This window comes from Lissotriton vulgaris, chromosome 1_1 (genome assembly GCF_964263255.1).
Source record: "Lissotriton vulgaris chromosome 1_1, aLisVul1.2, whole genome shotgun sequence".
NCBI classification, from domain to species: Eukaryota; Metazoa; Chordata; class Amphibia; order Caudata; family Salamandridae; genus Lissotriton; species Lissotriton vulgaris.
Window position 1 is genome coordinate 899504362 of NC_141685.1, and position 288358 is coordinate 899792719.

Here is a 288358-nt window from a genome sequence, read left to right on the forward strand (position 1 = left end):
ATTACAAGGTGACCAGAATGTAAGCTGAACCAAGCTTTGATTCTATGGAGGGCAATCCATTCCGGGGTGAACTAAGTGAACTAGGTCTATTGCTGGTTTAGCACCAAAGGTCACAGCTGGTTAGCAGGTATAGTGCATCTGTGATCGGACGGCAGCCAAGCAAGCCTTGTGGGCTGCGTAAGTTGTCACTCTCTGAGAGGGTCCGGTGACTGCAATAGGGGGCACAATACATGCAATCCCTGAAACCAGATTTGACACCATTAATGTGATCGCCAGGGTTTAGCAATCAAGAAGGTCTGTGCAAATGTCTTGTCACACTCAGCAAAGTATATGCACGCTGGAACCGAGGGCATGTTACAGGTTGTTTCAGTTAAGCAATAAATTCCCCGCCCTGATAGCCATAGTAGCTAGGCTGGTTGTGGACGCTGTCTTCTAACAAGTGTGCTGCTGTCTCAAAAGTTGGGGAAACAAGGATTAAAGCGCAATAAGGCTACAATGTATTACAAGCATTGGAAATGCAATAGGTCTCGGATTTATTTGAGTTAGAGCTAATGGCATTGTAAATGGCAATGTCTTTTACCCATGTATTATGGAGTGTATGCATGTGGTGTGTAATGGAATTATGTGGTTTGGATTGGAATTGTTCACTCTGCACTCACCACTCACTACTCTGCACTCACCACTCACTACTCTGCACTCATTACTCACTACTCTGCACTCACTACTCACTACTCTGCACTCACTACTCTGCACTCACTACTCTGCACTCACTACTCACTACTCTGCACTCACTCACTACTCACTACTCTGCACTCACTCCCTACTCACTACTCTGCACTCACTCACTACTCACTACTCTGCACTCACTCACTACTCACTACTCTGCACTCACTACTCTACTCACTACTCTGCACTCACTACTCTGCACTCACTACTCTGCACTCACTACTCTGCACTAACTACTCTGCACTCACTCAATACTCTGCATGCACTACTCACTACTCACTACTCTGCACTCACTACTCACTACTCTGCACTCACTACTCACTACTCTGCACTCACTACTCACTACTCTGCACTCACTACTCTGCACTCACTCACTACTCTGCACTCACTCACTACTCACTACTCACTACTCTGCACTGACTACTCACTACACTGCACTCACTACTCACTACTCTGCACTCACTACTCACTACTCTGCACTCACTCACTACTCACTACTCTGCACTCACTCACTACTCACTACTCTGCACTCACTACTCTGCACTCACTCACTACTCACTACTCTGCACTCACTACTCACTACTCACTAGTCTGCACTCACTACTCACTAGTCTGCACTCACTACTCTGCACTCACTACTCACTACTCTGCACTCACTCACTACTCACTACTCTGCACTCACTCACTACTCACTACTCTGCACTCACTCACTACTCACTACTCTGCACTCACTCACTACTCTGCACTCACTCACTACTCACTACTCTGCACTCACTACTCTGCACTCACTACTCACTACTCACTAGTCTGCACTCACTACTCACTAGTCTGCACTCACTACTCACTACTCTGCACTCACTACTCACTACTCTGCACTCACTCACTACTCACTACTCTGCACTCACTCACTACTCTGCACTCACTCACTACTCACTACTCTGCACTCACTCACTACTCACTACTCTGCACTCACTCACTACTCACTACTCTGCACTCACTACTCACTACTCTGCACTCACTACTCACTACACTGCACTCACTACTCACTACTCTGCACTCACTACTCACTACTCTGCACTCACTCACTACTCACTACTCTGCACTCACTCACTACTCACTACTCTGCACTCACTACTCTGCACTCACTCACTACTCACTACTCTGCACTCACTACTCACTACTCACTAGTCTGCACTCACTACTCACTAGTCTGCACTCACTACTCTGCACTCACTACTCACTACTCTGCACTCACTCACTACTCACTACTCTGCACTCACTCACTACTCACTACTCTGCACTCACTCACTACTCACTACTCTGCACTCACTCACTACTCTGCACTCACTCACTACTCACTACTCTGCACTCACTACTCTGCACTCACTACTCACTACTCACTAGTCTGCACTCACTACTCACTAGTCTGCACTCACTACTCACTACTCTGCACTCACTACTCACTACTCTGCACTCACTCACTACTCTGCATGCACTACTCACTACTCTGCACTCACTACTCTGCACTCACTACTCACTACTCTGCAGTCACTACTCTGCACTCACTACTCTGCACTCACTACTCTGCACTCACTACTCACTACTCACTACTCTGCACTCACTACTCTGCACTCACTACTCACTACTCTGCACTCACTACTCAGCACTCACTCACTACTCACTACTCTGCACTCACTACTCTGCACTCACTCACTACTCTGCATGCACTACTCACTACTCACTACTCTGCACTCACTACTCACTACTCTGCACTCACTACTCACTACTCTGCACTCTGTACTCACTACTGTGCACTCACTACTCTGCACTCACTACTCTGCACTCACTACTCACTACTCTGCACTCACTACTCTGCACTCACTACTCTGCACTCACTACTCACTACTCTGCACTCACTACTCACTACTCTGCACTCACTCACTACTCTGCATGCACTACTCACTACTCTGCACTCACTACTCTGCACTCACTACTCTGCACTCACTACTCAATACTCTGCACTCACTCACTACTCACTACTCTGCACTCACTACTCTGCACTCACTCACTACTCACTACTCTGCACTCACTACTCTGCACTCACTACTCACTACTCACTAGTCTGCACTCACTACTCACTACTCTGCACTCACTACTCTGCACTCACTCACTACTCACTACTCTGCACTCACTCACTACTCACTACTCTGCACTCACTCACTACTCACTACTCTGCACTCACTACTCTGCACTCACTCACTACTCTGCACTCACTACTCTGCACTCACTACTCTGCACTCACTACTCTGCACTCACTCACTACTCACTACTCTGTACTCACTACTCTGCACTCACTACTCACTACTCACTACTCTGCACTCACTACTCACTACTCTGCACTCACTACTCTGCACTCACTACTCTGCACTCACTACTCACTACTCTGCACTCACTACTCACTACTCTGTACTCACTCACTACTCACTACTCTGCACTCACTCACTACTCACTACTCTGCACTCACTACTCACTACTCTGCACTCACTACTCTGCACTCACTACTCTGCACTCACTACTCACTACTCTGCACTCACTACTCACTACTCTGCACTCACTCACTACTCACTACTCTGCACTCACTACTCACCACTCTGCACTCACTACGTACTACTCTGCACTCACTACTCACTACTCTGAACTCACTACTCACTACTCACTACTCTGCACTCACTACTCTGCACTCACTACTCTGCACTCACTACTCACTACTCTGCACTCACTACTCACTACTCTGCACTCTGTACTCACTACTGTGCACTCACTACTCTGCACTCACTACTCTGCACTCACTACTCACTACTCACTACTCTGCACTCACTACTCTGCACTCACTCCTCTGCACTCACTCACTACTCTGCACTCACTACTCTGCACTCACTCACTACTCACTACTCTGCACTCACTACTCTGCACTCACTCACTACTCTGCACGCACTACTCACTACTCTGCACTCACTACTCACTACTCTGCACTCACTACTCTGCACTCACTACTCACTACTCTGCACTCACTACTCACCACTCACTACTCACGACTCTGCACTCACTACTCACTACTCTGCACTCACTACTCACCACTCACTACTCACTACTCTGCACTCACTCACCACTCACTACTCTGCACTCACTACTCTGCACTCACTACTCTGCACTCACTACTCACTACTCTGCACTCACTACTCTGCACTCACTCACTACTCACTACTCTGCACTCACTACTCTGCACTCACTCACTACTCTGCACTCTTTACTCTGCACTCACTCACTACTCTGCACACACTACTCACTACTCACTACTCTGCACTCACTACTCACTACTCTGCACTCACTACTCTGCACTCACTACTCACTACTCTGCACTCACTACTCACTAGTCTGCACTCACTACTCAGCGCTCACTCACTACTCACTACTCTGCACTCACTACTCTGCACTCACTCACTACTCTGCATGCACTACTCACTACTCACTACTCTGCACTCACTACTCACTACTCACTACTCTGCACTCACTACTCTGCACTCACTACTCACTACTCTGCACTCACTACTCACTACTCTGCACTCACTACTCAATACTCTGCACTCACTACTCTGCACTCACTACTCACTACTCTGCACTCACTACTCTGCACTCACTACTCACTACTCTGCAGTCACTACTCTGCACTCACTACTCTGCACTCACTACTCTGCACTCACTACTCACTACTCACTACTCTGCACTCACTACTCTGCACTCACTACTCACTACTCTGCACTCACTACTCAGCACTCACTCACTACTCACTACTCTGCACTCACTACTCTGCACTCACTCACTACTCTGCATGCACTACTCACTACTCACTACTCTGCACTCACTACTCACTACTCACTACTCTGCACTCACTACTCTGCACTCACTACTCACTACTCTGCACTCACTACTCACTACTCTGCACTCACTACTCACTACTCTGCACTCACTACTCTGCACTCACTACTCACTACTCTGCACTCACTACTCTGCACTCACTACTCACTACTCTGCACTCATTACTCTGCACTCACTACTCACTACTCTGCACTCACTACTCTACACTCACTACTCTGCACTCACTACTCTGCACTCACTACTCTGCACTCACTACTCACTACTCTGTACTCACTACTCTGCACTCACTACTCTGCACTCACTACTCACTACTCTGCACTCACTACTCACTACTCCGTACTCACTACTCTGCACTCACCACTCTGTACTCACCACTCTGCACTCACCACTCTGCACTCACTACTCTGCACTCACTACTCTGCACTCACCACTCTGCACTCACCACTCTGCACTCACCACTCACCACTCTGCACTCACTACTCACTACTCTGAAAGCAGGCAAGGCTACTGATTAATTTTACACTGGTCACGGTTAACACTCTTTTCTAGAAGAGAATAGACACGTTTATCTTGGTGGGTTGAATTTAAAAAAACACATGGTGTCCAATAAAGAATAGGTGATCAGTAACGTGCACGCTCCGAGAGCAGACTGTACTGAATGCTCTGTGTACATTAGCAGAATCCTTCAAAGCACATCTGACATCATTCTTTGCTCCCGCCATTCCGGTACTTTACACTGCAAACACTTCCGCAAGTCCATGCAATTAGAGGACATAACATTCTGAACAAGCACCTACCTCTCGGTCCCCTCACTGCCTTGCCAAACTTCGCGATGCCGGCCAGGAAGAGAGCAGTGATCGGCGCGCGGCGGGCACGCTGGCGCCGTGAGCGCGCGCCCGCGACTGAATCCGCGCGTGGCCAGCACTTGTCGCACCTCTCCCATTGAGAATGCTGGGCGCGTGCTCAGCTCTTGTCTCCTTTTGTCGGCTTTGGAGACTGAAACAATTGCAATAATTCTCTGCCGAGAACGCGCTTTCAGCGCCTCTCTAGGCCGAGACCTAAAAAGGATTTAACATGTCCATTATTCTAGAAAATTAAAGTTGGAAGGAGCTGGTAAATTTCCACTGCTGGTGCAGTACAAAGTTATCAGTGTGAACCCCCCAATTTTGGGAATAATCAAATACGGGGGTAAATAAGGGTGTAGTTTTGCACTCACATTTGGGTAAGAATTTCAGCCGGATGGATACCTATACAGGAGGAGGCCATCTGGCATAGAGAATGGGACAGTCTCAGCCGCAAATAAATAACTTGTTAACAAATACACTGTGGGCCTGGGAGGCCAACTCCAATTGTTTTCCAGCATATTCTCAAAGCAGTGACTGGGCGGTGTTGGGTAATGCACAACTAGGCAATTCCTCAGAAGTAAGCCCGTATTGGCTCAGTGCACCATAGGGTTTTCACTCGGAACTGAGGTCAATGTACAGAGCAGTTTTTTCAACTCCGGGCAGGTCATCGGACAAGCCTTCGGATGGGTAAATAAATCCATGGTTAAAACAGAACATTGAGTGTGCTTTGGAGCATCACGTGCTAATATGTGTGCAGTTTGATTTCTGAGCAAATAATGTTCAATCTTGTGGATCAATGTCTAAACTTATATATGGTCCTGAACAAGTATACTGTGGCTCATACCGGCTCTGTCCATCTAGCATTTATGGACTTGTCCTCTGCCTTTGACCGGGTAAAAAGATCCAAGTTAAGGCAGATGATGCTTTCAAAGGGCATAGACCGGGACGTTGTCTTGTTTTTAAGGGACCGTCACAGAGAATCAAATGCAGTTGTCCGCTACTCAAAAGATCTTGAAGTGACCTGCAAGTTCTCCATTAGGAGAGTGAGCCAGGGGTGCATCTTGGCACTGTTCTTTTTTAATTTGTACATTAATTATTTGGAGAAGGTCCTTTTAAAAATAAAAGCTGATTGACCCCAGGTGGGCAAGCACAATTTGCTGGTTCTCCTGTATGCAGATGATGCTGTTCTCATGGCAAGGACAGCTAGGGGCTACAGCTTTTGTTGAACTCTTTTGTAGATTTTATTGAGGACCTGGATCTATTGGTTAATCAGAGCAAATTGCATGTAATGCAGGTGGGACCTCATACAGCTAAGCAATACACATTTAAGGTAGGAACCACACCAATTCCCAAGACCAATGTCTTTTCATATCTAGGAGTTGTATTTGACGAAGTGTTGGGTTGGGGCCCTTTGATTAGCTGTAAGCCAGGGGACCTAGCCAGAGCGACCACTGCTGTTTTTAACTTTGCCTCGAGATTGGGCGGCAAACCAATGGGATCTTTACTGCAGATGTATAGAGCCAAATGTTTCTCGAAGGTCATCTGTGGGAGTGAGCTATGGGGTTACACAGTGCTGGGTGCACTGCAAATTACTGAAAATATCTTTTTGAGACGGTTATTATCTGTCCCGCAGTGCATCCCATCGTACATAGGGCATGAAGAACTGGTATTGGCATTCCTCTCCGATGAGTTGGCTTATCGCCCCCTAGCTTTGTGGTTGAAGGCATGGATCAAGAAAGAAAACTCCCTTAGTAAGGATATTCTAAGGGATTGTCTCCCTTTAGACCACCTGAACCGCATTGGATGAATAAAACACATCAGTACATGTCTTAGCACTTTAGGCAGGGAAGACCTATTTGACAACCCGCAAACAATCTGTAGTAGGGACTTGACCTGCCCGAAAGAGTGTTTTTTTAAAATGTGTAGCGAGGAAAGAGAGGAAGTAGAGTTGAGAAAGCCAAGTGTGCGTAGGAACATCATGTTGAAAACTGTGTAAACCACTGAACCATATCTACTATGGGTCAAAAGCAACCACAATTGTTTTTTATTGACTAGATTTCGGCTTGCCCTCTTCCACTATCTTTTGGCCCAACCTCATGGCGCACATAGAGGCCAGTGTCTCATACCCTGTGGTTGCGATGGTCAATCTCCACAGGATATGATGCGCTTTTTAATGTTTTGTAGCTTTTATGAGGTTCCTAGAAGGTCTTTTTTTGTTCCTATTCTTAAGAAAGTTTGTTTTAAGCCGGTTAAACCAGCTTTTATGTCTTTTGCAATTGCTTTCCTGTGACTCAGTATTGGATAGGCTTAGTTTTTTAAGAGCTGCATTCAGGCTCAGGTCCAGCTGTGATTAATCTTGTTGAGGTGGCTTTTCCTTTTAGCTTTGTAATCATGTGATTTTATTGATTATACTGCTCCATTCCTTGTATCAAACTGGAATTTTTTTTACCACAAATAAAGTTTGATTGATTGGCATAGAGTAGTGAATTGGAGAGAGTTGATGATTTTATTTTCTACAGTAGGAGTAAAGTAATACATATATAGATACATAACTACATAAAAAGGAATATATGTATAAGGAAAATAATACAAAATTGTAAAAGTACCATATGTGCATGCATAGATACATATTTTGAAACTCAGACTTTCAAGTGTTGCTGTACATAAGGTAAGTTATTTCTTTCTTTTTTATTTTGTTTGGTAATTTTATGTTTTTAAAAAAAGAAATATTTGTTTGTTTAATTATATTTAATTTTATCTTATATTTTCCCAAATATTTCAGTAGTGAAGCACATATATATACAATTATGATCATATTTACACATTGTGATAGATAAAATAAAATAAAACAGAGATCCGTAAGCATCTAATTAAATAACTTATAAGTAAACTATGCAATGGCATATATACCTGCTAAGCTTAAAATGTATATATCTATACATCTGGATCGTTTTCAAATATACCCAGTGGTTGATTAATTTGCTATGAAATAGAATGTTTAGAAATGCTATAGTTAGCAAATTCACATTCCTTATTATGTTTAAAAAAAAGAAAAAGTATTAATACACGAAAAGCACGTTACAAAATGGCCGCCATTATTGATATTGTCATTGTACATAGAATTAATGGGTTTTAGTCCTCTTTCTATTTTTGTAAAAGAAGTGGATAAAATCACGAGTGATTCTCAGTGTAAACTAGTAGCGTGAGTGAGGCGCAAGCCGAAATTTGTTGTTTTTCTGCCATTAAATTATATTCAAGCATACTAGAGTGTCTGAGTATCTTCTGTTTACAAGCTGAGAAATTTGGAGCGAATAATAAAAAAAAAATATATATATATATATCATAAATAATAAATACATTTGTTAATCAGACCTATAAGAATATACATATATCATATTGGATCGTTTATTGATATAATGAAACATTTGTTTCATAATCAAAAATCCATCTGTTTAAAAACTGTTTAAAACATGATAAGAGCACATAAAAACAAAAAGTGTAATAGTTAAAAGCTTTTTAACACTTTATTACTGATTATCCATGCTGAATACAGAAATTTGGAAACAGCTACTGTCACAATCAAGGTTGTGTCAATTTTACATATACTATGTGTCTCTCCCTCGTCAATAGGCAGAAAGACCTGCACATAAGGAACGTCCATTTGGACCTTGGTTTTGCATAGAGGGGGCATAAAAACAACACATGCTCATCACTTTCACAAGCAGTTTGGCGGCATGGACAGCAGTCAGATTCCTGTATTGCCTTCCTGCACTTTGTGGCGAAGGCTGCTATTGGTAAACGCACACATCCAAAATTGTAGGTATATGGTTTGCGCCTGGGCCAGGCGTATAAAATCCAAGACATCCTCACTATTACACACAGGCTGGTGAAGCATGAATGTGTTTGTCAAACTCCCTGCCGCTATGAATGGTCTCTAAGGTGTCTAACTTTCTCTTCCACCCTCTTTTTCACTACAGCGGCATCACTTCCCAGAATAGCTTGGGGCTCAGTCCAGAATTTTCCTAAACACACATCAAGCCAGGTTTTTTAAAGCGCCTTTAACTAACCAACTCTCCCTGCCTCATTGGCCGAGATGACATCCTCAGACCCTCCTTGAGATGGCACAAGTCTTCAGTGCTCCACACTTGAATACAGTGCAAGAGTTTTAGCAAAAGCACTGTTTTTAACGTGTGGATTCCTAAATCTAGACGGATGGCGCCCAGTGGTGTGCCCTCTCCTAGACCCAACAGTTGTTTTCTGCTATAGTTAGGAGACTAGTGTCCAACCTGTAAAGTTCTGCCTCCTTTCACCCCAAATCTTACTTTTGCAAAATTCCCCTCATGGAGCAATCTAATCAGATGAAGAAGGTCAGGCTGGATACCTAGCACCTGGAGGACTTCCCAAAGCTTTCCTCTAGGGACCAGGTCAAAAGCAGTGTGCAGATTGATAAACGCCACAAAAAGGTCACGCTTGCCCAGATCCCCCACCTTCCATTTGACAAGGAGGAATCACAAAACCTGATCTGCAGCACTAACCTTAGGCCTAAGGCCCGCCTGAAGGTTGGTAAGAAATTGATTTTCCTTGCACCAATCTAAAGAATTCTCCAACACCTGGTTGCAGAATATTTTTGGTGGTTATCTAGTAGACTAATGAGGCAGTAGTTAGAAGGCATACTGAGGTCTCCCTTTTTTTAAATTGACACAATCTCCGCCCCTTCTAAGAAGCCTCCGCAGCAATAGCATTAGATCCCACATTAATATAGGGGACCTATACCCTTGAATTGAACTTAAAAACATCTGCATGGATTTTATCAAGGCCCCGGGCTTTCCCTGGCTTAAATGAGGCCACTGCATGCTCCTCAAGGGAGAAGATTACAGGGTATTGCATCTGATTCGATCTGCTCAGCATATCCCCACTCTCAAGTTGACTCTCATCAACCACAGCAGGGGCCAAACAGTCATGCGCACTTAGAAAGTGAGCCAACCACTCCTTCCCCTGCTCTATGAGCAGCCCAGCCCCACACTGACAAACTGCTTCAGTATGGAAAAAGAAAATAATAATAACAGTGTGTTATTATCATTTTGTCTATCCTTATTGCAGGGCTGAAAACCAGTGGGGCAAAGCTCCTCCGCCTTAGCGGACGAACCGCCCATTGGCATAGGTGTTGTGCGGTACTCAATTAAACTAGCAGACCTCCAAGAAGAAGACAAGATCTACTTGAAGACAAATGTACATGCCGACCGATCATTCAGAAAATAGCCTATGTCATAGTGACCTTATTTCATTTAGGGTGACGAGTTTCAACTTAACATGCTCTCAGCTGACCCAGATGGAATGGTTCAGAGTAAGTTACTTAAAGCAGAGACTCGCCCAGAAGCCTAGAAAAGTTGCAAGGTGTCTACCAGAGCTGGATCTTTCGTGGAGGAATCATTCCTTTTCTGAAAACTCAGGTGCCTCACATCAGAGAACTTCTGGTGCTCCATGGCCACTGGGGATCATGAGGAGACCAAAGCAAGGCTCAAAGGTCATGTACCAGGAGCCAGGGTGGACGTGGTGGTGGTAGAATAGGCCCAGAGTGACCCATGGGGTTCACCAGTCTCCACCTTTGAAGTCTGGAGCAGGCAGGCTCAAGCCCATTCCAAATGAGGCCCCTACAGGAAGGATGAGAGCAGGCTGGAGACTGACAGTCTGGCTCCTGACACCCTGGGCCACAAAAAAGGCAATGCCCTAAAGTTCACCTCAACCTCTGAAGTGTTCTCAGGTAAATACATGAAGGACAATGGAGATCGCTGGAGTGGTGGGTGGAAGGAGATCTCTGCCTGGCAAAATAAAACCTCATTGTACAATTATATACTTGGCTCAAAAACATCAATGTACAAAGAGATGTTTGCTTAAAAGGCAAGAGTAGTCAAAGGTGTCTCACGTGGCATAACATAAGCCCACTTTGCAGTTAGTAACATTGCCTGAGAAAAAAAAACATCTTACAAAACATTATTGTGCATACAATAGTTCAACTTGTTCCTGATTTGCAGTAAAATAATAGCAGAAGGATATCCATAGCTGTGGTGCAAATATTACCCTTAACTGCGGGCCACCTGAATCCACCGAACTTTCCCTTCATCACCTCCATAGCCTCCGGGTATCTGACAGCTTCAAAAAACATCTCTTGATTGTCGTGGCTTGAGCAACTCCTCCCTCTCACCTCCTCTGTATTCCAGTAAAGGTTAAAATGCCAGTGTGATTCACAAATTTGCAAAAAATAAAAAAAGCTCTTTTGCAGGAAATGGGAGTGACTGGACTTATATCTCTAGCAGCCTGCACTTGTTTGCCAAGGATTGCAAGTTATTCTTCTTTGTACCATGATCGAGCTTCAACATTATTTGCAACCCACAGCTCAACTCCATACAGCATGGAATGTTCACTTCATATACGTATAACATTTGTGTGTAATATGCCCTGACATTTTTTAGATTTAAATCTGTTATTGGTTTCAATGAATTCAAAACATTAACTCACACCTACTTCTACTGGCCGGTGGAGTGAAATATAGGTAGGAGGAGGGAGGGAGGAATAGAGAGATTTCAGGTCCAAATATCCTAGGGTGAGGTGAGGGTGGGGAGAAAGGGAATTGACAGTTCGGAGTTGAGGGTACTGCTCGACAGTTACTGCTGCATTGAGCATGCTAAGGTCTTGAGGTGGTCCCCGAGTTGGTGCAGCCTTCCAGGCTTCGTTCTCACTAGCTTAGTCGGTGTTGCTCTGTGTGTGTGTGAGCCAAAGCACGCACAGGTAGGACGGGCAGTACAACTCCCAGAAGTCTTGGGCAAGGAACTGTATGCACGGACCTCATGTCTTATCTAACTGGGTGAACTTATATTCTATGGATGCTGTTAATTGTTCCATGCCTAGTAGATCCCAGAGCTTATGTAGCCGATCAGCATGGGTAGGCATCTTGTCTTTGACACACTTTGACAAAAATACTTGCTTAGCCGCGCAAAGCACTAAGGTAATTGCCTTCCCTGTCGCAGAATGCAGTGGATAAATCAGAGCATTGGGTAGCCTTAACAGTATGTAACTAGGACATTTGGGTATGTCTGACCCATCCATTTTGTTAATGTCTTCTCCAGTACCATTGTAGTCAGTCAGTCAGTCAAATATCTTTATTTCGGTTAATAAAAACCATAAAAGCAATGCACAATTCATTATTATACATACATACATTATACAAGTTAAAATTTACAAATATACAGATATACACATGATTATAGTTCGTTTATGGATAAAACAGTTAAAATCTTTGATACAAAGAGTAGATACTAAGCAGTCAAAATTCAGAGAGACCACCCCTGTTTCCCACTGTTCTTGATACATTTTGTCCTAAAACAAGCCATTGTAATTTGGGGCAGTGTTAAAGAGGGATGGTCAGTGTTCCTGGGTGGCCGCATTTGTGCCAACAACCATCGTCCCCGTCGGGTTTCCATTTAGCCAGTTGGCTGGGGTGTAGTACCAGTAATGTGTCAGTTTATGCATGGTCTCCTTCCCGGAAGCACTATAGGCAGAGGTGCGGGATCTGTGTAAGATGTCTGACCATTCCTTTGGGGTTAAGGAGCCCTGAAACTCAGATTCCCACCTTTTCTGGACTGGGGATTTATTATAGGCTGCAGGTGTGTTCAGGAATGAATACATTTCAGAGAGGAGGCCCTTGTCAGAATGATGGGCGAGGAGCCATGTCTCGAAGTGCTTGAGGGGTCTGCTAGCATGTGGGCAGCCCTGAGAGTGTTTCACCCAGTGTGTAATGGCCACGAAGCACCAATATTCGCTGGACGGCATGTCGTAACTAGATTGGATTTGTTGAACGCCTATGAGGCTGTGGTGGTCATAGAAGTCCCTTATTCTTTTACAATTGGCTTCTTGCCATGCGAGGAATACTGTATCCTGCATGGCAGGAGGGAAGTCAGGGTTTCCTACAATGGGTGTTTGCTGAGAGATGTGTATGGATAGCTTCATAGCTAATTTAACTCTATCTCATGTCCCGATTGTTGCCCGGAAATCTAGCAGAATATGCACCCCTGACTTGCGATGTCTCCTGATCAATGAACCATCAATGCTTTTCCTAGTATGTTCCGTTCCATTTCACTATATATCGCAATAGGGCTGCTTGGTGGTAACACGTTAAGTGGGGGGATGCCTAGGCATCTCCCTCTAGGGACAAGTAAGCTTGTTTTTGGCCATAATCGCCTTCTTGCTTTCCGATATATAGGTTTGGATCAAATGCTGCAATTTCCCCTGCAGGTGCCAAGGGAGATCCAAGGAGAGGGTTTGCATTAGGTAGAGAATCTTTTGAAGGACAATCATCTTGATCACATCTGTCCTACCCAGTCAAGAGATGGGGCCACTCCTCCAGGATTGTAGGTCAGAACGAATGGATGATAGCAAGCCAGTGTACAGTGCGCTGTTTTCACTACTGTGAAGTGTATTTTAAGGCCCAAGTATGGTACCCCTTAAGTAGCCCATGGAAACGAGGCATATAATATAGTGGAGGGGCATAGAGTGAAGTAGAGTGTCATAGGCTCAAGTGGCACTGAGTGCAGTAGAGTGCCATGGAATGGAGTTGAGTGCCATAGAGTGGAGCAGAGACACCTATAGTTAAGTGGCACAGAGTTGTATAAGGTGAAGTGGCATAGAGTGATGTAGAGTGTTGTAGCCTGGAGTGGTGTAGAGTGTTGTGGAGTGCAATGGCACAGAGCAGAGAGGTGTATAGTGGACACACAGTGTCGTAGATTGCAGGGTGGTGGTCTGCCCCAGGCGGCACGAGATTTGAGTGGGGGAGGTGGCCTCCCCCACTCTTACTGGCCATCTCTGGCGTCAATAGAGAACACCCCTCAAAGCCCCCTGCTCCTCAATGCGTTTGCCGCTGGGCGCCAAACAGAGAAAAATCTCGACCCCCCCGCTCTTCACTGCGGCCACCAAAGGGCAATAAACTCAGGGACCACCACAGGCGGCCAGAAGGCTAGATACGCCACTGGGTACACGGAGCAGGAGAGTGTCCTAGAGTAAATTAGCGAAGTGTTGTAGAGTGGAGTGGCATGGAGTGAAGTGGTGTAACGTTCAGCTATGCTAAATAACAGTCATGCTGGTGTACAACATGGCTAAAACAAATTGACAAAGCCAAAATCTCTTACATAGGCAAGACCCATTAGCTGTGCCAATGCTTGTTAACATTATTGCTAGCAGCACTGTTGGTAATCTTGCATATGGTTGCCACTAATGTATCTTTGCCTGATGTGGTCACTCTAACAATACTAAGAATATTAGCAGCTCGGGACAGGGACATCTTAAAGATTTCAGTAGCCTTGGGCCAGACATATTTTGAAGACCCGTTTGTAACAGTTTTGAATTCATAATCTAATTTTAGCTTCTTCATTTCCTCTTTGCCCAGGTCACTGACAGTGCACAGGCATACTGGTCTTAATTCTAAATGTATTTGCCTCGAATATTTAGGGATGGCGACATGTGTTTTCAATATTATAATTCAGCAGCAGCTTCATAATATTATTGCTCACAGTCTTTGAGCCCCCCTGCCATTTTTCATACATGAAGTCCTGTTTTGCCCTAAAAGAAACAGTTTTTATAGACGCTGCATAATGTTAGAAAAACAAGCATTTCTCTGACACAGGTCTGTAACAGACCCAAATACATCACTCTCATTAAAAATAAGTGATAGGAAAACTGTATTTAAAACAATCTATTTAGGAATTATTCAAGGTCATCAGGGCAAGAACAGAGCTGGCTCTATCAGGGTAGCACTTTGCCCGTGTCTTATAACGTCCCTGGGTCGGGATGATTTTCATGGCACATATGTAGCTCTTATTACAGAAATGAGGCTGCCCGCGGCACATGCAGTGTGACCACTAAAAATGGCGGCCACCTTAGGCACATCCCCACGTCTAGTTGTGGGGACCACCCAGGGAAGTCCAAGTTCAGCGAGGATTCCGCGTTACCTCCGGCGCATCTTTGGGTTGGGGCAAGGTACGTATGCCTGCCCCTGCCCATCTGGCCGTCATTTTAATTCCTCCTGCTCACGCCATCTCCCTCCCTACCGCATACCCGGTGTGCTGGCTGGGATGGGTAGCCAGGAAACTAACATGTTGACTTGCTAATTTGTATTGCAGGTGAAGTTACAGGGCGATTCAGAGGCGGAATGGTACATATTGGTTGGAATCGTCAACAAAATCTTTCTTGATCACCACAACTCTGTTCAAGTTCCAAATGCGATGATCAGTTGTTTTGATAGCATTACCTAAAACCTTGATGACCTGAATGGGCTTCAAAAATGAAGCAGATAACATCTTGTTCTTCTTACATGGATTTCTTATAAGAACCCAATCACCCACATGCACCACCGTGTGTTTTACAGGATGTTTCAAATCATGAATCCTTTTCCTAGCTTGTAACTTTTTCTCCTGACCTACTTTCCAATCCTCACTTTCATTAGAAACCTTGAGATGCAAACCATTTACCCAAGGCGGGGAGACTAAAGTATTTGGACATCTACCTCTGAAGAGCTCAAAGGGTGTTTTGCCAGTAGTGGCATGTGGTGATAACCTGTAAAGTTTAACCTTTTCAAAAACATCAGATTTCCAATCTGAACCTGCAGATTTAGACATTCTAATTGTCTGCTTGAGCACACGGTTAAATCTCTCCACGGTGCCATTCGTCTCTGGGTGATAGAGAGAAGATTTTTTATGTTTAACACCATGTTTAGACAAGAATAATTCCATCTCCCTAGAGACAAGTTGACTTCCATTGTCCGTCAAAATGATGGTGGGAATGCCCTCCCTAGCGAAAAGTTTTTCCAAAAAGAGTATAACATGTTTGGACTCTATACCACGAGTGATAGCAATCTCTGGCCACCTTGAAAAGAAGTCTATTAAAACTAAGACATACCATTCAGACCCTGCTGAGTATATAGGCCCAAGGATATCCAGGCCAACTTCTTCCCAAGGGCTATTTGGAAGCGTTCTGATAATCATGGGCTGAATCTTGGGCTTCGCCACCTTCTCACTCAAAGCACACTCCATACAGTCCCTAACTTTCCTCTCAATTTCCAAATCCATGTTGGGCCACCAGTACGACATCCTCAAATTCCCTTTTGTCTTTGAAATGCCCATATGTCCACTATGAGCTAATGAGATGAGTTCACTCCTAATAGATATCGGGGGAACCAGCCTAGTACCTCTAACAAGTAATCCATCATGTTCAGATAACTGATCTTTAACATGCCAAAATTTCTCCAATAAGTCTCCATCTTTTGGCTTGACCTTCCATCCAACCTTGATCAAATTCAAAATCTCCATAAGAGTCAAGTCTTCCTGCGAGGCCTGCAACCATTTACACTTATCAATGACACCCTCATCAACTGAACAAACCATTTCATCCTCACCTTCCAAATCCTCCTCCAGATCCAAATCTTCCTGAGAGACAAGACGAGATAAGGCATCTGCTACCTTATTTTCAACACCTGGCAGATACTTAACCTGAAAATTATAATCTTGTAATCCTACAACCCATCTTGTAATCCTACTGGAAACAGCATCAATCCCTTTTGTTTTTAAGATTTCACATACCGGTTTGTGATCAGTTCTCACTTCAAAAGTACTTCCCCACAAGAAGTTTTTCAATTTCTTTACGGCCCAATATACTGCTAACGCTTCACGTTCTACCACAGAATATCTTAGTTCTGGACCTCTTAAGCTCCTTGACAAAAACAAAATAACAACCTTACTCCCTTCACTCTTCTGTGTCAGAACTGCCCCTAATCCTTTTAAACTTGCATCTGTTATTAGAATAGATTTCTTCTCTGGGTCAAAACTATTCAATTTGGGAGCATTGCTCAATTTTCCCTTCAGGACAATGAATTCTTTTTCACATTCATCACTCCATACAAACTCAGTTCCTTTTTTAAGCAATGATCTCATGCAAACACACAAAGAAGCAAAACCACAAACAAACTTGTTATAGTACTCCGCCATACCAAGAAAGCTAATCAATTCTTCTTTGTTTTTGGGAGAGGACATCTTCATCATGGTGTTAATCAGACCAGCTTTCGGTGAAATACCATCCCCCGAGATTGTGTGCCCAAGATAATCTATGGAGTTTTTCCTAAATTTACATTTTTCCAGTTTAACTGTTAGACCAGACTCACACAAACGTTGTAACACACCAACCAATCTTAAATCATGCTCCTCATCACAGCTCCCAAAAATCAGAATATCATCTTGGTACACTCTCACACCTTCCAAACCTTTTAAGACACCTTCCAAAGCTCTTTGAAAAACTGAGGCAGCTGAGACTAGCCCAAATGGAAGCCTCACAAAGCGAAAAGTGCCAAAAGGTGTTACAAAAGCGGTCAGATCTTTTGAGTCTTCATCAAGTCTTATCTGATGGTAAGCGGATCTTAAATCCACCGTGCTAAAAACTTTTGCCCCTTTTAACAACATCAACATGTCTGTAATTTTAGGTAAAGGGTAGTGATCTACCACCACGCTCTTATTTAACTCCCTAAGGTCTATGCACAGACGGAGAGAGCCATCCGATTTCTTTGCGGCTACAATCGGAGCGACCCATTGGGTTGCTTCAACTTCCTCCAATTCTGCTTTAACTTGATCTCTAACAGTAATGGGTACACTACGTACCTTACAACAAACCGGCACAGCATCTTTCTTTAGTTTAATGTGATGATCATAATTCCTCAAACAACCCAACTTCTCAGTAAAGACAGTTGGGAAACTCTTTCTTAGGTTATCTGAGAAGGGCTCATCACTATTCTGGTTTATATTGACAGAATTAGTGTTAACAAAGGGCAAGTCCTTTAAGATGATGGAGGGAGAGGAATTTGGATCCAACATCACACCCAAATCCTTTTGAACAAACCAACTCAAAATATTGTCCCCCTTTTGTGAGATATAGATTTTTGAGTCAGCGAGTCTCTCTTTGTAATTAATGTTTCCTCGGAAGTATCCTAAAATTTCTATGGGTTTCCTACCATATGCAAGTGGTCTTATATCTGGACAAAACATCTTAATTTTACCTTGTAAATATTTAAGATAAAATTCTTTCGCCACAATGGTGATTTTTGCCCCTGAATCGAACAATACTTTAACAGGATGGCCATTGACTAAAATTTCATCAACAGGACAATTTTTTGGCTGAGGACCGAAAACTACTTGAACCAAAACTTGACCACACTCAACATTCTCATCAAGATCACTTGCGTCTCAAAATCATAATAAATCTCATTAACCTTGCCTTTGTATTCCTTCCCCTTGCAAACACTAGTAAAATGTCCTTTCCTTTTGCATTTGCCACAGGTAGCTTTCCACCCCGGGCATTGTCTATCATTCGCAAAGTGTCCCATTTTTCCACATCTAAAACATTTCACTTGTGTAAAATCAAATTTCTTATCTGATTTGGCATTGAGAGGTCTGTTATTAGTTGTATCTCTCATACTACCTCTCTGGTTAGCATTGTCTTTAGTAGCATTTGGGGTCTTTACAAGATTAATAGTGCTATTAGTTTTACTTTCACCATTCTTCTTTATGACATCTACACACTTAATGGAATGTTCAATTCTTTTTGCTATGGTAATCACATCATCTAAATCAGGTTAATCTTTTTGCCATAATTCCTCTCTAACACGCTCAATACTACAACCTAGCATGAACTGATCCCTTATTCTTTCATCAGAAGAGGCAGCAAACTTACAAGAAGATGCTAATTTTCTTAGGGCAGTTATATAATTTTCTATGCTTTCTTCATCATGTTGTACTCTGCGGCCAAAATGATACCTCTCTAAGATAGTAGAAACTTTCGGAAGATAGTGTTTATCTAACATAGCAATACAAATTTCATATTCATTAAGATTCCTATCTTGTATCTCTGGTAGATGATCAAATACCTCCTGGCCCTCTGTCCCCAAACAGTGTAATAACAGAGCTGTTTTCCTTTCCGCACTTAGGTTGGCCCCACACACTTTTGCATACCTTTCAAATACTTTACACCACTTTTTCCATTTAATGGGAGGATCACCAGGAGTTTGTAAGAAAAATGGAGGAGCAGTGACGTTCTGCATTATATATATCTGACCAATGCCACCCCAAACAAGATTTTTAGGATAAATAACAATAAATTGTTACAGAACTCTTCAACACCTGGAAATAAAATTTCTGTTATTAATACAGTTAGAACATTTAAAATAATATTAGTGTCTCTTTTAAAAAAAAAAAATAATAATAATGTCTGTCTTCCTCTTTTAAACAAAAATCAAATACAGTCTCAGTGTCTCATTTCCTTTCTTTCTTTTAAATAATGAAATATCCAGTGTAATACCTGTTGTTGCCCGACTTCTCCGTAAAGAAAACCACTTGAAATGTAGAAGAATGAAAATAATGACAAGTTCGTGGAGAATCTGTTGTTCTAGAATCTAAATTCGTGTTGCTTGTGGTGAATCTGTAGTTTCCAACAATAAAATGGCTGCCGCGTCGTGGTAAACGTGATGACGCTCCTTTCCACAGCTGAAATGTGCGACGTTGCCTTGGAGAACAAACGCTGAGCACGAGCGGTAATCTTAAGAAGTGCCGTGAATGGAGTTGCGTTGGAGCGCGAAAACAAGTGTTGCGCTCGAGTTGCGTTGTTGCGTTGGAGCGCGAGAAGAAGTGCTGCGCTCGAGCGGAAAGCCTTTAAAAAATGCCGGCACTGTAAGGAGATGTTGCCTGGAGCTGTATTCGAGCGCGAGAACGAGCGTTGCGCTCGAGGGGTAAGCCTTCAAAAAATGCTGCCAATGTTGCTTAACATCAAATAAACGGGTTGCCGATGTACCTCAATGTACAAAAATACATGGCTTGGCACAGCGATGAATTGAAACTGCCAGAAATAAAACAGACAGAGGCAGATGAGGAGCGCTGAGGGCTGAGCGCTGAGGGCTGTCCAATTAGTTAGTTCAAAGCAGAAAGACCATAGAAGGCACAAAGTAAACAAATTGTAATTGCGCTGGCAATCGGCAGATTCAGGGTATTAATGAGCGCTGCGTGTGGTAAATAAAAAAAAATCAGGCAGCGCTATGTACAATGTAGAGTGCAAATGAGGAAGCAGATTGTAAGTAAAAGTCAATAAATAACGCTGTGCACACTGCAGAATGACAATGTAGAATTGTTAAAAATTGTCAAGTTCCTCAATGTATGAAAGGTCATAGCAAATTGACAGTACCTTGATAAACTTCAAAAATGAAGTAAAGGAAGAAATCTTTGTATCCTTGTTGAGATCCTTTCTTGGTTTCTTCATAAATCCCGTCCCGTCGCCAATGTAAAGAAGTTCAAACGTGGATTAAAGGTGAAATAAGTATTTATTGTAGAATAGGATCCCATCCACAGGATAAAGAGTCGCCAGTAGTCAGGTCCTAGCTCAACTGCCTAGCTAGTCTAAACATCACAACTCCAGAATCTGTACAGAGCATTCTAATGCATGTGGCAACCTGGCAACAGGCTGCATAACCAAGAAGCTCAAGATGTCACAGTACCCTGTTCAGGAGCACAATAGGGGTGCAGAAGCCAAACAACCCCAGGAGTCTTTACAGCAGGACCCTGGAGGAAAGCGACGGTGCCCCTCTAGTCCTTCAGGTGGTTGTAAGCCTGAGCAACCAGGTGTTTGTCTGGACACGCTCCGCCCCTAAAAAGGCATGAATAAAGGGATGGACTGGTGGTCCATGGTATTAAGGGGGGGATAATCCCCCCAAAATGGTAGCACTGATTGGATTGGTCATGGTACAGTTGGCTCATCAGGTGGGCAGGGCAGCTTAGATTAGTCTCCACTGCCTGCCCCTTGGATCGTCCGTAAATTAACCCACCCCGTTGGCATATATTTCTTGTATGAAATAAACCTGCAGCAAAATGTTCCTCAGAAAACATGTCTTGTGTGTTTATTGTATTGTTGTGCATGCTATGTTCTTCGTGTGGGGAGGGTGAGGGGGTGCTTGCCTATATAGACGCTAGGGATGGAGGCCCCTGTCGTTGATTTTACGGAGATTATTTGCTTAGTTGAATTTACACTGAGATGGGTCAACGGTCCCCTAGGGGAGGGAGGATACTGCCAAAATCTAACAGCATTCAGTTCTCTCAACGGCACAATGGACTAGAAGAAACGTTCAAACCCACAGCAGAAACGTGTCAGTGCCGAAATATTGACTTCCTGGATCTTTAAACTTCATAGACCAGTGCTTTAAATGGGATGGTACTCTCAGGTACGGAATACCTGCACTTCTTTATTTTGAGAGGAAGGCCTGGTACCTGTACTTCAAAGCAGAGGTGCAATTCTTAAGAGTTGCAGGTTTTCCCGGGAAGGGCGCGGCGGGACTACGGATTCCACGGATGGTTTCTATAAGAGCTCATAGACGCCGGGTCAAGACCGGAACAAAGACGCATTACCACTTCTGCAAAGCGCTGGAACAGAAGCTCCGGACGATCATTAACCCATCTATCCAGGATCACACAATGCGATACAAAGGAGGGGTTCGATTTTCGGGATCCACCGTCAGCAACTCGACCACTAAATCACACGCCTTCTCAATTGAATATTACATACGGGGCACCTCAAAAGCCAGAAAAGCGAAAGTGCTTGTGAAAACGCATGAGACATGCGGCGGTGTTCCGGGAAATCAGACGGCTCACGGCTGTGAACTTCTGCTTCGAGGGGCGGTGGGGGCGAGGGAGGGGCCGGGGGGATCTGTAGGCGGAACATCTCTGTAACCTCAGACCTTCTAAGGAACGGTAGAGAGGTTGCCCGGGTCCAGTCCTAGAGCGGTCACGGGGGTGGAATCGCGCCAGTCACGGGGCCCCCTTATTGACTGGACCGCAGACTCGTCTGTCCGGCAAAGGACTTGCGCTGCTGGAGAGAGCCAAGGATCATGAGGCTCTCCCTCGGGCTGGTGTGCGTACTGGCGTGTGCCAGTATCAGCCCTCGAGGGGCCGCTGCGGGTGAGTACTCTGACTGCGATGAGAGGGGGGAGGGCTAGGAGGGCTAATGGGAACGGGGGCGGAGTGTGGCGGATGGTGATCACTGAAAGTGGTGGGTTCATGTCATTTTCTCAAATTCAAACTATGCCTTCGGTGAACTGTATGCCACTAGAATTATCGGGCCGGGGAGGGGGGCTCAAGTATGCGACATGGTTGACTCAATTATGTGGCAAGTAAAGGCCAATTATAAGGCATACTATGATCAATTTTGCGACAGTATTACTTTATTATTTTGACATTTTTACTCATGGTAACGCTGTCTAGGATACTGTATTTTATGTGGGCCCGTGTAACAACCAAAAAGCAGTAAACTTCTGAGAGACGACTAGTGAACTTTTGAGAGTGGCTTTCCGCCGCGCAGGAACACACGTTGCCACATTTGTAGTAAGTTTTGATCTGCTTGAGTTAATTTTATTTTGTTAGAATCTGCACGTTATACTGCAGATTATAGATTATATGGCAAATGCTGCAAATCCAGAATTATATGAAAAAGACTGCAGAATCACATAAATCCAGTGGCCCTCACTATGTGCTTAAAGAAATTCCAATGTGCCAATGCCAGAGATTTGTCATGGGAACCCCCTTATGCCAAGAATCATATACAACATGTCAGAACTAGAATTTTTCCATTGATACCGTCCATAAATAATGAGTGCCACATTTGTTAAAAAATATCTACAGTATGTCAGAGCTAGCATTTTCTTAAAGGCTTCTTTCCCAAAGGCATCCCACCCTCAATATGCCTTGGTTGCCAAGTATTACCTCCAGTATGCCAGCACCAGCATTTTACCATTGGTGTCCTCTTTATGCCAAGAATTACAACCTGTATGCCAGGGCCTGTGTTTTTAAATCGTTTCCCTTTCTTTATGCCAACAATTCCCTCCGATATGCCAGTGGCAGCAAGTAGCCTTGGTTGTTTCCTAAGTAAAGAATTATCTTGCGTTTGCCATGGTCAGCAGCAGATTCACAAGTGTAAAACAATTACACTCTTACTCGTTTACACTAACTCTCACTCTTCCTCATTCTCATTCTTTCTCTCTCTCCCACTCACTCAAACTCACACTGTCACACTTACTCATTTCGACTCATACTCAATCCCACTCACTGTCACTCACATACAAATGTATCCACTCATTCACACTCTCAGATTATTTTACTCACAAACCCACTTACACGCACTCACTATTTCACAGTTACTAACCTCACTCACAACTACTGATGTACATGGCAATCTTATTTAAACTCCTGAGGTATAGGTATATTTGCTCTAATAATTATGTTTCAGTCCTCTGTGACCTGGTGCAGCTGCACCTTCTGAACTATTTCTAGCTACACCCTTGACTCACTCCCACTCCCTCACTCGATCTAACTCACACATACTCCTTTACTCACTCTCTCGCCCTCTCTTTCAATTATTCATGCTCTCACTTAATCTCAATGATTCTCACTCACTATCACTGTCAAATAGACTAGACTAACAGCTGTGCGAGATGCAGTCACAAACACACATTCACTCGCAAATGCACAGAGAAACAACACTGGATTTTCAATTTTTTTAGTTACATGGCAGTACCAGAGCAGAATCATGCACTTGACATTGGAAGCAGCAAGACTTCATTCTCAATGAGGAGCAGCTGGGTTAGGTTTGAAAATGGGAAGACCCCCTCAATCCCTCTCCCAGCTTCCTGATAGGACTGGAAACACTTCATTTTTAGGTCTCGCCTGGGCGCGGCAGGGCACAGCCTTACTCCGCCTCTGCGAGAGATCTTATAAAAACAAGATTTGTAAAAGGGACTCTAAGCCCGCCCCTCTTTTCCATTGGGTAGCGTCAGCGTTTATGGTAAACGCTGGCTTCCCATTGGAAAAGAGGGTTTTTGGGTGCCCCCCTGTCTGCTTTTCGTACTGCCCCTCCAGACAAGTTAGCCTGCTTTGCGGCTGCCATGAAGACTTCTCTTATCTGCTTGATTAATTAACAAGCAGATAAGAAAATTCCTCAGTACAGCCTGGAAGCAGGTGAGCTGTTCCAAGCACTTCCCCCACCTCTCCCACTTGTTATTGCTCTATTGCAGCAACCACCTCTGGAATTCCAACACAGATGAGCCTCGGCTGTGACCTCTCACGCCGCCCCCTCCCGAGCCCGCTCAGCTGGCATGGAGTCCCGGGGCTGGGCTGTGAATGAAGCTCCTGTCCATGAGCTGCGGCCCGCCTCGTCCCCCTCACCTTGTACGACCAGAGACAGGTTCAGCGTCTCTACAATCACTGCCTCTAACGAGCACTTATCCCTGGCCCAGCGGGCGCTTTGTTCGCATCGGTGTGATAACGCCTCAAGGCGTCCTCATTTGTCTAAAACAAACACACCACTTAGATTGGCCAAGTGCACACACACACATACACTGAAGTCGTCAACTTATATTTCAAATTGCGAACTATTGTTCTTAAAAAGAACTCAGCATTACTTTTAAGCGTGGCGTTGAAATGTGGGTGCCTTTGTGTCTGTTTTTGCACTACACACGTCTACATTTCAGACTGCTTTGAAAAAGTGTGGCTAGGGGCTGTAGGCGGGGCTGCGGTTAAGTGTGGGAGTCCGAGGCAGCAATTACATCACATTATGCACAAGGGCAAAGAAGAAAGTGGACCTTTTACCACCACATTCAATCTCTGCTTCCAACTCTGCTGTTGATTTAGACCCGACTGGACTGGGACGTGTATCCTTTTAGGTATTTTAAATTCGACATTTCCAGTTAGTCTAGTCTAGCATCTAAGAATCATTAGCCAACAATAAAATATGACATGTTGTTCTTTTACAGCGCTTACTAGAGCCCTTATTGTAGTTTCTAAAGGCCGTGAAAAACATGTGCTGGCATAATGCAGTGTGAAGACACTCGTGTGATACCCCTCAGCAGGATGAAAAAGCCTTGTTCCTGCCGGGATCCAATTAGCTGAACCATCCTGCCGGCTGCGTTCCCTTACACCATTCACACTGCCAGGACAACGACTTCATGGATTTTCATTTTTTAAAAGAATGTCGCAGTTCCTGATAAAATCGATTATTTTACTGCCCGCCTCACAGTCTGAACGGAAACTAACCCAGAGAAGTGGTGTTGATTTGAAGTGTATGTCTTTTCTGCCCTCATGTGCTGAGTCAGTGTCTAACACCATGCAGCATACACCCAAGGCGGCCAGCACAGCATGAGTCCCGGAGCTCCCAGAGACCTCTGTGTCACACACTTGTCTTCCCAGCACCATGCAGTTCTGGAGTATGTGACAAAGCGATCTATGAAACACTGGCCTCACAAACATGTGGACACCTGCATGCACTGCTCTGTGCTCAGGGGGATTGAAACATCTACCCTCTCCTATATATATATATATATATATATATATATATATATATATATATATATATATATATATATATATATATATATATATATATATATATATATATATATATATATATATATATATATATATATATATATATATATATATATATATATTTATTTATTACCTACTAAGTCGCCAGTAGGTAGTTATAGTTAGGATTATTTTGTATAGGGATTTTGCAACATTCTATTGGGAATAACTTTGGCGCCGGTTGTGGAATCTGCCTGGAATTTACCTCAAATTTGCCTCGCTGCACTCCGCTCCTTCCCTGAAAGTTTGGGGGGATTCGTCAAGCGGGGGCCGAGATAAAAGGGGGTCCCAAAACGTGTTTTCCCCATGTTAATTTCCATAGGGCGGTTGGACTCACTTTTAGCCCGAACGGCTGAATGGATTTCCATTAAACTTGGCAAAATTGTAGGGACTGGTAGCCCGATGTGCCTTTTCTATGTCTCAAGATATGTGCTCCAGTGGATTTTGAGTAATTTAGGTTAAAAAAAATATATATATATCTATAAGCGCACCCCTGTACACGCACCGGGGCTCGAACCAGCGCGCTACACGAGTTCGCGAGCGGAAAGCTGATTGGCTCTCGGGTATCTGTCAACATTCCAAACAGTCCGGAGCTGCCGCCATCTTGTGTCTCGGTAGGATCGAGACACAAGAGATAGCAGAAACAAAGGGGGAAATGACCAAAAGAGGGCAGGGTAGACCCCCCCTGCCCTTTAGGTTTGATGTGGGGGCCAGAAAAGGGCCCGCGGGGAAAAAAAATACCTTTTTTTTCTCGATTTGCGCGGGGGAGCGCCTTGTACGCGCACCGGGGAGCGTACGATGGGGAAAAAGAATGACAGATTTTTAAAAAAATTAAGCATTTTTTTTATAAATTGGAGGTAGTTCTAGAAAGAACAGTTTTTTAAAATTCTTTTTGTTGTTTTATATTTTTTTATTGTTTTTTGGAACATTTTGTACTTTTTTTGGCTTTTATAAACAATTTTATATTTTTTTGTTATTTTTATGGGACAAACAAAAAACAGGGAATTGTAAACGGCTCAACTGGAGCAACAAAAAATCAGGAAAAAATGTAGTTTTTTTGGGGCACACGTGGTTGTCACCAGCACGGTTGATGAGCTTAATGCTTTGCTCACTATAAGTAATTGTTTTGCCACAAAAAATACAAACAAATTTGAATTGTGCAAACCGGGTTTGTATGTTTGGGACCATCTCCCTTGCCTCTGGACCCGATGGAGAGGGTTGCTTTCTTTTGGAGGTGCTGGGTGAAGATTGGGGAGGGTTGCTGGCCAGTTCTCCCACCTCTGCCCTAGCATAGTTGTTAGGATGCCGGCGTTGCATGTAGCGAATCATGGTGTTATTGCCAAAAGAGTATTTCTTGTTAGGGTTCCCCCTTGAAATTTCAGTGCCACAGATTAGGCAAGTAACCCTTGGCGCATTCACTTTTTTGAGGCCCTCTGGGATGGAAAAAAAAGTCCCATATAATGTGCTGCTTTGGCCTATATGGGGTATTATCTTCTGGCAGGAACGTCCTCCTCCCCTCCTCCTCCTCCTCCTCCTCCTCCTCTTCTTCATGTCCACCACTGTGGTGTTGTGGTGGTCCTCTTGGTGGTGGTGGTGGCTGAGATGCTCCTGCTGCTGCTACTGAAGCCATTTTTCAGTCCAAAAAGGAACAGAGAGGTCTATCAACAGGTCTTCTTCACTGAAAGTACAAAGTGAGAATGAGGAAAAAAGGTGATAGCTTTCATCATTAGGAAAAAAAACTGTCCTGAACCAATGAAAAGTGTTATTTTCAGGTCACATGACCAGGGCTTTCATCATTTGGAAACCAAAACTGTCCTGAACCAATAAAAAGTGTTATTTTTAGGTCACATGACCCGACGCGCTTACGCTACGCTCCCCGGGGCGCGTTGCGTAAGCGCGTTGGATGCTTAAGTTGCGCGATCGTATGCACTCGAGTGCTTCCGGGTGCGTTTACGCCGTGCGTATCACGCGGACGCAGCTACCCGATACGTCACGATGATGTTTTCGTTCGCGGCAATAGCGCTAACGGGACGCTCCCCGGTAGGCGCACCGGGGCGCGCCGCAAGATTGCGCTGACCGGAAGCGCTCCAGGGTAAAAAACAAAAAAAAGAAATAAAAATGAAGAAATACATATAAAAAATAGTATTACATAAATATACAATATAGGATTCATTTAAAAAATATTATATTTGATAGCAATATAAATTTGCTATTAAAAAAACCTATGAAATTCACTGAAAACAAGCATTAGAAATGCAATAGGTCTCGCAGCATTAGAGTTAGTGCTTTTAGAATTGTTTATGGGTTTTTTTGTAAATCTTTAGCATGAGGTTGAGGGTGAGTGAGGGTGAGTGAGGGTGAGGGGTTGAGGGTGAGTGAGGGTGAGGCTGAGGGGTTGAGGGTGAGGGTGAGTGAGGGTGAGTGAGGGGTTGAGGGTGAGGGGTTGAGGGTGAGTGAGGGTGAGGGGTTGAGGGTGGGTGAGGGGTTGAGGGTGAGTGAGGGTGAGGGGTTGAGGGTGAGTGAGGGTGAGTGAGGGTGAGGGTGAGTGAGGGTGGGTGAGTGTGAGTGTGAGTGAGGGTGAGTGGGGGTGAGTGTGGGTGAGTGTGGGTGAGTGTGGGTGAGGGATTGAGGGTGAGGGGTTGAGGGTGAGTGAGGGTGAGGGGTTGAGGGTGAGTGAGGGTGAGGGGTTGAGGGTGAGTGAGGGTGAGGAAGGGTGAGGGGTTGAGGGTGAGGGGTTGAGGGTGAGTGGGGGTGAGTGAGGGTGAGGGGTTGAGGGTGAGTGAGGGTGAAGGTGAGTGAGGGTGAGGGTGAGTGAGGGTGGGTGAGTGTGAGTGAGGGTGAGTGTGGGTGAGTGAGGGTGAGGGATTGAGGGTGAGGGGTTGAGGGTGGGTGAGGGGTTGAGGGTGAGTGAGGGTGAGGGTGAGTGAGGGTGAGGGGTTGAGGGTGAGGGGTTGAGGGTGAGTGGGGGTGAGTGAGGGTGAGGGGTTGAGGGTGAGTGAGGGTGAGGGGTTGAGGGTGAGTGAGGATGAGGGGTTGAGGGTGGGTGAGGGTGAGTGAGGGTGAGTGTGAGTGAGGGTGAGTGAGGGTGAGGGTGAGTGAGGGTGAGTGAAGGTGGGTGAGGGTGAGGGGTTGAGGGTGATTGAGGGTGAGGCGTTGAGGGTGAGTGAGGGTGAGGGGTTGAGGGTGAGTGAAGAATTACAATACAATACAATACAATATACCAAGCCAGCTTCTCACACTAACTTTGAGGAATGTTTACAGTCTATAAAATACACAGAGTGAAGATAATCTATTCCAAATACTCTAAATCTGCTGTTCTCTAAACTATTAATGTATGATTTTGCCCTTTGACATCCATATTGGATTATTTGTTACTTCTTTTCTTCTTTGCTTCTAGAGAAAAATCGGTAAAGAAGGAATTTTATAATGTTTTCCTTTGTATCTTTAACTAAATATAAACCTCTTGCCACGTTAAAACAAAAAGATTTTTATTGGAGCAATAATGTAAGGTAGTGGCCTACGTAAAATAGAACAGCACAGCTTAGCTATACATCATGCTCAGCACATTAACTCAGAAAGGGTTACTCGGGTGCAGCACACAAATATGGCATAAAGCACGAGTTTTGCAAATGGATAAAACAATGCCCCTCAACTCCCACTAACCAACCCCCATCCAGCAGCCAAATAGCATCATATTAGTACCCAAGCTACCTCCTGCCACGTTAATGAGGGTCCTTCGTATTGTTAATTATGCGGTGGCAATGCTGTCATGGAGTAGCACGAATGCCCATGTAAACATGTGTATTAAATAAAAAACCGTGGCTTTATGATCATGACAACACCTGGCACTGGAAATAGATAGCCATTAGGCCTATATTCCTAAGAACGAATATTTTAATGACTCATGCACTCTGACGAACGGCTATTACAAAACAGGTCATGCAATGGAAATCGTTGCATAAGAATGCACTTCACCTCTCTGTACCCATCGACACCAGGTTCACTTTCAGAGCAACTTATCTAGCAGGGCTTGTGCTTGGAAGTAAAGGTGGGCAAGAAAAGCAGGTCTCGCGGCTGGCTCGGGCCCGATGTCTAGCTCTGGCTCAGCCATTTTCTCATGGGAACTGACAAGCCAAAATAGCGCCAATCCAAGCATTCCAGGCGCCGAACGTTCCATCCCTATTGCCTTTAAGGAAACAAAATACTTTAGACGCAGGACAGATAAGCACAAGACAAAAACGTTCTTGTTTTGCTGTGTATGGTTTCATTGGTATTGCGTTTACTACCCCCGACGACTCAGCAAGTGGGCTGATAGTCGCATGAGTCTCAATGAAGACTTGTAACTCCAGAGCAACGTCTCGAGGGTGGGGGCAAGGGGAGTGTCCGATGCTGTAATAATCAATGGCATTACGTTGCTTTGTTTGAGATGCTGGCCCTCCTTACTTTTAGTTGCATGGGAATGGCAATGATATTAACATAAAAATAGTATCTCCTGTTTTCCCATATGCATACACTTGTACTTTAAACAAGCCTTTCACCGTAACACGGCGGGCAGGGGAGGGGGCGGAGAGGGGAGAGGTGCGACACGGCAGGCAAGCAGGGGAGGAGAGTAGGAGGAGGAGGGGGGAGGAGAGTAGGGGAGGCACGGCCTAGCGGCAGGCAGGCAGGGGAGGAGAGGAGGAGGGGGGAGGAGAGTAGGGGAGGCACGGCCTAGCGGCCGTGCAATCAAGTAGTGAGGGGGCGGAGCTGGGGGAGGCTGTGAGAGAGAGTAGGCAAGGCAGGCGGCTGGGGGCGTTAATAAAGCATAGCCACACGGCGCTTGTGAAAGGGTGCCGCGCTGATAGAGCTCACACATCCAGTGTTCCCGGAGACCAGTCATCAACGTCCGGGGCAGCTGCGAGGAGCAGGGCAGGCACAGACAGCAGTGAAACAAGGGAGAGCACAAACTAGAAGCCATGTTGACGTAAAAGTAACGCAGCGCGGCCGAATGAAATTTCAAGTGGGGTGAGGGGCGGGAGAGAAGGGAAGTGAGCGAGTGGGAGGGAAGCGCTAGTGAAGCGTCGCCCTACAAGAGCCTAGTTGGGGCGGGAAGGGGAGGAGTAACGCAGCGCGGCCGAATGAAATTTCAAGTCGGGTGGGGGGCGGGAGAGAAGGGAAGTGAGCGAGTGGGAGGGAAGCGCTGGTGAAGCGTCGCCCTACAAGAGCCTGGTTGGGGCGGGAAGGGGAGGAGTAACGCAGCGCGGCCGAATGAAATTTCAAGTCGGTGGGGGGCGGGAGAGAAGGGAAGTGAGCGAGTGGGAGGGAAGCGCTGGTGAAGCGTCGCCCTACAAGAGCCTGGTTGGGGCGGGAAGGGGAGGGGGCGGAGCGGGTAAACAAAGACGGACGTGCACGCGCTTTTAAGCTCAATGCGCATGCGCATTGAGCTTAAAAGTCACGGGCACTGCAAGGAATCGCCACGATTCCTTGCAGTGTGGATAAAGAGCGGATAAGTGCCAATACTCTCGCCTTGCTCGATGCGCATGCGCATCGACAGGCGAGACCTAAAAACAGGTTTCACATCAGTTATAGTTAGGAATTAGCATTAAAAAAAACTATGAAATTCACTGAAAAAACCATAGGTTTCACACCAGTTATAGTTAGGAATTAGCATTTTAAAAACCTATGAAATTCACGGAAAAAAACCATAGGTTTCACACCAGTAATAGTTAGGAATTAGCATTTAAAAAACCTATTAAATTCACTGAAAAAACCATAGGTTTGACACCAGTTATAGTTAGCTGGAAATATATTATACTGACATAAAACCAATGAAATTCCCACGTTATAGTTAGTTGGACTCACTATAACATGCGCGCCTGCAATGCACTGCTGATGACGTAACATATTACATCACTCATGACATGGTCAGTGACATCACTCATGATGATGGTATTTTGATATAGTTAATCAAAAAGAGACTAGCTTATGTATTACGAGGTTTAACAAAAGTCAAGGACTCAAGTATGTTTCGTCAGGGGGTAGGAGCACCTGGTGAGTGTGCTCATGAAGCCCTCACCCACCAACCTAGTTGGTGGCATGCTTCATCATCGGGCCCACCCAGTGACACCTAGCGTTTCCCGGGTGTGCTTCGACGCCTGATTACAGCGGAGCAGGTATGTCGCTGAGTGTGCGGTCAAGAGTGTTATGAGTGTGATATAAAACGGCTTGGCGGGGGTCCCAGTACCCGAAGGTGAATTAAACTTTAATACCTGGGCCACCGTCAGCGGTTAAAAATAAGGCTGTTGGATGTTAGAGGCGAGTTACGACCTCCCACATCCATTGGTGGGTCAACATGTTTCAGCCAGTGCCTTATGAATATACTGTCTTTCTTCAGGACGAGATTAAAATAAGTGTATGTGAATAAACTAGTGGGTGTGTAATTCAGACTATGTGTATACACGCCCTAAAGTGTTTTTCTATGTGTGAGAGGGGGATTCCCTTCTCAAAAAACGCTAGTTTAAGCAATATTCTGCTCCAAGGTTGTGAAGTGGCAAGGGGTTGACCAACTTTTCTGGGCAGGGCCTGCTCTGGACCTGTAGTGCCTCCTTCGCATACCGGTAAGAAATATTTTGACCGTCTAGACCTGCTTAGGGGTCCCTCAAGGACCCCTAGGGCCCCAAAAAAAATAATTTTGGGGGGAAAAAACAGAGAAATGTGCGCTGGGTGCATGGATCAGCCGTAATAAAAATAACAAGCATTTACAATGCAATGGTCTCGGCATCATTAAAGGTAGAGCTATTGGCATTGCTCATGACATTTCTTTTTTTTCTTTAAATCATAAATAAATGGCATTGTCATTTACATTGTCAATACACAGCACTCTGCACTCAACAGCACACAGCACTCTGCACTCAACAGCACAGCACACACCACTCTGCACCTGCACTCACTACTCTGCACTCCCTACTCTGCCCTCACTACTTTGCACTCTGCCCTCACTACTCTGCCCTCACTACTCTGCACTCTGCCCTCACTACTCTGCACTCTGCCCTCACTACTCTGCCCTCACTACTCTGCCCTCTGCCCTCACTACTCTGCCCTCTGCCCTCACTACTCTGCCCTCTGCCCTCACTACTCTGCCCTCTGCCCTCACTACTCTGCACTCTGCCCTCACTACTCTGCACTCTGCCCTCACTACTCTGCACTCTGCCCTCACTACTCTGCCCTCACTACTCTGCCCTCACTACTCTGCACTCTGCCCTCACTACTCTGCACTCTGCCCTCACTACTCTGCCCTCACTACTCTGCCCTCACTACTCTGCACTCTGCCCTCACTACTCTGCCCTCACTACTCTGCCCTCACTACTCTGCACTCACTACTCTGCACTCACTACTCTGCACTCACTACTCTGCACTCTGCCCTCACTACTCTGCCCTCACTACTCTGCCCTCACTACTATGCACTCTGCCCTCACTAATCTGCACTCTGCCCTCACTACTCTGCCCTCACTACTCTGCCCTCACTACTCTGCACTCACTACTCTGCACTCACTACTCTGCACTCACTACTCTGCACTCAGCCCTCACTACTCTGTCCTCACTACTCTGCCCTCACTACTCTGCACTCTGCCCTCACTACTCTGCCCTCACTACTGTGCCCTCACTACTCTGCACTCACTACTCTGCACTCTGCCCTCACTACTCTGCCCTTACTACTCTCCCTCAATACTCTGCCCTCACTACTCTGCCCTCACTACTCTGCACTCTGCCCTCACTACTATGCCCTCACTACTCTGCCCTCACTACTCTGCCCTCATTACTCTGCCTTCACTACTCTGCACTCACTACTCTGCACTCACTACTCTGCACTCTGCCCTCACTACTCTGCCCTCACTACTCACTACTCTGCCCTCACTACTCACTACTCTGCCCTCACTACTCTGCCCTCACTACTCTGCCCTCACCACTCTGCCCTCACCACTCTGCACTCACCACTCTGCACTCACCACTCTGCACTCACCACTCTGCACTCACTACTCTGCACTCTGCACTCACTACTCTGCACTCTGCACTCACTACACACACGATAACGGCAAGTTACCCGGGCTGTGCCCAGAGGCATTAAAGTCTTTGACAGGTGCTGGGCACACTCACTTGCCTGAGCTCGTGGTTACCTTCCACTGCAGGCTGCACACTGCACCACTGTGCCAAGAATGCCCACTGCTACCTTTTACCAGCACCCGCTGCTTATTGGGGGCATTACACTGGCCCTGTACTTATAACTAGTTCGGGGCTAGTAGGCAAAACGCACTTTTCCAAAGCTGCTTCATGTTCATAGTCAAAGGCGACCAAAGCGCTGCGAGGCACAGTGGACTACCCTTACAAACTAATACATTTTAAGAATGTAAAGCTCTTGCACCAAAAGGCGTATGCCTACCAGGTGGCATTCACTACATAAACGCTCATAAATTCACTACAAAATAAATAAAAAAGTATTTAGGTGGACTGTTTAATCCCCTCTGGACAATCCAGTGCCTTGACATGTTTGAATGGCTATACTTTCATGCAAAAACATTCTCAAGTAAATTGCTTCTACACGCTGAACTGAATGGTCTGATTTTGTTACATATAGCAATTAACAGTCTACCCAACTGTGTTTCTAAAAAACACCTCTTTATTGAAGCGGATCGTAATGCTCGGCACATGAAAGCAATTTGCCCAGGAACGCACTTTCAAATGCATTTTGTTTGAATAAATGCAGTTGTGAAATAAGTAGACTGTTATAATCGATGTCGTGATGCTCAAGCAGTAGTTTATTTTTGATTCTGGCTGCTTCCGAGTTGTCAGTGTAGGCAGTGGCCATAACAATGGTAACATTGGGTTGCGTAGTAATTTAACCAGGTGAATAACTGTAAAAAGTTGCGGGCGCCGCATAAGAAAGATTTTGAGCACCGGGACTTATTTTTCTACAAATTAAGCAATGCTTACACTGTGGCATGGAGTCATCCTGCTGAGCTCTCGGCCTCGCGCGCGCGCCACTCCAGGCATATGTTTTCAATTATCTCCGCCATGATGGCGAGATAATTCAAGATATATGGCCTTCTGCTCTTAAGACCATGCCTTTCACGTCTGCCCTACACGGAAAGAAAACACAAGAAAAGCACGAGCGCGCGCCATTCACTGCAGACTGGTGAACGCGCCCACAACATCTGCATTACATTATCGCGGCACCCTGACAGCTCCTAATTGAAATTAATGCACTGCTGTGCGCGTAACCACACAGAAAATGCCAACATGGCGACCGACAAATTACATTAAGCCTATCGCGTCAAGGATAATAAAAACACAGCACAGCGAAGACGAATCACTATGCAGATGCCAAAAAAACGCGCGTGCACTAAGGAATGTGGCAGCCCGGACCCCTAAAGAAACTTTTTTTTTTTTATAACACAAGAGCTCGGAGCTCCGCCTCCCCTGCTGACGCAGGGTTGACGTAGGCCGAGCCCTAAAAATGAAGCACGGGCTCCTGTGCTTGGTTAAAAATTAGCTACCTGGGAAGGACTAATCCCGGGGTCTAAAATATTGCATTTGAAGTGGGGGCCAAGAAAACAGGGGGGTCCCAAAATGTGTTTTCCCCATGCAATTTTCTATAGGAACCGTTCATTGCAGCTACAGCCCGAATGGCTGAACGGAATTATACCAAATTTGGCAAAGAGGTAGTCCTCTGTTCAGACTCGTGTCTTTTGCTTAAATGGTGTAATTCCGTTAAGTAGTTTCAGAGAAAATTACAATTAAAAGTACACATATATCTATGGCCTCGTTGGATCCGCGCATCCCGTGCGCGCTCTAAGCGCACGTTCCTATCATGCGCTAATTGACTGTCACGTGGTTGTCAACATTCGAAACCAGGAAATGTTGGCAGCCATTTTGTGCCTCGGTAGAAGCGAGGATCTAGAAATTAGTGGGACAAGTATTCGAAACGTATAAAGGGGGCAGGTAAGAAATATTTTGACCCTCTAGACCTGCTTAGGGGGTCCCTGAAGGACCCCTAGGGCCCCAAAAAAAGATTCTTTTTTGGGGGGAAAAATTGAGAAATGTGCGCTGGGTGCCTGATCAGCCGTAATAAAAATAAAAATGAAGCGCAGGCTCCTGTGCTTGTTTAAAAATTAGCTACCTGGGAGGGCCAAATCCCAGGGTCTAAAATATTACATTTGATGGGGGTTCCGAGGGGCACTGTAGCCCGGGGACCGCCATTCCTTAGTGCTACAAAATAAATGGGTGAGGGAGCTCAAAGATCCGTCTAAGGCCCGGGGATTACCACCCTCCGGGGCTTTTTATATTTTGGGATGGGGGCCTCGTGGTCTGCATATTGGAGCAGTCAAAAGCTTTGGGGAACACCACCCCTCAGGAGCGGCTCCTGCTGTGTCTCGGGATGTCTACCCCGGGACACTGCTGTTTGCTATGGCAGGGCGGGAGCCGAGGTTCCCGCTGTGTCATAGCAAACTTGAGGGCATATTAACAAGTCCCATTTTGCCGTAATTAAAAAAAAGCAAAAAATGCGGTGAAAATTATATCGCCCTATTTAATAGGCGACGCTAAGATGCATTAATGCATGTTAGCAGCTGGTTTGCTAAGGGCTCGCCTCGTATCTCCAATGAGTTGCAATGTAGGTGTTCTCAGTGGCAAGGTAGGTGTTCCCATAACAATATAAAAAGGAAGAGGGAGGTATGACAACAGCGTTGTATTTACAAGGTGGCCCTGGATATGAGGACCGATAGCAAAATTCTCTCTAATTGCGGTTTATGTCGGATCTTAACATCTGTTCTGAAGTAGACTTAAGCATGTTTAATATGCGAGGTGGATTGATATGTTGAGTCCACAGTCTTATATTAACAAACCTTTCACTTGCAAACATGAATTTTACTGTAAAAAAAAAATATCACCTACTATTAATTTTTATTCTTCATCGGGATCCCATTCCATGAGATACAACATTGGGGACTGTGGGTGCAGGCCCAATGTCTCTACGGTCTCCGTTAGCTCCCTGCGTGCTTCGGAAGCCACCATTACTTTTGTACACGGGGACCTGCTAATATGCAGCTCCCTGTGGGGAAAAGCATTCTGCTTTGCATTTTAAAAGAGAGAGTAGGTTTTTGTGTTCTCTCTTTCAAAATGCAAACCAAGTTTGCTATGGCAGGGCGAGAACCTCGGCTCTCACCCTGCCATAGCAAACAGCAGTGTTGAAAAAATCTTCCGGTAAGATAATAAAGGATTTTGAAGTCCATTATCGCCGTTTTAGTTGTAGTTCGCTGCTGTTAAAGCAGCGATAATTTTAACGCTGTCTTTGTAAATATGCCCCTAAGTTTTGTAATGTCGACAATCCTGTCTCCCATTTAAATAGGCACGAAGTATTTAGTGAAGTGCATTGTGAATCGTGAAGCAACACTGTCTAATTGTGATCGATAAAGAATTCGAAGAGTTGTATACTTCTTTTGCTCGTAATGTACATAGTGGTAGATTTACAAGTCCCTTGCGCCACTATCGCATTACTTTTAACATGGGAAAAGTGACACGAAAGTGGCGCAATGGGCTTGTAAATCTTCTCCACAGTGTTCTGTCGTCTCAGTTTGCTTTCCCCTCTGGCATGTAGAGAATCCTGGGTAAATATAACGGCTTCTGTAAAGCCAGTACCTTTCAACCCTACCCTCAAAATGCTTACTCCCTGTTACCATAGTAACAGTTCATGGAAGACAAGTGAGCACACAGGTCACAAGTTCACCACACAATGTTGCTAATCCAAACAGTAACTGTGCTGGAGTTTTAAAACATTTTCATAGAAACCGTTAATCGCAGCTACAGACTCTGGTAAAGAGCTGGTAAAGAGTTATCCTCAGTATTATACTTCTAGTTATAAACATCATTTCTACTTTAATTGTTAAATCTTCTCTAAGCATATGATTATCACACTAATATAGCTTTATTCGATTTGTGTGGTGAAAAACCATGAAAAAGCACTATAAAAAACATAATTATACATTTCTATAGCAAACACAACTACATCTATTTCATCCTTATCCACATAATGACATTAAAAACAAACATTAATATTAATAAATATTCATAAAAAACATTATAAGTCGCAACATTATGTTATCACTTGATCAGAGCTTATAATATATATCCCATTTAATTTATATAATCTCAATAATATTATCAGTGTCCACAGTTTTCTATTATGTCACCTTAGTTGATTCGAGTAACAATTTCCCTGCATTGTATTTCTAGATCTTATTACGTTTTTTAGATAGAACACCACCACGCTAATACATATCTCGCTATCCATGCATTGCACGTACATAAGGGCATTATTGCACTGTCTTAATCCAATATGTTTTAAAAAGGGAATTAAAAATCTTCACGGATTAGTATAAAATTTACAAAAAAAGTGACATGAATAGTGGATTGTTTAGAGGTATCATCACAGGGACAGGGGGTTAGATCACGCGACCAGTCATTAATCTCAGGGAAGCTAACTAGTCTAAATATTATACCCAGTCGAAACCGGGTAACCAGTATACGGTCAAAGCTTCCCCTCAGTTGGAATAAGTAGAGCTGGATGCCCAGACCTGTTTGCAGCAGATAGTTGGCCATAACAGACTGCTTCCCTCTCTCTACATACCATCTTTTATTATCCAGGTATATCATATATTTCTTTTTTAGTTGTTTCCTGGAGATTGATTTCAGGGTTTCTGGGTCATCAAAATTTTCGGAGTGTCCAATCTCACTAGCCACAGCCCTGCTATGACTTAGCCAGGGGATACGTACAGCCCGTCCAATTTCATACAATCCATAATGACTGTACGATTGAATACCGCCTCATCTGTCACCCAGAGCTTATGCCACAATAAAAGAGGATAAGTCCTTCTAATATCCTCTATATGAGACAGACCCAGCTCAAGGTGCCAAATATAGTTGGCTGTAGAGCTGGGTATCGCCAATAGATATTTTAAGAAGGCATTCTCACACTGATGTATGCTCCTAGCACCCGCCCCTCCCCAGATGCCGGCACCATATACTGCTGTGGAGATGCATTTGGCCTTATAAATGGCTATCAGCTCAGGGATTGGCTTATTACCCACTTTACTGGCAAAACTAGTTACCCCCCCAATTGCTCTCAGCATCATTTGCTTTCTCGACCGTATTGCACTCCCCCATTTACCTGTGCTCGCAATCACACTAAATAATACTGAAATGTTGTCAGAAAAAGAAGACGTATACACTTTTAAAAAAAATTACTTTTATTACAACAAAAATAAATAACTAGAAACGTAACTTTAACATAACAATATAATAAATAACTAGAAACGTAACTTTAACATAACAATATAATAAACAACTAGAAATGTAACTTTAACATAACAATATAATAAACAAAATAGGTAACCTGCAATACAAAAATGAAAATAAGTGTTTAAAATCAATGTGACTGTAAGAGGTCAAAGATCACAAATTAACATAACACTTGGCAAAATTTGGTTATTTGCATGTCTGCAGTGTACCTGATACATCCCACCCCTCACATAGAACCGCGTTGAAGAGGTGCCTGTAGGGAAATGCCTAGTGCGTCAGATCTACAGTATGGTCCAGCAGGTCTTTAAAATGATTCAGAGATGAGACAGAATTAGGTGAGAGATCACATCATTATGCAGGACAATATTGATTATTTGCAACACATTTAATTGGAGGCATTGTGTATCTAGGCCGCTCTGCTTACTTTTTGGAAACACTGTGTTGAACAGAGTTCACAACTTGAAGTCTGCTTTATTTGTACACTGCAGACTGTATTAAATTCAGCCGTGATTTATTTATCTGCAGAGTGGACAGCAGCGTCCATAACTTGAAAAGAGAAAGAGAAATAATGTGAGAGAGACGTAGAGAGAGAAAGAGAGAAAAAATGAGATTGAAAGTGTGAGAGAGAGAAAGTAATAGATGGAGCAGGAGAGGTAGTGTTAATAGTGGAGAAAATCTTCGTAGCTCATCTTTTTACCTCCGTTGTGTGTCCATCAACGTGCCGGTTCATAGTTCACCCTCAAGTTTAGTGATCTGAAAGTACAGAGTTAGTAATAGCAGACTACATACAACTGCACAAGTATATTTCTGATTTATGCTGTGGACACTCAGGATACTGTATTACATGAACGTCCACTGCAAGGTGTTATCTGCGCTCTTTTTCTCCCAGAGTACTATACCCATGCACTCCCACTGCATAGCGGTGAGTTCTCATTACCGCGTACCCAGACTGTTGCACCCTATTGACTCCCAGAGTCCAGAGCTGAGGGCCTTTTCTTGCACACTCAGACTGTTCCAACCTATCCATACTCACTACCCGGAGGTAATTGTACATTCCTACGCAGCAAGCTGCTGCACACTACCCACTCTCTCCGCCCACAGGTGACTTCTCGTTCCTGCGGAAACAAGCTTCTTTGCTCACCTTGTGCCATTGGCGTGATTCAAAGAGGGTACACCACGTGTCGAAAAAGCCTTCTCAGGTGTTGTTACGATGGCCACGCATCATTGCAGAATCCTCAAACGTTGAGCTTTTGAGGTGTGGGGGGGTATGCCAATTTGTGAAACACAACCTGTTCAATAAAAAAGAAAGATAAGATTGTGCACCATTTCTTTATCAAAGGAGAGAAGAAGTGAGAGAGTGACTGAAAAGAATATTCGCAGCTCACCTTTCTGTCACCGGTGTGTCTTCCACCACGTGCCGGGACATAGTGCACCCTGAAGCTCTATATCTAAAAGATATTAAAAGAAGGATGTTATGATTGGTATTTGTCACTATCTTAATGTGGAGTAGAATAACATCGCCCTTTCACACACCTTCCCTCCTGCATTTAAAATACAACTATTTGTACAGTTCCAACTTGTTTAATGGGCTTCGATTTATGAAGAATTAGTAGAGTAGTAATGTTTTCCATCCGGAAGTGAAAGCAAGTGGTGCGCAGTGATACACGTTGATTCATCATCACGAGCGACGAACATTTGACTGACTATAAAAAGTTTATTGCTATTGGAAAAAAATACAGATGCAATAACACTCGGTGTATAGGACTGCATACGCCTAAATTGCTGCGTCGCTTTTTTGTATCCAGTCTGCTACACCCTATCTACTCCCTCCGCTGCGCACCCAGGCCTCACTGCTCACCTTTTAGCCAACAGGGTACTTTCTACATCTTGCAGTCCCCCTCTGCCACCATGAAGTGTCAGATTTGGTGCTGAGTCTTGATATCACTATGGCAAAAGACATACTCATGCACCTATCTTCATCGCAGGTTCCTCACCGCTCAGTCCTTGCCGTACCTCTAACTCAGTGACGAAAGAGGCCCCGCACGTGGTAGTGGGCCCCCTGTTCGGTATTTGAGGCCTACATGAGGCTTTTGAACCACTAGGACGGGCCATCACAGCGCTTGCGATGGAAGCAACTCTAAAATAGCGTAGAACACGTGCGCCACGTCTATTTATTGGTAGGGTCACGTGTGTGGTGACGCATGTGCTGGATGGGTGTGGTGTGTGTGTATTCCACCCATGAGGGAGTGTGTGTGTGTGCCGTTCTGACAACTGGACCTGGAAGTAAGAAGTCACTACAATGGAAATCTGGGCCCTGTATCGCTGTTGTGTTTTCCTGGTAGCTTAAACAGAGTGGGCTGGCCTGACGTATGCCAGTGCTGCGTGAGGCTGTGAATGATGACTCTGGAGCTATGGGCGTGGTTCCGTCTTGAGCTATATGAGAAATCAACTGATTCGGGTGTCCATGTTGTAGTGCTGCTGTCAACGGGGTCTTAAATGCAAATGTGTCATTATGTCTGTAAAGTCCCACAACATGGCCAACATGGAAGGTACGGGGTATCACTGACCCTATATTCATCTAAAGTTGCACACCTAAAAGATGGTGGACATGACGCATTTCTGCAAATATGAATGTTTGTTGTACGTTCAGTGGAGTGTTGTAGCTGTAGTAATACAGGACTGTGAAAGCTTTAGTTTGCAGTTTTTGGCACATAAAGGGCAGTTAATATATATACGTATGTACTCATTCAGGTATACTATCGAACTTGGTCCTGGAAATCAGTGTTCGAGGCGCATCCACATCCTGTTATTATAGAGAAATGACATAATCTACGCATGCCTGAAAATGTACTGTAAATACGGTGCTCAAGTAAATTGCTGATATAGTTTGGGTCGACTTCACGCTATATAAATATGCTTAAAAAAACAAGAAATAGCGAAAACATATACATTTACTATACCCTTTCTTTGCAGTATTGTAATGATCCAGTTTGTATGTTCGTATTTGTATAATGAGTGAGAGAAAGTTCTATAATCGAAGTTTTTGTTACTGGCAGAGGTAAGATGGTTGCATACACTGTTTACAGTGCAATATAATGTGGCAGGGCACAGGAGCAGCATTTTACAAACATAATGAATACTCAGACACAGACAGATAGTTGAAGTGGGTACGAGCATGTGTGCTCGACACCATTTTATTAAGTTGCTGTTGGTAACAAGTAGAATAGTAATCATGATATCATACACTGATATTCAATCCTAAACGGTTTATGACTTATTCTGTACAAAGGTAGGAGCACTATATGTGAAATAATACACAGAAGATTTTATTGTAAAGGTTTCATGAGTTGTGGTGCAGTAAGGTAGGGTCGGTTTGTGTGGAACCTGCGATGATGTGTGGTTCAGGCAGACCGCACTGGTATGAATGTCTTTTGGCTAGTGAATTTTGCCTTAATAAGGCCACGTGGCGATTATTTATGGTGCACTAAGTTAGTGGTACGTATGGTGTTCAGCGTGTTGCCTACTGGACTGTATCATCTGTAATTATGATTGAAATAAAAGATAAAACATGTATGGAATACATTGTCGAAATATGTATTTTCAGCAACATTATAGTTCAAGTTGTGACCTGTGCTGTCCGCAGTGTAGACTACCATTGAGTGTGCCTTTGCACTTGCAGCGTGAATTTTGTTTTTCAACTAAACCTTAGAACTGAAATAAAAGAAGTTTTTGAAGGAAGGCTACTAAAGGGATATTGTGTAGGTTTGAGGGACGTTATACTTTGTTTGGTACTGCACTCTATAAATAATGAATGAAGAGTCAGTTGAATTCTGCCTGAATATGGCCACGTGGCGATGAATTATGGTGCACTGAGTTAGTAGTATCTTTGGGATTGAGCGTGTATGTAACCTGTGATGATACGTGGTCCGGGCAGGCCGTATTGGGGTAATCTTTTTTGACTACTGAAATTTGCCTTAATAAAGCTTCATGGAGATTATTTATGGTGTACTGAGTTAGTGGTATGTCTGGTGTTTAGCCTGTGCTCACCTGGAGATGATGCGTGGTCGGAACGGGCTGCACTCAAAGCATTGACTGTTGCATACTGGACTGCATGTACTTTGAGGGGGGAAAAAAGTACTATCGATGGTTATCAATTCTTCAGTAACAAAATGATCAGAATCAGATGATTCTTCCAATGGTGTAGCCATTTTTGTCTCAAAAAAAGAAATTCAGGTTTCCTATGAAGAAAAAGTGAGGTTCAAATTGTGACCTATGCTGTCCACAGTGCCTAAAAGAAAGCAAGGCTGACTTTCATGCTGTCCATAGTGTAGATCCAAAGCTGAATTCAAGTTGCGAACCATGCTGTCCACATTGTAGATCGAAGGCAGTAGTCAGGACAGACATCGAGGAATGCTTTTTGTCACACCCTTTAACAAAATCTGAAGACATATAGTACAATTGTCTCTGCATTAAATAAAGAAAGGCTTAATTCAATGCTGTCCGTAGTGTAGATGCAAAGCTGAATTCAAGTTGTGAACCCTGCTGTCCGCAGTGTAGATCGAAAGCAGTAGTCAGCACTGTTATAGACAAATGCTTTTTGTCACATTCTTTTACAAAATAGGAAGACATAGAGTACAATTATCTCTACCTTAAATAAAGCAAAGCTTGATTCAATTCTGACCGTAGTGTAGATCCAAAGCTGAATTCAAGTTGCGAACCCTGCTGTCCGCAATGTAGATCGAAGGCAGTAGTCAGCACAGTTATAGACAAATGCTTTTTGTCACATCTTTTTACAAAATCTGAAGACATAGGGTACAATTGTCTCTACCTTAAATAAAGCAGGGCTTGATTCAATGCTGCCCATAGTTTAGATTCAAAGCTGAATTCAAGTTGTGAACCCTGCTGTCCGCAGTGCAGATTGAAGGCAGTAGCCAGCACAGTTATAGACAAATGCTTTTTGTCACATCCTTTTACAAAATCGGAAGACATAAAGTACAATTGTCTCTACCTTAAATAAAGCAAGGCTTGATTCATTGCTGTCCGTAGTATAGATCCAAAGCTGAATTCAAGTTGTGGACCCTGCTGTCCGTAGTGTAGATCAAAGGCAGTAGTCAGCACAGACATCAAGAAATTCTTTTTATCGTATCCTTTTACAAAATCTGAGGACATAGGGTACAATTATCTCTGCCTTAAATAAAACAACGGTACAAAAGGGGGTGGTGATGGACGGAGCATCTGAATCAATCAAACACCCATACCCAGTCAAAAGATCTGGGTTGAATTCATCACCATTCTTTAGCCCACTTTGCCACCCCAGTTCAGACATGGCTATATGCAAATCAGTCTGACCCTGTGCCTCATGGGAACAGTCCAGCCCGAACTGTCAAGCCATGTCCTCCCTGGACCGGAAACAAGCTTCCGAGGACCGGTTTCTGGCATTCCAGCCATCTTCAGCCCAGCTTGCTTGAATCCAGTGGCAAAGTGAGCAAGGGACTCACGTTTGAGCATACCCTGCCACACTTATGGCGGCCAAAAGCGATACAAAAGGGGGTTGTGATGGACGGAGCATCTGAATCAATCAAACACTCACACCCAGTCAAATGATCTGGGTTTAATCCATCACAGTTCTTTAGCCCACTATGCCACCCCAATTCAGACATGGCTATATGAAAATCAGTCTGACCCTGTGCCTCATGGGAACAGTCCAGCCCGAACTGCCAAGACATGTCTTCCCTGGACCGGAAACAAGCTTCCGAGGACCGGTGTCTGGCATTCCAGCCGTCTTCAGCCCGGCTTGCTTGAATCCAGTGGCAAAGTGAGCAAGGGACTCACGTCTGAGCATACCCTGCCACACTTATGGCGGCCAAAAGCGGTACAAAAGGGGGTGGTGATGGACGGAGCATCTAAATCAATCAAACATTCTGTCCATCAACTGTGTTTTTTGTATTTGTCACCCCGAGTGGGATGGGTATGCTCAGATGTGAGTCCCATGCTCTCCACACCACTGGATTCAATCAAGCTGAGCTAAAGACGGCTGAAATGCCAGAAACCGGTGCTCGGAAGCTTGTTTCCGGTCCAGGGAAGGCATGGCTTGGTAGTTCGGGCTGGACTGTTCCCATGAGGCACAGGGTCAGACTGATTTGCATATGGCCATGTCTGAACTGGGGTGGTGTGAAGTGCAAAAAAACAATGGATTCAGGCCCAGATCTCTGTACTGGGGTGAATGTATGACATTGTTCTGCATTCTGTCCATCAACTGTGGTTTTTGCATTTGTCACCCCGAGTGGGATGGGTATGCTCAGACGTGAGTCCCATGCTCTTCACACCACTGGATTCAAGCAAGCCGGGCTGAAGACTGCTGGCATGCCAGAAACCGGTCCTCGGAAGCTTGTTTCTGGTCCAGGGAAGGCATGGCTTGGCAGTTCGGGCTGGATTGTTCCCATGAGGCACAGGGTCAGACTGATTTGCATATGGCCATGTCTGAACTGGGGTGGTGTGGAGTGCAAAAAAACGATGGATTCAGGCCCAGATCTCTGTACTGGGGTGAATGTATGACATTGTTCTATGTTCTGTCCATCAACTGTGGTTTTTGCATTTGTCACCCCGAGTGGGATGGGTATGCTCAGACGTGAGTCCCATGCTCTCCACACCACTGGATTCAAGCAAGCCGGGCTGAAGACGGCTGGAATGCCAGAAACCGGTCCTCGGAAGCTTGTTTCCGGTCCGGGGAAGGCATGGCTTGGCAGTTCGGGCTGGACTGTTCCCATGAGGCACAGGGTCAGACTGATTTGCATTTGGCCATATCTGAACTGGGGTGGTGTGGAGTGCAAAAAAAGATGGATTCAGGCCCAGATCTCTGTACTGGGGTGAATGTATGACATTGTTCTGCATTCTGTCCATCAACTTTGGTTTTTGCATTTAATAAAACAAGGCTGAATTTCATGCTGTCCGTAGTGTACATCGAAAGCTGAATTCAAGTTGTGAACCCTGCTGTCCGCACTGTAGATGGAAAGCAGTAGTCAGCAGAGATCTCGACAAAGAATTATTGTCACTTATTTTAACAAAGTCTGAGGAAATAGAGTACAATTGTCTCTGCCTTACATAATTCAAGGCTAACTTCAATTCTGTGCGTAGTGTAGATCCAAAGCTGAATTCAAGATGTGAACCCTGCTGTCCGCAGTGTAGATCAAAGGCAGTAGTCGATACAGACATGAGTCCGCGGTGCTGTGGCGCTGAGTTTGCAATGGACCTGTATCGAGTAGGCACCTGGTCATGGCGGCAGCCACTTGGCAGGGTGAGGACCTTCGCTGTGGCAGACTCTTTTCTCTTAGCAGAAGTAAACCACGCCCACGGCGTAGCCTAATTATTCATAGTCTTACCCAGGAGTTGCGTACGTTGGACCAGCCCACTACACTTCTGCTACGAGGGGGGGAGACAACACATCTACATGACCGAGATATTCCCCAGTGTCTGAGATAATATGGTTGCGTTAACGTTGCAGTAGACTCCACGTATCAATAGTATGTCTACACAAGGAAAAGGTTTTGGTGTGTATAGTGAGTTATGTATATCATATCACCGGTAGTGCTAGGATTGTGTACATTATTGTTGATGTGCGAGTTCCTTCCCTTATACATAGTTGATTGCCACATCTCTGAACATTGAGCTAGTGTGCTGTTAAAGGGATATATTACTTTGGGAAGGTTTGTTGTCCTGTTTTGCGCTGCCTCTGAGGTAGTAGAGGGGTCAGGAGGGGTGGTTATGGTGGTGGTGGCGCTAGGTGTTGTGATTTTCTTGGGTGTTAGAAGTGCATAATTAGTACCTCTATCACATATTGGTCTTTAAATATGGGTGTGAGTTGGGAGTAATTCACACTGTAGATAGTCGACCTCCTTACACCAGTTAAATGTTTATGTTAATTTGTTACTGGTAAATGGAGCTATCGCCTGTTTTTTAGTGGTTTGTGGCGATTTTGTTGGCAGAAGGAATCAATTGAAGAGTGGTGATATTTGCAGTTTTTACTAGGTTGAGATTGGGATGATAATTAAAAAAGAAAGAAAAAAACAGATATGCTTAATGAACATTATAATTAGGAATTATCATTTATAAAACCATAGGTTTCACGCAGCTTATAGTTAGGAATTAGCATTTAAAAAACATTTGAAATTCACTGAAAAAACCATAGGTTTCAGGGGTGTTATAGTTAGCTGGACATTTCACTCATACAAAACTATTGAAATTCCTCCGTTATAGTTATTTGTACAAACTGGAACTCTCGCGCCCACAATCCACTGGTGACGATGTTACATATTACATCATTCATGACATGGTCAGTGACATCACTGATATCTCAAATGACATCACTGATGACATCATCCATGTGAAAATCAGATACACCTCATCATACACTAGTATAACCTTTCATCATTTACTGTAAAATACAGAGTGCCATATTAGAATCTATTGACAGCAATACAAGTATCTAAAAACCCACTCAGTGATTCCTGGGATTTACACACACATATCTTATCAATTACCTATAGATTCACTCATAGATGTTGTCAATGATCAATAGAATACTATCAGATATACTTATACACCTATATCGACATTACACACCACTACACATCCTACTCAGTTATGCAGTCATCCTACTCACTTTTGCAAACAATGTATCCCATTTACATTTACTCATCTACACACTTTTAAAAATAGCACTTTATTTATTCATATAGATAGTAACTCATACTTAGTGTGTTATGAAATCAGTATTACAAGTATACAGTTATCTATACAGTCACTCGTGCAATCAATGAGTGAGTTTTGTGTATACTAATTTATATACAACAACTGTCACATACACTGCCTTTTATTTTTTCTACTTTGTTGGACATGTACCATTGAGAAATATATTTGCTCATCACCACAGCCATAAAGATATTCACTCACCCAAATAACTATTATAACACCTAGTCTTAACCTCAGATACGTACTGAATTAACTATTCACATATCTTTGGGTAGTCACAGATCCCCCACCGAACCACATATAGACAAACTCTCCCATACATATAATCAGTTAAATAATCAATAACTAATATAGACTTTCACGTAGCTAGTAACCAACTGGTGTAGCAGTTTACACAACAACTGACAAAGTAATACAGATATTCACACAGTTTAGTCACTATCCAATATATTTTGTGACACACTATAAATTACTCAAGTAAACAATCAATCACACTGCTACTAAATCCTCTATCCAGATATTTATATATCCACTGATTCTTCAATGCAGATTAGTGTATATGTAATACATATTCAAATAACAAACCGAACTACATTCACTGGATGATGTCATCAGTGATGTCATTTGAAATGTCATCAGTGATGTCATCAGTGATGTCACTGACCATGTTATGAATGATGTAATATGCGACAACATCACCAGTGGATTGCGGGCGCGAGAGTTACAGTTAGTACAACTTTTTTCAGTGAATATATATATATATAATATGTGTGTGTGTGTGTGTGTGTGTGTGTGCGTGTGTGTGTGCGTGTGTGTGTGTGTGTGTATATATATATATATATATATATATATATATATATATATATATATTTTTTTTTATTTTTTTTATTACTATTAGTACCACCAGCATTAACTACTTAGATCTGGAAGTATTTGTGCACAATAACATCTTGCAAACCCACTTGTACAGAAAACCCACGGCAGGTAATGCAGTTCTGCATGCCAGCTCATACCATCCCAAGAGTCTGGTAAAGAATGTACCGTATGGCGAGTTTCTCCGCTTGAAGAGAAATTGCTCTTTGGAACGAGACTACAGGCAGGCGACGATTGAGGCACAAGAAAGGTTTGAGAGAAGGGGGTATAATAAAAACATCCTTAAACAGGCCAGTGTGAAAGCCTCCGGTATCAATAGGAGGGATCTCCTAATACCTAAATAAAGAACAGAGGCACCTGATGAGGTACGAATGATAACTGAATTCAACACCAAGTCAGGAGAAATCGTAAACATTTTCCAAAAACACTGGCATATACTTACCGCTGACAAGATCCTCAAAAAGAATCCGCCGCAGAGACCACTAATCACACATAAAAGATGTCCTTCTCTGGCAGACCATCTGGTCCACAGTCATTTTAAAACAATGATCCAACCCATCAAATTATCCAAATCAGCGGGCTTTTTTCCTTGTCTTAAATGTAAGGCATGCAGATTTAGTGGCAAAGTGTCAGAGTACCCTAATCGCACAGGTGACAAGAAACCCAACATAAAAATAAAACAGTTGCTTAATTGCAACTCGGAATATACTATCTACTGTCTCACTTGCCCTTGCAAGCTGCGATACATTGGCAGCACTATAAAACCTGCAAAACTAAGAATCCTAGAACACATGCGGGCAATTACAAATAGGGATAAAACATACCCTGTTGCCCGCCATTTTGCCGAATACCATCAGAGCAACTGGGAGAAACTTAGTTTTTACTGCATTGATCAGGCACCTAAATTGGAGCGGGGTGGTGACAGAGACAAGTCCCTACGCATTCTTGAGTCAAAGCATATCATCAGTCTAAAAACCATGACTCCGTGGGGACTTAACAATAATGAAGAACTTTGGGTCCACCTATAAACTAGGCACAGAAACTGACACGTGGTACAATAGGACAAATATGATTCATAAACCATCTTAAAGCAATAAGTCCTATTCCCCACTGATCTGCATGTCATTACAAGAAGAAGTTGTACTGCAAGAGAAATTGCCAATTCAGGGCTTAATAACCAACATCATGCAGAATAGGAAATTATCTTTCCTAACAATTCCACATTCTATAGGTTAAAGGTCCACAAGAGACACTGCAAATATAACCTTCTTATGAAAAGAAAATCTTTTGAAGAAAATGGAATTGTTTGCTTAAATTTTCTTCACTGTGTTTAAAAATTGTGTATCAATTGAATTACGTTACATGTTTTTAATGAGCACTATGCACTTTACTTCAAGTTGCCTTTTGTTAGCCTTGGATTCTCATGCAATTTGCACATTATAAGATGGCCACCATTCTTTTGTATGCCAGTAGCCCCTTTTTTATGTCTATGAAATGTTCAACTGGCTAATGGCTTAAAATGGCGAAATGTACTTTGCACTAACGTAACACTGACGAAGCCTGCAAAGGCGAAACGCGTCTGTTGGGGTGAGGGGGGTTTGGTGATAATAAATCTTTAAACTGGATACCAGCGTGCCAGCCACTCTTTTCTGAACCGGTACATGAACACAGGAACGTGTAGCAATATATATATATCCGATTCAAGTTCCTGCTACGTCTCACTCGAGGAAAAGCATTCCATGAACAGAGAAAGCCACAGGTACAGACCACTCCACAGCGCTATGGTTGCAAATTAACGGTTGTTTATTCTCTAGTTGTCGCCAGCATTATATATATATATTTTCACCCACTGAAACTTTATATTTGCTTAGTCCCCGATAGTTTAGTTTTCAATTCTATAGAAAACACAGGTATGCGTCTTGACCGCCCTCATGTATATTCACATTCTCCTTCTCTTTGGGCTTTATAATATGGTTCCAACCGCATATTCTCTGTTGTAAAAGATACCCTGTCTTTTACACAATTTCCCTGTTCGCTATACGTGCAAACTGCCCGATGTCATGCACTGTAATATCCCACCAGCTCCCTGACATTATAAAAGCTTCATAGCTAAGAAGCCCTCCCCCTCTTTTAATGGTGTGCAACCTTATTAGCGAGTGCACGTGCAACCGCGCACTGAGTGTAGACTTCAGTGCACGGTCACAGTGGGCAGAATAACTTTTACAAGACGTGCCTGTTACAATCATGCATCGCCCATGGAAAAACACTATTACTGGTGCACAAAGTGAATGATGCAACATTTCAACCGCGTTATTTCCGGCCAAGTGGGTCATCTGCTCACTTTATGTGATCAGATGTGCTCTGGTCTCAACCGTCGAGGTACATAATTGTGCCCAACAAGAGGCTTGCACAAAAATTACACTGCAATAAAATGAACAAGAAGTGGGATTTGAGGGTTAATTCGTGCAAAGTTTCTGCCGCGGCGGGATTCCAGGCGCTTTGAGCGGATTGGCAAAGTTAGTTCCTACTAGTGTGGTTTTACAGAGTCCTCAAACAGGTGAGGCATCATAAGCACCACTGGGTGGCCCCTGGGCTATAGACAACTCCCTCAGCGGAAGTAGCTCGGTGAGGGCCAGTGCTCTGGAGAGCTGTGCGCAAACGACAGACCACAGATTCGAACACCCAGTAAAATGTCATCTTTTTAGTGCGGCGCTGTGCCAGTAGGTGCTATATCCGGTGCTGTGCTTGGATTTGTTATTTTGGTAACAGCACCCCTATGCGTGAACAGACCTGCCGTGGAGGTCTGTGCGATCTTCAGGTCATGGTTTCCCACTCACCGGATTTGACTTAACCTTTCATCATTTTAGCGCAGCTGCAGCACCATTGTGAACCCGAAGCTATTAGTGCACTAATATGAGATTCTTTGTGTGCTCCTAGTGTCTATGCTCCTTTGAGAAGTCTAGGGGACAATTGGCTTAATGGGTGGAGGCTCCTTCACCACCGCAAAGCCTCTGCTGGTTCAGTGATGTGATGAACGCATCCCCTGCAGGAGGGTCAACTTAGCCTTTCATCCTTCGAACCTTGATAAACTGGAGACCGGTTTAGGTGGCTAACAATGCCCTCCCTGAAGCTTGCGTGTATGCGGCAAGCTCACACCTCAGAGTGGTACATGCCCATTGGTATGGGTTCACCGGGCACTGGAGCACCAAGTGCATCTATACATTGAAAAGGCTGCTAAAGCGAGCACCAGGTAGGAACACAGTGCAAGGGCATCCACAACATGGTGAGTGGGGCAAGAGAGGGAGGCAGTGAACATGGGGATAGGCTAAAGTCGTGAAAAGCGCAGAACATATACATATGGAATGGATAAGGGAGCAGGGCAGGTTAAGAGGAAGAAGGGAAGGGGCAAAGAGCGGAAGAGGAGAGGGAAAAAGATAGAAACAAAGAAAGAAAGAAAGAAAAAAGAAAGAAAGGAAGAAAAAGAAAGAAAGAAAAAGAAAGCAAGAAAGAAATGGGTAAAAGACTACTAGAATGCCTCTTTTCTGATTTGATTTAAGCACACCCACACAGTTGCAAAACTTCATCCTCAATGAGGAGCCATACAGAGCAGCTGGGCTGGGATTGAAAATGGGAAGACCCCCCTCAATCCCTTTCCCAGCTTCCTGATAGGAATGGAAACACTTCATTTGTACCAGTAATATTATATAAGAGAAGCGTTAAAATACTTTTCTTTAGTTATTGTTCTGTTCATACTCCATTTACCAGCAGATACACTTTCATGTTATTTGAAGAATAGGCTATTAGTATAATAGACAACTGTTTTGCTGATGTGGAAGGTCACCCCATGTCCAAGCTCTCGAACACATAGAATGTTGAATTTGTATTCGGTGGAACTTCATGGTCCAACCCTCAGTAAATATTATTTCTTTTGAAATGCTTGGGTGGTGATATAGTCTGAAAAACAACCAGTGTTTGGAAAGATTTGTTCTAATAATATGCTGTAAAAGAAGCTGGGACAGTGCTGGGTATCCTGCCCCAATGCTCTGTGTGGCATCTCCTTGACCTCATGGATGTTCCGATGTGCGTCCTGACAGCCACATATTAGCACATATGCTGCTCCCCATATGGAAAAGCAATTGTCTTTGGTATTTGGAAGAGAGCAGGTTTCCCTGCTCTCTCTTCCAAATACCAAAGCAGTTTGCTATGGCAGGGTGGGAGCCGCGAGGCTCCCGCTCTGCCATAGCAAACTACAGTGTCCCTGGGGTGGGCATCCCGGGACACTGTAGGCACCGGCCCTGGGGGGTGGTGGTCCCCAGGGCCATCAAGGGCTCCAGGAGGGGGTCCGCGTGGCCCCCCTCCCACCATTTCTAAAGCCCCGGGGTGGTGGTCCCCGGGGCTGGGGGTCCATCACAGACCCCCCTATTTTAAATATTAGAGCCCTGGGGAGGTGGCGGTCCCCGGAGCCTGTGGGGGGGCTTGAGCACCCCCACACAGGTTTAAATTTTTTTTTTAGTTTGAAGCAGTCCCTGGTGCAGTGGGGGTGGGGGGGGGCGTGAGCCCCCCGCCAATATTGTGATGAAGCCCCGGGACGTGGCAGTCCCCAGGGCTTGGGGGGGCCTTTGAGCCCTCCACCCATTGCTTATTTTAAAAGCCCTGGGGGGTGGAGGTCCCTGGGGCTGGGGGGGCTATGAGCCCCTCCACCATTTTCTCTTTACCGTCAGCCCCTGGGACCATCAGCCCTCCCACCATTTCTAAAACCCCGGGGTGGTGGTCCCCGGGGCTGGGGGTCCATCACAGACCCCCCTATTTTAAATATTAGAGCCCTGGGGAGGTGGCGGTCCCCGGAGCATGTGGGAGGGCTTGAGCACCCCCCACACAGGTTTTTAATTTTTGTTTAGTTTGAAGCGGTCCCCGGTGCTGCGGGGGTGGGGGGGCGTGAGCCCCCCCTGCCAATATTGTGATGAAGCCCCAGGAGGTGGCGGTCCCCCGGGCTTGGGGGCCTTTGAGCCCCCCACCCATTGCTTATTTTAAAAGCCCTGGGGGGTGGAGGTCTCTGTGGCTGGGGGGGCTATGAGCCCCCCCCACCATTTTCTCTTGACCGTCAGCCCCTGGGGTTGATGGTCCCCGGGGCTAGGGGGCCCCTTTGGGGCCCCCACTCAATTCTTTCATTTCCCCCAGGATTTGGCCCCCCCGGGGCTAATTACCACTGAAGCGTGTGAGACCGCGCTTCTTTTTAAAAAAAATGTCATCCAAAATTTGCGCTGTGTGCGCGAATCTCGACTATTTTTTTTAATGCTTTTTTTAACCCTGGGGGTCCTTTTGGGACCCCCTGAGCAGGCCGAGGGGGTCAGGGTGTTTTTACTCTGCTTCCTTTTCGTGTTTTGCAACGTTTTTTCTGTGGTTTCTGATGGCTGCCAACTCTTCCTGGTTTGGAGTGTTGACAGCCAATTAAAATACAGCTCGTGCAATGCAGGGTGCGCGTAGGCTTCGCTTAGGGTACGTGGACCCTCCGAGCCCATAGATATATGTGTACTTTTAATTGTCATTTTCTCAGGAACTACTGGACGGAGTTACACCAAATAAGCAAAAGACATGAGTCTGAACCAAGGACTACCTTTTGCCAAATTTGGTGCAATTCCGTTCAGCAGTTCGGGCTGTAGCTGTGGCTAAAGGTCCTATGGGAAATTGCATGGGGAAAACGCGTTTTGGGACCCCGCTTGATGAAACATGGTGAAACTTTCAGGATAGGAGCGGATCGGAGCCAGCCAAAAGTTTGGAGAATTTCGCGAAGATTCGTCAATCGGCGCCAAAGTTATTCCAAATAGAATGTTGCGGATTTCATATGGATAATAGGTCCTAACTATAACTACCTACTGGTGACCACCAGTAGGTAATATATATATATAGGTAATATATATATATGTGATCAAGGGATGGATCTCCCGAAACGCGTCATGGCGGCACTGGCTGAATAAAGGAATGTACTTAAGATACCGGGTACACGCTCATTTGTTCGTGTGAAAATTGGTAAAACGAGTTTGAAAGATATATATTTATATAAACGCCAAGGCTCTGAAGAAGCGATTACTCGAAACGTGTCAGGTTCAACAGAAGGCTGTTTTAATTTTTGCTGGCATGCGGAACTGTGTCCATACCTTTTCAATAAAGGCTGGTAACTTTTATATATATTTATCCCCCGGGATCAAACATTGCTGGAATATATATCTGGGATCAAGGCACGACCACAAGTCCCAAAATACATTTCAAACCGGAAGTGATTCCATAAATGAATGCCATTGGAGGCAAACCAAATGAATTAAATCATCGGACTGCGGAGTGCTGCAAGAGCGGGGCTTACCTTTGAAGAAGTTCCAGGAGGAACGAAACATGTCGGGACTGAGCCACAAGCCGCTTGTTTTACCTCAATAAAGGCAACTAAAACTGAGTTTTCTGGTGTGACCAAGGTTTTTTCCCCTGGGATCAAACATTGCTGGAATATATATTGGCGTGGTTCAGCCGAAGGTCTAACACCGCCACAAGAGCGCCGGCAATCTCCCGCCTTGAACCATTTTGTTGAACTCGGCAAAACCGAAAATAGGGAGATTGGTGCCACCGAGGACTGGATCTCGGTATTGGTTTTGGTGTCTGTCTCTCATGCAGGCTGACCCGCGGAAACTCGCTGCCCAATTGATGCACCTTTTAAAACAAGCACCGAAAGAACAACAGCACAACGCTCTACCCACTGGAGGGTTTTAAATTTGAACAGACTTTTGAATCACAGGTCCGACCTGGGTGTCAGAAAATAACAACCAAATTGGGAGGACAACACCGAGTGAGACACAAAAAACAATGAGAGGTGACCTTAAAATAAATCGGACTGTGTATAAAAAGGTCTGGGATCGAGGCACGACCACAAGTCCCAAAATACATTTCAAACCAGAAGTGATTCCATAAATGAATGCCATTGGAGGCAAACGAAATTAGTTAAAACATCGGACTGCGGAGTGCTGCAAGAGCGGGGCTTACCTTCGAAGAAGTACCAGGAGGTACGAAACATGTCGGGACTGAGCCACAAGCCGCTTGTTTTACCTCAATAAAAGCAACTAAAACTGAGTTTTCTGGTGTGACCAAGGTTTTTTCCCCTGGGATCAAACATTGCTGGAATATATATCGGCGTGGTTCAGCCGAAGGTCTAACACCGCCACAAGAGCGCCGGCAATCTCCCGCCTTGAACCATTTTGTTGAACTCGGCAAAACCGAAAATAGGGAGATTGGTACCACCGAGGACTGGATCTCGGTATTGGTTTTGGTGTCAGTCTCTCATGCAGGCTGACCCGCGAAAACTCGCTGCCCAATTGATGCACCTTTTAAAACAAGCACCGAAAGAACAACAGCACAATGCTCTACCCACTGGAGGGTTTTAAATTTGAACAGACTTTTGAATCACAGGTCCGACCTGGGTGTCAGAAAATAACAACCGAATTGGGAGGACAACACCGAGTGAGACACAAAAAACAATGAGAGGTGACCTTAAAATAAGTGGGACTGTGTATAAAAAGGTCTGGGATCAAGGCACGACCACAAGTCCCAAAATACATTTCAAACCGAAAGTGATTCCATAAATGAATGCCATTGGAGGCAAACGAAATGAATTAAAACATCGGACTGCGGAGTGCTGCAAGAGCGGGGCTTACCTTTGAAGAAGTTCCAGGAGGAACGAAACATGTCGGGACTGAGCCACAAGCCGCTTGTTTTACCTCAATAAAGGCAAATAAAACTGAGTTTTCTGGTGTGACCAAGGTTTTTTCCCCTGGGATCAAACATTGCTGGAATATATATATATATATATATATATATATATATATATATATATATATATATATATATATATATATATATATATATATATATATATATATATATATATATATATATATATATATATATATATATATATATATATATATATATATATATATAACTGGGGATAGCCAGTAGGTATATATAGTTAGGATTGTTTTCCATAGGAAATCCCCAACATTCTATTGGGAATAACTTTGGCCCTGGTTGATGAATCTTCGCAAATTTCTCAAAGAAGATGGCTCGCTCCGCTCCGCTCCTTCCCTGAAAATTTGGGGGGGATTCGTCAAGTGGAGGCTGAGAAAAAAGGGGGGTCCCAAAACGTGTTTTCCCCATGTTAATTTCCATAGGACCTTTAGACTCAGCTACAGCTTGAACCGCTGAAGGGAATGACACCAAACTTGTCAAGATGGTAGTGTTTGGTATGCAGATCACGCTTTTGGTAAAATAGTGTAAATCCCTCCAGTGGTTCCTGAGAAAATTAGAAGAGAAATCAATTATATATCTATAAGCGCGCACCCCGCGATTTTTCGCGATTTTTTTGGGGGGCGGGGCTTGGGGGGCTTCTCTCTTTTATTTTTATCTGTTTTATTTAGATTTCGAGGGTGCCCACGCCTCGTTTTGCCCCCCGAGATCACCGCCGCCGCCCGAGCTGCCTTAAGATGGCCGCCGCCTGGTTGTGGGCGGGGCCGGGAGGACGTGGTTTCCGCAGGCACAACAACGCCGGCGCATGCAAGTGACGAGCGGTAAATATTAACTACGAGGACACCGCTAACAGACCAATAAATAAGTTGGCAGGGGCATAAACTAAGGACGCAAAGACAATAAAGGGATCCCGGGAATCGAACCCGTGATTATGTAGTCCCTATAGGACTACATAATCTACCAAAATGGCGCGAACACACGGGTGCCTTAATTAACTGTATCACTCCAATTATGGGGGCAATTTTCCGCAGGCACAACATAAGTACCAATAATTGCGATGGAAGCTTACATTTGATCAAATAGTAGTCCCATGAATAAAGCGACTACAAAATACGCATTTATAGGAGAACGAGGACCAATCCCGTATTTTTGTAGTTCTTTAGATTCTGAAAAACAGTAGAGAAGAACTACAAATATGGCGCTTAAAATAGCGAACCGTGTAACTAAGTGGTATTGCTCGAAAATACCAACGGAACGCCGGCGCATGCAAGTGACAAGCGGTAAATAATAACTACGAGCACACCGCTAACAAACCAATTAATAAGTTGGCAGGGGCATAAACTAAGGACCCAAAGACAATAAAGGGATCCCGGGAATCGAACCCGTGATTATGTAGTCCCTATAGGACTCACATCGAAAAACTACCAAAATGGCGCGAACACACGGGTGCCTTAATTAACTGTATCACGCCAATTATGGGGGCAATTAGTACCCAATTAATAAATGGAAATGGTATATAAGGCCTTTGTGTTTCAGTGCTTCCATCAGTAGCGGTGAAAGCAGGAGTCCGTCACAAGCAGGTTCGCCGAGAGGCCGGTTTTAAGGTAAGGACCCAGGAGTTGGGCGTGAGTTAATAGGGGCGGTGAGAATGTCTTAGGAAAGAATATCAGTAGTAGAAACAGCGCTATGCTGTATGGCAAATGACTTCAACCCTAGAGCATTTTTTCATTATAAATCAATCAGCCAGGGGATCTGCTCTAAGTTTCTGTTATCAGCACAGGTAGAACTTAGAGAGACACAAACCCTATCGGTAGAGTTAGGGTTACTGAGTAAGCACTTTATAGAATCGAATCAGATAGTCAAGCGCACTCTGTGACAACGTCTACAAACCACGAGCAACAAGGAGGTGGTAAAACGTGCTAGTAATAAACATGCAGAGGTATTAATGAGAGGGACCACATGCCAGTAAGACAGTTATAGACCACCCAGCTTGTATAAGCATCAGGCAAGACCGCATTTGTCAGCAGTAAACATGGTAAATAGTGGTGCCAAGTATATATCTTGAATATGGTCCATAATGCGCATTTTCACAACCTTGCAAATTCACTGAAAAAACCGTAGGTTTCTGGCCTTATATATATATATATATATATATTAGCTTTTAAAAAACCAATGAAATTCACTGAAAAAACCATAGGTTATACACTATATATAGTTAGGAATTCGCCTTTAAAAAACCAATGAAATTCACTAAAAAAAACCATAGGTTTTAGGCCTTATATAGTTAGGAATTAACATATAAAAAACCATTGAAATTCCTCCTATATAGTTAGCTGGACATTTTATTGACATAAAACCCAATGAAATTCCATATATAGTTAGTTGCAATAACTATATATCGCGCACCCGCAATCCACTGCTGATGATGTCACATATTACATCATTCATGACATGGTCAGTGACATCACTGATGACATCACTGATGACATCTCAAATGACATCACTGATGACATCATGACACACCAATACCAGTTACTACATACGCACTCACTGATTCCTACGTCTACGCACACATTCACTCATTCACCCATACAATCACTCGTACATACAGTCACTCATTTTTTCAACACTGTCATATGCACTCATACACCTATGCAGACACTCACACACTGCCACTCATCCATGGAGTTACTCACACACCTAGTCAGTCCTGTAAAGAATCAATCACACTTCGATTTCCTCATCTATACAGTTAAACACAGAACACCTTACTTTTCCAAACATATACTAACACATACTTACTCTCTTATACAATTACTTATACAAGTACACATTGATCTGCACATAGTCACTCGCCTCCGAGCCAGTTACACACACACTCAGTCTTCCATACAAATACTTGGGCAACCAATCAATAAGCTATATAGCCACTCATATAGCTACTGATCAACACATGCAGCAGCTTGCACAACAACAGACATATTGATGCACACTTTCAGACAGTTTAGTCATTAACCCATGCATTCAGTAAGACACATTCATTCACTCGCTTAGTCAGTCACGCACCTACTAAATCCTTCATCCAGACACTTATACATTCACTCATTCTTCAATATGTAAAACATATTTAAACTTTACAGAAACACACAGTCACTGGATGATGTCATCAGTGATGTCATCAGTGATGTCACTGACCATGTCATGAATGATGTAATATGTGACATAATCAGCAGTGGATTGCGGGTGCGCGATATATAGTTATTGCAACTAACTATATATGGAATTTCATTAGGTTTTATGTCAATAAAATGTCCAGCTAACTATATAGGAGGAATTTCAATGGTTTTTTATATGTTAATTCCTAACTATATAAGGCCTAAAACCTATGTTTTTTTTTAGTGAATTTCATTGGTTTTTTAAAGGCTAATTCCTAACTATATATAGTGTATAACCTATGGTTTTTCCAGTGAATACATATATATATATATATATATATATATATATATATATATATATATATATATATATATATATATATATATTACCTACTGGCGGTCGCCAGTAGGTATATATAGTTAGGATTTTTTCCCTATGGCATTTCTGAAAATTCTATGTCAAATAACTTTAGCGTTTGTGGACGGAATCGGCTGAAATTTTCAGGAAAATGGCACATTTTGTTTCTGAGCAGCCCCTGAAAATTGGGGGGGGGGTCGTCAAGGGGGGGCCGAGAAAAAAGGGGGGTCCCAAAACGCGTTTTTCCCATGTTAATTTCCATAGGGCGGTTGGACTCACTTTTAGCCCGAACGGCTGAATGGATTTTCACGAAACTTTGCAAAATTGTAGGGACTGTTAGCCCGATGTGCCTTTGCTAGGTCTCAATATATGTGCTTCAGTGGATTTTGAGAAATTACCGTTTAAATCAAGATATATATCTGTAACAGCGCTCTGGGCAGCGATCCGGTTAGCGAACTTTTCGCGTATCAGAACTTTGCGAAGCGAAGCTGATTGGCCCTCCGGTGTCTGTCAACATTCTAAACAGTCCGGAGCGGCCGCCATCTTGTCTCTCGGTAGGATCGAGAGACAAGAGGAGGCAAAAACAAAGGGGGAAATTACCATAAGGGGGCATAGTAGATCCTCGTTGACCCCCTAGGTTTTATGTGGAGGTTTTAAAAGGGCCTAGGAGGGTCCAAAAACAAAAATATATATATATTTTTTTTTGCGTGGTAAGCGCCAAGTTCGCGAACCGGAAAGCGTTCTGGGCAGCGTACTTTAAGGATAAAAGAATGATAGACTTTTCTAATACTGTATGTTAATTATTTGTTGTTTTTGTTCGTTTTTTTATTTATTTATTTGTTTTGATTTTTAAAAAAATTATTTATTATTTTCATAGTTCATTAAAACTTCCAGCATTATATCATCTGGTATCTCGTCGAACATGGATGTTTCTGTCTCTTGTAAGGTTTGAATAAATTGTTCGTCAAAAGATTGATCCATAAAATCTTCATCCACATTTTCTTCAGTTACAATGTCTTCGGATGTAATCTCGAAGGAAACATTAGTTTCTTCTTGCTCCCCTTCCATTTTTTTGCTGTAAATTGCATAAAAAAAAAAATTATATTAGAAGACTTAGGGCACTGTTGGGTTTAAGTTCAGACATGTTGTTCTGTTTTTTTAACAGTGAAGTTAAAGTAAGTAAATTCATAATTATAGCAGAGAAGTGTAAGTCAATCAATAAATGTAACAGAGGAGGTTATCTGTATCTATAACTATAGCAGGGGGTCAGTAAATAATTATCAATAAACATTTTTACAAATTAATTTAAAGTGCCACTTACAAATTATCAAATAACTTTACAGGGAGGTGAAAAGGCTCTTGAAATGTAGTTCAGGAAGTAGCAGTGAAAATGGCTGTGTTTCCTTCTCTTCCTTTATATATATTCAGGTATATAACCAATCAAATGTCAGGTAATAAAAATTGTAAATGAAAGTAAAGTTTTCATTGGTTGTCAATTCCAATATTTTAGATGTGTTTTGTGAAGTAATTTACCTCAGGGTATTTAGATAGGTCTACAGGCTAAATGGCTAAATGAAATTTCAATCAAATTTGTGAGAATGAAAGGGATTGTTATGTAGTATGAGGTAATCTATATTTGGTGAGAGTGTCTCTAGTCGTTTTTCTGCTAATTACTTTCCCACCTTTTTTTAGGATCGCTTTCTGGAAAGCGGCCCGGTTAGCGAACCTTAAGCGTCACAGGAGTCCACCATTTTGTGTTTCGGTCGCATTAAGATATAAGATGGAGGGCAAATAATGTTCAGAATGTGTAGAAGTGGGCACAGTAGACTTATCTTGACCCCCTAGGTTTTCTGAGGGTGGCTGAGGAGGTTTAAATGTGCGGAAAAAAAACATTTTTTCAAAAAATTCCGCGAGGTTAGCTTTCGGTTAGCGAACCGGGGAGCGTATTTTGTGAAAAATTAGCGAAAAAAGTTAGAAAAAAATAATAATTGTGAGTGATTAGATGAAGGGTAGCTCTGAGAAGAGCTTTTGGGTTTATGGTTCATTTAGGTACTTATAAGTAGGTACCAATGCACATTCTTAAATTCAGAATGAAAATTCTGTTGCCCTCATCTGAGAAGTGAACTCCATCTCCTCTGTAGATATCTTGCATGTAGTAACGCAAGTTATTGTTGTACAGGGAGCCCATTCCATGGTCTCTCATGAAAGCTGAAACAGATTTGTTTACATGCTTCCTCGACTTCTCAATTTGTGGACAAAATTGGTTGGACCACCTCCATTTCTGTCTTTGGCATATATTGGAATATACCAAGGCAGTTTGAGGAAAAAGTGCCATTAATTGCTCAAAGGTGTCCTTTAATAGCATTTCCAGACCTACTCCTGTCAAAGTGCCCAAATCATTACCTCCACAGTGCACAATTAACAGGTCAGGTTTTGGCAAATGCATAAAGGTTTTCACCAATGGTATCAATTGGTGACATTTTAATCCTCTTTGGCCCAACCACTTAATTTCCACATCTTGTAAATTGAGGTTGTGTAAATTTCTGTTCTCGGCATACCTTTGAGCCCAGTGGATGTAACTATGTCCAACAATCCAGACGTTAAACATGGTGGGAGAAGGTTGTGCTGCAGTCAGATGAAGTGTGGTAATGAAAGGGCAGTTGAAACAGTAGGAGTTTGTAAAGAAAAAAAACTGTGGATTTCCAATGCTAATGATTCATTAGCAGTGATTGGTGTATTTCCATTTCTGAAAACAGAAAGTTAGGGTGCATGGATGTGTTCTTTGAAAGATGTAATTTGAATGGTCAAGGAAGAAACTTTTAATGAAAGATTGCACTGGATACGCAGGTGCACTGAGAGTTCAGAGTTCAATTGAAACATTGTTGTGTGAATTTGCAAACATGAGAGGTCTTTCAGGAGGTCGTTGCTATGGAAAAAAGGTAGAGAGGGCAGAGGGGGGAAGGGTTTTGATTTGAAAAAAGTGAGGGAAGAGTTATGATTGGCTAATATGAGAGATATGTGAAATGAATATCTGTATTTCTGTGCTTTTAATAGCTGCAGCCTCTGGAGTGCATACTTTTTCTTCTGCTGAAGACAATTTGGTGTATTTCTGAGACTGTTTTCAAAACTCAAAAAGTATTTGCTAAGGTGAGAAAAGATTTATTTATTTTAGATAGAGAATAGTATGAATTAAGGAGAAAATGATGAAGAAAGCAGTGTTTTTAAACTGTGGCTTTGTCTGTAGTGATATAGAAATAGATTTTGTTACTTAGAGAAATTGTAATTGCATATTCGGTGTAGCATTCTGGAATGCAGTTATACAAGTTATTGTTGTATATGAAGCCCAGTCCATGGTCTCTTATGTAAGCTGAAACAGATATGTTGTTTATAAAAATAGTTTTTGAAATCAATTACATTTCTGCATATGTACTGCTAGAGCTTCATAGGTTGTTTTGGGTCATATTTATAAGGCATTTGAGTGTCTTTGATGTTATTTTTCCTTTTTAAATGGAAAGCGTTCCTCATGGGGCCCTGAGCAGTTCTTCGCCATGTTATCCAATGGGAGGTGGATAACATGGCTAAGAGCATCTGTTGGATAATGCATGAATATCGTTCACTTTTTAGCGATATTTATGCATTTCGGCCGTTTTTTTCGCATTTGCGATAAACCTTGCTAAGGAGAAAATGATGAAGAAAGATGTGTTTTTAAACTATGGCTTTGTCTGTAGTGATATAGAAATAGATTTTGTTACTTTGATAAATTGTAATTGCATATTCGGTGTAGCATTCTGGCATGCAGTAACACAAGTTATTGTTGTATAGGAAGCCCATTCCATGGTCTCTTATGTAAGCTGAAACAGATATGTTGTTTTTAAAAACCATTTTTGAAATCAATTACATTTCTGGATATGTACTGCTAGAGCTTTGGGTCATATTTATAAGGCATTTGAGTGTAATTGATGTTATTTTTTTCCTTTTTAAATGGCAAGCATTCCTCATGGGGCAAGTGTCTTGTAAATACGCTCTTACCTGCGCTTGGCAAATTTAGATTTTGATTATGGGAGTTACATAGCCGTGTTAATAATGTCCAAAAAATGGTGCTAGGGCATTCCAGAAAACGCTTTCATGTGTCTCAAGGATATTTTCAGTCATTTCCTCTTGAATGCAGGTATACAATTGATTTATATGTTGTGTTTAAAAACGATTCTTTTCTATAATGTTATTTTTTCCTTTTTAAATGGAAAGCGTTCTTCATGGGACCATGAGCAGTTCTTAGCCATGTTATCCAATGGGAGGTGGATAACATGGCTAAAAGCATATGCTGGATAATGCATGAATATCGCTGACTTTTCAGCAATATTGATGCATTGCGGCCGCTTCTTATCGCATTTGCGAGCAGTTCTTAGCCATGTTATCTAATGAGAGGTGGATAACATGGCTAAGAGCATTTGCTGGATAATGCATGAATATTGCTGACTTTTCAGCGATATTCATGCATTGCGGCCGTTTTTTATCGCATTTGCGATAAACCTTGCTAATAGCAAGGTTTATCTGCGATAAAAATCGCCGATGTGCGGCGATAATTTTTGTCTCTAAAGAAGTTATCGCTAGTGGTTGGTAATATACCCCCGCGTTTTTGGTTGCAGGAATCGGGAGGCGGGAGAGTAGCACTGAAATCAGTAGTCTGACGCCTGAATCGGGAGGGTTGGTATGTGTGGATTCTCTACAGCTGGGGCTAGGTGATAGCCTGGGACCGGCCTGGCATCTAAAATGGCTACCGTGTACGACAAAATTGTGGCATTGTAAAAAAGACAAGATGGCGCAGACAATGTTTATCAATAAGGATTCATTTATAACGAAATATTTTATCGCACTGACAAATTGGTTGTCAACACTTCCCGATTTCCTTCGAATCGAACGTTAACAGACGTGACGCAGCAAAGAAAAAAAAAAGCTCACGCAGAGCCGCTGGAACACATGTATCAACATATATGAGCCTTCTCAGCCACCCTCAGAAAATATAAGGGATTAGGATACGTCTCCCGCACCCCCTTATACTTAGTAATTTAATTAAAACGAAGCACAAAATGGTCTCCCGCACCCCCTTATACCTATTCCCGTTTTGCCAGCAGTTTGCGGCCCAGTTCGGTGTTCGGAAAGCGCTTCTACCGTGAAAAATATATTTTTTTTATTTTCCCCACGGGACCCTTTAAAAACTCCAACAACATTCCTAGGGGGTCAAGAGGGGTATACCTTGCCCCCTTTCATTAAAATCCCCCTTCGTTTTTCACCTCTTCTTCTCTCTCGATCCTACCGAGAGATAAGATGGCGGCCGCTCCGGTCTGTTTAGAATGTTGACAGACACCGGTGAGCCAATCAGCTTTCTGCGCGCAAAGTTCCGTTTCGCAGGTGGGAGCGTATTTATAAGAAACTTGCACCATGAACAACGCTTTACATTTAAAAAGGAAAAATAACATTATAGACACTCATATGCCTTATAAATATGACCCAAAGCAACCTATAAAGCTCTAGCAGTACATATCCAGAGATGTAATTGATTTCAAAAAATCGTTTATAAACACGGCACATAAATCAATTGTATATCTGCATTCAAGAGGAAATGACTGAAAATGTCCTTGTGATGCAGTGCTGGTGCAAAAGATTTTCTATGTTAAATAATAAGTAGGACGTTAAGTTTTTGATGACTGTTATTCATTTACTGTTTGGTAATAGTGCTTAATAACATTTTTTATTATATTTTTCCACAGATTCAACTGCAGATCTTTTTTAAATTTGAAAAATACCTACGAAAAATAGAATTAGAAAGGCTAGAAAACGTCAAAGACAGCAGGATGATGTTTTATTGCAGCAGTCCTCTTCCCCAAATACTTATCAAAACACCAAGAAAGCTCCGGGTAAGAGCACAAAATCATTCTTAAAAAGTATTTTTAGTAAAAAAAGTATTTTTCGCCAAAATGTTTCAGTTCAGAAAAAGAAGAGTAATTTAAATGGAAAGGAAAGACCCATCAAAAATGTTATTGGTAGAGGAAGAGATAACTCTGTGCATGATAGTAGAAGGAAACAACAGTTTAGGGACATTCGACATCGAATGTTCCGTAACAGGATAATAGTTAATTTATTAAGAAATATTAAAAAAGGCCAACAGAAAGCGGCATTTTATAAGAAGAAGAAAAATGTAGAGAAAATTATTGATCATGCTTTTGAAATTAAGCGGAAGTAGTTTATTTTGGTAATCAATAGAATTAGGAAACTAAGCAAGGTAATTTCTGATTTCAAAACAAACAGTAGATGGAAGAGAGTAGTAAATCGTAGTAACTTTTGTGAAGTTTTTTCCGGAGAATGGATGCATAGTTCAAGTTCTGAGGCATTTTTTAATGAGGAGAGTTATTTTCAGGATAATGATTTGATGTTTGCAGTTGACACCAGTGGTCGAGCTTATGAAGTGAAGGATGGTTGTCCAGTTGAAAAGGAAAAACTTGTGACAACAGAGACAGAAGAGGTGCTAAGTGATGAGGTTTTAGGAAGACGTCCTAAGGGTCCTGTGTACATTTGGAAGTGTAGTTCTATTTGCAGTGTGCGACAGGTTTCCATCAATTTGCTTTGTGATTTTATACGGACATTTAATAAGAAAAGTTTGAAGCAGAAAATGAAGTTGTTGCAAAATTTAGATCCTTGCAGAGTGAGACAAATGACAGGTTTGCGTGGTCATTCACTGGCTTGTCTTTCCAGGAGAGTATGCCAGAGTGTTTTTCATCATTTCAGGATGGTAGCAGTGCATCATAATAAAGTGAGAAAATTAGTGAGAATGTTGTATTATGCTAAGAGTCCTGCAATTATGCTTAAACAATTATGTGCTGCTCTTTTGCATGGTTCAGAAATAGATGTGAAGAATATTTGTGAAGAAATTGAGTTTTGTTACTTTAGTAGTAAAGATGAGAATGTTCAAATTGACCCTGAAGTAGAGGGTAATGTTGAAGATAATGTACAGGTTTCCAGTACAGATAATTTTCAGAAGGAAATTGCCACTTTTCAGATGAAATCAAGTGAGAGGCCTAATTTCACTTGTGTATGTTGTCGACGCACTTATTATAAGAATCAGACTAAAGTAGTGGATTTATATGCAAAAAGTGAAAGGGAAAATAATAGTGAATGGAAGGATTTTGCCACATACTTGATGGTAGAAAATTATTTTGATTTAGGATCGGATCAACGTGTGTGTACTTATTGTTGTAATAAATTAAACCAAAACCAGATGCCTGCTAGGGCAGTACATAATAATCTGGAATTGGTTGAGATTCCTTCTGAATTGAAGGATTTAAATACTTATGAATGTATTTTGATTCAAAGTATCCATCCCTTTCAGGCTATTGTAAGAATGGAGCCAAAGACAGGGAAGTTGCCTCCAGCAGATTTACAGCGAGGATTAAAGGGAAGAGTTGTTTATTTGCCTCTAGATTTGAACAAAAACATTAACACAATTGGAATAGAAAAAGTGGAAGAGGAACCTCTGGTTATCTTAGTTAATGGGGTTCCGACAAAGAATAAGAAAATATGGCAAGATTTAGTGGATGTTAGGAAAGTCAAAAAAGCAACAGTGTATTTGAAGACAAATAATAAGTACTATAAGAATGTATATGTTCCAGAAGAGGAAGTAAGTGATGAAGAGGATAGCGATTTGTGTGCTGGCCAAATTGAGAAAGTAGAAGCCTCTAAAAGTGAAGAAATATATGAACATTATAGTGTTCATCCTTTGCATTCCAAGGAAGTCATGGGGAATGCTATTGAGTTGTTTCAAATGAAACAAGCTAAAGGGAGTCCCATTAGTGTTTGGGAGGAAAGTTTGGAAGCTCGGTGTTTCCCACAGCTATTTCCAACAGGTCGAGGAGGAAGATATGATGAGCGACCTCATCAAATTCCTGCGTCTGAATACCGGACTTTACGATTGTATGCAGACGATCCTAGGTTTCGTCAATGCATTCCATATTTGTTTCATCTCCTATTTGAAAGCGATCTGTCTGGACTGTCATATGCAGTTAACCACATCTTAAAAAGTGGTATACAGATGCGAAATATCTCGGCAAGGGACTTTATGCATAAAGTCAATGTCCAAGACAGTATTTTGGATTCTCACTTAATTAATCTCATGGCGTGTCAGCGTGGTACTAATGAGTACTGGTACCGTCGTCATGGTGATTTAAAATGTATGCTGAGGAACTTAGGAACTCCGACATGGTTCCTCACTCTGAGCTGTGCCGAGTATGGCTGGGAAGACTTACTTGAATTTCTACGGGAGGCAAATGGAAATATTGAAAACATTGAATTCAAGACACCTGGAGAACTGTGTTCTTTGGATCCTGTGAATGTATGCAGGTACTTCAATCATAGATTTGAAGCTATGATGTCTTTCATCACAAATAAGAAGAATCCACCTCTTGGAGAGGTGTTGGATTTCTTCTGGAGAAAGGAGTACCAAGCAAGAGGTGCTCCTCATATACATATGTTGTTGTGGATCAAGGATGCACCTAAATTTGGAACAGATCCGGATGACTTAGTGATGAATGTCATAGAACAGTATTCTACGTGTGCTGTTCCAAACGCAACGGAGAAGAAAAGCCTAAGAGAACAAGTTTTACGTTTCCAAAGCCATCGTTGTGGAAAGTACTGTCGTCGTAAATTCAGAAACAAGGACAAGTTCTACACCAAATGTCGTTTCAACTTTCCACGACCGGTGATTTCTAAAGGAAAAGTGAACAGTTTGATGTCTTCACTGCGACATAATGTGACGAGGAAATCACCCAAAAATACATACAATTTGAAAAGGAACGAAGAGTCCAAGTACATCAACGACTACAACCCAGTGATTTTGTCCATGTGGAATGCTAACATGGATATACAGTTTGTGGGTGACAACTGTATGGCTGTGGCTCGGTATGTGACATCTTACATCACCAAAAAAGAAAAGACAGAACTGAAGGATATGTGGGAGGACATTTCCCATGAAAAGAGCCTCAGCAAGAAGTTGTACAGTTTCAGTCTGAAGATGTTGTAGCATCGAGAAATCGGAGCTTACGAATGTTCAGATCGATTGTCTTCAGCAAGTCTCTATGCCAAATCCAGGAGTATTGTTTGGGCGAGTCTTGGTCTTGCTGCAACGCGAAATCGGGTTCTAAAACCTGTCCGGGAAATTGAATATTTGGCAGAAAAGGAACCAAACAGTACCGACATTTTGAAGACCAACATGTTGGATACATATTATCCAAATCGAAGCAGTCACCTTGAGAATGTTTGTCTATATGAGGTTCTACAAAATTATATATTCAAGAGGAACATCAAAGAAGATATTGAGAAAGGAGTGTATGCTGTAATTGGAAGTGAGGGATGCCTGGTCAAGCAAAGAAAATGCCAATTAGTAAACCATCGAAAATTGAGTGGCGAATCTTCAGAAACAAATGAGTTTTTCTATTTAGCACTTTTGCAACTTTTCAAGCCTTGGCGTGCAGAAGAGGAACTCCTTGGAGATTTCCTCTGTTACGAAGACTCTTTCACTGCTGCTAAGGATAGCATAGAATGTCCTGCTTTTCCCAAATATCAAGAAATGCTAACTTTGGAAATTGAGCAGGAAGCAACGATTGCAGCCGAGATTGCCAGAGACAGTTCTCAGGACAGTCAGAGTTCTGTTTCATTGAGTCAAGATCCACTTGGAGGACCTATTATCGAAAATGAAGCTGCCACTGCTATGAATGAAGTGGAAAGAGCCATGGCACATGCTCAGGAGGATTCAGTTAACTTAGAAGACTTGGAAAAACAACTCAATGTTGAGCAGAGGAAAATATATGAAGAAGTTACCAAGCAAATTGAGCATGGATTAAGTCATGAGAAGAAAGAGTGCTCATGTACATCGTTGAAGCCTGTCCGACTGTATGTGAGTGGAGAAGCGGGAACTGGAAATAGTTTCCTTATTAAAGCAATTTCATGCTATTTGCAGGAAAGGACTGAGTCATCGCTGTCTTGTGTTGTCACCGCTCCTACTGGACTTGCTGCACATAACATTAAAGGTATTACTTTGCATCGTCTACTGATGCTGCCGGTGGAGCATGACAACAAATTACAATATCACAAGTTATCTGGGAATGCTTGCTTTGAAGTTTCAAGAGTCTTGAGGAAAATGAAACTACTTATCATTGACGAAGTAAGCATGGTTTCCAATATCATGCTTGCCTTTGTGCATTTGAGAATGCAAGAAGTACTTAAAACTGAATATGATGTGTTATTTGGTGGCAAACACATCATTGTTTTCGGAGATCTTCTGCAGCTGACACCAGTAAAAGGAGAACCTGTGTTCAAAATACTCACGCATGAAGATACCAGGAAGTGCCTAGGGAGCATTGGCAACGTCAATATATGGTTAAACTTCAATTATGCTGAACTGCATGAAAATATGCGTCAGGCAAAAGATGAAGATTACAAGAATATTCTACAAGATATTAGAATTGGAAAAGTGACCGAGCATGGAAAAGAAGCTTTGAATGCACGATTACTTTCAAATTTATATCCCGAACAAGAGATTGTGGCTGAGAATATTTTTCAGAAAATTACTGAGAAGAAATCCGGAATATGTTTGATGCCAACTCTTGCAGAATGTGCCATCTTCAACAACAAAATGTTGAATTTAGAAAAGCAAGAGATTGTGAAACTTGAAGCTATTGACAAAATAGAGCACATGGGATCAACAATTATTTTGTCAGAAAATTTGAAATCAAAATTGGATTCATTAGAGAAGACTATATCTAAAACAGCGGGTTTTGAAAAGACTTTGAATGTGTGTTTAAATTGCCGAATCATTTTGAGAAGAAATTTACATGTTGAAAGAGGTCTGGTAAATGGATCAATGGGTAATGTTGTTGATTTTCAGAAGTACAGAAATAGAGATGGAATAGAATTTTTAAAAATTAAATTTGATGGCATTGAGGAAGTACAGCTAATTGGTCGTTGTTCTGCTAGGTTTTTGCTTGTTAAAGACTTATATGTTCGCCGTAAACAGTTTCCTGTTTGCTTGGCATATGCGGTAACAATTCATAAATCGCAAGGTTTAAGTGTAGACAGTGCATTGGTGAATATTGGCAGTTCTGTGTTCAAGGAGGGTATGGCATATGTGGCATTGTCACGAGTAAGAACTTTATCAGGATTGTACTTGATTGACTGTGATGTCACAAACATTTGTGCGGATCTAGATTGTGTTAAGGAATACAATAGGTTAAGAAGAGAGTATGCGCCACATTTGCCTCAATATCCTTTGTTTGAGAAACGTGTGGTAGGCCGCAAACGTAGAAATATCAGTAATAGTAGGGAGGTTGATGCAAAAAGACCAAAAGTCGATGAACCAAAAATTGTAAGCAGAAAGAAAGTGGATTCTGTTGAAGATGTTGTCGGTTTTCAATTTGAAAACAGTTCTGGTGTCAACTGCTATGCAAATGTAGTGGTTAATGTTCTCTTTTCACTAGAGAGTTTAAAAGAACAGATTCTGTTGAATTCAGAACAAATTTTATGCTGTTTATTGAATTCTGTTTTCGAGAAATGTAGCACTGATCGAACAAAAGTAGAAAGTGTGTCTGAAGTTCGTTATCTGTTAGATGAATGTTCAGGGCAAACAGACTTCTCTGAAAATAATCAGCAAGATTGTCAGGAGTTTTTAATGTATATGCTTGATGTATTGCAAGATGAGGGTGTAGATGTAGATCACCTGTTTGGGCTTTCTTATCAATGGCAGCATGACTGCGAGAATTGTAGGGTATCAAGTACTACTAGTGTAGACTCAGAAAGATTTATATATTTAACTTTGCCAGACAGTAAATCAGTCTCCTTTAATAAGCTAGTAAATGCAGCGGATCACAACATGGAGTGTAGCCAATGTAAATCTGAAATGATGTCAACATTATTTATACGTAGATATGGACAGTATGTCATTTTAATGATTCAACGATGTAGGCCTGATGGATCAAAATTGTCAACTTTAATAAAAAAATTTGTGGCTTCTCAGCTTTCAATATCAGGAAGGACTTTTGTAACTGTAGCAATTATCTATCACGATGGTCCTTCAACAACATCAGGACATTATACAGCTTATTTAAAGTCTCGAAACGGCTGGTCATTCTGCAATGATTCCGTTGTAACTTTCAAAAAAAAATTGCCGTTTGACCTTAAAAATTCTTACCTGGTGTTTTTAAAACCAAAATTTTAATGAAAGAATCTCGGGATTTTCTGTGAAGAATTGCAAAAGGTTCATGAAGTAGAGGGAATGTAAGTCTGCAATGCTGTCTAGATTATTGGTCCAAAACTTTTAATTATAATGTCAATTTAAAAATCCAACTATATAAACCTGATGCAAGTAAGTCTGCTTCATAGTAAGCAGTATCAGTGTCATAGGAAAAGGAGAACATGAGTGACAAAGAAGGGTAAGATATTAGTAGTCCAGGATTGTGAATATAATCTCAAATGTTTTTTTTTAGAAAGTTGCGAAAATAGAAAATGTCAGGATTTGATTGGAAGAAGTACAAGAGTAGCGAATCGCGGCAACATGATTTGGCCTAGTGGAAACATGTGATAGAATGAGAGAACTGTTTTCTTCTATGTAACATATTTTTCGTATCAATGGAGGTTTTCTTTCAGAAAGTGGCGGGCTGAAAATATTTATAGCACAACAGAGTGAATGCTGTTCATAGGAGATCCTTCGACGTCATTGAAAGTAAGTTAATTTTAAGGAGTTTTGAAATCAGATTTCTTAGGTTGTATGGGTTTTTTAAACACAGTCATTTTGATTGTGTTTTTTTTCCCCGCTGTTACATGATGAATACGTTCAAGTCACTGATTTAAGTGAAATTTGATACATTCTGAGAACAGCAAAAATAAACCATAAAACATGTATAATTAATGTTCTTCTGTTTGTACTTATGATATACACTTAGAAATGTGAGGTAGATATGGAAAAACTGAGTCTTCTGTAAGTGTCAATTTAAATGCTTATAGTGCTGAATTTCCGGGTACTGTTTTTTTAAAAAAAAGGAATAGGCCTCACCTCAAAGAAAGCTCTTCAAAGCACACATCTTATTTGCATCCTGAAACTATCATTTAAAATATTAGAGACAATTTTATGATGGCTTTACATCTTTTTTGCGCTGCTATTGCATCACTATTGTGAGACATCAGCAGTGAAAAAAAAGAAGTACCATGTTCAAAAATAGGTCTCAGTTCATCAGCATGAAGATACTGTTTATTTAAAATATATATCTTTAGGATTGTGTAGGGGACGTAGAGAAGCAGAGGCTTCTGTAAATGTCAAAATTGTTGAAAAAGTGTTTCTTCTTGAACCTTTTCCATTTTCTTTTGTAATTTTTAAATACATGTAGTAATATTTTTGGAAATGTATGTTTTCTCTTTTACAGATTGAAAGTATGAAAAAATATTTAGAAAAGGTAACAAGAATTATAAGGTAAATGTTTTCTACTCTTTTTACCCGCAATGCACTGCTGATGATGTCACTGACACTATCTCTGATTTACTCTGTATAGCTGTCTTTCTTTTTACATTACTCTCTGTTTACTTCCCTTATACTAACTCTTCTTTTTTTAAAAAAAATATTTTTTTGGTTCGCTTCAAGTTCGCGAACCGGTCAGCGAACTTGAAGCGAACCAAAACAAATAGAGCTTGCTAGAGTGTTAAACATTCTAGCAATTTTATTTGAAAGGGGAGGTAGTTCTGAAAAGAACTTTTTTTTAATGTTTTTGTTGTTTTTTTTATTTTTTTTATTTTCTGAACATTTTTTGTTTTTTTGGTATTTTTAGAACAGTTTTATGTTTTTTTTTGTGTTTTTCATGGAGGGGAAACAACAAAAAAACAGGCATCGAAAAGGGCTCAACAGGAGCAAAGAAAAAATTACTGCTTGGGTGGGTTAGGGCAGTTATGGTTATCATACACCAAGTTTATTAAGTTTACGCTCATGTTGCCACATCAGAGCATAGCACCACAATGTATGCACGTTAACTTCATGTGCTTGAAGTTTGGCTGTATGTTTGGCACAGTTTCCTGTGCCTCTCTTACAGTCAAATTTATATTAGAAGTTGATTTGGCCACAGGAGTTGTCGGGGGATTATCTTGCAGATCCCTTAACTCTGCCCGGCTGTAATTTAATGGATGCCACCTGACCATATGGCGATGCATAGTATAGTTGCCCATACTATACTTTTTCTCTGTGCCTCGAGATAATCTTTTTTTGCAAATTAGGCAGGTGGCATATTTGGCATTAACCTTCTTCTCCCCTCGAGGAATTGAGAAAAATTGCCAAATGAAACTTGTTTTCCTTCCGGAAACACGGGGCAACTCCGGAATAAATTCAGGTTCATCAGTGTCCTCTTCTTCTAAGTCGTCTTCTTCTTCCTCTCTGTTTGAGATGAATTGAGATGGTGGTCCTCTCTTGTCATGAGGAGGTTGAGGTGGTGGTGGGGGTCCACCAGCTGAAGCAAAGATAGAAGCCATTGTAATCAAAATGGAAAATTGTCTTTCTCTCACCAAGATGAAAGTCAGAGTGAGGAAAGAAGAAGGGGTTTACGTGATTTTGGAAAACCAAAAGTTCGGAACCAATGAAAAGTGTTATTTTTAGGTCACATGACCTAGTCATACATCATTTGGAAACCAAAAGTGAAATGAACCAATGAAAACTTCGATAAACAAGTCACATGACTTGTTCCGCTCACGTTACGCGGTGCGCGCCGCATCCCGCATCGTTTCCGGTTCGCGGTCCCGAGCACTTTCGGGAGCGCTAAAGCGGCGCGTCATAAGACGCATTCGCGACAATGATACGTCGCGCTTCCGCGACGCGTCACAGTTCCGCTAACGTAACGTTTACCGGTTCGCGTACTAGATCGCGGCATCAAGATGAGCTAACGGAAAGCTTCCCGGTTCGCTTACCGGAAGCGAAGAAAAAAAATATTTCAATTAAAATTATCAATAAACATCTAAAATATATTTTGGGTTTTAAAGTAGAATGCATTTTACAGCTACAGATGTTAGCTTTTAAAAAACCAATGAAATTCACAGAAAAAACCATAGGTTATAGTCCATATATAGTTAGGAATTTGCATTTACAAAACTTTGAAAATTCAATGAAAAAACCATTGGTTATAGAACATATATAGTTAGGAATTTGCATTTACAAAACCTTGAAAATTCAATGAAAAAACCATTGGTTATAGAACATATATAGTTAGGGATTTGCATTTACAAAACCTTATTTTACTCGCATAAAACCATTGAAATTCCATATATAGTTAGATGCGCTAACTATATATCGCGCACCCGCAATCCACTGCTGATGATGTCACATATTACATCATTCATGACATGGTCAGTGACATCACTGATGACATCACTGATGACAACTCAAATGACATCACTGATGACATCTCATTTGACATCACTGATCACATCACTGATGACATTACTCATGTGATAATACAATGAATCTCTTCAGACTCTAATATAACCTTACATACACTCAGTATAAACAGACACTCACAGACTGTCACTCATCCATGGAGTTACTCACACACCTAGTCAGTCATGCAAAGAATCAATCACACCTCCATTTCCTCAACAATACAGTTATACACACCTTACTTATTGAAACATATTCTAACACATATTTACTCTCTTATACAATCCCTGATACAAGCTCACAGTGATCCATACAGCCACTCACACATTCACTGGCTCTTATCCACAGTTATTTATATATGTCAACTCTCAGATGTATTGTGTTTTACATACGTATTTACTTGCACATGTAGCACTGAGATATACATTCACTCACCAAGACACCCATGCACAGTCAACCGCCCATATAGCTGTTTCCACATGCACTCTTGAACTCATACACCTAGTGAATCAACTGCTTACACATCTATGCACAGAGTCACACACCTCCCAGCCACCCACACACACACTCAGCCTCCCATTCAAATACTTGGGCAACCAATTAATAACCCATATAGCCACTCTTATAGCTACTGATCAACACATGCAGCAGCTTACACAACAACAGACATACTGATGCACAAATTAAGACAGTTTAGTCACTAACCCATGCACTCAGTGAGACACATTTAATCACTCTTTCATACAGTCAGTCATGCACCTACTAAATTCTTCATCCAGACACTTATACATCCACTCATTCTTCAATATGTAAAACACATTTAAACTTTACAGAAACATAGTCACTGGATATTGTCATCAGTGATGTCACTGACCATGTCATGAATGATGTAATATGTGACATCATCAGCAGTGGATTGCGGGTGCGCGATATATAGTTAGCGCATCTAACTATATATGGAATTTCAATGGTTTTATGCGAGTAAAATAAGGTTTTGTAAATGCAAATCCCTAACTATATATGTTCTATAACCAATGGTTTTTTCATTGAATTTTCAAGGTTTTGTAAATGCAAATTCCTAACTATATATGTTCTATAACCAATGGTTTTTTCATTGAATTTTCAAAGTTTTGTAAATGCAAATTCCTAACTATATATGGACTATAACCTATGGTTTTTTCTGTGAATATATATATATATATACACACACACACGAAAACTCCAAACACCACCTCCAATCCCAGCTCGGATCGGCGAAGCAAGCAGGAGACAGACCACCCGGATAAATTACAGGTTTCTTTATTGCATTTTCAGCTGGGTAGAAGGGCAAGACGCGTTTCGGGACAGTAACCTTATAGCTAGGTAAAATGCTCATCCCAAATCCCCTCCTACTGCTATGAACCCCTCCCCCCAAAAAAAGTCCTAGTCTCTTTCTCTTCCATTCCCCCACTATTCCTTTTCAATCCAAAAAGACAGACTAACATGTCCATTGCTCAAATTAATTTTATATTTCCCTATACTGATTCCCCACTTATCCTGTTTGGCTTCCGGAGTAGCGAGCTACCCACCAAAAAATGCTTCAACACCTCATCAGGGGGTAGCAAGCACAATATAAATTCAAACCCTTCCCTCTTCTTTCCCTCCACTATCCTTTTACAATCCAAATAACTAACTAACTTGTCCACTGCTTAAATTAATTTAATATTTTCCTATACTAATTCCCCACTAATCCTGTTGGGTTCGGAAGTGCGTGCTACTTGCCGAAAAGTGCTTCAACACCTCATCGGGGGTAGCAACTGCTATATAAATCCAAACCCTTCCCTCTTCCATCACTCCACTATCCGTTCAATCTCCCAGACAGGAATTAGTATATTGGGCATGGTGGGTGCACTTGCCAGTGCCACTCAGTCTGCATGAGGGGCACATTTGGTGTCCCCATGAATAGTCCATTTCAAACCAGTCCTGGGAGCCATTGGCTCCCGCTCTGGCACAAAACTGGGCAAAGGACATGGCAGTAACCTCCCCACTATCCAGACCCTCCCCTGGGAGGGTCCCCTGAATCGTCCCAATCCTTTCCTAAGGGTACTTAAGAGCTTACCTGTGGGTGGATCCCTAGATTCATCATGGGATAAGATTCAGATCAGACACCACTTCTTCTTCTACCATCTGGGCACTCCGGCCTTCGCTGGACTTCGTTTGGGCTCGACTTCATCTCCCTTCCAGTCTGCTGTATCGTGTGTGCCTGTGCACCATACAGGAACCTTCCAAGACCTATGGGTATCAAAGACACCTGAAGGAATCACCCTTGGAGTGAAGGAGTCACTTCCCTGCATTCGCAGGCACTGCAACTAAGTCGACTGGTCTGCTGATCCTGAGCTCCTCCAGACTCCAAAAGGTTCTGCATCACAGGTGGTGGTTTTCCACTGTTTGCGAGGCCTGCCCTGCCCTCTCACTAAGTTTGAGTCAGTATCCCTCCTAGGGGTTGCAATACCCGAACCCCTGTGCACTGCGTCAACTTGCAGTTGCAAAGGCTTTTTGGCTTCCTTCCAAGAAGATCTTCGGGCTCCTACTAGCCCCAACCTCGCAGATCTCCTGTAATCAGAATCTTCGGCCACACCACATCGTGTGCATCACGGCCTGCATCTTTTGGTGAGTGACTTGAGATCATCTCACAACTCCAGTGCCTCCAGTCTTTGGGTCCATTTGAGGGTCACCTTTTCTTCTATTGGGCTTCCCTGATTGCTTGGTGTCTGCCATGACTCCCCTGCTTGTGGAGTGTCCCCTGGACCTTGCTGGTCCCGACATTACTCCTTCAGCTCCTTCATTGTTTGCATTTGCCAAGGCTTGTTGGTGCTCCCACCGGACATCTACCCCTAAGCACTCGACATCCTTCGTGGGACAGCTTGGCATGGCTCCTGGTGTTTCTCAGCGTCTTCTGACCCTCACAGCTGCAGAGTCAAGGTCCTTGTCAACTCTCCTTCAACTCCTGACATCGGTGGGCATTCTTCTTCAAGATCATCTGGTCACTCCTCCGTGACATACACTCTGTCCCCTCTGCTTGCAGGTACCTCTCAACAAGAATCCACCTTCAAATTTGAACTGACACCTTCTCCTCCTTCAGCAGTGGCACTTTCCTGAAGCCCTCCATTGGGTTTGGCGTCAGTTTCCAACACCACTTCACTCAAATGCTCCCAGCTTCTCTGGTGTAGGTAACATGGGTACTAGGGTATCACGGGTGGGGTGGCTATCCAACCTTCTGGCTTCCACTGGGTTCCGTCTTTCTTCAGGGTCCACTGGGAAGGGTCCTCAATCTTTAACAAAAATCCAACCACGACTTACACGTATACTTGTACGGAGCATGTGTTGTGTTCCCACACTGCACACGCTCTCCGTGGGGTTCCTAGTCATTCACCTTGGGTGGTTCCTTGGCTCCCCAGCACGTCTAAATCTTCTCGACATTGTCTTGACCCGAGTCATGGTTCTTATATCACTTTCGTAGTATATGGTTTGGTCCCCCCCTGGGGTCCACTGTGTATTACGTGCTATTTACTGTGTTTCTTTGCAAAGTATTGTGTGCATTGTGCATATATCCAGATAGGAGATATTTGTATGTGTTAGAGAGTATTATATGATAAATACATGTTTTTATAAATACCTTGTGTGGTTCTTTTTCACTTAATCTATACTATAAGATTGCATTCTGGTAAAAACAAGCTGCTTTACACTCCTACTGGACTAAGCCTGAAGGATGCTCTACACAGCTACCACTTAGAGAGCTTCCTAAGGTTGTCTAAGACCTCTTAAATCACCATAAGGGTTGTCTGGGCTGTTGCAAGGTGTCCACTTACATAAGTGTACATCATATACCAGATCAGCTTCTCACACACATCACAAAAGCAGCATGTTCTTGGTGCCCACGTCTTACAACAATGATCTCTTTTTATTGCACACAAATATCCTCTCCTAAATAAACATGGAAAATTACACATATTCACTCTAGGTGACTATGTACTGTGCATTGTATAACTGCATAGTCACTGATTTCATTTAATGCAACATTTTAACAACTAGTAGTTCCAGGTGCATTTGTGTTACATTTAAAATATATATACCAAATATTTTGAAGTGCATCGGTTAAGGCACTTTTTGAATAAAACATAATAGTGCTATACCAAACCCTTCACTAGTTTAGAATGAGCATCCTTAACCCATAACAGAGAAAACAACTCTTCCTAAATACTGAATACCATTTAAAAATCAACTTAGCTGATGCATTTCATTACTTTTTACACTTTTTAGGTCTCGCCTACCAGACAGTTTTCAGTTATCTGGTTGGAAAAACATTTTGTGGGCTACACTAAGAGCTTATGGTGGGCTTATAGCCCACCAACCACTTCCATTGGTTGGCTTCATTGTCACTCTCATTTTCTGGCTTCTTATTCAATGCCTTTACTTCCTCTTCCTGCATTTGTGCCTCCTCTAGAGCATTTGCTCTTTACCATCCTTTAGATTGACTGACTTGTATGCTTCCACTGCTCACTTTTAGAGCACTACCTTTTTCTCTTTGGCTAAGAACTCTGTGAGAGTGCATGTGTTTTCTAGCTCCCACCCTCTTGTGCTTCTCCCCACCAAATACCAGCACTCCATATTGCTTTGTTCCTCGTGTGCTGCCCTCTCTTGTTTGCCTTCCCCACGTGCTCTATGTTACTCTCTCCCTCATCTGCAGCGTGTGCCCTCATTTATCCCTTCTCCCCCAACCTTTATTTTTACTCTATCCCTTCCAAACCACTCCTCATTGCCCTCTCAAACTGTCCTTCATTGCTACCCTATCCCTTGTGGGATTTGACATGTTTTTTTAACTTGCATCTTTTTTGGAGGCTCCTGCAGCTTGTGGTTGCTGGCAGACACTCTGCTACATGGAAAGCAACTTTGCACACTTAAAATTTCGCCACCTTTGATCGGTCTATGAAAATAAAATAGCACCTGGGTCATTCTGTAAGCATGCACGTGTGGTGGCGCATGTGCTTGCATAAGATTTCATACATTTTTGTGCCTACCGAATAACACCACCAGCAACAGTGGCTACAACAACATACATTTTTGCTAATGCTATACTGCATTCTCAAAAAGTATTGCCATAGCGAATAGGTATATCGGGCGAGACCTATTGCCTCAGCCAATGCTTGTTTTTTGTGGGTGTTGTCATATGTTGCATGTTGTTACCTTAACTTTTCTTGAAACATATTTTTTCATATGACATATATATTTTTTGATCTACGTAGTGCTTGCTACAGGAGATTGTACAGTTTTGCAGCACTGAAAATGTTCTGTAGTGATCCCCTTAGTATAAATCTTAAAAGGTTGAAAGGCTGTGATGCACTCATTTGGAATACAAACTATGTACTGTGCGTTTTGGATTCATGAAACAGGCATCGTTTCCAGCCTAACACAAATGCATATTTTAGCGTGAAATTACATTTCCATAGAGCTTCATCTCCTAGGGAAAATAAAACAAATTAATTTAATTGTATATGATATAATTTCATACAAAATTCCTTTTTTTTTTTTGGCAGACAAAATACTTATGTCTCCTCGCACTGTTCATGTGTTCCACGCTCCTTACCCCCGCACCCCACCTCACAATGTCCGACTGTTCTCTCCACAACACTCACAAAGACCCCCCATGGGATCCAGAACCCTCACACTGTCTACCAGTGTGTCTTAAGTTGCTCACACTATCTGCCCTCCAGTCTCAGAAACACCGCTGTCGGCAGATGAGCTCCACGATCCTCACACAGTTTGCCCATAAACGTAAGCACTCTCACACATTCTGTCATTCATATCCCAAACTCCTCCCACTCCCAGCCCATCAGCCCAAGAATCTTCTACTGTCTCTCTATTGTCTCCAAGCTCCTTACACAATCGGCCCTCACACCCAAGGACCCTCACAATGTCGGTCCATGTATCCCAGCGTCCTTACTCTGCCTGCTCATTGGCCCACTTGACCTCACGCTGTCTGTCCATATACCCCAAGCTCCTTGCAATGGTTGCCATCGGCCCCAGGACCCTCACAGTATCTGCCCATCAGCTCTGCACCCCCCACTTGGCCTGTGTATGACTCCCAAACCCCTCACAGGCTGCCCATACACCCATGGACCCACACGCCGTCTGTCTATGTATCCTATGTTCCTCACACTGCCTTCTTGTCATCCACATGACCCTCACACTGCCTGGGATTCAGACTCAGTACCACTCACCATCTGCCTCTGGACTGAAAGCTCCTTACAGGGTCTGCTCACAGGTCCCAGAACCCTCACACTGGCTATCGACTCCAGAAGCATCACACTGTCTTCGGTGTGTCCCATGCCCGCTCACTGTCTGTCCACTGACCTCAGGACCCTCACACGGTCCATGCCGCCCAGGGACCTCACACTGTGTCACCCACGGCCTCCATGGCAGTTACACTGCCCCTATGTCTCAAGCTCCTCGGCTGTCGGCTCATGTGATGCCCTACGGTCCTTACTGTCAGTCCATTTATTCAAAGGTCCTCGCCCCTCACTGTGTGGGCCTGTCCGTGGCAGTGTCCACATGTGAAGGACACATCTGGAGGGCTGTGACCGGTTCTGCAAGCTTCCATCGTTTTGTGTCCCCAGCTCTGTGGGTCTTAGTTGCAATAGTATTTCCAGCTCTGGTAGCCACACCTGGAGTATTCTGCCCAGTTCTACATTGCTGTGGCCACTTCTGGAGGCCTCCTCTGCAGTCTGGCTTCCAGTTCTATCGGCCTCACCTCGAGTAGTGTATACATTTTTGCAATTGTGTGTTCAGTGCCAGAGGCCGCTTTTGCAGAATTGAGTCAAGTTCAGTAAGCTTCACCTGCTGCAGAGTGCCAGTTTATACACGTTTAACCTGCTATAGTGTGTCCAGTTCTGAAGGCCTCACCTGCTGTAGTGTGTCCTCTTTTGTAGGCCTCGCATGCAGTAGTGTGCCAGTTACTAGGGCGCATAACCAACAGGATGGAGACAGCCCTGGGGAGGCTGCCAGAAGAACACAAGCTTTACCCTGCAGGGCCAAGGAGGTGAGATTCATGAATGCCAAGCATGTGAACACGTGGGTGAAAAATCTGCTTTTCAATGAAAGGGCGCTCCTGGAGGTCGCGCTATGAAAATGGGGAGCGGTAAAATATATATATTTTTTCTAGGAAAGTGTAAAAGATACATGGGTCGGTGACCGTCAAGTCAAAAACAGAAGAGGCAAAGATTACAAAAATTAAAAATAATTGAAGAGTAAACTAAAGGGGAGTGATATAGTATCACTAACCATGATCTGCCGCTCCCCCACATGATGATCGGTGTTTTGGAGCTTAAATGGTAGGTGTCCTTACTATCCAACTCGATGGTCGTCCTTTCTTCAAACTCAGAAGGATGAAAGGCTGAGTTGGCACTGCCATGATTAAACATGTAAACTGCAGGTTACATGCAGACGTGCGCGGGGCAGCATGCATCCAACATGCTAACCTGCCACGTTCTTGCAAAGGCTGTAAAGAGACAGAGCACTGATGTGGTGTGGCTCCCACCTTATGCCCTGTCTACACCATGTATACATTTTCACTGGGGGGAGAGGTGAGGTGTTACTGGGAACTGTGGTAGGAAATGATAAATTAATCCTAAGGGCCAGGTATTTTTAAAATAATTTCTTGTAATCCAGTGCTCTCTTGTGGCCATATCAAGTAGCGTTATAAGCTATTTAGTATTTGAGGCCTTTAAACAACTGTAGTATTGTGCATTTCACTTCGCTCTTACATTATTGTATATACCTATTCCTTTAAGAGCTCTGGTTATTGTTTAAGCAGCTTCATAGCAATAGAATCTGCATTTTGGTGGTGAAGGAGTCAGTTGCACCTGACTTGATTCAGCTGATGGATGGGACATTTCCTTTCTCTGAATAAACTTATCCTTTATTCATCACATTGGAGATTTTTCTTGATTTTACACTGGCGACGATGGTCTGAAACCTACCCTGTGTATCCAGCATATTCTTTCTTCGAGGATTTGTCTCAACACAGTCCTGCCAAGTATCACGCAACAGCTGTGACGCTCACGCATTTCAGTGCGGTGATCCGCATCACCGCACTGAAATGCTCACCGCACTGAAATGCATTGTCACGCATTTTTGAAAACTCTGCTGACAGCGCAGAGACGCGAAAAAAACATAATGCCCAGGGTGTAGGTAGCGCGTGCTGTCTGGTGGTGCCTCTGACCACTGTGGCATTGCGGCAGCTTCTCAGCTCCGCTTCTCAGCTCCGTAATTGACAATATTGATGCTCTCAGCCATCATCTCGGACTGTGCTGCTACAAGCCTACAATGTTGCAAAATTAATGGGTCGCGGGCGCCGGGCAGGCAGCAGGCTGCTGGCTGAATGATTTCCCAGCGCCCACGACGCACTGCGACGTGATCCCACACGACTGACTCACCACCTGCCCAATAAGACCCGGCGGCGGGGCGGCGGGCCTGCCCTCAAGTGGTCGTGCCTTTTCCTTAGCTGGGTGGTTTGTGCAGCAGCGCGGCCTAGCGCCCATGTCAAGTCCTGTTACACACAGGAAGTGAGGCTCGAGTCCGAATGCGGCGGGCGGGACATGGAGGCGACTTCACGTGTGCTGCCTGCAGTGTGTCTCACAGCGATCATCAAGTCGTCCCCGACCGGCCCGTCCGCCGCGCCGCCCATGGCCGTCTACCAGCCTGAACCGAGCCTTGGGCCTAACTCAACATCATGCCGAGGAGGTGAGGGGACTAGGTACGCCTCACCGAACCTGAACCTCGGAGGGAGCTTGATCACGGAAAGCCGCTGGTGGGCTGTAGCTGCACAGAGCGTGCACTGCGGCTGTGAGGGCCCCCCACGTGGGCCCCCCACGTTGCAGACTCTGAGCTTTAATTTGTCTGCTGCCACCATCTGACTGCCTCATCCTTTTGTTAGTAATCGCCCACATGGCCCAGGCTGTCTGCAAGCGGCTCTGGCAGCTTAATGTCCGTTGTCATCACTTTCCTGCTGCCACTGCTTCTGTTCCTTTTCGCCGTTACCCCCCAGAGCAAGGTGAGACTTTTGATTAAAAATTGGTCAAAAGACCGGGGGATCTCTGTCACCTTAGTGCTCTTTTTATTGCTGGTGGAAGGGATGGGCTGGAAGACACAACAGGCTGTGTGCGGTGTACCCTTACTCTCTCCAAGATGCCTCTTTTAGCAATGCTGCACACATTAACAAACGTATTAGCTTCATAGTCAAGACATGTTGCATTTGTTCAGTTTGGTTTGCTTTCCTCTACTGCTAACGGAGCGCATGATGTGTTATTGTAGCCTGCTATAGTTTGGTTTCCTTTCTCTAGCAGTGATGGCATGTTTGAGTTCTCTTGGCCGTCTGTAGCTTGCATATTCTTCTGCTAACGGAGTGCTTGCCGCCTTACTGTGGCCTTTTTTGGTTTGTATTGCCTTCACCACTGTTAACGGAATACCTGCCATGTTATCGTGGCCTACTTCAGTTCGTGTTGCCTTCCTCTCTTACGGGGGGGTGTGCTTATTGTGTCATCTAGCTTGCGTTGTCTTCTTGATCGGCTAAAGGTTTATGTACTTTATGTGGTATTGTGGCCTTCTTCAGTTTGTGTTGCCGTCCTTTGCTGCTAACGAAGTGTCTGCTGAATTTGTGTTGTCTTCCTTTCCAGCTAATGGCACCCTCGTTGTATTACCAAAGCCTCCTTTCATTTGCATTGTCTTCCTCTCCCACTAGTGACGTGCTTTCAGTGTTTTTATGGATTGCTGTAGCTTCCACTGTCTCCCTCTCTTGCTATTGGGAATTACAGGCACAGTTCTGAGCTGGTTCGAGTCTTATGTAACTGCTTCCAAGAAATATGATTGTCCAACTCTCTCAGTAGTCTAACCTTAAAATAAACGTTACGTGCACAACTGAATTCCATGTAGTGAATTTATGTATCTCATGCAGTGTAGCAAATTCTCAGTGCTAAGCGTTTCAGCTGTGAATGTCATTATTTTTAGCTTCCTGTAATTTTGCCATTTAATATGAGGTTACAGGAGAGAGCACTAGGGTTAGCATCCTTCCATTTTTGGTGCTCTGCAGCAGTTTCAAGAACTTCTTGGAGTTTCTTGTTGCTCAAATGGCAGTAATTTCTGATATTTTGAAGTTTCCCTCGTCTTCATTGCATGATTTTTGCTTGCGAGAAAGTGTCACTCATAGTCGACATGGCAATCTGAAACCTTGGCAGCTATGTCAACATCATATTTTTACAAGATCTACAAGTTTCAGCTCTGCTCTACAAAAAACTAGCTTCTTTCATGTAAGTAATTACTTTTAAACAACTCTCTGAGCATCGCCACATGCCTCACCCTAACAGACTTTCCTCTATAGTTTAAGGGTTGGGAGGCTTCGGTGTGGGCTCTTTTTGAGTGCGTGGAACTCTATTAACTTGCATGGATTTTCCTTTGCTAGTTTCTTGAAATTGTAGCTACAGTGGCGTGATAAAGAAATTTGTCTGTGGAATTTTGTTTTATGAGAGATTTAATCAAGATTAAGATTGAGCAAGTGTTTATTTACTTAAAAAAAAAATTCAAGTCAAACTTTCATGACCTTTGAAATTAATCTCTCTGACTCGTAAAGCTATGTCAACTTGACTGGCTTATATCCAGCGTGTGCTTAATTGACTCATTCAAACAGTGACTCAGTGTTGAATTTGGAGCACCTCCTTTTGAACCCTCTTATCCCTCTGAGGAGTGTGGATTGCGGAAGAGGATCCTGGCCAAGCTGTGTGTGTCAAAGGAAAATGTAATAGTGTGATCAGTTAATTTCCATTTGTAAACACCAGCCGTGTAATCATACGTTGGTCGAACAGTAAAAAAAAAAAAGAGCCACTGGAACCATCATCACTGGGTGTGTTGTACATTATTGGAGAGTATTAAAACTAACTGTGAAAGAAACCGGAAAATAACTTCAGCATTTTGTTTTCCTCTTCAAATGTAAACACACTCAACACAATTCCACAAACTGTCATTTCAACCTTGCTCGCTCGCACTTTGAAATTCGACACTTTCTCTTTATTTCCTTTTGCTTTTAACTCAGAAGCATGCAAAATGTTGCCACACCACCTTTTTTCCTCTTAACACCAGGAGATCCACCCATAAAATGGCAGAAGTGGAAAAAAGGTGTTTGAGAGATATGCTAAGGTGTGTGGTACCAACTTAAGTGCTGAACGTAGAACTGCACTTTTACTCCACTGTCTGGGATCTGAAGGGCAGGAAGTTTTTGATCATCTCCCAGAGGTCAATGATCAGACTTTGAACGAATAGGAAGTGTGCATTTCAAAGTCAGATAAACATTACCTACCTTTTTCAAGTCAAGTCAAAGATATGTTTATTACCTACCTAAAATAAGCACCATCCTTGAGAGGTACCTGTTATGTTTGCTGTATCTTTAAGAGTCTCCTAGTTGATTACATCATTGTTAAAATGATGACATTTCAATTGCTGTGGATTCAGTTGCTGTTGCTGTGTTTGTTGATGGTTGCATATTAAAGCTACTCTTCAACTACTCCAGGATTTGAGTGCTTTTATCACTGGAGACGAGGGTCAAGGCCAGATTGGGGACAGGCACCTACAACCATCAACTCCCCTACATCTGGACTATTTTATTATTTTATTCTTTTGGGACTTGTTTCTCTCGAATTTGGATTGGTCTAGACAGTTTAGAATTACTTATTCTGAACATATTTCTACATTTATACTCCTTGCAATTATTCCATTGCATTGCTTTATCCTGGATTATTGGATCTGTGCGTTTTTTTGAGCTTTCATTTCTATTTTTGATTAATTATTGGATTCTTCCTGATATTGGTATCTTGAAAGGAGCGAAGATATTCAGTGTTCTTGACCTTTCCTCTGCCTATCACCAAATCGTTTTACATGAGGATTCTAGGCATTTGACATCTTTTGTCACACCGTTGGGGGCTTACCAATTCCTAAGAATGCCTTTTGGTCTAGCTTCGGCTGCTGCGTGTTTTCAAAGAGTTATGAAAATGGTTCTTGGCAGCCTTTCCAACGTAATGTTTTTTCAAGACGATATCTTGGTTCATGGAATGGATGAGAGTCAGCATGACAAGGTGTTGAGATCAGTTTTGGGTAAGTTAAATGCTAGTGGACTTACTGTCAAGAAAGAAAAGTGTCGCATTGGTCTGGAGTCGGTCACGTATTTGGGACATGTCATCTCTGGGAGCGGAATTCAACCCAAATTAGAATTGGCGGAGAGCATTGTTAATGCACCAACACCCGTTGACAAAGATCAAGTTAAATCTTTCCTAGGAATGGCGGAATTTTATTCCAAGGTTGTGAAGGGTTTTGCCAGTCTTGTTGAGCCCATAAGGTCTCTCTTGAAGAAAGGTGTACATTTTTTGTGGTCTGTTGACTGTGAGAAAGCTTTCGAGTTGGTGAAGAAGGAAATTGGTAAAATGCCTACTCTAGGTCATTTTGACGCAAAACTTAAGACTATTTTGACAACTGATGCCAGTCTTAAAGGTTTGGGTGCTGTACTTTCCCAGGTTGTGAATGGAGAAGAAGTTGTTGTAGCTTTCGCCTCAAGAGCCTTAAGGGAAGCTGAGTTCAATTATTCATGTATTGAAAGAGAAGCGTTGGCAGTATTTTGGTCTGTACTTCACCTCAAATTTTATTTGTGGGTGATACCGTTCATTGTGAAATCTGATCATCGTCCCTTGGTTCAAATTTTCTCTTGTCATCAGAGTGATCATATGACTCCCAGGTTAAAAAGATGGAGTGAAGGCTTGCAGGAGTATAATTTCAGGGTGCAGTATATTCCAGGAGAGAATAATAAGCCTGCTGATTGTTTATCACGTCTTCCAATTCAAAGAGATTGTGTGGCTGATGGTGTCACCACATGTATAAATTGCATATTGGAGTCTAGCGTATCCAAGGAAGCATGGTTACAGTGTGTCGAGGATGACGTCATTTTTCGTTTATTAAAGAACGTCATCAAGAACGGGTGGCCAAACTATGATACTCTTGAGTGTGATTTGAAGCCTTATTGGACAGTAAAGGATGACTTGTCTATTTTCAAAGATAATTTAATGAGAGGTGACAGAATCGTGCCCCCAAATAGTCTAAGGGAAAAAGTTGTTAATCTTGCTCACGAAGGGCATTTAGGAAGGAATCTCACGAAGGCTCGGATTAGAGAAAGGTACTGGTGGCCTGGTATGGATCGAATGGTGGAATCTGTAGTCAAAGATTGTCATTTATGTGCTGTCAATGACAAATCACGCACCTCCAGTCAAGCTCCGCTTTCTCCTGTTGAGGTTCCTGCTACTGTATGGACCAAGTTGGGGTTAGATATTGCAGGTCCGTTTGAACTTATGCCTTCTCATGAGAGATTTGTTGTGTTGTTGGTGGATTACACTTCCAAACGGGTGGTTTCCAAATGCATGGGTGTTGTAAATTCCAGGACTGTGATTGAATTTTTGAAAGAAGTGTTTGTGTCTGAAGGTGTGCCTAAATTCTTACTCACTGACAATGACGTACAATTCACATCCAATGAGATGAGTTGTTTTTTTAGTAACTTGGGAATCATTCATCAGAAAACAGCTCTTTATTCTCCTCAGGCGAATGGTCTCACAGAAAGGATGAATAGAGTGGTGAAGAGTTGTGCGCAGAGGGCTTTGGAGTCCAAAGTCTCTTTTGCCAGTGTTTTGAGGGAGACGTGGTGGGCACATCGAACGACTCCTAATGCTGTCATACAGAGATCTCCTTTTGAGGCTTTGAGGGGGAGATTAGCTTGCTCTAAGCTGAATCCTTCTTGGCTTCCAGAGAGAGTTTGTACTGACAGTGTTGAAAAGGTAGTGAAAAGGAGAGAGGCTTTGACAAACTATCAGCAGAAATATAAACAACGTTATGATGCTAGGATGGTTGTCAAATCTAGGAAATGGAATGTGGGGGATTGTGTGCTTGTGAAAAAAACGACATTTGGTCACAAGGGTGTTTCGAACTTCATTGGTCCTTTCACCATTGTTTCCATTAGGAAAAATGTTGTCACTTTGGATAATGGTTGCACTTGGAATATGTCTAAGCTTGCCAAGTGCAATGATGTCAAGCATCACTTCAATAGTGATTCCAGCTGCTTCAATAGTCCTAGTGCTGCTCCTCCTAGTGTTCCCAGTAATCCTAGTGCTGCTCCTCCTACTGGTTTCCAAAGAGTTACCCCTAGGAGGACCTTACAGCTCCCCAGGAAGTTCAATGACTTTGTGATGCATTAATATTTTATTGCTTGTGTTTCTTTCTTTATTATTACTCTACACTGTTTTCCAAGCTTTGTTTTATTTCCTTTTTTATGTAAAGGGGATGTGTTATGTTTGCTGTATCTTTAAGAGTCTCCTAGCTGATTACATCATTGTTAGAATGATGACATTTCAATTGCTGTGGATTCAGTTGCTGTTGCTGTGTTTGTTGATGGTTGCATATTAAAGCTACTCTTCAACTACTCTTGGATTTGAGTGCTTTTATCAGTACCATTTTGGACGGAGAACGCAAAAGGAAGGTAAAACTGTGGAGAATTACATCACAGCCTTGCGTAAGTTGGGATCTTCTTGTAAGTTTGATGCGTTGATTGAGGAGAGAATTAGAGACCAATTTATGCTTAGTTGCAACATTCAGAAAGTAAGAGATGATATTTGGCAGAAGGATGATCCCACTCTAGATGAAGTAGTTAGTATAGCCAAACAGATTGAACACTCATTGAAGTGCGTACAGGCCCGGACTGGCCGTTGAGGGCACCGGGCAATTCCCCGGTGGGCCGCATGGTTGGGGGCGGTTTTGGGCCCCTGGGGCCGTTTTTGTTACAGGGCCGTTATGCTGCAAAAACGGCCCTGTAACAAAAACGGCCGAAAACTGGCCCTGTCACAGAGTGCGGTCGCACCTCTCCCCCCCTCCCCTCTCCTCCCGGAGGGGGGAAGGGGGGGCCGGCCGAGCACTTTGCCAGGGCCGGTTCTTGTTCCCAGTCCGGCCCTGAGTGCGTAGAGATAATAACAAAACAAGAAAATAAAGATAGTAGTATACAAGAAGTTAAGACATCTGGGGCCAGATGTAGGAGCCCAAATACCGGTAGGTCACGGCCGATTTTGGCCGTTACCGACCGGTATTTGGGTATTGTAATGTAGGGGGCTAGAAAATTACAGAATCGGTATATTTACCGATTCGGTAAAATACCGAATTGGTAAATATACCGATTCTGTAATTCTATATGTAGGTGGCACAGTTTACAGTGCCACAGGCCCTTAGAAATTCGTTATTTATCGCCCAATACTATTGGGTGGTAAATGACGAATTTCTGTGTACATGCACATCAGTGCATGTAAGCTGTGCCATGTGGCACACATACATGCCCTAAGGGCATGTATGTGTGCTATACAAGCCAGAAACAGGGGTGCAACAGGGTGTCAAAGTGACACCCTGTCCTCCTTGGAAATTCAGTATTTTTACCAAATCGGTAATTACCGAATCTTACCGATTCGGTATTTTTACCGATTTTTTTTCCTACATAGCAATTACCGATTAGTAAATACCGAATCGGTAAAATTCGGTATTTACCATTCGGTAATTTGCTATTACCTACATCTAGCCCCTAATGGAAAGAGTTACAGGAAAAATGCCAAACCTAATGGTAGTGTTCCAACACTGAGTAAAACATCTAGTTTTCAAGGGAAATGCTTGCCTTGTGGGAATAGTGGTCACTTGGACAACGACAAAAAATGCCCTGCATTAAAAGCCACGTGTAGTAACTGCAAGAAGATTGGGCATTTCACGTCTGCTTGTCATGCAAAAAAGAATAAGATAAAAGTGAGTTTGGTGTCTCCAGAAGAAATGTCAGACTGTGATTCCTGTTCAGACGTAGATTGTGGTCAGATAGTTTCACAGGTATCTGATAGCGATAAGAAGGGACCTTTTGATTTCATACTTGTGGATGGCATGTCTACCAGTGTTTTGTTTGATTCTGACGCAAAAAAAAGATTGTTTCTAAACACTTTTACACTCATCATCTAGAAGGTAAAGTAAACATTTTGAAACCTGACATTAAACCCTCTACATATATCGTGGAGAACCTATCAAACTAATTGGGTACTTTCAGGGTTTGATTGATAAGGGAAGGTTAGCTTCTGGGAAAGTTTACGTCTCTCATAGAGGAGACAGCCTCTTGAGCTGGTTCCTCCAGCGAGATTTAGGGGTTATGTTGAATACCAACAGTAATCCACCTATTATTTAAAAAAAGAGAATGCAGGTGAGTGAGATTAATGGGAGCGATGATGAAACGGTATATGTTGAGCATCTAAAGAACATGTTTCCCAGTGTTTTTAAAACAACTTAGGGTGCTTATGTGATTACACTCATAAAATTAAGTTGCTATCTGATGCTGTACCGGTCATTTGCAAAGTTCGTGGTGTACCTTTTTCAGTACAAGAGGAGATGAAATGTCAATTAGATAAATTAAGGGATGAAGGCATCATGGAGGAACTTGAAGATACGCAATGGTTGGCACCAGTGGTCGCAGCCAAGAAATCTGACGGCAGTCTCCGTCTATGCATAGTCTTACGCTCCTTAAACAAACAAGTTGTTGTGGATAGGTATCCCCTCCCGAAAATCTTGGACATGCTCATGTTACTTAAGATTGCCAAGATTTTCTCTACGGTCGACCTTAGGTCAGCCTACCATCAGATAGAACTAGATGAGAGCTCCAGAGACCTGACTGCCTTCATCACCCCATTGGGAACTTTCAGGTTCTTTAGATTGCCTTTTGGTCTTGTCTCAGCAGCGGCAGTCTTTCAGAGGGCTTTAGAGAAGGTGTTGAAAGATTTGAAAGGTGTAAAGCTATATCAGGATGATGTCTTGGTTTTTGCCCGTGACATGGAAGAACATGATAAGATTTTGAAAGAAGTTTTAGGAAGGTTCTGTAAAAGTAAACTTACAGTTAAAGTAGTGAAATGCAAATTCAGGAAGTCGTCCATTGATTATTTGGGTCACACCATTTCTGGAAAGTTTGTGGAACCAAAACGTGAATTAATTGAGACTATACAGAATCTAGCATCACTAAGCAATAAGGAGGAAGTTATGAAAGCATTGGGCATGACAGAGTACTACAGCAAATTTGTAGAAGGTTTTGCTGAGAAAACATAAGAAAGTTGTTGTGCAAAGGTGTTGAATTTCATTGGTCTGAGTTGTGCGAGAAGGAATTTTCCATTTTGAAAGATAGTCTAAAGAAAACGCCTAAACTTCTGAGTTTTGATCCTGGTTTTAAATCTGTACTTATTACAGACGCAAGTATAAAGGGGCAGGGATCCGTTTTACAACAAGAGCAAGGTGACGATGTTAAAGTTATTTTGTTTCTCTCTCTCTCAGCTTGAAAGGTGCAGAGCTAAGATACTCTGTGATAGAAACTGAAGTTTTGGCAGTTGATTGGGCTATCAAGAAGCTTAAAAATTTACTATGGGGTACCAAATTTTCTGTGAGAAGCGACCAAAAACCTTTGTGTGAGGTGTTTAATAAGAAAGGTTTTGATGCTATTTCCAGCAGGATTTCAAAATGGATTGTAGTTCTGCAAGCATATGATTTTAATGTGGAATATTTGCCAGTGGTGCGTAACTGCATTGCTGACACGCTTTCCAGATTGGTTAATTTGAATGAAGGTGAACTAGACTCAAAAGAGGAGGATATGAATGAATGAGTATTTAATATCCAGCATGATGGGATGAAAGAAGACAAATGGTGTGGAGCAAGTGAATCGGATATAGACTTTGCTGAGTTACGCCCTTTAGTCAGAAAAGGTTGGACATTTAAAACTGGTAGGAGCGTGGATGATTAATGGAAACTGAGAGATGAATTGTCCTTAAGTGGAAGTTTAGTATTTAGAGGCCCAAGGCTGGTTCCACCTAAGGTATTGCGTGAAGAATTCATACATTTAGCTCATGAAGGCCATCAGGGTATTTCAAAGACCAAGGAAAGGCTTAGGCTAAACTACTGATGGCCGGGGTTGGACTAACAGGTGGAGAGGGTTGTCAGGGACTGTTTGCAATGTGTTATGAGCGAGAAATCTTTAAAACCTAGGGTACAACCAATGATAATAAGAGAACGGCCTAAAGGTCCATGGCAGGCACTTGCTCTTGATATTTTAGGGCCTGTTATGTTCAATGGATGTGAAATGTTTATATTTGTTCTCATTGATATGTTCTCGAGATGGCCAGAGATAAAATTTACAAAGAATATTGACTCAAAAAAAGTTATAATATTTCTTAAGGAAGTGTTTACACTGGAAGGTTTACCTGGATCACTTTTGACAGACAATGGTGTCCAGTTTGTATCTCGTGAAATGAAGGAGTTTTTGGAATGCTGCTCTATACATCACAAGTTATGTGCACTTTACCACCCACAGTGCAATATTATGGTGGAACGTTTTGTACGTGTACTCAAAGAAACCATAAATATGTCTAAACAAAATGGACTAGATTTAAAGAGTGAGTTGGTAAAAAAGGTTGAAGCTTATAGGTTCAGTCCCCATTCCACCACGGGATACAGCCCGTTCATGCTTTTGAAAAACAGGCAACCCAACACCTTAGTAGCTCCATTTTGGATGAATGTACAGAGTCTAAAATGAAAAATAGTGTTCCCTCTCAACAGAAGCGAGACGAAAATGAGGAGAGGAAGGCTATTATTAGAAAAGAGAGTTTTGATTTCAGAAAATCTGTTAAAAGTACGGTGTTCAATGTAGGAGACATGGTCATGACCAGGGCACCGGTGGAAAAAAAATTCAGGTCTATTTGCTAAACCCCACAGAGTGGTCAAGATTTTCAGGAATGCGATAAAGACTGAAGATACTCGCATATGGAATTTAAATAGGGTTATAGTTTTGAAAAATAAAACACTATTTGATGATAAGAATGACAAAAACAATGTTGACGTGAGTAAACCTGGTACCACATCTGATGTTCCTACTCATACTAAAAGGGAAACTAGAAAAAGAAAGGTGCCTTCTAAATTTAAAGATTTTGAAATGAATGTTTAAAAAGAAAAGTTGTAACTTTTATGTCTCATTCTGGGCTTGGTTTTTCTTATTGTAGTTTGTATTTTTTTGGGTGTTTTCAAGTTTTTTTTATATAGAGGGAAGATGTGTTGTATTGTGCATTTCACTTCGCTCTTACATTATTGTATATACCTTTAAGAGCTCTGGTTATTGTTTAAGCAGCTCCATAGCAATAGAATGTGCATTAGTGGTGAAGGAGTCAGTTGCACCTGACTTGATGCAGCTGATGGATGGGACATTTCCTTTCTCTGAATAAACTTATCCTTTAATCATCACCTTGGAGATTTATCTTGATTTTACAACAACCCTCGCTCTGTTTGTGTCCATTGTGATATGTTGGCTGTTTGTTTGTGGTCAGGATTTACTGGGTGTTGAGTAGTGTGGGCACTGGTCCAAACGTCGCCACCGAGGTTAGGGGAAGTGTCTGACACATGTAAGCGTTTATTAACTAAGCTCAACCTTACCTGAAAGAGAAGCTTTCCGTATTTAAAATGTTTTTTTTGTGAATGAATATTCTTGCGTTAACCTTTTTCGAGGATAATTCTAATGCTAAAAGAAGGTGCTTTGCACTGTTTCTCCCGCAAACCAACTTTTAGCAGCTTTTTTTTCTTGATATTTTTTTAAGCAATTTGCAACGTTTGCAGATTTCACCGGAGTTATGAGGCTTAAAATAAAATTGGAAAGTTGCAGATGAAAAACTTTTGTGACTTCCCCTATTGACTCCTTCGGAGGCGCCTAGGGATGTCATCGGGTTGCTCTATGCGGCCATATATGAACTCATTACTGAAGCTTATAGGATTGTCCTCGGGCACCTTTAATGCTTCAGTGGCCATAAAGACCCTTACTGGAACACCTAACGATGTCCTCGGTTTGCCCCTGTAGTGCCCCCTGGCCAGATCGACCCTTTACATCTAGGTCACATGCACCATCACAACGCTATTGCACACTAACCATGCTACTGATATAAAATAATTTTACAGGTTTATATTTTTAATAATGGGTCAAATTAAATTTTATGCTTAGATGTAAAAAAGTACAGACTCATATAATGCAATAATTTTGCGATGATGTGTAGAAAAGTGAGGTTTTCTAATTAATGGTAAATAGGCCACATGTCTGGGCAAACTCCATTTTGACCAAGAAGGAAGTCTTATCTGTCACTCACACTGTTTCCTCTACTGCACTCATCCTCTGCCCACAGGATCCACAGCACATAGTGAATTTGAAGTCATAATGATTATTTCCACTGCTTTTATTTTTCTGTTCGTGGTGGATCTTCCCCAGTTTAGATGTAGTTTGATACATGTCACATCTCCAGTTTCTTCGCTGAAGTCACTCAGAGTCTCATTGTTAATGTTTAACATTTGTTCGAACATCTCTGGATGATATTAGCATAGATGGTGTTGGATACGTATTCAAAAAAATGGGTTAGTGCTTAGCGGATAACATGTATGTGACTTTTATTTTTCTGCGCTCTGATTCACTCAATGATGATACATTTGCTCACAGCACAATGAATGTTCAAAGACTCAGATTGTAACAGAACTGTATATAAATACCCTCAATTTTGGGGGGTGAGCCAGAAGACTTTCCTATTCTACTAGGAATGCCGCACAATTCCTTTCTGATTTTACTGCTCATTTGCACAAAAAATAATTTCAGATTTTTACCTACTCTGTGTAACTCTGCATCTCAGAGCCTTTATGGCATTGACTCTGAACCGCTTATTTTTTAATTTTGTAATATAACCCTTTAACTTTTCATTGATCTAGAACTCAATTATGTTTGTGGGCCAACTCAATCCATTAAATCCAATTGATTAATGAACTGTATTATTCTGCTGATTTGATGTTTGGGGAGGTGCTTAACAAAGGGGATACTTTGCCCCATGAAATTGAGGTTTAACACCATCTCCATCTCCATCCGATTGCGCTGGGGGCTACAGGGACAACACGAGCTGCATGGAGCTACTGAATGGGTTCCCGGGTTGAGACAAAGCCCCGCCCCGTGCCCGCACTTAAAGCAGCAATAAGCTCTAAGGCTATAAACTGTGCGCCTACTTTAAGAGCTTACTCATTGAAAATAACAGTGCCTTGCATAGAAAAACAGACGATTCAAAGAGACGATTCACTCAGCCAACTGATGAGAAGCCCCCCCCTCATATGAAAGGCACTTAGTGAGTGAGCAGTGCACACTGGCAGGGTCATAAACATATTGTATCTCTCTGTGACTCCATGAAGTGTTCAATATATGGCACAACAACAGTTTTATTGCCCCTGCCATTTTGCTCACAATCTGCCCGCAGGCTGCCTAGACAATCCACCTCGGAAAATGGCAGCACCTTGAAATGTCAATGGAAAGAGGATTGAACAGCAGAAACAAACAAGGGTCCACTGCTGTACCCCAACCAGGCTGGTTCAGCAGTGGTAGCAGAAAGAGGACTGCACCCTCTCAACAATCAATGGCCCATTACTGCACCCTGAGCCATGCTCGCTCAGGTGGCGGCCATCTTAAAGTGGCACTGACCTACCATATTAATCAATAAAAAAAAATTAAGGCTGTTGGTACGTGGGAAGCTCCAGAAATCTCGTCTCACTTCGACCCGGCCAAACTTTTACCTCTCGAAGTTACTATCCTTATTCTACGGACATAAGGATTTCTTCTGATTACCGACCAATGTCGCTCCTTAGTGCCCAACCCTTGTCAACATGGTTGGCCCTGGCCTAACTGCTGCTAGGGTAAACATATACACCCTGGTTTACCTCCTACCCTCTCCAAAACCGCTGCAAAAAACTTCAAGCACCTCACCATGAAAAATTACCCTGAGACTCTGATCTCTGACCTACGCTTCAGTGCAGAAAACGGCACAGTCATCAACAATTTTGTTTTCTACTCCAGAAGAACCTCCGCTTGGTGCAATACCCTTGAGCACCTCCTTAATGTACACTCAACCAGGAACATTCCCTATGGCACTAAACTATCAATAGTGCCCTCAGCAACCCTGCAAGCCGACCTTACCATCACCCTCTACAAAAGCGGCATTGTATTGGTCCAAGCCTCAACCAAAACCTCAATAAATTTGCAGACCTCTTTACCCTCCTCAGAAACCATGTGCATGGCACTAGCAGGTCGACCAACACCCACCTTGACAACCTTCCGACCTGCCCGCCCCGTATATTTAACCTCCCACAAACCACCTCTCTAAGGTTCCCCAACACTACTCCTCCCAACCCCTTCAGTCCGTCTACCGGCCCTGCCTACACTTCTGTCCCGAGACCCCAGGTCCCCTCCCCTCCCTCTCCCCTTATAGTATCGGGGGTCTCTTACACAGAGCACCCCAACCCCCTCAGCTCATCTACCGGCCCTGCTAACGCAATCGGCCCGAAACCACTTGTCTCCTCCCGTCTAGCTCCCAACTCTGACTCTGAGACCGGTAATCCTCCAATGACCTAGGATGCAGGTCAAGCTAACCCTGCTAGCCCACAAACGACCTCCCCTACTACTCCCAATACAGCCTATTCGAACCCTGCTAGCACCCCTATTGTGCCTGCTCCCATCAAAGACCATCCTAACCCTCCCAGCACCCCTATCACGCCTGCTCCCATCACAGCCCATTCTAACCCTCATAGCACCCCTACCGCACCCCCGCATGTGGATATCGATACTCTGCACTCCAGAGCCACCAAAATAATCCAGAGCATCCATTTCTCCATCCTTATTCTAACAAACCTCCTCCACCTCTCTGAACTCTCCTTCGCCAGCCTCAAGCCCCGGTTGAACTCCACTTCCCCACCTACTACAGAGCTCCCCAAACACCCTCTACCTCTATCCCTGAGGCACATTGGCCCTCGCAAGCACCCCTGCCACCTATCGGAGGAAGAAACCCTAGCTCTTGCCCTCTCCTATAACCCTCCCCTCGCCTCACCAAATCCACCAGACCTCACTGAAAAAGAAATCCTCGCCATCCTACAGGACCATAATGCAGCCCCTGTCACCCCTTATCCCTCTGGTGTGAATGAAGAACATCCCATCTGCACGGTCGCTATCAACCCTTGCAGATCTGCTACCCTCTGCAACAGAAGTGTGACTAGAAGCAATCTAACGCCTGTACCCCTGTCTACCCCGACACCCGACATCCCCCTGACGGCTCCATTACTGGTCTCTTAATCAATTGCCGATCGGCAGTAAAGCACGCCGCTGATGTTGCTGCTCTCATCATGAACAGTAAGTTCGACTTAGCAATCCTAACTGAATCATGGCTAAATGATTCCTCATCTTCATGCCTGGACCTCTTAGTCCCTCCCAACTACAACATTGCGAGGCTGGACAGGCAACATAGCAAGAAAGGAGGGGGCATTGCCTGCATCTATCGCTCTAACCTTCATGTCACGGAAATTCTGGCGTATACCACTGACTCCTGCGAATACCTTGCCCCCTCAGTTTGCAATAACTCCACCCAAATATACAACCTCCACATATTTTATCGCCCCCCAGGCATGAAAGACTCCTTCCCTGACCTCTTCTAGGAAATCCTCATAGCAAAGAGTTTCTCCAGTGCTTAGAAATATCTTTCTTGGCAACTTCAACTTACACTGGAACGACCTCAAGGATCCTCATGCCAATGCCATTAAAGACCTCCTGACCAATCAAGCCCTGACACAATCTTGTTTACTCCCAACCCACTTGAAAGGAGCCACTCTTGACTGGATCATTGCTAAGGAAACAACAGTCAAGCTTATCTCAATTGACCCCTGTGACTGGTCCGACCACCACGCCATTGCCTTCCTACTTCCTGGCTCCCTCAAGACAAGGGCCCCACAGCCGGTGCTTCCTAAACGATGGGTCAGAGACGCTAAGAACCTTGACCACAAGGAACTCGAGATTAGGTGCAAATCTGACCTCCCTCCTCCCCTCATATCACAATGGTCAGTGACCTCAACGGTCACTATTCTGCTACTATGTCCAACATTCTGGATGAACTGGCCCCATTCAAACTAAAAATAACTCAAATTAAAGATAGAAACCCCTGGTTCACTGGATCCCTCAGACAAGCCGAAAGATTCTGGAGACAGCATCCCTCTGCCGCTCACTTAAAACTTCTCCGCCAGGCCAGAAATACATAAAACAAGAACACCCTTAACTCAAAAAAAGAATTCTTCAGAGCGGAACGGGGTAACGCTCAGAACAGGCACAGCAAACTCTTCGAACTGGTCAAACACCAATCCAACAAATTGGCCAAAACATCAAAAGAAAACCCCAAGTCTCTAATTTTATCCGAGGAATTCTCCTCATTTTTTGCGGATAAAATTAAAACCTTAGGTAACGAACTTAGTTCCACCCCATTCTCTCTACCCTCGCTGACCTGCCTCCTCCACTCACGCCGCCCCAACAGACTTCACCCAAGAACCAAGCACACTGGACCAACTTCACACTCTACGACGAAGACTCATTCTCCAAAATCCTATCTACCTTAATGCCGAACAACCACTTCAACGATCCGCTCCCCTCTAAGGGCCCGATGTAGGTACCAAATACCGGTCGGAAACGGCCGATTTCGGCCGTTTCCGAACGGTATTTGGCCTACTGAGATGTAGGGGACCTTTTTTTGTCCGATTCTGTATTTTACCGATTCGGTAAAATTACCGAATCGCAAAAATACCGAATCGGTAATTTTACCGATTTTTTAAATTTGGGATGTAGGTGGGACTACTTTCAGTCCCACGGGCCCTTCAGATTCGGTATTTTAACACCCAATCCAATTGGGTGTTAAAATACCGAATCCAGGTGTGCATGCACATGTGTGCATGCACACCTATGCCATGTGACAGACAGACATGCCCTTAGGGCATGTCTGTGTGCCACATGGCTCACATGCCTTTTTTTGGGGTGCTGGAGGGTGTCAAAGTGACACCCCCTGCACCCTTGCACAAATCGGTAATTACCAAATCGGTAATTACCGATTCGGTAATGCCCATTGATTCCTATGGGCTTCAATCTTACGATTCGGTATTTACCGAATCTGAAATACCTACATCTCCCCCCTCTAATTTACCACTTCATAAATACCGATTCGGTATGATTCGGTATTTATGAAGTGGTAAATGTAGATTTACCTACATCGGGCCCTAAATGCCTAGCTACCGTCGCCCAATCCATTATCGATAATTAATGCCTCCCTCCGGCCGGGATCAATTCTTGACTCCCTGAAAGTGGGCCAAGTCCTCCCCATTCTGAAAAAGCCATCTCTGGATTCAGCCTCACCTGACAATTTCAGACCTATTTCCAACATCCCTCTCTTAGCCAAAGTGCTGGAGAAATGTGTGCAACTGCAGCTTAGTCGTCACATCAACAACTTCCACCTACTGGATGACTTCCAATCTGGATTCAAGCCAGGACACCGCACTTAAACCACCATGCTCCACATCGTCGATGATGCCCTCCAAGCCCTTGACCAAGGCAAAACCTGTCTCCTAATCCTCCTAGACCTATCCTCTGCCTTCCACACGGTCAACCATGGGAAATGTCTCGAACGTCTAAAACTTAGGATGGGACTAGATGGTACCATCCTCGAATGGTTTAGTTCCTTCCTCCAAAGCCGATCTCAAAGATTCCTAATCAACGGCATCCTGTCTGCTCCCTCTTTGGTCACAGTAGGAGTCCCTCAAGGCTCCACGCTGTCCCCCACTCTCTTCAACCTTTATCTAGAACCACTTGCCGAAGTCCTCCTCTCCGCAAATATCTCCTACCATATGTACGCTGATGACACTCAAATCTACATCAAAATCTCATCTCTCGAGGAGGTTCTCTCCCTGAATGAGGCCCTGAAGCAGACCGTCCAATGGCTCGCCTCCAATCAACTCAAACTCAACACAAAGAAAACAGAATTTCTTCTCATTTCCCCTCCTAAAACCGACCCCGAAACTCAGACTAGGATTAAGGCCATCACAGCCTTAAACTGTCCACCCACCATTGTGAACTCGGCCAAATTGCTGGGAATAACCTTTGACTGCAACTTGAACATGCGATACCACATCAGCTCGATGGCCAAATCTGCCAGATTCCACCTGAGCTATCTATGGAAACTGAAACCCTTCCTGGACGCTCCCGACCTAAAAATGACAGTCCAAGCACTAGTCATTTCTAGACTGGAATATGGCTGCTCCACCCTCTCTGGCTTACCCAAGATCTCTCTAGCACCATTAAAAGCCTGCCTCAATGCGGCCGCCAGACTACTCACCGGCACAAGGAAATTTGATCACATTTCTCCACACCTGAAAATGCTGAACTGGCTTCCTCTTGAGGCCAGAATACAGCTTAACCTGGCATGCATCACGCACAAGGCCTTATACTCCCCTGCATACCTGTCCCAGAAACTTGTGTTATTGGGAGGAATCAGAAATTCACGGTCCGTCAAAGACTTCCTACTCCAGCCTGCACGCTTTCGGAAAAAAAAAACTTATAATCGGGCGCTCACTGGGGCTCCGCCAAGAATATGGAACTCCCTCCCACCCGCCATCAGAAGAATCCCCTCTGTTGCACGTTTCAAAAAGGAGGCCAAATCCTTCCTCATGAGTAAATTCCTCATCTAAACCCTGTCCCATAACCCTAACAGGGACTATGGCCTCCTTCCGTCGACCTTTTGCCCCACCGGGAAACCCGGTGCCTACCTTCAGCAACTATAATGTTAACCATACTTTGTATCCTTCCTCCCTCCCATTGTCCTCCGCTATTGTAATGCTAACTGTACCTTGTGTTCCTCGTATCCCCTTGTACTCCCGTGATTCCCTACCTATTGTACAACTCCTTGACTATGTAAAGCGCTCTGATACCCTAACATGGCAAGTTCGCGCTCTATAAAACACAAACATAAATAAATAAATAAATAAATAAAGTAAACTGTTAGAGGTAACTTTTGGGGTGTCTCAAAATTTTGGGGTACCCTTTTCATCCAACACTGCCCTGATATCAAGTACATAGAATACATACTGCATGATGCACTTCCTGTTTCCCCTCACATTCTTCTGCTGATCACTGCACATATATGAAGAGTGGCAAGTTTGCAACAACACAACCAGATGACGTGTTAGGACCTTACGCACCTCATCCACATTTTCACACATAAGTCATGCAACTAACAAACACTTCTCCGAACAAACATGCAGATCCACCATTAATCCCTCTGGATAGAGAATGACGGTGCTACACTAGTGGCTGTTGTGTGCTATCTATGCACCAGATAAGGTAGCATAAAGTGTCATTACTCCGTGTTACACACATTTGCTACTCAGCCAAGTTTGGCGAAGTCTATCTGATGTCGCCTCACTAAAGTAGCATCTTGTCACTGGAATTTCAACAGCTCTAACTGGTGCTAGAAGAACTCCCATACTGACACAACAGGTACAAGAAAATGTCAGTAAATAGCTACTTTTCCTGAGCTGGCAAATACTTATGTTTATGTCGTTATAATAAATAATAATACCAGTGACTGCTAAGAATTGAGACTCATTACTACAGAATTACACCATGCATCGTTTGGCATGTCATGCACACTTGATGTCCTTCTAGAACATTAGAAGAATCATGAGGTGAACAAAATATGCTGCATGAATAGGTTAGCCAGTAAACAAAAATACATCTATGCACTAGCTCAAACAACCACACTAATAGAAATGAATGGCTATTTTCTGTTGTGTTTATGTAGTATAGCCTGTGACCACGAATAATAATTTGAATTACTGTTGCACAACAACTAGGTTACAAACTGCATGCATCCATAGGCATGACAAGTATGAAAACTAAATGATAAGCAACTAAGGCATAATGAGCCCATGCTTGACAAGCTGTACTTAAAACCAATAGTCTGAGTATCCCATTAACAAATTCACCTGCAAGGACATTACAAAGTGCATGACACTAAGTGAAATAGCATGACTAACTGCTAACCCTAATGCTAATCTAATCACTTGCACTGCATTCCCACGGAATATCATGCTACTCATCTGCATACCATGCCATACTGTGATACTCCCTGCCAAAAGATGACATACCACATCACCTATCCGCATACCACACTATACAACTCCACACGTAGCTTGACGATTTGGGACCACCTCCTAAATTATCTAAGGAAGTAAGAAACCTTGGAATTACCATGGGCTTCAAATTATCAATGAATGCGCAAGTGGACAAGGTAGCAAGAAAAAGCTTCATTACTATGACAACTCTGCGACACATCTTCCCCCAGTTAGGATTTCCACACAAGGTTTAAGCTACTAACTCACTTGTGCTGTCAAAACTTGATTACGCCAATGGCCTTTACCTCAGATCATCTTTATGACAATGAGAAAACTACAATGAATTCAGCATTCTTCTACCAGACTACTTCTTTAAGTAAAGTCCCAAGTCTGCATCGCCCCTGCCATAAAGCCCTACATTGGTTACCAGTTGCCAGAAGATCCACCTTCAAGCTACTTTGCATCACCCACAAAGCAATGCATGCAACCGGACCACTTCTCACCAAGAATAAAATCACCAAATACATACAACAAAGGAACCACAGCTCAAGATTTACACCTCGTCTAAAAACTAAGGGTGGGGGAACTCGTGGAGTATGACTCTGCGGAATTCCTCCGAGTTACACAAAAACTCTGTTAGATTCCGTGGAATTCCACCAAAAGGCAGAAATAGGCAGCTGCATTGCTCAAACTGTGATTTAACGCTAGGAGCGTGGTGTGCCAGATGGCGCAGCTACTCAAGTCAATTTTGCTGGCGCTCGAGCTGCAGCCTTCTGACCGCGAATGGTTGCGACAGCTCAGGTAAGAAAAATTTCCCCCGATGTCCTCCTAGCAACCGAAAATTGCAGTAGGAGACACCAAATTTTGCTAACCAACTTTCCGTCCTGGAGCCACGCATGAGAAAAAAGTCCACCACTTGGCGGAATTCGTCTGGCATTCCAGAGTCAACAAATTCCGCCAACGGAGCAGAATATTCTGAGCACCTTTGCTCATAACCCCAGCATACAAGAAAAAAACCATGAGTGGTACGTTCTGTTCAAGCAGCCAAGCTATGGAATTCATTACCCCCAAATATAAAAGCCACCGATAACTATCTTATCTTCCGAAGACTACTCAAGAATTGCCTCTTTCCTACATGACCACCACACTCAAAAACAAATGTACAACATATGCCTGTGCCTGTAAACATATATAATTTGACTATATGAATGTATTTTTGTAATTCTTTTTTAATGACCAAAAAAAACACATGCTTCAGAAGACTTTACAGTGTATTTAGATATGTGCATTTTTTGTACACACACATATATATATATATATATATCTGGGAACACTCGAACCACTTCCTGAATTCTCCCAGCGGCAGACAGGCGAGGAAAGAGACGCAGACCTCCGGAGCTTTTTCAAGTGGGCAATATTTTATTCAGTGACCCAACACAACGCGTTTCAAGCCCGTAAGCCCTTGATCACGTGTCACACAGTTGCATACACCATGATTTCAATTTAAAGTGCAAAAAGCGCCCCTCCTACTGTTTGCATCACAGACCACATGTGTAAGAACATGGAAAAAATACTGTGCATTATAGCTTTCTTTTTTTGTTTTTTTGTGTAACAATGTAACTGCTTGTAAAATGAAACGGAGTATCACATTTGGCATATTAAACACATTTATACAAGTAATCTAAAACTTGAATTTCATTAGTTAATATATGCCACAGAACTTATAAAAAATAAATATAGTTATAGTTCTTTATATTTTAAAATTTCTTTTTACAAAAAGGTAAAACAACCTTTATCTATTACCGTATTTACAAGCAGTAATTCAGGGAAAAATAAATAACCGGTTAAATCCGTTTTATCAAAATACCCTGTACAAAGCTAAACTGTTATCCGTTGTAATCAACCCCTAAAACAGTTTTTTAAGTTTATACACATACATAGTCTATAACTATGGAGAGGGTTCAAAAAAGTGCTTATAAGTGCATCCCTTACAAAATAGTAAAGTGCAAGTGCAAAAAAAATTGGTGCAAATTTCTCTAAATAATCAAATTTGGATCGAAGGGTCTGATTTGCCATTGACCACAAGAATACATGTAAATGAATTCAAGGAAAATATAGGTATTCGTAAAAACATCCCAAAACCATTTGATTATAAAAACAGTGATTTACACTTCATTGTTTTTTTAAAATTTTTTTAAAAGAGAGAAATTCTACATGAGGGAGGAATATGTGCATGCTATATACATGTGTTGTATTTACAAGGACAAATTCATATATACACACACACACACACAAGACTGGGGTACATGAACCAACGGGTTTAAGACCATGCTGTAACTAGTTTGTTATTACAGAAAACTCCGCATGTCTTCCGTCGTGTTCAACCCATTGGGCCATTTGCAATCTAAGTCCAAGATATACTTGGTCTCTAATTGCCGGAGTTGGCGTTCTCTATTGCCCCCTCTTCTCTTTTTGTTTACAGCGTCAATTACATAGTAAGAAAGACAGTTTATGTTGTTCGCATGCACTTTCTTAAAATGTCTTGCAACAGGATATGTTGCATCGCTGTGTAAAATGGCCCTAATATGCTGCAAAATCCTGACGTGCACCTGTAGCTTCGTGCTACCCACATAGCGTAGCCCACAGGTGCACGTCAGGACATATACGGCACATTCGGTCTTGCACGTGTAATTGCCTGTTATTGGGTTGGAAGTAGTCTTGAAGGGCGTGTGATATGAGGTCATGTTGCATCCAAATTTGCACGCTCTACATGTGGAACATTTAGTGAACCCTTTCTTTGTAGGCATCCAAGTAGTGACTTTTTTAATCTCAGGGGATACTTTATCCAGTCTACTGCCCATAGTGCTGCTCCTTCTAAAGGTGATTGTAGGTTTGGCAGCTATCCTAGTTTGTAGGATGTTGTCTGTCAGAACTACAGGCCAATGCCTATTTATGATGGACCTGATCTGACGTTCCTCTCTGTTAAAAGTAGTAATTAACCTAGGAGTATCTGGTGTCTGATCCGGGCTGGTAACACCGGCTGAGTTGGGGCATTGTTCCTCTGTGAAAAGACTACTTCTAGGTCTAGTTTTGGCCTTTTCCTCTGCCTCCCTGATTATTTTGGAAGAGTATCCTCTGTCTTTTAATCTGATTATTAAATCAGATTTACACTTTTCAAATTGTTCCTCATTGCTACAGATCCTTTTTATCCTTAGGATTTCTCCATAGGGAATACTAGCAATGAGGTGCTTTGGATGCGAACTGGTCGCGTGCAAAGTGATGTTACCGGAAGTCACCTTCCTGTGCAATGTACTTTCAAGGGTATTATTATGTACAAAAATCTTTACATCAAGAAAATCGATTTCTTTTCTCTCTATGTGGGAAGTAAATCTTAAATTTAAGTCATTTTTGTTTATCTCATTCACAAACAAAGTAGCTTCCTCTTCTGTACCCTCCCACAGAATGAACACATCATCTATATACCGCAGGTAAGATCTAATATGGGTGTTGTATTCCCTTAGAAAGGCGGTTTTAAGGACCTGCTCCTCCCACCAGCCAACATGCAAGCATGCATAGCTGGGGGAGAAGCAGGCCCCCATCGCCACTCCTCTCATTTGTTTATATAGATCCTTGTCGAACAAGAAAAAATTATTGTTCAGACACCAACTGATTAACTGCAGTAAGATTTTGTTGTGCTCATAAAGTGTGCTGGACCGTGTCTCCAAGAAGTATTTGACTGAAGCGAGCCCTTGTGTATGGTCTATAGATGTATATAGAGCTTCTATATCTAAAGTGATAAGAAGTAAATTATTAGACCATGGGAGCTTCTTGATTTTCTGTAGAAAATCGCCAGTATCCTTAACATAGCTAGGTAATGACATCACCAAGCCCTGTAGGAAAAAGTCAAGGTATTGGCCCACATGTTCACCTATGCTATTAATGGCCGATATAATAGGCCTTCCAGGAATAGGGACCACTTTTTTATGAATCTTGGGAATTAGGTACAACACAGGTATCACTGGGAACTCTATTAGCATATATTTGTATTCTTCTGTGGAAATTAACCCTTGTCTTTTCCAAGATGCTAACATTTTGTGTAGAACAGATTTGGCTTTCTCATATTCCTTCATATTAGACTTCGCGTAACAATTCTCATCATTTAATTGGCGAGATGCCTCGGCTACATATTCCTTCCTAGGCCACAAAACTAGGTTCCCGCCTTTATCAGACTTTTTAACCACCACCTCCTGATTGTTTTCCAATTTTTTGACCAAATCAAAATATGCCTTTCTTTTAAAAAACAAATTTCTTTCACATCTGTTTTTGAGGACAGTATGATTTAATTTTTTAAGATCATTAATGATTAAATCATGAAACACATCAATGCTGTCCTTTGGCATAATTGGAACAAAACTAGACTTCGGTTTGAAGGGGCTGAGCCCAGCCCCCTCTTGGACGTGGTCTATTCTGCGTAGTCGTGCCTGGGTAGCTTGATCTTGTTCATTCTCTTCAGAACTGTCCGAACCATCTGCCAAATCATGTACCAAGAGTAATTGGTGAACATCCGATGCTGCTAAATTAATAGCGGGTGCACTTTCATTTCCATCAGCTACGTTGTCTTCTTCAATGTCTTTTGATGTTTTAAGGGCAAAGAATTTCTTTAGCTTTAACTTCCTGATGAAACAATAAACATCAATGCGTGTTCTAGCGTAATTAAAACTATCACCTGGGCAGAAATTGAGACCCAAAGCCAGCAGTTGTTCTTCAGCTTTGGATAGGGTAACATTGGATAGATTGATCACAGTATTATCTGTTATTCCTTTTTGTTTTTTCTCCATTTCGCTTTTGTTTTTTTGGTGTTGGTGTTTTTCTTTGCACCTTTTGCGTTGTTCACGTCGTCTTTTGGTTCGCCGACATTTGCTGCTACTTGGTTCCGTCGAGGCCTTAGTGTTTGCAGTCTCGCCTCGACTAAAAAATCAATCTCCTGTCCCACATTCAACACTGTTTGTTTTCTTCTTGTGGGAATAGATTCCGTGCTGGATGCACTGGTGAGTGAAATGGTTTCAAGACTGTCTGAGTTTTCTACGATTTGTCTTGCACTGGCCACTTCTTCCTGAGTATTGACTTTTTCTGTATATTGTTGGCGCTTTATGGGATCAAACTTCCTAGAGAAAGTAAAAATCTGACCATTTTCATAGTCTTGTAGGTCACGGTTGAATTTAGTTGCCTTTCTCAATTTGATTTTTTCCTCATGTTTTTTTAGGTGGTCTAACATGGTTTCCTCTAGTTTAGCATTTTGTTCAGTAGCTCCCAATTCCTTAATTTTTTCCAAAAGGACATCAATTTCTTTTAATAGTTCCTCACGATCGATTTGAGCATATTTTATGAGGATTTTAACTAAATTCATTGAGGCAGTGAGGTTGCTCTCCCCCCACTCACGTAGCATATTGGGATTAGGTTTGTCAAAGCTGGGCGCTAATAGAATCCGAAGTCCTCGTGGCACCCTTCCAACTTCTGCATACTTTGACAAAGAGCGATGTTCCCACCACTTGGTTATTTCAAGTTTCCGCTTTTTTTCCAACTCCTTGTACAGGCATATAATGTCGTTGTCCTTTTCAGTTGTAGCGCTGGCTGGCACGGCAGTTTCTTTAGCCGGTTTAGATTGCGCGCAAAACATTGCCTCAGCCGCCAGCTCACGTTCCCTCATTTCGGCTGCTGACATTGTCGGGTCACGTTATTTTACACCAAGCCCCAACAGGCATGCGAGGATAAGACGCTGGTTCCTCTCACCCCGCCGCACTGTTGTGTAAAGCTCCAACTCCCCTTCTACGTGTTCCCACTGGATACAGTATCGAGCAGACTCACCGGATTGTTGCCGCTTTTCCGCCGAACCTCCGTCCATGCGTACACGGCAGGCAATATCCTGGTGACTCCGTTTTCCACTCGTACTCTCCCGGGGTAGGCGGCAGCTGATAGTTATCCACCATGGATCCTTGTGCTTTGTCGGTTAGATTCAGCCGCCGACTCGTGGGGAGGAGGTCCGGTAACGAAGGTAACCGCCCTTCGTAATAGACACCTGGGAACACTCGAACCACTTCCTGAATTCTCCCAGCGGCAGACAGGCGAGGAAAGAGACGCAGACCTCCGGAGCTTTTTCAAGTGGGCAATATTTTATTCAGTGACCCAACACAACGCGTTTCAAGCCCGTAAGCCCTTGATCACGTGTCACACAGTTGCATACACCATGATTTCAATTTAAAGTGCAAAAAGCGCCCCTCCTACTGTTTGCATCACAGACCACATGTGTAAGAACATGGAAAAAATACTGTGCATTGTAGCTTTCTTTTTTTGTTTTTTTGTGTAACAATGTAACTGCTTGTAAAATGAAACGGAGTATCACATTTGGCATATTAAACACATTTATACAAGTAATCTAAAACTTGAATTTCATTAGTTAATATATGCCACAGAACTTATAAAAAATAAATATAGTTATAGTTCTTTATATTTTAAAATTTCTTTTTACAAAAAGGTAAAACAACCTTTATCTATTACCGTATTTACAAGCAGTAATTCAGGGAAAAATAAATATATATATATATTCCAACTCAATTTTAGCAAGATTCCCCAGCCTCTCACAGAGGCGGGCCAGGATGGGCTAGCAACGCCATATAATCCAACATTCCTCGTTTTTAGGGTGAAAGTAACGAAATCCAGGCCACAATCCATCGTTTAAGCGTGCATGTATTTTGCAGCAAACTCAACGTGTTTCAGAGATCTAGTCTGGATGAATACAAGTTGTTATGATGATCGAAGGCGGTACCACACTAGCTAATAATATGATTGAAGGCTGCAGCATAGCACAGGCATTTGACTGACATGGTACGGTGCTTTGCACTTTTTGATTTGCCCACTGGGGCGTAACTGTAATGGTTGTGGAATGACTCCAATTTCACTATAGCCACAAAGACTTCATTGCCCGATCGCATTAAGGTCTCACTCATTTTTTGCATTTTGTTGCTTCAATTAATTTGTAAATGCTTTGAATGTCGTTACTGTCATTTATGTACTTATTTGCGATGTACTTTCATTTTGCGTGCAAACCAGCCATGAATCTGTCTTCTAGCTCCTATGCAATGAACCAGCGGGAGTCTGTTGTTTATTTTCATCACAAGTATGATTCACATGTTTTGTATATATAACTTTATGCAACCCTACACTCGCCCTCGTGACAAAGGAAACTAGAGCTCTGAAACGCGTCGAGTTTGCTGCAAAATAAATGCATGCTTAAACGAAGGATTGTGGCCTGGATTTCATTTCTTTCACCCTAAAAACGAGGACTGTTGGATATATATATATATATATATATATATATATATATATATATATATATATATATATATATATATATCCAATCTTGCCAAACTCATCCGATACGAAGAAGGCGCTGACACCATGAATCTCAATCCAAACTCGATTTATTTACTCACTGTCTGCTTATATATATATATAACCTACTGGCGGATTCATCATGCGGGAGCCGAGAAAAAAAGGGGGTCCCAAAACGCATTTTTCCCATGCAATTTCCTAAAGGTACTATAGCCTCAGCTACAGCCCGAACTGCTGAACGTAACTACACCAAACTTGGCAAAGAGGTAGTCCTTGGTTTAGACTTGTGCCGTTTGCTTATTTGGTGAAAATCCGTACAGTAGTTCCTGAGAAAATGACAGTTAAAAGTAGATATATATCTTTGGGCTCAGAGGGTCCGCAACCCTACGCGAAGCGTACGAGCTCCCTGCCGTGCACGAGCTGTATTTTAATTGGCTGTCAACACTCCAGACCAGGAAGTGTTGGCAGCCATCTTGTGCCTCGGTAGAACCAAAATGTTTTAATTTGCCCCCGGGGGCCAAATCCCGGGGGCATTATTAAAAGAAAAAGTGAGGGGGGTCCCAATCATCCCCACACTACCCCGGGGACCGCCACCCCCGGGGTTCTAAGTTAATATATGCAGGGGGCTCAAAGGGCCCCCCCACAGACCCGGGGTCCGCCACCCCCTGGGGCTTCTTCAAAATGGGTGGGGGGCTCTCAGGCCACCCCAGCCCCGGGGCTCGATTTTAATGTATGAGGGGGGCTCATGGGCCTCCCTGCAGCCCCGGGGACCGCCTCCCAAGGGGCTACTTTGAAATGGGTGGGGAGGCTCTCAGGCCCCCCAGCCCCGGGGACCGCCACCCTGGTGCTCAAATTTAATGTATGGGGGGAGCTCACAGGGCCTCCCCGCAGCCCCGGGGACCGCCAACCCCCAGGGCTTCAAACAAATGGGTGGGGGGCTCTCAGGTCCCCCCAGCCCCGGGGACTGCCACCCCCGGGGCTTAGGAATATTGGGTGGGGGCTGTGAGGCCCCCCAGCCCCAGGGACACCCACCCCCAGGGCCGGCTCCTGCAGTGTGCCCAGTGGGATACTGCTGTTTGCAATGGCAGGACGGGAGCCTAGCGGCTCCCACCCTGCCATTGCAAACTGCTTTCCAATTTGGAAGAGAGAGCAGGGAACTTGCTCTCTCTTCCAAATAAGAAAGCAGATTGCTTTTCCATATGGGGAGCAGCATGTTAGCTGCTCCCCATATGGAAATGCAATGCCAGCTCCTGCAGGATGCGGGGAGCCGGCTGGGAAGGTGGGGGGATTGGGGACCCCCCCACGTTCCCCAGCGGAGTTGGCCAGCCCCGGGAGATGGGGTCCCGGGGCTACTAGTGGCCCGGGAGGGGGCCACGTGGCCCCCTCCCCCAAAAAAAAGATTAAAAAAAAAAAAAGGGCCGGCCCCAGGGGATGGGGTCCCCGGGGCCAAAAGTGGCCACAGGAGAACATTCCTATAAAATCAGCAGAACTGCAAATTCCGATTTACTCACCTGTTATCAGGCGTGACCTCAGTGCTGCTTCTTTGAGCCCAGCACTGATCCTGAAAAGTAATTCTAACCATACTTACAAGTAACTTGCTTTTCCTTCCATAGGAATCCATTGTGTGGTTTTCACCAGAAAAGTTTCTAAGTGTCTAGTTTCACAAACTAAAAATATTCCTTAAAAAATGCCTGTAACCTTAAATGCATTCTTCCGACTGTTTTCAGGAGATGCACCCGTGCTGGAACCAGGATCCACCACTGAGTAAGAAAAAGTAATGCTAAAACTACTTACCTGATAAGTGAATTTCCTCTCATAGGTTAACATTGGTGATTCTATGTTAAAAAGTTTCTGTCATCTTTTAAAATACGATAAAATTCCTTAAAAATCACTACTGTAACCAAAACGCTTTTACTCAACTGTTTACAGGTGATGTCTCAGGACTGAATTTAGGATCCAGTCCTGTGGTTAGAAAAGTAATTCAAAAAATTAATTGATTGAATTTTACTAGAAATTCTCATTGACCTCAATGTTGCATTGTGTTTGAAATTGAGTTGCCTATTGCAACAACTGTAACTACTGTACTTCAAAGTCTATTGCCTATTTGCAAAGTATTCAAACTAAAGTAATTCACTCTGAGAAAGTATATTTTGTAATGTAATGTATAATATAATTTTAATGTAATAAAAAAATAAAATATCTAAAAATAAACTGTTTAAAAAATGTAGGAAATCTGTATAAAAAAATTAAAAATAACAAAAAATACATTTAAAAATTGTCATTTACAAAACCTTTGAAATTCACTGAAAAAACATAGGTTTGAGGCCTGTTAAAGTTAGGAATTAGCATTTAAAAAACCTTAGAAATTCACTGAAAAAACCATAGGTTTCAGACATGTTATAGTTAGGAATTAGCATTTAAAAAACCTTAGAAAATCACTGAAAAAACCATAGGTTTTAGGGGTGTTATAGTTAACTGGACATTTCACTCGTACAAAACCATTGAAATTCCTCCGTTATAGTTAGTTGTACTAAGTATAACTTGCGCGCCCGCAATCCACTGCTGATGATGTCACATATTACATCATTTATGACATGGTCAGTGACATCACTGATTACATCTCAAGTGATGTCACTGACCATGTCATGAATGATGCAATATGTGACGTCATCAGCAGTGCAATGCACATGCAAGTTATAGTGAGTCCAACTAACTATAACGTGGGAATTTCAATGGTTTTATGCGAGTAAAACTTCATGCTAACTATAACTGGTGTGAAACCTATGATTTTTTCAGTGAATTTAATAGGTTTTTCAAATGCTAATTCCTAACTATAACTGGTGTGAAACCTATGGTTTTTTCAGTGAATTTCATAGGTTTTTTAAATGCTAACTCCTAACTATATATAGGGCCTCAAACCTCTGAAATTTAATATTTTTTATAATGAACCCTATATTGTATACTTATATAATAATATATATATTTTTTTATTTATTTTTGCCTTGGTGCGCTCCCGGTGCGCGCCCCGGTGTGCGCACCGGAAAGTGCAGTTTTTTGGCGCGCACCGGTTAGCGTCCCGTTAGCGCTATTGCCGCGAACGAAAACATGATCGTGACGTATCGCGTATTCGCGTCCGCGTGATATGTACAGCGTAAGCGCACCCGGAAGCACTCGAGCGAATACGATCGCGCAACGTAAACATCCGACGCGCTTAGCCGACGCGACCCGGGGCGCGTCGCGTAAGGGCGTCGGGTCATGTGACCTGAAAATAACACTTTTTATTGGTGCAGAACAGTTTTGGTTTCCAAATGATGAAAGCCCGGGTCATGTGACCTGAAAATAACACTTTTCATTGGTTCAGGACAGTTTTATTTCCAAATGATGAAAGACCCCACCTTTTTTCCTTATTCTGACTTTGTCCTTTGACTGAGGAAGACCTGGTTGAACATCTTTGAGAAATATTTTGTACTTTAAAATGGCTACAGTTGCAGCAGCAGCTGGAGCATCTGCACCACCACCACCACCACCACCAAGAGGACCACCACAACATTACATTGGTGGTCAAGAAGAGGAGGAGGAGGAAGAGGAGGAGGAGGAGGGGAGAAGGTGGGTGCAAGAAGACAATACCCCATACAAACCAAGGCAGCACATTGTATGGGAGTTATTTTTCTATACCAGAGGGCAAGAAGAAAGTCAATGCGCCCAAGGTGACTTGCCTAATCTGTGGCATGGAACTTTCATGGGGGAACCCTAACAAAAAATATTCTTTTGGTAATAATACCATGATTAGACGCATGCAGCGCAAGCATCCAAACAACTATTCTGCTGCAGAGATGAGAGAACTGGCCAGTAACCCTCCCCAATCTTCAACCACCACCTCCAAAAGAAAGCAACCCACTCCCTCGGGACCACAGACAAGGGAGACAATCCCTTGCATACAACCACAGTTTGGGGAATTCAGAATTACATGTATTTTTTGTGGTAAGACCATCTCCTATCGTGAACAGAGCATAAAGCTCATCCTCCTTGCTGGTGACAACCACAATTGCCCCAAAAAACCCTAATTTTTTCCTGATTTTCTTTTTGCTCCAGTTGAGCCATTTTGAATTCCCTGTTTTTTGTTTCTCCCCATAAAAATAACAAAAAAATATAAAATAGTTCATAAAAGCCAAAAAAAGTACAAAATGTTCAAAAAACATAAAAAAAATATAAAACAACAAAAAGAAGAAAAAAACAGTTCTTTTGAGAACTACCTCCAATTTATAAAAAAGGCTCCATTTTTTAAAAACTCTGTCATTCTTTTTTCCCACTGGTACGGTCCACGGTCCGCTCCCCGGTGCGCGTACCGAGCGCTCCAACCCGCGCAAATCGAAAAAAAAAATAGTTTTGCCCTGCGGGGCCCTTTTATGGCCCCCACATCAAACCTAGGGGATCAGGGGGGGTCTACTCTGCCCCCTTATGGTCATTTCCCCCTTTGTTTTTGCCTCCTCTTTTGTCTCGATCTTACCGACACACAAGATGGCGGAAAACACGTTTTGGGACCCCCTTTGATCTTGGCCCCCGCTTGACGAATCCCCCCAAACTTTCAGGGAAGGACCGAAGCGCCGCAAGCAAATTTGAGGACATTTTCAGGCAGATACCTCAACCAGCGCCAAATGTATTCCCAATAGAATGTTGAGATTTTGCATTGAAAAAATTCCTAACTATAACTATCTACTGGCGACCGCCAGTAGGTAATATATATATATATTCAAACAGGCACCAAGCACTCATTGGACATACTTATATTCTTATATATATATATATATATATATATATATATATATATATATATATATATATATATATATATATATATATATATATATATATATATATATATATATATATATATATATATATATATATAAAGAAGAATTCCCAACCCGTCAATGGATGACAGGCTACGGCAGGGTGCAGACCTCAAAACGCCACATCAAACAGTCAGAGAAGCTCACAAACGATCCAACTCGAGTGAGTATGCAGGAATCAAAACGTTTTATTACACAATGACGCGTTTCGCTCCGCAAGGGAGCTTGTTCACATACAAGCACTCAGGAAAAAATGAAAGTATATATACACAACACAGGGAGGGTTTTAATTGGGGGAACACGCCCAGACAAGAAAAATAGAAATAGAAGAACAGTGCAAAAAAATTTAAAAATACAGCGACATGAGCAGTGAAATTCGAACATGAAAAATTAAATGATAAGGCATTAATCATTGCTGGGTATCACTAAAATGATAGTGGCAAAATAAACAACTAATAGCAATTTGTGGTAATAGGTGTAAATACAAAGATCTGACACGTTGCAGTTTAAAAACATGTAAACAATGACATTGGCAAAAATAGCTCAAAAAACAGAATTATTATTAGTCAAATGCTGGAGTAATAGCACAGAAACAAGCAAACTGCAAGTATAATGGCATAGTGCCAGAATCTGTGTTGTGTGCCGGAAAAAACCAGAAGGAGCAGATACGCGCCAGCAACATAAAATAAACAACACGTGTCAGATACATCAGGACATAGTGTCTGAATGAAAATAACCACATCACTGTTACAAATAAAAGGCTGCCAAATCAGCTAGAAGAAACAACAATAATCCGAGTCATGTAATGCAAAAGAAGTGCTAAACACAAAATACATTTGTATAAAAAATAACCGTAAGTTTGATGTGAAAGTAGAAATGAAAACAAAAGGCCCAACCGAAATATGTGTGAAATAGTAAAAAGAAGTCCAGAGAAAGGCAAGGGAAAATTAAATGCGAGGCAAAGGGATAGGTACTGTAAAAAGCAAGGGTTAAAATACCACCGATGCTTGGAAGGAAAATTCCATAGATCAGATGCTGAAAGCATCAGAGCAGATAAGCAATAGTAGATCAAGACCACTAGGTGCCGCAGTTTCTCGAACAAGAATAAATGGAAAAATCAATGCAGTCACAGTGTAAGAAAGAGGCAGACAGGAACCAGGACCAAAACGAAATACAGACAAGATCAGAGGAAACTTTTCAAATCTTCCGTCAGATTTAAACCATTTGGGGCCTTGGTGTCGAGTGACATGATAAGGTGGGATTCACGTTGTCTCAGTAGTTTGTCGCGGTCACCGCCGCGGCTCGGTTGAGGTACCGAACATAGAACAGTATATTGCAGGTCTTTCAGTTTTTTGTCATGAATTGCCTCAAAATGTCTGGCCACTGGGTAATTACTGTCACTGTTTACAATAGCTCTAATATGTTGGAGTATTCTTTGGTGAACAGGCAGCCTAGTGCTACCTATGTATTCCAGGTTGCATGTACATTTGAGCTTGTAGACAACAAACTCATATCTGCATGTTAGATATTCTTTAATCGGGATGGGTACATCGCTGAACGCAGTGACATAATGAGTGGTGTTGGTGGCAAAATTACAGGCACGACAAGATGTGCATTTGAAAAAGCCCATTTTGTTAGTTTTGCTGATTTTAGGTGGGTTTTCAGGTGCTGCTCTATCCAGAGCATCACGCATGGAGGGCGCACGTCTGAATGTGATTGTGGGTGTTTCAGATAACATTGGGCCAAGGATGCGCCTAATCTTGCGCTCTTGTGAGCTAAAAGTAGTGATCAATCTGACTGTACAATGAGTGGCATCCCGTGTGTTGTTAGTGCTTGCAGTGGTGGAGTCGCTAGGTGTGAGAAGTGAAACTCGATCCACTGATAAGGCTTTAACTAAAGCCTGATCAAGAATGGTTCTGGAATAGCCTCTTTTTATGAAGCCCTGTCTAGATTTCTCAAGGCATGTGGTTAAAGAATCATGGTCACTGCAGATTCTATGAATTCTAATGAATTCACCATAAGGAATGCTGCGAATGGTATGTGCTGGATGAGAGCTGCGCGCATGTAAGATAGCATTGCCCGCAGTGCTCTTGCGATGCAGTTTGGTCTCAAGTTTGTTGTCTTTAATGAATAGATGCACATCAAGGAATTCTGCCTCATTGACACTTACATTGGCGGTGAATTTCAAATTGAGAGAATTGGTGTTGCAATCAGATACAAATGAAAGAGCTTCCTCCTGTGTACCTTTCCAAATGATGCAGATGTCATATATATATATTTACTGAAAAAAACATAGGTTTCAAGCAGGTTATAGTTAGGAATTAGCATTTAAAAAAACCCTTAGAAATTCACTGAAAAAACATAGGTTTTAGGGGTGTTATACTTAGCTGGACATTGCACTCACACAAAACCATTGAAATTCCTCTATTAGTTGTGCTAACTGTAACTCTCGCGCCCGCAATCCACTGGTGATGATGTCACATAGTACATCATTCATGACATGGTCAGTGACCTCACTTATGACATCACTGATGACATCATCCAGTGAATGTGCTTTGGGTCCATATTTAAATTTGTATTATATATATAGCAATCTGCATTGAAGAATGAGTGGATGTATAAGTGTCTGGATGGAATATTTAGTAGCAGTGTGATTGACTGTTTACTTCTCTAATTTATAGTGCCTCAATAATATATATTGGGCAGTGACTAAACTGTGTGAATATCTGCATTACCTTCTCAGTTGTTGTGTAAACTGCTGCACCATTTGGTTACTAGCTACGTGAGAGTCTATATTAGTTATTGATTAGTTAACTGATTATTTGTATGGGAGAGTGAATGTGTGTGGTTCGGTGGGGGGTGTGTAACTGCCCAAAGATGTGTCAATAGTTGATTCAGTAGGTATATGATGTTAAGTCTACATTGTATAATACTTGTTTGGGTGAGTGAACATGTATATGGATGTGCAGATGAGCAAATATATATCTCAATGGTACATTTCTAACAAACTAGAATAATAGGCAGTGTATGTGATATTTGTTGTATATAAATAAGTATACATAAGACTCAGTGATTACACGAGTGACTGTATGGGTAACTGTATACTTGTACTAGTGATTTTATAACACACTAAGTCTGAGTTTCTATCTATATGAATAAATCAAGTGGTGTTTGTATAAGTGTGTAGCTGAGTAAATATAAGTATGAGTGAGTAGGATGACTCCATAAGTAAATAGGATGTGTGCTGGTATGTAATGTCAATATAGGTGTATAAGTATATTTGAAACTGTTCTATTGATCATTGACAGCATGTATGAGTGAATCTATAGGTAATTGATTAGATGTTTGTGTAGATATAGGAATCACTGAGTTGGTTTTTAGATATTTTTATTGGTGTGTCAATGGATTCAAATATGGTACTCTGTATTTTACAATGAGGGATGAAATATTATAGTAGTGTATGATGAGGTGTATCTGATTGTGACGTGGATAATGTCATCCGTGATATCATCAGTGATGTCATTTGAGATGTCATCAGTGATGTCACTGACCATGTCATGAATGATGTAATATGTGACATCATTACCAGTGGATTGCGGACGCGAGAGTTACAGTTAGTACAACTAACTATAACAGAGGAATTTCAATGGTTTTGTATGAGTGAAATGTCCAGCTAACTATAACACCCCTACAACCTATGGTTTTTCAGTGAATTTCAAAGGTTTTTTAAATGCTAATTTCTAACTATAACCTGCTTGAAACCTTTGGTTTTTTCAGTGAATTTCAAAGGTTTTTTAAATGGTAATTCCTAACTATAACCTGTCTGAAACCTATGGTTTTTTCAGTGAATTTCAAAGGTTTTTTAAATGACAATTCCTACTTATAATGTTGACCACTTCCCCATATTTTCAACAAGAAACCAAATCTGCAATGCTACCTAAAAAATTAGGCAATAGTTCCACTTACCACCTACAAATTAACATCAACATTTAACTACTGTAATAACGTTGAATATGTACTGCGTGAATTACATCCAACTCACACCCATGTTTAAAGAGCAATATGTGATAGAGGTACTAATTATACACTTCCGACACCCAACAAAAATTACAATACCCAGTGCAACGACCACCACAACCACCCCCACGGACCCCTCCCCCCTACTACCTCAGAGGCAGCGCAAAACAGGACAACAAACCATTCCAAAATAATATATCCCCTCAACAGTACACTAGCTCAATCTACAGAGATGTGGCAACCAAGTATGCATAAGGGAAAGAACTCAAACATCAACACAAAGCTAAGACTACCGGTGAAATACTATACACAATTCACTATAGAAATCAAACACTTTTCAGTGTGTAGATGTACCATTGATACGTGTAGTGTACTGAATAGTGGATGCAACCAAATTATCTCAGACACTGGGGAATATTTCGGTCATGTAGCTGTGTTGACCCCCCACCCCTTTGAAACAGAAGTGGAAGCGGAGTGGGCCAGTCCAACATAAACAACTTCAAAGTAAGACTATAAATAATTAGGCTACGCCTTGGGCATGGTTCACTTCTGCAAAGAGAACAGACTGCGCCGCAGCGAAGGTCCCCACCCTGCTACGTGGCTGCCGCCATGACCGCACGCCTCTTAGATAGAGGCCCATTGCAACTCAGCGCTACAGCACCACAGAATTATGTCTGTATCAACTACTGTCTTCGATCTACACTGCGGACAGCAGGGTTTACAACTTGAATTCAACTTTGGATCTCAATTTGTCATCAGTATCTGTGCTGAGTACTGCGTTCAATCTACTCTGCGGTCAGTAGAATTGACAACTTGATGCCAGTTGTGCATCAGCACTACAGGAAACATTGAATTCAGTCTAGATTTATTTAAACAAGAGACAATTGTACTATGTCCTCAGATTTTGTTAAAGTTTGAACAGTAGGAAATTCAGCCTTCATTTATTTAATACAGAGACAATTACGGACAGCATTCAAGTTAGCTTTGAGTTATGTAAGGCAGAGACAATTTTGTTAATGGATGCCACAAAAAACATTCCTCAATGTCTGTACTAAGTACTGCTTTCAAATGTACACTGCGATCAACGGAGTTTACCACTTGATAACACAAGCGCATCAGCACTACAGACAACATTAAATTCATTCTCGATTCATTTAAGGCAGAGACAATTCTACTGTGTCATCAGATTTTGTAAACGTATGTGACAAAAAAGCATTAGTCGATGTTTCTGTGGACTACTGCCATAAAGGTACTCTGTGGACAACAGGGTTCACAACTTGAATTCAGCTTTCCATCTAAACTACGGACAGTAGGGAACTCAGCCTTTATTTATGTAATGCAGAGACAATTCTACTGTATGTGTTCAGATTTTTTTATATAAGTCACAAAAATCATTTGTCGATATCTGTGCTGACAACTGCCCTAGATCTACATTTTGAGAGCTCATGATTCAGGTGGAATGGTGATTGCACATGACTCATTACAATAACCTAGAAACATTGTACTAGTGCCACCCGCCTGAACCACGAATCATCGCAGGGTGCACACACGCTGAGTTCTTCAGGTACCACTAACTCACTGCACCACAAGTCATCTCACCGTGGCCTTATTAAGACAGTATTCACTAGGCAAAAAACAGTGCTCCCAGTGCGGCTTACCCAGACTACGCATCATCACAGGTTACGTACACGCTCAGTTCCAAAGGTACCAGTAACTCACTGCACCCTAATTCATCGTCACATGGCCGTATTCAAGCAGAATTCAATAGAGAAAATACATTGGTTAGAATGCGCCCCCCTCTTTACCACTCATTATCGCAGGGTACATACAAGCTCAGCGCCAAAGGTACTACTAACTCAGTGCACCAAAAATCATTGCCACGTGACCGTATTGAGTCAGATGTTTTATTTGGAAGAAAATATATCATTGTTTTTGGAGAACTACTGCAACTTACTGCTGTGAAAGGACAACCAATGTTTATTAGATAACTTGATTTTAAAGACTTTGCTACCAGTGCGTCCTGCTCGGAGCAGACATCATCGCAGGCTCCACAGAACATTGTTGCTTCAGGTGCCACTAACTCTTTGCACCACTTATCATCGCTGCCTGCACACACACTAAATTACCAATACTGTGCATCTCTAATCAATGCCACGTGAACTTGGGCTCTTGCTAACCGCTGCCTCCTGCCTACACTGCGGTCATCAGAGCTCACAATTAATTACACTGTTGATTTATTATTTGCAGACTACAATACCAATCTAAGTATAACATTTATCAAAACCTATATACTATCCCTTTATTATGCTTCCTTTAACAACTTTTTTTATATCACTTATAGATTTACTTGAATAATAAATTTCACGCTGCAAGTGCAAAGGTACACTTAATGATAGTCTACACTGTGGATAGCATAGGTCACAATTTGAACCACACTTTTTCTTCATTGGAAACCTGAATTTCTTTTTTGGAGATAAAAATGGCTACACCACTGGAAGAATCATCTGATTCTGATAATTTTGTTGCTGAAGAATTCATAACCATCGATAGCACTTTTTTCCCCCCCCAAAGTATATACAGTCCAGTATGCATCATTCAATGCTTTGACTGCAGCCCATTCAGACCACACATCATCGCAGGGTGAGCACACGTTAAACACCAGACATACCACTAACTCAGTACACCATAAATAATCACCACAAGGTTTTATTAAGGCAAAATTCTGTAGTCAAAAAACATTATCCCCAGTGCGGCCTATAGGGACCACACATCATCGCAAGTTATGTACACGCTCAGTCTCAAAGGTACTACTAACTCTGTGTACCATAATTCATCACCACATGGCCGTATTCTGGCAGAATTTAACTGATTCTTCATTCATTATGCATAAAGTGCAGTACCAAATAAAGTAATGTACCTCAAACCTACACAAAATCGCCACTTGGCCTTACTAAGCCAGAATTCACAAGACAAAAAACATTACTATCAGCACGTCCTACCCAGTCCACACATCATCGCAGGCTCCACAGAACCTTGTTGTTTCAGGTACCACTAACTCAGTGGAGACCAAACTAAGTATAACAACTATCACACCCTACAAAATATCTTTTTAGTATGCTTCCTTCAAAACTTGTTTTTATATCACTTAAAGATTTAGTTGAATAATAAAATGCATGCTGCATACATGTTCGATCTTCCACTTCCACTATAATTGCAGATGATGCACTCCACCCTAAGATGTATACTGCGGACAGCAGGGTTTACAACTTGAATTCACCTTTGCATCTACACTATAGACAGCAGGAAATTCAACCTTGATTTATTTAATGCAGAGACAATTATACTGTATGTATTCAGAGTTTGTTAAAAAAAAGTGAAAAAAGCATTGTTCTATAACTGTACTGACTACTAGCTTCCCTGTACACTGTGCACAGTAGGGTTCACAACTTGAATTTACCTTTTCATCTACACTACAGACAGTATTAAATTCAGCCTCGATTTATTTAAAGCAGAGAAAAAAATAGTGCTGTTAAACTGCTAGTATGCGCAAGCACCTTCAATCGTTGCATTCTGTGAACTATGATAACAAAGAATGTAGAAAATTGCACCAAAATGTACCTCCACCACCGGCAATACCAAGTACCTCTGGGATATCACCTTCAACATCACCACCAGACATACATCCCCAATTTGTAAAAGTTACAATGCACTGCGTGAAGTGGAATCGTTTAATTTTTTATGGGGAGCAATAAGTACACCTAGCTTGCACAGCAATTTATAACCATCAATGCTAGTTTTTTTCCCCCTCAAAGTTCATATAGTCCAGTATGCAACAGTGAATGATTTCAGTTCAGCCTGCTCAGACCACGCATCATCGGAGGGTGAGCGCACGATAAACACCAGATGTACCACTAACTCCGTACACCGTAAATAATTGCCACATGCCCTTGTTAAGGCAAAATTCAATAGTCAAAACACATTTTTACTAGTGCGGTCTGCCTGGACCACGATTCATCGCAACCTCCACACAAACTGCCCCAACCTCAGTGCACCACAATTCATGAACCCTTTACCATAGAATCTTTTGTGTATTATTTCACATACAATGCTCCTACCTTTGTACAGCAGAAGTCATAAACCGTTTATGATTAAATATCTGTATATGATATCATGATTACTATTCTACTTGATACCAACAACGTAATAAAATGGAATCGAGCACACGTGCCCAAACCCACTTCAACTATCTATCTGTGTCTGTGTATTTATTATGTTTGTAAAATGCTGCTCCTCCACCCTACCACATTATATTGTATTGTATTATTTTTTTAAAGCATATTTATGAAGTGCAAAATCAAACCAAAACGATATCAGCTATTTACATGAGCACCGTATTTACAATACATTTTCAGGCACGCGTACATTACGTCCTTACTCTACAATAACAGGATGTGGACGCAACTCCGAGACTCGAACACTGATTTCCAGCATCAAGTTCTACAGTGTACCTGAATAACCACATTAGCTGCCCTTCATGTGCTAAAAACTACAACTTAAACCTTTCACAACCCTGTATTACTACAGCTACAACACCCCACTGAATGTACAATAAACATTCATAATCGCAGAAATGTGTTATGTCCACCATCTTTTATGTATGCAACTATGAAGGAATATAGAGTCAGTAATACCCTGTACCTTCTATGTTGGCCAAGTTGTGGGACTTTACAGATATAATGACACATTTGTTTTTAAGAACCGGGTGACGTCAGCACTACAAAACGGACACCCGAATCACTTGATTTCTCATATAACTCACGACGGGACCACCCCTATAGCTCCGGAATCATGGTTCAGAGCCTCGCGCAGCACTGGCATACGTCAGGCCAGCCCACTCCGCTTACGCTTCCAGGAAAACACAACAACGAAACATTGCCCAGATTTCCATTGTAGTGATTTCTTAGTTCCAGGTCTAGTTGTCAGAACGGCACACACACACTCCCTCATGGCTGGTATACACCTACACCACACCCATCCAGCGCATCCGTCACTACACACGTGACCGTACCAATAAAAAAGTACACCATTTTAGAGTTGCTCCCATCGCAAGCACGGTGATGGCCAGTCCTGGTGGTTTGGACGCCTCATGTAGGCCCGAACCACCGAACAGGGGCCCTCCACCACATGCGTGGCCTCTTTGGTCACTGAGTTAGTGGTACCGGATGGACTGAGTGAGTAAAGAACCTGTGATGATGATGATGAGAGCACGAGTATGTCGTTACCCATACCGATATCAAGACTCGGCATATGTCAGATTTCTTGGTGGCAGAGCGGGACTGCATGATGTAGAAGGTGTCCTGTCCACGAAAAGGTGAGCAGAGAGGCCTGGGTGCGCATCAGAGGGAGTCGATGGGCTGCAGCAGACTGGATACAAAAATCGATTTAGATGAACGCAATCCTATATACCGAATGTTATTGCATTAATATATATTTTTTCCAATAGTAGGAACGTTTTTATAATCGGTCAAACGTCCGGAATATAAACTATACAAATATGCGAGAGGGAAAATGTGAAAAAAGTGCAATGTTATTCAACTTTCCATTAACCCGTTAACCGCAGCGGTAATTCCGCCGCGGTGCGGGCGTTTCTGTGCGCGGGCGGGGCCGTGTCGGCCATTAGCCGACGGCAGCACTGGGAAGGTAGTGCTGCCGTCGGCCAATGGCCGATGGCAGCAAGGAAAGGGTTAAGATAGTAACAAACACCAATCATAACATCTTTCTTTTACTATCTTTTATATGTAGAGCTTCAGGGTGAATTATGTCCCGGCATGTGGTGAAAAACACACCAGTGACAGGAAGGTGAGCTGCGAATATTCTTTGCAGTCACTCTCATTTCCTCTCGCCTTTGATAAAAAAATGGCACACAATGTTAACTTCCTTTTTATCTTACAGGTTGTGTTTCACAAATTGGCGTCCCTCCAACACCTCTAAAGCTCAAAGTTCGAGGTTTCTGCGAGGGGAACAGCCTTTACAACGCGGCTGTTACACCGCATGCCGTTATAACGCGTTTTTTTCAACGCAAGTCGTTACCACGACTTGCGCTGGAGTGCGCTGCAGGTCAAGGATTTTTTTTATTTACTATCCAACACCTTCCCTACTGTACATAGGCTGGTGTTGGAATAGTAAATTAAAAAATTCCTAAGTCCGCACCCCCTTCAACGCAAGTCGTGGTAACGACTTGCGTAGAAAAAAAACGCGTTGTAACGGCACGCGGTGTAAAAGCATGCGCCGTAAAGCCATACATCCTTTCTGCGATGATGTGTGGACATCGTAACAACTTCTGAGAAGGCTGCTTCGACACGTAGTGCACCCTCTTTGAATCAGGCCAATGGCACAAGGAGAGCAAAGAAGCTTGTTTCCCGAAACAACAACAAGTCATCTGTGAAAGGAGAGAGTGGGTAGTGTGCAGCAGCTTCACTGCGTAGGAATGTACAATTACATCCGGGCAGTGAGAATAGATAGGTTACAACAGTTTGAGGGGAAGATGTACAAGCCCCTTGCGCCACTTTGTGTCACTTTTAACATGGGAAAAGTGGCACAAGGAGCTTCTAAATCTGCCTCTGACTTCCCAAGAAAAACACTCACCTCCGGACTCTGTGTGTCAATGGGGTGCAACAGTCTAGATACGCAATATTGAGAACTCAGCGCTATGCAATGGGAATGCATGGGATATACTACATTGGAAAATACGTGTGCAGTTGTATGTACTATGCTATTACTAACTCTATATACTATCTTTCAGATCACTAAACTGGAGGGTGCACTGTGAACCAGCACGTGCTAGGACACACAAAGGAAGCAAAAAGGTGAGCTACGAAGATTTTCTCCAGTATTAACTGCTCCATCTACAACTTTCTCTCACAGTTTTAATGTTGTTTTTTCTCTCTCTCTCTCTCACTCTTTCTCACATCGTTTCTCTTTCTCTTTTAAAGTTATGGATGCTGCTGCCCACTCTACCGTGACCAACCAAAACTGAGCTGAAGTTGTGAACTCTGTTAGTCACAGTGTTTACACAAGGTAAGCAGAGCAGCCTAGATATACAATCACTCCAATTAAATACATTAGAAATAAAAAAGCCCCTTGCGCCACTTTTGCATCACTTTTAACATGGAAAAAGTAACACAAATGTAGCGCAAGAGTTTAGTAAATAAACCCTAAAGAATATTGTCCTACATAATGACTTGATCTCTCATCTAAATCTGTCTCATCTCTGAATCATTTTAAAGAGCGGTTGATCCATAGTGTAAATCTGGCGCAGTAGGCACTTCCATACAGACACCTCTTGAACGCGGGCCTATAAGACAAGTGAAATGTATCAGGCACACTGCAGACGTAAAAATAAGGAAATATCGGCAGGTGTTACCTTGACTTGTAATGTTTGACCTCATTTAGTCACAACGATCTAATTTTAAACACTAATTTTCATTTTTGTTTTGCAGATTACCTACCGTACTTCTATTGCAGTCCATATCAAATTTTGCTTATTATATTATTTTGTTAAAGTTATGTTTCTTGTCATTTTTTTATACTGTTATCTTTAAGTTACATTTCTAGTTATTTATTGTTGTTTTAATAAAAGTTAATAAAAACATATAAATACACCTTCTTTTTCTGAAAACATTTCACTATTATTTAGTGTGATAATAATATACTTAGAAAACATTTAAAAATAGAAATGGTATTTATAATTTGAAGTATAATTCTGAGGCTAACTCTTTACCAGATCTTTACCGGAGTCTATAGCTGCGACTAACGGTTCCTATGGCAAAGTTTTACACTCCAGCACAGTAACTTTTTCCATTTGCAACATAGAGTGATGAACTTTTAACCTCTGTGCTTACGTAAGTGTTCTATGAACTGTCACTATGGTAACAGGCAGAAAACTGTTTGAGGGTAGGGCTGAAAGGTACTGGCTGTACAGAAGCCGTTATATTTACCCTGGATCCTCTACATTACAGAAAGGAAAGCAAAGTAAAACAGAACACTGTGTACCAGATTTACAACCTCCTTGCGCCACTTTTGCGTCACTTTTCACATCTTAAAAGTAATGCAATAGTAACGCAATGAACTTGTAAATCTGCCCCTATGCACATTACGAGCAAAACAAGTCCATAACTCATTACATTCTTTATCGATCACCATTAGACAGTGTTGCTTCACGATTCACAAGGAACTTCAATAAATACTTCCTGCCTATTTAAATGGAAGACAAGATTGTAGACATTACAAAACCTAGTGGCATATTTACAAAGACGGAGTTAAAATTGTCGTCGCATTAACACCTGCAAACTACAACAAAACCGCTGAAAATGGACTTCAAAATCCTTTGTTATCTTACCAGAAGATTTTCTCAACATTGCTGTTTCCTATACAAGACTGAGAGCCACCCCCGGGGCTATAAAACAAATGGTTGTGGGGAGCTCCAAGCCTCCCCCTGCAAAATAGGAAGTGTGGGGACCTCAATGACGCCCCTCAAGCCCCAGGAACCACCACCCCCGGGTATTTGTGTATTGTGGGAAGCAGACTGCGTGGCCCTCCGCCTGCACCCCTCGAAGACCCTGGAGACCACCATGCCCCAGGGCCGACTCCTGTAGTGTCCCGGGGTGCCTACCCCCGGACACTGCTGTTTGCTATAAGAGGGCGGGAGTCTCGTGGCTCCCGCCCTCCCATAGCAAACTTAGTTTGCATTTTGAAAGACACAGCAGTGAAACATGTTCTCACTTTCAAAATCCAAACCAGATTGCTTTTCCACATGCAAATTAGTCTCTCCCCATGCAGAAAAGCAATGCCGGCTCCCGAACAACGTGGGGAGCCGGCGAGATTGTGGGGGCATTGTGGCACCCCCCATGGCCCCCAACATTTTTATAAGACTCGGGGGATAGGGTCCCCGGGAATATTCAAAATTACTGATAGGGGCCAATTTTTTACGGTAAAATTAAAAGTTGCGCACCCAGTGCAGTGCTCAGTGTGGCCCCCTGGTGTGCATGCGCTGGATGCACGACTCATAATCTGTAGGCTGTGTGACTACAGCGTCTTTGGTGCACAACTTCTAAGCGTTTGGGAGCCGGCATTGCTTTTTTACATGGGGAGCTACTAACATGCAGCTCCCCATGTGGAAAAGCAATCTGATTTAGATTTTGAAAGAGAGAACAGATTTCCTTGCTATGGGAGGGCAGGATGGACACTCTGGGACACAGCAAGAGCCGGCCCTCCCACAATACATAAAGCCCTGGGGAGTGGTGCTTCCCAGGGCTTTGGAGACCTTGCAGCCCCCCAAAGAATTGTTCTTTTTAGCCCCGGGGGGTAACGGGCCCTTGAGTGCTCCAGGAGGGGGGCCACACAGTCCCACTCCCACAATACATAAAGCAGGGTGGTAGGGGTGGTGGTCCCTGCGGCTTTGGGGACCTTGGACCACTCCCCCCACCATTTTTTAATTTTTAGCCCTGGGGTTGACGATCCCCGAGGCTGGGAGGCCCCTCTGGGCCCCACATAAAATGTAATAATGTTGCCCCCGGTAATTAATCCCTCGGGAACTAATTATAAAAAAACCTCTGTTTTATTTTATTAATTTTACAGCACAGTCCGCGCACCCTACACGTACCTGCCAGGTTTAAAGAAGAAAAATAATTGTGGACCCTGGGGGTCCTTTTGGGACCCCCTAAGCAGGTCTAGAGAGTAAACATTTTTCTACCCTGCACCCTTTCTACGTTTTGCACACATATTCCACTGACTTCCTCAGCCTCGTTGCTACCGAGGCACAAAATGGCTGCCAACAGTTCCTAGTTTTGAATGTGGACAACCACTTGTCAGCCAATTAGCATTCAGCGCATGATCGGAAGGGTGCGCTTATGGTACGATGACAATCCTCGCTCACTCTGCGGATCCACCGCGCCCATAGATGTATAAATGACGTTAACTGAAAATTTCTCAGGAACTACTGAACAGATTTACACCATTTAAGCAAAAGGCACAAGTCTGAACTGAGTACTTCCTCCTTGCCAAATTTGATGTCATTCCGCTCAGCCATTCGGGCTGTAGCTGTGGCTAAAGGTCCTATGGGAAATTGTATGGGGAGAACATGTTTTGGGACCCCCCTTTTTTCTCGGCCCCCACTTGACGAATCACCCCAAAACTTTCAGGATAGGAGCTAACCAGAGCTGGCCAAAAGTTTGGAAAATTTCTCAAAAAATCATCAATCAGCGCTAAAGTTATTGGGAATAGAATGTTGCGGATTTCCTAGGTCCTAACTATAACTACCTACTGGTGACCGCCAGAAATGCAGTCTCCCACTGTAAATATTTTAATTTGCCCCCGGGAGGGCCAAATCCTGTGGGCATTATTAAAAACAAAAGTGTGAGGGGTCCTAATCCCACCCACACTCCCCAGGGACCGCCACCCCCCAGAGCTCTAATTTAATATATGCAGGGGCTCATGGGGCCCCCGCAGCCCCGGGACCCGCCACCCACCAGGGCTTCTATCAAATGGGTGGGGAGCTCTCAGGCCCCCCAGCCCCGTGGACTGCCAACACCCAGGCCTTTGAGCATTAAATGGGGGCTCTGAGGCCCCCCAGCCCCGGGGACCGCCACCCCCGGGGCTCAAATGTATTATATGCGGGGGGCTCACGGGCCCCGCGCAGCCCAGGGGACTGCCAGCCCCAGGGGCTTCTTTAAAATGGGTGGGGGGTTCTCAGACCCCACAGTCCTGGGTATCGCCACCCCCTGGGGCTCTAATTTAATATATGCAGGGGACTCACGGGGCCCCCACAGCCCTGGGGACCACCACCCCCTGGGGCTTCTATAAAATGGGTGGGGGACTCTCAGGCCCCCCCAGCCCCAGGGACTGCCACCCCCCGGGGCTTAGTAAAATTGGGTGGGCGGCTTTCAGGCCCTCCAGCCCCGTGGACCACCACCCACCGGGGCATCTTAAAAATGTGGGAGGGGGCCACACAGCCCCCTCCTGGAGCCCTCAATGGCCCTGGGGACCTCCACTCCCCAGGACCAGCTCCTGCAGTGTCCCGGGGTGCTCACCACCCGGACACTGCTGTTTGCAATGACAGGGCGGGAGCCTGGCAGCTCCCACCCTGCCATTGCAAATTGCTTTTATTCATTGAAGCGAGAGCAAGGAAACCTGTTCTCGCTTCAATGAAGCAAAGCAGATTGCTTATCCATATGGGGAGCAGCATGTTAGCTGCTCCCCATATGGAAAAGCAATGCCGGCTCCCGCAGGAGGCGTGGAGGCGGCGGGACTGTGGGAGGATTGGGGACCCCCCACAGTCCCCAATGGTATGGGCCAGCCCTGGGGGATGGAATCCCCGGGGCTACCAGTGGCCCGGGAGGGGGGTCATGCGGCCCCCCTACCCATTAAAAAAAAAGAAAAAAAGGCCAGCCCTTAGGAATGGGGTCCCCGGGGCCTTGAAGTGGCCTGAGGAGGGGGCTATGCAGCCACCCTCCATAAAAAAGAAAAAATAATTGCCCATGCCCTGGGGGATGGGGTCCCCAAGGCCCGGAATTGGCCACGGGAGGGCCCTTCCCATAAAAAACTGGAAAAAATTATATTTGGGGATCAGGCCCTGGGGAGGGGGTCCACAGGGCCCAAAAAAAGTAAAAGGAAGGGAGGCCACACAGCCCCCTTTTCCATTATTATTATTTAAAAAGACGCAATCATCCCCAGGCCCCGCCCCCTCACAAACACACTCTGCAAACGCACCCTGTGGAGTGTTTTAAATTGGGTATTTAATTCCCCTGCAATACTGGGGGCCCCCTGGGGGCCAACTAGCCCACCAGGTACCTCCAGTAAGGGCCACAGGGCTGCGTTGCAGAGAGGTGCTCCAGTCCATGCCCCTTTTTACACCTCTCTGCAATGCAGCCTTGTGGCGCTTACTGGAGCTACCTGGTGGGCTAGTTGGACCCCAGGGACCCCCAGTATTGAAGGGGAATTAATTCCCCAACTTAAAACGCGTCACGGGGTGCATTTGCACAGTGGTGAAGGGAGGGGGCGGGGCCTGAGTTCACATGTGTGCAAACATGCCCTGTGGCACGGTTTATGTTGGGGAATTAATTCCTTGTCAATACTGAGGGTCCCTGGGGGCCAACTAGCCCACCAGGTACCTCTAGTAAGCGCCATGGAGCTGCGTTAGAGTGTTGTAAAAAGGGAGTGGCCTCTGAACACCTCTCTGCATCGCAGCCCCCTGGCGCATACTAGAGGTACCTGGTGGGCTAGTTGGCCCCCAGGGGATCTCAGGATTCAAGGGGACTAAATCCTGCAACTCAAAACGCGCCACAGGGCGTGTTTGCACACATGTTACCTCAGGCCCCGCCCCCTTCCTTCACCTTTGTACAAATATTCCTCTAAAATCAGCCAAACTAAGAATTCCTATTCACTCACCTGTTATCAGGAGAGAACCCAGTGCGGCATCTTTTAGCCCAGCACTGACCCTGAAAAGTAATTCTAAGCGTACTTACCAGTAACTTGTATTTCCTTCTATAGGAATCCATTGTGTGGTTTTCAGCTGAAAAGTTTCTAAGTGTTGATTTTTGAAATGTAGAAATATTCCTCTAAAAATAAGCTGAACTACGAATTCCGATTTACTCACCTGTTATCAGAAGAGATGTCAGTGCTGCATCTTTGAGCCCAGTACTGATCATGAAAAGTAATTCTAACTGTACATACCAGTTACTTGAATTTCCTCCCTTGGCTAACATTGACTGGTTTCACTTGGAAATTCTCCTAAGTGTGGAGTTTTTGAACTTTAAAAAATTCCTATAAAATCAGAAGAACTACGAATTCCGATTTACTCACCTGTTATCAGAAGTGACCTCAGTGCTGCTTCTTTGACCCCAGTATGATCCTGAAAAGTAATTCTAACCATACTTACCAGTAACTTGTATTTCCTTCCATAGGAATCCATTGTCTGGTTCTCCCCAGAAAAGTTTCTAAGTGTCTTTTTTCACAAACTAAAAATATTCCTTAAAAATTGCCTGTATGACTTAAACGCATTCTTTCAACTGTTTACTGGAGATGCACCCGTGCTGGAACCAGGATCCACCACTGAGTAAAAAAAAGTAACAATAACACTACTTACCTGCTAAGTGAATTTCCTCCCACTGGATAACATTGGTGATTCTATGTGAAAAAGTTTCTAAGTGTCATCTTTTAAAATACAATAGTATTCCTTAAAAATCACTACTGTAACCAAACCGCTTTTACTTAACTGTTTACAGGTGATGTCTCAGGACTGAATTTAGGAATCAATCCTGTGGTTAGAAAAGTAATCCAATAAGTAATTAATTGCATTTAACTAGAAATTCACATTTACCTCAATGTTGCATTGTGTTTGAAATTGATTTGCCCATTGCAACAACTGTAACTACTGTACGTAAAAGTCTATTGCCTATTTGAAAAGTATTTAAACTAAACTAATTCGTTCTGAGAAAGTATATTTTGTAATGTAATTATAATGTAATTTATAAAAAAAATATCTAAAAATAAACTGTTTAAAAAAATGTAGAAAATCAGTATAATAAATAAAAATAACAATAACTACATTAAAAAATTGTCATTTACAAAACCTTTGAAATTTGCTGAAAAAAACCATAAGTTTCAGACATGCTATAGTTAGGAATTAGCATTTAAAAAACCTTGAAATTCACTGAAAAACCATAGGTTTCAGACAAGTTATAGTTAGGAATTACCATTTTAAAAACCTTGAAATTCACTGAAAAAACCATAGGTTTCAGACAAGTTATAGTTAGGAATTGCCATTTTAAAAACCTTAGAAATTCACTGAAAAAACGATAGGTTTTAGGGGTGTTATAGTTAGTTGGACATTTCACTCGTACAAAACCATTAAAATTCCCCCGTTATAGTTAGTTGTACTAACTATAACTCGCACCCGCAATCCACTGCTGATGATGTCCCATATTACAACATTCATGACATGGTCAGTGACACCACTGATGACATCACTGATGACATCATCCACATGACAATCTGATACATCTTATCATACACTAGTATAACTTTTCAGCACTCATTATAAAATATGAAGTACTATATTTGAAACCATTGACACACCAATACAAGTTTCTAAAAATCCACGCAGTGATTCCTACATCTACACACACATCTAAACACTTACCTATAGATTCCCTCTAGATCCCATAAGGAGGCTTTAAGAATTTTAACAAGCATTTACAATGCAATAGGTCTCGCATTATTAAAGTTTGAGCTATTAGCATTGTAAATGGCAATGCCTTTTATTCATTTGTTTTTAAAACCTGCAATCGGTGCATAAACACACACTTTGAACGTATAGTCCTTGCTTACGATGAGCAAGGCTGGCAGTAAAAGAGACTGCCAGCCTTGCTTCTCATAAGCATGGACTATAAGTACAAAGTGGTTGTTTACGTACCGATGCAAATGAATAAAAGGCATTGTCATTTACAATGCCAATAGCTCAAACAAAGCGAGACCTATTGCATTGCAAATGTTTGTTTAACCCTGATCTGGGATTGGCCTAACTGTAATTTGTTATCAACATTCTGGCCCTCACTGGAGTGACATCATACTGGAAGCGGCCTTCGCTGCATTGACATCACACTGGGAGCAGCCCTCGCTGCAGTGACATCACTCTGGAAGTGGCCCTCACTGCCTTGACAGCAAATTGAGGGACACTCACTGCTGTGAATTCAAACTGGGAGTACAGAAGTGCAAAGTTTTTTGTTGCAAATTTTAGAGCATGCAAAGTTTCCTGATTTAAGTTCGCCTTTGCCCGAACAGAGTTCTTATGGCCTTCGTGATATCATTGTCCCTTCCCTGCGAGATCATGTTCACTCAAATCAGAATCTATGCAGACTTGAAAGCTCTGGGACGACCCATTGCTGGGGCAGCCAAGCGCTTTATTAAATATCCTAATATAACATTTCCTCCTCAAGCGCACCTTTTCTATAGTTGTTCACAAATGTACATATATATATGGCCGGGATGCCTATCACCCCCTCCCAACACAATCCCCAAGGATGGGAAGACGGACACAGTTCTGAACTTTTGGAAGGCGGGAGGGAGTTACCCTCCTGGCCGTATTTATTAAAATAGGAAACAAAATTAAAACATTAAAATAACAGTTTCATATCATGTACAATTTTTCATTTATACATTTCACTGCAGTCACGTTTATTGGCTAACCTTAACAAATCTCTAATACAAAGGTTCTCCTAGCCGAGTCTAAACATCCTGCAAATGCATACTTTCTAAAAATAAAAATTGTACATCCTAACATTACGGGCCAACGGCAAGGTCGTAACCGGTGTCAGATCCCTACTACCAGAACTCCCCCCTCACGGTGTGAGGGGCGGTCGCACAGAGGACTGTACCTCTGTGCCAACTTCCAATTTCCCTTGTCTTAGCGGGGGCCCCTTATTTAACTCGACGCCATCTTAGTGGTCGTCCGAGGACTCGTGTGAGATGTCTAGAAGGTAGCGTGGACCCCCCTCCCACCCCACACTGTTCACCACATCCGCCGTCGCGGATATCCTGGCCCCGGGAAATTCTTAGGAGGGGCATCGAGCCGCCTCCTCCCCTGGGAGGGGCCTATGACCGCCTTCCCTTCGGCGACCCCATACTTAGTGGGTGCCGCCTCCCCGTGTGAGGGGCCAATGGCCGCCTCCCCCCGGGCCCTCCCATCCATAATGGGTGGCGCCCCCTCTAGGGATCTTGAAAATTACAGCTCACCGATCATGACCTTACCGCCAGACCAAAATAAATACGACGTTTTTGAACCTAATGAAGAGAGCGATAAACGGTTAACTGGACATTGTCCTATTCCTCCACTTATCTACACATGCCACACATTTAATTAGACCGTGAAACCTCGCTCAACTGGATAAGAGAATTGTTATGAAGCAAATCACTTTATTGCAGTTCAAACATTGACACCTTTATTACATACTAAAATAAACCCTGGAAAAAAGATACTATCAACGTAAATCAACTTTATTGCATTTACTAACGTTGCCATAAGGGGTTGGTGGGTGGGTCAAAATTGCTCCTTGTTCCGTCTAGGGCTCACGTGCAACGAGAGGGTCAAGCTTCCAAGCACAGGAACAAGAGGATGCTTCTATGGATTGTTGCTCCTTTTATTCCTCTTCGGGAGGGCGTGTACCCTCCTCTGGTACGCCTACGGGGCGTGACCAACGGTGTAGGTGTCTAGGACAACCCCTTCTTGGGCGGGAAAAGGCACGCCCCGGCTACGCCGCTTCGGGCATACCAGCCGAGACACGCCCCCCGCCCAAAATGGTTTCCCGGGGGGATCCGGGCACCCTGCCATACGTTCGGGGGGACCGAGTGGTCGCCCCTTTCCATATGGCCGGGATGCCTATCACCCCCTCCTAACACAATCCCCAAGGATGGGAAGACGGACACAGTTCTAAACTTATGGAAGGCGGGAGGGAGTTACCCTCCCGGCCGTATTTATTAAAATATGAAACAAAATTAAAACATTAAAATAACAGTTTCATATCATGTACAATTTTTCATTTATACATTTCACTGCAGTCACATTTATTGGCTAACCTTAACAAATCTCTAATACAAAGGTTCTCCTAGCCGAGTCTAAACATCCTGCAAATGCATACTTTCTAAAAATAAAAATTGTACATCCTAACATTACGGGCCAACGGCAAGGTCGTAACCGGTGTCAGATCCCTACTACCAGAACTCCCCCCTCACGGTGTGAGGGGCGGTCGCACAGAGGACTGTACCTCTGTGCCAACTTCCAATTTCCCTTGTCTTAGCGGGGGCCCCTTATTTAACTCGACGCCATCTTAGTGGTCGTCCGAGGACTCGTGTGAGGTGTCTAGAAGGTAGCGTGGACCCCCCTCCCACCCCACACTGTTCACCACATCCGCCGTCGCGGATATCCTGGCCCCGGGAAATTCTTAGGAGGGGCATCGAGCTGCCTCCTCCCCTGGGAGGGGCCTATGACCGCCTTCCCTTCGGCGACCCCATACTTAGTGGGTGCCACCTCCCCGTGTGAGGGGCCAATGGCCGCCTCCCCCCGGGCGCTCCCATCCATAATGGGTGGCGCCCCCTCTAGGGATCTTGAAAATTACTGCTCACCGATCATGACCTTACCGCCACAGGCCGGATAGTTGACCGGCTATCCGGACCCCCCACACTCCTACTAAAGGTTGTGACTATACAAACCCCGTAACCATGCCAAGAAGTCTCCTATGAGTAAGACATTCCCCTCCCGGGACAAATGAACCCCGTCTTTGAGATACATATTATCACCCCGGATACATCCATGCGGGATACAGTGCAGCTGTCCTGAACGAAACAATCTAGCCAGTTTGTTATTAACTTTCTTCACTGAATGATTCAAAGCTGACACAGAGAGGGCCCCCCGCCACACCTTCCTTGGAATCATGTGTGACCATGCTATCGTGCACCCCGGAATCCTTTTTGCCAGCCAGCTAACAGTGGATAGAACCCGCTCAAGGAGTACTCTACGACCAAGCGCCACCAAGTCATTGCCCCCCAGATGCACTATGAGTATAGACGGCGGTGACCTCGTCCGCCCTAACAATTCCTCGATAAAATACTGAAATTGGTCAATACAGAGCCCGCCCCTTCTATGGAAGGTCACCCTGTACCCGTATTCCCCAGTTGCGTGAATCATGTCACCTGCTTTGAATACGTCCGCGGCTCGCCTCACGTATGAGTGGCCAACGACCCACACCACTCTTTCCTCAGCCGGTGATCTTTGACCGCTGGTTCCCAGGTGTCGGGTCGACTGCACAGTCCGCCCCGCCTCGCAAGCTCGCGAAACTGTAAACCAAACAAAAGACAAGAAGCGTGAGTGCATGACATTAGCTTCACAACATGTGCAACCGCACATACCTTTTAAAACAGTTTGAGGACCATCGTCCCAATCGTTTCACCGTTTCCACACTCTGACCCCTGGCTGTAGCTTCTGTAGCAGCCCCTATCCTGAAGGAATGGGTCCCAAAATCGCTCGGGTCCAAGCCCGCTGCCGCGATTGCCAGTGTTAACACCCGCTGGAACTGAAACTTTGTCAGTGGGGTGGCGTTGGTGTGTCTCAGCAAGCTTCCCCCCCATGCTGCCGCTCTTTGCGCCAGGTATTCCTCAACACACTGTACCGGGCACATGGTGGTCCCTCGCATGCGCTGGACCACAATACTATCCCCATCGTACTCTGGTCAGTTTTAGACCTAGCTATTGTGATCACCATTGAATCACCCTTGATCTGAACGTGTTCCCGACATAGACCTCCCCCCACATCCTTCTTATTCCTTGCCACCAGCTCGCTCACCCGCATAGCCCCATGGAACGCTAATGCGAAAGCGGCCCGGAACAGCACTGCTTCGGACTGGGAGGAACAGGTCACGGGGAGCACTGACATCAACAGGGACAGTCTTTCTAAGCCAATCGGGCGCCTCTCGTCTACTTTATGACCCTCGAGGCGTTGCCACCCTCGTAATGCCTCCTTAACCAGAAAGGACGATGTAGGGTCCTTAACGCCACAAGCCTGCGCCATGAATGCAATGGCGGCCCGGTGCCTATTGGCCGTCGCTGCAGATCGGCCAGCCTTGTGAAGTGCTACCAAAAATTTCAGCACATACTCCTCCTCTCCCCACTTATCCCCTCCTGCCGGACCCAAAAATGCACAATAGGAACGAAACGCTCCTTCGTATGCCTTCCTTGTCCTGGGGGCTAAGCTGGCTCCCACGAGGTCCTGTAATCCGGGGCACCGAGTGACCAGAGGGTTTCGGGAAATGGTGCCGCCACTAGATCCGCAGAAGGTAGATAACCCCTGAAGGCCTGCATGTGGGAACGAGAGAGTGCATCAGCCGCCTGGTTCAATACACCCGGCACATGCTTTGCCCTAAACTGCACGTTCAGTCTCATGCACAGTAGGACAATCTCTTTTAGCAATCTCAAAATCAATTTGCAGCGTGCTGCCTGGTTATTTATGCATTCAACAACGGTCATGTTATCGGACCAAAATACCACTGAGCGATCACGGAAATTGTCCGGCCATGTTTTCAGGGCCACCAAAATGGGGAACAGCTCAAGAAACCCAATGTTACCTGTTAGCCCATTGGTTTGCCACCACGTCGGCCAAGTTTGCGCCGACCATCGGTTACCAAAGATGGCGCCAAATCCCATGCTCCCTGCCGAGTCGGTCCACAAACCCAGCTCTTCCGATGATGCTGGTGGTTTGCTCCATACCACTCGACCGTTGAAATCCGCCAGAAATGCCAACCATATGCGCATATCCTGGCGAACCTCTACCGACAGTCTCGTACGGTGGTGTCCTTCTTTGAGACCGACCATGGCGGGAAAAGGGGCGGGCCATTGGTATCACCCTGAGGGCAAAGTTAAGTTGGCCCACTGCTTGCTGCAACTGATGGAGAGTTACCTTCTCTTTGCTAATGCACACTTCTAGCAATGCCCTAAATTTCATTAATTGGTCCCTGGACAAACTTCGTCGTGCCCGGCATCAGCTGCTTCTGCCAAGAGACGGAGTCGAGACAGTCCCACGTCGGAGACGAATCGTGCTCCTTGGCCTTACGAAATTTACTATCATAACCCCTCCATTGATCGCCCTCATATGTTTCGTAGAAATCCATTATACGTGCCTGATAACAGGCTAATTCAGTCATAATCTCTGGCTTACGTTCACCCATAATAGCAGTAAACATCCCAAAGGCCTTGGCCCATTAGAAATCGTCTCATCCACCCTGAAGCCCGCCATTTTTGTGCGCCACACACTTGGATGCAACAAATCCTTCTGAGCCTTAACGTACTCAATCTCCTGATGATCCGTCAGGAGCGAAAACATATTTACATATTTATCAGCCCAAATCATCTCTTTCGTGGCCAGAGGAATATGCTGAACTACTTTCTCCCTCCTTGAGGGCAAAGACCCCCCGTTTGCCATTGGCAATGGCTGCTTACCAGACTCCGCAGCTGGTCCTGCTGATTTTTCACCGCCAGCCGCTGATTCTCCCGTGGGAACTTGTGAGGGAACAAGAGGGACATTCGCCTTCGCAGCATCTCGCGATTGCCGCAACTGCTTCATTAATAACCTAGCCTCTCTGGCCGTGTCTCCGGGCGCTGCTGCACCCTCGGTATTCTTTCCGAGCCAAGCGGCCAATTGGGCGGCCAACTCAGGAGGCATTTCCTCCTCGCTGGTGGGCGTAACTACAACCGGAATCGGCTGACCTGCATCTGGGATCGGTACAGGTACCGGGGCTTCGACTGGACTAACTGGGCTTACCGGGGGTGACTCGGGAACTGGGGACTCCCCCCCGCCACCCTATTCCTGGCCCTTTTACCTCTCCCTGCAGGAACTACTCCCGGCAATGCTGGTCCGATAACCGTCTTCGGCCTGCCCGTATTATCCATTGCCGCCATTGTCTTTTTCATGTTCGCCATGTCCTTCACCAACATGCGGAGCATCTGCTCCATCCCAGCCTTCTTTCCGACCTTCTTGCCAGGCATCGTTGTCAGAGACTTGACCCTTGCTGCTTAGCTGCTCGACGAGGTCCTGGCTCCAGAGGTCCACAGATACCGGGAGAGAAGGATCCTGGAAGAGAAACACAAAAATTACAAGTTCTCAAAATTGCTCCTTGTTCCGTCTAGGGCTCACGTGCAACGAGAGGGTGCAGTTTCCAAGCACAGGAACAAGAGGATGCTTCTCTGGATTGTTGCTCCTTTTATTCCTCTTCGGGAGGGCATGTACCCTCCTCTGGTACGCCTACGGGGCGTGACCAACGGTGTAGGTGTCTAGGACAACCCCTTCTTGGGCGGGAAAAGGCGCGCCCCGGCTACGCCGCTTCGGGCATACCAGCCGAGACACGCCCCCCGCCCAAAATGGTTTCCCGGGGGGATCTGGGCACTCTGCCATACGTTCAGGGGGACCGAGTGGTCGCCCCTTTCCATTTATTCACTTCAAGTTTACCTCTTCCACCGAATACATGTCAAGTGTAAAACTCATTATAGAATCGTCACAATTCCGATTTGTTGTAGCTAGATTTTGCCCTAGTTTTTCAATTTGAAACGAAATCCATTGAAGTCTCCCATTGTAGCGGCTGCTGCTGACAGAAAATGTTCAGGCAATGGTGGTCTTTTTGTGTAAGGTCCAACGGAAGGGAGCGCCTTATGGATGATGACAAGATGTTAGTAACTGATTAGTAGCGGGTAAACGAGGGTTCTGCAAGATACCCTACTGACAAATCTCGGTACAGCATGAGTAAGCAGTCCCAGAGCAACTGTATCAGGACACAGTGTAATGTGCACTTCCTATGATGAGGAGTATGCAAAAGAGTCCAAGATTTTATGAGTCAAAAATATGAGTCAAAAAACCCTAATGCTGAAGTGTGAAGTGAAGAAGTATTGCCTCAGTGAAATGTGAAGTCTTCGATGCACACTATGCACATTTCCGCACAAGGAATCGCTTCTACGAGGTCACATGTATGAATTGATCTTTTTTATCTAGGATTATGCCAGGAAACCTGACATACTCTGAGAATAATCCAGAAACATGCATAACTGCAAGGTTATACACCTTCGGCGTAAATTCCTGAAATTTTTTTCTGAATGAGGCCGCTAAAGAGAAAATGGACACATGCAAACTGGCAAAAGAATGCACCTGTGAAAATAAACCTGGTCAGAGGCAACAGAATGAAACAATTATTGTCAGCCCAGATAGTAAGAGGATATAGGTGTCTTGATGACATTATTTGAATAGCATTCATTTATAACCAAAAAACGTAAGTTCTGTGGAAGGATGAAGTGTGTCTCAATCATAAAGGAGGGGGGGGTGTAGAAGTTTGAAAGTGGACTCCCACTGCATGAGAATGTAGTGTGTGGCCTGCCAAAGAATGTGTAAAGGGAGAAGGAACTGGAGCGAAGTTCTTGGGGTGAAGAGCGGGGGTGGGTGGGGTCCACCATGAAACATGAAAGCAATAATTAAGACACACAAAGATGTGGAAAGTGTATGGTTGTTAAGCGAGAGATAATCCGTTCTTTGGTTCTAGCATTCGAAATAATCAAACTGATTAGACCACTCAGCCGCTGTATGCAGAACGAGAGAGACAGAACCTTTAAGCGTTTTCCATGATCTAGTTTTCTGGAGTCTTTCTATGCGTATAAGTAAACTACAGCAGCACATAGAGGAGTTCACGTGAATAGCAGCTCCCACGCCCTCAAAGAAGGGAGGGGTTCAACTGACACCACTAATTTGACATAAAAGTGGAACTTCAGTTTACATAGATACTGGTTTTACAGGTCGTCGATCAAATCGAACAAATCGTCAACCGTAAGCTAGTATGTGGCTTTCAGGTGTTACTGGCTAGTATGTGGCTTTCAGGTGTTACTGGAACCAAGGGCTGACAATAACCTGGTGTTTGAGTCATGGCTGCACGCAGGAATTGCTCATTCAGTGAAGAAATTATATTTAGATTTAAGGAACTGTATTCCTGGTTGTACAATAGCTTACAAACCAAACTACTAATCCCAGCATGCAACGAAAAATGTCTTTCGTGGCTTAGCTACTCACGCATGTAGCTGAGTAGTTTGAGAGCTACGGTCATGTTCAAAATCCGCGTGACCACTTTTCTGCCTGTAGTTCCAGTAACTTGTGACAGACCGTGCTGTTTACGACTTATAAATACACTGGTGATTAATCAGAAGCCGCCAGTAACACAATGCTGCCGACACTAGGGTAGGACAGGGACAAAATAGATCCAGCCGAAACAGATAGCTACGAAAGTGCCCCACGTTTGAAAATCGTGGCATTTTTGAACGGGTAAACACAACACTATATAGGAGTTTTGAACGGAGTGGGGGACTGCATGAATGTATTTGGGCGCGCTGCAGGTCTGGTAATATATGGAAAATCACCAGTAAAAAAAGCCTTTGCCCATGCAGAACGGGCAAAGGCTAGTAAAATTGTGACTTTTGCTTTTGATAGGCCATGGCCACCCTTCCGATATGAAGTGTCAGTCAGTCAGTCAGTCAGTCAAATATTCTTTATTCGATAAAATAATATCATAAAAGACATGGTACAATTATACGATAAGTTACAATCTAACAAATTTCAGTACAGTACATTTTTTCCATCAATGTTAAAAATACAATACATATTAAAAAAAGAAATTTCTAATATTAAGAGTTAAAAAAAAAATATATATACCATTTAAAAACTGTCAGTACTACTGCCTTAGTAAAGTAGAATACATATTTACACAAGAGAAACATTACTCAAAACAGCTTTGGATCTGCGGTAGGCTGATGGTATTTTTCCTTATGCGAGTGGCTGCCGTCAAAAAACTGGCCACACAGAACATAATATAAGGGTTACCCAATTGCATTAGGTATATTAGAGCGGGCCTCACCTGAATAAGATATGAAGTGCTACAACAATTCTTCGTGTTATTTAAAAAAATCAGTATAAGGAGTTTTGTATACACTTTACAAAAAAGACACTGTCAGTCAACAATGTGATTTGTGAATTTCTTGTAAGATCTAACTCGCATGTGGTGGAAATATCAGTTGGCCAGCAACAAATGGTTTCTCCTAGCTCCAGCTGCTGCATTGTAGGGGGGCGGAGGCTGAAACTATTTATATGCACTGACCTGCATTTGCTTTTTTTAAGTGGAAATTGGGGTAGAATATTACCTGTGGCTTCAGTAAGTACTTTTTTTACCCATTAGTGTACCCCTTATTCTTTTTTCTTCAAGACATATGCTATAGTCCAATGCCCAAAGAATCTAATAAACTGAAATTTCAATCGCCAACTGTGGGAAAATACACCCTGGATGAAAAGCAAAGGTTGCTTAAATTGAAGTTTAGTGACAGATGAAAGGGAATAGAAAAGGGCAAAACCGAAGACTTCAGGTGTGAGTGGAAGCAAACACTGCAAGGGGTAGAGAATTAAGAAGAGGTGAGCTGAGATATAAGGGATTAGATTAGTAAGAAGAGATGCATCGTAATAACATACATAATGGACACTATTGGGACTGCAATAAACAAGCCACCCACATGTCACAAAACCTGGGCCAGCGATTATCATAATGACGTAGGAAAAACATTTTAAAAACAGGTGCACTGGCAGAGCTGCGAAGGTGTCTGTTCGGGCACTGTGGTACCCCAGATGTGAATGAGTGGGCTGTATTGCTCTGGTGCTAATTTCATGATGAGGTAGTGTGGAAGGAGGCGGTGTCCTCTGGCAGTTGAGGTACTAATAAAATGTTTGCATTTCTCGTATACCTAAAATTAAAGATACCTAACAAGATGCTCATGGACTTCCAACTCCATTTTAGCCGTACATCCTTCAAAGTTCACTGTCACCACCCAATATTCAAGTGCTCAGAGAGGATATATATAGATTATGACGTGTGCCCTAAATGCAGTGGCTCTTAATAACAGAGGGTGGATAAAGACACCACTGACTTTCACGCACATCCCACATCACCACATTACTGGCAAGAGGAAAGCTAAACTGCCCAAGTAAGGCTCAACAGTCACGGTAGACAAAGTTATCTTTAGCTAATGTTAGCGTGAACAGTCTCTGAAATGTGACTGGCTGATGTCGCTCCAGCATTCCATTGAAATTGCAACCAGCAGTATGTACTCAGTCACAGCACCCGGAAGTATGCCCAGAGGTGGTTTGTTTTCTTTCTAGTCAATATCTAGATATGCAATTACAGGAAAGCCTTCAGAGTGTGTGGAGAGCTACACAATATGTATACATTCTAAACTCATCTACACAATGTATTTTTTTCTGGAACAGATTTCAGAACGTGCGAGTTAGTTTAAAACTGTAGAAAATCTAGTTGGAGAGAACACTCAAAAAAACAGAGCCTTTAAGCTAACATGTTATGGTGCAACAAACATTTTGAAATGTTAACAGTGCAGTTGCCCTTGCTAAGAAATGAAGCTCTGAGCAGCAGTGACTGCTTAAATCACTGATCTTTGCACAGGGTGCAGCCCAAGTTCGAAAAATTAAGAGGTGCAAGAAAAAATATGACATGGGATGCGTAAACATACTGCTGTATAGGTGTCTATGCAGAGGGCTCCGCAATTAAATACATAGATTAGGCTGTATAGACTGGTGAGCAAAACAACCCTATTAAAGTCGGGGCGGGGTTGGTGCTATAGTTGTCAGTCAGTTTATGCGCCTTCATCCTGGAATGTATCTGCTAGTTAGTTGATATTGTTTTCAGGACTTGCACCATCATGCCCTTGAAGATGTCTCACAACACCTCATCCATTCATCTGCTTTGCAGAGGCTGCCTAAAGCACCCGGTTTAATCACCGATATGAAAGTATGTTTGCAGCTAGGGTACACACAACTTATCGTCCACCTCTTTGCAGAAAGGGTCTTCCACTCGGGCCGGTCTTAGCTTTTGCAGTTAAAATGTTCAAGCACATGCAACGCACTTCCCTCTTCTAGTGGGGAATAACCAGGCAAACACACACAACATGCCCCTTCTCTTCTTCTCCGCCCAGACAAATATCCGGAGAACCCAGTCAGGGGGCTTGCTCCAGCCCCATAAGCGTTCCTTTGAGATTATTGTAGTGATGGCGATGGCTCAAGCACAGTTTGATTACAAACCACGTGATTCAGATACCAGACAATAACAGTATACATGATGCTTGTGTACACATAAACATTATCTTCCGTTCCCGTGTATCCACGAGTCATTGGCATGGTATGCTTAGACATAATAACGGTCAAGCTCAACATGTGCATTTTTTTTGTTGCTCCGTGTACCTTTAATTCAGTACTACGAGCACTAGGCTTCTCTTATTCAGTTCAGAGACTTAAAATACTGTTCTTAAAATGCGCTCTCAAACTCGCCCGTTTGTTCCATTCTTATACTTGCTGCTATGCTCGTGCTCTAATTTATCCTGAAACCTGTATGGCCATTTATTATTCAGCAGATGCTGCTGTTAACATCTGCAGAGTGCAACTCGAGCGTCCCGCACACTGCATTTCCGGCAATAATTTAATGTTTGTGTAAATATCTTATGTGTTTGATGATGTGCGCTGTTTAATAATTGTAAAAAATGCAAGCTACACGCACATTCAGTAACTTTTTCCAGCAGAACCGCACGTCTTATCGCAAAGTGAAAAATACATTGGAAAATAAGTGTAACAAGCATTGTGGGGGAGAGGTCGGCGGCAGTAAAGGTGCCTGCGAGAGGCTCATGTGGCATCGCAAAAGTGAAAGCAGGAGCGCGAGAACAGACGCTGCTGATGCCGCCGTACACGCTCACAGCTCATGCCAGCTGCAAACGCGCGCTCACGAGGCCAAATCCGAGATGGAAAATGCGCGCTCCAGACTCGTGTCCACATATTCAAGCATATAGGTATACTAAAGTATACTTGAGGTCCATCGCTACGCTCGACCTAAAAGCGGACCCTTGGCCCCTGTTTGCAAGTGGCCTGGCGAAATTTTTAGGCTGGGCATGGCGTATTAGATCCAACAGGCTTTCGTACCTTGTTTGATATGTATCTTAGATTGTTTTTATGCAATTCTTTATGTAATTTGTTGTCTGAATTGTATGTTTTTACTCATGCACTGGCTTTTACTGTTTTTTAATGTACATGTATTGCTTTTTATGATATGAACTATATCGAAATAAAGCTATTACTTACTTACTATAGATTCCCTCATACATGCTAAAAAAGATCGATAGAACACTATTAAATACTCTTATACACCTACATCAACATTATACACCAGCACCCATCCTATTCACTTATGCAGTCATCCTAGTCACTTATGTAAACAATTGATCATACTTAGATTTACTAAGCCACACACTTTTAAAAACACTACTTCATTTATTCATATAGATAGTAACTCTTACTTAGTGTGTTATAAAATCACTATTACAAGTATACAGTTATCCATAAGTCACTCATACAATCACAGAGTCTTATGTATACTTATTTATATACAACAACTGTAACATACACTGCCTTTTGTATTTGTAGTTTGTTGGACATGTATCATTGAGAAATATATTTACTCATCACCACACGCATAAAGAGATTCACTCACCCAAACAACTGTTTCCACATACAGTCTTAACCTCATATACCTACTAAATAAACAATTTACATATCTTTGGACAGTCACACACCTCCCACCCACCCAACCACACACACATTAATTCAGTATCCCTTACAAATACTCACTTAACTAATTATTAACTAATATAGACTTTCACATAGCTAGTAACCAACTTATGTAGTAGTTTACACAACAAGAGATAGAGTGATACAAGTATTCACACAGTTTAATCACTACCCCATATATTTAGCGAGACACTTTAAATTCGTCACTTAGACAGTCAATCACATTGCTACTAAATCCTCCATTCAGACACTTAAACATCCACTCAGTCTTCAGGGCAGATTGCTATATTGCTTTATTAGGTTGACAGCCTGCCAGCAGAATAGTCCCAGAACAGCATATGCTCAATATACGCCAGGCGCCTTTCAGGAATTGTCCTTTCTTCATTGGCATGCAGTTAAATAAAGACTTGAAGTGCTGCTGCGAGTGCACACTTTAAGATCCAGCACCTGCCCATGTGGGTGTCGCCCTTCTCACAGCTTTATGGGTGTTGTAGGGCACTCAGGTTGTCTCAAGTGGGTGCGTTGCTTGCAGTCTTTAAAATAAAACTAAAAAATCTTGCCAAAGTCTGAGATGGCTCCTGCCCGCTTTATGAACTGCCAAACCAAAGCTTGTCGAACTGGCTTCCTTCCTGTCAGCTCGCCCGTTCTCCTTCGTTCGTAACGCAGCAGTACCCACATGGAGCCGCTGCTGAACCTCCTGACATGGCGGTGGGCTTCTCCTTGAGACCGGGTTGGGGCCGCTATAAATCCAACAAACAGGAACCCACATAAGGAGATGCCACACGAAAGTAAATTTCCGCTTCCTTTGTTACGTTGACAGCCTGCCAGCAGAATAGTCCCAGAACAGCATATGCTCAATAAACGCCAGACGCGTTTCGGGAATTGTCCTTTCTTCAGTGGCGTCCAGTTAAATAAAGACGAAGCACTGCTGCAAGTGCACACTTTAAGGTCCAGCACCTGCCCATGTGGGCGTTGCCCTTCTCACAGCTTTATGGGTGTTGTAGTGCACTCAGGTTGTCCCAAGTGGGTGTGTTGCTTGCAGTCTTTAAAATAAAATGAATAAATCTTGCCAAAGTCTGGATAGCTCCTGCCCCGCTTTATGAACTGCCAAACCAAAGCTTGTAGAACCGGCTTCCTTCCTGTCAGGTCGCCCGTTCTCCTTCGTTCGTAACGCAGCAGCACCCACATGGAGCTGCTGCTGAACCGCCTGACATGGCGGTGGGCTTCTCCTTGCGACCAGGTTGGGGAAGCTATAAATCAAACAAACAGGAACCCACATAAGGAGATGCCACACAAAGGTAACTTTCAGCTTCCTTTATTACGTTGACAGCCTGCCAGCAGAATAGTCCCAGAACAGCATATACTCAATATACGCTAGACGCGTTTCAGGAATTGTCCTTTCTTCAGTGGCGTCCGGTTAAATAAAGACTTGAAGCGCTGCTGCGAGTGCACACTTTAAGTTCCAGCACCTGCCCATGTGGACGTCGCCCTTCTCACAGCTCTATGGGTGTTGTAGTGCACTCAGGTTGCCCCAAGTGGGTGCGTTGCTTGCAGTCTTTAAAAAAAACTAATAAATCTTGCCAAAGTCTGGATAGCTCCTGCCCCGCTTTATGAACTGCCAAACCAAAGCTTTTCGAACCGGCTTCCTTCCTGTCAGGTCTGCTGCGAGTGCACTATATATATATATATGATCTAAAACTTTATAGATATAACTTTATATTTTCTCAAATCTCAGTTTATATTCCTTTATTTCCTCCACTTCCTCCATTGTTTTCAACCTGTTCTTTCATCTGTTATAGTATGGGTACTATACCCTTAATGCGCAATGCACTACGTGATACATTTAACTTGAAATGTAAAGTTTCACTTACTTATTTCCTTAAATAACCAAACAATTGGGAGAATGCATTACTATAGATTCTCATTAGAGTTTCTGTTGTTGCTGTAAATAATGCATGGCTTTTAAAGAGGGCTCCGTGTGATGTCTGTAAACACGGAGATCTCTCTTCCCTTTCTATGATTTTTTTACCTGTATATAAGGATGAGTAAAAAAAATGGTGGTCATGTGACCAAGAGCCCGTGAGCTCGAAACGCGTCGTTTGTTTATGCCCAAATAAACAACTTTCCAAGTACCTGATGGTGTGGCTTGTCATCCTTTCTTGATCGAGAGGATTCTGTGGATATATATATATATATATATATATATATATATATATATATATATATATATATATATATATATATATATATATATATATATATATATATATATATTACCTACTGGCGGTCGCCAGTAGGTAGTTATAGTTAGGATTTTTTTCAATGTTAAATCTCAAAATTCTATTTGGAATAACTTTGGCGCCGGTTGACGAATCTGCCTCAACATTTCCTCAAAATGGCCTCGCGGCGTTCCGGTCCTTCCCTGAAAGTTTGGGGGGGATTCGTCAAGCGGGGGCCGAGATAAAAGGGGGGTCCCAAAACGCGTTTTCCCCATGTTAATTTCCATAGGGCGGTCGATTTCACTTTTAGCCCGAACGGCTGAATGGATTTCCACCAAACTTGGCAAAATTGTAGGGACTGGTAGCCCGATGTGCCTTTGCTATGTCTCAAAATATGTGCTCCAGTCGATTTTGAGTAATTAAGGTTCAAAAAAATATATATATCTATAGCCGCGCACTGGTACGTGCACCGGTACGCGCACCGGGCACGCCACGCGAGGTGCGCACGGAAAGCTGATTGGCTCTCGGGTGTCTGTAAACGTTCGAAACAGTCTGGAGCGGCCGCCATCTTGTGTCTCGGTAGGATCGAGACACAAGAGGTGGGCAAAACAAAGAGGGAAATGACCATAAGGGGGCAGGGTAGACCCCCCCTTGACCCCCTAGGTTTGATGTGGGGGCTATAAAAGGGCCCCGCGGGGCATTTAAAATATTTTTTTTTTTCGTTTTGCGCGGGGGAAGCGCCCGGTACGCGCACCAGGTAGCGCATCGGGGAGCGTAAAATGAGGGAAAAAGATGACAGAGTTTATAAAAAAAAAGAAGCCTTTATTTAGAAATTGGAGGTAGTTCTAAAAAGAACTTTTTTTTTCTTCTTTTTGTTGTTTTATATTTTTTTTGTGTTTTTTGAACATTTTGAACTTTTTTTGGCTTTTCAAAACAGTTTTATATTTTTTTTGTATTTTTTTAGGGGGAGAAACAAAAAAAGGGAATTGAAACTGGCTCAACTGGAGCAAAAAAACAAAAAACCCAAAAAATACTTCTTTTTGGGGCACTTGTGATTATCACCTGCAAGGACGATGAGCTTAACGTTTTTTTCACCATAGGCGATAAGCTTGCCACATGCAGAACAAGTGATTTTAAAATCAGCAAATCTTGGCTGAATGCAAGGCATCATCTCGGATGTTTCTGGTCCCGATGAAGTGGGTTGGTTTCTTTGGGAGGTGGTCCTTGACGACTGGGGGAGGTTACTGGCCAGTTCCCTGAACTCTGCACGAGAGTAGTTGTTTGGGTGCTTTCGGGTCATATGACGAATCATGGTATGGTTACCAAATGAATATTTTTTGTTTGGGTTGCCCCGTGAAAGTTCTTCATTGCAGATTAGGCAAGTTACCTTGGCCGCATTCACTTTTTTCTTGCCCTCTGGGATTGAAAAAAACTCCCATACAATGTGTGGCTTGGGTTTGTATGGGGTATTTTCTTAGGCAGCCATCTTCTCCTCCCCTCCTCCTCTTCCTCTTCCTCCTCCTCCTGTTCTTGACCACCAATATAATCTGGAGCTGGTCCTGTTGGTGGTGGTGGTGGTGGTGGTGGTGGGGCAGATGCACCAGCTGCTGCTGCTACTGAAGCCATTATTAAGATCAAAAAGGTACAGAGATGTACAAACAGGTCTTCCTCAGTCAAAGGACAAAGTCAGAATAAGGAAAAAAGGTGGGGTCTTTCATCATTTTGAAAAAAAAACTGTCCTGAACCAATGAGAAGTGTTATTTTCAGGTCACAAGACCAGGGGCTTCATCATTATGAAACTAAAACTGTTATGAACCAATGAAAAGTGTTATTTTCAGGTCACATGACCCGACGCGCTTACGCTACGCGCCCTCGGGCGCGCCCGGGGGCGCTCCGGGTCGCGTAGCGTAAGCACGTCGGATGTTTACGTTGCGCGATCGTATTCGCTCGAGTACTTCCGGGTGCGCTTACGCCGTGCGTATCACGCGGACGCGGCTACGCGATACGTCATGATCATGTTTTCGTTCGCGATATTGGCGCTTACGGGACGCTCCCCGGAGCGCGCCCGCGGGCGCTTTATAAAAGTACGCTTTTCGGGGCGCTCCCCGGGAAGCGCACCGGGAGCGCTCCAAAGCAAAAAAAAAAAAAAAAATATTGGGAAAAATTGTAGGGACTGGTAGCCCTATTCTTAAGTGGTTTGTACGAAAATTAACTTTGATAAAATATATATTGTGCTACATTGGGCTATATATATATGCCAAAATTTAGCCCAAATGTAGCCCAATGTAGCCCAATGTAGCCCAAAGAGGGCCACCAGAGACCAAAAAATGCAAATGTAGCCCAAATATCAGCTAGATGTAGCCCAACTGTAGCCCAATGACAGAATGTACCAGAGTGTTCTAAAGAACAACTAGAGTGCTAACAGTCTTATTTATAAAGTGAGACATATAGTTAGGAATTAGAATTTAAAAAACGTTTGAAATTCACTGAAAAAAACATAGGTTTCACACCAGTTATAGTTAGGAATTAGCATTTAAAAAACCAATGAAATCCACTGAAAAAACCATAGGTTTCACACCAGTTATAGTTAGGAATTAGCATTTAAAAAACCTATTAAATTCACTAAAAAAAACATAGGTTTCACATCAGTTATAGTTAGCTGGAAATTTTACTGACATAAAACCAATGAAATTCCACGTTATAGTTAGTTGGACTCACTATAACTTGCGCGCCTGCAATGCACTGCTGATGACGTCACATATTACATCACTCATGACATGGTCAGTGACATCACTCATGACATCACTGATGACACCATCCTTGTGACAGAGTGACAGACCTCCTTTCAGTGTAATGTAACCATTGAAACACATATTCAAACAATAGAAACTAACATTTTCAAAATAAATGGAGATACCCATACCAGTTACAAAAACCAATTCAGTAATTCCACCATCTATATACACATCCACTCATACACCAACAGTTTTATATAGTCACTCATACATATTCTCACTCATCATATATAGTGAAACACATATACATCCTGTTACACACCGACAGTCTTACAAAAGTTACTCACACACATACTCACACATGCAAATAAACTATTGAACATCCATTTATTTGCATATACAGCTATACATACATTAGCACATTACTTCTAAGGAAACTTACACATACTTACTCTCTTAAACAATCACTTATAGAAACACATACTTATTTAAAAAGGAACTCTTTCAATCTCTCACTCTCACATATACTGACTTATATACATCAATGCTCATATATACAAGATTAAAACATATGTAGTTACTTATAAAGACACTAGTGAGACAGGCATTCACTCACTAACACACACATATACACACTCATCCACCCATACAGTCCTGCACATATGCTGTCTTCAAAAAACATACAAACAGTGAGTCAGTCACCAACCCATGCAGCCACTTATACACAAAGTGAAACACTGATACATATATTTTAAAATATAAAAATTACTCGTTAATATATGTATTCATTAAGATACACTTAATAAGGCAGTTAACCAATCAATTCTTTTAAAAAAAACATCCATTTACACACTTATTTAACCATTTACTCTTCCATCGTCCTTTACAAATACAAATATAAAACATATTTATTTTTCATAAAGACACACATTCACTGGATGGTGTCATCAGTGATGTCATGAGTGATGTCACTGACCATGTCATGAGTGATGTAATATGTGACGTCATCAGCAGTGCATTGCAGGCGCGCAAGTTATAGTGAGTCCAACTAACTATAACGTGGAATTTCATTGGTTTTATGTCAGTAAAATTTCCAGCTAACTATAACTGATGTGAAACCTATGTTTTTTTTAGTGAATACATATATATATATATATATATATATATATATATATATATATATATATACATATATCTATATATGATACTTATTTAAATATCAAACCAAACCACATTCACTGGATGACGTCATCAGTGATGTCATTTTCTGACCATGTCATGAATGATGTAATATGTGACATCAGCAGCAGTGGATTGTGGGCGCGCGAGTTATAGTTAGTACAACTAACTATAACAGGGGAATTTCAATGGTTTTGTGCGAGTGAAATGTCCAACTAACTATAACACCCCTAAAACCTATGTTTTTTCAGTGAATTTCTAAGGTTTGTTTAAATGGCAATTCCTCACTATAACTTGTCTGAAACCTATGGTTTTTTCAGTGAATATATATATATATATATATATATATATATATATATATATATATATATATATATATATATATATATATATATATATATACATACACATATATATATATATATATATATATATATCTTACAAATCTGGAAAAACTCATGAAGCGGGAACAAAGTAAATGGTGGGAGTCAAGATCCCTGCAACGGTATATTGATGTAGGTAGAATACCTAGAGTGCTTAAGATACTAATTGCACCTAGTTACGAGAATCCCAAGCATGATGAAGGAATGGGCCGAAAGCAATCTGTAGTCATCAAAAGATTGGTGCAAATTCTAACTAATATACTGACACAGATTGAACAGAATTATTGAACCAGATTGTTAAAATCAATGAAGAATTGGAAGGCATGATGAATTGGAAGGCATGGGACGGTCAGGTTAGATAACCAAACTGCGCAATGAAATGACAACAAGATTGAGGAAAGAGGTAGACAAAATAAAAGAAAGAAAAACCTAACAGTTCCTAAGGGACAAGAACAGACTATGAATTAGGACAAATATTTACTTTTTCTAGGAAGTACGATTCACTCAGAATATCAAAGTTTAAACCGAGTGATGAACATGTCACAAGTACATCGACTAACAGAGAAGGCTTCACCAATACATCTAATTCAGATCTAAGTTCAGTGGTAGAAAGCGAGTCTGAACCCAACCTAAAAACCCTAGATATAGTCCACTACCTCAGAAGCCCTAGCTTGCAGAAGAATTGATTTTTTTATGCCAAGTTCAGAGGCAAACCCTCTGTCCAAGAACACAGAGAATGAAATAGATCCAACAGGAACTTCAAACACAGGCAGAGGAGGAAAGAAAACAGGAAACGCAACCATCCCCCCCAAAAAATAAAAAATAGCGCAATGACAAATAAAACTATCATCAACTTAGCCAACTTTGATCTATCCAAAGCTGAGGAACAACTTCTTAGTCTGGGCTTATCATACTGCCCTGAGAGCAATTTTGACTACGGATGGATCTGGATGGATATCTATTGCTGTGTCAGAAAACTTAAACAAAAAAAATATCATACATTGCTAAATAAGGACAATATGACATTCAGACCAGAGGAACCTAATACACAACAACCAACAATGAACTTTTCTATGTCAGATATGCCTCGCCTTAGGGATATGCAAGAACTGTGAGGAGAGGGAGGCCCATTGTGTTCACAAGATACAGAATTGAACGAAGTTGTCGGCATGAATCCAAACACCATGCCTGCTACGTTAACAAATACGAGCATGATCCAACTCACGCCTTTTAAACTTAAGTCAACGTTCAATCCTATTATTCCAAGAGACTCAGTTGATATCTTTAACAAACAAGTGAAGTCTCAAATCAAACAACTAAATCGAAAGTACAGAACACCAAGATTAAATATAATAGTCGCAATCACCAATATCATAAATTAATGAAAAAATTGAAGAACAACATTCGGATTGTAATTCACAACTCCGATAAAGGAGGAAATATTGTGATTTGGTCTAAGGAGACATATACAAATGAAGCGTTATCTCAATTGAAAGACAGGACATGCTATATCAAGAGCAATGTATTAAATCTAAAAGCTTTGTACAATTAATTTTATACTAAATTATTGACCTGGAAGACCAAGGGTCTAATTAGCATGCAGGAGTACAAATTCCTGAAAAAGGAAAGCCCTACTATACCTTCTATCTATTTTATCCCAAAGGTGCACAAAGATCCGATTAAGCCACCGGGTAGACCCATTATCTTAGCTACAGATAGACTCCTGGAACACACCTTGCAGTAGGTGGACTTTTTTTGCAGGAATTTGTACAGTCTCTCCCATCCTACATAAGGGATACAAGTGATTTTTTAAGCAAGCTGAGAAACTTTGAGTGGAAAAGCGATTACCTTCTCATAGCTCTTGACGTAACATCATTATACAAAAGTATAAATCACAAAGCGGGAGTAAAGGAATTAGAACATTACCTGAACAAAAGACCGGGACAATTACTGCAGCACAGTAAAATATTGGTTGAGATGGTTAATTTTTGTCTTAACAATAATGTCTTTATGTTCAACAATGTTCTTTACCAACAAACAAGAGGGGTAGCCATGGGAACCTGCTTCTCCCCCAGCTAAGTCTGTCTTCACATGGGCTGGTGGAAGGAGCTGGTTCTACGTACCACACAGTCAGTATTTACACAAAAATGTGAGGCTTTGCTCCATCTCAATGATTTATTTATAATTTGGAAGGGTACACAGCAACTAGCAACTGAATTTGTGACAGTAGTTAACAACAATGAAATTAATTTGCATCTTACCGCCACTATCACTGACACCTCTGTGAACTTTCTGGATCCTCAAGTGTATATACTAAATAAGATAACTGAGACAAGGGTTTATCGCAAAACAAATGGCTGGCAACTCAATTCTGCATGCCAGCAGGTCCCACCCCAGACATTTGGTGAACAGCATTCCCTATGGGGAAATGCTGAGACTGAGAAGAGTCAGCAGCAACATTGAGGATCTCAAAGTTGCCCAAGCAGCTAGCAAAGCAAGATTTTTAGAACTAGTCTACTCTCACAAAATAATAAACAGGACAATTTCTAAATCTGTGACACATGAGAGGGCAAAGTTACTCAGGGACAAATGTAGTGATTGTACAAGTTACCCAGAGCAACTTAAAAATAGAAAGAAGCAGGATAATTCTGGGGTTCAGTAAACAGGAACAGAATCGAGGTCAATAATGAAACGTAATTGGCCCTTAGTACTAAGTAACCCAGTGATAGGACACTTGTTACAGCATAAAGTGTTGATTACTCACAGCAGGGGACCCTTCATGAGGGACAATTTAGTGACAACAAATCCTGATGTGAATGAGAGGACAAGCTGGCTGATGTCACACAAAGGTTTTTATAAATGCAAAACCTGCAAAGCTTGCCAGCAGTGTCTAAATAAAATTACATACCAGACCCTGTTCAGTACAAGAGAACACAAAATCACAAAACTTTTAACTTGCCAAACAGACCATATTATATATGTGTTACAGTGCCCATGTGGCCTACAATATATAGGTAGTACCAAACTTCAAGCGCATAAAAGGCTACTCCAACACATGCGAGCAATAGTGAATCAAGATAACACATATCCGGTAGCCCGTCATTTTAAAGAGTACCATAACTCCAACAGTCAAGATATTAGGCATTACTTCATTCATTCAGTACCCCCCAGTAGAAGAGGGGGCAACCAAGAAATTAAATTAAGAAGATTGGAGACACAGTATATCTTGGGGATGGACTCCAAACACCCGGGAAGACTAAATACATCGGAAGATCTGTACATGTGCCTCTAATATTTAATACCAGCTTGTTAATTTTAGAGGAGAGCAAAAAGCTACAGTAAATTCCAGTTCTTTTAACTGGTGGTATTGTAATTTTTACAGATATAAGAGAATAAAGGAATGCCCATATGTAACAGCAAGAGAAGGGAGAGTGAGAAACAAAGCAGATCCCTTCACTCACGAGAAGCACATTTAATATAAGACTGTAGAGTGGAATGAAGCAACACATTGTAGTAGATGGGTCAATAGGTGTTTAAACCTAATATTTGGCACAGTAAATGGAATCAATAGCTGCAGAATCGGAATTGTAAATAGAAAAAATAAATTAATAAAACATTATTTACAAGACAGTGATTGTTAATGGGACAGTATCAGTCATTATTGTTGACATTTTAGCAATAATATAAAAAGGAACACATTGGTTTTAACTAACTCAGAGGCACTAAGGCTCTTTAAACACTTTAAGAGAGTAGGTGATCAGATTAAGCACATTAGCACTTTTAAGGCAGTCATTTTGCACACATAAATAAACCGATAAAACACTACCCAAAGATTTTTTTTAATTTGAAAGTCGCGGTATTAAAACACTGTGGGTAAAATTGTATTTTGCAGTTATTTTTACATACATTGTTTTAAGGATGTCTTTACATACGAATTGATTTCCAAAAATCAAATTGTGAACAATCACGAGTTACACACATCTCCAACATAATGTTCATGGTTTTGAAATATTTATTTACGATGTTCAATTTTGTCAAATGTGCTTGTAATGTATTGTTTTTGTAATGTATTCTGGTTTCTTTTATGTCTTTGACTGCATACAGTTTGCACTTTGCAGGCGCACTTGTCACTTTAAAAAGAAAAGGCTGAAGGCACAGCATTTTTCATGTGATCAAGGCTCGTTTGAGTCGAAACGCGTAATGGCTGCATCGCAATAAAATATTTTATGCACTAATCTGGTGGTCCGTGCCCGTGCGTACTAGGATTCCAGGGAAGACAACGGAATCTATGATTGATCTATATTTATGCAAATTGGCCTCAATTGTTTGGGATGATGAATTGTTGCTTATCACCATGGATGTTACCTCTTTATATACATCAATTCGATACTGTGATGGTATAAAAGCAGTGGAACATTACCTTAACAAACGCCCCATAGAGTGTGTGCAACACAACAAGATGATTATTGGCATGTTAAGATTATGTCTGGAACAGAACTTTTTCATTTTCAATAATCATATATATCAGCAAATGAGAGGGGTGGCTATGGGGGCCTGCTTCTCCCCCAGCTTCGCCTGCTTACATATGGGGCTGTGGGAGGAGCGGGTCCTCATGGACCAACACAAAGAAACTATGTGCAATAAGGTAATGCTGTACCTAAGGTATATTGATGACCTGTTCATGATCTGGAGGGGGTCACCTGAAGAGGCAACAGAATTTGTTAAAGAACTCAATACAAATAACTTAAACCTACAGTTTACATCACATATCGACAAAGAGAGAGTTACTTTCTTAGATGTAGAGGTTTACATCAGGGACAACACTCTGCAAACTAAACTACATAGGAAACTGACTGCCGGTAATACACTACTTCATGCCAGCAGCCAGCACCCCCAACATCTAATCCGTAGCATCCCCTACGGGGAGATGCTAAGACTACGGAGAATTTGTAGTTCTGACTTAGAATGTGATCTGGCTCAACAAGCCAGTAAAACCAGATTTCTAAATGGAGGGTACAATAGTACACTAATAGATGGAGCGATTAAACGCACTAAAAAAACTACGAGGGAGGAAGCCCTAGTACCCAAAGTTAGACCAATTGCAGAGAAGGTTAACAATGAGCTAATACAATCTAGAGCCATTGTCACTGACAGCGACCAACACTCCCAAATTAGGAAAATTCTCAATAAGAATTGGAATCTGGTTAAAGGTGATCCAGTCATAGGGAGCCTGGTACCTGATAAACCCAGTCTTACTTTCCGTAGATCCCCTAGCTTGGCCAGTGCATTAGTCAGTAATACGTTAGAGCCTACCAAATCCTGGATGGATCACAATACAGGTTTCAAGAAGTGCCAAACGTGCAAAGCCTGTCGCCACGGGATAAACAAAACACAGGATTCACGCCCCTTTTCAGAAAAGCCTTTTGTGATTGATAATAGACTCACATGCAAGACGGAATATGATGTCTATTTCTTGCAATGCCCTTGTGGACTCCAATATGTGGGTAGTACCCGTCCACCCGCCCACAAGCGCATCTTACAACACCTCAGGGCAATCTCTGGAAAGGACCAAGCCTACCCGGTGGCTAGGCACTTCGAAACAGTACATAATAGTGACCCCAGTAGCCTACAGTACTTTCTTGTTGACTCTTTTCTACCTCTGAAAAGAGGGGGAAATAGGGACGCTAAATTGCGTCTATTGGAAACTAGATTTATCATTGAGTTCAACACTAAGAATCCTGGAGGTTTAAATGCTAGCGAGGATTTATACGCCTGCCTCTAGTCAATGTTAACCTGTCCTTGATTTACTGTATACAAATCCTACATATCATCTCTGGACAAATTATGAGTTACTGATGAGTTCCCCCAGAAAGGGTTTCGAATTTTTTAAATCTGACTCTGCAGCCTGATATAATCTGTAGTATGTTTTTAATGTTAGCACTAGCACTTTTCATTCAATTACACTGTTTGATCTGCAGCAACCCTAAAAAGGTAATTTATTAGTGCGTTACTACATTGGACTCATGAACTTGTGCTGTATTGGACCATGCCCACATGGGTATTATTTGTATAACAGTATGATCTACACTTGGTTCTTGAAATGAATTGGAGTGACATTTTTGGGTTCTTAAGATATTAACTAAAATAGTATGTTGTATATATAGTGTATTTACTTATATGCATATGATGAAGAGATTTATGTGTAATATAATGTGTATATATATGAAATTCTCGAAGTGGAGTTAGAAATTTTAAAGAGTGTAAATATATGAATTTATTCATATGCATTTTTTTGAGTTTATACATCCCTTAATTCATCATTTATATGCTTTAGAACCCTTAGGGCACTATGCCCTTTATCCTTCATTAGATCCGTATAGTATTTTTTCACTGTTTACTAAATGCTATTAGCACAGCTGTATCCACTTAAGCACTTGCACTTTAAATTCCCTTGTTTGTGTCCATGGCACGCTATGTGATCAAGCCTCATTGCTGAGGTGAAACGCGTCATGGTGGATTGCAGGCTGAAACTCTAGGCACGAAATAAAAGCACTGAAGAAACTGCACCTACGCTGTGGTCTCGCTCTTTTCGTTGTTCTGTGGGGGAAGCAGGAGAAAAAACGGCGACTTTTGGAAAATATATACATATATATATAGACAGATTGACAAAGCCTGCTGCGCAGGCGAAACGCGTCTCTCCTTTCCTGCAGGGTCGTGGGTGACCTGAATAATAATAAATAGCCTAATCCACACACGCCTCGTGTACGTGCCTCTTCTTCCTCGCAGCAGGAGTGGTTTTATATATATATATATATATATATATATCCTACTGGCGGTTGCCAGTAGGTAGTTATAGTTAGGACCTAGTTTCCATAGCAACATTCTATTTGGAATAACTTTGGCGCCGGTCGACGAATCTTCGCGAAATTCTCCAAGAAAATGGCCTGCTCCGCTCCGCTCCTTCTCTGAAAGTTTGGGGGTGATTCGTGAAGCGGGGCTGAGAAAAAAGGGGGGTCCCAAAACGTGTTTTCCCCATGCAATTTTCCATAGGGACCTTTAGCCAGGGCTACAGCTCGAACAGCTGAACAGAATTACACCACATTTGGCAGAGAGGTAGAGTTCGGTTCGTAGATTGTGCTTTTTGTTAAATGGTGTAAATCTGTTCAGTAGTTTCTGAGAAAATTACAAGTAAAATCATAACAATATCTAGAGACAGAGTTCTACACGCGGACTGAGATCCGTTCAATTACCAGCGCGAGCTGCATGCTGATTGGCTGTCAGGTGTCTGTCAACACTCGAAACCAAAGTGTTGGCGGACATCTTGTGCCTCGGTAGAACCGTGTCACAAGAAAACAGTAAAACAGTAAAACAGTAAAACAAAGTTGAGAAATAAGGGAAGGGGGCAAGCTAGAAACATTCTGACCCTCAGGGGGTCAAACATGGATGTTTAGGCTCTATTTTTTTATTTATTTTTTAAAGAAAAATCGTACAATTATGAGCACGAGCTACATGCTGATTGGCTGTCAACACTCCTAACCAGGAAGTGTTGGCAGCCATCTTGTTTGTCGCGAGAACCGAGTGACTAGAAAAGTACAGTAAAACAAAGTTGAGAAATTAGGAAAGGGGGCAGGGTAAAAACATTCTGACTCTATAGGCTTGCTGAGGGGGTGGAACATGGATCTTTAGGCTCAATTTTTATTATTTTTTTCAAATAAAAAATGACGGGGTACTCGTGCAGTACTCGTACGCCGTGGAAAAGGTGAAAAAAAACTAGAAGTCAGTTTTATTCATTAGGTCCCAGGGGACAAATTACAGGGGCATTTTCTTTCCATAATGGGGGGCTTGTAAGGTGCCCCGAGCACTGGGGAACGCCACTCGTCTGGTTTTATTTTGAATTATGCGGGGGGGGGTTATGGTTCAACTCCCCGCAGTCTCGGGGAGCGGCACCCCTCAGGGCTTTTAAAAAAAAAAATGTTTTGAGCGCTCCCTCCCCTTACACGTTTCGGAGAACGCCACCTTTCTGGGGCAGTAATATGTAAAAATGACCTTCCAGCTCCGAGTACCTGCACTGTCTGGGGTTTTTTAATAATGTTGGGAGGGCGTCGTGCGGCCCTCCCAGTGGAACCATTGATGGTCCTGGGGAGCACCATTTCTCAGGGCCGGTTCTTGCATTGTGTCGAGGTGCAAATTTCCGGGACACTGCTGTGGGTATGGTAGGGCGGTACCGTCACTGCTTCCACTTTACCACAGTAAACCGTTTTTCTATTTGAAAGAGAGAGCAAGTTAATCTGCTCTCTCTTTCAAGTAGGAACGGAGATTGGTAGGACGTGGGGAGCCATCTGGGATCGTGGGGGCATTGGGGCTAAAAGAAAAAAAAGAGGGCTATATTATCAAGCAAGGGCGATACATTATCGCCGCTTTTAGAGGTAGGAAACTGCTGCTAAAGCGGCGATAATTGGCTTGATAATATGGCCTTGTTAATTCCCATAGAAGCTCGTGTTCTGGTGTTACCATGGGCTTCTATGGGAAATAACAAGGCTGAATTATCAAGCTCATTATTGCCGTTTTATCGTCAGTTTCCTGCCGATAAAATGGCGATAATTTTAACATCGGTCCTTGATAATATGCACCTAAGTTTACTGGTTAAAAAAAGAGGTATATTTCTATGATAGTATGTAAAACTTTCTGTTTGTTTTTTTGTGCAGCAGTTGTACTCTCTACGCATGTGCAGCCTCGTTTCGAAGCCCACGTTTTTTTCTTTTACTTCAAGTTCAACAAGCAAACCTTTCTTTATTTCAGGTATTAAATTTGCCGCTTTCTTTTCCCCGGTCGTGTGTGTTATCCGCTGCTGTACTTTTGTAATATATTAATAATCATATTTTATCTATATTTATTTGAAACGTAGTGCCGAGGCACCAAACGTTGATTACATACTCCGTCCACCGCCATTTTAGTAGTTTTTCACCGTTATTTTTATTATATCTGTTACTTTCATTTTACCGTCCTCCTATTTTCTGTGATCGATGAGATATCCTTCCACAGACACCACATTGTTTGTCCTTGGCCTCTGATGTTATACTCCGTCCACTGCCATTTTAGTAGTTTTCCTCTGTTCTTTTTATTATATCTGTTACTTTCATTTTACCGTCCTCCTATTTTCTCTGTGATCGATGAGATTTTCTGCCACAGACACCACTGTGTTTGTCCTTGGCCTCTGATGTTATCAGACTTGGTCACTCATATACGTAAAAACTAATTTGAAGGACGTAAGCCACAGCCATTACAACGTGTGTCAGTCAACACAAAGACATTATTAAGATTATGTATTTATCATGCATTGTAAATGCATAGTAGTTTTAAAAGCATGCATGGTAAAGGCATGCGTGGTAAAGCCATATGCGTGCTAATGGCTTTGTGGTGACGCTCAAGCGTGGTTATGACCGCATTGTAATGGCTGTTTCCCCCTAGGACACTGCAGCAACCGGGTCTGGGCATCGTGGACTCCAGGGCAGTAGGCGGAGGGCCACGCAGCTCCTCATACAATATAGAAATCTTTGAGGGGAGATTGTTTCCGTGGTTTGAGGGGCGTGATTGAGGTCCACACATTCAATTTTGTAGTGGGGTAAGTTTTGCACGGGAAAATGTGGCATGAGGTTTGTAAATGTGGTACACATTGTTTCGTATTATTTTGATTTCTTTTGGAAGTTGTAGTCTACCCAGAGGAAATATAACTCAGTAGTTTTCAATCCTAGTCTTGAACATTTTACTATAGTATTTCAACATTATTTTCATTGTGGACCGTCATACCCCCCCCCCACAAAATAAAAGCAGTATGTAGTTTTTTTTATTAACTTTTATTAAAACATTAACTGTAAACGAAACTTAAATATAACTATATTAGAAGCAACTAGAAAAAGAACTTTAAAAAAGAACAATATTATAAACAAATTGTGAAATGGAATCCAAAAGATGTCGGATTGGTAATCTGCAAAACAAAAAAAAAAATTAGAGTTTAGAATTATGTAGATGTGAGTAAATGAGCTGAAGCATTACAAGTCAAGATAGCTCTATGGTTTTACATGTGCAGTGTGCCTGGTACAATTCACTGCTGTTATAATGCCCCCTTTAAGTGGTGTCTATATGGAAGTGCCTACTGCGTTACTGACAGAAAAGTGGCACAACAAGATTGTAAAGATGCGGACTTATTTCTAATGCATTGCAATGAAGGCTTTGTAGATTTAGGCCTCTGTGCTTACCGTTGTATAAACACTGCGGCCAAACACTTCGGCCAGTTGAATTCACAACTTCTTTTGAACAATTCTTCTACACGTCCAAGCAGACAGCAGTGTCTATAGTTTAAGAGAGAAAGAGAAATTATGGCACAGAGAGTGAGAGAGAGAAAGAGATAAAACAACATTAAAACTGTCTCGCAGAGTCTGGAGTTTACATTTTGTTTGAAAAGTCAGACGTAGATTTACAAGCTCCTTGCGTCACTTTCCCCATGTTAAAAGTGATAGAAAAGTGGCGTAATAAGTTTGTAGATCTGTTTGTCTGACTGTTGTAACCTATCTGTTGTCACTGCTCGGAGTAAATTATTCATTATAGACAGAGAAGCTGCTGCACACTACGCATTCTCTGCTTTCAGAAATAAAGTTAACACTCCGGTTTTACGTGTGCAGTGTGCCTGGTACATTTCACTTGTTATAGTGGCGTTTTCAAGTGCTGTCTATATGGAAGTGCCAACTGCGTTACTGACGCAAAAGTGGCACAACGGGATTGTAAAGATGCAGACTAATTTCTAATGGCTTGCAATGAAGGCCTTGTAGTTCTAGGCCCCTGTGCTTACCGTTGTATAAATACTGCGGCCAAACGCTTCCGCCAGTTGAATTCACAACTTGAGTTGGGCTGTTCTTCTACATGTGCAAGTAGACAGCAGTGTCTATAAGTTTAAGAGAGAAAGAGAAATTATGTCACAGAGAGTGAGAGAGAGAAAGAGAGAGAAAAGAACATTAAAAGTGAGAGGTAGATTTACAATCTCCTTGCGTCACTTTACCCATGTTAAAAGTGACTCAAAAGTGGCACAATAAGCTTGTAGATCTGTTTGTCAGACTGTTGTAACCTATCTGTTGTCACTGCTCGGAGGTAATTGTAGGTTTTACAGAGAGAAGCTGCTGCACACTACGCATTCTCTCCTTTCACAAATAAAGGTAACACTACGGTTTTACGAGTGCAGTGTGCCTGGTACATTTCATTTGTTATAGTGCCGCGTTCAAATGGGGTCTATATGGAAGTGCCTACTGCGTTACTGACGCAAAAGTGGCACAACGGGATTGTAAATATTGCGACTTATTTCTAATGCATTGCTATGAAGGCATTGTATATGTAGGCTGCTGTGCTTACCTTGTATAAACAGTGCGGCCATCGGATTTCAAAACTTGACTTGAACTCTTCTTCTATACGTCAAAGTATATATTCAATACGTTGCAGAGAATTCCATTGCTGCTGCTCGATAGGCCGTGATTGCTTCTGAAGGATGTTTGGTGAAGGAAACAAAAGGACATTTTGATTAATCATCGTAAACTGATTTGCGAAACTACTGTCAAGAGTGAATTTTAATGTGGTTTTTAATATTCCGTACTAAGGGGCTAATTATGATTGCGGATTTCCCGCATCCTCCGGGCCGGCGGAAGCCACCGCCGGCCCGGAGGATGCGGGAAAACCGCTGCGGAGCCTCCACAGACCCACCGCCAAATTAGGATGGCTGGTGGGTCTGATATTCTGTCCGCAGCTTTTCCGCTGCAGTCACCTTCCGACCGCGGCGGAAAAGCACTAACATGTCTGACGGTGTCTATCAGACACCGCCAGGCATATTAGGATGTCTGCATTTCTATGCTTTTCCACGGCGGCTTTTCCGCCGTGGAAAAGCATACGGACCTTCACTTTGGGGGCCTGTTGCGGGCCCCCTGGGTGAAGGGGGGGTGCACATGGGGGGTACCCATGGTACCCCCCTGCATTTGCGTGCACAAAGCAGCAGGCACCGCGCAGTGCCTGCCGCTTTGTGCACGCAAATGCCGTGCATGCATTTTTAACATTGCGGCGGGTGCAGCTTGAAGCTGCACCCGCCGCAATGTTAAAGATAGAAGATGTGACCGCCACCCTGGCGGTCACATCCTAATCTGCACAGAGGGAACGCCGCAGCCCATGCGGACGTTCCCTCCTACTCTGGGGTCGCGGACGGACTCAAGTCCGTTCGCCATCCTAATGACCCCCTTAGACTACTGCAGCCCATTGAGTCTCAGAGTTTGGAGTCAAGAGTTTTTCTTGTAAAAAGTCAGACGCAAATTTACAAGATCCTTGCGTCACTTTCTCCATGTTAAAAGTGACAGAAAAGTGGCGTAATAAGCTTGTAGATCTGTTTGTCAGACTGTTGTAACCTATCTGCTGTCACTTGTCGGAGGTAATTATACATTTCTTCACTGTGAAGCTGCTGCCGTCTACCGAGTCTTTCCTTTCACAAATAATTTGTTGTTATTTCGGAAAGAAAGGGCCATATTATCAAGCAAGGGCGATACATTATCGCCTCTTTTATTGGGAGGAAACTGTCGATAAAGCAACGATAATGGGCTTGGTGATATGCCCTTGTGAATTCCCATAGCAGCCCAGGTTAACACAAGAACCTGGGCTGCTATGGGAATTCACAAGCGCATAATATCAAGCCTATTATCGCCGCTTTATCAGCAGTTTCCTGACGATAAAAGCGGCGATAATGTATCGCCATTGCTTGATAATATGGCCCTCTATTCTTTGTCACCTAGTGCCATCGGGGTGATTGAAAGATGGTGCTGTACGTGTGGAAGAAGTTTTCACTGTAATCAAGATAGTTAACTACTTGAATTCAGATAAGGTTGTATACAGCAGAGTGGAGATAGTATTGTCGAAAACTTTAAAAAAGGAAGAGAAACAATGTGAGAGAGTAAGAAATAGAAAGAGAAAAAAGGACTTTAAAATGTGGGAGACACACACACCAGAGGGGGGGGTGTTCATGAAGCCAAAGGCGCAACCACAGTCAAAATTTTCGGTGGGGGGCTTAAGTTGAAACAAAAAGAAGAGTGGAGCTGCAGGGGCTGTAAGCGGGGGGGGGGGGTCATCAAAGCCTCATTAACAAGCAAAATGTATTTAAAAGACCTGTGATGTACTTGGGTGCGACTGTGTGTGGGCGCAGGAAGGTATGTCATCCTAGCTGAAGCCTCGTTAGCCCAATGTGTGTTTTGCGCACCTGCTGCATACTATAGATTGTCTTCTTTTACAGATAAGTTGTTGTTTCAGAAACAAGCTTCTTTGCTCACCTTGTGCTATTGCCATCGTCATTGTTACATGATCCATCGTGAAGTTGTACATCTAAAAGGAATTAAAAGAAAGATGTTATGATTGATAATTGATAAATTAATTTGGAGTTAGATAATATCGCTGTTTTATAGACGTTCATTGTCATATTTGTACGTACCAGGGGGCATATTATCAAGAACCGGTGATAAAATGATCGCAGTTTTATCGGCAGGAAACTGCTGATAAAACGGTGATAATGGGCTTGATAATTTGCGCTTGTGAATTCCCATAGAAGCCCATGTTAACATCAGACCATGGGCTTCTATGGGAATTAACCAGGGCGAATTATAAAGCCGTTTATCTCAGCGGTTCTTGATAATATGTCCCTGTTTGTACTGTGAATATATTCTGGACATTTCAGCGATTATAAAAACGTTAGTGCTATTGCGAAAAAAATGTATACATGTAAATTAATACATTATATAGGAGTGCGTTTGTGTAAAATATTAAGTCGCATTTTTGTATGTAGTCAGCTACAACCCTTTGACTCCTTCTGATGCGTACTTAAGTGTCACTGCTTACCTTTTGGGGAAACAACAGTTTGTTCATAATGTAGTCACGATCTCCAACAAAGACGTCTCATATATGGTGCTGAGTCTTGATATCTCTATGGCTAACGACATACTCGTGCTCCCATCATCATCATCATCATTGCAGGTTCTTGACCCGCTCAGTGCTTCGGGCACTACTAACTCAGTGACCAAAGAGGCCACGCATGTAGTAGTGGGTCCCTTGTTCGGTGCTTTGGGAACAACTCTAAAATGGCGTACAACACGTGCGCTCTGTCTTTTTTATAGATAGGGTCACATGTGTTGGGACGAATGCGCTGGATGGGTGTGGTGTCGGTGTATACCAGCCATGAGGGAGTGTGTGTGTCGATCTGACAACTAGACCTGCAACTAAGAAATCACTACAATGGAAGTTTGGGACTTGTACTTTTGTTGTGTTTTCCTAGTACCGTAAGAGTGGCCTTCTTTTTTCTATGTGACGTTATAGAGTCAGCATGCATGTAGCCTATTTTGTGACGCATTTTATTGTACAATGCATTTCAAAAACTAGTTGTGGTAGGGTGCTTTTAAATTAAACTGTGTACTCTGCTTACGAGTTTGTTGAGTGTAGAAGTATATACATATTTTTTTCTATTTTGTATTCTATCATAATTCTGCTGACTTTTCTGCTTTAGCGTGCAGTACTATACTATTTTATTAATAAGAAACTGTTGAAATCATGTTTGAAATTAGAATAGAAGCATGTAAGCTGCTTTCTGTGAGGAATAGCAATGCCGGCTCCTGCAGAAAGTGGGGAGTCAGCTGGGATCGTGGAGGCCTTGGGGCTGTTCCCACGATCTGCAACGTTAGATTTGAGCCCCGGGAGATGGGGTCCTCTGGAATTATAGAAAATTAGTGATAAAGGCTATTTTTTTATATGGTAGATTTATCGTACGCGTACCAAGCACGTATGGACGACCTGCAGCTGGAATATTGGAAGTCATCCAGTAAGTGTACGTAAGCAAGAAAAATAAAAATAATTTTAGATATTTATCAAGTTTATGTTTTAAATGTTGGGTGGCTCTAAAAAGAGCCCTTGTGTTTAATGGGAGATTTTAGTACCTACAAATAAGTACTGATGCAGAGTCTTAAGTTTATGAGGAAGACTCTGTTCCCTCATCTGTAAAATGTACACCATCTCTCCTATAGATGTCATGCATATTGAAAAGCAAATTGTTGTGGTAGATGGACCTCATTCGATAGTCGCGGAGAAAGACAGAAACAGATTTATTCACATGTTTCCTAGCTTTTTCAATCTGTGGACAATAGTTATTGGACCAGTTCCATTTCTGCCTTTGGCATATATTAGAATAGACAAAGGCAGTTTGGGGGAAAAGTGCCATCAATTCTCTAACGGTGTCCTTCATAAGCATTTCCAGATCTACCCCAGTCAAAGTGCCCAGGTCATTGCCACCACAGTGCACAATTATGAGGTCAGGGTGTTGGAGATGTAAAAAGGATTTCAAAAATGGCATTAATTGATGCCACTTTAATACTCTCTGTCCAATCCATGTAATGTCTACATTTGGTAAACGTAGGTCTTTGTGAATTCTTTTCTGTTGTGCGTACCTTTGACTCCAGAAAATATAGCTGTGACCTACAATCCACACTGTAAGCATTTCGAAGAGAGGTCTGGATGCACTCTGATGGTCTCTGTAAATGAAATGGCAGTTTAAAAAGTAACATTGTTCTAAAATGGTGGACAACATGCAGTTTTGAAAAAAGAAAATAAATGATTGGTTGTTTGACAACATTTTACAGAAAACTAGAGTGCATGTTTCTGTTTTTTAAAAGCCTTATTTTAATTGGTTAAAAAAACTGATAGAACAGAACGTTACATAAGATAAGCTGGTATATTCTCAAGTCAAGCATACCTGCTGTTTTAATGTGCAACAATGTATGATGAACTTTTCATCTGAGTGCTGAGATAGGTGTTCCCTGAAGTGTTGCTTTTAACCATCTTTTTATCCTGCTGATGTGAAGAAATTGCGCACTGTAATGACCGGATTTTCTGCTTAGATGGGATCAGCCCCTAGGGGCCCCTCTAACCCAGCCAGAACGTAACCATATCCCTCCTCAGGACCATCTATCCAGGCACCTGGGTACCTACCTAAGGATGGGGAACTCGCAATATACAAGCTCATATTATCAGAAACACCACTAAATCTATAGGGATACTAAGAATACTCACTGATTACTAAGGATATCCATGCCCTACACCACACTCATACCTTATAGTCTTGCGGCCACTCAGACCCAGACTAATCTACCCTGGGGCAGATATGACACACAATCTGGCGTGTCTACACACGTGGGTCTGCAGCCCCAGTGCTCTCATTTTCCAAACGGTTTACAATCCGGCAAACCTACACGCTGGTAATCCCCCCCAACGCTCTCACTTACACACGGGCCGCAATCCGGCAGCCCTCCACGCTGGTAATCCCCCCCAACGCTCTCATTAACGCCGTATATCAACGACGACCACTTTCCTATGAACACCTTCAGTTATATGTTGGGAAGTCTCTCTCCCTATTCACTAAGGGCTTGCTACTACAATATTAGGAGTTAGCCAATTAATAATATGTGCCTTCTGCTCCTGGCATCAAAGGTCCACTCGCTCCATATTTATTTGATCACTACTTACCTGATCGGGATTTCACATCCGTTCACATAAACAACTCTCAACTAGGAACTTCATTTACCCGGATTGAACAAGAATACAAGGCACATTTCAGTTCACTAAGAACTGGGGTTGGTTTTTATTTTAACAATATAAACACCTACACAGATCTGTATTGTAATGGACACATCCACATGTAACTGACAAAGACTATAGATAGAACACACCGCTGCAAGGAAAAGGATTAGCAATACAATAGCCTAGGGAATAAAGACAAGATTAAGATGTAAGTGTAAAGTAAACTAATATGACAGGACCGATATCACCTGATTAGTGTGAAGTCTTGTTCTAGCTGTCATCTGGGTTCCTCTCTCGTCTGTGCCTTGGCTCATCTCAGACTCTCTCTCTCCTGCACTCTTGGATACACCTCTGCGCTGATCACTTTGCACTGGACTTCTCTCCCCCACGGACTCTCTCCACCTTCCAGCTTCAGCCTAATGGTTTCTGCCGCTCTGATCTTCTTTCATTCCACTAGCTTGTTCACTCTGTTTTAAATGTCTCTGTGCCAATGTCCAATTAACTCCAGCTGCTCCCACGGGTTAATCCACGATCTCTCCTCCGTCTCTTCTAAAAGGCATTACTTCAGACTCCAGCTATTCACACCTCCTCCTGATAAGTAACTGCTTCCTTCAGTTCCAGCTCACTGACTGTCTGCTTGTCTTCTCTCTGTCCCAAGCATGTCCTGTCTCTTCTCCTCTTGCAATTCCACTCCTCCAACTCTACCAACACTCTCTGCTCCTCCAATTCAACTCAGCTCTCTCTAGCTTGAACCCTCTCTCTCTCTCCTACTCCAACAGCTCCTCACTCTTCTACCACTCCAGCTTGACTCCTCTCCGCTCCTCCAATTCCACTCGACTCCCAGGCTCCGCCAACTCAACTCGACTGACTGACTCCGCCTCTGCACTTCACTGATATAGAATGCTGTTTTCTCATGGAAAGTTCCAGCCATCAGCCTGCCGCCCATCAGATCCCTGCACCACTCCGCGCCAAGGACACACACCCAGCCGGCCGGCCTTTTGTTGTGTCTTCCACACAGAGAATAATACAGCCTACCGATAAGGGCTGGCCCAGACCGGTTCTCTCCAAGTGAAAAACAGCTTTAACTATAAACTTTACCTTTACCCTTGAAGCCTCTCAGCTCCATCAAGATGGAGTCCCTCTAGTTCTAGGCCTGTAGGCCTGAAAGGGATGAAATACCCCTTAGCTCTGTCAGAATACCTACATAAACCATCAAGTATGTCAAAGCCAATAGGCAATAGACAGATTAGAGTCAAGAATAGGGGATCTATCATCATATTAAGCAGCTATCCTCTTCTAGGTCTGGAAAAAAGGGCGTTAAAGGGCCAACACAAGCTAAGAATACCTATCCTAGATTTGAGCAAGATTAAAGTCTATATCACTGCTAAATAGAGCCAAAACCCCTGCCAAGACACGCACCCATTAGTAACAGCAACACGGATCATACGACACTATTAGACAATTATGAAGGATAACAGGAATATCGGTGGAGTCCGGCGCACAGCCTGCTTTGTACACCAGGGTCCACGGGCATTTTAGTGGAACTTGGGGGAGTGGGGGTGGGGGGAGGAGGGGTTTCTCGCCTCACACCAGGAGTGGTCGAGTCCATTTAAACATAAGGACCATGCTCATTTGAAGAAGACATAGGAGGGGGGGGGAGGCAGCTGCTGATGTGCAAGTGCCTGGAAGCACTCTGATACCATCAGATCAAGTCCACGCTATGCAAAACTTGATAAATAAATACATAAATAGATAAAATAAACATCTGTGGGGGATGCATTCAACCTCAACTGTGTCACGCTGCTATGCCTCTGGCACTGACTCCCTCCCAGGTGTGAGCCTCTTCCCTTAAGGGTCCTCCCCAGATGTGCAGGTGAGCCTTGGCCCCTCCCCAGTGCATCCAGCAAGGCACTAACTCCCTGAGCCCCACAGCATTGCAGATCCCGCTGCCTTGCACTGAGACACCAGCGCTGAACTGGGCTTTCTACCTCAGGGAGGGACCAGAGCCGCTAGCCAATCATAGGCCAGGGAGATGCGCCTGCATCAGGAGGTGGGATTAAACAAAATGTACATCTTCCCTGGGGGAGGGGCAGGCGCTGTTCATTCACAACCACATGTCCTGGGCTGGAGAGGCAGGTGTAACAGAGGGACACTGCCGAAGAAGGTGGGAGGAAGCGGCAGACACCCAGGTAGCCGGAGCCCTGGGCAGAACATACCACACCCTTAATAGAGGGTGAATATTTTAAGCGTCCTAATGTCGGAAAACAAGGGAACTAACGCGAGGGAAGATAGATAAATATGACCGTGATGATGGCACGGTTCTGGCTCTGAAACTGCGCGGCATCGCCTCTCTTCTGGGACGTACAGCTTGTTATTTCTGGCACCAAAATCAGACACCAGAGTTGACACAGGAAATCAGACATCACAAGGTGCCCGAGAAGCACCTCCATACAGATAAAAGAGACTCTTGCAGCCACTCTGGGGACACATGCATCGCCCCGACAGACAAATGTAATGAACACGCTCTTGCCATTACGCAAAGGCAGCCGCTTGTTTATATTTGCATCGCACTTTCACTTTAAGTGAATGTGTGATGTAAAAATAAACACGCGTCGCCCAAAGTTAAAGCCCAATGTAAAAATTAACATGCGCCACCCAAAGTGAAAGCGCAATGTAAGTGAGTGGTGTGCGCCACACTAATTAAAAACAGATGATAGAACAGATGGCCCCTGCTCGTAACCACATACGGTTGGCCGTGGGCGGATACATTCAGACGCCTTTGCCCAATTGCGTGATGTCTTTTTCAGAAAGACACACGCAAAGACCGGTGAAAATAATGCACAAAAAAAAACACACACAAGAGCATGTGGAAAGCCCAGAGCGATTCCAAGAAGTTGTTTTCAAAGTGCAGCGCATGCGCGCTGCGCTAGGCTCGACCTAAAGATGACAAAATAATGAAGTCATACTAACATAAGAAGTGCCCCATTACGGTGCATAATTAGCAATTCTTGCTGCATAATTTACTCAACCCAGCTGCATTGGCTGCTGAACATGGGCCTGTATAGGCCGAAGCAAGGCGCTAGTCATTCGATATGACTCTCCATCGGAACGAGGTGCAGCTGGAATCGAGGGCATGGTGTTGCTCAAGAATAGGACACCAGTAGCTACCACTAGGGGGAAAGCGACGAGGAACATGAGCGAGGAAGCTCCCCTTCGGCAAAACCAGGACTGTTTCCGACATCCGTGGTGGAGATGGGAAATGGCTGCCTTGAAGACACGTGCTGTCATGAGGACGCCATAATCGAGCTGCGAGCGCCACAAGGAAGGGAAACCTGACTAGGGATGTGAGAGCTACTGAGGGAGAAGGGTGCTGAGTTCCTGTCAACCACATTTCATCCCCAGAACCGCAGCTTAATGCAAGTACTCTCTTCAACCATTCTTTACCTGTTTATGGAGCTGGTAGTGGGTTTTGTTAACTTATAGACGAGAGCTTCCGCCCATGTGCACTCTTCTCATTTAGCTGGGTTTTTTGCATTGTCCCAAGCTCGGAATGAAACCACCATATGAGAGCACAAGTCATTGAGGAAGTGGGCTATTTTGATTGCACACTGGTGATGGGACAGTTTTAGGATATGTCCAACATACGACTCAGGGCCCTTATCTTTTATTTTGTATTCTTCCGAGGCCAAGAGTCTGACAAGGATAAGAAGACCTGGGACCGGTTGGTGGGACTACCCATTTCAAAAAAGAAAGAACAGTCTTTCTCTACCTGTCCTTCATTTCGGTGTCTTGATTCTTATTTCAGGACTACTACCTATGGTTTCCTGAGATTTCCTAATCAAATAAATCAGGTTTACTCCTCACCAAGACAACAGTCATGTCTGACCTCGTTTTTAAACCATACCATACCACAATCTTTAAATTACATAATTAAATATTCACCCTTATCCTACCACCAAATTGAATTACATTTTGATTATAATGATTAACTCTTACCATGTGCTATTTTAATGTATTTAACTAAATTAAACTTTTAATAACGTTATTGTAATGCATATATGTTGTGATTGAAAGGAGTGCATACGCAAGCCTGCATTAGATTTTTACATGCATGAAATGCATTGGGACTTACTCACATGATTCACAAACCAGGATGCACAATGGTGAGTCCTCCCAGCAGATGTGAATTCACACTTTTTAAATAGCAGAAAAATATGTCACCAACCTCAGGGAAGACAACATACTTCTATTGACCGCCCACTTTGCGCCTACACCTTGAATTAACTGCATCAAAACACCCTCCTCTTTTTGCTGTGGCTAAAAAAAAAGGACAATATGAAAAAAGTTATGTGCAGAGATAGTTGAGAGCAACCTTTGGTGTGATTGGGTGGCTGATCACACCATGGACTAGTGGCCTCAACATTTCTCTTGGCAACAAGTGCAGCAGATTGACAGATGGCCAAATCATAAATGAACAGGCTATAATCGCCTGTATCCTTCAGATGTTTCTGTACTACAGAGTGTATTGAGCTGGCACACTCAGCTCTGTAGGGTCTGGCTTTTAAAGCCACAGATTTGTGGGAAATCGGGGTTGGTGCAAGGGCAAGGTGATGCTAGGGTACCATAATCAGTGGTTGCAGTTTTGCCCCCAAAGCATCACATATGGCCAATTTTCAAAGTTGAAGGTGGTAAAGGGGCATTTGAGTTTGGGCAGCAGTAATGCTTGCACTAACCCTGTGGGTAATTTCATGCAGTTGTCAGTATCCCCCAGTATTGGTGCCACCAATAGGAATCTCTAAATAACAGAAAGCACCAATAAAAAAACATGTCCATGACTGAGTTGGACTAGACTGACCAAATGGCACTCACAAGGGCTTCCAGTGAAGGTAAGGCACCAAGACACAACTATAGGAGCAAAAGGGAATAATGCAGGTGGAGATGGCCTCTGTGGCAAGGGAGTGGGTTGTGGCAATCAGTTTGGGACACTTAGGAACAGCTCTGGTGCAATTAACTCCAGAGCCCCAGACAAAACAACTGTTTGTTTTCTGAACTCTACCCCGATCCACCAATAACATGGCCAATTTAACACCATTTATTGAAATCTGATGCCATCGTTTGGCTGTTTCAGAAGGCTGTGGAATGCAGCTACCTACAGTGGTCCTTGCTGGGAGGTGCACGTTGTTAGGCAACTTCTGAGTATTGTCTGCACATCCATTGAGTGGCGATGTTTGGATCTAGAACACGGGTACTCATAGTACGGCCCGCGGGCCGGCAGCGGCCCGGCAAGCCTTCCATGGCGGCCCCGGACCATGATACATTGCACCCGTGTTTAAAATAAAATAATTCCAAGAGTGTCTGCAAACACTGCTGGTTGCAGAGACACTCGGAGAGACGAGCGATTCATTGCAGGAGGCCAGAGTGGGGCTGCAGGGGCGCTAAAAGGTGAACAAAGCCCGATTCACATACAAATGGTCTTTTTAAAGACCTGTGAACTGCTCGAGTAGGGCTGTGTGTCTGTGCGCGCTGGGGAAGCTCAGCTGGCTGGGGAAGCTGTCTCAGCCCGGTGACACACAGGCAGGGTGAGATGACAGAGGGAGGTAGAGGGACAGAGACAGAGGGAGAGGGAGGGAAAGGGAGACCGAGACATGGAGACAGAGAAAGGGAGACAGCAGAGGGAGGAGGGCGACAGAGGGAGGGAGACGGAGTGAGGGAAGGGAAGGGAGTGAGGGAAGGTAAGGGAGTGAGAGAAGGGAAGGGAGGGAGGGAGTGATGGGAGGGAGGGAGTGAGGGAAGGGGAGTGAGGGAAGGGGAGTGAGGGGAGGGAAGGGAGTGAGGGAAGGGAGGGAGGGAGTGAGGGAAGGGGAGTGAGTGAAGGGGAGAGAGGGAAGGGAAGGGAGTGACAGGAGGGAGGGAGTGATGGGAAGGGGAGTGAGGGAAGGGAGTGAGGGGAGTGAGTGAGGGAGTGAGGGAAGGGGAGGGAGGAGGGCGACAGAGGGAGGGAGACGGAGTGAGGGAAGGGAAGGGAGTGAGGGAAGGTAAGGGAGTGAGAGAAGGGAAAGGAGGGAGGGAGTGATGGGAGGGAGGGAGTGAGGGAAGGGGAGTGAGGGAAGGGGAGTGAGGGAAGGGAGTGAGGGAAGGGAGGGAGGGAGTGAGGGAAGGGGAGTGAGGGAAGGGGAGAGAGGGAAGGGAAGGGAGTGACAGGAGGGAGGGAGTGATGGGAAGGGGAGTGAGGGAAGGGAGTGAGGGGAGTGAGTGAGGGAGTGAGGGAAGGGGAGGGAGGGAAGGGAGGGAGGGAGTGAGGGAAGGGGAGTGAGGGAAGGGAGGGAGGGAGTGAGGGAAGAGGAGTGAGGGAAGGGGAGTGGGGGAAGGGGAGTGAGGGAGGGAAGGTGAGTGAAGGAGTGAGGAAGGGGAGTGAGGAAGGGGGGTGAGGAAGGGGAGTGAGGGAAGGGGAGTGAGGGAAGGGGAGTGAGAAGGGGAGTGAGAAGGGGAGTGATGGAAGGGGAGTGAAGAGGGGAGTGAGAAGGGGAGTGAGGGAAGGGGAGTGAGAAGGGGAGTAGGGAAGGGGAGTGAGGAGAGTAGTGAGGGAAGAGGAGTGAGGAGGGGAGTGAGGGGGAGAAGGGGAGTGAGTGAGGAAAGGGGGTGAGTGAGGAAAGAAAGTGAGGAAAGGGAGTGAGGGAAGGGAGTGACGGGATGGAGGGAGTGATGGGAGGGAAGGGGAGTGAGGGAAGGGGAGTGAGGGAGGGAGAGGGGTAATGGGAGGGAGGGAGGGAGAGGGGGAAGGGGAGTGAGGGTGAGGGAAGGAGAGTGAGGGTGATGGAGGGAAGGAGAGGGAAGGAGATGGAAGGAGAGGGAAGGAGGGAGAGGGAGGGAAGGGGAGGGAGGGAGAAGAAAGGTGAGGGTGGGAGGGAGAGGGAAGGAGAGAGGGAGAGGAAGTGAGACAGTCGGAGTGAGTGAGACAGAGGGAGACTGGGAGGGAGAGAGAAAGATAGATGGATGGAGGGAGGGAGGCAGATATATATATATATATATATATATATATATATATATATAAATAAAGATATATATTTATATATATATGCCGGGTCGGTGCAGGGACCTGTGTTCAACCTCATGGTCGCAGTTTTTTTTGTTGCTCTAGCCCGGCCCCCTCCCCCACCCGTGTGGCCCTCTGACATAAACCAGACTGTAAATTTGGCCCCTGAGAGAAAGTTTGTGAGTACCCATGATCTAGAACCTGATTGATGGTTGGGTGGTAACATAAAACTGTCATGTTTATGGAGAACGTGGTAAGTTCTCTGTGTCAGGATTCTCCACTGTGAAAATCTTTACAAGCAGAGAATCCTCCTTTGGACAATTTACCACATCATTAACAACTCAGAGGACTTTCTGTTACCACCTATCACTGAAGAAGCCTCTTAAGTCTCCACTCTCGTGATTTACTTCCACTGTCTGGGAAAAATAACTTCACCCCAGCTTGTGCACATAGACATGCCTGAGGCATCTAAAATGGAACCCACAGGCCATCATCACCCCGCTTCGCTTCTGCATATAATGCATATTTAACAATAGCCACATACACAAACACTCACTACATACACTTGGATAGGATTCGGTGACAAATATGATTGCACATTGCCAAAACACTCTCAGCCAGTGCCAAATAACTCATTTTAGTGAGTGAGTAAAAAGACCTTCTATTTACACAATGAGAGAATATCTTAAAATAAGACCTTTTCTTTTTCTGCACCAACTCCCCTTGTAATGTGTACAGACCCAGTATCAAGGTTGGGATACTCCAGACTTAGGTTTACAAAGGCTGTCCTAGACTTGGGATACAACAGGTTAGGGCTTTTAATGTTTAAAGGAGGTATACACTTGGAATCACATTAAGCTGTCTGCCCCAGATTTGGAGCACTATGTATAATGTTGTTTCTTTCTACTGCATATACTCTCCAATTGCTAGCCTGCTCAGAAAGACTCTGTAGTATCCTCAGGTTGTATACATGTTCCTTTACTCCTCTGCATCTAGCTGCTCAACCAGTGTTAGTGTTCCGGTTAGAATGTTAGTGTGAGTGGAATGCTTGGGTGCATGAACAGCTAGGAGGCTGCTCCTGGTGGGGCTTATTATATCTACATCTAAGAACTTAATAAATATCATCTACTTTTACCTGGCTACGTCTACAGCGTCTACGTATGACACTTGACCATGAGGGACCAGCCCACTACAGACTCCTTCCACTATATTCCTAAACCCTGCATGAAAAATGTACCTTACCTTGCTCTTGTTACATTCCTCTCCTTTCTTTCTTCAGAATGACCATCTTCTTTCCTTCCATCCACTGCATGACTTCTGTTTCTGAGAATAATCGCCTCTCAGTCTCATGCCTGCCTCAGTTTTTCTTATTGTACTTATGCAGTTGGCTGATTCATCCTTTCATGTACACCAATCTAATTTAATAAATCACCACTTCATCTTTACAACCCTATCCCTGTAATCTAACATTACCTAATCTCTGTCATATCATTCTCACCAACCATTCACCTGAAACCACTAAGCCCACACTACAGATCACACCTAACTGATATTAATATATCACAAGTAACTGGAGTAAATGCATGCAATTTTTCTTGAGAGTAAATTACTAATCACAATAACCACTAGATTAACCACTAACCCTTGGTTCCGGAGTAACGTGCTCCTCACCATAAAGTGCTTGAATGTCTCATCAGGGGCAGTAAGCGCTATATAAATCCAATCAAAAAATGCTATTAATTATCTGCCTTACAATTTGAGTGTTGATTTCAGTTTTTGCAGTTTGGAGCAGTGCTCTCCTGTTCTGCTGTCTGGTTCACCATTAAATGTAATTGAAACATAATATATTGTTTAATCATTAAAGAGCTAATACCCTTTACATCTAGAATTCGGGCAGGTGAACAAAATGCCACTTCAGTGTATTGTTTGTCCTTTTTCAGTTCTTCTAACCATGCAGATTTATAGTAGTGAATCTTATAGTTGATTCTCACACAAAAACGGGTTCTGAGAGGACTTTGAGTGATGTGTTTGGATTTGCATTATTTAGAAGTAAAGCTAAAATCACTGGCCAATGTTAGGTTCTTCCCTTTGACCAAAGGTTCATAATAGACATGCTTAAAAGAGACATAAAAGGTACTGATGATGTTTTCTAATGCTTCTCCTTTGTTTTTTTCTCAGAGACAATGCCAGATCCTTGTAAACCAGTGATTTTAGGGCCAAATCCAGTTTTTGTTGAATACGGTGGCTCTATTTCTTTAAACTGCACGATGATGTGCAACAGCACTATAGTAGCCAGAGGCTGGGAGACCTCCCTGCGTAAGGAGGAAGGGACAATGGACAAGTACTGGATCACAACAAATCTCCTTAACATCACTCAGTGGATCTCTGACCCACAATGCTTCACCATCGACTCTTCTTCAGTAAGCAGAACCACACAAATCACCATTGTTGCATACCGTAAGTCAGCTACTCCAGGACTCAATGTTCTTTGTTTGTGTGTAAATATTACAGCTAATTTTCAAGAAGGTATGAATGTGAAAAACGCATTTTGAAAAATACCTCATTTTAAAAATATGTTATGGAGAACAGCAACCATGAGTCTATAAAGAGTTAGCTGAATTCCGCTTACTTCCTTAGATGAATCATCAAAACTGTTTTTTTTCTTACTTAAGCATAGTTTGTAAAACATTCACTTCAGCTTGCTTCATACAACATAAGGATTAGCTAACAAGCATATTACACTGTTTTTTTTCTTCATTAGCTGTTAAAGCACTGACCTTATATTATTATCGGTCACAATCCCTTTCTTCCATTTTTTATGAAAAAAAGCAAACATCCTGAAGCAGACTTCGTATTGAAGCAGTGAGGATTGAAACATGTTCTTTCCCTGGTTTTTACTCCTCACCTTTTGATTGGAATTAATTTTGATAACAAAAGCCAACAAATCACATTGGCTGTAGGAATAACAAAGTCTTCCTTGTCAATTTTGACTCATATTTTCCTTCACTCCTTAATATCTTTACAGCACAATATTAGCTTCATATTGGTGTCAATAATTTCACAGTACTGACACTACTCATGTATTACACATATTCAGCGCCAACTTTTTCCTATGAAAAGCAGGAAAACTTGGCTTTAGGCTTTTTGAGGAAAGGTTAACGGCATACTGTATAATATAGGCATACAATTCCCTTTATTGTTAGGTAAAAGAATATTGCATGCCACCTTGGAGTTCTGTGATCTTAAAAAGGGACATCACCTTTTGCTTCATTCCCATAAATTGTTATATAACAGCACTAAAGGCACGCCCTCAGATTTCACACATACAGGGTGTTGGCAGTGTAATGCAAAACCCAAAATGGAGTTAAAAACCCTATTATGTAACTTAATGCAACACCATGTTTTGTACACGAGGCAGACCATTAAACTTATTGACTGGACCTCACCACTATTCTGATATGAAAATCTTGTCAACAACTCCAGCCAGTATATTTAATTTAGTATTCAAAACTAATTGTCAGTTTATTGTAATTTATTTATTTATTGCTTTTCAATGTTTTCGTCATTTTACAGACATCATACCGGAGGTCAAGTCATAGTTCCAATAACTTTTACAAAGTGAAGTTATAAACCATAAAATGAGTAATAATTACTGGCCATGAGTGCTCTCTTTTCATAGGAAACACGCATTTACAATGCAATAGGTCTCGCATTAATTACGTTTGAGCTTTTGGCATTGCTAAATATTGCAACACCAATTGCAACAAAAGTCTATAAATTGTAGGTCAAAAAAAGTGTATTTATTTGTGTAGAAATAGTGGCATGCTGCGCTTTAGATAAATATGTTTAAAGGTAAAGTACCATTAGCGCTTCCAAGAATCTCGGTTGCATCCCCCTTTAGGGCACTCCGCATACAGCCTTAAATGATTAACGACAATGTTTGGGTGATTTCTTCATGAATTTATTTATTCATTTCATTACTTAGAATTTTCATTCTTTTTTCTTTTTTTAAGCTTTATTTTCCAGGTAACTTTGCCTTCTTTCCCCCCTCATCAGTTAATAAGGTTTTCTTGCGCTTACCCATTGGGTGATGTCAAGGGGGTGGCCCTGCCCTGCCTCCTCCTGCCCCGGACGGCCACAGACGGCCCGCCCATTGCCCGACGCTCCCGCGCGCTCCCGCTATGTGGGGGCTGCGCTGTGATTTAAAGCACTCTGGGCGCGTAAGCGTCGTTGGCAGCTGATGTCAGTGCCGCTGGGGAGTCTGGGTATTGTGGTTCCACTCCTCCGCTCCGCTCTGTGGCCACTGTTTATGGATTTGTCTCCTACGCAAGCACTCACTAAAGTATCCATACATTCAGACAGCACTGAAAGTGATCGCTTTCGCGATCGCTATTTAAAAAAAAAAAATTAAACACGCCCGCTAGTAGTGCACGTGCGCGCCACTGCGAAGCATATGTTTTCAATTATCGCACCCGTGTCTGGGCACGATAATTGAAAACATATGGGCTTTGGTGCGCGTAACAGACACCAATAGGCCATGGGCGGAGCTACTCAACCGCCTATTACCTATTGCGTGTTCTGTTGAAAAACAACATGCACGCAAAGCCCAATCAAAATGGACCCTAGGAAATAAACATGCACTAGCGTGTGGAATTTCCGAGTCCATTTTGAAAACCCGGACAAAAGGACTCTCGCCAGCGCAGTATATCACGCTAGACACGAGACCTAAAAACTCATAATATGCACTGATCCTCGATATTACGCAGCTTTCCACTTCCTATTACTGAGATGCTATCAGGCACACTGATTCATATTAAAGAACAGGAGAAATGATTTCATATAACACTCAGGCAGAACTAGCACAGCATCCATGACAGAAACAAAGGTGCGTATTAGCAACGCTTTGCGATAACTCATTTTTTTTACGCCAGCTATCACAGGTTTGATTGCAGAGATATCGCGTTATTAGCAACGCGTATCTCCAAGGCGATAAAAATTCCTGCGATAGCGGGGAAATTGCAGTTTTGGAGGGAACATCAATGGTTTTCCAGAGATGTTCCCTGCAAAACGGCGATAACCTTGCTGATACGACCCGGTGGTCGTATCAGCATAATCCACCTCCTATTTTAGGATAGCTAACATGTTATGATCCTATGTTAGGATTTTAGCAGACGTTAGATTTAGGCGAAAACCGCCGTTTTGGCCAAAATCTAACGTCTGCTGAAATCTTGCGGGCTGCCTTGTAAATATATCGCGATGTGAACATCAGCGACATTTTACAAGGTAGTCCATTGGGGTACGCCCAGTGATGCTCACTTTGCATCTCATTAGAGATGCAAAGGAAGGCATCGGGGAAAAAGGGTGCTAACATACATAATTGCATGGTAGCACCCTCTTGAAAATAGGGCAATAGTTTTATCTCCGATTTTTGGGCTTTTTAAGCCCCAAAACCTGAGATAAAGCCCTTGCTAATATGCCCCACAGTTTCTAATTCTAAAGAAATACGTAACTTCATTTGTCATGTTATATCCCTGCGGGGCTAGAGTCTCCAGATCCAAAATATTTTGTGATTCAAACTTTCAGAGTTTGCCTTCACGCTCCCTCCTTCTAATATATGCTGGATTTATGCAAGTTTGAAAGAATGTAAATAATGTAATGTGTGACTGATGAAATGTAGCAATATGCAGAGCCACAGGAAACTGTAGTCCTGTTTTTCGTTATTACTGGCATGTGTTCCCTGATGCATTTTTTGAGTTGGTATGCTCTATTGCCTACATACAATTTATGATATGTTATGTTATGTTATGTATAAAAACTTATAACGCGCGCTTTCATCATGCGGTTTCTTGGCGCTGGTAAGCATCAGGAGAACCAAACGGTTTGAGAAACAAAGGGTGAAGACAGCCAAAAGGAAAGGCTAATCATAGGCCTTGCGAAACAAGAGGGTTTTCAAAGAAGATCTAAACTGAGTATAGGAAGATGTGAGCCTGAACTCAGGAGGAAGTACATTCCAAAATGAAGGTGCAAGGAAAGAAAATCGTAGCCCCCCATGTTTCTTGCGTTTGAAGGAAGGGATAGTGAGCAGGGCCAGGCGGGAAGACCTGAGGTTACAGGAGGGGCCATAGCTGCACAAGAGAGAAGAAATAAAAGCAGGGCCGAGGCCAGCCAGCGCCCTGAAGACGATGCAGCCCAGTTTGAAATAACAGCACTCGGCCACTGGAAGCCAGTGTAGAAATTTTAGCAAGGGACGGACGTGCTGATGTCTGGGCTGGTGAAAGATCAATCGGGCCATCTGGTTCTGGACCCTCTGGAGCCGGTTCAGTAGGTAGGCCGGGATCCCAACATATTGGGAGTTTGCGTAGTCGACTCTGGGCATGACCATGGCCAGGAGGGCCAGGGTAAGTGCCTCGGTCATGAGAAAGCGGGCGATCTTCCGAATGGTTCGAAGATGGAAAAAACTGGAAGACACCACAGAATTAATCTGCGCCTTCATTGACAGATCTTTAGAAATAATCACTCCGAGGCTTTTGGCAGAGTCGACAGGGCAAGGGGGACTGCCGAGGTCAGCGGGCCAGAAATTGGAGTTCCATGGATTGGAGGCCCCCACGATAAGAACCAGCTCGGTCTTATTGGGGTTCAGTTTCAGGTGGTTTGCTCCCATCCAGTCGCTGATGTGGCGCAGAGTCGACTGAAAATTATCAACTGATTGGTCCGAGGGGTCGATGTTAAAAATAAGCTGGATGTCATCTGCATAATTGAAAGCAGTGACATGGCTTCCTCGCAGGGACCGAATCAGAGGGGTAAGGTAAAGGTTAAAGAGGAGGGTGGAGAGGGAGGAGCCCTGGGGGACGCCAGATGATAGCCCAACCTGGTCCGAGGTAAATTGAGAGAGGCGGATAGCCTGGTGACGATTGCTCAAAAATTAGCGGACCCAGTTGAGGGCTGTCCCCTGGATACCGGCTTCCCCGACACGGCCGACCAAAATATCATGGTCGACCGTGTCAAAGGCCGCCGATAGATCCAGGAGCACCAGAGTCTGACTGATGTTAAAGTCCGTGTAGTATGTACTTCACATTGTTATACTTGCTCTTTAAGGAATGTTGTTCTTAGGTTCTTATTCCATGTTCTTAGAATGCTATGATTTAATGTCATGACCATTGCAAGCCTGATATTCAACTTTACTGGTCGTGGGTTGATTTACTCTCTTCTAATAAACCTCCTATGGTCAACCAGACTACTCGGATCTCCTCTCTAATTTCAACTACAAGCTTACTACATTTATTGGCGACGATCTGAAGCTTGTAAGAGTCAAACCCACCGACATGAGCAGTTCGACCCATGAACTTTAAGGTCACTGGCTCCACCGTTTCAAGCAAAATCGGATTTTACTTTCGAAATTTCGTTCTCATTCTTTGAGACCACTTCTACAAAAAACTGTGAGTTATTTTTTTTTATTCCTAATATTACCTGAAGGCTATCTTGAAACGCTGCCTGGATCATACCGTTTTTTTTTTAAATGCGCGAAGCGTTCTACTCTCGGGAAGCAAATTGAACAGTGGTTTTCTCACGCGCTTCTGATACTCGCGCAGCACGTCTACGACGTCACTCTGGAATGCGCCCAGCGTATTCCGTAATCTGAATGCGCTCCTGCTTTGTTTACGTTTTCAGCGCTTAACGTCAACTCGACAAAAACGTCACTTTCAGCGCTCAGCGTCAACTCTACAAAACGCTGACTGGCATTGTTCAACTGAACTTCTTGTCAACGCGACCTTATTATTGAGATTATACTCGTTTCCTGTCTGGTTTAAAAGATCGTTTTACCGGACAATTAATTCTCAAAGGCTGACAAGTAAGAATTTATTAAAATATATATATATTTTTTTTCTTTCTGAATTTAATATGGCTACTTCAGGTAATAACAACAATGGAATTGTAGCACCTCCATCGTTTTTAATTGTTCCTGGCAAGCCTCCTACACCATGGCACAAATGGCTACGTGTGTTTACAAACTATTTGGAAGCTATAGATGCTTTAGATTACCCTGCATCCAGAAAAAGAGCTATCCTTTTCAATCACTTAGGAGATGCTGGCCAACAATTATTTGACAATTTAGCAGTTGTTCAAGCGCCTGCTGATGATGACTCATGGAATGTGTATACCGAGGCATTAACTCGTCTGGGCAAACAATTTAAAGATGATCCATCGGTCATGGTTGAAAGACATATGTTCTTCAAAAGGAAACAGTTACAAGAAGAGTCTATAGAAGACTATGTAGCTACTCTACGAGTTCTTGCATCAAAATGCGAATTTGGTACCTATCTGGAAACTGTTCTTTTATCTGCAATTCTTCTTTATTTATTAGGGGAAGGATGTGTAGTATGTACTTCACATTGTTATACTTGCTCTTTAAGGAATGTTGTTCTTAGGTTCTTATTCCATGTTCTTAAGAATGCTATGATTTAATGTCATGACCATTGCAAGCCTGATATTCAACTTTACTGGTCGTGGGTTGATTTACTCTCTTCTAATAAACCTCCTATGGTCAACCAGACTACTCGGATCTCCTCTCTAATTTCAACTACAAGCTTACTACAGTCCGCTCCTCTCCACAGCTCCTTCATCACTGAGAGAATGACTGACTCGGTGGAATGGGCGGGTCTAAAACCGGCCTGTTGGGGGTCGAGGTACTGCGAGTGCTCGATGAAAGGGCTCAGGACAGAGGTGACGTGAGCCTCTAGGACCTTACTCAGGTAGGGGAGTAAGGAGATGGGGTGGAAATTACTCATTAGCGAGGGATCAGTGTTGGGCTTTTTAAGGATGGGGACTACTTCGGCGTTTTTAAAGGAATTAGGGACCAGGCCTTCTCTGAGAGAGTTATTGAGAAGGGTCAGAGGGGGGGAAGGACAAGCAGAGAACACCTCTCGAAGGACGTGAGGAGGGCAGCAGTCAGTGGGGGAGCCAGAGGCGACCTTATTTAATAAGGCTAAGAACTCCACCTCAGAAATTGGGGGTATCTGAGTGATGCTTTGAAGATTAGATTTAGCAGATGTGGTAATGGGGGTGGTGAGAACCGGGAGGGGGGTGCAGGAGATACTATTTTTGATTTTTATTATTTTGTCAATAAAAAAAGAATTCAAAGAATCGCAGAGGGATTGGGTAGGGAGAGGCTTAAAAGTGACCCTGTCTGGATTAGAAAGTTCAGTGACAATAGGAAAGATATCTTTAGCCTTGGAGGCCGAATCTAAGATTTTTTTTTGAAAAGTAAAGTGTTTTGGCTGGTAGGATGGCTGATTTGTAATCCTTGAGTAGGGAGGTGAATGTCAGCTTTTTGTCGGTGGCGTAATCGCACCGCCAACACCGCTCTGCCTGTCTAAGTTTGAGCTTCCGATCTTTGAGCTCCCCCGAAAACCACCTCTGCGTGTCGTGGAGGCGTTTAAGCCTAACTCGCTTAAGAGGAGCCACGATGTTACTGGCGGATTCGAGCCAACACCGCAGGTTGGATGCCTGAGTGTCCAGGGAATCACACCCCATAAGGGGGAGAGGCTTTGAGAAGGGAAACAAGTTCTCCAAGGTCAGCCCTATTCCAGTTTCTGGCAGGAAGGTCGCCCTCTAAAGTGCGGTAAGCATGGGAAGGAATAGAGAAGGAGGAGGAAATAATAAAGTGGTCTGACCAAGTGCACAGAACAATGCAAGGGGTGATGATGTCCAGGTTGGACGTCCAGACCTGGTCAAGAGTGTGGCCCTTAATGTGCGTGGCTGAATTGATATGTTGGGTACAGTTCATGCCAGTCAGAAGATCAGAGAAGGTGGAAGAGCATACAGTTTCTCTGTCATCAGACGGCCAGTAGTTGAAATCTCCAAGGATCAACATTTTGGAGTTGTTGATGACCAGTTGAGATAGTAGGTCACCAAACAAAGAAGGGAAATTTGGCATGGTCTGAGGGGGCCTGTAAACCAAGACGCAGAGGGGCCACAGAGGAATCCGACCTAATTATAAGACAATTGACTAAGGGAATACAAGTCCCTTCTAGGGCAGAGAATCTAAGGGAATGTTTAATGAAGGCTGTGACCCCCCCCCCCCGCCTGGCTTACCAGAGGCTCTGTTAGTTTGCGAGACATAGTAGCCAGGCGGAGCCGCAGCTAGTATGTCTGGGGAAGACTCTTCATTAAGCCAGGTTTCACTGATAAAAAGAATATCAGGGTGTTCTGCGTCAAGCAGCTGAAAGATCTTTAGCTGGTGCTTGACCAGCGACCGTGTGTTGAAGTACCTCACTAGGAGTTTGGGTCTAGTAGGTCTAATGGGTGCACAGACAAAATATCGACTCCAAAATATCGACTGGACATAATATCGAGTTTTAAATATAGACTGGACAAAATATCGACTGGACATAATATCAACTACAAAAATATCGTTTTTCAGGTAAGTGAAGTAATATCGACTGTATAAAATATAGATAGCAAAAATATCGAATTTTTAATAATATATAATATTTTATAGTGTATTTTTATGTAATAATATGTGTGAAAAGTGTGTATTAATGTTATAAAATATTTTATTAAATGAATTTTGTTTTTTTAATAATTGCGTAATGTAATTCTGTAGCGGGTTGTGGGTTTATAGGGGAATAGGGTGGGAAGTAATTTAATAATAATTAATTAATTAACATATGTTTGTAAATATTTATAATTAATAATTAATTGATAATTAATTAATAATAATTAGTTAATTAATTAATATAATTTTGTACATATTTTGTATTAGTAATTAATTGGTAATTAATTAATTGTAATTAGTTAATTACATTAATTAGAGTACATTTTAATATATATAATTTTGTGTTATTGTTAAGTAATTAATTGGGAAAAAATAATATTAATTATTAAAATAATTACAGCTAATGTGCTAATATATTTACTTTATTGTTATTGTTAATTAATAATTATTTGGTAATTAAATAATATTGATACATTTTGGGTAAAGGAGTATTTTTAGGGTTCAGGGTCAGTTTTCAGTTTTGGGGTAAAGGGGCATTTTTAGGGTTCGGGGTCAGTTTTTAGTTTTTGGGTAAAGGGGCATTTTTAGGGTTCAGGGTCAGTTTTCAGTTTTTGGGTAAAGGGACATTTTTAGGGTTCAGGGTCAGTTTTTAGTTTTTGGGTAAAGGGGCATTTTTAGGGTTCAGGGTCAGTTTTCAGTTTTTGGGTAAAGGGGCATTTTTAGGGTTCAAGGTCAGTTTTCAGTTTTTGGGTAAAGGGGCATTTTTAGGGTTTAGGGTCAGTTTTTAGTTTTTGGGTAAAGGGGCATTTTTAGGGTTCAGGGTCAGTTTTCAGTTTTTGGGTAAAGGGGCATTTTTAGGGTTCAGGGTCAGTTTTTAGTTTTTGGGTAAAGGGGCATTTTTAGGGTTCAGGGTCAGTTTTTAGTTTTTGGGTAAAGGGGCATTTTTAGGGTTCAGGGTCAGTTTTCAGTTTTTGGGTAAAGGGGCATTTTTAGGGTTCAGGGTCAGTTTTTAGTTTTTGGGTAAAGGGGTATTTTTAGGGTTCAGGGTCAGTTTTGGGTTTTTGGGTAAAGGGGTATATTTTAGGGTTCAGGGTCTTGTTGAGATTGTAAAAAATTATTTTTATTATTTTCATTTATTATTTAATTATTATAATTTAATTTAAGTATTTTTAAGTATATTTTAGTAATTAAAATTTAATCTTAATTTAATTTAACACTGTTTTTAATAAAGTCGATATTTTTTACATCTATATTATTGTTAACGATATTTTGTACTCGATATTTTTGTACTTACCTGTTTGTAGATACAAACTCGATATTTTGACTGTCGATATTTTGTCCACGATATTTTGGCAAGTCGATATTTTGTCCCTCGATATTATTTCAGTGATCCGGTCTAATGTTAGGTGCCAGGGGAGCAGCTGCCAAAGGCCGGGCAGCCGGAGTATAAGGGGGCGCTGGCAAGGGTTCGACGTCAGGAAAAGAGTCACGAGGGCAATAAAGTCCAAGCGAGTCTAATCTAGGGGCGATCATCGTGGGGAGGGGCCACCGGGCATGCATGCTAAGTAGCTCAGAAGCAGCAAAGGTGGTAGAATGAGCAGCATGACCGGCCCCTAGTCCCAGCCGGTCGCGGACGGGCGCAGACGGGCTGACCTTAGGCGCACCTTCGGCGCGCCTCTGTCACTCCCGCTGCGCTCGTCCGCTGCACTTCTGGCCGGTCATTGCAATATATGGATGAGCCCCACCCCCAGCTAGACCGCAGGCAGGCAAGCGACACCGCCAAGATCCAGGCCCTCACTCAAGATGGCGCCTACCCTCCACAACAAGCGGCACGTCAGCCGTGATGGACCGGGTTAGGGAGGCACATCCAGGGGAGGGGGCGGGTATTAGATCACCCGCGCTGCACCCGGAGTAGTCAGGCCAGAGATGAGGTAGGTGCAATGAGTTTTAAAAAGATGTGCAAAGCGCAACAAAATTGATCGTAATTATTTAAAATCACAAAGATAAAAAGAGGCAGAGGAGGAGCTGCGTGTTGCTTCCCAATCGCAGTCTGACTCGTGAGTGCTCAAGCGGATCTTCAGGAGTGCTGCCACCACCCTCTCTGATACCGCAAGGCACCCAGCGCTCTGTGGACAATTTATGGATGAGCCCCACCCCAAGCTAGACCGCAGGCAGGCAAGCGGCACTGCCAAAATCCAGGCCCTCACTCAAGAAGGCGCCTACCCTCCACAACAAGCGGCACGTCAGCTGTGATGGACCGGGGCAGGGAGGCACATCCAGGGGAGGGGGCAGGTATTAGATCACCCGCGCTGCACCCGGAGTAGTCAGGCCAGAGATGAGGTAGGTGCAATGAGTTTTAAAAATATGTGCAAAGCGTGACAAAATTGATCGTAAATATTTAAAATCACAAAGATAAAAAGAGGCAGAGGAGGAGCTGCGCGTTGCTTCCCAATCGCAGTCTGACTCGTGAGTGCTCAAGCGGGTCTTCAGGAGTGCCTCCACCACCCTCTCCAATATGTGCAAACATCAAGTGTGCTGAGGCACAAGTCATACATTTGTTTGTTTTCAATCCATGTGCAAACTCTATAGCTATATAAATGGATTCAATTTACAGCAATAAGGTGCACATATCACATTTCCCACAGGACGTCTAAGTGACGTCTTGAATCATGCTACCCCCTAAGGCAGAATAATTATGTGTGTCTGGTAAATGACTTGATATTTGCCTGTCCCTCAGGTTAGGCATTTTTTAAAATAATTATTATGCTAGAAGTGATAATTTTTCTGATGTCATCATCTGGTACCTTTTTTGGTTTTCTGAATGTTCATTAAGCTGTTCTAATGTAATCAAAAATGTGACTGTTCAATACACTTTTGCCCGTACTTTTTTTGTGTTCAAATTGTTTATTGGTTTTGAAAGAGAAAAAGGCATACACTCAGAGATACATATGAAAAAATAAATGTATATGCAGTACAGGATACACTTGACAGAACAGTTGAGCACAGGTAATAGTTGATATAGCCAAGCAGTAAGGCGAGGTCACAACACAGAGTTGTGTCCACAGTATGACTAATAGGGTACATGTGTTCAAGAGCACAAAACAGCCGCAACTTGCATGAGTCTAAGTCAGGGTGTGGTTCAGTATGAAGAGATATGGCTTTATTTGTATCGCATATATTTAAAAAATCGCCATAAAAAATGGGAAAATGGAGAGAATGGGAGGAGGGATGGGTAAGGGTATAAGTTGGGCTGTCTGCTTCATGACCTCAGTGCAACCTCTAAGGGTCAGACCCAGTGTCGGAGTGAGTAATTGGATCCTGGGAGCCTAGTTTCATGTACCTATCCAGGGACTGCCAGACCATGCTAAAGATGGGAGGTGCGGAGTGCCTACCTGAAAGTGTTGTGTGAACCCCACAGAGATATGGTACCCATGGCCACCAGGTTTGGTATGATAGGTGTTGGAAAGGCTTCCATTCTGTAAGTATGATTTTAACTGCAATGGTTAAGAGAAAGTCCTGCAGGGCCATATCTGTAGAGTCCTAAAGGCAGCAAAGATGGTGAAGCCCAGTGGCCCAACATTACCATAGAGGACAGGGATATGTGTGTATTAAAGATTGCTGACACGTGTGTCTGTATAAATGTTCAATATGGGTTTAGTATTTGGCCCGCAAAAGGCATGTGTTGGTGTGTGCCAGGGTCAAGATTGCAGTTCCAGCATTTGTTATTATCACCAAGTTTCTGCGTCTGTAGGTGGTATAGAGTTCAGTGTAAGTAATTTGTTGTAAACAATTTTGACTGCAAGACAGGGCAATTTTGTTGTAGAGGGAAAGTTTGCCAATCGTGTGCCAGGAGTCAGGTGTAATATGCTCAAAAACCCCTTTGTCAAAATGTTTGGCCCTTCTAGTATAGATAATTGAACCTTGTGGGGAAGGGGATCAGATGAAAATATTTAGATTTTAGAAGAGATATGGCCTGAGTGTTGCAAGAGGGTAAGGAGCATGTTTAGGGCCAACTTTTTGGAAAGCTTAAGTGGAATACCTCTGTCTTGTCTTTTTAAAAAGTATACCAGACACTTTTGAGAAAGCTTGGAAAATGTTAATTACAGCAAGGATAGCCGACTCAATATCTTCAGAAAATATAAGAATGTTGTCTGTGTATGCAGCTGTTTTAAAATTGTGTTGTTCAAATTGAAGACCTTTGGTTCTCTAATCCACATTGAGTAACCTAATTTAATTGGTCAATAGTTAATTTAAAAAAGTGAGGGAGAGAGGGTAAATCCCAGTCTTGTTCCTTGGTGGAGGTGGAAAAAAGATAAGTAGAGCCATTAACTCTAATGATTGCTTTGGGATTTGTATAGAGTACCAGGACCATGTTAATGTAAATTGATACTTGTATAGCTCACTACTCACCCGTAAGGGTCTCAAGGCGCTTGTACGCATACCGCTGTGGAACCCATCCTGGCTTTCCCTGTGAGGCGTCCACTCCTGTGCACCCCCAAGGTGGAGACCAGACATCCTTAGTGTTGTGGGGGCCATTGTGGAGAATAAGCAAGCTATTGCCCAGAGTTGCAGAGTGGGACTCCATGATGGGAATAGGCACCGAGGCGAGAATTATCAGGTCCGTGGAATTTTTGAGCCCAAGACCCGCCGAGGCGGGGAATTGAACCCTGGTCCCGGGCTAGACCTCTGCATCAGGGTCTGCCGCTCTAATCATTGAGCCACACTTCTCCATGAAGGTATCACCAAGTATTTGTAACTCCAATACTGCATGTAGAAAAGGCCAAGACAACTTATCAAACACCTATTCCAACAATCATTGCAGTTGCCAGCGCAGATAATCAGGTTTTTTCTAGAATGCAGCAAAAAGTGCGGATATTATCTATAGTGAGACGTCCCTTACCAAAGCCCGTTTGGGAATTTTGGATAAGTTTGGGAATGTGGCCTTCCAACCTATTAGCAAGGATTTTGGCCTCCATGATTAAAAGTGAAATGGAGCAGAAGGTTTTTAGGATCGGAATGATCCTTGCCCTCCTTGGGTATGACCACTATAGTGGCCTCAGCGGCCGGGCCACAGACCTTGCCCGACAGGGCATATTGATGAGAGATATTTTAAGGTATTTGATAATAGAGGACGTAAAAGTTTCATACAAGACAATTGGAAAGCCATTTGGCCCAGGTGCTTTACCTGAGTGAGTGACCTTTATTGCTTTAACAATCTCGTCTATTTCAGTTGGTTATCTGCGTTGGAAATCGTAGACATAGGAAGTGAGTTAAGGAATTTTAGTCATTTTGACTGATCGCATATTGCTTGAAGAGTATATAACTGATGGTAAAATTCTCTAAAGACCTTGAGAATACCTTGGTTGTTAAATCTTTGTGAACCGTCCTTGCATTTGATGTGTTTGATTTGGGTGTTGAAATTTTTAAATTTAAGAGTGAAGGCCAATAATTTACCCTCTCCGTTGTGTAGTAATAGTTGGCGTTTTGAGCATGAACATCAAGGTAGGCTCTTTTACTGACAATAAAGTTGAAGAAATATGTTTTACTGTTTTATGTCCTGTTTTATGTCCTGTAGGAGGGATTTATTATTAGAGTGTCTGAACAAAGCCTCTTTCTTTTGAATATCGTCCCCAAGTGCCTGAAGAGAAACCTTGATTTCACAGTTTTTCCTGGACATTCTCTTGATGATCTGTCTTATCATTGCACATTTAAATGTGTCCCATAGTATGATAGGTGAATTAACAGAATTGTCATTCTCATTAAAAAGAGATTGATCTCCTTATTTAGCTCCACAATATAATTGTCATTCTCTAAAATCGCAGTATTTAGGTGCCAAGTTCGGCTACCACAAATGTCAGCAATGCTATGAATGGACATCGAAATTCCAGCATGGTAAGAGATAACTATCGGATGAATTTTTCTGTCTGACATGTCTTTTAGAAGAGATGCATCCTCAAAGAGATAATCAATATGGGAGAAGCTAAAGTGAGCAGGAAAAAAGTGAAATCACTACCTTTTGGGTTGTGTAGACTCCGGGCATCGAACAGACAATGTGAGGTGCATGGGTTAAGTAATTGTTTATGTGCCTTTTGAGATCTATACCTAAACACTGAATGTCGATCCAAGATAGGGTCCAGAGGAAGGTTAAAATATCCTCCTACTATTAAAACACAAAAGCACGGGTGCACCACACTACAACACACAATTCCAATGGAGCAATTATTAGTCCAAATCCAGTAAATAACAAAAGGAAGGTTCCTCAGTTTGATCTCTTTATTCCATTAGGTAGTAGAGAAAACAGTACAGCCGACGCGTTTGGTCCCAGTGTGGGACTTCTTCAGGGCGATATATAAGGAATTCGATGTATCTCTATAAGTAAAGGCGGCTATGAGAAGTGCGCTACGCAAAGGGAAGTGGAATCGTTCATCACTCGGTGCTGGAAGGAGTCTCGTTGTTGTGACAGGTCTGGACATTGTTTGCAGATCGTGACTATTACATTGCGATCCTGGTTCCCTCGCCTTATTGGGCCTTGTTTAAGAAGCTATGTATTGATGGATTGCACCCACCATTTGTAAACAGTTTATAGATTGGAATTGAACTTCCCGCAAAACGTAGTCAATATCACCTTTGAACCTCATATCTGTGGGTCGATTATCATACTCCTTGGAACTAGCCGTGAATTTATCTTGGACGACTTCATTTACGATTTTTTGTTATTGGAACCAGTGCTTGTGTAGCATATAGATGAAATCACGCCCTGACCATATATCTGAAGTTTGAGTGTCATACCCTCAGTGACTAGCCGTGACTCCATTCTAGACGGCCTTCATATCGTCGTTGACATGGTTTGATGGACAATTCCACTTCCCCACACTTCCCATAGCCTCCTTTACTTATGGAGATACATCAAATTCCTTATATATCGCCCTGAAGAAGTCCCACACTGGGATGAAACGCGTAGGCTGTACTGTTTTCTTTACTACGTAATGGAATAATGAGATCAAATTGAGGAACATTCCTTTAGTTATTTACTGGATTTGAACTTATAATCGCTCCATTCGAATTGTGTGTTGTTTGGTGCACCCTTGCTTTTGTGCTTGAATTGTCGAGTTCCTGAGGAAACAAGCACTGTGACGGAGGTTGATGTTCGGTGTGCACACGAACCCCTATAAAGACGGAAGGGGAATTATTGTTGGAGTAATAGTAGGTAAGGTGCTGGCAGTGAGAAGGTCCCACTGTCAATCCAAGATTTGATCCTCCTACTATTACTTTAGATCTGCAGGATGTCTCCCAACTTCCCCTGCACTGGCCTGGGGCTACAAACTCAGAAACACATTACAAAGGAAGTCCCTCCTAAAAGGGAAAGTATTTAAAAACCTAAATTCCTGCAACACAAGTGAAGAAATCTATAGTGGATTTCCTAGACGGGTACTTTGATTTTGAGAGGCCTATCCAGCTGAGGCCGATTTAACCTCCAATAAGACCGGCCAAGAGCTTTCTAAGGCAATAGAGGCAAAATGTTTCATATACAGCTCAATGGTCTTTCAGACTTCATCCTCACACTTTCAGTATCTTTAATGACATGTTCTAAAAAGCCTTTAAAATGTTGCAACACTGTTCGACCCATACCACAGTGGATGGGCTCTAGGCACCGAGGTCACATCATATTTTATTTTAATTTTAATTTTATTTAGTGTTTTGTATAGTGCAAACGTGACCCGTTAGGGTATCCGAGACTTTTACAGCAGTAGCAAGTTATTTATAAGATCTACCAAAAACAAGTTAAATACAAATTAGAGCATGCGAACATGGGAAAACAGTGCAGGGAAAAACAGGCTATGCACAAGGAGTAGCAGTGGCGATCAAGAGTACAGCTAGGGAGATAGCAAGTAGATGTTAGCAGGAGCAGAGGGAGACTGTACTGCACCAGGCATTGCCCTTAAAGGGACAGTGACGTGAAAAGAATGCAGAGTGGTAAGCAATGTCACTCAAAAAGGAATCACATGGTTTAAATATATGAGAGCAACGTTGGCAACCCAGGCAGAGTTCAAGTAAAAGACATTAGCAAATCCCTGGGCTGCTGAAACTGTAGAAGAACTGAGAGAGTTTAGGGTACAAATTTGCCCACTAGGAAAGTTTTTGCTTCCTTTTTGAATCTTAATAGAGCAGGTATTTTTCTGAAGTAAGGCTGCAGCGAGATCCAGATTCTGGAAGCAGCCCCAGAGAAAGCTCTGTTGTATGTTTTCTTCTTCAGGAAGAGGGGTGGTTTCAACACAAAATCCCTGGCACACCAGGAGTGCCTACCTCCTCCGGAAACTACTATTTTCTGAGCAAGATATGCAGGAGACATGGAGTGTACAGACCAGTTTTAGTTGGATTCTGGCTTCATAGGGCAGCCAATTCTGCGCATTGAGGTACGGTGAAATGTGATCAAATTATTTTGAGCCTGTTAGGAGTCTTGCGGCTGTGTTAAGACAGGCTTTTAGGGGAGCTGTTGAGATCTTGGGAAGGCCAGATAAGGTTGAGCATCCGTATTCGATTCTAGAGATAACAAAAGCCTGAACTGCCATTGTGATTCCTAGTGATTTGGCTGAGTTCACTATTGTTGGGGTGCAGTTCAGCGCAGTGATCCATTCATTTGCTAACTTTATTTCGGTCGTAGACCATAAAAGTGCGGATAAAATACATACAAAGCATGGTAATAAAAACAATAAATATGAGCAATTAATATTAGAGATAAAAAAAAAAGATATTAAACAGTAAGTTATCAAAGACGAATCAGATGGAAATATTTTTAAAAAGGAAAACAATTGTTCCAGATTGTTTCCGTTAACTTTAAACAAAACCTTTGCTTCTACGCCACATACCATGTATAAAACGGGAAACAGCGAAGACAATAGGAGGTGAGGTATCATACATTAAAACTCTACACGCATGCACACATTGCCTAAATCCCAAAATTCTGCATAGTGGAATCAGCCAACATTTTCGTATTTTACTATACGCTGGGCAAAAAAACATAACATGAACTACATCTTCTCGAGTGTAATTACAAGCCGGGCAGGTTCCATTTTCTGTTTTAGCCCATTTCGAAGTAAATGCCCTGATTGGCAGGCAGCCATGCCTCAATTGAGTATATAGTTTCCTCGCAAGAGGGGGTTGTACTACGTCTAGGAATTCCTCCCTCCGAGGTTCAATTTTTACTAAAAGGAACTCTGCAGACAGCCTACCCTGGGTTGTTGAGCGTTGTAGTGCAAGTAGGTTTTGGTACCTCACCAAGGTTAACAACTGTGTCCTAGGTGTCCTCGGGCAGCTGAACTCAGGGGTCTCCCATAGCTGGGGCAAACCTACATAGGTGGTAAGAGCCTTGATATGGGATAACCAAGGAATATTTTTACTTTTTTTTTGTCCCCAGACCTCCAAAAATTCCGCTCTGTAAGATGCCAGTTATGGTACTGACCAGAACCTTTTCCAATAGAGCAAGGCAACAGCTACCAGTTCCTTAATGGACTCCAGGCCCAGATCCAATCGCAAAGGGGTAAGCGGTGTGCTTTATGGTAGGGTGACAACACAATAAAAGACAACTTCGTGGAAAAAAGAAGTGTCTAGAAAAAAGAAAGAAAGAAGGTGGAAAAACTCCAAGGGGAGGGACAACACAAAAGAGATTTTTAAGAACCCTCACTCACCAACCTAGTGGTGACATGCTTCATCACTGGGTTCCCACTGAAAAGACCTAGTGTCTTTCCAGTGTGCTTCAACGCCTGTTTACAGCGGAGCTGGTTTTGTGTGTGTTGAGGGTGTTTTTAGAGAAGCCAAATTAAGCTAAGTGAGTGCAAAGGAATAGAAAAAAATTTTTTTTAAAAAGGTGCAAGCACGTGACTTTCAGATATTTTATTACTTGTCCGGTCTGCACTGATTAAAAACAAGGGAGAATGGACCATAGGTTTGGCCTTAATTATGGTAGACCCCCTAGTCCATATTGGTGAGTTAGGTCGACATGTTTCTGCTTTAAACGAGCCCAAGTCGCTCAGCTTTCTTCAGGACCTTAATAGTGTGATACTCCGGTGGTGTACACGCCCTAAGGTGCACCCTGCCGTGAGGAAAAGGTGTAAAAAATATTGGAAATATTCTCTTTTTCCAAAAAAGTATATTCATACTTGGGGCTGTAAAGCCACATATAACTCACAGTCAGTCCGGGCCGCGGTGGTGCCTGATTGGGTGCAAAGAGGGGAGCCGTTTGCAGCAAAATTGCAGCGTGAAGATTACCTCACACCGTGTTATGTGCCCATGAGGTTTCATATCGGCATACCTCCTGTACATGACTCCAGCAAAATTGCTATGTGAGTTATATGTGGCTTTACAGCCCCAAGTATAAATATACTTTTTTGGAAAAAGAGAATATTTCCAATATTTTTTACACCTTTTCCTCACGGCAGGGTGCACCTTAGGGCGTGTACACCACCGGAGGATCACACTATTAAGGTCCTGAAGAAAGCTGAGCGACTTGGGCTCGTTTAAAGCAGAAACATGTCGACCTAACTCACCAATATGGACTAGGGGTCTACCATAATTAAGGCCAAACCTATGGTCCATTCTCCCTTGTTTTTAATCAGTGCAGACCGGACAAGTAATAAAATATCTGAAAGTCACGTGCTTGCACCTTTTTAAAAAAAAAAATTTCTATTCCTTTGCACTCACTTAGCTTAATTTGGCTTCTCTAAAAACACCCTCAACACACACAAAACCAGCTCTGCTGTGAACAGGCGTTGAAGCACACTGGAAAGACACTAGGTCTTTTCAGTGGGAACCCAGTGATGAAGCATGTCACCACTAGGTTGGTGAGTGAGGGTTCTTAAAAATCTCTTTTGTGTTGTCCCTCCCCTTGGAGTTTTTCCACCTTCTTTCTTTCTTTTTTCTAGACACTTCTTTTTTCCACGAAGTTGTCTTTTATTGTGTTGTCACTCTTCTGTTGTTTAAAAATAGTAAGATAAGGGGTGTGAGAGTGTACATCTAAACCCTTTCTCTCTTGTTGTTCTTGGCTGCTTTATGGTAGGCCCATCAGATTCCTCATAAAGGACTCCTCAACCCTTAGGAGACTCGATGTATTCTTATGTCTCCAGAGTTCAGCGCCATACATAGCTGCTGTCCTGGCCTGGAGTCCATAGATCTCAAGGACAGGAGCAACCGGTTTAAAATCCGATGTTTTGTGAAGCTTACTGATACCCCCTGCTATCTGTGAAAGTCTAAGGGCAGATTTAGAAATTTGGTGACCCCAATCAAAATCTTCTGTCAGAGTGACACCAAGATAGACAAAAGTTTTGACCTGCTCCAGAGAAATATTTTTCAGAACAGGGTTTGGGCGGGTGTGCCTCGGGGGATTGAAGATCATAAACTTGTTTTTTTCCAAGTTAACCTCCAATCCCCGCGAGGCAAAAAATGTTACAAACCTGTCCAGAACCCGCTGGATGCCCGTTGATGTTCGGGATAACAACAAGGTGTCATCCGCGAACATCAGAGCGGGCACCTAACCAGTAGCCAACCAGGGAGCGTTGTTATCCTTTACACCATTTAAGGCGTCCACAAGGCCATTGATGAAAAGGCTAAAAAGCGTGGGGGTCAGAACGCACCCCTGTCGGACACCCCTAGATACAGGGAAGCGGGCCGAGAAATCTCCATGTCTCCCACTCCTAACCTGGACATAATTTCCAGCATGAAATCTAATCAGGACGTTAAGTAAATAGGGCGGGAGGCCCAAATCTCCCAGCACTTTCCAAAATTTTTCCTTGGGAACAAGGTTGAAAGCAGCCCGCAGGTCCACAAAGACAAGGTAGAGGCTGCCACCCTCTTTTCTTGCTTTCCAAAATAGGACCTGGAGCCTGAAAATGTGATCCAGGGTCGAGATGCCAGATCTGAATCCGGCCTGGAGAGTAGGCAGTATTTCACGTTCCTCCATCCACCCTTGTATCCTGTCCAATATGATCCTACCCATTAGTTTTTGAGTTGTATCTATAAGGCTAATTGGCCTGTAGTTTGATGGGGTTAGCGGATAACCCTTCTTATAAATGGGGACGATCTCAGCTCCCAAGCAGGTGTCCAGTGGATCAGACCCCTTAAGAACCGCATTGAACAGGATAAGAAGGTATGGTGCCCACATTTTTGGCTGGGAGCGAAACAAGTCTCCAGGCAGTCTATCAAGGCCCGGAGCTTTGTTTGGCAGCAGCCTTTCTATGGCGGATTCCACCTCCTTCAGGGTAATATCCTCTGGAATTTCGGGGAGAGTTACCTCCGGAGTATCCAGGTGGTCCAACCGCGACCCCACGCCCAAGGCCCCCACCAGTCGTTTCTCGTGTAGGGGGTCTGGTACGGGGAATGGCAGGAAGGCCATAGCTCCTCCCAGGGTCTGATTATTCGTCCCTGCCATACTAGACTCTCGGACATGTTTGGAGCCTAGGCACGGAGAATCGTCACAATCCAAATTTGTATAAAGTGCTCCAAAATGTGCCTCCCATACTGAGGGCTCGATATTCGGGGAAATGGCCTGCCCTCCCCCTTTTACACCTGAGCTAACGATGGCCCAGAACGACTTAGCGTCCTTTGAAAGGAGCGCAGATCTCAAGTCCTCCCACCTCATATCCTCCCACTCCCTCTTGCCCCTAATGATTGCCTTTTTAATAAGCAGTCTAGATAGCCTAATTCCTACACTATCTTTGGATTTAATTGCCATAAGGAGATCCCTTTTTGCTTTCCTACAGGTGTCATCAAACCAGGGGTGCGCCTTAATCCCACGCCGTTTGTTCCCACTTACTGGGCAAAACACATCCCCCGGTGCGACAGCCAACTGCATACGAATTTCTACAGCTTGCCCGTTAGAGGCCGAATCACCCATTTCAATAATCCGAGGTACGGCGATCTCATATATTTTGGCGAGCCAACTTTGGGGAGTCCTGAAAATGGGGCCATTTAACCCTGCGCCTATTATTGGCTATCATAAGGGGTAAGATCTCGGTATTGGGTTTGGCATCTGGGTTTGTCAGCCCAAAGCTCCCTGGCTTAAGTGTTAGGACCAGGGCATTATGGTCGCTATCTTGCCTCGGTAATGCCCTAAATTCCTTCATACTATCCCAGTATTTTGCTTCCATCATAATATAGTCAATGATGGAAGTTTGATCTGTCCTGTTAAACGTAACTGCCCCTGGACGATCAGGGTCCAGCCTCCCATTGCACGCCCGCAGAGACGTTGCAAGGGAGAGAGATTTAATTTGCAGGACCAACGGGTTCCATGCCCTGACAGGGGAGATCTTGGGGTCAGGGATGCGCCAAAACAAGTCTTCATCGTCCTGTTCACCCGTCTCGGGAATGACCAAAGGCTCGAATTGACAGTTGAAGTCACCACGAGGACTATAGTGATTGAGGGGTCCAGTGCCTGGATAAAAAGATCCAATGCATTGATTGGTATTTGATTCCTGCCCTTTCCTAACTGACCTTGAATAGATATTTATTATAGCTACTTTAGGCTTGTTTTGGGGTGACAATAGCACACATTGGACATCTGGGGAATTAGTTTGTATTTGGGTAGCCTGGATGCCCAAATGAGTACCTATCCAAATCGATAAACCACCCGATGGGCGGCCTCTACCCCTAGTTGTAGCCAGGATATGGAAGGTTGCATAGCCTGAGCTAACACTCCCTCTAGTGCCCGAGTTTCCTGCATCAGGCAGATGTTGTGCGATGCCATGAAGGAGCCCCACTCAGGTGTAAGTAATTTATTTTGTAACCCAGCTATGTTCCACGCGAGGATTTTTATACATCCATCAGCTACCTCAACGTTGGCTTGTGGTTTCCCTGTTCCTTTAGCGGGGGTGCTATCACTACTAGCGGTCCTTATCTGAATTTTCTCATCCCTTATTTCCATACTAAGTACATCCTCCATGGGAGTGCAGGGCCCCAACTGATACTCAATTTCCCCCTTTTCTCTACTTCCCTCCCTAATCAAGGAATGGGGTACTGTGTCTTCTCCGGGGGTAGTAATTATATCATTTCCTCCAGTGCAATTGCAGTGGTAAATTTTCCACTAGCAATTTTTAGTGGAGAATTCTCATTCACTAGGCGTAAATCCACCTCCTCCAACACACTGAACCTATTCCTGTGAGTTAGCAATGAAAGTGGGGAATTATATGGGTATGTGTCCTCCCAAGTTATTGGCCCCTGCTGCATTTTATGTGGAGGACCCCTATAGGACCACCGTAGTGGGCACTTTTACAATAGGCTGACCTCAAATGAGGGGTGGGATGGAAGTATGACAGGGGGAGGATTTGGGTATTTGATCTACTGGGAGATATACTACAGATGTATTCCACAGCGGAGGTGTCCCTAAAATGTATTACTACGCTATTTCCTGCAATAGCTTTGGGTCCCCTCCCGATCCATTCTATTCTTCTAACAGAGAGTATTTCCACAGAAACATTTGGAGTTAAAGGCCTATTTACATTGAGCAATTGTATACACTTATTTTTTAAGTCTGTGTGGTCTTCACTTTTTCCCTGACTTAAGGGTGGAACCCCCGTAAGTACTACGATGTAGGGTAGAGATTCAGGGGGGAGAATAATGGTAAGCAAATCCGATGGAATAACTTTAGATGATACCTTTCTGTTGGCTAGGTTTCGATGGTCAGGAGCCTCCCTCACTAATTTGTTATTTTCACTTCCTATTTTTCCCTCCCTAGACATAGGTTTAGTTTTATCAGGGATGGGGATAGGGTTTCCAACTACATGGTGATTTTCAGCAGGTGTATTAGTGCTGGGTGAGGGGCTATCAGAATCAGGGACAGACTCAGTGATAGTCGATACAAGTCTTGTGCTTTGGTTCCCAGTAGCACTATTTTTGGGTGAAGTGGCCCTGCCATGGGGTTTAGTATTTGCAGTGCCACCAAGCTCGCTAGGAGCAAGCTTCCCCAATGGGTTGGTGGGCTGTGTTGTCCCTAAACCCATATTGTTAAGAGTAGACCCTAGTCTATCTATTTTAGATACCAAAGGTTTAAGGTCTGTGCCAATAATCTGCTCCATAAGAGCCTGAAAATCTGCAACCAGGTTCGTAACCCAGACCGGTGCACCCACAGTCGGTGGAGAAGGGCCAACAGTAGTTGTTACAAGGTCATGTTTAGGCATGGTCCTTTTACTTCGTTTTTTTGATAATCTTTCTTTCTTGCTTCTGGGGTGTGGTTTGTTTACTACTGTAATTGCCGGGGGAAGGGGGGAACTCAGAGCAGGCAAGCTAGCCTCTATATCTATAGGAACTTCTATAAGAGCCTGAGCACAGGGCAAATCAGCAAAGACAATGTAAGGAAAGAGCTTGAATCGGGGGGTTAATTACAATAGCTGAGTAATCCCCCACTTGCTCTGGCAGGGAAACAGCAGGAGTAATTGATAATCTTCTCTCTGTGTTTTCTATTGCGGTTACCACTACCCCAACAGTTTTTTGAAGCATCTTATCAATAGCCGTTAGGGTAGGAAGAGGTTGTGTTGTTGCCGCCTGCTGCCTGGTCATGGGGCGAGAGGCAGCAGGTTTTTGCTTTTTACCCATGTGGCTCATTTTTACAGGTAAAGGGGAAGCTAGTCTCTACTTAGTCAACACTCCCTCCTAGCCCCAAAAAGGGGAATTGGAAACAATAGTAGCCAAACAATGATAGGTCCAAGTAATAGTACCTTTAGTGAATTGACAAGTCTTCATGGTTGTCCTTTGGAGATGTTAGGGGGTGACCCGTTCCGGCCTCCTCTGGCCCCGGACGGCCACAGACGGCCTGCCCTTTGCCCGGGCTAAGCCCGGCGACGCCCGCACGCGTCCTTCGGGACGGGAGGCGTTCCGATGTTTAGTAGCGCCCCCGGGCGCAGCCAATGACGTCCCAGGTGCGCCCCTCGACCCTGGGGCACCTGGGAAATGCAGTTCCTCACTGTGATGGGAAGAGCAGTGCTGCTGTTCCGGCCGTGCCCTCACGGCGCTCTGGAGGCAGGTAGGTGGATTTGTCAGTCAGAGAACACTGCTGTTGTCCACACTTCGTGTGTGACACAAAGGAATGAGCCCCCCACTGAGCGCTCAGCGCTCCGATGTTTAGTAGCGTCTCCGGGTGCAACCAATGACGTCCCAGGTGTGCCGCTCGACCCTGGGGCACCTGGGAAATGCAGTTCCTCACTGCGATGGGAAGTGCAGTGCTGCTGTTCCAGTCATTTCCCTCACGGCGCTCTGGAGGCAGGTAGGTGGATTTGTCAGTCAGAGAACACTGCCGTTGCCCTCACAGCGTGTGTGACACAAAGGAATGAGCCCCCCACTGAGAGCTCGGCGCTCCGATGTTTAGTAGCGCCTTCGGGCGCAGCCAATGATGTCCCAGGTGCGCCGCTCGACCCTGGGGCACCTGGGAAATGCAGTTCCTCACTGCGTTGGGAAGAGCAGTGCTGCTGTTCCGGCTGTTGCCCTCACGGCGCTCTGGAGGTAGGTAGGTGGATTTGTCAGTCAGAGAACACTGCCGTTGCCCTCACGGCGTGTTTGACACAAAGGAATGAGCGCAGTGATCCAGTTGGTCCATTCAAGTATGTCAGGGGAGCTTTTCGGAGGGGAAATTAATAAGAATGTGTTTTTTTGCACATTAAGTTTGAGCTGGTTGCTAGCAAGCCATTGAACAGTCCGTTTCACAGCATCTTTCATTGTTTTGACCTCCTCTAGAGATGACATTTTGATGTAGATCTGAGTGTCGTCTGCGTACACGTGGAAAGAGATTTTTGCAATACATAGAACTTAAGCTAATGGTTTGAGATAGAGGTTAAAGAGAGTTGGGAAGAGACTTGAACCTTGGGGGACACCAATCGTAATCGGGGAAGGGGAGGATAAATTAAGATTAACTACGAATCTCTGGGACGGTTCTGTAAGAAGGATTTGAACCACTCAAGAACGGCTCCCCCTAGTCCCATCCTGATATCCAGATGTTCTAGTACCTTTTCATGGTTGATTGTGTTGAACACCGATGATAGATCCAAAAGAATTATAACTGGAGATATCCCTTACTCCATTCTGCTCTCTTAATATTTGCAATTACAAGACACCCCTTTTATACATTGAAATGTTAGAATAGTCCACTGTCAATCCACCTCATTCATATTCTTCATGCAGAAACTGCGACCTACTTTTTGATCGAGGATATTCACATTTTGCTACCATTTATGTGGAGGAACAAGAAGGGTGAGGCTTCAAGACAGATCAAAGAGATTAGGATTATAAAATATACTCAATCTGAAAGGTATTGATCGTTGAGTACAGTTGAATACAAAGTTTGCTATTAAATACAAGCTTCGAAGAATATATCACAAAGTCTGTACAGCATTAGTTCATGGGTCATCATCCATTCCAGATTCCAGGATAGCCACATGCTACAAATGTACGTACACTGAATCTAAATGGGATGAATTTACTTAGGCCATTGTTGTCCTGGAAAACTGGCCTCCATCAACTCCTTGCCCTCATGGTTCAACATTGAACATACCTGAGCAAGAGTTACCTGCTTTCATACTTTTATACCACTTTTTCAAATAATAGAAGTTTACCCATGTTTGGCATCATTTTAACATAGGATCATATTGTGTGTTTGTAGCATGTGTGTGGCAGAATCATATACTTTTACTCTACCTGCATCTAATTTTGGGCTCGAAATATTGCATCTTGTTTTTCTTTAAAGTTCTCAATGTAAATTATTCGTTTTAGTATTTAGCACCTGTATTGAAAACAATGAGGTTTTCCATCTTCCACTGTCTTAATAAAACACTGGTTTACTTCCCTAAGCATTTGTTAGGAGTTTCAATGAAAAAGAATGCAGACCTAAGGTTCCTACTGTTGGTGGTCTAGGTATGAAAGACCACAATGGAACAGTAGTAAAATAATGTAAGTGTTCATTTGAAAATCTACTTGACGTACCTCAAAACCATAAAAAGTAGACCCGAGGATCACAATCCCTTTTACATTGCAAGCCTATTTTACAGTCTAGAAACTTTATCTATTTCTCATAGTCACTTTTCTGTATTTTTCACTTGTCCATTGGTTACATTTGCAATGGTAGTGGCTATTCTGATTGTAATACACTCTATTTGTCTAAATATAAAGGACTTTGGCTAGAATCTTAGTCCCGCTCCAGAGGCTATATCCCTGAAATTCTTTACCTGAACTATCTTTCAACCAAAAGCCCCCGCCTGGAATGTATGGTTGCTATAAATGTATTTCTGTGGCCACACAGTAGTAGCTGATCTACAATGCCCAATAAAATGTTGCCTAGATATTACAGGAACAAATATACACATAAATAAACTCCTAACTGTACTTGTATTTTTAGATCTTTTCATAGACCAACTACCTAATTCAAAGTATGTATGTGCGTACCTGCAAGTCTGAAACCCAACATAACCGGTTCCTGAATGTATCAATGCGTTGACGCTGATGAGCCTGTAGCAGTTGTTCTTCTCTGGCACAACATACAATAAAGTTTAATTGAAAAATAAACAGGTTTCTGAATGTTCCTCGAGTTTGAAGATTAATCCCTGGCCTGCCCATGTCTGTTGGAACTATGTCCTTAGAAATTAATAATCCTCAGATTCAAACCCAAGCATTTGTAAATCCATATTCAGATGTGCAACATAAAAAACCTTTGTTTTGGGCGCATAAGGAATATCCCTTCCCTCACCTCTTCGCTTCACCATGTGCAGCAATAGGCCAATAAACAACACAATCACATTCGACCACAATGCACTGGAAAGGTTCGCAAGATGGCTCAGAACAGATGGTATTTCAAGGTGTTGGTTTGCTGCATTCTAAATGTAAACAGAACGCACAGGGTTTGTTATAAAATGTATTTAAAGAAAACATGCTGTCCAGTAGCGATGGAGAATAAGAATGGCTTCATTTGGGAATGTAGCGAAGGCGCAGACTGTGGCATTAAGATGATAAAATGTGAGCTTTGTTCTAAAACAGTACTGGACTAGATGAATGCATTTATGGGTAACAATAAGAAAAGTGGCATTTTGAAACTAAATGAAAGGGGACGATATGTCTCACACCCTCCTGTTGAGGTTTGCTTAGTATCCATGGAGTTATCTGAGATTGTTCTGTGCTGATGTTGAATCTGATACGTGCATTCCTTCTTTTTTTAGAAGCTCCCAGCCATGTGCGCGTTGACCTCCCTACAGAGATGGTGGTGGGTCAGTCCTACGGCGTCATCTGCCAAGTATTCAACATAGCTCCAAAAAGAAACCTGTCTGTGTCCATCTTCAAGGGGTCTGAGGCACTCCGTAGAGAGACATTTTCTCAAGATCTCACGAATACAAGCACGGATGTCACCATCACTTATGATGTGACTGCCCAGAGAAAGGACCAAGGGGCTGAGTACAGTTGTATAGCAGTGTTGGATCTCAGGCCCAACGGAAGAGTTTTCAATGCATCATCCCTCCGGAAATCCATCAGTATTGTTGGTAAGTTCATACCCTTGACGGTCCCATCTGTCCTTTCAGCTTTGATGAGTTCCCTGCTCCATACTTGGGTGCCAAAGTGACATTGTGTTGTGTTGCTTACTTCTGCACTGTTCCTTTAACCACACACATTCCTTCCTATGTCAGTACTGAATGTAGAACCTTGCATATGTCATCTTGATGTGCATCCTTTGTAAGTGTCAGTTATCCATTGATGCTGATCTATGCTGGATGAATTGTACTGTGCTCTTCGAATAAACTAACTTCTACCTTAACCATCCTTGGATTTATCTTCATTTCACTGGCGACGGGATTCGAAGAGCAGAACCCACGTGGATACCTGATCTAAATTGGGAATTTTACCTGAATTCCTCGTTTTTCTAAGAAGGACATTATTCTACTTTGGACTTGGTAACTATACTATAGACTTCATTTACCTTTGGATTAAGCTCATACCCTGGCTTATCATTAACTTTGAGCGTTTTTTAACTTTAAATACAGCGTTTTTGCGATTTGGGAAACAAGAACTTTAAATTTACCTTCTCTTAAAGGAAATTAACCATCGTAAATCTAATGACATCGTGTTTTGAAGCTGATAACTTAAAGAAAATACAGTGACTATTGTTTTAGACTTGCCATTGAGAAGTGTTTAACTCGTATAAGCGTTACTGCTTTTCTATACGTTTTCCCAAGCGCATTCATCTCGCTCCAGCGCTCGCGCTATTCTAAATATAAACAATTCCTAATGACGAAATTGCTCCAGCGCTCATAAGTTTTACAAAGGTAAACAATTCCATCAACGAACCTCCTTCTTCCACGGCGTTCCCTCATTGATGCTGCAACGTGCCGCTGTGAATTCTGGGAAGTTTACGTGTGACGTCACACGCTACAGCGTAACGGCGGCCATCTTAATAAAACTTGAAGGCGCGTACACCGCTGTTGCAGGTTCCCATGACAACGTCAAGTAACGACGTGAAACAAACAGGAACGGAGCGACGAAATTGATTACCTTGACAGCGAGTTACCCTTACGGTGATTCGCACACCTTGTCCTACCGGATCTTCGTGCAACTCGCAAAGAAAAAAAAAGAGAGTTTAAACAATTCAACAGCGTGTCACAAGTAACAGTGATTCGCACACTTTTCTTACCTTCAAGCGAGTTATCGTCCACGGTGATTCGCACACCTTGTTAATTTGAGTATTTTATTGATTACAGTACAATTTAGTCTGCTAATTTACAGTACATTTGATTGCATAAATTTCATTTTAATTGTGTTTTTGCACAGTTAGTGATAGATTAAGCATTTAATCCAGCATTTTTCTCCATCTAGTTTCCTTTAATTGTTGTAGCAGTAGGTTAATTTAGGATGACTCAACCTAACTACAATATTAGTCCTCCTCAGGCATTTTGGGTTTCTGGTAATGAGCCACCCCTTAAGTGGTTGGAATGGAAGCCTTATTTTTGTAATTACATTGATGCATTAGATGAGGATGGAAAAATGTCTCATGCTCAAAAAAAGAGACTTCTTCTTCATTCTTTAGGTCCTGTTGGACTAAAAGTTTATGAAACTATGACTAAACCCTCCTTTCCTGGCGATTTAAATGTTTATATGTTAGCACTATTACATTTAGACACTTATTTTGCTCCTAAGGTGTGTATTGGCGTAACAAGGTATAAATTTTTCTCTAGGAAACAGACTAAAGAAGAAAATATTGATCATTTTTTAGCTGATTTGAAGAAATTATCCTTGGATTGCAAATTTGGTGTTATACAAGAAGAGTTAATTAGAGACCAAATCGTTATGCATTCGTACAATACCTCCATACAGGATAGGTTATGGATTAATGGGGACTCTCCTCTTGATGATATTCTTGCCATCGCACGCAAGGCAGAAATGTCTGGCAGATGCGCTAATGTGATAAAGAATGACAACTGTGCAATGTCTAATGATGTTGTTTGTAAAATTAACGCCACGGACAGGAAAAAACATAACTATAGTCCTAGGCAGTCTTTTGGTTCTAACAACAAATTTTCTAAACATCCTCAGTTTTCATCAAATGTTAAACTTAAATGTTATAGATGCAACAGTTTAGACCATTTGGCTGACTTTAAAGGATGTCCTGGGTTGAAAACCAAATGTTCTAGCTGTGGATTGAAAGGCCATTTGACGAAAGCATGTAATAGAAAAAAGAGAAGCAAAGTAAATTTCGTGAATGATAATGATGAGGAAGAGAATTTTGAAAATGATGTGGAAGATAATCTAGTGATGAATGTCCATGATAAGTTGGTTTTAAGAATAAGAGATTAAGACATGGTTAACAAGCCTATTTGTACAATGAGCATTGGGGGTGTAATTGTAAAAATTTATGCCGATTCGGACTCACCTTATACCATTGTTAATGAAGATATGTGGAAGTCTTCATTTATTCAACATGTGGGGGAGAAATTATTACCATCAGATATCCACCCGGAAGGTTATTTAGGAGACCCAATTTCCATTTTGGGTTTTCGTTGGTTTGTTTTCAGGTTCAAAGACAGGGAATGTAGAGGGAAACTGTACATTTCAAAGAAAGGACCACCTGTTTTAGGGTGGTTCGACCAAAAACAACTCCACATCATATTAGATCCTAATAGTAAAGAACAAGTTTTAGTAGTTGATGACTGTTCTATAGTTACAGATAGCATTTTAAAGAAATTTCCAAAGGTTTTTAGTAAAACTTTGGGGAATTTAGTTGGTTTTGAACATAAAATCATACTAAAAGATGATGCCTGTCCAAAGGTACACAAGTGTAGGAACGTACCTATCTTAGTGAGAGATGAAGTCAGTAAAGAACTGGATAAACTTGTGTCTACTGACATCATAGAACCTATTGAGGCGAGTGAATGGGTTTCGCCAATTGTCGTCGCAAGACGGAGCAACGGCAAAATCAGGTTGTGTGTAGATCTAAGGTATTTAAACAACAACATCGTGGTTGATAAATTCCCACTTCCCAAAATCAATGAGATGGTTTCTAGTGTTGGTAATGCCCAGTGGTTCTCTACCATAGACCTATCATCTGCATACCACCAGATCTCCTTGTGCCCCGATTCAATGAAGTTTACGTCCTTTGTGACGCCTTTTGGGTGCTTTCGTTATAAACGCATGCCGTTTGGCTTAGCTTCAGCGGCTGCTGTTTTTCAACGGCTTATGTACCAATTATTCAAGGGAGAAAAAGGTGTCAGATATTTTCAAGATGATATTCTGGTCTTTGGGGACGATGAGAATGAGCATTTATCGAGGCTACATAAGGTTTTGAATATTCTTGAGAGCAAGGGTCTTACAGTTGAACATTCCAAATGTAAATTTGCTCAAAAAAGTGTAACTTATTTAGGACATATTATTGACGCTGAAGGGGTTAAACCCAAACCCTCTTTGGTTTCTGCAATCTCCGAGGCTCCTATTCCTGCAAGTAAAGAGGACATCAAGTCGTTCTTAGGAATGGCTGAGTTTTGCTCAAAATATGTTCCTAATTTTGCGAGTGTCTCATACAACATTCGGCAACTTTTAAAAAAGGGTGTGAAGTTCGAATGGTCAAAGTCCTGTGATGAAGATTTCTTGAATATTAAGAATGCTATTGCCCAGACCACTGCCTTGCATAGTTTTGATCCATCTTTTGAGAATGTAATTACCACAGATGCAAGTAACAAAGGTTTGGGGGCAGTTTTGGTACAAATTGATGAGAAAGGAAAGGAAAATATAATAGCCTATGCCTCTAGATCCCTTTCTCCTTGTGAAGAGAAGTACCCTATAATAGAAAGGGAGGCCTTAGCTTGTGCCTGGGCACTTGAGCATTTCAAGTCTTTTATATGGGGAAAAATGTGTTTGTTAAGAAGTGACCACAAACCATTAGTAAAGATTTTGACTACCGAAGGAGTTATCAACGCTTCTGCTCGCCTAGCTAGGATTTCTATGAGGTTACAGAATTTCATATACAAAATCATTTATGTACCAGGTAAAAGCAATGTTCTGGCTGATTTTCTGTCAAGAATGCCTGTAATGTTAGAGGAAGTGGATAATAATGAGTGGAATGAATTACAAATTGCATATGTTCATGATGAAGGACTGTCAGCCTTTAGCAAGGAAGAGTGGAACAAGGACTATCTTGCTGATGAAGGTTTACAGAAAGTTATCTCCTTCACCATTGAGGGTTGGCCTGATAAGAAAGATGTTCTTGATGATAATTTAAAGCCCTTTTGGGAGATTAGGTCTGAACTCTCTGTTTCTCATGACACCTTATTAAGGGGTGAAAGAATCGTTCCCCCTAACGGGTTGCGGGAAGGAATAATTGAACTTTGCCATGAAGGTCACCCTGGAATTGTTAGATCCAAATCCTTAGTAAAGAATTTATTCTGGTGGCCGGGTTGTGATTCTCATATAGAAAAAATTGTTAGAGATTGTACCATTTGTGCTTCTGCTGACAAAACTTTGCGTACTTTCCGTCCTCCTATGTTGGAGTGTTCTCCTCCTGAATCTACTTGGGAATCAGTTTCAGTAGACATTATGGGTCCTGTTCAGGATCAGGATGGTTCTCAGAGGTATTTAATTGTGATCATTGACTTGTTTTCTAAATGGCCTGTGGTCAAAGTTGTAGAAAGAGCGGATACTGATTCAGTTTTAAGTTTTCTGGATGAAACTTTTGTCACTGAAGGCATTCCTTCTTGCATTCTCACCGATAATGGTGTTCAATTTTTATCTGTTAAGGCAAAAAGGTATTTTAGCAAACTTGGTATCAGACATAGGACAACGTCACTTTACAATCCTAGTGGCAATGGTGTTGTGGAACGTTTTAACAGGGTTTTGAAGAACACTATTCAACTTTCTATCAGTAACAATCTAGATTGGCAAACTCAGGTTGGAAAAGTTGTTTGGAACTATCGCATTACTGTGAATGACTCTACAGGTATTTCTCCTTTTGTTTTGATGAAGGGTAGGAACCCACGTTCAAAAACCATTCCTACTTGGTTATTTTCAAGTGAAATTGACCCCTACTCAAAAGATTTAGTTAAGGCGCGGTTAGTTCAAGTCCACGATAAAAGTAAAAGATATCATGATTTGAGGCATGGGTCAAAGGTGGTGATTATAAATGTTGGTGACTGGGTCAGAATTAAAAAACCTTTCAAGGTTCAGAAGGGTGAGTCTTCTTTTTCTGAACCCTTCCAAGTTGTGGAAGTTTTGAAAAATTCCGTTAAACTTAGTAATGGGAAGGTTTGGAACTTAAGTAGAGTTGCCAGATGCAATCCTGGTTCTTCCTCTAAGGTTGATGTTCCCAATCAAGTGTGGAAACCTGAAGATCTGGAGGTTGATGACTCTAATTGTGATTTGGATTCCTTCCATGGTTCTGGAGTTGTTAGCTGCCCTAGTTCGTGTGAAGTTCCAGATCATAGTTTGGTTGTCACTGGAAGCAATAACTCAGATTCTCCTTGCAGTATTCCTGTGGAGTCAATTGCCACTCCAAGGGAGGATTGTTTGGTTTCTGGTGAGGAGTCTTCCCTCCGCCATTCCTCAAGGAAGAGGGTGGTTCCTTCGTGGCTTAAAGATTATATCACTAGTAACAGTTAAAGATTATATCAGATCGTATCACTTGTAACATTTAAGGTCTTATCACAAATTTAGTTAGTGTTTGCTGTAGTTGTTCCTTTTTCCATTATTTGTTTTTTTTCTTTCCTTTTCTTTTCCTTTATTATAGAAAGGGGGATGTGTTGTGTTGCTTACTTCTGCACTGTTCCTTTAACCACACACATTCCTTCCTATGTCAGTACTGAATGTAGAACCTTGCATATGTCATCTTGATGTGCATCCTTTGTAAGTGTCAGTTATCCATTGATGCTGATCTATGCTGGATGAATTGTACTGTGCTCTTCGAATAAACTAACTTCTACCTTAACCATCCTTGGATTTATCTTCATTTCACATTGTGACTGCAATCTTAGAAATTCAGCAATGCTGGAGTGATGACGAAGTTTCCTCGCTGAGCTCTTGGGCCTAGGACCTCCTCTCAGCAGGAGATAAATGACAGTCAAGAATTTCTTCTAGCAAAGTTCTGGCAGTGGAAGCAATTGGCTCCTCCATGCGCCCAGGGGCAATCAAGGAGAAACATGGGCTGGCGTAAAAATGTGAGGTGGAATGAACTCTGTGATACATAGTCTAGATGGCACCTGGCTCAGCACTTTTACATTTAGATGGCGCAGAGGATGCCCAATCCTCATGGCTCATTTGGCTGTGCAAAGTGCCGGCGCAAGTGCAGAGATGGGAGAGCTTGGGGAGGGGAATTGTGGGGGCCCGTTGTGCCAGTAACAATGCTGGATTAGTGGGGTCAGAGCCAGTCTTTGGCCAATGTGGAGGAGCTGAGCGTGGGCCACAGCTTGGGCTGAGGGCGCTATTAAGAGTGGAGCCTTGAAGAAGTGCTGAGTGGCACCCTTGGTGGCCTGGGCATAAGAAAGACTGCAATCAAGCCATTTGCAATGGACAATGTGATTGTGAACACTGCCTCAACTCATCTAGAACAATTGGTGAGGGCTTGCTGATCACTATGGTTGTGGCAGAGATCCCAGGCGAAGTCTCTGCCCTAAGTACCTCTCTGTGACACTCAAGTTAAAGAGAGGGAGGGCATTTGAAGCCATCCTTTGAGGAGGTTAAGATAATTGGAACTGGCATATAAAAAAGCGATTGAAACTAGATTGAAGGAGAATATGTGCTCCAACAGGAATTGGCCTCGATCTAGACTTATGAGAGTGTCTCTTTGACATACACCCATGATGGAAGCATACATATTTCTTGGGTTGAGGCCAATGCCTCGAGAGCCCTTCCCTTCAGTGTAGCCCTAGTGCTAGTAACTGCAGAGAGACTACTCTCTTCCATACTGATTGGCAGCGACATTACCACCATGTTGTGCCCTGAAGCAGAGTTGACCTCGGGAGAACCCAGTTGCCACAAGAATTAATGATGTCAACACAGCCAAGAGTGCAGAAAGCTGCGAACATCAAAGACAGGCTGAGGGCCCCGCGTCCACTTCACGAAACGCCTACAGAAACTCTGGCAGGGAGCCCAGTGGACCAGACATTATCCCAGACTGCTGAGGGCAATATGGACGCCCCAGCCCCCAAGGCAGATATCTACCTGCTTATCGCGGAACTGAAGCATTAAATGATGGCGTTAAGACAGTACCTCACCGAAGCAGTATCAGAGCTGGGTCACTCCATCCAAAGAAAATAGATTGCAGAGTCAAACAGCTTGAGGAAGTGATGAGAAAAGGGGTTTACAATTGTGATAAACACGAATCTCCAAACTAGAGAATCAGCGCTAGGCGCTCCTATATAAAATTCAGTGATGTGGAATATGGAGCCCATCGCAACAGTCTACTCAAGAGAGCAATTCCCGAGTCGTTGACTGATAGCAAGCTGAAAATCAATGTCATGGGCCTCTAATTCACTGCAGGAACAAGCTGAAGACCCCCACATCCAGATGGATTGCACTCACTGATTAATAAACACCTACGAGATCAAGAACCAACTCACCCCAGATACATTACTAGTGTGCCTTATTTCAAAATGAAAGAAAATGTTAGCAGTGGCTAGAAAAACGGATCCTATCATCTGTAAAAGCTCTACGATGTCACTTTACCAAGATATTTCACCCGTGACATTGACAAAGCGTGGGTCTCTCAGATTAGCCACTGAATGCCATTAAAGGAAATAGATCATGTATAAATGCGGGTTGCCTATTATCTTGATATTCAGTTTGAAAAGGAATACCATATTGATTAAATCTAAGGAGGAAGCACTTACAATCTTGAACTTGGAAACAGAAGAGACAAACTCGGACAAGACATCCACGGAGATTCGTCTGGACTAGCAAATAGAACAAACTAAACGACTTAGGAAGAGAGAATGAAATGGTCTGAAACAAAAGGCTTCTATCACTTTAAATGTGGATCAAGACTCCTGATAGGCAACTTTACTCTACATAATAATTATGTTAGTTTGTTAGTTAGTTAGTTAGTTAGTTTATGTTAGTTTGCCCAACAAGCATATCCAAGGCTGAAGCATGCAACCTAGTCGAGTGGGGGTCATCGAGCTTTGATAACAGTATTTTTCTTAGACTTAGATAGAAAATGTCTCCTCATTTTGGTGGAATGTTACACTTTTTGTTGATGTTTGTGTATGAGAAAAGGCGTGATGGACCCTCTCATTCATAACCTCTCACTCTCCTTGATTAAGAAAATGAGGTGTTGCCATTGCCTATGCAGACGTAGATAACTTTGAGTCGGCCATACAAGCTCATATCTTCTAGTATTACAGTACATTCAGCTGTAGTGGCAAAAAGCTCAAGCTACACAAAAAGTAAAAAAAAGATTTGGCACAAGACTACCCATAAAGCAGACATGACATGGAAGGTACTCCGTTCATCAAGTGGCTCAATAGCGCCACAAAACGTGTCTCCAAGCATGAGAATTTAGAGGCAGAGTAAACCAAATCTCCCATGCGGTTGATACCACATTGTATATACTCAATCTGCCATGGAGCTACAGTAACATCATAGGTCTGCAGTTTCCACGAGGTCAGTTGTCAAACAGTCCGTCTTCAATTTTCCAGAGGACTGCGCTCACAAAATAGGTCAATGATCTCCCTTAGAGCTGGTGCCACACAGCGTTTCCTCGGTCATCCTTGGAAAAGTTGTCCTATGCTACGCCCTTGATTGCCCATAGTCCTATAGCCACGAAGAGGGTCCTCAGTTTACCATAGTGCTGCAGTTGTTGATCTCTCATAGAACAGTTGTGACATTGAATTGTATTGATCTGCCCCCCACATGTTGACAAACATTACGTATTAGATCTCCAATAGGGCTGTTGTCTCATTTCATCTGAACAAGTCAATAATATGTCCATAGTATGTATCTTGTTTCTCACATCGCATATCTTCAGTCTCTTGTAGGACTGTTCTGCCTATGATCACGTGGGGCTGTTTTCACACAGTATTTCTTTATCTCCTATAGGGTTGCTATCATAGAGTATGTCCTAGATTTCCCAGGGATATGACAGATCTTGACATTTTACAATATTTGTAAACACGTTGCACCATTCCCAAGTAGTTGATTTGGACAGTGTTTGGGACTATTGTACATATAGAGAGCAGAGGTCAAAGTTTAGTTGCCCAGAAGCAACATTCTGCTTCTAGTCTTTAATCAGGGGCAGTGTGTGTGCTGCTTATGGATAGCAATTTCCATACGGGGTGGAATTCCATGTGCAGTGAAGACTTCGGTGTTCTTTGCTTAGCGGGTCACAACCTATACATGGATATTATAAATACTGTTCTACAGGGGCGGTTTGTTTGGCCCAGTGAAAGTGTATGGTATCACATTGCATCCTTTGCTAAAACTTTCCTCCTTTCTTCCTCTTCGCCTCCTAGGACCACCGATAAATATTAATATTTCCACAGAACGGACAGATTTCCAAAAAGGGGATAACTTTACGGTGAAGTGCTATGCTGAGGGAAACCCCCCTCCAATGCTCACGTGGCACTTGCCGTCTAATGAAAGCACGCTGACTTCGCGCAATGGGTCAACAGTCACCATCATCGCTGCACAAGGGATGCACAGCGGGACCTATGAGTGTAGGGCACAGAACCGCTTTGGTACCACCATGGCACAAGTTGATATTCTTCTTAAAGGTATGGATGTCACTATTCTGATTTTGTAAAATGCAAATGGTCGCATAAGCTCTGTGATGGACTGTCAGGATCTATGTCAGATAAATAGATACTAACGCAAATGTAATAACTTATTATGGTCTTGTTTTTACACTATGTCACGATCATATTTGGTATCACCCCTTGTCCTTGAAAAGCGACTTTTTTTTCTCTGCGTCACAGTATAGTAAGCAATAAAACACATGCCTTTTTTTTCATTCAGAATCAAGAACAATGTATGCACTGTCCCAGAATGGGCTAGGCTTTCTTTCTCTGGGACTCAGCAAGTCTTTTGGTCTCATCCAAAGACCAAAGAGCTTCAGATCAAATCAACTGTACATCATGATTCTTTTTTGAGGGCTTATATGAGCAGAAGCATTTTTAGTGTGATTTAAACCTAGCTGTGAGACACAACAAGATTTTCAGATAAGCACCTATGGACAGGAAAGAATAATTCCCAAACATATTTATCTGCAAGAAGCACGAAGATGGGCACAAAAAATTTATCCACAGTCGCGAGTACAAAGACATCGTCCTTAGGGGCATATTATCAAGAACGGCGTTAAAATTATCGCTGGTTTAGCGGTAGAAAACTGCAGCTAAAGCGGCGATAATGGACTTGATAATATGCCCTGGAGTATTCCAATAGAAGCCCATGTTCACACTAGAACATGGACTTTTATTGGCATATTATCAAGCCCATTATCACTGCTTTAACCGGAGTTTTCTGCCGCTAAACCGTCGATAATTTTAACATCGTTCTTGATAATATGCCCCTAACTGCTTTCGCACCGATGTGAGAAGTAAAATGGCTTCTACGTTATTGTTTATTTAAAGCTTTGAGAAGAACCAAGAGTATCCATTTTTCATATACTGTACACGCATATGTCGGAGCTTCTAGGCTTCTAAAGACCCACTTATTACCGCCTGATGAAGTTAGCCAGTGTCACACTTAATAATTTATTAACAGATGTGAGGCAAGACGCAGCCAGACCTTCAAGTTACAATTAATACACAAATAAAATATGTAGGAAGGTTTTCAAGATTAAAAAGTATTAGTCAAGTCAAGTCAAATAACACTTTATTCGATTAATTAAAATCATAAAAGCAGTGACAAAAATACTTTTATGTATTAAAAATACAATAAAACCAATTTCATCATCAATGTGCATAAAATTCATAAAAGTTAAAATACAAAAGATAAAAAATTCAATAGCAGGAGAATTACAATCACCCCATATTCTCTAATGCCGCTAGTCTATTAGCTCTTTTTCGGACAGCAGCCACCAGGAAACAGGCGACCCCATAGATCACCTGTAAGCTACCTAGGAGTTGTAGGTACATTAATGCGGGCCTTACTTGCGTGAACCCTGCTTCTCTAAGAAGTGGTACCAAAAACTGTTTCCTAATGTCGGCATAGTGGTCACAAAACATAATAAATTGCATAAGGGTTTGGCTAGAAAAATTATCACAGCTGCATGAGATTGATGACTCGGGTCCAACCCAAACTGGAAAATGACCCAGGGAAAAATGAACAATATTGAGTCTAAATCGAATTAAAAGGTGGCGGTGAAAAGGGATTGACACTATCTTAAATTATGGTTCAAGAAGTGGAGATGTCTTCAGGACAAAGTTAGCTCTAACAGTTGGTTTTAACAGTTCCATCATCTCCCGTTCTTGCTCCGCCCGACTTAAAAAATGTGTCTTGATCCACTCTTTAAGTCACCCTTTTGTAACAGGTTTGGCGACGAGTACAGTTCGGGTCGACCCAATTTGCAAAATGTATTTCTAACATAAACTAACCAAGGAATTTGGTTAGATTTATCTAACGCCATACAGTCTTTTAAAATGGAATGATTCAATGTGATCTCACTATTAAGCCAGATTTTGATCCAACAGGTCAAAGGGGCCAACTGTAAAAGATCCGTAATGTACCTTAGGCCTAATTCTGAATGGAGGGAAAATACAGGAGTGGATTGAGGAACTACTAATAGTGACCTTAAAAACGTATTCTCCACAATCTGTATTTTGCCCGACGGAACATAGACCCAGAGTGAGGCACCATACAGTGCTATAGACAAACATTTAGATTTGTATACTGTTAGGACGGCTTCTATTGGCCTCGAGCCCAAACGTTTTGCGAAGGCCAGAAGGGCAGAAGATGCTCTTGCGACAGCTAAGCTCTTGGCGTTTAGTTGAGGGGCCCAAGTGCCCTTTTCGTCAAAAATAACGCCTAAATATGGGAAAACCGGGACCCTAGATATCACTGCAGGTAAAACATTTTATTTTTGGGACTTCGGGCCTCTGCCTGTCACCATAACATGGGACTTTTTACTGTTTACCTGTAGGTCTAGGGACCTCATAAATCCACCAAAGGCGTCCAAGAGTCTCTGCAGCCCCAGTCCAGTGCGGGCTAATAAAACAGCGTCATCCGCATAAAGAAGGACCGGGACTGCAGAGTCTCCCACACCAAGAACATCCAAGGTGGCCCCCTCTAGATGTTTATCCAAGAAATTGATATATAAGGTAAACAAGAGGGGTGCCAAGATGCACCCCTGCCTGACACCGCGCTTGGAATTGAAATAGTTAGTGCAACCCCCCTCTTTGTTGACTCTAATTGTTGCTCGGAGGCCTTGGTGAAGGGTTGATAGAAAGTTAACCAGGGAAGGGTCGAAGCCTAGATTGGATAAGATCGAATATAATTTTGCCCGGTTTACCAAATCGAAGGCCGATGAGAGGTCCATAAAACCCATGTAGAGCATACCGTCCTTCGCCTGGGTGTACTTACTTATTTGCATCTGTAGGTTTAGGCACTGATTTAGAGTTCCTATTTTTGCCCTAAACCCATACTGTAGGTTGGAGAGGACTCCCCTTGCCTCTAGGTAATCTTCCATCTTGTGTGGGATGACTCTGCCCAAGATTTTAACGGCAGAGTCAATCAGGGAGATGGGTCTGTAACAGGAAGGGTCACTCCGCAAACCTTTTTTAAATACAGGAATTATGGTCGATGTTGCCCAGGATGGTGGAAATCCACTGATACTTAGTGAGTTAAAAACGTTTGTGAGAATCTCTGCCCAGACCTTTGGGAGGGTCCTATAGAGATCTGCTGGGACTCCGTCTGGCCCTGGGGCCTTTTTTTTTAATGTCTCTTATTTATTTATTTATTTATTTATGGCATTTGTAGAGCGCTCTGTAACCCTACGGGCATCCTGGCGCTAGGTACTCATATAGCTGAGAATCCTGTAGAACAGAAGAGGACAGTGGTCAAGGTGCTAATCAATTAGATTTTTTGGGAAGAGCCATGTTTTAACCTTTTTCCGAAAGGCCATCAGTTCGTTTGTTTTTCTGATGTCAGTAGGGAGGTTGTTCCATAAATGAGCTGCAGCTATACTGAACGCTCTTCCCCCACAGGTGGCTTTTTTGATTCTAGAAACGCTGATAAGGTTTAACAATGAGGACCGAAGAGGGCGGGTAGGCTCATACCAGTTGAATTTATTTTGGAGTGGTCGGGGGCCTAGCCCATGAACTGCCCTGAAAACAATACATAGGGATTTGAAACAGATCCTCTGGTGTATAGGCAGCCAGTGGAGGTCGGCCAAGGCAAGAGTGGTAGAAGATCTTCGTTCTCGAGAGAGTGCCAGTTTGGCTGCAGCCGCCTGGATACTTTGAAGTCTGGAAATGAGATAGGCAGGGGATTCCAGCAGAAGGGCGTTGCAGTAATCCAGGCGGCTGAGGATGGTGCTCCTGACTATGTTAGCTCGGGTCTGTGGGGGCAGGAGAGGTAGCAGCTTTCGCAATCCATGCAGTAAGGCAAGGCAGCTGCTGACCTGCTTGTTGACGTTGGTCTCTAGGCTCAGGCTGTTGTTGATAGTGACTCCGAGATTCCTTACTGATTTCACTGGGGTAGGCGAGTCTCCTAACAACTGAGGCCAGAAGTCTGTAGGTAGACTTTTGGGGATTCTTCCTACCAGACAGTGCAGTATTTCAGTTTTGTCACTGTTGAATTGTAATGAATTCTGGTTTAACCAGAGTGACATTTCCATCATGCAAGTGTGGAAGGTCTCCAGTGAGTTTGCATGAGCTCCATCAAGAGAGATCATTAGCTGAGTGTCATCTGCGTAATTTGTCACGCTGATGCCATGGCTTTTGATGATCCTCATCAGGGGTTGCATATAAATAATGAAAAGTATGGGGCTGATTGCAGACCCGTGTGGAACCCCATGCGGAACTTTGATGAACTATGATTGATATGGAGGGATAGCTACTGCCTGCCATCTATCCGTCAGGTAGGAGCGGAACCAGTCAAGCGCGACTCCTCCGACTCCAATGTTCTTTAGTCTTTTTATCAGGATGTCGTGGTTCACCGTATCGAATGCGGCGGACAGGTCCAGCAAGATCAGGATTGCTGATTCTCCCCTGTCCGCCCTCATTCGTAGGTCATCCATGACTGTCAGCAAGGCTGACTCAGTTCCATGAGCTGGTCTGAACCCAAATTGCTCCTCTTCAAGGATGTTGTTGGTTTTGAGGAAGAGGGCTAGGGATCTACTGACCCATCGCTCTATGATCTTTATCGGGTATGGTAGGAGGGATATAGGTCTGTAGTTCTTTTGGCAGTTTGGGTCCAGATTTGGTTTCTTTAATAATGGGGTAACAACCGCCAATTTCCAGTTTTTTGGTACGGAGCCTGTGTAAAGAGATTGGTTACATAGCTGATGCAGAGCTGGGAAGATATCATCCCCGAATTCCTTAACTATTCTATGAGGTAGAGGGTCTAGAGGGGATCCTGATGACATGTTAAGGGCTATTCTTAAAAATTCTTGTTCTGAAGGGATCTCAAAGTTTTCTAAGATGGCGTTTGAAGAAGGGTTTCTAGCATATTCCACCATCTTATCTCTATTCACTTGGTTGCTGTTGTCCTGCATTGTGGGGATAGAATTACCTTTCATTCCCTCTTATATCGCCCTTTGAACCTCGGCCATCTCAAAGTGTAGTGGATGGGCTGAATTCGTTGAGGTATGATCTATGACTATTACGGGTGAACACTCCTCAATATCATTAATCTTACTGAAGTGTGAGACCCATAAATCATCAGGGATCACACAGTCCAAGAACGTATTATCAACCCCAGTAAAAAATGGGTGATTAATTGTAGTCCAAAATTTACTGCTATCCTTCCTGATATCTATAGAAATAAGATTCTTCCAAGCCTCGATTTTAATGGCCTTTTTCCTGCAGGACATAGCCAACTTATATGCCTTTCTCATCCCAGAAATGAGCTCACTATTCCGAGGTTTTAATTTTAAGGCTTGTAGGAGATCCTTATGTGCCTTAGAGCATTTGGCATCAAACCACCTAGGGTGATTGAACCCTTTCTGCCTAGAATTCGTTTTTAAATCCTGGTTGATTCTGGTACAAATGGCGACATAAGCGTCAATAATATCATTACCGGTAGCTGTACTATCTAGGCAAGCTGCAAAATCCAGCTCTGCGTTGATGAGGAGATCCAACATAAGAGTATCTGGAACAACTTTGGTCCAATTAAGTCTCCTGGCCTGGGCCCTGGGGATCAGAGCGTTGGTATTTACCGAGTTTAAATCTCGTCTGATTATTACATCCCCCAGGTCCAAAACCAGGACAAGGGGATTATGATCACTGAAGATGGAAACTACTACTCCATATGAGATGGCCTTAGTTAACTTGAAAACTATAGACCCATCTCACTGCTCCCACGGGTATCTAAACTTGCAGTGGCCTATGTAAACAATGTGCTGTCCCACCATATGGCTCAAAACAACATATTGGACCCATCTCAAAATGGGTTCAAACCGGGACATAGTCCTGAGTCTGCCCTCCTGTCCACCACCGAACATCTCCGGACTATCCTCGATGCCGGTCAGAGTGCTGCGCTGATATTGCTCGATCTCAGCGCAGCCTTTGATACGGTTTCCCATAACATCTTGTTAACTCGTCTGGAGACAATAGGGATAACCGGTCTTGCCCTGGAGTGGTTCCGCTCATTTCTGAAGGACAGATCCTTCCGGGTATCAGCTCCCCGTTTCTCTCCCAGCCCCAGTCCATCGGCCAGGGAGTTCCCCAGGGCTCTGCACTTAGTCCATCCCTTTTTAATCTCTATGTGCAGCCACTTGCGACAGTGGCTAAGGAGTGGGACCTAACGCTGGTATCATACGCAGACGACACGCAGCTGGTCATCACTAGCACCAAAGTCCCATCGATCTCGGCCTCGAGATTTAGGGATGGCCTGGCTGCAGTGGCCCAGTGGATGAGGGACAACTGCCTGCAGCTTAATGCAGGCAAGACAGAGGTTCTGCTCCTCGGGAGGAATACCAGCTATTGGAATGAGCACTGGTGGCCCTCTTCGCTGGGCGCCGTCCCGCCACCCAAATTCTTGGTCAAAAATCTGGGCGTCTGGATGGACTCCTCGCTTAGTTTCCAGACCCACACGAAAAAAGTGGCTGCTACTTGTGTGGGCCTGCTGAGGAGACTTAACCCGATACTCGTTTTTTTTTACTCAAAATTCCCCCAGCTCATTGTTCAATCCATCATCCTTTCACGACTGGACTATGCTAGTGTTCTGCTTCTGGGCGCCAATAAAGCGGAGATAGCTCGATTCCAACGCGTACAGAACTCAGCGGCTAGAGCCTTGGTGGGTCTCCCCCGCAGGTGCTCAGTCAGAGCTACCATTCGGAAATTACATTGGCTGCCCATTGAATCCCGGATTCAATTCAAAACCCTGACTATGGCCTTCAAGATCCTCAAATCCGGATGCCCAGAACTCTTGCGCCCGCTCTTAACACCTTATGCGCCACAGCGCAACCTGCGCTCATTAGGCCAGCACCTAGTGACTGTACCCCGTACTAGGCTCTGCCGTATTGGTGGCCGCTCCTTTAAGGTTCTGGGAGTTAAGCTCTGGAACTCCTTGCCGCTAAACATTTGTTCCTTGGAAAATCTGACTGCCTTCCGAAAGGCTATTAAGACCCATCTGTTCCCCCCCTCCTAGGACTCCCTCCTCCTCCCTTTCCCTCTTTAGTTCAGCTTCTGTGGTTCTTCAGCGCCGGGACGCCTCGTTGCTGGGGCAGCTGTTTGCGCTTTACCAAATAGATAACATAACAGTTATCAATCCTACCGATACGAAGATATAATCTATTACAGTATCTGAATCTCTTCCTTTAAAAGTCGGGGCCCTATCCTCCCCCCAAAAACCATCGACCTCAAACAGGTTCATACTGGCTAATAATTTCTCAAGAGCTTACCCCTGAAGGATATATATTCAAAGTGTGTGGAAATAGATCCAGCGGGTCCCATTTCCTGTTCTGCCAAACAATCCCAGCTGCGCGGATGAATATTAAAATCTCCCATCAAAATAATATTGAATACAGTATTATGTGAGGATTTATATTCCTCCAAAAAACCTTCCAAAGAGTTAAGATGTAGGTTACAGTGGTCCTTCTCCATGGCATTATAAAAATTAATCAGGAGGGTAGTTAAAAGATTTAGACCTGCCCATTCCAAAATTATTATATTGTCTGAACGCAGCTCAAGCTGTTTAAAAGAGCCTCCTAACCCTATAGAAATGAACATAAGCAGCCCGCCTTTGGGTCTACCCCCTAGACCTGGGACTGGGTTTACAGCAAAACTGGAGTACCCATCAAGACAAAAGCTTTTTTCTGTATCCCAGGTCTCCTGAAAAGCAATTGTGTCATGCAGTCTGACAACATTTTTCCATTTCTCATCAGCACATTTATTTTTTAATCCCGCTATATTCCAACTGAGGAATTTACGCAAAGAGGAATGGGCTGCCGCCTTACTGCCACCTACAGGGACTTGTCTGGTTTTGTTTAGTCAGTCATTGTCATCCATGTGGGAGAGAGGTGCAAACCTATTTAATAAAATTAAATCTGTGGACCTTTGAGTAGAATAGGTACCCGACATACATTGGGAAGGTTGGCTCCCTCCCTCCTCCCTCAGAGAGGCCTGCTGAGCTTGGTAGGAATTATTATTGGTAAAGGCCATTTCGGGGTGGGGGCCTGTAAATTTATGAGCAGCTGACCTAGAAACTTGGGGTGTGTTTATGGTGGCAGAAACCATTTCAAAATGAGGACTTCTAAATGTTTGGGCATCTAACCAAGGAGGACCTCTATATGAGTGGGGTACCGGGGGGTAAAAATAACCCAAGGGGAGAGGCCTAATACCAGGACCCACAATTTCTGATCCATCCCAAAACAATCTGTCAGCCACATTTGGGCAGTTAAAGTTTATTACCACACAATCGCTGGGTATACATTTAATTCTCCTCCCTACCCACGCAACCCTTCTGGCAGAAATAACGTGCGAGGTGATGTCAGCTCCTCCACTGCTGAGTTGGAAACACCATAATTTAGCCTTCCTCAGTAGGTCAAAATCCGTTTCCACCGACTCTATATTTATTTGAGGAACCCCAGTTAAAACTGCTACTAGGGGCGCCGCATCGGGTGGGAGATTCAAAGTTGGGCCCCTATTAGAGGTAGGCTTTGTGTGGTCTAAGGCGGATTTAAAATGTGCTAACCCAATTCCTTGTTTTGAGGATGATTCTGCAGAGCTGGTCAACAGCCTACTGGGATTAACCTGCTCCCTGGTCCCCAGCTTCTCTACGCTTAGGGTTGCGCTGTTGGTATTTACACAGTTTGAAATTTCAGATGTTGCATTTGGGACAATCTGTGAATTAGGGCTCTCCTGTGCCTCCCGCGACTCTAGTAACTTAGGATGTTGTACCCTATATTTCTTTATAAAACGATCAATGTGGTCGCATTTATTTAAAAGGTTGGCCACACAAGAGTTTAGGGTATCCACAATGTCTTTGGCAATGTTCACGAGGGCCGGCTCCAGCCGTGATTCAAATAAGTTTTCCACCAAATCTGCCAAGTGATCCGTGAGTCGTACTTCAGGAGGTGCGTTACCTGAAGGCAAGACAGGTTTATTTTTCTTTTGGGGGGTTTTAGAATATCTTCGTTTTCCCCTTGACCCTTTATGTCCAATACAGTCTTGACCCTCGGTGTACGCCTCACTATCCTGGGCAAGAGCCCCAGTTCCACCTAGATTAACCTGAGTGATCTGGGGTGGGTTCAAGGGGAGTCGGGGGTACAGGCTCCAAGTGTAGTGCGGCACTAGAAACGTCCTGAATGATTGGTCCAACATCCAGACCCAGTTCTTTCTCAGCGTTGGCAATTTCTGCACTAAGGACCCCAACTGCCAATGTGAGATATGATATTATTGACTCCGATTTCCTGGGAACTTTAGCTTTCTTACCATCCCCTTCCACAGTATTTAATTTTCGTTTCCCCATTTGCACAGCCCAGATGGGTGGCCCGGACCGGCCTCTGCTGGCCCCTGATTGCCACAGATGGCCCGCCCTCTGCCCGGGCTCAGCCCGGCGCGTCCCACACGAGAGCCGCGACGCGGGTGTAGCCTCTCCGTTTTTGAGGCGCCGCCGGGCGGGATGGTGGGCGGAAACCGGAAGTCGTCCGCTGAGCACCCTGGGAGCTGTAGTCTCCCCCAACTTTGACCGCGAGGTGATTGAGAGCGGTGGCAGGGGAGACAAGCAACTTCAGCCCCCCAGGTGTTGTCCAGTCATCAGGAGCCCAACAGGTATGTAAACGCTCAGTCCACGAGCGAAAATGATCCCCTTCTGGTGTAGCCTCTCCGCTTTTGAGGCGCCGCCGGGCGGGATGTGGGCGGAAACCGGAAGTCATCCGCTGAGCACCCTGGGAGCTGTAGTCTCTCCCAACTGCGACCGAAAGGGGATTGAGAGCGGTGGCAGGGGAGACAAGCAGCTTCAGCCCCCCAGGTGTTTTCCAGTCATCAGGAGCCCAACAGGTATGTAAACGCTCAGTCCACGAGCGAAACTAAACTCATACATACTGAAGAAACTACAAAAATGCAATACACCACCTTGATGGTTCTGTTCTTGTTTTTTCTATATGATGAGGCAATACTGTACCGTACTATTCCGGGAGAAACGTTTACGTATAGTCTGCTTCTGTGGGCAACGTTCCAACACTTATGCTAATCTTTCATGTCTTTTGTTGAAATTTCAGCACCCGGCTTTCCTGTTTGGGCAACAGTCATCATCATCATCGTTAGCTGTTTGACAGTTGTTGGCGGGGCCTGGTTATTTTGGAAATATCGATAAACTTTCATGGACAATTAAATATACATTTTACTACTTTGGTATATTGGACATTTTAATAATAAACATGAACAGACATTTAAAAACGATTTGATAAGGCTCATCTTTGCCCCGCAGATTGCCTCAATAAGCACTCAAAGCTTTGATTGGAAAGACGTGTACATCAACAAGCATAATAAATGGATTGTGAATGAGAAATGGAGATACCAAAAGCCACTTGTCTTATTATGATACGTTTTAAGTAGATAGCCTTTTCATAGTGTTATGTTGCATGGATTTCTGCCAGGGCACCATGGCTGAGGAATGCACGTATTGTACAATACAGAGTGCCTGTGGCATTACAGTCTGCCGATTTAGGGACAGCATGGACATATGGTAGCTTGAGTTTGGCCTTTGTGGTCTGGGTACACATTACAATTTAGCTAACCGTGTTTGTTAGATTTGATTGAAAGCCACTGGCTGAAGGAGGAACTCTGCCAGAATGTGAGCCAGGGGATAAATTGTATGCAGTATTGTGTGACTAAAACATCTGTACATGTTTAAATGGATGAACTGCACTTGAGGTACAATAGCAAAACAACACTCAACAGAATAAAACACATGTAGCACACAACAATACCTAACTCAATAACACATCAGCGGAACAACACAATTAAATGACAACATATCATAACACAACAACCACATCACAACTAGCCATACCAACAGCCATCAAAAGAGAGTATGAACAGCACAACATTACAACAAAATATTATTACAACACACCTCCCAAACACAATATAATATACACCATCGCAAAAATAAAACAATAACAGAGCGCAACAGACTAATATACTAATTCAATGCAATAACATAGTGTAACCACACATCAACACAGTAACAAGAATCCAATACAAAAGAAAATATACCAACACAATACATCAGCGCAACAAAACATTATGCAACAGAGCAGCCTTACAAAGCAAAGTTTAAATGTACCAGAACAACACAACAGTGCATCAATAAATCAACATAACTCAACTCCAGAAACCAATACCGCAAATCGCATCAACATCACAATAAAACATCAACACAACTCCATAACTAATTAGCAGAACACCATGAAAAAACACCTAAATATGAGTACAATACAATGAAACAACAACACATGAAAACAATAGAGCAAAACTGTTTAGTTGTTATATTGTGTTATTTTATTGTTGTGCTGTTTTCTTTTATTGTATTTTTTTTTATTTATGTTGCATTGTTGTATTGAGGCTGTGTTGTTCTCAAGAACGTTTTTGATGTGCTTATTTTGTTCTTTTATTGTAGTATTACGTAACTTTATTTGCAGACTTCAACTAATGTATTTCCTGCCAAAAACAGCACATTCCATTAAAGGTCTACAACTGCTGAAATAACACGACTCCAGCGCTCCATCCTTGCATGACACCGGTCAGCCCCAAAAACATGCATCAGACCGTGCCCTAAAATACCACTTCCAAGGCTCAAATTTGGAATGTGCCCCTTAGTTTGTGTTCTTTAACTCCTATCTTGGTGATATGTGAAATTGTACTATTTTACTTCAATTATATCCTTTTAATGTACTCTTGTTCTAATCACTGTTTGAACTTCTGTCAAGTGAATACTCTTCTGCATGTGAAGCCTTACCTTGCAATCAGCATCCTGCACAATCGAAACTGTAGCCCTTGCATTAGTATACAAAACCGCAACACTTTCTGGGCCCTTTATCGGAAACAAACATTCTTCTGAACATTCTTTTTTCTGAATTCAGTACCCTAGTGAGTTGAACTGTGCTTTCATAAAGTGCTCTGCATATGCAATAGGATTGTTCATGCATTTGAAAATGCAAAGACAAACTGAGGTCCCGATTTTCAAACATGAGGATGTGAAAGAAAGTATGAATATTTGGAAAGCTCCTGTGATTTGCGCAGGTTAAACTTTATGGCATTTTACAAATGCCCTCAGAGGCTGTCAAGACAAATCAGTGCTTCAATTCGTACTCCTTGCCCAGTCTATTTACTGGGTTGTATGTGATTTCATAATAAAACGATTTAATGGAATACCATTACAGATAAACCATTTCATCTAAACGGTTTAGTGGAAATTTTCAGGATGAATGGCATTTACGATTTCATAGACACCAATGGATAGAATGACTGTTTTTTCTAAATTGGCTCCTGCATGCTTGTTTTGTAAAGTGTAAATGAAATGGTTGCAGGTTTTACTTTCAAAAACATTTTTGTTGAAGGTACTTTTTTCTGTCCTTTACGTCAGGAGATATTATTTCAGATTGATATCTATTACATTTTCAAATAATTACTTTGGATGCTTTCAATTCAATGTACCCATACTAGCCCTAAACACAATCCATCACTGCTCCCTAAAATTGCCTCTCCATTCATGAACTATCCCCATCCCTGAACCCTAAACGCCACCGATCCATGAACCTTAAAAACCTTTTCTAACCCTAAACTCGACTCATTCCTGAACCCTAAAAAACCCTCACCATACCTAAACTCTACCCGTCTCTGAACCCTTAAAGGCCTGTCTACTTCTAAACTCTACCCATCTCTACCTAATACCCCCTCACTACCCCTAAAGTGCATCTATTTCTGAACCCTAAAACTCCTTTCTATGCCTAAACCCCATCAACCCTAATCCCTCCATCCTTGATCCCTAAAATCCCTTTCCACATATAACCTCCTCCTGTCCATGTACCCTTAAACTCCACACCAACCTAAACTCCACCAAGTCTTGAACACTAAAAATCATTCACCACCCCAAAACTCTACCCATCACTGAATCTTAAAAGCACACACCAGCCCAAAACCTCAAACATCCATTTACTCTATAAAACCTCAACACCCCTACACTACACCCATCCCTGAACACTAAAAAACTCTCATTGCCCCTAAACTCCACTCATCCATGAACCCTAAAACCTCAACTCCACACATGCCAGATCCCTAGAAACCCTTAACACCCCTAAACCCCACTACGCTCTGAACCCTGAAAACCCTACTATGGGAAAGTGAGTTTCTGTTGCAGTAACACCCCCACCACTTTTTGCCTGATACCTGATGCACTTTTCCTTGGTGTGCCCTGGGTTCCTGCCAAGCAGGTACCAAAGGCCTGTGTTCCTTCCCTAAAAATTGTACTAAAGCCTAAACCCAATTTGCATCTCTGGCCACATGTCAGCCCCTAGTAAATGGTACCCTAGGTACCCAGGGCATTGTGACCAAGGAAGACCCCTAAGGGCTGTATCACTTATGGGCCCTGTACCCTGACACACACACACTGCCTTTGCAGGCTGAGTGTCCTGGTGCAGATCTGAAAAAAGAGTTGACATGGCACACATCTCTGTGTGCCATGCCCACAAACCCACTGCCCTGGCATACATCAACCACCCCTCTAGCTGGGTACCCTATGCCAGTGATGTGGGCACAGGTGCATTAGCCCTGTGCCCCTACAGTACCCAGGGCCATTCCTGGACACTGTAAGTTCAGTGATGCCATTAAGAGTATATGGTGCTGGGAGGTTGTCATTAGGAACTCCACAGCACCATAATGGCTACACTGAAGGCTGACAAGTTTGATATCAAACTTCTCAGCACATTAAACCCACACTGATGCCAGTGTGGTATTTAATGTAAAATGCACTACAGAGGGCATCTTAGAGATGCCCCCTGAAACCTAAACCTACAATCCACGTCTTGTCTGAGAGGCTGCCACACAGCAAAGAGTTGCTGGACCCCTGTGTGGAGACCCCCCGCTCTCCTGGGCCTGAAACAATGCACATCCTGGGACCAGGTGCCACGCATCCTCCCCAGGATGGGCAGGGGAAGCTTTAACGGCACTTCGCCTTTGTGAGCTTCTCCAGACCACTTGCTGTACTCAGCAACTGCCCCTCACTAGTTCTGACCCCCACTCTGGCGGGAAGACTGGCGGGAAATCCGATGTCAGAAAGGGGTATGTGCCACCCTGTGCCAACCCCACCCTTCAGGTGGGAGAGGTGAGGTGAAGCATGATCCCGGGCCCCGGCCATCTTGAAGATGGGGAGCCCTGCCCAATCACAGCTAGGCTCCTGCCCCCCTCCCACAGGAGAGGAGCAGGCTAGGGGGTGTATCCACCCCAGGACAGGGACCCATTGGTCCCTGCCCGTGCCCTACCTTTAACACCCCTAAATTCAGTATTTAGGGGCACCCTGAACCTTTTTCCAGAGTTCCAGATTACGAAACAAGAAAGAAGATCAAGGAACACGAAGACCTGCCGTGCAGCTGCTAAAAAGAGGAAGACACCAACTGATTTGGCCCCAGCCCTACCGGCTTGTCGACCCTCGAACATGCTCCTGTTAAACCCCGGCATCTGCAGTGGTTAGCAACCCTCAAAAACCCCAGAGGACCTGACTGCCTTGTGACTCTGACTACCTGGGTCTCCCACAAGCACTGGTACTGCTCAAAGCAAGTAACAAACCCTGGCATCAGCCCAGAACCGCGTACCCTGCACACTCTGCACCCGCCTTGCCTGTGCTGGAGTGAATCATGAGCCTGAGGATGTCCCTCCGGCGATTCTGACTTGGAATCCAGTGCCCAAGCACCCTCCTCGACAGCGCCTGCAGCCTCAGGACAAAGGACCCCTCCGACCGCGACCAGCAGGGGTTAAGATTTCATGACCTCAAAAGACACCCCTGCACCCGGCGCCCCACAGCCCCCTGTGCCCAACTCCTGGGTGCCTACCTATTCTCCAATATCCTAACTTACCCCTCGAAGTGTTGGTCGCTCCAGAAGATCCTCCGTTCCCGAGCCTGCAGCCTTTGTTTCCTTTTTAAGATCGTCATTGAATAACATTGAGCGCCCGACGGCTCAAAAGCACCCGGCACCCAGCCGCCCAAGTGCACCTGGCAGTGCAACCTTTGTCCTATCCTACTTCCCCATTTGCCCTGAGCAAGTGACAAGGAGCCCAGCTCCCACAGCCGCGTGGCCTGCTAGCCAGCAGCCACCAACCGAAGACCCCTGCCTCTCATTGGATAACATTGGGCCTAACTACCTCTGCACCCGGCCGCCCCTGTGCCGCTGCGTGTGTACCAACTGTAACTACCTGACCCTGGGGAACCCCTGAGTCTACGCCCAGAACCTTAACTTCACCAGTCGAGTACTCACCTGAAAACCGATGACTCACTTTCCTGCCGTAGGATAACATTGGCTGGTTGGACTCGAAAAAGTGTGAAGTTTTGAAACTTTAAAATATTCATTTAAAATCAGCCGAATAACGAATTCCAAAGTACTCACCTGTGATCATGAGAGAAGCCAGTACTGTACCTTTTAGCCAAGTACTGAACCGCAAAAGCAATCATAACTGTGTTTACTAGTTACCTGAATTTTCCCCATAGGAATCCATTGTCTGCTTTTCTATGATATTTATTCTGTCTACTTTCGAAAACTTGAAATATTCCTTAAAAATCGTACCAACTACTTAAACGTAATTACTTACCTGTCTTAAGTAGAGACCCCAGTGCTTGACCTTGGAGCCCAGTACTGGATTACAAAAGTAACAAGAACATACTTTACGTGTAACCTGAAATTTCTCCCATTAGATAACATTGCTAGATTTTCACGGAAAAGTTTCTAAGTGTGAACTTTTAAAATACCTTTTGATTCTTTAAAAATCATTGCAATAACTAAAACGTTTTTATTAAACTGTTTTCAGATTAGACCCCAGCCTGAATCTAGGATACAGTCCTGGAGTTACAAAAGTAATCGATAAAGTAATCAGCTGCATTTATGTAGAAAAACCCATTGAGCTCAATGTTAAATTGTGTTTAGAATTGTGTTGCCTACTACAACCATTGTACCTATTGTGTTTACAAAGTTTATTTCCTCTTTGCAAAGTAATTACATGAGAGTACTCATATCGAGAAAAGTATATTTTGACACCTGTTGGTTCTAAAAATAAAATAACTATATCTTTGGATATAAAAACAATTGGCCTAGAGTTCAGTTCTTGAGTGTGTGAAACCTTTTACTGACTGAGCTTGTACAACAAATGCTTTACACTGTCCTCTGGCACCGCCTTACTGCTCGACCAAGCTACCACTTTAGAGAGTAAGGTCAGACCTGACTTTAACCTCGGTTATACCTCTGGGGATTGTGGACTCTATACACACGGGGGCAGATTTACAAGCCCCTTGCGCCTCATTTACACCACCGTTGAGTCACTTTTGTGACGCAGCGGCGGCGCAAAATCCTGCTCCATGGTGCGGGGTACTTACAACATGACGCATCTGGGAGATGCGTCACGTTGTAAAGCCCTGCGCCACATGTTGGCGTTCCTGTGCGGGCGGGGGGGGGGGGCGTTCCGGCACAGGAACTCCTCCTAAAAGTGGCTGAGTGAAATCTACAAGATTTCACTCAGTCACTTTTAGGCCCATGCTGCGTCAAAACCCTGTGCCTGCCTGAAGCAGGCGTAAGGATTGACGCAGCATTAACTAGATAGGGCCCCCAGAGCATTTCTGGAGCTGCGTCACGCTTGCAACGCAACTCCAGCAATGCGTCACTTTTACTGCACAGATGCGTCACGCATTTGTGCCGTTTTTGCACCATGGTGCGCCGCATTGTAAAGAACGGTGATGGATTAAACCCAGATCTTTTGACTGGGTGTGAGTGTTTGATTGATTCAGATGCTCCGTCCATCACCACCCCCTTTTGTACCACTTTTGGCCGCCATAAGTGTGGCAGGGTATGCTCAGACGTGAGTCCCTTGCTCACTTTGCCACTGGATTCAAGCAAGCCGGGCTGAAGACAGCTGGAATGCCAGAAACCGGTTCTCGGAAGTTTGTTTCCGGTCCAGGGAAGACATGGCTTGGCAGTTCGGGCTGGACTGCTCCCATGAGGCACAGGGTCAGACTGATTTGCATATAGCCATGTCTGAACTGGGGTGGCAGAGTGGGCTAAAGAACGGTGATGGATCAAACCCAGACCTTTTGACTGGGTGTGAGTGTTTGATTGATTCAGATGCTCCGTTCATCACCACCCCCTTTTGTACCGGTTTGTTTCACGGCTTTGGGCATGGTTTTTAGTGGTTAACTAGGTGGTTGAAGTCACCTTCACAGAAGAACATCACCTGGGGCCTTTGCAGCTGATTTTTTTTCTCCATAAGCAGTGCTGGAAATGAACCGAGCATTTGCAATGCAATAGGTCTCACATTCACTCAAGTTTGAGCAATTGGCATTGTAAATGACAATGTCTTTTATTTATGTTTTGGTTTTTAAAACAAAAGGCATTGTCATTTGTTATTTAAAGCAGTTTTATATAGTGCAAACTTTACCCAAAGGTATCAGAGCCCTTACAAAAGAACCAGGTAAGTTACATAAGGAACACAAGATACACTAAGCACGCTAACAAATTACATCTATACAGTTACAAAGGTACACAAGGAAGACTGAGCACACTAAGTTACATATATGCAGTTCCAAATCTAACTATTTACATATTTATAATGTAAAAAAATAAAAGGTGTCAGTGTTAGGTTAAAAGCAGGAGTAAAATACATATTTACAAAGTTGACCTAATGTGAGTGCTAGATGACCTGGGAGCAGCGGAGCAGGGTAGGTCGGCCGGCGGGCTCCGCATTGGAGCAGAGACACCAGTCACAGTGTCTTTTCACTCCGCTGCAACTGATGAAGCATATTTTTATACCTAATTAGGTTGCCTCTATTCCCCAAGGGTAGCATCCCTGCGGTCCACCAGTGCTAGGTAGCATTGCATTTTGCCACTCACATGTTGATAGTTTCACTTTTATTCACATGGTCCTGAAGAATCACCCATGATCACTCCTTGACAGCTTTAGGCGAGAAACATGTTGAGCATTCGTTTTGTCACATTATAACAAAAGAATTATCTCTCCCTTTTGACTTTTGATCAGGTTGGGTCCCTCGCAGAAAAAAGTTCACTACAGAGGATTCCCTTACCTGTTTTATCACCACTTCAGACATCTACACTCACTTAGGCCCCTCACACCCACGTCACCCTTACGGCAAGGAACAAAAGATCTCCGACAAAGAGCCCCTTTAAGGGTGCCCGTCGGGCATTGCAGCGCCGGCCTGACGAGGAGCAGGCCCAAATGATGAAGCATGACACCTAGCTTGCTGGGTGTTTGAGGGCATTAGCTCCGCAAGGAGGATTCCCCCTCCTCACGACCTGTAGAACCTGTCTTAATATTTATCTTGCCAGTGATTAACACATCGCTTATGAACTTCATACCCTTCTTTTTGTTCAGTGCTAGAGGACCAAAAGGGTCTACTAGTAGGGCTGGCAGAATTTATAACAAATAACAACCTGGAGATAAACACAACAAAAACAAAAACAATGCTTATCACCAGGCGGCGGACAGCCAGTACAAACATCTACCTGGAGGGAACAAAGCTAGAGGCCGTGTCCAACTTCAAGTACTTGGGCTTCTACTTTGATAATCGACAAAGCCATCAGCAGCAAATGTCGTACATCACTCAGAGATCAAATTCACTCTCATTTGCTTTTAGATCTTTGGCCAAAAAGCTCACGGGGCCATCATATAAACCTTTACTGGCAACAATAAAAGCAAAAGTTCTACCAACCCTCTCATACGGCAGTGTAGGATTGCATGGGAAAGATGCGGATCTGCTTAACAAAATGCAGACAGCCATCTTCAAATCTACCTTCCAAATACAACAGGGAGCCTCACCAGCTCAGACAAGGTTAGAATTTGGAACAGTAAATGAAACAGTGGGAAGAAAGTATGCAAGTATTAAGTACTGGTATACACTGAAACAGAACACGTCAGCCTCGGAATTGCACCAAGCACTATGGGAAGAAATTAGATCTGACACTAAATCCCCATACAACCAGTATCTTGAAAACTCCATAACTGAGACTGGAACAAGAAAACTCTGGGAACTAAACCTGCCTTACCCGGCGTTCAAACAGGCTATAAACAAGTCAACAAAATTCCACTCTCTCTTACTTGATAAAGCCACGTTTACCAACAGAAAACACGCATGGATGGTAATATCAAATTACAAAACACTTGTGGCAGCCCCATACTTAACAATTACATTTCCAGCTCACAGAAAACAGAAATTAATGGGACTCCGTTTGGGGAAATTCCCATCGATTATGGACCAACCAACCTGGGTGCATAATGGACCAAAAACCTGCAGACTATGCGGGAGGAGCAACGAGGACTTTATTCATCTTGTCTGCATCTGCCCGAATCTAGCTCAAGCTCGAAGCTCTCTGTTAAAAAAGTCTATGAACGAGCGGGGTATAAGAACGTGCAGATCTGCAATTATGGCAACCTTTAACCCAGCAGACACGCGATTGAACTGCCTATTACTAAAGTTCCTTGCAGCCCACTCCCAAGCGCTAAAACACACCACGGCACCCTGTCAACAAAAGGATAACACAACTGTGGTAGCTCGGGCAGAGAGCGCTCCGGAACATAAAAGAGGAAAAAATCAAGAACTTCAGAACTAAGCTAGACAGACTGCATTTTTATTACACTTCATTCGATTTTAAATAACAAACTCGGTTTTAGACGGAGAGTGTTATAGAATATATTAACAGAGATTGTACATATATGTTAAGAAATTTTAAACACATTAGTCGATTCCTTTAAAATGTATTGTTGTGGTTTTAATTAACTGAAACAATAAAAATCTTTCATTCAAAAAAAAAAAAAAAAAAGGGTCAAGAAATGGGTTGAATTATTACAGGAAGTACCTTTGGAGGAGGACAGTTTTAAGACCAGTTTTGAAGGTCCGGAAAGAGGTAGTGGTTCGGAGGGATGGAGGAAGTGAGTTCCAGATTCTGGTTGCATTACCAGAGAAGGATTGAGCCATAAATATTTCCCTTGTGAAGGTAGGAGGTTCCAGCAGTACGTTTTCTGCATTGCATGAAGGTCTAGAGCCTTCAGAGATTTTGAGTTTATTAGCCAGTTGGCGTGGGGTGGAGGTGTGCAAGACTTTGTGGGTGATACAGGCAGTCTTGTAAATTGACCTTGCGTCGATAGGAAGCCAGCGAAGAGACAACAGTGAGGATGTGATGGGATCATTTCTTTTAACCCCATATGCGAAGCGAGCTGCTGAGTGGAGGATGGATTTTAGAGGGGAAAGGTGGGATTTGGGGAAGCCAGTAAGGAGAGAATTGCAGCAGTCCAATCTAGAAAGTACCAACGATTGGACCAAGGTTTTTAGGTCTTGTTTAGGAAAGAAGCACAGAAGCCCCCAGAGAAAGCGCAGTTAGTAGCAAGCATTCTTGGTGATGGAATTGATACGGTACTGTAAGTTGAGCCTTTTGTCTAGGATGAAGACTATAGATTTGGCACTGTCAACAAAGATAGGTTTGATGTTGAGAAAGTTCAGAGTGTTCATCCTAGATTGGATAGGAGGAGGAGATAGTGAGGTCAACAGGAGATTAAATTCTGTTTTGGAGGGACTCAGAATTAGTTGAAGAGTTGACAGCCAGTTGTGGATGGAGTTGAGATTAGTGTTGAGGATTGAAATGTCATGAGTGGAAGATACCTTTGGGTAGATTTGGGTATCATCCGCATATAGGTGATAAAGTATCCCAGATTCTTTTAGGAGAGTACCCAGCAGTTCAATGTTAAGGTTGAACAGTGTGGGTGCGAAGATCGAGCCTTGAGGGACGCCTTGTCCAACAGCCGTTGAGGTGGAGAGACAATTTGCTATTTTGATCATCTGCCATCTGCCTGAGAGGAATAATTCGATCCATTTGAGCACTGTGCCTTCAAACACCATTCTTAGCTTTAAAGTGTTCAGAAGAGTGTTGTGATTAACAGTGTCATAGCTGCGGATGGGTCCAGAAGGATCAGGATACAAGATTCACCAGAAGTCCGGTACTCGTAGGGCACCAGCGATCATTTGTAGTAGGGCTGTTTCGGTACTGCAGCCTTGGGTAAAACCAGATTGGAATTCGTCAAGGAGGAAGTCGACCTTGATGTGTTGTGAAAGTTGCTTTGCCACACAACTTTCTGTATTTTAAGCAAGAAAACGGAGGTTGGTAATAGGGTGGAAGTTGTTGACATCTTTTGCATCAGCAGAGGGTTTCTTAAGAAGTGGAGTACCCTGTCCTGTTTTAAGGGCAGCAGGAAGGGAGCCTCGGTTGAGGAAGAGATTTATCAGACTGATCCAATAGGAGAGTGTGTGGGTGTAAAAGTCGATGGCAATGTCACTGGAGATGGGGTCGATGGAATAATTAGAGGGTTTAGATTCTAGAAAGCTTTCAAGGTGGGCCATTTCAGTGATGGTCTCAAAGTTTTGCCACAGAACTAAGGATTTCTTTCAGAGGAGTAACCTGATCAACAAGTAATTTTACTTTTTAATCAAAGAAAACTGCAAATTCTGCCGCTATCTTGGGGGGGGGGTCGTCAAATATGGTGGGAGAGGTAGAGATGTTGGTGCTTTTGATAATGTCAAATAGCTTTTTAGGTCTGTTTTTGGCAGAATCGTGGAGGGCACTGAAGAGCATTGCTTTTTCATGGAAGATGTGTTTGTGATAACAAGCTCTAGTGAGGCGGAGAGTGAATAGATTGGAGGTGGAGGGAGAATGTCTCCATAGTTTCTCAAGGTTCCTCAAGTTTTTTTGCAATGCTAATAGCTTAAACTCTTGCAAATGTGAGACCTATTGCATTGCAAATGCTTGTTCTATTTGTTGCTAACCATTATTTTTCTTGCTATTTATGTAAACAGATTTAACTAAATATGAATCTGAATAAAGATATTAAAACACAAACTGCTAAACTTGAAATGATAAATAAAGCTTTTAAAATTGATTAAACTTTCATTATTGACTGAACATAATAAAGTAGTGTTGGAATTTGATGTTCAATTCAATTAATATTTATTTGATTCACAAAGTATATCATAAAAGAATACATAAAAACTGCAATTCATTAAGATTCAAATATAATGATATAAAACAAATACAGTGAAATACAAAGCATGCTTTAACATACAGCAGGTAAAGACTTTCTTCTCATTAGGGTAGCCCTAAGAAATCTTGCAAGTGCCACGCATGTATACAGGTTTGGAAGAAATTACAAATATAAAATTGCTGCCTTACATTGTTTAAAATTTAGAGCTTTCATTTGAGGTACAATAAAAGATCTCCTCAAATCAGAATAAAATTTACAGAAAACAGTAAATGTATGGTTGATTGTTTAGACAAGTTGTCACTCGTGCCGGGCATTAATTCTCTTGATCAATTATTGACATTTGGGAAACATGTCAGTCAGTGGAATATATCCTCCCTAAAATGAGTTAAAACAAACCTGTCAGTAGCGGCCTATGGAGGGAGTGCCGTGGGGCAGTGAGGCAGGACGGGGGAGGGGCAGGGTGGGGGTTATTAACCTGTGGCTCGCGGCCGACCAGAGTAATGTAAGGGCAATTTAATTGCGCGGGCTGAAATGCCATATGCATTTCAGCGTGCCAATTACATTTGTTTTATTTATTTATTTTCTTACATTTCTCCGGTCGGCCATGAGCCGGAGTTTACAACCCCCCACCCCACCCACCACCCCATTGCATTCCTTTCAAAGGCCGCTACTGAAATCTGTGCTGAGCATTAAGAACGTTAAAAAGGTACGGTTGCATTAAAAAGGTAGTCAAACCCATTTGATTATGTTGAACTGTTTGTTTGGTCAATTCCAAATACAGCCTCAAATCCTCCAATAAATTGAAACACTGTTATAATGCTTTCCTCGTAATATTTCTCAGAGCTTCAGGTTGATCATAAAATTCTGGGTGACTGATATCTGAAATAAAATTCTAAATAAACTTTAACCAGGGGATTTTTAAAGCAAACTCCGATTCACAGCAGTCTGTTACATTGGCACCGTTAAATTCTGTATAGTCCGAGGTCCATATCTTGTGCCAGAGAAGGACTGGCTGGATCTTGATCAAATCTATTAGATAATTAGCACCTAAGTCAGAGTGACATACAAAGTTTGTGAACTGGAAGGGAGTGCTAAAGATTTTTACAAAAGGCATTTTCCACCACCTGTAGTGATTCAGCATATGCTTGTCCCCATAATTCAGAACCATACATTGCAATAGTTCTACTTTTTGCCTTATAGCTGGTTAAGATTTCTTTTGGCTGATTACTCCCAAGTTCCTTGCAAAGTTACGCAGAGCCATGATAGATCTAACAAATTGCAGCCTTCTCGAGTTAATAGCACTTTTCCAGTTCCCTTCACAGTCAAATAAAATACCAAAATATGGGACAGTCGGGGTTAGGGGTAGAATAACTTTTCCTATAAGGATGTTATGGCGCTTAGTTGTACTGCAGCCTGCTTTCATAACAAATATCTTGCTTATATTAAGCTTGAAATCACCTCTGCTGCTGCTCTGGCCTGAAGGGAGAGGGAGCGGAGCTGGACTACAAGTCCCAGGCTCCCTGTGGCCCCTGCCGCCGCCACTGACGCCGGCTTTTCGCGCCAGAATGCGCGCATAAATTCATCTCCGAGCTCCCACAGCGCAGGACGCACGCGGACATGCCCGGGCCAAGGCTGGGCCCATCTGTGCCCATCAGCGACTGATAGAGGCCGGGCGGGGCATCTCCTCACATGTCTTGTAGCCAGAATGGGTAAGTGCAAATTGCCTTCCTTGAATGACATGTTGAAGACAAAAGCAAGGGTCCCCCGCAACTGTGCCTCCATAATATCTTACTTAACGAACCTAGCGTTCAGAAAGCAGCTTAAAACGTGAATATTTGACAAATAATCCTCCTCCCCTTCCTAAGCGCCTTGAAACCCTCTGGGTATGTAGTGCGCTATACAAATTTTCTGACTTGACTTGACTTGACATTACATCTGAAATTCATAATGTGAAAGCCCATTTGGCTATGGGAGGGGAGGCTGTTGTTAGCAATCCTCATCAGTTGGAACTCCCGTTAGATGAGAAACTTAATCCTGATCCTGCTGAGGATCCTCCGGTGGAAGTCTGTGGTTTAACTCTGGACAGTATCTTTTCATTGAACCTATACCTGCAAACAACAATTAGAGAAGTTGTTAGTCCGGACAAAATCCTATCTAAGGAGTCTGTTTCGGCCCCGGTAAGGAAAAAGAGAAAGAAGGGCATCAAGCCGGGTATCAACAATAAGGAGTTGGTAATGCAGGAGGGTGAAGAAGTCGCTTAACTGTGGAGGAGCGGCCGCCCATCCACCCTGGAAACAACATGATGGACAAGGAATTAGTTCTAACCCATATTGACACTCTGTTTGATAAACTAAGAGTTGAGATAATTAATTGCATGACATTTGGGATTGCGGGGATCATGAAGAAACTAGCTAGTCTAGAAAGAATATGGGAGGGTGTGACATGTCCTCAGGCCATTACCAGGGAATCTTACAGCAATACACAATGTAGCAAACCGCTTTGTAACCAGAATACCTTACATGTTACCAAGGTTACTCCCCTGGAGGATGGTTGTGCATTTGCCCCTCACTCAGTGATTAAGCCTGGGAAGCCCTCCCAAGAAGTCGAAATAAGTGATAATCAGGTTGGGTTACCCAGTAAGTCGGAAATAAGATCAAAGGTGGATATTTGCAATTTAAAGGGGAGGGTTAACCTGGTTAGGCTCCATGTACCACCTGAAGCCACCCGGCTAGTGGCAGTTTTAACCGGGGTACCCCCTCTCAAGGAAAATGTTGTGGAAGCACCTGATTAGATATTCCGTAAAGTTAAATTTTGGTGCACTTTGCACTCTGAAGGAGGATTTAATGCATCCTCACATGTCATTATGGCCAGGCAGGTTGGGTGGGTAGGTCCCTGCCCTAAACAGAAGGAGGGTGATTGTGCTGTTATTCATTTTGACCAGAGGGATATTGTGGGTCTATTATTTCAAGGTAACAAATATGGGGGCAAAGAGGGTATTATTGCACTTCCCTTAGGCTTCTTTTACCCGCCCAAAATTGTTGATCGACCGTACAACTTCACTCCCCTGTCTAACTGGCAACTAGACACACACAGGCTTGAACTGGACACTGGTTCTAGGTCCAGGCATGACTTATGAGGGATTAGGTGGAAACCCTGCTGCTCCTCTAATTTTGGGGAGTGATGTAGGAGTAAGCTCTGCCAACCACAGGCTAAAATTAGAACTTAACAAATAGATTTTCACCACTGAGCCGGATGGACGGGAATGATTGACTGATTGGTGGCTCTCCTATACAGGGGCAAGTTGTAGATACTCAGAGGCTGCCTTTTAGCACCGTAACTCACCAGCAGCAGTGGCCATATTAGGGTGGTTGGCGTTCTAGCCATTCAGGCAGGGGGTACAAAGCAGAAACAGGGCACAGGAGCGCAGCGGACGCACGCAGCGGGTGCTCGGAAGGCGTGCCTAAGGCAAGCCCATCTGCGCCCGTCCACGCCTGGATGCTGCCGGCTGCCAGGAAGCTCTGCCCCTCCTAGCCTCAGGCAGGATGTCTTCAATCAGGCATATGAGAGAGCAACTGCTGGGAATGGAGCAGAGATGCGAGGTAGGTTTGTCAGCCAGGAGGGAAGTGGACCTGGAGGGCTACTGTACAAGCTGTGGGTGGGCTAGGGACCATGCAGGGCCCGCAAATAATCTCTTAACCCCTCAGCTACGAAGAGAACAGGGGGTGAACCAGTCAAGGGGGGGCAACCTCAGCCACGAAACCAAACACCAGGAGGATCGTTCCAGGGGTTGTGTACCAACACCAGGTCGATCTCTAAACATTCAGGGGAGCTATGGGACCTTCTGGAGGATGAAAAACCAGACTTATGTCTGCTGACTGAAACCTGGCTTCAAAGCCATTCAACCCCCGATACTAGTGGTTGCATTCCCTGAAAATTATATTGTGACAAGACTAGATAGGGTAGGCAAGCGGGGAGGAGGGCTTGCAGTAGCATCCCGGGCCCCCCACCCCATTAAAATACTGAATACAGTTCTGACATCATTTATAGAGCTTTTGGTGTTTCAGATAGATTACACTCCTGACTTGTGCAGACATATGCATCCACCCATTTCTGTTTTTTTAGTATTTCTGCCCACTCTTCCTTCAGTAGATGGGTCTCTTGTAGATTATTATTTTGCAGTCTACTATTTTCAAGTGCTCCAGAATTTGTGCCCTTCGCTTCCTTATCCTAAGGCCATTAAAGTTCCATGACATGATATTTACTGCCCTTCAGGTCTTTTTTTATTGGGATTTGATTTGAGTTTGTATATCTTTTATGTCTCCTACAGGATTGTCCTGAGCCCCTTCCTCCCTTATATTGCCTGTTTAGGACTTTTTTTTCTCATTTTCCCCCATTTTGCTACCCACCTGGTGCAATTTTTTTCTTTTGAATTCTTTCTAAGATAATTTCTTTGCTTCCTCCCCCTCCCTGGAGAAGCATCCTCTTTCCTTTCTTTAGGCATTGCTTTGCCCCTTTCGAGCTCCTTACCCTCTTGATGCTCTAGAATCTTGCATTGTGATCCAAAGTATACAAATTACGAGTGTTCCTTTTGTTGCGCTTTAATGTGATCTGTCAAGCAGTCAACTTCCTTGGAGTCCCTTATGTTGTGCATCCTATTCTTCCACATTATTCTTAATGAGGCAGGAAAATGCATCTGGACTGTTGCTCCGAGCGTTTTTAGTTGTTGCATGTGCTGGGCCAACTCCCATTGTCTACCTTGTGCCGTTTTGGAAATATCGGATCTAATTCTACAAGACCAAACGTTTTTTGGGAATGATCCAGCTTTCAGACCCTTGCTTAGAATCCTCTCTTTCAGCGCGTATGTTTTAAAATACTCCAGGATTTTCCTTTGGTTCTTTCTTTTTTTTTCCTTTCCCAAATGGGTCTCGGTGAATTCTTTGAATGTCACCTAAAAAGTCCTCCATCTTTGTCCATGGGATTATTTCTTCCAATAGCTTAATTGTAAAAATTCTGATCTCTTCCCCGTCAAGGCTTTCTGGGACATTTAGGATTCTGAGGTTGTTTCTCCTGGCATGTTTTCCCATAGACTCAATTTTGTCTCTAATCTCAATCTCTTTAGTTTTTATTAAGTCAATCTCTTTTTTGTTTGTTTTGACTTTTTGGTTAAGTACCTCTATTTCCAGCTCCTCCGCTGTGACCCTGTCTATGAGCTTGTTTATTTTTTGATCCAGCATTTCAAATGCTTGCTGTATTTTTGCCTGGTTTTTCTCTGAGGTTGAGAAGACCTCATCTCCTTCATCATCATCTCCATCATTGTCTCCATGTTGGTTAGCTGTGCCCAGTCTGTTGGTTGTCAGGTTTGTCTGCGGGCTGTATTCTGACCTTTGTATCTGCCAGTTTTTCCTTGGCCGATTCCATGGCTGGTTCTTGCTGATTTGCCATCATCAGTACCCTAAACCTGCTGCCGTCCGTTGTCTTCAGTATTTTCATCCTGGCCCTTTTTCAGATCCGTGCTGTACAATTTTTGTTTTTCTTGGACTTTAAAAAAAGACCTTAAGGAAGGTGTTATTTTCTGTTTGCTGTTTAATCCTAGTGTTTTTAATTTGGCTTGACTTGCTCTAGACAATGGGAGTTGTGAATTTGCTGCTGTAGTAGAAGAAGTAGGAGAAGTGTGTCTCACTGGTTAGAGGAGGCAGACCTGGAAGCAGAGGTCAGCCTGGGACCAGGGTTCAATTCCCGGCTCGGCGGGGTCTTGAGTCCTAAAATGTCCATGGACTCGACAATTCTCGCTCCGGTGCCTACTCGATTCACGGGTTCACACTTTGTGACTCTGGGCAATAGCTTGCTTAATCTCCACAACGGCCCCTCGCGGCGGGATGCCTGGCTTTCACCTTGCGGATACCCTGCTGGGGTTATCTCACAGGGGAATACCAGGACGGGTTCCCTAAGCAAGCGCTTAGAGACCGGTTGGTGATTTGCGCTATATAAATTCCTGTACATTTACATAGTATGTTTCTTTATTTATTTTTCTCATGCTTTTAGGGATTTCAGTATTTATGCTTGGTTTCTCTTTAGAGAAAATCTGTGCTTCTTTTGCTGGCAGCTTTCTACACCTTAAGCAATAGCCTACCTCACCCTCTTGTATATGCCCTTCACATCGTGGGGCTTGTTTGGAGGGCAGGGGAGCAGCTATATTGCAGACCGCATCATTAATTCCCTCAGCAAATCCTTCAGAATTTAGCAAGTATTTTGGGTCTTCCAAATCAATAGCGCTATGGCACCTTTAACACCCCAACCTCCCCTTGCAAAATGACAAGCCCCTCTTCCCCTTCTCACGCACCCTCTTGTGCTGATTTCATGGACCCAGGCTCCTTGCTGGCGCACCTTCCTCAGCGCCGGGATGATAGCAGGGGTCTGGCACAGCCGATGTTTTGGCTCTGAGCGGCACCCTTGCGGCGGCCCTCCTGTTTTTGTGGTGCGCCGTGACCGCTTGCACCCACACACCGCAGAATGTGGTCCAGCTGCAGTGCTTCTCCTCACCCGGCTCCACTTTCATCTTTCTGCGTCACCCGTGTTGTTGCGACCTTTGCCTCCACCCTTCGGTTTCTCTGTAGCAACACGGGACACCAGACGGGTTTCCGTGGGACTCCCTGTCCTCACGCTCCGTACTCAGGTACGCAGAGTGCTCTAGCCAGCTTCACACTCGTAATTTTCCGATTTCGGCTTGGCTAACTGTTCCTTTTTTCTTGTATTTTCCGGAGGGTTCAGATCTCACGAATGGACTCCTTAGCCAGCCGCCATCTTCTCCTCTGTTTTGCCTTTTCTGATCATTTTTCTGCCCTCTGTTTTGCCTTTACTGCTTGTTTTTTTTGCCCTCTGTTTTGCATTTCCTGTTATTTTTCTGCCGTTTTGCTTTTCTGCTCATTTTTCCGCTCTCTATTTAACCTTTTCCTGCTCGTTTTTGTGCGCTGTTTTGCGTTTCCTGCTAATTTTTCATGCCTTCTGTTTTGCCTTTCTCTGCTACTTTTTCTGCCCTCTATTTTGCCTCATGACTGATTTGTGGTTCCTGGGACCCAATACCCCGGGGCTAAACCAAACTTCAATGGGGGATGGAGGCTCTCCTCCCTGGGCTGCTTTGGCACCGGGGACCCCATCCCCCGGAGCCCAGCCACGTCTACCTGGGAGTTCTGAAACCCACCCAGGTCACCCAGTGTGCTATGATGGGGACCACTAGTGGAGGGATGTATGATGTTACAACGCATGCTTTTACCACGCATGCCTTTACAACACGGTTTTTACAACGCATGCCTTTACAACGCATAGTGCTTTGGGGCGTTGGATAGTGAATAGTTTAATTTACTATTCCAACTCCAGTCCCCGTGGATAGTAGGGAAGGGGTTGGATAGTAAATTAAACCTATTCCCTATCCTAGAGCGCCCCCCCAGCGCAATGCGTTGTAAAAGTTGTGTCGTAAAGGCACTGCGTGGTAAAAGTTGCATTGTAAAGGATGTTTCCCCTAGTGGCGCCTCAATATCCTAGCGGTCCCTGCCGGCTCCCTACCTCCTGTAGGAGCCGGAATTGCTCCTGCAAACATGGAGCTGCTAAATATGCAGCTTCCTTCATGCAGGAGCAGTATTTTATCTGTTTCCCTGTCGGTGTGGCAACGGGCAGGAAAACAGATGAAATCTCCCCTCCCAGCAAGTGGGAGCTGTTTGACAGTAGGTGGAGCGGAGTTAGTGTTTGCTCTCACTTAACAGGAGCTGTCACAGCTCCCGTCAAGCGAAAGCAAACTGCTATCACCCGATGATGGACACCTCAGGAGATGGCAGGAGATAGTGGCCACCCCCCAGTAGAAGATAGGGGGTGGCTGTCCCCACTGCCATAAATGTCTCTAGGAGGGGGCCGCACAGCCCCTTCCTTTACTTTGCACATGCCAGCCCTGGAGGGGCTGTGGTCCCTGGGGTCATATATAACAGGCCCGTCTGAGCCGAACTACAACTTCCCGGTGAATATATATAGGTCATTAGCATTAGAGATTCACTTGTTAACGTTCCATGAATAGGAAAGAAAAATTCTATTAGAACTATAAACCGTACGCAATTGCAGCGGGCAACTGTTGAATAAAGTTTGGTTGAAGGAATGTTTAAAAAAAATCCGTAAAATGTTAAATGAATACGAATGCTTAAAATGAAGTTTCAGTTTAAAAAGCAATAGAAAGAATAAGTGTATCTAATTCAACCAAATGTATGAAGTACTATGTAATCATTTAATTTAGAAATCTCTCTGTTTTCCGTTTGAGTTATTCACAGTATGATTTAGCAGTACAAGTCTGCTTTTATTTCTGTTGGTTAGAGAAACGTCACATGTTTATTTAAAACCTATCAGCATTGATACACTGTTACTCGTGTGCAAGGGAGGAGAGTTCCCGAAACGCGTCGAGTTTTGGTGCCTTTACACTGAAATAAGGCTACTTTTCCACAAGAAGTTGTTCGTATGTTTCTGGAAGAGAAAGGCGTCAGAAATACGAATTGATTTGTAGGTTCGCAACCTACACACGAACCGCCTTCGCAAAGTGGCTTGAGCATAGCAGAGCTCGACGGCTGTCGAGCCAATCAGAATTGATATATGTGTGTATATATATATATATATTACCTACTGGCGGTCGCCAGTAGGTAGTTATAGTTAGGATTTTTTTCAATGTTAAATCTCAAAATTCTATTTGGAATACCTTTGGCTTCGGTTGACAAATCTGCCTGAAAATGTCCTCAAAATGGCCTTGCGGCGCCCCGGTCCTTCCCTGAAAGTTTGGGGGGGATTCGTCAAGCGGGGTCCGAGATAAAAGGGGGGTCCCAAAACGTGTTTTCCCAATGTTAATTTCCATAGGGCGGTCAATTTCACTTTTAGCTCGAATGGCTGAATGGGTTTACACCAAACTTGGCAAAATTGTAGGGACTAGTAGCCCGATGTGCCTTTGCTATGTCTCAAGATATGTGCTCCAGTGGATTTTGAGTAATTTAGGTTAAAAAAATATATATATCTATAGGCGCGCCCCGGTACGCGCACCGGGGAGCGCACCGGGCGCGCCACGCGACTTGCGCGCAGAAAGCTGATTGGCTCTCGGGTGTCTGTAAACATTCTAAACAGTCTGGAGCGGCCGCCATCTTGTGTCTCTGTAAAATCGAGACACAAGAGGTGGCAAAAACAAAGGGGGGAATTGACCATAAGGGGGCAGGGTAGACCCCCTCCTGACCCCCTAGGTTTAATGTGGGGGCTAAAATAGAGTCCCGCGGGGCATTTAAAAAAAAAAGAAAATTTTCGATGTGCTCGGGGGGAGCGCCCGGTACGCGCACCGGGAAACGCACCGGAAACCGCACCGGGGAGCGAAGCACGGGGAAAATCCAGGACCATATTTATGAAGGCCTTGCGCCGCCAGTTTTGCGCCGCCTGTGTGTCACTTTTTGTGAAGCACCAGCGGTGTAAAAAAATGCGCCTCATTACGCTATATTTAAAATGTGACGCATCTAGGTAGATGGGTCACTTTTTTAAACCCTGCGCCACATTATACCTGCGTCAGGTATAATGTATGCAGAGGGGGCGCTCCCCCGCAAAAAGCTTCGTAATAGCGACGCAGTGAAATCTATGAGATTTCACTGCATCACTTTTAGGATGCTGTTGCGTCAAAATCTTGCGCCTGCCTCACAGCAGGTGTAAGACTGACGCAAGACCTTTCACATGGTGCTTTCCCCATGTGAAAGGACGCATTACTGGAGTTGCGTCACTTTTGTGACGCACTCCAGTAATGCGTCAATTTTGTGTTTACAGATACGTCAGAAATACTGACGTATCTGTAACTCCTTGCAAGTTGATTCGTCATACATTAAATATGACACATCTGGAATGTCATAAGTAGTGCGCACAGAAAAGTGACGCATCGCTGTTTTCACGTAGCGATGCGTCACTTTTCAGAAATGAGGCCTCCAGTTTATTCACTGTGTCACCTCTACGACCCTTTCTTGCGTCAATACATCCCTTTTGCATACATTACACCTGACGTAGGAATAATGTGGCACAGGGGTTTACAAAGTGATGTATTTACCTAGAAACGCCACTTTGTAAATATGAATAAATAAGGTGCATTTTTTATTGGACTGTTGTGTCACAAAAAGTGATGCTTTGGTGGCGTTAAAGTGACGCATGGCTTCAAAATGAGGCCTTCTGCCTTCAACTCCAGCAACGCATCTTTTCTTATCCTTCCACACCCCTGTTCCTTTTCAACATTTTCATTGAATATCAACATTCCCCATATTCACTCTTCTTCTCATAACTTTCTTTCCTAACACTCACCTTCTTTCAGTCCTCCTACTTCACTTCCTTTTTTCTCTCATACCTTTCTGTTCTTTCTTACTCATTCTCCTTTCCATTATCAATGCACTCTATTTCACTTACTCTTTTTCATTTTTTTAAGAATATAGCTCTTTGATGAGAATTGGAGGTAGTTCTGAAAATAACTTTTTGTTTTCTTCTATTTTCTAAACAGGAACAAAAACAGGGAATGGAAACTGCTCAACAGGAGCAAAAAAACAAAAAAAAAATTAGGGGTGGAAAGGGCAGCGATGGTTTTCTAATGCTCGAACCATGAGCTGTACACTTTGTTCCCCAAAGGTAAGCAGTTGATTGCAGTATCTGCATCTGAGGGCACCATGGTTAAAAGCAGGTTGAATGTTCGGAACCAGCTCTTGTGATCTCCCCCTCCCAGAAGAAGTTGCTCCTCCGGTTGATGTAGAGGCCCCTTCACTGGGAACCTCTTGTGCCAGAGCCCTGACATTTTCCCGGGCAAAATTTTGGGGGTGCTTCCTCTCCACATGCCGGATCATTGTGAAGTTCCCAAAAGAGTACTTTTTTAAGGGGTTACCCCGTGACAGCTCTTCTTTGCAGATCCTGCACTCCACCTTTGGAGCATTCACCTTTTTTTGGCCAGGTGGGATTTTAAAAAATTTCCAAATGAAATGTTCCTTAACTTTTTGTTGAGGAGGCTCTTCATTGATGAATTCTGGTTCATCCTCACTGCTGGATTATTTGGCAGTCATTGTAAAACCAAGAAATATCCAGGAGCAAAAAGGCAGGTCTTGCAGTTACAAAAGTGAAAGAAGAAGTGAAGGAAATGGGTGGGGATTTCATTCTTTGTAAAAAAAACTGTTAGCAACCAATGAAAAGTGTTATTTTAAGGTTACATGACCCGACGCGCTTACACTACGCGCTCCGGAGCGCTTCCGGATGCGCACACGCGGCGCGAACGTAGGCGCTTTTGGGGCGCATACATGGCGCGAACGTAGGCGCTTCTGGGGGCATATACGCGGCGCGAACGTAGGCGCTTCCAAGGGCGCTTATGTTGCGCGCCGAAGTGACGTCATCATACTTTTACGGAAATGCATAATCATTTTCCTTATAAAAAAAACTGATTTTATTTGTATGGTACGAAATGTTTTGCATTATTATTAACTTTTCATTCATATTCGAAAGTAGCGCTCTGGGTGCGCTTTCCGGTGAGCTTACCGGTGAGCTTACCGGAAAGCTTACCGGAGAGCTTACCGGAGAGCTTACCAGAGCGCGCACCCAGAGCGCAAAAGGAAAAAATGATATAAAAAAAACTAAAAAATGAATACTTACACAAAACAGCAAATTGTAAAAAAAAACATAGGTTAGAAACTTGATATAGAAAGGAATTAGCATTTAAAAAACCTATGAAATTCACTGAAAAAACCACAGGTTTCACACCAGTTATAGTTAGGAATTAGCATTTAAAAAACCTATTAAATTCACTGAAAAAAACATAGGTTTCACACCAGTTATAGTTACCTGGAAATTTTACTGACATAAAACCATTGAAATTCCCATATTATAGTTAGTTGGACTCACTATAACTTGCGCGCCTGCAATGCACTGCTGATGACGTCACATATTACATCACTCATGACATGGTCAGTGACATCACTCATGACATCACTGATGACACCATCCTTGTGACAGAGTGAGAGTCCTCCTTTCAGTGTAATGTAAGTCTTGAAACACATATTCAAGAATAGAATTTAACATTTTCAAAAAAGTGGAGATACTCATACCAGTTACAACAAACAATTCAGTAATTCCACCATCTATATACACATCCACTCATTCACCAACAGTTCTATATAGTCATTCATACATATACTCACTCATTATATGTAGTGATACACCTATACATCCTGTTACACACTGACAGTCATCCAAAAGTTACTCACACACATATTCACACATGCAAAAAAACTAATGAACATTCATTTATTTGCATATACAGCTATACACACACTACCACTTTACTTCTAAGAATACTTACACATACTTACTCTCTTAAACCATCACTTATATAAACACATACTAATTTAAACAGGAACTCTTATAATCTCTCACTCTCACATATACTCAGTTTTATAAATCAATACTCACATATACTAGATTAAAACATATGTCGTTACTGAAAAAGACAATAGTGAGACAGTCGTTTACTCACTGACATACACATATACACACTCATACATCTATACAGTCCTGTACATATGCTGTCTTCAAAACACATACAAACAGTGAGTCAGTCACCAACCCATACAGCCACTTATACACAAAGTGAAACACTGATACACACATTTCAATATATAAAAGTTCATTGCTAATATATGTATTCACTAAGATACACTTAATAAGGCAATTAACCAATCAATTATTTTAAAAACAAACATCCATTTACACACTTATTTAACCATTTATTCTTGCATTGTACTTTACAAATACATATAAAAAAAATATTATTTTTCAGAAAGACAAACATTCACTGGATGGTGTCATCAGTGATGTCATGAGTGATGTCACTGACCATGTCATGAGTGATGTAATATGTGACGTCATCAGCAGTGCATTGCAGGCGCGCAAGTTATAGTGAGTCCAACTAACTATAACGTGGGAATTTCAATGGTTTTATGTCAGTAAAATTTCCAGGTAACTATAACTGGTGTGAAATCTATGGTTTTTTCAGTGACTATATATATATATATAAACACACACGGAATGGCGTGCTCAAGCCTACTTTAACGGCGGGCTCTCGACGGGGTACGCCAACCCCTATTATTCCACACACTCCTGGTCAAACTTCATCCATGAATGAACCAGAGTCGGAGCCCAAATGTAGTACGGCGCTGTCAGTTTATTCAGCAGAGAGAAACACCCAACGCGTTTCGAGATCCGCCGATCTCTTGCTCACGGGTGGAGCTTACCAGTACTAACATTCTTTTAAAGCAACATGCTGTTTTGAAATTGTCACACGTGATCATCGACATAAAGAAAATAAACAGATTCAGGCTATGTCTGCCACAATAGAAACAATGTTTCATGTAAACAATAATATCAATTTTTTACAGAAAATAAGATTGGATACAAATGGAAGCCACAGTTAAATGACAGGTCATTTAGGACTTCCGTGGGTATTTAAACAGTGAATATATATCACTATACCTATTGCCTAAAGTGCATAAAATGGTGAGCCCTGTCCCTGGGAGGCCAATTATCTCTGCAATCTCCAGTGTGGCTGAGCACATTGGGGAATACATTGATTATTTCCTTCAAAACCTGGTGCAAGCACTGCCATCTTATATTAAAGACACTGGTCATTTCCTTAACAGAATCAAAAATGTTCCTTGGAGTGATGATCTATTACTAATCACCCTTGATATAGAATCACTCTATACCAGCATCAACCATCAGGCCGGGCTTAGAGCACTTGAACACTTTTTGGGAACCAGGTCCATTAATTGTTACAATCATAATAAGATGTTAATAGAATTGACAAATTGGTGCTTGCATCACAGTTTCTTTATGCTTGGCAAGGAAATATATCTACAACAGAGAGGAGTGGCTATGGGTGCCTGCTTCTCCCCCAGCTACGCGTGTTTACACGTTGGCTGGTGGGAGGAGCAGGTACTCAATGTCACTTACTGTGACATCATGGCTAACAATATACTGCATTGGATGCGTTTCATCGATGATGTTTTTATTATTTGGAGGGGGGATCGGATTGATGCAGAAAATTTTATACAATCAATCAACATCAATAATGAGAATTTGCACTTTACATCACACATTGACGAATTGGAGGCAGAGTTCCTTGATGTTAAGATCTTTGTGAGAAATTCTAAGCTATGCACCAAACTGCATCGCAAGAGTACTGCTGGAAACAGCACACTCCATGCCAGCAGCTCCCACCCCCGTCATATCATTGATAATATCCCCTTTGGAGAACTGTTGAGGCTTAAACGAATCTGCAGCACCGATGAGGACTATCAACTCTGTGCTGCTGAAGCCCTTGACAGATTCAGGGAAAGGGGATATAAAGAAACGGTTCTGAAACAATCCATTGCCAAAGCCAATTGTAGACCCAGGGAGTCCCTTCTATCCAGCTCAGAATGTAGCTCTGAAGCAACTACAGAATCAAGTAGTAGTCCACCCAGATTGATTCTGACTTTCAATAGACAGGAACGCAAAATACGGTCTATCATCAACCAAAGATGGCCAGCCTTAAAAACTGACTTGGTGCTGGCCCCCAGAATAGCGGACAGACCTAATATCACCTACAGGAAAGGATTAAGCATGAGAACCCAACTCAGTCGTGATTTTCCAGAATTGACTAAACAAGATAATTGGATGGCTAGGCCTGGTTTTACCCGTTGTTCCAGTTGTAGAGCATGTAAATTTGGGATAAACACCACCAAATACTCCACACCCTTCAAACCAGACCCTGTGGAAATTAAGGGGAAACACAACTGCAAAACTGACTTTGCAGTTTACGTTCTGACATGCACCTGTGGCCTCAGATATGTAGGCAGTACCGGTAAACAGGTGCATGTCAGAATCCTACAACATCTTCGAGCCATCGTGAACAACGACAGCACATACCCTGTGGCCCGTCATTTTAAAGCCATCCACCAGAATAATCTTGACTGTTTAACATATTTTGTTATAGCCTCCGTACCCAAGCCTATCAGGGGGGGAGATAGGGATCTCATGCTTAGGAGACTGGAATCTCAGTTCATCCTTGAACTGGATAGTCGTTTCCCAAATGGTCTTAATACTACAGAAGACCTTCATGTGTTCCTGTAATGTCCTTTTGTTGGCCAGTTTATACTTACTTTTAGCTAGTCTGCCAGTACCTATCTTTCTTGTCTCGTTCAAAGTTTTCGTTTAGAATTACATTCACTGAATCAAATCCACTCATCATGGCTTACATGTTGAACAGCGAGAAGGAGTTTTCACTCCTATCCACATTTGGATATCAACCAACAAAAAAAAGACATCAAATTTTTTTTTACAAAAAATAAATTTTCCCCTAACTTTATTCCCTTCCTTTTGGGGGGCACACACATTCCCAAAACCTCTCCATCACTTTTATTTAGACACAGACTAAGGGGGCATGATTATAGGCAGTCATTAAACTCTTTCGTATTGCACGATTCAATCCAGTGACCATGTTATATGTAATCAATCACAATCAATACACTGAGCATTTATGCTGATATCACATCGGACAAACTCATTATCCGATAGATTTGAGACTGCACTGGTGTCACGTATTGGCATTATTTTCTAATGATTATACATTATTTTCTTGTTGTATATAGTATGCCATTTATGTATCAGTGACCAGCTGTTAACACTTTACAATTGCGATATTTGCACAGTGTCTCAAATTACATGTCTTTTATAAAAATGTATATATATTTTTATAGACTACAATATATTTATTTTTTAAATTATAAAATGAATTGTATTTTGATTGTGATTTTAAAAACGCATTTATGCTGTTATTTTATTCATGTATATATCTATCATGGCACTGATTTAGAGGAAAGACTGCTTTAGCCTAAGCTATGTAGTGTGTCTTTTATGTCAATTTATCACGTGGTTGTGAAAAAATGCCCGGGAAAAACTTTTTGTACTTAAGCCATTGTGAACTTACTGACTAACGATCTGTGAACAAGGGCGGACGCCCGAAACGCGTAAGATCTGGTGGCCTTGAGCGCCTAATAAATCGTTTTCAGCCCATAACGAACGTTGGAGTGGCGTGGCTTTTCTTTTCCATCATTGCTGTGGCGGCTGCTGCGCTGGTTTGGTGAGAGAGCCTCATTTGTGCATATATATATATGTATATATATATATATATATATATATATATATATATATATATATATATATATATAACGCTCAGAAGTCCCTTGCCTCAAAAGAAACAACAGCACTCCGGGGGTGTGAAAATTCACAGCGGTCTTTTTTAATGAAAAATCAATAACAAAAGCGTTTCGGCGTCAGCCTTTGTCAGTGTCAATGACACTAAGCACATGACTCAATTATAAAGCTCCTTAATGATGACAGACATAGGTAAAGGACTAACCCTGGCTCTAATATATGCACCATCTTGTAGTGGATAAAATGTGCTCATTAACACATACAATTACCCTTCAAGTAAAGAAATCATACTGTATATCGGTTACAAAAACAAGTGGTAAATGCAAAAATTAATAATTATACAAATTATATAATGTGACAACATCTAGCCGTGGATCGACATAAGTCCTTTCGTTATCAGTCTGTCCCTATAAGAGTGAAGCTTGAATCAGCATGACAATCAAAAAAGCGAATACACCAATGAATATATACATATATACACATAACTACACAGAGAGATGTATAAATTCTGAATGGCTAACCTGACTCAGATATCTCTACTTCATGTAATCTTAAGAGCCCAGGGTAAAAATAGATGATAGCCATAATGCGCCTAATCTCTGTCAAGCGGGGTTAAACAATATACCCCTACATTCATCTCTTCCATATAAGACAAGCAAAATAGAAAAAATTGTAGAAGAAAAGTAAAGTAAAGGAAAGAGAAGGAAGGTGGAGAGGGGAAAGGAAAAGGGGGAAAAACTGAAAATTGAAGAACTATAGAAGAGACGGACAATAGTGCTGCAATATATATATGAATATGTACATATATAGACAGATGTTCATAGGGTGGTGAATAAACTGTGTGAACTTATAGCAAAAATTCATATCCATAAATCATATACATTCCTGTTCTGAGATCGTACTACAGATATGTTTCTAACATTGAGTACTGAACATATGCATCAACCTGGATACCACTGTCTCCCCTAGGTAAATCATTTCCCTAGATGGATGGCCATTTCCTCCCCGCTATTGAGACATCCCGGATACTTAGTCGCTAAATCGATGATGTACCTCGATTCTAGTCGTCTGAGTCGTCTTAACTTATCTCCGCCCCTGATGTTATTAGGTATGTATATATATATACATATATACATATACACACACATATATATATACCCAGACCCTGCCATGCTCCAAGACTGGACGGATAACAGCGCACTAGCATCAACTAACATGCTAAAAATTCTGACCAAATATGCGGCAAGCGATAGAGAAAAACTAATCGTCCGCATCGAAGAAATCTTAAAAGAACTAGACACAAAGGAGAACAAAGAAGAGATTGCCAAAAGTTTGGAGGAAATAAAAGTGAGAATTCTAAAACATGAGGAAGAAATAAAAGAAAGAAAAGCCACAAAATTTCAAAGAGATAGAAAAGATTACTTGACTGGGAGAATATACACTTTTGCAAGAAAGTATGACCATGTACGAAGTCAACCACTACCAAAAGCCATGACAAACACGGGAACACCAGGAGAGCAAAGTGAACCAGATTTAAGTACAGACTATGAATCAGAAAATGAGACAAATAATTCCCTGGGTGCCACTGGACCAGTACCAACACCGGCACAAGAGTTGGCTTTTTTACGGTTAAAGCGCCTCACCACACTGAGACCGAGGATACCGTATCAGCAAAGGAACAAATCATCCTCAATACAGGATTCTCAGCAAAAACAAAAAGTTGCCGCCGAAAAGACAGACGGTGGGGAAAAAGACAAAGAAATGGCAAAAGCCACAGCAACAACAAAAAAACAATACAGAAAGAAAAATCGATGATAATGGCAGACAACACAAAGAGTATTGACAACACAGTAATTAACCTCTCCAACATGGAATTATTACAAGGAGAAATGGAGATTTTATCTTTGGGCCTTACTTTCTGTGCGCATACAAACTTTGACTATGCTCAAACTAGAATTGATTTCTTTCAATATATGCGGAAATTGAAACTTCAAAAATACTTTACAAATACAACAAGCCAAACTGAGACAACTCAAGCAAATATCTAAAACAGTCAAGGTTTAAGTGTGGCCAACATGAATACTCTGAGAGACATGATAGACATAGAACATGACAACATTAATGCCTTGGTATCATCAGGCACGGCTGCAGAAATGGCAGACATAGATATCTACAGAACAGAAAAAACTAATTTCAAACCTAAATCAGTGTTCATGCCGGTCATGCCAAAGGATGTGCTAGATTTATTTACAGATTATGTGATAAAGGATTTGAAAGATCTGTCCCTAAAAAGTTCGGATGAGTTCTACAAAAAACACCAGAACAGGAATGCAATATATGAAAAACTTATGGAAAAGATTAAAGCTAGATCAGACATTGTAATCAGGTGGTCAGATAAAGGGGGAAACATTGTGCTATGGCCGTTAGAAATGTATAATAATGAGGCAATGTCACAGTTGCAAGACCAGGAATGTTATGCCAGGATAACCCCCACGCACATGGTGGGAATTCAAGAAAAGTACACAAATGAACTTTACAAATGGAAGAGTACAGGACTTCTGAACAAAGATGAATTTGAGTACTTGAAAACAGACTACCCAGTATGCCCGCAACTCTATCTTATTCCAAAGATCCATAAGAATGAAAAAAAGCCACCGGGTAGACCTATAATTGCTGCTATAGGTAGCCTTTTTGAAAGAACCAGCATCTTTATTGATCATTTCTTGCAACCATTTGTAAAGGAACTCCCGGCATATATAAAAGACACTAGCGATTTCTTACGAAAAGTATATGATGTGAAATGGGAAGATGATTTTGTATTTATGACCCTTGATGTACAATCTTTATATACAAGCATTAGACACCATGACGGGCTACGAGCAGTAAAACACTTCTTAGGGCAGAGACCAATCGCACTGTACAATCATACAAAAATGCTGTTAGAAATGACAGAGTGGTGTCTAACTAATAACAACTTCATCTTCAACAGACTCCACTACAGACAAATACAAGGATCAGCTATGGGTACTTGTTTCTCCCCCAGCTATGCAAATCTACACATGGGCTGGTGGGAGGAACAGGTACTTACTGCTAAACACCAGAACACATTATCTAAAAATGTGGTCATGTACAAGCGGTACATAGATGATATTTTTATACTATGGAAAGGCCCAAAAGAGGAAGCAGAATTGTTTGCATTAGAACTAAACGAAAATGCACTCAACTTGAGATTTACCTGTACCACTGACACCACCTCAATACAGTTCCTAGATGTAGAACTCTACATAGAACAGGGGAAAATCCAGACAAGAACATATCGAAAGCCAACTGCTGGAAACTCAGTGCTTCACGCACAAAGCTTCCATCCGCAAAACCTTAAGGAATCAATTCCCTATGCGGAGTGCCTACGGATGACGAGAAATTGCAGCACTAAAACTGGGCTAGATGAGGCGAAGCAGAACCTGTTTTCAAGACTAAAACAGAGAGGGTACAGCCAAAAAACGTGTAGTAAGGCAGACTCAAAATGCAGTAAAACCAATAGGAAAGATCTCCTTTTCACTCAGAGACAAGACCAAACAGGGCAAACTCCCAAAAGAGAACCCCCTAGATTAATTACAGGTTTTAATGCATATCACAACCAGGTCAGGAAAATACTGACGAAACATTGGCCATTAGTGAGGAAAGACCCTATAATTGGAGAACTGTGTGGCAACAGGCCAATGATAGCATTCAGGAAGGCTAAGTCCATGAGGGATCACCTAGTCTGCAACGCGCCCTCAATCAAAAAACCTGACGATTGGCTTTCTAAAATTAAGGGTTTCAGTAAATGTACCAAGTGCAAGGCGTGCAAACATGGTGTAAACACGTCCAAGGTAGAGTTACCCTTTAGAAAGAAACCATACAAAATCCGAGGTAAATACAACTGCAAAACGGATCATGCAGTTTATGTGTTAACTTGCATCTGTGGAAAACGATATGTGGGGAGTACCATTCACCCTGTACATATAAGAGTCCTCCAACATCTTCGCGCAGTCACCAATGATGACCCGGCCTATCCTGTGGCCAGGCACATTAATACGGCCCATGCAGGCGACATAGGAGTACTGACATACTTTGTCATAGACAATGCCCCAAAAAATATCAGAGGTGGCAATCGCCTCCAGAGTTTGAGAAGATTGGAATCCAGGTACATTATCCTACTTAATTCCAAACTACCAAATGGCCTCAACTCTGACGAAGCTCTTAGTGTACACCTGTAAATATGAGCCCAGGGCCCTAGCTATATTGGGTTAAGCCAGACCTTTTCCGCAACAAAATTCTCTCCCTTCCAGGAAAACATCTAAATGTTCATTTTTAATTTATTATCACTGTATATAAAAGCACAACCACTACCCCGTGAGCAGTTTCAGCTTGTAAAGCAACATTCTTAGCGGAATCAATTGTTACACACACACAAAAACATGAGATGTAGAAATATTATACAGAATATGTATGGCAAATATCCATAATGTTGTATGTGTGACTAATAAGACTGGGATTATTATCTGTAAAATACATGTATAATAGTGCATGCCGTATTAAGGAGGATATTATTATCTGTATAATATATGTTTAATAGTACATGCCTATTAAGGAGGAGAGCAAAGTAGAGCGTAAACAACCATACACGCCAAAACGCCTGTCCACTAGGAGACGACTTTAGCAGCAAAAGGCGACATACGCATACAGCATAGCTGATAGGAATTCGTATAATTGAATTGTCAGACCTACACACATAGCGTAGCGCCACTGCGGGGGAGCACTACACATGTAGGTATGCTTTGCAAATACAGATAGTCCCGCATGGTCCTCGGAGCAGACACGTATGCACATAAAACACAAAGCGCAAAACTTTGCGAAAGAATATTCAAAACCACCGGCGTGCACCCGAACCGCATTTCCTCCCGCGCCCGGCACAAATGAGACAGAATACAAAATAATTGCAGCGAGCGCTCACCAGCTAATCAGTAATTAATCTGCCCTAACGCCAGCAATAGCATCTAATACCCGACACAGTGAACTAATCTATGGCCAAGGGGCGATACTTAGCAACACTCACCGGCACTGAGGGGAATGGAAAAACGGGAGCGCGCGAACGTCTGTCAGCAACACAGGGACAGCACGCCACATGCCGAGCAATAGGGAGGAAAATCACTGGGATGAGATTGCCGGAAGGTTTCTATAGGAACATGACAACGCAGGTGGGAGGGTGACGTGATTTGAGATTGTAAAAGTGAAAGTAACTTTTCCATGTCAATCCTACTGAGGCGTCGCCTGATGTTACCATGGGGACCATGTCGAAAAAACCGAAAAAATGTAAAAACAAGCTAGAATGTGCACAAAAACAAGAGTGAAACACGCATGATGTAATGCATTGACAGAGGGGTATAAATGTAACCACAGTCTGTTAAGATGTTGTGAACAAGGCGGGTGCTTACCGCCGAAACGCGTCAAGCAGCCTAATGAGTGAATAAAACTTATTTGGGATCATCAATTTCACGGAGTCAGTGCCTTACTTGCATGCTGAAGTTTGGAGTGTTCCTGATATATATATATATATATATATATATATATATATATATATATATATATATATATATATATATATATATATATATATATATATATATATATATATATATATATATATATATATATATATATATATATATATATATATTACCTACTGGCGGTCGCCAGTAGGTATTTATAGTTAGGATTATTTTGGATAGAGAATTCGCACCATTCTATTGGGAATAACTTTGGCGCCGGTTGAGGAATCTGCCTGAAATTTGCCTCGCGGTGCTCTGCTCCTTCCCTGAAAGTTTGGGGGGGATTCTTCAAGCGGGGGCCCGACCGGCTGCATGGATTTCCACCAAACTTGGCAAAATTGTAGGGACTGGTAGCCCGATGTGCCTTTGCTATGTCTCAAGATATGTGCTCCAGTGGATTTTGAGTAATTTAGGTTCAAAAATATATATATCTATAAGCACGCCCCGGTCCGCGCACCAGGGCGCGAACCAGCGCGCTATGCGAGTTCACTCGCAGAAAGCTGATTGGCTCACGGGTGTCTGTCAACATTCCAAACAGTCCGCAGCGGCCGCCATCTTGTGTCTCGGTAGGATTGAGACACAAGAGGTGGCAAAAACAAAGGGGGAAATGACCAAAAGTTGGCAGAGTAGACCCCCCCTGACCCCCTAGGTTTTTTTTTTTTCGATTTGCACAGGGGGAGCGCCTGGTACGCGCACTGGGGAGCGTACCGGGGAGCGTACCATAGGGAAAAAAGAATGACAGAGTTTTAAAAAAATGTAGCTTTTTTTTATAAATTGGAGGTAGTTCTAAAAAGAACTGTTTTTTTTCTTCTTTTTGTTGTTTTATATTTTTTTTATTGTTTTTTGAACATTTTGTACTTTTTTTGGCTTTTATGAACAATTTTATATTTTTTTTGTTATTTTTATGGGGAGAAACAAAAAACAGGGAATTGTAAAAGGCTCAGTGATGTCATGAGTGATGTCACTGAGCATGTCATGAGTGATGTAATATGTGACGTCATCAGCAGTGCATTGCAGGCGCGCAAGTTATAGTGAGTCCAACTAACTATAACGTGGGAATTTCAATGGTTTTATGTCAGTAAAATTTCCAGGTAACTATAACTGGTGTGAAACCTATGGTTTTTTCAAAAATTTAATAGGTTTTTTAAATGCTAATTCCTAACTATAACTGGTGTGAAACCTATGGTTTTTATAGTGAATATATATATATACTCGCCAGTCGGTATATATAGTTAGGATTTTTTGTCTATGGGACTTTTGAAAATTCTATGTCTAATAACTTTGGCGTTTGTGGACGGAATCGGCTGAAATTTTCAGGAAAATGGCACATTTTGTTTCTGAGCAGCCCCTGAAAATTCGGGGGGGTTTCATCAAGGGGGGGCCGAGAAAAAAGGGGGGTCCCAAAACACGTTTTTCCCATTCATTTTTCCATAGGGCCTTTGGCCTCACTTTTAGCTCGAACGGCTGAATGGATTTGCACGAAACTTGGCAAAATTGTAGGGACTGTTAGCCCGATGTGCCTTTGCTAGGTCTCAATATATGTGCTCCAGTGGTTTTTGAGAAATTAACGTTCAAAACAAGATATATATCTGTAACAGCGCTCCGGGCTGCGCTCCGGTCCGCTTACTTTTCGCGAAACGGAACTTTGCGTGCAGAAAGCTGATTGGCTCTCCGGTGTCTGTCAACATTCTAAACAGTCTGGAGCGGCCGCCATCTTATCTCTCGGTAGGATCGAGAGAGAAGAAGAGGTGAAAAACGAAGGGGGAATTTAATGAAAGGGGGCAAGGTATACCTCTCTTGACCCCCTAGGAATGATGTTGGGGTTATTAAAGGGTCCCGTGGGGAAAATAAAAAAATATATATTTTTCACGGTAGAAGCGCTTCCCGGGCCGCGAACTGGGCCGCAAACTGGTAGCGAAACGGGAATTCGCCATTTTGTGTTTCGTTTTAATTAAATTACTAGGTATAAGGGGGTGCGGGAGACGTATCCTGACCCCTTATGTTTTCTGAGGGTGGCTGAGGAGGCTCATATATGTTGATACATGTCAAACGGTGTTGGATCTAGCCCTGATCTCTTGACTGGGTGTGAGCTTTCTGCTTAATTCAGAGACTCTGTCCCTCACCACCCCTTGTTGTAAATATTTTTGTCCACCCTAAGCGTGGAAGGGTATTCTCAGATGTGAGACCCTTGCTCATTGCACCATCAGGATTCAAGCAAACCGGGCCGAAGACGGCTACAATGCCAGAAACCGGTCCCCGGGAGCTTGTTTCCTTCCCAGTGTAAGAATTGGCTTTTGTAGTTTGGTTTGCCCTGTTCCCATCATGCACTGGGACAGGAACAGACTAATTTGCATACAGCCAGGTTCTGAAACTGGGATGGTGCAGTGAGCCAAAAAAACGGTGTTGGATCTAGCCCTGATCTCTTGACTGGGTGAGAGCTTTCTGCTTAATTCAGAGACTCTGTCCCTCACCACCCCTTGTTGTAAATATTTTTGTCCACCCTAAGCGTGGAAGGGTATTCTCAGATGTGAGACCCTTGCTCATTGCACCATCAGGATTCAAGCAAACCGTGCCGAAGACGGCTGCAATGCCAGAAACCGGTCCCCGGGAGCTTGTTTCCTTCCCAGTGTAAGAATTGGCTTTTGTAGTTTGGTTTGCCCTGTTCCCATCATGCACTGGGACAGGAACAGACTAATTTGCATACAGCCAGGTTCTGAAACTGGGATGGTGCAGTGAGCTAAAAAACGGTGTTGGATCTAGCCCTGATCTCTTGACTGGGTGAGAGCTTTCTGCTTAATTCAGAGACTCTGTCCCTCACCACCCCTTGTTGTAAATATTTTTGTCCACCCTAAGCGTGGAAGGGTATTCTCAGATGTGAGACCCTTGCTCATTGCACCATCAGGATTCAAGCAAACCGGGCCGAAGACGGCTGTAATGCCAGAAACCGGTCCCCGGGAGCTTGTTTCCTTCCCAGTGTAAGAATTGGCTTTTGTAGTTTGGTTTGCCCTGTTCCCATCATGCACTGGGACAGGAACAGACTAATTTGCATACAGCCAGGTTCTGAAACTGGGATGGTGCAGTGAGCTAAAAAACGGTGTTGGATCTAGCCCTGATCTCTTGACTGGGTGAGAGCTTTCTGCTTAATTCAGAGACTCTGTCCCTCACCACCCCTTGTTGTAAATATTTTTGTCCACCCTAAGCGTGGAAGGGTATTCTCAGATGTGAGACCCTTGCTCATTGCACCATCAGGATTCAAGCAAACCGGGCTGAAGACGGCTGTAATGCCAGAAACCGGTCCCCGGGAGCTTGTTTCCTTCCCAGTGTAAGAATTGGCTTTTGTAGTTTGGTTTGCCCTGTTCCCATCATGCACTGGGACAGGAACAGACTAATTTGCATACAGCCAGGTTCTGAAACTGGGATGGTGCAGTGAGCTAAAAAACGGTGTTGGATCTAGCCCTGATCTCTTGACTGGGTGAGAGCTTTCTGCTTAATTCAGAGACTCTGTCCCTCACCACCCCTTGTTGTAAATATGATACATGTCTTCCAGCGGCTGTGCGTGAGCTTTTTTTTTTTTTTTGCTGCGTGATGTCTGTTAACGTTCGATTCGATGGAAATCAGGAAGTGTTGACCACCATTTTGTCACTGCGAGTAAATATTTTGTTATAAATGAATCCTTATTGATAAACATTGTCTGCGCCATCTTGCCTTTTTGTCCAATGCCACAATTTTGTCGTGCACGGCAGCCATTTTAGATGCCTTGACCAGACCCACTCTCTGCACGCCGTCGATTCTCAGCACGGCTCCCCACCCTCGCAAGCATCTCCCCCGCGCACTGGTCACCCCCGCTCTCTCTCTCATGCATGGGCCATATACTTCCCCCCATCTGCGCTGCTCTTCCCTGAGAATCACACCCTGTGCCCCCCCGACACCTCCCTTTCACCCTATTCACTACCGCACCCTCTGACACTCCTCTTCCTCTGTGTCCGATTGTCCAGGCCGGACCCAGGCTATCACCTAGCCCTGCGGATGTAGTTTATGGCCCCAGCTGTAGAGAATCCAGACATACCAATCCTCCCGATTCAGGCGTGAGACTACTGATTTCAGTGCTAGTCTTCCGCCTCCCGATTCCTGCAAGGAAAAACCCGGGGGCATATTACCAACAACTAGCGATAATTTTTGTCTCTAACTTGTTTAGAGACAAAAATTATCGCCGCACATCGGCGAATTTTATCGCAGATAAACCTTGCTATTAGCAAGGTTTATCGCAAATGCGATAAAAAACGGCCGCAATGCATGAATATCGCTGAAAAGTCAGCGATATTCATGCATTATCCAGCAAATGCTCTTAGCCATGTTATCCACCTTCCATTGGATAACATGGCTAAAAACTGCTCAGGGCAGGTGTTAGCTTTTGGAGATATTCGCGCTTAGCGCGAATATCTCCAAAAGTTGGTAATAGGAGATAGCGATGGTTAGGGACTGTTTCCAGTCGCTAACATCTTGGCACGCCCACTTTGCATGTCATTAGTGATAAATATCACTGACATGCAAAGCGGGGCCCAAGATGGTCGCTATCTCCTTTTAGCTGTCACTAATTGGTGTTAGCGACAGCTTGGTAATAGGGAGATAATTTTATCTCCTTTTTTTTGTCTTTTAAAGCCAAAAAAGCGGAAATAAACCCCCTTGATAATATGCCCCACGATTCCTCGGGGGTTTCAGCTGACAGGGCTTGGTATTGTGTTACGTGCTAATTCTTCCAGGAAACGTCAGAGGGTCGATGCAGGGGTTCTAGAAGGGGTGATAAACCATTTAAGCCTCATGAACAAGCGCATGGTCTTTTAAAGATTTGTGAAGTACTCGGGGCGGCGGTGTGTGTGTGCCCTCTTTCAGGAGCGGGCGGGGGGGCACTGCCAGCAACTTGCCAGGCAGTGTTCAACACATGCATCACCCTTTCTCTGCCTGCTATTGCGCTCCATGCTTCGGAAAGGTAAGAAAAAGAACGTGCATTTGAGTTTGAAATGTCCGATCCTGTAGCAGTACACTTGCAAAGCCCACACATGACAATAACCCGATTCAAGGCCCCATTCACCCGATTTTTTTAAAAAATATAGTACTCCAAGAAAGTTGGATTATAAAACTTTATTAACTTTTAAATATAACGAACGCAACAAAAACTGTAAATATATTTAAAAAAATTTTGATTAAAAAAAACAACAATGGTCAGAAGCTGTCTTTTGTGCGAATAGTCCCAAGGCAGCACAACGTGCTGAGTTGTGGAAGGCACCCAGGTGAAGAACCATCCCTTCTTTAAACCCCATGGTGACCAACTATAGTTTCAATGAGTGCTATGTCCCAGGTTTTACATAAAGTAGTGTTTACCTAGAGTGGTGCTGTGTAGGACACTCTGAATGGAAATTAACCAGAACTATAACGATAACAACAACAACAACAATAATATAACTTTTATGCCCAAATTACGCAAACATTTAGCTAATCTGCTAAAGGGGGGAGTCGCCATTTCTTTTGATAATTTATTCACCCATCCGTAGCCTCTCTAATCTCCATTACAATGTGTTTCTTGCTAAAATTAACCAGAACTATAACCATAACAACAACAACAACAATAATATAACTTTAATGTCCAAATTACGCAAAGATTTAGCTAATCTGGTAAAGGGGGGGAGTCGCCATTTCTTTGGATAATTTATTCATCCATCCGTAGCCTCTCTAATCTCCATTACAATATGTTTCTTGCTGTCGCTAGCTGATGAAAAAACTAAAGTGATAACTTCCTCATCCTTATTTTGTCTTTCTTTGTTCCTTAAGATGTTATCTGTGTCAACCTCTTCCGAGAATGCTGATGCGTTAGGGATTTCCTTGTGTTTCTTAATAGCATTGGTGTCTTCACACTTCTTTGTCAATTCTGTGAACATGATAACTGCTTCATAAACAGACGATATCTTTGTTAAGTCATTAGTGTTAAGTGTGTCTGAAACTCCAGTGCCCTTCTGTTTTTCTTTCTTCAGGCTCTACAGAGTTTTGTGTGTTGTTCTTTTGAGCGACAATTATTCCAGAGGTTTCAGGTTCACTTGTTTTGTCCTGCAGTGAGTTAACAGCTTTAGAGACTTCATGTTTATTTGCTATGTCCTGCTGTGCGTCAACTGCTTCAGAGACGTCAGCCTCATTTGTTATGTTTGACTAGATCCTGGACCTGCCCGGCCGCGCCCAAAATGGCGCCGGTGTAAATGGGACTCGTAACTGCTTGTTGTGTACTGGTTGCCCAACCTTGATATCACGAGATACGTATGCAGTTATGAAGCACATGGCGGAGGCTCGTCTGCTGTAGTGGGGCGCCCCTTTATCGTTTCAGTCGCCATTCCGCCCGCTTTTGCTACACTGTGCCTTTCCCGCCATTCAGCTGTTTACCGCCCGCTCTTACGGCTACAGCGTCTCGCTCACCATGTAGTTGAGTTGCTCCCACTCTTGCGGTGCAGCGATAGGCGGCTGCCACAGGACTCTTAAAATGGCGGCCGGCTCTTCGGATTTGGGCCTGGTCCAGTAAAATGGCCCTGGGACACCTTGGAACTCGGACGCTTGTCTGCCAGGGCTTGGGTCCCATTCTCGAAAGCGTCCCCTCAGCCTTGAAGATTTTACAAAAGTCTTGGGGGCCCTCGACTCCCGCAGGCTTCCGGTGGGGAGCGGCTGCCATGATTGCTTGCGGAATGGCCACGACGGAGCTACGAGATGGTGGTGCTCTCATGGTGACGCCAGCTTCAGTCTGAAACATCCAGAAACAAGGTGGGGCTTTCATCGTTTGGGAAAAAAAATGTTTTAATCCAATGAAAAGTGTTATTTTTAGGTCACATGACCTAGTCTTACATCATTAGGAAAACAAAAGTAAAATGAACCAATGAAAAGTTTTATTAACAAGTCACATGACCTGTTATGCTTACGTTACGCGCTGCGCGGCGCGCTCTGGATCGTTTCCGGGAAGCTGCGCCTTGCGCACCGGAGCACTTCCGGGTGCGCTAACGCGGCGCGTCATATGACGTATTACGCGACAACGCAGGTCCAGAATATACTCAAAATGTCTCCACCAACCAGCGGTCGGAATACAACCGCTTTCAGCAGTCCAAAAAGTTCTGTTAAATCTTAAGAGCGGGAGCAACTCAACTACATGGTGAGCGAGACGCTGTAGTCGCAAGAGCGGGCGGTAAACAGCTGAATGGCGGAAGAGGCACAGAGTACCAAAAGCGGGCGGAATGGCAACTAAAACGGTAAAGGGGCGCCCCACTACAGCGTGTCTTCAGGTCAAACGGATTGTGGGACAAGGTCCAGAATGGAAGAGTCATCAAAAGGCTAAAAATTCCGCCGGACCCCGGGAGCCGGCCGCCTATGTTGGGGGCGATCTCAGGCCACACCAGGGCAACACGACTTGGGGAGGGGGCAGGAGCCAAGCGCCCCCTCCTAGTCCGCGCCATCTCACCGCCCCTCGGGGGCCTCCGTCAAGCGGTTTAGGGAGGCACCGTATCACATTGTTTTCCAATGCAGTCAGGTCCACAAACGGACCCCACTTACTTTGAATAGTGAAGCTGCAGCAGGTGCAAATAAGGTTTAGACAGTGTTACAAGCGCTGCTTAGAACTCTGAAGTATGGCACTCAACATCCAGAACTTATGCCATTTGTGTAAGGCAGTGACATCGAAGCAACTCAGGGACCAAAAGCATGAACGAACACTCACGTATGAAAATCTTATTTGGGGAAGGGCAGGATCCAAACGCCCCCTCCCAGTTCGCGCCACTACACCGTATGTAGAAAATCTGAAGCCATCGTTCTACAAACTCTCAACGCTTGCTATCAGTGCATGAGTTTCATGCTCGATCGATTGAGCTAGCCGGATCGGGCAACAAAAAGTATAAAATAGTTATGTAAATAGTTATTTAATAAAATGTTTTACCCTGTTTCTTTGCTGGTGTGTTGTCTATATTTATAATATTTGCATAGGGTTTGTCGTTATTTTGGGCGGGGTGGGTGGCGGAGTCGAGCTGTCTTGCAGCCCTCATGGTGTGGAGCTCAGTTCATTTCACTATTTTCGTATTTCTCATGAAGGGTTGTTCCTAATGTTTGTATTTTAGCGAGGTCAAAAAGAGATCCAATTAGTGGTCTACTGATTTTGCACGATTACTTTTATTTTTTTACACGATTTTTCACTATCTGCAAAGACTAAACAGAGTATTGCGAGTTTGTGCTTGTTTGTAAATAGAGAATGATCCAAAGAGAACCAATTCTAAAACAGTAAATGCTTGGATAACAATCAATCAAATGGAGAGACAAGCAGGTACGACGGATTACAACGGGGGTAAAGGTCTGCGTTAACTACCCTTCACTATCTGCAAAGAGAGAGTACTACTAAGAGAAAAGAGGGGAGTGGGGGGGGGGAAGCGTTCAAAGCACATGAGCGTGCATAAACACGAAAACGTTTTTACCTATCACGTACTTGACATTTGACAGCTTTTGATATTTGCTATTAAAAAACCATTGAAATTCACAGAAAAAACCATATGTCATGAATGATGTAATATGTGACATCATCAGCAGTGGATTTTGTAAATGCAAATTCCTAACTATATATGTTCTATAACCAATGGTTTTTTCATTGAATTTTCAAGGTTTTGTAAATGCAAATTCCTAACTATATATGGACTATAACCTATGGTTTTTTCTGTGAATATATATATATATATATATATATATATATATATATATATATATATATATATATAAATATATATAAAAGTTGCGCAAACTGGAGTCAATGTACATAATCAAATGGAACAGTAAATATCCGGGAGGTCTCAATATGGAAGAAGACCTTCACACACATTTGTAATTTATAAGCAGTAAAAATCCCTCTCCGATGTTTGCAGATGTTTTAAAACAATTTTATTTTATTTATTAATTTTAATTTTATTTTTATTTTAGGGTCACATTTAATCTATATGTTTAAAGTCCAGAGCAGAATGATAGACACAAATGTATGTTGCTTAATGGAAATGCCCACTTGGGCTACACACATAAAATTTAGCGGCAAAAAAACACAGCGTAATGGTTAATTCGAGCACTTGCTCGATATTGATTTTATACAACAAGTTGTAGCATTAATTTTAATTGCACAATGTCACTTTATTGAAATGTATGTTCAACCATAATATATTGAGATATTGTATTTTGCATTGTATTCATACTTTGGTTGGCAAAACGCATTCACGCTGAATATAGAGCCGCAGATTGAATTAACGTCTCGAAAAACTACGAGTCTGTTTTCCATAGCACTGTCAGTGTAGTTTCATTCACGTAACATGTTGTTGATGGGCTTTAAATATGGCAAACTTTATTTTCACTGTGGTGAACAAGCCTGGTGAACAGGCGAAACGCATCCCAGCAGCCGACTTGTGTTAATAAATCTTTTGAAAAGCAGAACATGGCGTCGTCTCCCTGTGCTTTCGAGTAGAGGATTGTGAGAATTAATTAAGGACGCGGTCGAGTCAGTCCTTGTTAGACGACGCACTCTTCGCTCAGGAGCTGTGGTGGTTTGTGACTCGGCGTTTGGAGCCGTATATATATATATATATATATATATATATATATATATATATATATATATATATATATATATATATATATATATATATATATATATATATATATATATATATATAGTTGCAAAGGCCCAGAAGCTATTGAGAAAGCACACGACAGCAAATGAAAACCAAGAGGTTTATTTAAACAGAGGAACCATTTGCTGTTGTGTGCTTCCTCAAAAGCTTCTGGGCCTTTGCAAACATATATATATATATATATATATATATATATATATATATATATATATATATATATATATATATATATATATATATATATATATACATATATATATATCGGCATCCAAAGTGATCCCACAGCCATATGGACGCGCTCTGCAGTGTGTGCTCTGCCTAGGGGTCGGATCCTGACCCAGGCAATTTTTTAGAACAAAAGAGGCGTCACAATCAGGATATCGTTTTCAAGCCTTATTTATTTCAAGACTTCACCCCACCATATATATATATATATATATATATATATATATATATATATATTACCTACTGGCGGTCGCCAGTAGGTAGTTATAGTTAGGATTTTTTTCAATGCAAAATCTCAAAATTATATTGTGAATAACTTTGGCACCGGTTGACGAATCTGCCTGAAAATTTCCTCAAATTTGCCTCGCGGAGGTCCAGTCCTTCCTTAAATGTTTGGGGGGATTCGTCAAGCGGGGGCCGAGATAAAAGGGGGGTCCCAAAACGTGTTTTCCCCCATGTTAATTTCCATAGGGCGGTCGACCTCACTTTTAGCCCGAACGGCTGAATGGATTTCCACCAAACTTGCCAAAATTGTAGGGACTGGTGGCCCGATGTGCCTTTGCTATGTCTCAAGATATGTGCTCCAGTGGATTTTGAGTAATTTAGGTTCAAAAAAATATATATATCTATGGCTGCGCCCCGGTACGCGCATCAGGACGCGTACCAGCGCGCTGCGCGAGATGGCCCGCAGAAAGCTGATTGGCTCTCGGGTGCCTGTAAACATTCCAAACAGTCCGGAGCGGCGGCCATCTTGTGTCTCGGTAGGATCGAGACACAAGAGGTGGCCAAAACAAAGGGGGAAATGACCAAAAGGGGGCAGGGTAGACCCCCCCTGACCCCCTAGGATTGATGTGGGGGCCATAAAAGGGCCCCGAGGGGCAGAAAAAATACATAATTTATTTTCCGATTTGCACCAGGGAGCGTACCGGGGAGCGTACCATGGGGAAAAAGAATGACAGAGGTTTTAAAAAATGTAGTCTTTTTTAAAAAATTGGAGGTAGTTCTAAAAAGAACTGTTTTTTTTCTTCTTTTTGTTGTTTTATATTTTTTATAGTTTTTAGAATTTTTTTTACTTTTTGGGGGTTTTCTGAACAGTTTTATATTTTTTTGTATTTTTCATGGGGAGAAACAAAAAACAGGGAATTGTAAATGGCTCAACTGGAGCAAAAAAATAACCAGAAAAAATTAGGGATTTTTCGGGCACTTATGGTTTTTCCCAGCACAGCTGATATGTTTTATACTTTGCCCACCATAGCAAATTAACTGTCCACAATATTTGCACATGATTTTAAAATCGTTAAATTTTGGTTGTATGATAGGCATTGTCTCTGTTGCCTCTGAACCCGATGGAGTTAGTTCTTTCATTGTTGAGGGTCTTGATGTTGATGGGGGTAGCTTACTGCAGAGGTCCCTTACCTCTGCAGCAGAATAGTTGATTGGGTGCCAACGGATCATGTGCCGAATCATGGAATGATTCCCGAAGGAATATTTTTTGTTAGGGTTCCCCCTGGACAGCTCTGCATCACAAATCAGACAAGTTACCTTTGCAGCATTGACTTTTTTGAAACTCCTTGAAATGCATTGTCTGTCCCTCCTCTTCATCATCCTCCTCCTTTTCTTCTTGACCACCAATGTGATCTTCTGGTGGTCTTTTTGATGGTGGTGGTGGGGGCAGATGCTCCAGCTGCTGCTGCTACTGTAGCCATTTAAAATTAGAAAAGATTAGAGACAGATCTCAAAACAGGTCTTCCTCAGTCAAAGGACAAAGTCAGAATAAGGAAAAAAGGTGGGGCTTTCATCATTTGGTGAAAAAAAACTGTTCTGGACCAATGAAAAGTGTTATTTTCAAGTCACATGAACAGGGCTTTCATCATTTGGAAACCAAAAGTGTTGCGAACCAATGAAAAGTGTTATTTTCAGGTCACATGACCCGTTGCGCTTACGCTACGCGCCCCGGGGCGCGCCCCAGGGTGCGCCGCCTAAGCGCGTCAGGACGTTTCGCGATCGTATGCGCTCGCGTACTTCCGGGTGTGCTTACGCTGTGCGTCATATGACGCATCACGCGGCGACGCGATACGTCACGATGTTGTTTTCGTTCGCGGCAATAGCGCTAACAGGAAGCTCACCGGTACGCGCCCCGTTGCGCTTCAAAAGACTACGCTTTCCGGGGCGCTCACCGGGGCGCGCACCGGGAGCGCTCCAGGGCAAAAAAAAAAAATATATACATAAAAAAAATTGTTTAACATAAATTTATAATATAGGATTCATTTTCACAAATATTACATTTCATAGCTATAGACATTTGCTATTAAAAAAACTTTGAAATTTACTGAAAAAAACATAGGTTTGGGGCCATATATATAGTTAGGAATTAGCATTTAAAAAACCTATGAAATTCACTGAAAAAACCATAGGTTTCACATCAGTTTTAGTTAGGAATTAGCATTTAAAAAACCTATGAAATTCAATGAAAAAACCATAGGTTTCGCACCAGTTATAGTTAGGAATTAAAATTTTAAAAACCTATGAAATTCACTGAAAAAAACATAGGTTTCACACCAGTTATAGTTAGGAATTAGCATTTAAAAAACCTTTTAAATTCACTGAAAAAACCATAGGTTTCACACCAGTTATAGTTAGCTGGAAATTTTACTGACATAAAACCATTGAAATTCCAACGTTATAGTTAGTTAATATATATATATATATATTCACTGGGGAAAAAAATCAAAGGACCAAAGGTCACAGGGACATTGTAGTTAGGTGAAAGAATTTACACAAACATAACCATAGAAATTCAGCAGTTATAATTATCTTGGCTAGCTATAACTTGCACCCTCCACCAATGCACCGCTCATGACTGTGCATATTACATCATTAATGTCATGATCATGATATATGATCCTCACATGATATATATCAATACTTAGTATGCATGGTAAAGGCTTGCGTGGTTAAAGCAGGAAAACTAACTTGATTAATAAATGCATACATGGTAAAGGCAATGTTGTAAATGTGGGCTGGGTGTCCGTACAAATGTTCAAAGCTTTTAACAGCTAGGGCGCAAAAGGAGAATATTCTGTCATGTTGGTCCTGTGGGACTTTTTGGTCTCAACCCATCCCAAAGATCCTCCATCTCTGAACGTACTGCTTTTCTATCTTTCGCTTATTATGCCACCCCAGTTTTGACTAAGGCTGGGCGGGTAATTCCACTCCGCCAGAGAAGTTTGCAGATTTTTAAAACTCTGCACTCCGTTTGGAGTGCAAAGTTTTCCAAAACTCCACATTCGCAACAGAGCTGAGTAGCACTTACCTTTGGTGTCCTGCTCCTGCGGCTCCCCTTGCCTTCCACTGCGCTGCGCTGCTCTGCCACTCCAGTTGAATTCATTAACAGGAAACCAGGAAGAACTGCAGTGCATATGGTATACTGAATGAAGACATGCCTGACATTAGGCATGCCTTCACGCAATACGCCATGCACACTGCATTTCTTCCTAGTTTCCTGTTAATTAATTCCGGAGCGCAGAGAGCAGCACAGTGGAAGACAAGAGGAGCAGCTGGAGCAGGCAAGAGTGGGACACCTTGGGACTAGGAAGAAGCCATGGTAAGTTTCCTGATCAGCACTACTGCAGTGCAGGCCTTACACTATGTGGGAGGAGGGGGTACGGGGGATGGGGATTTAATGGGAGGGGGTGGGGGGCTGGGGGTTTTAGTGGAAGGGCAGTCCAGGGGTTTAACAGGGAGGGTGTGGAGGTGTACGAGGGAATAGGTGACTCTGCCAGCCACTGTACTCCGCGGAAATTCTCAGAGTTTTTTAGTAACTCCATGAAATTCCATAGAGTACTACTACGCCAGCTCCGCCCAGGGTTAGTTTTGACCCATCCATATGCAAATCAACCTTGACCCTTTTCCTCACGGGAACAGTGCAGCCTGAACTGCCAGGCCAGGTCCTCCCTGGACCAGAAACAAGCATCCTGGGACCGATTTCGGGATAATACCTCACATGAGCCAGGCTAGCTTGACTCCAATGGCACAGTGAGCAAGGGACTCACTTCTGGGCATATCCTTGGCCACTAGGGGAGAACATAGGAAACGCAACAAGATGACGGATGCAGTGCTGAGACTTTTCAACCCCTCAACCCCAGTCACAGATCTGGGTTTAATCTAAGGTTCTTTGGCTCATTATGTCACCCCAGTTTGGACCTAGCCATATGCAAATCAACATTGACCCTGTTCCTCATGGAGTCAAGCCAGAACTAAGCAAACACAAAGAGATGATGGACGGAGCGCTGAAGCTTTTCAGCCACTCACCCCCAGTCACAGATCTGGGTTTAATCCATCATTGTTCTTTAGCTCACTTCGCCACCCCAGTTCAGCCATGTGGAAATCAGTCTTGACTCTGTTCTTCATGGGAACAGTCCAGTCCACACTGCCAACCCAGGTCTTCCATGCACCAGAAACAAGCATCCTAGAACCGGTTTCAGGGTTTCTCTCCTCATCAGCCAGGCTAGCTTGAATCCAGTGGCAAAGTGAGCAAAGAACCCACTTCTGGGCATATCCTGCCAACCTTTGAACCTCCTGAGGCGGAAAGCCGGGAGATAGATGCTAATTGTTTTAAATTTTGTGTGTCACTTTGAATAAACTCTGCTGATTTTAGAGCACTTTACTCACCTGGCTCCACAGGACTCGGTCTTGGAAACTCACCGCACAGCTGCCCCAGCGCTGTCAGCGGGCTCACTAACAACCACGGCGCCATTGTCGGCGTGCGAATAGGCCACGCCCCCTTGGAGGCCACGCCCCTTCCTCCCTCTTCATAAAAGTATGTGTCTTTACCGTACGCGCAGCGGACGGGCGCAGCGGGCGCGCCTAAGGCAAGCCAGTCCTCGCCAAGTCATCGCCTCTCGCCAGTCCCCCTGCTCAAAAAACGCAGACGGCACACTGTTATGGTAAAAATCATCTCTTGGCACTAAACCCCGGCCCACAATGCGACAAGCTAGAGGGCTGTTTGGGACAGACTGCTCTCCATTGCAAGTCCTGTAATTTATGTATACCTGAACCAAATCTACCCAGACACAGGGCCACCAGTAGGAATCTTTCCTCACTCACAATCTCCCACCTTAATGTCAGGTCCCTGGTTAAACACCATCCTGAGGTTCATACGCTCTTGACAGATGACAACCCAGACATACTGTTCCTGAGTGAAACATGGCTCAAAGACGAACTAACCAGCATCCCTAATCTTACGCTACCGGCTGGATTCTCTATGACCTCTATCAATAGAGACTCTAGAGGAGGCGGTATTGCAGCCATCTATAGAACATCATATAATTGCACTTTTGTAAAGGAAGACATTACGGGATGTGAGTGTGCTCACTTTAAAATCACCACTAGCCCTCACTTCTCCCTATCTGGCCTTTTCCTTTATAGACCTCCGGGGCCCACCTCCAAATTTATAGAGGAATTCCTAGAGACTGCCCATGCCCTAGTTGCTAGCTCCTCCAACTTCACGATCCTGGGGGACTTAAACCTCCATTTTGACTCCCTCTCGGATCCGACTATTAGTAATCTCCTAGCAGGTCTGACAGCCTTGCAGCTGACCTCTCTTATACTATCCCCTACTCACTCTGCTGGCCACCTACTCAACCCGGTTTTTACTAATATTCTGGAAGTCAAAGCAGACCCTCCTAAACCTATGGGATGGACTGACCATTTTCTTGTCACATTTGTGATCACGGCCGCCATCCAATCCAAAAGGGTGATGCCCGCCTCCCGTCTTAAACGGCCCTGGCACAAAGTCCATAATATGGACTTCCCTGCCAGTTTAGGTAAACCCAATTTGGAAATCACAAGTGACATTAATATGTCATACGCCGCTTTTCAGGAGTGGATCATCAAAGGACTCGACACTATCATACCAGCCAAGTGGACTAGAGGACGGAGTACCCCCTCTAACCCGTGGTATGAAGAGAGCATGAAAATTCTTAGAAAGAAATGCAAAAGAGCGGAACGCCATTGAAGGAAAGATTATACGGACCAGGATAAAGCATGTTATTTGGCCACACTCAAGTTATATCATAAAGCTATACGCATGGCTCGCGCTTCCTTTTATGCTAAGGAAATTGATTCCAGCCCCAACCCCACGAAAACAATTTTTAAATTGGTGCGAAAATTGCAAAATGGAGGCAACCCTGCCTCGTGCGTCTCTTCCACTCAACAGTGCGAGGATCTTGCCACCTTCTTCACAGAAAAGGTGAGAAAGATGTACAATACCTTCTCACATACCCCTTCTGACTGCACCGGTTCTTCGAATTTTCCTCTTAAAGGCTCCAAGCTCACCCATCTACCAGCTATCTCTCTTGAAGACCTAGCTATTATCTGCAGAAAAGTGAAATCTGGATCCCCCTCAGACCCCATGAGACCAGCCAACTTTTTAAAAGCGCTGGACTTCTTCCTTCCTTCTCTGGCCACACTCCTTAATCTTTCCTTTTCATCAGCCACAGTACCCATATGTTGGAAACAGGCTTGGGTTACTCCCATAATTAAAAAACCTACTCTAGACCCGCAAAGCCGGAAAACTACATGCCCGTTTCACTGCTCCCTTGGGTGTCTAAATTAGCTGAAGCCCATGCGAACACCGTACTCACTGACCATCTGGCCAAAAATAATATCCTGGACCCCTCCCAACATGGGTTTAGGCCTGGACATAGTACGGAGTCCGCCCTTCTTTCCACTACGGAACACCTCCGGAGGATTATGGACACCGGTCAGAGTGCTGCGCTGATATTGCTCGACCTCAGCGCAGCATTCGACGCGGTCTCCCATAATATCCTACTGAGCCGCCTGGAAAGCATTGGGATCAGTGAACTGGCACTGGAATGGTTTCGGTCATTCCTCACAAGTAGATCCTTTCGCGTGTCAGCCCCCCCTTTTATCTCCCAATCTCATGCGATCGGCCAAGGAGTCCCGCAGGGCTCTGCCCTTAGCCCATCCCTTTTTAATGTGTATATGCAACCTCTTGCGGCAGTGGCCAAAGAATGGGACCTCACGCTGGTGTCGTACGCTGACGACACCCAGCTGGTAATCACCCTCACGGAGGTGCCCTCTGCCACTGCCACAAGAATTAGGGATGGGTTCGCTGCAGTCGCCAACTGGATGACTGCAAACTGTCTACAACTAAACGCAGGAAAAACCGAGGTGTTACTCCTGGGCAAGAACACCAGCGGCTGGAAAGACCATTGGTGGCCCCCCTTGCTGGGCCCCACTCCCCCTCCCAAATCCCTGGTGAAAAACTTAGGAGTATGGTTGGACTCCGCACTGAATTACCAAACGCATACCAAAAAAGTAGCAGCCACATGTATTGGGTTGCTGAGAAGCCTTAACTCCATCTTGGGCTTCTTTGACCCCAAAACACGGCAGCTCATTGTCCAATCCACCATCCTTGCCCGGCTGGACTATGCGAGCATCCTTTTATTAGGCGCTAACAAAGCCGAGATAACCAGATTCCAGCGTATTCAGAACTCGGCGGCCAGGGCAATTGTAGGCCTGCCCAGAAGATGCTCGGCTAGAGACACCATACAGAGGCTCCACTGGCTCCCTATGGAAGCTCGCATCCAGTTTAAGGCCCTTACCATCGCTTTTAAAATTCTTAAAACTGATGGCCCCGAACTTCTTCGATCGTTGCTAACACCTTACACCCCCCAATGCAATCTTCGCTCCATGGATCAACACTTAGTTGTGGTCCCTCACACGAAGCTCTGCCGTATCGGAGGTCGCTCCTTCAGACTAATGGGGGCGAAATTATGGAACTCCCTGCCCCTCCACATTCGCTGCCTCAACAATCTGTCTGCTTTCCGCAAAGCACTAAAAACGCACCTCTTTCCACTTCTGTAGTCTCTATTCCCTCCCCCCCCCCTCCTCAGTAGGTTGTGCTGTGGTTCTTAGCGCCGGGACGCCCCGTTGCTGGGGCAGCTGTCGCGCTCAACAAAACACAAAATAAATAAATAAATAAATAAATAAATAAATAAAAACAGCTTCTGCACCCTCCAGTTGTATGACTTAAGTATACAAGTCATTAGGTGAATGACTCACTTTCAGACACAACCCCCAATTGACATTCACCTGCAATAAAATGTTTTCTCGAGCAGAACCAGCTTAGGAAGCAAAACTTGAATACAAATTTGTCAGGAACTAGGCACGACAGGCAAACGTGCGCACATTCACAAGAAGCCCGCTCTATCACAATCACCAAAGACAATACCCCTTTGGCCCATGTTAAAACAAGAGGCCTCGGCAGAGAGTGCGTCTCTCCTATCATCCGATTACTTTAAAATACTGCCTTCACCGTACAGCAACGTTTTCTGAAGTAGACAGGATTATTAAAATATGAACTGCTTAGGCATTACTTATTGCTGGTGTGGACCATGTCTCTCTCTCTCTCTCTCTCTCTCTCTCTCTCTCTCTCTCTCTCTCTCTCTCTCTCTCTCTCTCTCTCTCTCTCTCTCTCTCTCTCTGTCTCTGTCTGTGTGTCTCTCTCTCTCTCTGTCTCACACCAACTCATTTGCACCAGAAGGAATTTGTGTGTGCCTCCAGAAAGGCACCGACCATGAACTAACTGCCTTTGCCTCATATAGAAATAATGAATTAATTAATGATGGGAAGCATAGTGCGACTTCTATTTAATCCTGTACAACGGCTTCACTAAAACACATTTTCAGAGTGAAGGATCTCTTACTAGAGATCAGTAAAAAGCGGAAATGAAGTATTAAATATTAAAGTAGAGATGCATGTTACGTAAAGGAGGTTGTGCTCAGAGAGAAGGCAAGGAGAGTGCCATTTAAAATAAAGGAAAAAAGATAGTTTTTCATGCAGGTTTTGGGGAATACAGGAGTCCTATTGAAATAGCACTTAAGTGGACTATGCAAAACTGCAGAAAGAAACGTTATTTGCTTGTGGGGTATACTAGGTATTCTGATAGTCACTAAAATAGGTAAACATTCTGTCTATTGCTAGACCACCCTTTCAACATGGACAGCTAATCAGCTGATGGTTCTGATTATAAAGTAATGGCTGGATGCATACATAGGGAAAAAAACAAAAGCTTTAGGATGCGCTCAAAGGAAACTATAAGTTCATGATAATGATATATGGTAAAGAATGCAAATACCGAAAAGGAGAGTCTGTAAATGCTGGAGTAAACTCGGCCTGCATCTTTCTCTTTATTTTATTTTGCACAACGTAGGATGCAGATTTGTTCTACCTCTATTGTTTGTTTTATGTTTGCACACTATGTACACGTATATTTGTATTTGGTATTGTGTTGTATAACTTTTTCTTTTTTCATCACTGCCTGTAAAGCGCTCTGATATCCGCAAGGATCTGTATCGCGCTCTATAAAACTTTCTAAATAAATGTCAAATCCAATGAAAATTGATTTGGATGGAAGGCGTATGTATCTCAAGACTTTATTTCATAGAAAGCATTCTTGTTCATAGTTATGGGTCTGTATCAAATATTATTGTGTGTCTTCCATGATTCCTATTCTAAATAGTAAAGGCCTTATTTACAAGGATTTAACACAGCCCGGTGCCACAAGCCATTTGGCTGCGCTGTGCTACATTAATTCCGAAGCAAAGGGATGCTCCATATCTACAACGATATGACGGATCCCTTTGATCAGTTCTGCACTGGTGCACAATTAGTTGCCATGCGCCTATGCAGGCACCCTTGCATCATGGTGCAAGGATGCCTGCATCACTGGGATGATTGTTTTTGTGCAGGAAGGGACACTTCCAAATAAAAAGTATGTTATTTTATTCAAAACACTGGTCAACTGGTGATTTTCATATTCACAGGTTGTCTAAACCTCTACTTGAAATTCATTCACAAGTTAACCACAGAAGGTTTGACAAACATACCCACTAGGACTGCTTCAACACAGTTCCAATTTTGGAAAGAATTGAAGACTGACCTCTTTCAAGAACACCACATCACAGTACATTAACTGCCCACAAACCGTCTTCCATTCCTTTTGGTTGTTCACTTTATAGTTATCTATAACCATGTACAACAATCCGTCTTATAGCTAGGTTTGAGCTATAGAAATTCCTTATTCATACATACTTGGGGCAGATTTGCAAGCCCCTTGCGCAACCAGTGCGTCACATTTTGCACCGCTGGCCCAACGTCCTGCCCCTGCGTGGCTTTTCCTGTCCTCATAAATTTGGCTCCTTCTCACGCAGCACTTTGCGTGTAAGGGGAGTGACATGGGTGTTGCTGTGGGTGTTCCCACGCAACACTCATGTGTTCTGCTGCATTTCCAGATTTACAAGAATTCGTAAACCTGAAAATGCATCAGAATGGTCGACACCCCAAGGGTGGCGTAGGAGAAATGTTTACATTTCTCATTGTTTTTGCCCTTTTAAGGGGTGCTGCATTCTGAAGCACACATAAGAAGAGGAAAACACCTCTTTTTATTTGTTGTTGGTATTGTTTTTGTGCAGAAATGTACCCCTTACTTCACAGAAACAATTTCCCCGCAGCGCAGGCCCCCTTGCATCATGGCAAAAGGGTGCCTGTGTGGCGCATGGCACCGGATTGTGCGCCAGCTCATGGGAATGCACAAGGATGCGTCATATTGTTGTAAATATGACACATCCCTGTGCTTTGAAAGTGCCACAGCATGGCGCAGCCAAAGCGCTTACGGTGCCAAGCTGCGGCACTTTCGTATAAATAAGGCCCTCCGTTTTTCTTTAAATTGTTCCTAATGTGTCCTACACATAATAAAATATTTGAAGGAAGGACCCAATATGTTAAAATTCAGTTTTTGATCCCATTGTTACTCATAATCCCCCAAACATCTTTTTTTTATAAATATCACCAAAAATACACAGGCATATCCCTGCACTGGTGCACAATAACCATACCTCTATTGGTGACACAGACGACAAAAATAACAATACTTTTAGTATACTCCTGCTGTTGGTGACAGCGATCCTTTTAGTTGTGCAGCCACCCCTAATGCTTGTAGTTTACTTGTGCTATTCAGAGAAGCTCGTCCATAATGCAAAAAGAGAAACACAAGTCCTAAACTTCAAAGTGGTATTGGTCAAAACCTCCCAATGGTCTCACCTGTAGCATGTGGCAATTTGGCACTTAATCCTTGTGATCTGATGGACCAATTCATGAAGGCGTTGATGACTATGTTAAAGTAATACTAGAGGAATACTGCTTGGCATACTCATAAACAACATACTCCTAAACCCCTTTGTGAATTGTCGCTATAGTTTTTAATTTAAACGAGTATGAAAAATAGTTTTCACATGTGCCGAAAGAGCGATCATTAAAAAAGGAAGGTACAACTTATTCAGGTCCTTATTCAAGTTAGATGGTCACCCTACTACCATTCTATCTCCTTTCACTTAGTGCAGACCTTCTGCATTCTTTTGTTTGTCACCTGTGTATATGCTCACAAGATATGATGGTAAAAAGACTTGTGTCACATTAGTAATTGTATAGATTATCATTGAACTAACTGCCTACTAAAACAATTGATGTTAGAATCGATCTGATTCTTAGAACATACACAGATATCCCCCTCCTCCAACAGTATTCCCCTACATACCCATGTGGCATTTACTGCATCATTTGATTGTTTTATTTCACCGCTGTATTTTGGTTGTTTAATTTGTTGGTTCCTTTTGGCAAACAAAATAAAACCTATTTATATAAAAAATAAAGCAACAAAAACTGAAACATTAATTTCGGGCTACTTTAAAGATTTTGTTGGCAGTGCACAAAAGCATTCATGAGTATGTGAAGTCGTTATAGAGATGTATTGCATCATGTACAAAGGAATGCCTTTGTGAATTTGTATTTAGTGACAGAGGGCAATAAGCTAAGAGGTGGTGGGTTGGGCGTGCAGGTAGGGTTTAATCTGATTTACGGGCAGCGGTTCAGTACCCCAGTAACGACATTCCTTAAGGCTTGAATCAGCAGCTTTGATCCACAAAAAAAAATTAATCAGGCTCAACATTCCTCTTTTTGTACAGAGGTGGAAGAGGTGCAGGTGAATCAACAAGAGATGGAATCTTGCCCTGCTACCTGACAGGAAGACTGAATAACTGCTGCATTGGTTCTGTGCTTATAAGACAGGTGCTCTGCTACTGTCTCTGTTCTGCCTTTTTGCGTGTGCGTGCTTGTGTAGCTTTCATTAAGGCTGCCTGTGCTTTGCATGTTCAGAGCATGTGGAATACTCTACTATATCTGTGTGTTGTGCTGAAGTCTGCACTGCAGTTTCCTTCCTGTTACTGTTTTGTGTGTGAGGGGATTGTGCGCCATATTATCGAGAAAGGGCGATACATTATCGCCGCTTTTATCGGCAGGAAACTGCCGCTAAAGCGGCGATAATGGGCTTGATAATACGCCCTTGTGAATTCCCATAGAAGCCCAGGTTAACACCAGAACCTGGGCTTCTATGGGAATTCACAAGGGCATATTATCAAGCCCATTATCGCCGCTTTAGCGGCAGTTTCCTGCCGATAAAAGCGGCGATACTGTATCGCCCTTTCTTGATAATATGGCCCTGTGTGCTGTTACTGACTGTGCCATAGCTGCTCTGGGTAGGAGTTAGGCTCACGCTGCCACAGCCCATGCCACCCCTGTTCTGTGTCAGCAAATTGAGTCCTGTTGTTGTCTGCTTTGTGTGGCATCTGTATTGCTGTTGCCTTGTGCTTTGTGTATATTTGTGGAAAGGTTGTGCTGTCGTTGCCTGTGCTGTACTTTTCTGTGAGGTAGACTTTCACAGCTGCTAGAACATCTGCATCGTCTATCTGATGCGTAAAGTTTGCAATGTTGTTATGTGCCTGTGTGGGCAAGTGACCTTTGTACTACTCCTGCACACATTGTGCTATATTAAAAAAAAAACCAAGAGCGACCCACATGTCCACGGGATCTGGGTATTAGCTATTACCTAGCAACAGTTGTTCACAGGGAACTCATTTTTAAGTAAACTTCTTTCTTCACAGGCTTTTACTTTGCGTTGATTAAATCATAAACAAAAAGGCTAAATTTAGTTAGACATAAGGTAAAGTCCATCTACCCTTAATCAATTATAGCAATACATTATTTATTTATTCTGAGAAGAAAGTAGCCTGAGTGATATGATAGTTTATACTCACTTCAGCCGAAATGAGTAATACATTTATTCATTAGTTTCAGACATATCATATCACACCAGTTTTATAAATAGAATGCAAAAGCAGTGGTTCGTACGTTTGTTATTTCTAAAAAGGAAAAACATTGACAATTGTGACCCCAGTGAAATGACCATAACCAACTCTATATTTGACATCTAGGGCCATATGTATCATCAACCTGATTTGCGATTCTCAAATACCGATTTTTAAGAAATCGCTATTTGAGAATCGCAAATAGGTATGTATGTACAAAATCGCATTTTTTTAGCGATTTCTCAAAATTCCTTTATTGCAATTCGCAAATTGCGAATCGCAATTAAGTAATACTTTCCCATTCATTTCTATGGGCCAGGAGGCCCATAGGAATGAATGGGAAGGTATTCTCAATTTGCGATTCGCAATTTGCTAATCACAAATTGAGAATAATTTCAACCCTGTTGCACCCCTGAAATATGCATGGGTGCACATGTGGCGCACATACATGCCCTAAGGGCATGAATGTGCGTCACATGGCACTTTGAAAAATGCACAAATTATAATTTTTCAAGGAATTCGCAACTTACCACCAACTAGAAGTTGGTGGTAATTTGTGATGCCTTAAGGACATTTTGAAAAATTTTTTTGCTTCATACATTGCATTTAAGGAATCGCAAAATTTGCGATTCCTTAAATGCAATTGCAAAATAAGGAATCGTAAATTTTGCGATTCCTTGTTTTGCACCAGATTTTGCTTTATACATACCATTTAGCAAATTCGCATTCGGAGAGTTTCGACCTTTGCGAATGCGAATTTGCTTGATACATATGGCCCCTAGTGACTTAAAAGTCAGATGACAGGCTATTGGAGTGTTTTAAAGATGTGTGTGGTTCTGTTCGAATAATCCAGACCAAAAACCAGATTCTTCGCTGGTGCTTTATTTAGACTATTCTTAGAAGTTGCCGACAACGTTTCTATCCTACTTGGAATGTGATGGTCTCTTCAGGGCAGCAGTATCCTGGGGACTAAGGCGCACCTAAGCTCCAGGTGGCAAGTGCAATTGTAGATGTTGGATTATTTGTTCTTTATATTAAATTGTCTGATCCAATGTGTTTCAATGGTTCATCAGTTTCTTAATCATTTAAGGACTGCCTGTGTGTGTATGGTGCCATCATCTTAGTTAGGTAACCCTTTTGTAGATCGATATGCCGTTTCCAGTGTTTAAAAGTGGCTCGTCAAAGGGTGAAGTGAGTGATGTTTGAATCAGAAGCCGTCAGTTCATTTCTTTTAAGTTCAAGAAAACTTTATTGAGGCAAAATAAGGTGTCAATGCAAAATACAAAAGAAAACAGGTCATAAGTGAAACAGTAAATAATCAAATAAAGCAAGCAGCAAAATCATGAGAATAAAACAAATCCAGGGAAAAAGAAGTGCAGGTTTAAGACTAAGCAAGCAACAATAGTTCTAACGATAAAACAAAGCATAATTGTATGAAACAATATAATAGTGAAGAAATGAGGAACGTCCAAGGTATTTAAGGAGGTTTGGAAACCTCTTGCTGAGTAGGCTGTGACTGAAAGGAACGCTTAGCACAGACATCCAAATAAAGCGTGACTGGAAGCCATAAATCCAAACGTTTCGGTGCTAGATTAATAGGAAAAACAAATGCAGTGTCTAGTCTGTGGTTATAACATACATTATACCACCATGCTTTAAAAGAGATACATGAAAAATCTTTCCAGTTAACAGTAATCTGTTGAAACGCAACAGCTAGCAGTAAATCAACAATTCGAACATTGGAAGAAACGTCTTCCCAACAAGGAGAAAGACTACCTAGAAAAACGTGAGTGTAAGAGAAAGGAATGTGAGTATGAAAAATGTCATTGATTTGATTCCATAGTCACACCCAAAAATCATGAACAAGCCTGCATGAAAATAACATATGAAATAGGGTGGCATGAGGAGAGGAACATGTCCAACATAAATCAGGAATGGTAGAAAGCCTTTTACTGAGGTCAGATGGTGTGAGAAGGAGTCTATTATAAATGAAGAATAGGGATTGTGTTAGAGAAGCCGCTCTAGAGGACTTACGGATTTTGGTCCAAATTTTAGTCCATAAAGATGTCGGCCAAGAGGTGGCAAAGTCACATTCCCATTGTTCCTCTACTTTAGTTGTAGAACTAAGGGGCTCCGTGTGATGAAGGAATTTGTAGATGGGAGAGGCTTTGGGTGTGGTACATAAAAAGGAATGAAGTTGTGAAGCCGATGTAGGGGGTGGGGAGGGACTACAAGGTTGCGAAAGTCGAGTATATGTGGACAATACAGCCTCTTTAAGCAAGAGAAATTTCTGAGCTGAAGAGGCAGGGAGATGGAAAGATTGACGAAAGGCAGAGAAAGACAGGAACGAAGAGGCAGAGAACAATTGGGAAACCCAGATTAATCCCTGCTGTCTCCACGATTTCCAATAAAAGGGCTTACCATTGATTAGAATGTGTAGATTGTGCCAAACAGTGGAACTAAGAAAAGCAGCCAGTGTGGTGGTAGGGGAAGGGGGACATGATAGGAGCAATTTGGCCGTGAATTTGAGTAAGGGAGAAGACAGTGAGGACGTTTTGCGAGAAAAGGATAAGTATTCAGCGAAAGAAAAGGGTGAAAGTGAAAGACGTTCAACCGTAACCCATAGAGGGCAGTAAACGTCACAATCTTGTAACCAAAAGGAGGCCTGTCGCAGAAGAAATGCCTTCTGATAAGACGGGAAATCCGGGATGTTGACTCCGCCTTCCAACTTAGAGCCTGCTGAGAGACATACGGGGTTTCTTCCTATTCCAAAGAAAAGAGGACAGGATTAAGTTAATCTTGTTAAAGAATTTAGAGGGAATGGGTACAGGGATGTTGGATATTCTGTAAAGAACTAGAGGGGACAACATCATTTTAATAGTATCAAGACGATCCCACCAGGAAAGGTAGAGAGGGTGCCATCTGGATGTTAGATCAGATAATTTCTGAATACATTTGTTCATACATAAGGAAACAGTATCTGGGATTGAGGGAGTAACATGCAGACCTAAATATTTGATATGGGAAGAGCTCCAGGTAAAATTAGATGCACTAAAGTCGGGTTTGAAGGTAAACTTCGTCAGGGGCAGGATTTCACATTTGTCGTTATTAAGTTTATATCCAGAAATGAGGGAGTATTCATGAACTACGTCGAGAAAAGCGGGTATTGACTCAGAGGGATTGGATATGAAAAGTAAAATATCGTCAGCGTAAGCAGCCAACTTAACACGCGTCTCTGAGGTATGAAAACCATGGATGTTTGGGTGCTGGCGGAGTTTGAAAAGGAAAGGCTCCAAAGCTAGATAACGAAAGAAACGGGGATAAGGGACACCCTTGATGGACACCCCGCCCTAGGTCAAAAAGGAAGAAATTAAACCGTTGGCACAGACTGCTGTGCGTTGGCTGGAGTAAAGGAGGGAAACCAAAGAAATGAATTTGGGCCCAAAGCCAAACCATTTAAGGGCTGCAAAAGGTAAGTCCATTCGACCCTATTGAACGCTTTCTCAGCGTCCAGCGCAATTGCTGCAAGAGAGTGTTGTAAACGTGAAGATTTTGATAGGACATTAAACAGGAGTCTGGTATTATCAGTGATGAAGCGCTCTTTAACAAAACCCGATTGTTCAACTCCCAACAGATCGGGCAAGAGAAGGTTCAATCGAAGTGCAAGTGACTTGGCAAAAATCTTATAATCTATATTAACTAAGGATATGGGCCTATAATTCTTGCAATGTTTAACATCTTTCCCTTCCTTGGGGATGAGGCATATGTGAGCATCAGAAAAGGAACCAGATGATTTACCTAGGGTGAGAAAAGTATTCAAAAGGGAATGTAATTTTGGTATGAGAAGTTTTGAAAGTGTGAGTAGAATTCGACCGTGAAACCATCAGATCCAGGGGCTTTATCTTTCTGGAGATATTGTAGTGCGGCAAGCAACTCTTGTTGGGAATGTCTGCCTCGAGGGAGGTGAGATCAAGAGGAAAATGTTGGGGTTTGTGAATGCTAGAAAAGAAATGGTGTAAGGAGTCAGAGGAAGGTTGAGTATCAGAGGAGT

The 288358-nt window shown here is 43.0% G+C and overlaps 1 protein-coding gene across 2 annotated transcripts; it reads left to right on the forward strand.

Annotated features, from left to right (window-relative positions):
• Positions 1–21963: 21963 nt before the first annotated feature.
• Positions 21964–229455, forward strand: LOC147748139 (intercellular adhesion molecule 2-like). 2 transcript variants are annotated; one of them, XM_086958976.1, is made up of 6 exons: positions 126879–126942; positions 127069–127153; positions 179674–179952; positions 207172–207489; positions 216931–217191; positions 227301–227592. In XM_086958976.1, the coding sequence occupies exons 3-6, from the start codon at positions 179679–179681 to the stop codon at positions 227393–227395; spliced, it is 948 nt and encodes a 315-aa protein (XP_086815102.1). In that variant the 5' UTR covers positions 126879–126942; positions 127069–127153; positions 179674–179678; the 3' UTR covers positions 227396–227592. The 2 variants fall into 2 exon arrangements, with proteins under 2 accessions (XP_086815098.1, XP_086815102.1); XM_086958972.1 differs by lacking the exons at positions 126879–126942; positions 127069–127153 and adding an exon at positions 21964–22531 and having other exon boundaries at positions 227301–229455.
• The last annotated feature ends 58903 nt before the right edge of the window (positions 229456–288358 follow it).

Excerpts from the sequence above, each read along its gene's own strand:
- LOC147748139 (XM_086958972.1), top strand. The coding sequence starts at position 22,462 with ATGAGGCTCTCCCTCGGGCTGGTGTGCGTACTGGCGTGTGCCAGTATC. Across the intron at positions 22,532-179,673 it reads CCCTCGAGGGGCCGCTGCGG|AGACAATGCCAGATCCTTGT; the intron begins GTGAGTACTCTG and ends TTTTTTTCTCAG. Across the intron at positions 207,490-216,930 it reads GAAATCCATCAGTATTGTTG|GACCACCGATAAATATTAAT; the intron begins GTAAGTTCATAC and ends TTCGCCTCCTAG.